The sequence below is a fragment of the Moschus berezovskii genome, chromosome 22, assembly GCF_049115385.1.
Source record: "Moschus berezovskii isolate FMDL1 chromosome 22, NW_MosBer_1.0, whole genome shotgun sequence".
Lineage (NCBI taxonomy): Eukaryota > Metazoa > Chordata > Mammalia > Artiodactyla > Moschidae > Moschus > Moschus berezovskii.
Genome location: NC_142481.1, coordinates 56,739,840 through 57,028,197, shown reverse-complemented (window position 1 = coordinate 57,028,197; position 288,358 = coordinate 56,739,840). Strand labels below are relative to the sequence as shown.

At 44.3% G+C, this 288,358-nt stretch overlaps 1 pseudogene; it reads left to right on the top strand.

Annotated features, from left to right (window-relative positions):
• Window positions 1-160,062: 160,062 nt before the first annotated feature.
• On the top strand, window positions 160,063-161,299 carry LOC148774440 (non-histone chromosomal protein HMG-14 pseudogene; annotated as a pseudogene).
• The last annotated feature ends 127,059 nt before the right edge of the window (window positions 161,300-288,358 follow it).

The window sequence follows — 288,358 nt, the reverse complement described above, 5'->3', positions numbered from 1 at the left end:
CAGCATTGTGCACACCATATTTATTTCAAGTGAAAGTGTGTCCGAATCTTTGCGACCCTGTGGACTGTAGCCTGTCAGGCTCCTCTGTCCATGGAATTCTCCAGGCCACTATATTCAAGTGGGTAGGCATTCTCTTCTCCAGGGGATCTTCCCAACCCAAGGATCAAACCCAGGTCTCCGGCATTGCAGGCGGGTTCTTTACCAGCTAAGCCACCAGACAAGCCCAAGAATACTGCAGTGTGCAGCCTATCCCCTCTCCAGTGGATCTGCTTGACCCAGGAATCGAACTGGGGTCCCCTGCCTTGCAGGTGGATTCTTTACCAGCTTGCTGACTGAATGAACGGATCCAGTACCTCGCTGCTCTCAGCCAGATAATGCATCCTGGACATCACGGGTCCTGATTCTCTCACCAGGTGTGACGAGGACAGATGAGATAGTGAGTGGGTAAGGGCAAGGAAGATAGTAACAAAAGGGAACTCATGCAGGGGACAGCTTCCACTGCTTCCCCTTAGAGGGTTTGGCCTGGACTGCATTTGTACCCCCAGCACTTAGGCACTGTCCTGGGGGATCCTTCAAAGCCTCAGTTTTCCGGTCTGTGCAAGCAGCAGTTTATCACAGCACGCCTGTGAGTTATTAACAAAGAAGCCAGGCAGGGGAAGCACATCGCGGCGCTCAGCAGCTGGTCGCCAGTGTCACCACTTCCATGATTACGGACATGGATCCAACCAGTCATCGGCTCCATTTAGCATGCTTCTTACCGAGAGCTATCCGAGAGAGGGCACCGGTGGGGGTCAGATCTTCAAGAGTGGGGGTTAAGCTTCTCATTAGAGAGCTAGAAAGGGCTAGAGACTTTGGGTCAAGTTTCCTTCCTTCTACTCATCTAACCTGCCTTACCCTTTAAGACGCCTCCCCTGTCCCCGGGGCCACCCTGCTCTCTCCCCTTGAGAACTCGGGTAGCCTCTGTTGGAGATAGCTTGGCTTTATTGTTACCACCAAGCATTTGTGGGGGATGGCACCTGGCTCACTTGCTCACCGAGCCTTGTCTTTCAGCTCTGCTGTCAGCTCCAAGGACCAGAACAGTGCCCCAGAGACTTGAAGGCGTGTCACCAACCAGGCAGCTTTGGAGAGGCGCCAACCTGCAGGGTGATTACCCAGGTTCTCCACTGGGGCACAAGACACCATTCCCGTTCCCCCCTTGATTGGAATAAATACTTTAAACTCAAAGGAAAGAACATTCTCCCATGACCCTCCATCCACAGATAATGACTTTAACCTTTCAGGACACCGCCTTCTTGTCTTCTAGCTAAGCACGTTGGGAACAGGGTTAACATTCTCTCTTTGCAGTCAGTTTTATCTGTAGACTTTTTCTCTTGAAGCTACACTGTTTGTATTTCCCCAAGCTATTTAATACTGTTCTTTAATAACAGTAGTGACCAGATGGACTCATGGGGACATATTCAAACGTATTCCACAATTCCTCTTTGCTCACATTTCTACCAATGTTTTGATGTAGACAATTCTGCTTCATGAGGATAGACTTCCTGAATTGGGGTCAATTGGTCAAAAAAAATTTTTTTTTTATTATTTTAATTTACATTTCTTAAAAAAAAAGAGAGAGAGTCATGTTCCTATTGCAAGCAGGCTTAATCCCGAACTGGACACAGGAAAAGTGAGCACCTTCTCAGGCTGACTTTTATCCATTCACCCTCCCATTGCATCTCTTGCTACACTGACACGCAGACACACACACACACACACACACGCCTCTTGTCTGAGCCATGCTGGAATGGTTGCTGTTATCACAACAGGCCTGGATACACACGTTTTCAGGTCAGGGCTTATGCACATGTCTCTTTCACCAGAGAGATGCACCTTCCCTCTACTGAACTTGGCCACATTCTCATCTTTTCATGACTCAACTTACCTTCTCTCTTGGTGAGGTTTCTCTGGGCTCCCAGGCAAAATGAGGCACCCCTGCCTCCCAGGCCCCTGCCTCCCACTCCTTGATGTTCCCTGCAGCCTGCCTGTTTAATAATAATAATTATATTGATCATAACAGTAATCAAGATGTATTGAGTCCTTATCGTGTGCTCAGACGGTATCTTAAGCACAATTCCTAGATTCTCCTGGCACTCACTGCTTTGTGTGTTAATGATCAGTTGGTATGTACATTTGCTCCCCTGCACCAGCACATGAGTGATTTCTGGGAGGGGGTCGCCCCGTTTTCATCTTAGCAATCCCAACAGCTAGCACAGGGCCTGATGCAGCAAATGTTCCAGAAATGAATATAGGAAACTCATCCAACGCTGGGTTGCGTTCAAAATGATCGGAGAGCTGAGAAAAGACTTCCTCGATGCAAATCACATGGTGTACCCCTCCCACACATGCAGTAGGGGGGAACCTGCACCCCTGGAGAAACACCGAGAAAACCACCCAAGAGGTCCTGAATACCATCACAAGGCAGACAGTGTCCCCCGCCCCCAGAGCCCTACTGTTTGCACCAAGTTTGCACAAACAATGTTTCATTTTATCCTCTCCCATTGGATCTTGGAGCCTCCAGAAGACACAACATTTTCCTTACAGATTGTTTGAAAGGAAAAATGCTCAGTAATGGATACAACAAAACCAGGAGGCTGACCCTGTGAGCACGTTCGTTATCTGCCCCACATTTGATTTTATGAGCCCCTGAACTGTCACTGACAAAGTTAAGTTCTTTTTTTTTTTGAACAGTTTTTGTGTATTTTGTTTATTTTATTTTTTTAATGTATTTTTTTTTATTTTACAATATTATATTGGTTGGTTTTGCCATACATTGACATGAATTCGCCAAAGTTAAGTTCTTCTTGAGGAAGATGGGACTCAAAATGACAAAATCATCAACTCAAGTTTGCACCCGAGAAAGTAGGAGAGCCAGAAGTCAAGGCCAGGTTGATGGACTCTGAAAACTTGTCTCCATCTTCTCACTCCCTCAGTACAGACGGGTAACCTTGCAAAGAGCAAGTAACCCAGTTGACTCCACTATGAGGTCAGCCCCGCTTTCAGAACCACCCTGCCTCCCCGCTGGAGAATTCAGGCCACCGCGTGAGGGTCTGCGAGGCGTCTGGTGCTCCCTCCGTCTCTTGACCGAGCCTGTCTCCAGAATTTGGGTCTGAGAATATCTGGCCGGAGTCCACACCCTTTCTGCCATACTACATCTTAAACTGATTTTCCATTGGACATGGTTCTTCAGAAAGTGTACGTCAAGACGCTAAAATGTGTTCTGTGCTTGGTGAAGCAGTCCTAAATGCCTTTATTAACTACAAGACCTGTCAAAGCTTTAAACAGACCGCACCCACTGTGCATTTCCATGAGGCGTAGAGTATACAGCCATTAAGGTGCTAAATTACTTGACTGCAGACCCTTGTTTTTGGAAATCACCACGTGGAACAAGAAGATGCAGGAAAACACTTGGAAAAGGCTTTCTCACGCTGGGACCCTCTTGCCTCAGAAGTTAACTCCCGTCTCGTTGCCTCTTCATTTCCTTTCCGAGTTCCTCTGGACTGTGGTTTCGGTCCTGATCGGAAGTTGTCGCGGCTCCCTCATGAGGACAGTGAGGCGCGGGCCCCGCCTCGCCTAGGCTGGTCCTCTCCTGACCACACACTGCAATGCCCCTTCCTCCTCCAGTGCCCCCCAGGCCCCCGGGCACTTGGAAGGGGAACCCAGACCATCCTTCAGATGCCGACTGATACCATGTCCCCTCTGAAACCACCCTTCTGAACATGACACTCAGTGCAATTGTCTTAGATCAAGGGCCACCATCAACAGAAATCCTTTCCTGCTTCCAGAGAAATTTTTCCCCTCATGTGTATGCTGTTTTTCCATAACATACACGCTAATGGAAACACCTCAAAATCCTCATAGAGACAACATCTCAAGATCCTGATCCAAAACATTCACTTGATTTACAATCACCAATACCATTCTAGCTGCAAAATGATAGACCAGACCCAATAATACACTCGGAGGAGTTTGGGTTAAATAGGGAAAGAGAAAGAGAGAGCAAATTTAATCTAAGCTACTGCTTATTTAAAAATTGATAGGAACTAATTAAATTAATAAAATTTTATTGAACTTTAAAACAAAAATCAATTTTTTAAAAAAATCCCCCTTTCACTGAATCCAAAAAGCAATGAAATTCCTTTTTTTAATTAAATTGGATGGTGGTCATTCCACTCCTTTGGGACTCAGCATGTAAGTTCTAAACTGAGAATTTTTTTTTTTTTTCTCTAACTTCAAGTACATGTTTCCCAATTTAAAACAAAAACAAAAATTTTACTATGTAGTATAAAGAGTTTCTTAGCCTTTTAACGAAGCTGTTAGAACGTTGCTTCACTTCATTATCTATCTGTCTGTCTAGTGGCATGTTAGTAAATGTTTAGTGACCACCCTTGCTTGGGGAAGAGTAAGTACAACCTGCGGCTCCTGCTAATTTCTGTGATGTAAATACTCCCAGCATGGCTCAAGATTTCAAGCTACTAAAGTGATTGATGACAATGAACCTGGAGTTAGAAAGAAATGTGAGCAATCTGCTTTGATGAGCTGGTACAAGCTGACTCTGGCATATCACTGAGTCTTACTTTATAAGCCTGCATCTGCAATTACCGTCCATCCAGAATACGATCAACGAGAGGGCAGCAACAAGAGCCCTGCCCTCAACCGCACCTCACCCGCATGGAGACACGTGACAGCGCCTCTTGACGACGTCAGTCCAGTCGCCAGGCTTACCCAGACAATGTGCTTAGGTATCGAACGCCATCAGGTTAGAATAATCCCTACTCTCTAGTTTATCAGGGATCCATTAAAATATGTATGTATTTGACTTTGTGTGGAATCAATCCATTCGCATTCCCTTTACGTGTTTCTTTGTTTTTTAAGATCAAAAGAGTGTTTACAATAATTCAAACAAAATATTAAATTCATTTCCCTTCATTCTACTATCCCCTGCCCGACATAGACTCATAATTACTAAATAACTCAAAAATACCTCCCAAGTTTGTTTTATTACACACACACACACACAAATATTAGAACTTCAGTGAGTCTTCTTTTGTGGATTTTATGCCCCATTTCTAAACAAAATTACCAAAATACCAACTAAAACTATAAGATTTTAGCTATGCGAGGCCATGAAATGGAAATGAAAGAATGAATATAGGCAATTTAGAGAGAGGAAGGTACTTCACAGAGTGTTTATAACTGTAACTATTCTAGAGGTATTGCAAATATTATTTCATTTAATCCTCAAAATGCTCTTGGTGGCTATCATTAATTTTTAATTTTTTAATGAGATACAATTCCATTACATATCTACAGACAACTAATGAGTCAGGGAAGTAGAAATCAAATCCAGTGCTTCTGGACTCTGTTCAGTTCAGTTCAGTTCAGTCGCTCAGTCATGTCCAACTCTTTGCGACCCCATGGACTACAGCACGCCAGGCCTCCCTGTCCATCACCAACTCCTGGAGTTTACTCAAACTCATGTCCATGGAGTCAGTGATGCCATCCAACCATCTCATTCTCTGTTGTCACCTTCTCCTTCTGCCTTCAATCTTTCCCAGCATCAGGGTCTATTCCGATGAGTCAGTTCTTCACATCAGGTGGCCAAAGAATTGGAGTTTCAGCTTTAGCATCAGTCCTTCCAATGAATATTCAGGACTGATCTCCTTTAGGATAGACTGGTTGGATCTCCTTGCAGTCCAAGGGACTCTCAAGAGTCTTCTCCAGCACCACAGTTCAAAAGCATCAATTCTTCAGCGATCAGCTTTCTTCACAGTCCAGCTCTCACATCCATACATGACCACTGGAAAAACCATAGCTTTGACTAGACAGACCTTTGTTGGCAAAGTAATGTCTCTGCTTTTTAATATGCTGTCTTGGTCATAACTTTTCTTCCAAGGAGCAAACATCTTTTAATTTCATGGCTGCAATCATCATCTGCAGTGATTTTGGAGCCCCAAAAAATAAAGTCTGTCACTGTTTCCACTGTTTCCCCATCTATTTGCCATGAAGTGATGGGACCAGTGATGAGAACCCCATGAACAGTTTCTGACTGCCAAGACCATTATTTCTTATGGTGCCATACTGTTCTTTAAAAGCAGTCTGGAGAATATTTCATCCAAGTTGGTGAATCTTCCCCTAGAAATTCCATCTCCAATTCTTCTCTCTTCTCTCATCTTGTGATATGCTTCTCTCCCTTGTCTTTTCTCCAGTGTCAGGTGAGAAAACAGTTGCACTGTCCCCCTTTATTCACCTCATCCAAAGACTTTTCTGCCTCTGTGTAAGTATTAGGAAACCAAGAAGGGAAGAACTTCCTTTCCCATAGAGTCAAGACACATTCCAGTGTTTGCTCTCTTGGGAAGTCTGGTCTTCACCTAGGAAGCCAGCAACCTGGCCTGAGAACCTGGTCTCTTCCGCCCTCTTCCCTGGCACAAGTAAACGCCTGTGTGTACAAAACAGCTAAGTCATGGAGAGAAATCTGCCCACAGCTCCTAGGTCTGCTCAGGTCTGGCAGCTGGGTATGGCCACACAGAAATCTAAAGGAACCTAGCATTTGATGATCTTCTATACTATGCTGGGGACTTGGCTTCCATAGGGTCATAGCCATATATGCAATTAGCCATGTGTTTTAGTCCTAGGACAAGATCGGTACTTTGGCAAACATGGAAAGGACATGGCCACAGCCTTACTTCTTTCAGTGATGTTTTATAGTTTGCTTTGCACATCTTTCATTAGATTTTTTTCCTAAGTATATAATGTGCAGGACACTATTGCATCCTAATTACCCTCATTTTATTTTCTAATTATTTGTTGCACATACCTAGAAATAAAACTGATTTTTGCATATTGACTTTAAATTAAGCAACCTTGATAAATTCACTTATTAGTTCTTACAGTTTATTTACAAACTCTTTAAGATTTCTATTTTCCAATGATATTATCTCCTAATGATAGCTATATTTTTTTCTGTCTCATTTTAATATTTAAAACTTTTTTTCCTTCCCGTGCTGAACTGGCTGGGGCATACAATGTGACATTAAACGGAAGTGATAATAGTGGGCACGCTTGTGTGGGCCCCCATTACAAGGAAAACTTTAAATACGTCACCACTAATTATAATATTTGATACAGATTTTTTTGGTAGATATTCTTCAGAATAAGGAAGGTTCTCCTCAAGCCAACTCAGCTAGCCTTTTCTGATCACCCATAGTCCTAGTCACTATTCCAGGAAAGAGAGAATTTAAAAATAAATGAAACTATTCCTGCTCCAATAAATTCACCATGCAAGCTGGCAGAAGGGAATTGGAAAAACAACTCACTCTATGCGGAGGGGTTAGTGAAGGTTCTCCAAGCACAAAGTATTATAGGAGGGGTTCAACATTGCAATAAATGATGTCCTGGTTAATAAGAGTGATATACAAGGGGCTGCTGCTACTGCTGCTAAGTCACTTCAGTCGTGTCCGACTCTGTGTGACCCCACAGACGGAAGCCCACCAGGCTCCCCCGTCCCTGGGATTCTCCAGGCAAGAACACTGGAGTGGGTTGCCATTTCTTTCTCCAATGTGTGAAAAGTGAAAGTGAAGTCGCTCAGTCGAGTCCGACCCTTAGCGACCCCACGGACTGCAGCCTACCAGGCTCCTCCATCCATGGGATTTTCTAGGCAAGAGTATTGGAGTGGCTTGCCATTGCCTTCTCCCTTTAAAATTCTTCTGCACGTGTGGACTTCAGTTTATACAGCCAAAGGATTACCCTGAATCACATCACATTTGGATAAGTCTAATATTATTAATTATTCTTAAAGGAGGTTGTAATTGAGAGAATAAAGACTTTCATAATTCTTTATGTAAATAATTATAGTGACAATTCCTGAGTTCTGGGTACTCAGGTTTTCAAAGAATGTTACTCGAGCCAAAATTCTGAGAAAGAAGTGATCGTCTCACCCCACAGGCCCATCGTGAGCTCTCTCTGTTTCTTTACCACCTGCATTTGCAAATAATAGCACAGGAGAGGAAGAAAAGTGATTTAGAGCAAGCAACACAGTATGTGGTTTAGACGTATTTACCTTAGGAAATCACAATACGTATTAACTGTTAAACAAATACTTGTTGATTTGGCTCACCCTGGCTATGTTTGCAGTGTACCAAAGGAAACAGTCTGGGCAGATTTATACGACCTCGCGGCAAAGACTGCGGAAATGTATACAATTCAGAATGTATCAAAGATCAGGTACAGTGGGGTCTTTCCATTTCAAAGTTTTTTTTTTTTTTAATTAAAAAAAAGGGTATTCAAGAGTTAAAACAGCTAACATTTCAGATTCCAAATAGGCTAAAAACTTATGTATAGTGCCAGTGACATACTGTCTCTAGGATGATCACTGTCAAGTTCACGTCCAAACGTGTAGATTTTTTTCTGAGAGCAGAGAATGGAAGTAAAGTGAATTCAGATCTGGAATGACAAAAATTGAGGTCTTTTGGTTTGAGGACGTCTGGAGGTAGAGTTGGTGCCCCATCCATTCCCTCTGGGATTCATCTCGACAGCCCCTGCCAGCCAGACCTCCCAGGCCAGCATTTGCTTTCTTTGCCTTAGAGCGATCTCCAAACTTTCTGGCACCAGGAAGACCATTGGAAGACAATTTTTCCATGGATCTGGGTGTGGGGAGGAATGGTTTCAGGATGATTCAAGTGCATTATCATGCACTTTATTTCTATTATTAGAAATAAAAATAATAATTATTATTATCAACTCTACCTCAGATCATCAGGCATTAGATCCCAAAGTTTGGGGACCTCTGCCTTAGAGCCCTAAGGATAGAGACAATTTTGTCCCAAGTGCCAAAGAATTAAGGCCCTCAGTATAGACCCTCTACAGTGACCACTGGGAGCCAGTGTGGCCGCCTCAGGTGGGCGTCTAAGCAGAGTTCTACGCTGGTTCCCAGGTCTCCCCTATAGGACTGAGCTCATTATTTGCTTACTCTTACTTTGCGGTCTTACTTTCCCATCCCTCTACCAATGTTTCCTGGAATCACTTCCAGAATAAACCATTTCATTTGGGTTTTTGTGAAAGGGTCAGCTTCTGGGGGATCCCAAACTAACACAGTTGTATTTGACTTGGACAAAGGACATCAGTATTCATCCCCCGTCTCTTTCTAAGAAGGTGGTGGCACTGTCCCCCTCAAATACACCTTCTCTTAAGGAACCACACATTCTGTAGGAGGGTCATGGAGAACTTGAATCAATTATCTGGACAAGTCAAGTCAAAGCCATTATCAACTGAAATTGTGGCTCATTGGAGCACAAGCATCATTTTTTGCTTGACTTAAGTGCATAATTGCCTTGATTCTCAGATGAGTGTGTGCAGACCTGTGTGTATGTGTGTGTGTGTGTCTGTAGAAGAACAAATTAATGATCTAACATGAGGGGAACCCCTCTTCGGTGGCTTCTGGCCAAGAGCAAGACGTATCAACGTCAGAAACAGCTATCGAGGGAGACTCTCTCAGGGGTCTTTCAATTAAGACCACCTAAAAATCATGGTGAAATTGCTTTTTATGAAATCAAGTCATGGAAATTAAACTTTGGGGAAAAGAGTTAAATTGTAGCCTTGGAACCCTCTGTCTGCTCTATTGGAGAATTTTCCAAGGCATGTCAAACACAGCTACAGGATTTCATAAAAGTCTTGTTTTTGACATTTCAGTAAATTCAGTGAACATTTCTGGGTGTGAGCAAGTAGCTTGGCTTTTAGAAGAGAAGTGTATTTAAATTCCATGTTCATTCCTGCTATAAAGGAATCATTGTAGTAAACGAGACTCTGGTCTTAAGTTTTACTTCAAATGAAAATGTTATGCAGAATGGTTCCCAAATAATTAGCGAGTACAAGTTTTAGGACAGTGCCTCAGTCCAGGAGCAGAGTGGTTTGGTCCTAAGAAAGATTCGATGTATGACATGAGAGCAAAAGTTAAACAAATAGCACCAAAGAGGAAGCCACTGCTCAAGTTGTTGTTTAAATTAATTGCTAGTTCTCTTTGACAACTTGAGTAAATTCAGCAGCTTTATTTTCTCTGCTGCTGCTGCTGCTGCTAAGTCACTTCAGTCGTGTCCAACTCTGTGTGACCCCATAGATGGAAGCCCACCAGGCTCCCCCGTCCCTGGGATTCTCCAGGCAAGAACACTGGAGTGGGTTGCCACTTCCTTCTCCAATGTGTGAAAGTGAAAAGTGAAAGTAAAGTTGCTCAGTCGTGTCCGACTCTTAGCGACCCCACGGACTGCAGACTACCAGGCTCCTCCATCCATGGGATTTACTTTCAAGCTTATCTGATTGGACTTAATAGAAAAAACAAATAACACCTTCCTCTTTTTGTCATCATTATTCTACTTAAATATGACTGAGATCAGTCAATACATCATTGATGAATGTGGTTTAACTGTAATGATACCAATATTATTTCCACTATATTCTCTTCACTGACAAACATAGGCAAAAATAGTCTCCCTCATAGGCAGAACCTGAGTTCAGCAGATGGTTAGCACCAGGAATTTCTATTTTATTGTTTTATTTCATTTTATTTTAAGCCTGGCAAAACAATGGATGAGCACCTTCTTCCTATGTGTGGAAGGTTTTGGTTCAAAAAATGCTTATGTGCAAAAGCCCCCATTAATAGTTTAACTTGGGGATGACCGGGGAGGTGGTCTTACCCTAGGGTGAGGTCAGGTTCAGAAAATGTTCAAATTGGACAATCCACATTGAGTTCCTTAATTGCTTCATGCACTCCCCTGCTTGGAGCTTTGTATCTGACTTAGGGTAAGTCAGAGGGAGACTTCTAACAGGCTTCCTGGTGATGGGTGCTGCTGGTCCACAGAGATGTAGGGCTTCAGGGGACTTCTGCTCTGAGCCCTTGTCCTTCTCGTTAGCACCTCATGAGGATTTGGGGTGTAGCATTGCAGACATCCTGCCCTGGCTGGTTTATTGTGACTTTCTTTATAAAACCTGAAACTGGCTATTTAGGTTTTTCTGCCTGTGGTACACAGATAAAAGATGCTTGTAGACCAAGAGCAGGAGTTACTTTCCATGTTGGAAGGATATTGGCCCCTCTACAGGTATATCTTGTTAATTACAGGCAGCAAAGAAGTAAAAGGGAAGGGAAAGTGGTCAGAGCATGCGCAGGTTTCATCTCTACTCTGAAAGGACCTGTGGACACTGCTGGGGACAGGGAGGAATGGATGGACAGATGGCACATCATGGCACAAAGGGATGATGCCTCTCATGGCTGATGATCCAGGAAAAGACGCAAGCCTTGTGCAAGGATTATATTAGAAAGAAATGCCTCATCTCAACTCTGCTGTTTGCTTCCAGTTGGACTGAATTTGGTTAGTGGGTCACTTTCTCCTGTTTCTGCCCTTTTCTCACAGTGCCCTAAGAGAGGAAGTGACTCACTGGATGGCTGAAGCTGGGAAGAAAACTGCATTTGCCTTAGGTCCCCGCTCTTTCCCCTGGAGTAAGATTCCTGCTGGATCTTCCCTTGTGGGTCCCATAAAAAAGTCTGTCTCACTCAGAACTGCCTAAACTGAGTGAACGTCTCTGAACTTCTTTACTCTGTGTTTGCTTCCTTCCCAGGCAGAGACATCACTATGCTGACAAAGGTGCATCTAGTCAAAGCTACGTTTTTCCAGCAGTCGTGTACAGATGTGAGAGTTGGACTATAAAGAAGGCTGAGCACTGAAGAATAGATGCTTTTGAACTGTGGTGCTGGAGAAGACTCTGGAGAGTCCCTTGGACAACAAGAAGATCAAACCAGTCAGTCCTAAAGGAAATCAACCCTGAATTTTCACTGGAAGGACTGATGGTGAAGCTCCAATACTTTGGCCACCTGATGCGAAGAGCTGACTCATTAGAAACGACCCTGAGGCTGAGAAAGACTGAGGGCAAAAGGAGAAGAGGGTGGCAGGAGAGGAGTAGACAGCATCACCTACCGAACTGGCATGAATCTGAGCAAACTCTGAGAGATAGTGAAGGGCAGGGAAGCCTGGCACACTGCAGTCCATGGGGTCACAAAGAGTTGGACACAACTTAGTGACTGAACAACAATAGGTCAGCTTCCTCGAGCTACCAGGAAAGAGGCTCACATGCTCTTTATGGCTCAACAGCTCAAAGAGACTGTCTTCACAGTAATTCACGTTTGCCTTCCTTGTGTTACAGACTTGCCCGATTCTACCCTTGTGGTCAGGAGGTAGGACGCCCATCGTGAGCAGGGCCTGAGTCTGGCATCAACTCCTGGGGTTGAGGAGGGGCATAAAGTAAATTTTCAAGGAACCATATAGTCGAGCCAGGATTATTATGAAAGGGGAAGTGCTAGCTCACCAAAGGGATGGCTGCTGCATTAAACACTGTCTTATGTGCCGTAACACTCCTCATTAAACCCTTAGCCATCTTGATACTTCCCTCATCATGTTAGTTTCCTATTGCTGTGTAACAAGTGATCACAAACTTAGGAGCGTCAACAAAATACACTGAGTAGCTCACTGCTCTGCAGATCAGATGTCCAGCCTGGTGTGACTAGCTCTCTACCCAAGATGTGATCTCACAGACTGGAATCAAAGTGTCAGCCAAGTGGAAATCTTATCTGAAGGCTCTGGGGAAGAAAACGCTTCCAGGTTCATTCAAGTTGTTGGCAGATTTCAGTCCTTTCCTTATAGCTCTGGCACCTACCTACTGACTCCATGCCCCCGGGACCCAACCCACTGAAGAGATACCTGCCCCGACACCCGCCCTGTGGTTCCTGACATTCTGTTCCCTTCTTCAGGCCTCATTTATGAGAGAGAAAGACCTAGTAGAACTGGAAAGGTAACACAGATGCCCATTTCTACTTTCAGGGCACTGTCCAAAGGTCAAGATGTAATCATCTGAGTCTTTTCTTCCAAAAACCACCTCCCTGTGTCCCAGGGAAAGGAAAGATGTTTCCCTTACCATAACATTTCCAGGTTCTCTTTGGACCTTAGGGGGAAATTTTACTTTCTGGGACTTCTCAACACCACCATGAACATTTTCCTTCAGGTCTGGTTGATCTTCAAGGCATCCCAGTCTAATCTGGGCTTCAACAATGCCTCAGAAAAATGAACCACAAATCAGAGTTTTCTTGGAGACACCTTAGATGAGGCAAGAGTGAAAACCCCCAGGATAGGAAACCAGTCTAACCTGTTTTGCCATCAGTGGTGACTTGGGTTTCACACATCATTGCTCCTGGAAAGAGAAACAGTGTCTCAAGGAGAATCCCCGCCCTCCTCGCCTGAGTGGAGAACGCTTTCACAGAGGCCGAGAGACAGCTGGATTCACAGTCCGGCAAAAGTGCCACCAGAATACAGACACACAGAACACAGACACACAGAACACAGTTTGGCTTCTGACCAAACTGAAATCCGGCAGACAGGAAAAGACAGTCTTCAGGACAAGCATTTCATCCAGGGGAAATATCTATAAATCAGTTTATAAAGAAGGGGTGGGTTAGAAGAGGGTTCTATGATCAAATATGTTTGGGGAAAAATGGGTTGAAGAAAATTAATACATTTTCTGACTGCAGAATTGTTCAGACTTTTACATTTTTCACAGGCATTCAGACTCTCCAATTATGGGATAGAGCAGGGGTCAGCAAACTTTTTTTCTGTCAAGGGCCAGATGGTAAATATTTTAGGCCCTGTGGGTCAAATCGTCTCCACTACAACAAATTGATTTTTTGGCAGCAAAGCTGGTGCAAAACCATAGACAATATGCAATGGGTGTGGCTGTGTTCCAATAAAACTTTATTTATAAAAACAAGCAAAGGGCAGGATTTGGCCTTCAGGCCATAATGTTCCAACCCCTGGAGTAGGATTAATAAAATTTATTGGACCACAGAAACCTTCATTCATTCATCCATTCATGTGTTAGCTATATTTTATGGAACAAAACTAAGTGTCTTACAGTCAGGACACTCTCTGGTTCAAGACTGTTTCCCTGATATCTACAAAGGAATATGGAACACAGAAGACTCTCAGCCAAAACTCACTGAATAGGAAGCATTGAATTAAATAGCAAACAAAACGATTCTTCCAGGAGAAAGAGGGCCTCTAAGGGAACACATTGATGACAGCTGAACTATTTAAAACAAAGTTTCAGAGCAGCAAGAAGTGACTGTGTTTTTGGATTAAAGTAAAGAAAAAGGAGAAGAAGAGAGGGCATAGAATGAAAACAAATGAATTGTAATAAGAAAGCAAAGGAGAAGAAAAGGAAGAGGCGGGGATCAAAAGATGCGTTTCCACCCACAAGAAAATGACTCTCTGCCCCGGCTGTGCACAAGAACTCGTGTCCTGAAAGGGAAAACCTCTAATGAGGTGCTGAAAAACCTTCTTTGGCATTAATTAACAAGATCACTAGACTGTCATAATTGCAGGGGAAAAAAAAATCATCAAGAGATATTTCCTAACAGAAATGCAGGTCATTACAAAATATTACTTAAAGTCACATTTACATATAAAAAGGATCAAATGGATGTTGTCCCACTTGGCACCCAGCTTCCCTCCCCTCTCCCTCATGCACAGGAATTAGTACACGGCTCCCCTGTAAGCAGGGGCTTTGGAATCTTTGCAGAGCTTCCTCCCGGTGGGGCTTGATGGAAAAAGAGATGTGAGAACGGAGGAAAATTTTACTGGAGAAATCTCAGGACTGCAACACCCCAGCCCCGCCTGGTTAGTGACCACTTATGGTACTAAGTGCCTGAAATCCCACTTAACTGGGATCTCCGTGAGACCAGTGACCTTATCTGGGTTTTCCCCCTCCATTGTACTCTCAACACTCAGCCTATATTAGGATGCTCAGCAGATACATATTGAAAGCAATCATCAGTTCTTGAGGACTCAGCTGAAGAGTCACCTCCTCTGAGAAGCTTTCCTGAATGTTCCAGACTATGCGGAGGTGCTTTCCCCTAGAGGCCCTGTGGCCTTACATGCTTCCTTGTATGGTGGCACTTAGATAAGTAAACTGACAAGAGCAAGATAGCAACAAGGGTCCGTCCCCAGTTAAAAACAAAGCTGCTGGAGACAGGACTCTGTTATATTAATATCCACACCCTTAAATTTAGCATCTTTACAGATCTAGTATGGAGTACGTGTTCTCAGCAAATGTTCCTTGAATGCATGCTAATAACTACTATGGCCCAGAAAGGTAGTGGCAGCTGTTACAGACCTTGGGCAAACTTTGGTGTGGTGTGGCCAGTGGAAGCTGAGCCATGACCTGGAAGGATAAGCCACAACAAGAAGTGGCCCAGGGCACTCACTGTGTCTCTAGGGTAGTGACCAGATACTTTCAAGCCAGAGTATCTCAAAGCGTGTTGCAGTCAACAGACATGGCTTTGGTTGTAAATGGACATTACATAGAAAGGCAGGTTGCTGATGCTGAACAAATAAATGGGTGGCAGATGATGAAAGCTGGGCTTCTCACTGTTGCTGTGGGTGGTTATAGGGAAACAAGAGAAGGGGGCTAGAATGACCAAGGTGGTAATGGATTAGAGTTAGAGATGTTAGCATGACCTCATGGATAGTTTAATATAGATATAAATAGATAAATGAATGGATGCTGGATACAGACAGATGTTACATAGGTATAGAGATATAATGTATATACAGATATATGTTAGTATACACATTTCTTTCCTAGTTCTGTCCTCATTCTGGGAGGGCTTAGAAGCAACAACATCCCGATAATAATAAGCACATGCAACACCCAGATTTTGCTTTCTAAATACCATTCTCCAATAAAGGAAACCAAGGCTTCTTGAAGAAATGGCTGATTCTAGAGCTAGATCAGGGTGATCCTCTAGTGCCAGGAATTAAGAAGTTCTCAAAAGACAAAACCGTGTGAGCATGTCAGAGGAAGACAGGAGTCAAGTGAAAGAGTTCCCAATGACTACAGCTGGAACAATTCTCAGCAAGAAAATTTAAGAACAAACCACTGTGCAAAAATACAAAGTATCACATCAATATCCATTAAGCTTATACTGATTTAACAAATCGCTGGGTAAATAAACAAAGGAGAATATACAAATCTCCCATAGAGAAGAGTTCCAAATAATTTACTCCATGCCCCAGGAGGTGGGACATATTTTCCCTCACTTAAGTTTGTGCTGCACATAGAAAGCTCCTTTTAAGGAGTACAGTACCAGGAGGGAGAGGAAAGGTAACTGTACAGAGGGGAGTGTGGCATACATGGCCAGGCGATTAAGGTCAGCATCAACAGTAATAAGTCATGTTGGTCACATGTACATTTGATGTGATGTGATGAAAATTGCACCTTACCTCTCAGCTCTTTCTCCCCCGAAACCCATAACCCCTCTCTAATTATGACGGGAAAAAAACCAACCAAGTGCCAACTGAAGGTCGTACTACAAAATAGCTGAACAGTACAACTCGAAACAGTCAAGGTCATTGAAAACAAGGAGAGTCTGAGAAACTGCCACAGCCAAGAGGAGCCTAAGGCAACATGGTGATTAGATGTACCATGGCATCTTAGAGGAGAAAAGGATGTTAGGTTCAAAACCAAGGAAACTAAAGTATGGAGATCAGTGAATAACAGCGTGTCAATACTCACTCATGAACAGTGACAAACATACCACACTAACATCAGATGCTAATGATGGGGTATGAGGTACACGGATACTCTATCCTTGTGACTTTTCTGTAAATTGCAACTCTAAAATTTTAAAAGTTTCATAAGGTAAACAAAACTACCAAGTAAAACAATTAAAAAAAAACAAACACAAGGTCCTATGAACACCATGGGTAGGACAGCCACTGTTTAAAATAACAGCCTCTTTATGCTGAACCTTCCCCACCTCTTCATGCTGGAGCCTGGGTATGTTCCCACCAGTATTTCCTGGGTTGCTTATTTATATATTGATGCTGGTACTCTTTTATGGTTACCCATTGTTGCCTGCTACTTTCAAGTTAAGCCTTCCATCATGCAAGCTCAAAGCCAACACTCTCAGACTTCAAAGTGTTTCAGAATCGCCAGGGAAAGTGCGTTAGCATGCAGATTCCCGGGCTTTACTTCAGGGATTCCGATTTACTCTGTGTCAGGTGAGGCCAATTAATCTGCATTTTTAATAAACCTCTGAAATTTTTCTGATTCATACATTCTGATCAACCCTGAAGTAAAGGGCAGGGCCTAGGCATCATTTTCAACTAAATGTCATTCTTTGGCTTCTCATTCCACATCTAGCACCACGATGCTTCCCAGGTACCACGAGCTTGGCAGATAGTTGACACTCGATAAATATTTGATAAAAGAACGAATGCATGCATGCATGAACTGTCAAGATCAACATTTAATTTTTTTTCTGTTCAAGAACTTTGACATTGGGTGTCATACCCAGGGATCCATCACTATTAAGGGACCCAAGCTATAGGAAATTAGTTTTTTTTTTTAAAAAAAAAAAAGACTACTAACACCAAAGGCCATTCATTCTGTAGATCCAGACTGAGGTCCAATGTAATGGGAAAGATTTTCCTTCTCAAATGTGAGAGAGATTCTTGCTATTTGTTGTTCTGAAGATAATACCATTTTTAGGTCTTTTTTTTTCCCCTGTTTTATAGGCTCAATTAGATGGGTCTGCCTTCTGAATCAGCAGCTCAATAATTAGTTTGGTTGCATTTGCAGGTAGGAAACTGGAGGCACTTTTCCCCCCACAGGCAGAAAGGTACATGTGCAATTAACTAATTGCAGGGTGATGCTCATTTTGTATAAATGCTAGAAACACACGCACCTTGACATCCAAAACTCCATCTCTGACCTGGGGGTGTGAGAGAGACACACAGGGAGTGATGATCCGAACAGGTGAGCGGTTTGGGAAGAGGAGGAGAGCCTTCCCTTTCTGCGGGGACCCCTGCAGAGGTCACTCCCCTGGTGCCCCAGGAGCAAAAGGACACGTGGGGAGACGGGATGCTCCCTGTTCCCAGAATTCTTTTAGAATGGCTGTCAGTGTTTAAGTTAGAATATTGCCGGTTAATTGTTGGCTCTGAAAGAAAAATTATGAGCAGGAGAACGGTTCTGCATGGATTTAGTGTATTTGAATAATTTAGACCCCCGCCGTTAGTTTGACAGGATTGTTTTTCTCTCGCAGTTGCCTGCTGCTACAAGAATTAAAACTGTCGGGAGTACCAGGGGCTGTGCTGGAGCTTAGTAATGAGGTTTATCAGTCAATAAATGATTTTATACAGCAAATTAAACTGTAAATTTCGTCTGGGTGGTAAATATTTAGAGAATAAAGATATCTGGCTAATGAGGAGGGTTGGGTGTTAAAAAAAAGGGAGAGAAGGAAAAAAGGAAATGTCAGCCTTTTAAATCTTGAATGTGGTGGGACTGGATGACAATTTGCTCACTGACAGTCTCTCTCTCCCTCTCTGTAAATAACAGAGGATGGTTCCATTGTACATTTAAGGGTGCAACAGAAAATCCTCCCATCTTTGACCTGTGTCTACCACCAGAAAGAGGGAGTACATCCTTTGCAGGGTCCTTCAGAATACATAAGGAAGAAGAGATGTAAATTGCTCCTACAGTATCTGGCACAAGGTTCTTCCCTTCTGCTATGAGTTATTTTTAAATGTAGATACCCCAGAGCTGTGCTGTCCAGTATGGAAGCCAAGCACCACATGTGGCTCTTCAAATTTAAACTTAACATTAATTAAAATTCAGTTCAGTTCAGTCGCTCAGTCATGTCCAACCCTTTGCGACCCCATGGACTGCAGGACGCCAGGCCTCCCTGTCCATCACCAACTCCCGGAGTTTACTCAAACTCATGCTCACTCAGTTGGTGATGCCATCCAACCATTTCATCCTCTGTCATCCCCTTCTCCTCCCACCTTCAATCTTTCCCAGCATCAGGGTCTTTTCAAATGAGTCCACTCTTCACATCAGGTCACCAAAGTATTAGAAGTTTAGCTTCAACATCAGTCTTTCCAAGGAATTTTCAGGACTGATTTTCTTTAGGATGGACTGGTTGGATCTCCTTGCAGTCCAAGGAATATTTACATTAAACTAAATTAAATAATATTTACATTAAACAAAATATTTGGGTTCACGGTTGAACTTGCCATGTCTCAGGTACTCAACAGTGACAAATGGCTAGCAGCTGTGTACAGGACAGGGTAGACACAGACATTTCCATCACTGCACGGGGTCTCCTAGAGAGCGCTATTTCACAATCTGTCTTACAATTTCACTTTTCTTGTACTGGGGCACCCATAGATCAAGTGGTACCTGGATGGGTTAGTTGGCATGTGAATTTTTGTATTACTATTATTATGTATCTGTATGCATATGTAAAAAGAATATTATAACTCAGTTACCAAATACGTGGTTTCACACATATCAATACTTAAGACAAGGTAAAATAAAGTTAAAAAAAAATGAGTCAAATCACTTTAGTTAGTTCAGTCACTCAGTCGTGTCCAACCCTTTGCGACCATATGAATCACAGCACACCAGGCCTCCCTGTCCATCACCAACTCCTGGAGTTCACTCAAACTCATGTCCATCGAGTCGGTGATGCCATCCAGCCATCTCATTCTCTGTGGTCCCCTTCTCCTCCCGTCCCCAATCCCTCCCAGCATCAGAGTCTTTTCTAGTGAGTCAACTCATCGCATGAGGTGGCCAAAGTATTGGAGTTTCAGCCTCAGCATCAGTCCTTCCAATGAACACCCAGGATTGATCTCCTTTAGAATGGACTGGTTGTTCTCCTTGCAGTCCAAGGGACTCTCAAGAGTCTTCTCCAGCACCACAGTTCAAAAGCATTAATTCTTTGGCAATCAGCTTTCTTCACAGTCCAACTCTCACATCCATACATGACCACGGGAAAAACCATAGCCTTGACTAGATGGACCTTTGTTGGCAAAGTAATGTCTCTGCTTTTTAATATGCTATCTAGGTTGGTCATAACTTTCCTTCCAAGGAGTAAGCGTCTTTTAATTTCATGGCTGCAATCAGCATCCACAGTGATTTTGGAGCCCAAAAAAATAAAGTCTGACACTGTTTCCACTGTTTCCCCATCTATTTCCCATGAAGTGATGGGACCAGATGCCATGATCTTCGTTTTCTGAATGTTGAGCTTCAAGCCAACCTTTTCACTCTCCTCTTTCACTTTCATCAAGAGGCTTTTGAGTTCCTCTTCACTTTCTGCCATAAGGGTGGGGTCATCTGCATACCTGAGGTTATTGATATTTCTCCCGGCAATCTTGATTCCAGCTTGGGCTTCTTCCAGCCCAGCGTTCCTCATGATGTACTCTGCATATAAGTTAAATAAGCAGGGTGACAATATGCAACCTTGACGTACTCCTTTTCCTATTTGGAACCAGTCTGTTGTTCCATGTCCAGTTCTAACTGTTGCTTCCTGACCTGCATACAGGTTTCTCAAGAGGCAGGTCAGGTGGTCTGGTATTCCCATCTCTTTCAGAATTTTCCACAGTTTATTGTGATCCACACAGTCAAAGGCCTTGGCATAGTCAATGAAGCAGAAATGGATGTTTTTCTGGAACTCTCTTGCTTTCGGCATCAGTTTAGGGCATTTTAAATAATCAATATTATAATAATTATAATAATGTTATAATAATTTGGCAAAATCTTTGAATACTTTATAAAAGAATGACTGATTTTTTTAAAATAACTATTGAGTCAATGAACCTCAAGGATCAGGAAACTTAACAAGAAGGAAGAAAAACAGCAGAGTTGATAGGGAGAGAGGTAGGAATGTCTAAATCAAATTTCTTTAGCCTTCCGGTTTTGCTTGAGGTAGAACTAGAACATGTTACTTGGCCACCCACCCACGTCACAGATAGTCAGTACACGCTTCATGACTCCATAAACCCAGTCTTCGTGGCGTCGCCAGGAATGTCCTTCAGTATGAAGTCCCCAGATATGCGGGGTCTTTGGAACAGGGCTCTAGATATTCTTTGCAGCACCATGAAGATCCCAATGAAGAACTGATGCTTTTGAACTGTGGTGCTGGAGAAGACTCTTGAGAGTCCCTTGGACTGCAAGGAGATCCAACCAGTCCATTCTAAAGGAGATCAATCCTGGGTGTTCATTGGAAGGACTGATGCTAAAGCTGAAACTCCAATACTTTGGCCATCTCATACGACGAGTTGACTCAATGGAAAAGACTCTGATGCTGGGAGGGATTGGGGGCGGGAGGAGAAGGGGACGACAGAGAATGAGATGGCTGGATGGCATCACCGACTCTGTGGACATGAGTTTGAGTGAACTCCGGGAGTTGGTGATGGACAGGGAGGCCTGGCGTGCTGTGATTCATGGGGTAGCGGAGAGTCAGACACGACTGAGCGACTGAATTGAACTGAACTGAACTGAGGTCACCAGTCAAGAGTGAAGACCAGGGCACGCTGCCCCACGCTCCCTGGCTTTCCATGCTGACCTTCCGAAGCCAAGTCGCCATCACCTGGGAAGGTCCATCACCCTCACCCCCAACATGTGGTCCATTCCTTGAGCCCACTCCCTTCACCTTGCTGTCCTAATGCACCGGTACCATCCCCACTCCCTGACCATAGGACATCTTCCATGTTGAAATATGCACATCAGTCACCTTGGTAACCTTGTCCCACAACCTGGTCAAAAGAACACCACAGGAGAGTTGGAGGTACCATTGTGTCAGCGTCGTTAAAGAGAAAGAAATAACCATGAACACGGATCACTGGAAGAGAGTTTACTACGAAGGCGTGGACAGGCTACAGGCAAACCACGAGGATTAGGAGCGGGGGGCTATTAGCAAGAAGGCACCATGACGACTGCTAGACCTCACAGGACAAGGAAGGAGGAGAGGGATACGGCACCTGGGTCAGGGCCAGGAGCTGGGCTCTGCAGCTGCGGGATGCCGCCAGCTCGCAACCACCTTGGCGGGGTCAGGAGAGCAAAGACCCCGGTCACGGCCTCCTGCGCCTTCCTTTCCTGCTGGTGCTCCACTACCCACACCCCGCTGACACAGACAGCAAGGACTTTGTCCTACATCCTGCTCTCCAGGGCAAGGGGCCGGGGATAGGAGCGTGGAGAGCCCCTTGGAGGGGCACAAGGCCACTGCCGGCACAGTCCGCCTGCTGCTTGGCTTGAGGGAGCTCTGGTGCGGAGGTGCCCATCGCTGTTGTCGGCAGGCCAGAAGGCCCAGGCTCCACGTTTCCCCACGGTCTCCTTTCAGGGCCTTATCTTCACAGGTGGGCTCCCAGCTGCAAAGCATCACGGATAGTTCAGCCTTCTGGAACCCCATCTTTGAAAGGCTCAATCCATGCTGCCGGACCAGGTCCTTCAGACGCTGGCCACAAGACTTGGAAGATCCCAGGCTTTACTTTGGCCACGCGCAGTTGATGTACTTTCCGCAGCAAGGGAGGGTAAGCCCTAACTCAAAGTCTCGTTAACTGAACTGATACCCGCTGGATGGCATAACTGGAAGTGCAGAGGTCCTTTGAACGTCATGCCCTGGCCCTGGCCCCTCACTCTGCCCCCTCTCTGGTCGGCTTTGCCCACAGACTGCAGCAGTCCCTGGCCTCTATCTGCACACAACCACATTCCGACTTTCAAACAGCTCTGCTCAGGAGAATGCAAACCACATACTGGAGCAAGACACCACCTCGCTAATGGGTGGTCCTCTGGCTATTAACACTAAGGTTTCACTGTATTAACACTAATGTTTCATTGTTTAGTGCTCACATTTTAAAAAGTGAAAAGAAGCAGGTGTAATTAAATTTACTAAAATAGATTTTCTTAACCCAATGTATGCAAAAGACTGGGATTTTAACATGAAATCAATGGTAAAAAGTATTAATGAAAGATTCTGCCTTCTTTTTTCGCACTGTCTTTGAAATCTGAGGTCTATTTGGACTCACCCCACGTCAAGTACTCAGTGGTTAGACCATATTCTTGTACAGCATGGATCAAGAAAGTTCCCCCAGAAGAGTGAGGAAGCCCCCAGAACACTGCTTCATGTACCCCATTGGCTCAGTGGGTTACTCTGCTCTTTGTGGAATGACCACTGGTAGGAGAGGCAATTTCCTTAGACGAACCCAGTTTGCCTTTGATGCTGTGGATGGAGTACCTTTCCCCTGAGGTGCATGCACTTCTTCAAGATGATGGAAATGTGTCGATAAACAGAAAACCTAATGAAATGAGCTTTCTCTTAGGAGAGGGTGCATTGCATACACATCCACAGACAACATCCACACCACCCTGACTCCTCTGTTGGGGAGCTTCCCTGACTCCTGGCTTAAGAGCCCATTCTGGCCTGGATTGAAAGCCCTTTCCTCTGAAAGGAGAGCCCTCGGAGAGTGTGGGAGGGGTGGATTTCCCCTCTGTGGATCCAAGAAAGCTGACGTTGATGTAACAGACCCTGTCATCCACTCCACAAGGATCGATTCAACTTGAGGGCTTTGGCCTCATGGGGCTGACTGGGCCTTTTTGGGGAGAAAACTGCTTTGTCAAATAAACCTTATCGACTGTTGAAGCAACTTCTGTGCCCTTAGTATCCAAAGGAACAAGAATGGAAGCTCAAATTCTTTCTTTTGGGGATGAGGGAGGCTAAAATGTGTCAAGAGTTTGAGCACAAGGTCACCATAATACCGGTTACCAGTGATTATACTATGCACTCATCTCACACGCTAGTAAAGTCATGCTCAAAATTCTCCAAGCCAGGCTTCAGCAGTATGTAAACCGTGAACTCCCAGATGTTCAAGCAGGTTTTAGAAAAGGCAGAGGCACCAGAGATCAAATTGCCAACATCCGCTGGATCATGGAGAAAGCAAGAGAGTTTCAGAAAAACATCTATTTCTGCTTCATTGACTATGCCAAAGCCTTTGACTGTGTGGATCACAATAAACTGTGGAACATTCTGAAAGAGATGGGAATCCCAGACCACCTGACCTGCCTCTTGAGAAACCTGTATGCAGGTCAGGAAGCAACAGTCAGAACTGGACATGGAACAACAGACTGGTTCCAAATAGGAAAAGGGGTACGTCAAGGTTGTATATTGTCACCTTGCTTATTTAACTTATATGCAGAGTACATCATGAGGAACGCTGGGCTGGAAGAAGCACAAGCTGGAATCAAGATTGCCGGGAGAAATATCAATAACCTCAGATATGCAGATGATACCACCCTTATGGCAGAAAGTGAAGAGGAACTCAAAGGCCTCTTGCTGAAAGTGAAAGAGGAGAGTGAAAAGGTTGGCTTGAAGCTCAACATTCAGAAAACAAAGATCATGGCATCTGGTCCCATCACTTCATGGGAAATAGATGGAAAAACAGTGGAAACAGTGTCAGACTTTGTTTTTTTGGGCTCCAAAATCACTGCAGATGCTGATTGCAGCCATGAAATTAAAAGACGCTTGCTCCTTGGAAGGAAAGTTATGACCAACCTAGATAGTATATTAAAAAGCAGAGACATTACTTTGCCAACCAAGGTCCGTCTAGTCAAGGCAATGGTTTTTCCCGTGGTCATGTATGGATGTGAGAGTTGGACTGTGAAGAAAGCTGATTGCCGAAGAATCGATGCTTTTGAACTGTGGTGTTGGAGAAGACTCTTGAGAGTCCCTTATACTGCAAGGAGATCCAACCAGTCCATTCTAAAGGAGATCAATCCTGGATGTTCATTGGAGGGACTGATGCTAAAGCTGAAACTGCAATACTTTGGCCACCTCATGCGACGAGTTGACTCACTGGAAAAGACTCTGATGCTGGGAAAGGTTGGGGGCGGGAGGAGAAGGGGGCGACAGAGAATGAGATGGCTGGATGGCATCACTGACTCTGTGGACATGAGTTTGAGTGTACTCCGGGAGTTGGTGATGGACAGGGAGGCCTGGCGTGCTGTGATTCATGGGGTCGCGGAGAGTCGGACACAACTGAGCGACTGAACTGAACTGATACTAAGATCATGAAGTACTGTATGTATTTATTGAAAATAGTCTAAGAGGACCTATACAAACCCATGCTGTTCAACATATTTAAGGTATACCACGTGATGACTCTATGTCACACACTGTGAAATGGTTACCACAGTCAAGCTAATTAATATACCTATCACCTCACCTCCCACGGTGACTTCCCTGGTGGCTTAGATGGTAAAGCGTCTGCCCGCAATGTGGGAGACCTGGCTTCAATCCCTGAGTCGGGAAGATCTCCTGGAGAAGGAAATGGCACCCCACTCCAGTACTCTTGCCTGGAAAATCCCACGGATGGAAGAGCCTGGCGGGCTACAGTCCAGGGGGTCGCAAAGAGTTGGACACAGCTGAGCGACTTCACTTTCACTTTTACTTCCCATAGTTACCATTTCCTATTTATGATGAGAACACTTAAGACTTATTCTATTGGCAAATTCCAAGTAGACAACACACTTCAGGTCAGTTCAGTTCAGTCGCTCAGTCGTGTCCGACTCTGCGACCCCATCGACTACAGCACACCAGGCCTCCCTGTCCATCACCAACTCCCGGAGTTCACTCAAACTCATGTCCATCGAGTCGGTGATGCCATCCAGCCATCTCATCCTCTGTCGTCCCTGTCTCCTCCTGCCTTCAATCCTTCCTAGCCTCAGAGTCTTTCCCAGTGAGTCAGTTCTTCACATCAGGTGGCCAAAGTATTGGAGTTTCAACTTCAGCATCAGTCCTTCCAATGAATATTCAGGACTGATTTCCTTTAGGATGGACTGGTTGGATCTTGCAGTCCAAGGGACTCTCAAGAGTCTTCTTTAACACCACAGTTCAAAAGCATCAATTCTTCAGCACTCTTTTTACAGTATGAAAAGTCAACACACTAATAAAGTATAATAGTATAGTCACCATGCTGTACATGAGATCCCCAGAACTTATCCATCTTATGGCCAAAGGCTTGAGCTCTTTGACCAACATGACATCCCTGTTTTCTCCCATCTCCTGGCCCAAGGCAGCCACCCTTCTACTCTCTGATGCTATGGGTGTGACTTTTTTAGATTCCACAGATAAGTGAGGTCATACAATATTTGTCTTTCTGTGTCTGGCTTAATTCACTTAGATGTCCTCTAGGTTCATCCATGCTGTTGCAAACTGAAGAGTGTCCTTTTTTTCTTTTTTGAAGGCGGAATCATAGCTTGCTATATATACATTTATTTACAAGACAGGTGGCAGGGCAACTGGCCCATGGGCCTTCTCTGCTGATCTCTCCATGGCTGTGCCATTGTCAGGGCCCTTACCAGCAATTCCACAGCCTTCGCTCAAGCATCGACAGGAGAATCACTTGCAAACTGTTTTCTGGGTCACCTGGTATGCTTCTCACCTGCTGCATTTACCTTTAAGGTCAGAAATCAGGAAAGGAGAAACTTCACACCAGGGAAAGATCTAGTCCTTTGGGTGTTCAGTCTCCTCCGAGGTGCCTTAATGACTGAAGCTAAAAGGAGACCAAATCCTGTGCTGAACAAACATTCTCCGATGGTTCAGGGGGAGAGGCAGGCTTCCCCTGGAGGAAACCATGTCGGCCGCCCACAAACTTAAGCCAGGCCTTGGGCAAGTGACTCTTAGGGCCCTGGTGCCCTGCCCTGCCCAGCCCAGCCCTTTCTTCAGAAACAGCATGTGAACTCTGAACCATTCCTTTGTTGAATGTGACATCTGTGAAACAGCTTTGAATAATTTCTTGAAAAATCTTATTTTGTCTGAGAACATCTGGTCCATCTGGACACTTTCCCCTCAGCATCTCACTCTGAAGTTTGACAGAACTATCAGATGTTCCCACACAGCTTCTGGGACAGATCTGGGTGTGATTGAACAGACATCAGTTATCCTGATGGCATGAGGCACGTCAGTCTCAGTAGGGAAAGTGACAGCTTCCTTATCATCAAAGCTGCGAGCTTCCTGATTCATTTGCTGGTATTGTCAATAACACTCCATGGCAGAGCTGGGTAGGAGCCCATTTCTCCCCTCCTTTCTCTTCCCTGTTGCTTCTTTTCTCCCCCAGAAAGGACTGAATCTCCAATTTCCATGATAATTCCCCACACCCTATTGCTAAGAGCCTCTAGTAAATAAATTCCTCCTTGAAGCATGATGCTAGTGCTAGATAGAACACTGCCTCTTTTCTTGAGCTTGTGCCATTTTTTTTTTTAACTCAGGAAGCATCTATCTCAGAATGTCCGCCCTTCTTGGCAGGTACTGAGAAGCTGACTTAGGGATAACGTGGAATTAGAAAAATATTCCGACTAGGCTTTCTGTAGGTATTTGATGAGCAATCACCTACATTAACTTGCTTCCTGGAAGCAATGCATGCGTGCTAAGTCACTTCAGTCGTGTCCGACTCTCTGCGACCCTGTGGACTGTAGCCCTCCAGACTCTTTTTTTTTTTTCTTAAGCACTCAGGACATCTTTTATTTGTAAATCAATAAATACATATGCTACATCAAAATATTTAGACAATCAAGACTGCATTAGTAATGCATGTGTACGTTGAATGAAATTATTTCCAGCAGTTTAAATGTTTTGTAAATAACATAATTATTGAGTTACATCCTGAATGTACAGCTGTCCTTCAGTATCCATAAACTTTGCAAAGGTTCTCCTTCTCCCATATACTTTTAAATCTCTAGATTACTTATAATACCAAATATAACACAAATGCTATGTAGTTGAGAGTGTACAACAAATTCAAGTTTTCTTTTTGAAACTTTCCAGTATCTTTTTCCTATTTCCAAACCAAGGTAAAATTCATGGATGTGCAACTCACAGCTATGGAGAAGACTATACGGTGTTTATAATCTTTTTTTCTCCTCAGAGATCAATTCTACTTAGTCCTAGCTTAAGTATTAGAAACCCCAAATTAAGCTTTACTCTATTTGAGGAACACTCTTTGGCTAAAGTACTGATCCATTCAGCCATTACCTACCTATCTATACATGGATAAACTGCGTATGTGTGTGTGGGGGATGGGTTTTAAAGTTCAATACCATGTTCTGTAACTGGCACACAAACTTGTTGTACAAAATTATCCCTCAGTTCTATCCTAAATTCATAATTCAGTTGATTTTATTATCCTCACTTGAAGATGTACAACTGTCATATATAGGAGAAAAACACTGGGACCTTGTAAATCAAAGTTACTTTCACTATTCTGTTGAAGATTTAATATAAATCAATTAATCAACGTTAATCTACACAGTTTGAGAGTTACTTTAGAATTTTATGTTCTGATTCTGTCATTCTTAATGTATAATTTTTGGACAATTTAGAGAGGTTATGACATTTTCAGCTAGTATAAAAACAAACAAGTCTTCTGTTTATTCTATTTCCGATCATATCAAAGAGACTGGAGAATGAGAAATGTGTAAGTGCTACTTATGTAGCACCAATATTTCTTTTATCGAGAAAGAGTACAGTAAGTCCCCTACATAGAAACGAGTTCTAAGAGCACTTTTGTAAAGTCCAATATGTTCCTTAGTTCAGCTGAGTTAGCGAGGGACCCAACTAACACAATCTGATACATAGTACTATATTGTAATAGGTTTATAATACTTTTCACACAGATAATACATAAAAAAACACAAAAAATAGAGTATTTTTTATCTTACAGAGCAGTACCCTAAAAAAATACTGTAGTACATTACACGGGTACAGTTCAGCTGGTCCACAGGGGCTGGCACCACATGAACAGGCAAGAAGAGCTACTGACTAGAGGGAGCAGGGCTGGGAGACGGCAGAGCCGGAGCATGGTCAGCAACAGGACAGAAGCAAGCTGCAATTTCACTCATGCCTGATGCTGATGGCACGGGTTCTGGTTCCTTGTTAGATTCAATTCTGTCTACCCTCTTAGAAAAACGATCCAGGGACACCTGGGTGGTAGCTATTTTTCTCATCATAAAATGACATGGTAACACTGGACCGTATTCTCAATGGCTGCCGCCACCTTCTTGTCTCGTGTACTGTTCGAGATTTAGCTCCTGTGTATCAGAAATGAACGGTGCCTCCTCAAAGAAAATCCCCATGCCGTTCCCTCTGTTGTGAACCTGTTTGGTTCTTCAGCTACTTTTTTTCTCATTGGTCCATTCTCTCAACTGTTTTCACTTTCGTGTCCACTGCTACCACTTTGTGCTTCTTTTTTTTCTTGGCTATATGAAACTTTTAGTATTTTATTCATAGCTTTACAGTATTGGTAAAAATAATGGCCATTATAAATAAGTATAAAATGGAAGCTGATGAAAAAATAACACCAAGTCTTCCTTGACTCCCACCCTCCCACCAAAAAATTAGGTAATATATGGCAAATATCCTTTTCAGACATTATCTTTAGGCATATATTCACTTTGTAGTGGTGGATGGTTTAGTCGCTAAGTCGGGTCTGACTCTTGCAACCGCATGGACTGTAGCCTGCCAGGCTCCTCTGTCCATGGGGTTTTCCAGGCAAGATTACTGGAGTGGGTTGCCATTTCCTTCTCCCCTCCAGGCTCTTTTATCCACGGGTTCTCCAGGCAAGAATACTGGAGTGGGTTGCCATTTCCTCCTCCAGGGGATCTTCCCGACCCAGGGATCGAACCAGTGTGTCTCTTAGGTTCTTTACCACTAGCGCCACCTGGGAAACCCTCTAGAAGCAATAGTACATTTATTTTTCTGTGCCTTTTAAACAACTTGGTTACAGCTTTCAAAAGAGTCCCTTCTTCTCTGAGTTTGGGTGAGTCCTCTTAAATATTTCTTGGGAAAATGAGTTCGATCCATATGATAAATCCCTACAAATCCCTACTCCATGCTTTGACAATGTTAGAATATTGACTTTGCTTTGTTTTTGTTTTCATTTTTTTCTTCTTTACAACAGAGACTACTTAAGTTTCTCAATGAAGCCTTAAAAGGTATTTGACAGATGGAGGTGAACTAGAATGGGCTCTGTCAGACTTTTCTAAATGGAGTAAAATTCTGAAAACCACCCTGTGACACATTATTACTTAAGCTTAAGGATGACTCCTTTGGCTCTTGATAACCCTCCTTTGCCAGTAATTTCAGTCTATTAATCACCTACTTGAAAAAATATCATTTTTTTTCTAGTGACTTCTGCCCTTATGAATTCCTGATTGTGAAACCACAGGTTAGTGATGTCCCCTCCAGGAGTTTTAAGGAGCGTCTTTTATGTTCTATACTGGGCATGCCACTGATTCGTCGACCCAAACGTAAATGGTCTGTGTCAAATGATGGTCCACTCTGTGAGTCAACAAAAAGAAAGAACAAAAAGCCTGGTATTTGTAAATAGTGACTAGATCATGAAGAAGTTGGGCTGAAGGAGATACTGAGGTGTGGCCTATTCATGCAGCCTGGTTGGGAGGGGAGTTTGGGGGAGAATGGATACATGTATATGTATGGCTGAGTCCCTTTGCTGTTCACTTGAAACTATCACAACATTGTTAATCAGCTGTACCCCAATACAAAATTAAAAGTTTAAAATAAAAAAAAAATTTTAAAGAAAGGAAAAACAGAACAGCAACAAAAAGAAGACAGCCTCTGTGTTAAATGTAAAGTCTGACAAAGAATGTTTCTCCAAAAGCAAAGTCTCTGAAATGCCGTTTTCTTGTCTATAAAATAAGAATGCCAAGTAAGCATCTTCAGACCTCCTCCCAGCCATCCATGACCCTTCATCTGAAAACGCCCTCTCTCACGACACACCAATACCCGAAGGAGCCTCTAAGCCACACAGTGGCAATGAGGTCCCCAGTACCTGTCACTGTGGTCACATCCCCTTGGACCAGACGTGGCCATTTGTACCGGGAAATAGTTGTGTGGCCAGCTGGACCAATCAGGCTCTCCTGCTTGGGAATATGAAATCAAGATAGATATTTCATAATAACCTATAAGGGAAAAGAATCTGAAAAAAAATAGATATATTTGTATGTATAACTGAATCGCTTCGCTGTATACCTGAAACACAACATGGTAAATCAGCTTCAATTTTTAAACAGCCATACGCACTAACAGACGTGCAGTCACAGACATACATTCATTGAACACGTGTATATATATTTACGAAAAAAAAGACATAGAAACCCTGAGTCTTAAGTGGAGGCACTGGAGAACATTAAGTTTTCCGTGGTATAAGCCATGTTTGGACCACATGCAGTGAGCTGAAGAAACCTGGTTTGCAACAAGTAAAGGCAGAGAGGGAGAAAGAGGGGAATCTGCATGGAATTAGGCACAGAAGCTGACACAGCCCTGGAGAGGGGACTTCTTGCTGCCGTGACAGTATTCCAGTCCCAGTCCCTGGGCCCAGTGAGGCTTGCTTACCCTTCCCCTCCTCGGCGTCTGTCAAACCTCTTTGTGTCTTTCTTCTTCTCACGCTTTTGCTTTTGCTTAATCTATTCTTTGCCACTGAAGACTGCACGATGTAAAGATGAAAGGAGACAGACGTCAAACTCGCCTGGTATAGTGACTCTTAGATGCAAGCAATACTTTAGCTTCCTTTCCATGGACAAGGTGACACATGACACGCGTGTGACACACAGGGTGTTGTAGTCTGGGAAATGCTGGTCTAAGTTTAAATGGGGTGATGTTATCAATAGGTTTCTAGATCTGTGTAGTTTCAGTTCAGTTCAGTTCAGTCGCTCAGTCGTGTCCGACCCTCCGCGACCCCATGAATCAAAGCACGCCAGGCCTCCCTGTCCATCACCAACTCCCGGAGTACACTCAAACTCATGTTCACAGAGTCGGTGATGCCATCCAGCCATCTCATTCTCGGTCGTCCCCTTCTCCTCCCGCCCCCAACCTTTCCCAGCATCAGAGTCTTTTCCAGTGAGTCAACTCGTCGCATGAGGTGGCCAAAGTATTGCAGTTTCAGCTTTAGCATCAGTCCCTCCAATGAACATCCAGGATTGATCTCCTTTAGAATGGACTGGTTGGATCTCCTTGCAGTATAAGGGACTCTCAAGAGTCTTCTCCAACACCACAGTTCAAAAGCATCGATTCTTCGGCGATCAGCTTTCTTCACAGTCCAACTCTCACATCCATACATGACCACGGGAAAAACCATTGCCTTGACTAGACGGACCTTGGTCGGCAAAGTAATGTCTCTGCTTTTTAATATACTATCAAGGTTGTAGTTTATACATGTGAAAAAAAAAACTCCCTTCCAGAATAAGGCCCGATTCAGCTTCCATCCTTTGAATTTCACTGTGTGTTGTGTGTGGGGGGGTGTGTGTGTGCGTGTACACATTGGAAAAGAAAAGTTTTTAGAATCTTTATGTTCATCTAATCATTAAATTATAGGGCCTTCCCCCTTGCCCACAATTCATGCAAATAACTTCCTCTGTCCCGGTTTTCTCTTCTCTTCCTTTCCACAGTCCCAAAAGAGCCCAAGGGAGGAAATAAGTCATTCTTCCTCTGCTAGGGGCAGAAAGTAAGAGTTATCAGAACTGGCTCTTAAAGAATAAGTAGGTGACCACATGGGGAGAGCGAAGATTAGGAACTGGAGGAAACTAAGTGCTTCAAAGACATACTTTCATATGTTGAAAGAGCATGGCTTGACACTGGGCAAATGGAGGCTAGACAGGGAGATGTTTTGATAGCTATGCTAAAGAGTCCGGGTTTCGACACAAAGGCCAAAAGGTCACTTCTGAACTGATCTAATAGGAAATCCTTCCATATGAGTCAAGTGTCATAATCCAGATTGGTGAGTGGTCTTGTAACAGCCAGATTCCAAAGACAGCCCCCAACGCATCTTCCCTACCAGTGTGTGTGTGTGTGTGTGTGTGTGTGTGCTGAGATTGTTGTCACCTCCCATGTGGAATCTGGGCCACTCTTGTACCTCCCTTTCACCAACAGAATGTGATAGGAGTGACTCTTTGCTTAGCAGCTTTCACTTAGAGTTTTTGAAAACTCTAAGCTGCCATGTAGGATCAGGATATGAAAGGACTTTGTGAACTGAAATACTGTTAAAACATGATTGGGTTGAGGCTGTGATCTGCAACATTAAAGCGGCAGTGCTGCCTGAGTCCTGAGGTGGCTTGAGACATATGTGTCTGGACTGGTCCCCCTGGGTCCTTCACAGGGAACCGGTGGGGCCAAGATGATTGGCTGTGACTGACTAGAGAGCTGGGCTGCAAGGGAATCTGAGGAGACAGCTGGTTGAGCGTTAAAGTGCTGACATTGATTAGTGATGTCTGCCTTGGGCAAGGAGTGAGAAATTACTGCTCCTCTGTGATTTGTGATCACAGAGATGAATGTACTACCCTTGGACCTAGTCGACTTGAGAAAGGTCAGACTCCAGGGACTGGGGGTGAGGGTGGGGGAGAAGACTTCTGGTCAACCAGTTGACTCTCCCTCAGCAGTGCAAAGAGCGCTACATGAGAAGAAGGTGTGGCCATTCTGAAAGACGCAGCCACCATCCAAAAGAAAGCAAGGATTCTCCCTTCATTTCAACACGAGCAAGCCCAGAACCCCTGGCCGCAGTCAGGCTCTGGGTCCAACAGGTGTGACAGACGTGCATTGGGCACATCACCCCCAAACAGCTCTGTCAAGTGCAATAATGAAGGGCTGACACCGAGCCAGACCAGAAACTCATCAGCTCCCATGGCTCAGAAAGCTCCACGGGCTGTCCTGGCCCCTTTGGAGACCCTGAACTGCAGCAGCTAACAAGCCTTGACACAAAACAGCCTGTGCAGTGTACACGGCAAACACTCCTTTCTAGGGCTCGCTGGCCTTGTCTGTTCACAGTTTGCTTTACAAACGCTTGAGATAAAAAGGCGTACACATGACTCCAGGTGAAGAACCCTGCACTCTCTCTGTCACGCGCACTAAATATGTTGGTCTGAGCCCGTCTGTTATTTGGTTTGGTTGTGTTGTTTTGCATTTCCTTCATCAAACCTTTGACAAGGTGTAAAACAAGACATTTGTAAAACAACCAAACCCGAGTGGCGCGGGTGTCTGCCTTCGTTACTTCAATCCTGAGATTGACAGTGAAAGACAAAATATTTCAATAAAATAAAAGTATTGTCAGCAAAAAAAAAAAAGTATGATGATGACATACCAAGAACATAGCACTATGAACTAATAAAAAAAAATTTTGACGAAAAGCAGAAACACATAATACTGCAATTTAATCTTTTTATTTGAAATATAAATATTGTTACTATCAAGCTTGACAGTATAGAAAATGTGTGCCCTGCAGCCTTCTGACAAAACAAAATTTATATTTAAAACTTCCTGAAATAATACCTTTCATCCATAGGGTTCTGTCACATTGCGATGGCCCTAAGCCTGCTGTATGGCCCTGCACCTTTAATTATTTTATGCCTAGAAGACACATTTTAAATAGAAGAGGCGGGTTACAAGAGTTTTGACAGCTGAAGCTGATTAAAATACTGACAACATGCACTCCATAGAATTCCCTGAGGTTTTTGTCAAAGACCCACAGGAAAGTTAAAGATGAGAATCCCCCAACCCCTCCAAAGTATTTCTACGCACTGGCATGAAACATTCAGGCCAGGCTAGTGACATTTGTTGCCTGGCCCTTGCTAGAGAAACTTTTAACAAAAAATTGCCTTTTTCAAAAGTTGCAAGGCCACGAGACTGAAAAAAACTGGTCAGCTATTGAGTTTGCTAATCTGTTTCCAGTTAACAAAGCACAGGGCCTCTTTCCAAGGCCAGCTGTTCCATCTCATTTGCTGAGGAGAAGAAAAGCTGGATGGCTTGCTTATTTATTTATCAGTCTCTTTTACAAGGGTGTTACCAACTGGGCTGGTTTTCTGGATCTAGTGCCTAGTTGTTTCTCGTTAGGGAGTATGGCTTTTACAACCCCCAGTGAAAATCTACTCTCTACCAACCCTGTCACTCCTGTTGCCTGAGGGAGTGAGTCAGAAGCCACTGACTTTATGCTAGTAAAGGAGCCATCAATCTGGGGATGGTTTCTGAAAGCCTCTTGATATCTGAGGCCTGAATTTTAGGGCTGGACCTTCACAAGTTGGTTGAGTCCTGTGTGTGTTCATTCCTTTATTGCACTGATGTAAATGGAGGATCTATTCTGGCCAAGCTTCCCGGGGTCTTTGCCCTTCAAGTGGGCACTCATCTAAAATCCATGGCCAAGTAATACTATACCTGGGAAAACTGTCCTTCAGAAATGATGGAGAGATAAAAGACATTCCCAGGCAAACAAATTAAGGGGGTTCGTCTCCACTAGGCCTATCTTATAAGAAATGCTAAAGGGAGCTCTTCAGGTTGAAACTAAAGGATATTAAGTAACATGAAAACATATAAAAGTCACTGGTAAAGTTAAATATGCAGTCAAACTCAGAATACCCAAATATAGTACTGATGATGTATAAATCACTTTTATTTCTCATATAAAAGTTAAAAAAGCAATGATACTGAAAACAACTAGTGCTATAATTTTTAATGGATAGGTAGCATAAAAAGATGTAAAGTGTGACAATAATAGCATGAAGTGTGAGGAGAAGTAAAAGTGTATAGTTTTTGTATACAATTGAAGTTGTTATCAGCTTAAAATAGGCCATTATATCAATAAGATGCTTTATGTAAGCCTCATAGTAACCACAAAGCAAAAACTTTTAGTAGATACAAAAATACAAAGAAAAGGGAATTAAAATATACAACTACAAAAAAATAAATCACAGATGAAGAAAAGAAGTGGGGAGAAAAGAGTCATGAAACAATGAACTAAATGACTTTACCTATCAATAAGCACTTTAAGCATAAGTAGACTAAATTCTTCAAAAGAAGAAACTGAATGCATTAAACAAAACCAAGATTCAACACTAACATTCTTCTCAAGCATGCATGGAACGTTCCCCAGGAAATTTAAGAACACTGAAATCACATCAAGTATCTTTTCTGACTATAAGGGATGAAACTAAAAGTCAGGAACAGGAGGGAAATGATAAAATCCACAAATCCACAAATACATTAAGCAACACACTCCTGAAAATCACTGGGTCAAAGAAGAAATCAAATGAGGAATCAGAAAGTCTCTTGAGACAAGTGAAAATGAAAACACAACATATAGAAGCTTACGGGATGTGGCAAGAACAGTTTTAAGAAAAAAGTTTATAGTGATAAATGCTTACACTAAGAGAAAAGAAAGATCTCAAATATACAACTTGATGTTATACCTCAAGGAACTGGAAAAACAAGGACAAGCTAAACCCAAATGTAACTGAATAAAAATAATAACAATTAGACTGACAGGAAATCAAACCAGTCAATCCTAAAGGAAATCAACCCTGAACATTCTTTGAAACGATTGATACTGAAGCTGAAGCGCCAATACTTTGGCCACCTGATGCAAAAAACTAACTCACTGGAAAAGACCCTGATGCTGGGAAAGATTGAAGGCAGGAGGAGAAGAGGGTGGCAGAGGATGAGATGGTTAGATAGCACTTCTGACTCAATGGGCATGAATCTGAGCAAACTCTGGGAGCTAGTGAAGGACAGAGAAGACTGGCATGCTGAAGTCCATCACAATGAGTCATACTTGACTTGGTGACTGAACAAAAACAACAACAAAATCCTAAAATATGGATGGAACCATAAAGACACAGAATAGCCAAAGCAACCTTGAGAAAGAAGAACAAAGCTGACAGCATCACATTCACTGATTTCAAACTACATTACAAAGCTATAGTAACTAAAACAGCATGGTACTGGCATAAAAAACAGACACAGAGACTAATAAAACAGAATCAAGAGCCTAGAAATAAACCCATGTGCATACAGTCAACTAATATTTAACAAGGGAGAGACGACTATACAGTAGGGATACTACAGTCTTTTCAATAACTGGTCTTGAGAAAACTGGGTATTCACACACAAAAGAAGGAAATTGTAACCTATCTTACACCTGGCATGAAAATTGACTTGAAATGGATTAAAAACTAAAATGAAAGGCCTGGAACTGTAAACCTTTTAAAAGAAAACAGGGGGAAACCTCTTTGACACTGGTCTTGAAAATGATTTTTTGTTGATATGACACTAAAAGCACAAGCAATAAAAGCAAAAATAAACTAGTGGGACTCCAACAGACTTAGAAGCTTCTGCACAGGAAAAGAAATAATTAACAAAATGAAGAGGCAACCTATGGAAATGGAGAAAATATACACATGCCATGTATCAGATAAGGAGTTAATCCAAAATACATAAGGGATTCATATAACTCAGTTAGTCAGTTCAATCACTCAGTCATGTCCAACTCTTTGCAACCCCATGGACTGTAGCATGCCAGGCTTCCCTGTCCATCACCAACTCCCAGAGCTTACTCAAACTCAGGTTCATCAAGTCAGTGATACCATCCAACCATCTCATTCTCTGTTGTCCCCTTTTCCTCCTGCCTTCAATCTTTCCCAGCATCAGGGTCTTTTCCAATGAGTTAGTTTTTTGCATCAGGTGGCCAAAGTATTGGAGTTTCAGTCTTAGCTTCAGTCCTTCCAATGAACATTCAGGACTGATTTCCTTTAGGATGGACTGATTGGATCTCTTTGCAGTCCAAGGGACTCTCAAGAGTCTTCTCCAAAGCATCAACTCTTCAAAGGCATCAATTCTTCGGCACTCAGCTTTCTTTATAGTCCAACTCTCACATCCATACATGACTACTGAAAAAAATCACAGCTTTGGCTAGATGGACCTTTGTCAGCAAAGTGATGTCTCTGCTTTTTAATATGCTATCTAGGTTGGTCATAGTTTTTCTTCCAAGGAGCAAGAGTCTTTCAATTTTTTGGCTAAAGTCACCATCTGCAGTGACTTTGGAGCCCACAGAAATAAAGTCTGCCACTGTTTTCACTGTTTCCCCATCTATTTGCCATGAAGTGATAGGACCGGATGCCATGATCTTAGTTTTCTGAATGTTGAGCTTCAAGCCAACTTTTTCACTCTCCGCTTTCACTTTCATCAAAAGGCTCTTTAGTTCTTCTTCACTTTCTTCCATAAGTGTGGTGTCATCTGCATATCTGAGGATTAAACATATAATCTGATTTTAAATGATCAAAAAATATGAATAGGCATTTTTCCAAAGAAAACACACAAATGTCCACCCTGTAGATGACAAATGCTCAAAATTACTAATGTTCATGGAAATTCAAATCACAGCCACAAAGATATATCACTTCATCCCTGTTAGAATGGCTGTTATCAAAAAGAAAAGAGGTAACAAGTGTTGGTGAGAATGTGGACCAAAGGAAGCCGTTGTGCATTGTTGGTCTGGGTATAAACTGACATACCCATCATGGAAAACAGGATGCGAGTTTCTCAAAAAAATTTTAAATATGACTAGAATATGACTCAGCAATCCCACACCTAGGAACATATCCAAAGGACATGAAATCAGTATCTCAACATCTATACCCATTCACTGCAGCATTATTTACAACAACCAAAGTACACATGCAAATAACCTAAGTGTCCAACAATGCAAGAAGGAATAGAGACAATGTGATCACACACACACACACACACACACACACACACACACACACACACTGTGGAATATTATTCAGACATAAAAAAGAAAATCCTGACATTCATAACAACATAATCAGAACTTGAGGGCATAAGCTAAGTGAAATAAGCCCTATTGGTAAAGACAAATTCTTTACTTATATGAAAGTGATGTCATATAAGTATGATATCACTTGATAACATGGATTATGGTTTAGTCGCTAAGTCATGCCCAACTCTTGCAACCCCATGGACTGTAGCCTGCCAGGTTCCTCTGCCCATGGGAATCTCCAGGAAAGAATACTGGAGTAGGTTGCCATTTCCTTGATATCACTTATATATGGAAGCTAAAAATGCTGAACTTATAAAAATAGAAAGTGCAATGGTGGTTGCCAGGAGTTGGGGAGTAGAAGAAATGAGAAGACATAGGTAAAAGGGTATAAATTTTCCAGTTATGAATAAGTTGTGGGGATCTAACATAAAGCATAGTGACTATAGCTAACAACACTGCATTATATACTTGAAAGTCGCTAAGAGAGTAGAACTTAGACGTTATTACCACACACCAAAAAAAATATATATATATATATATAGTTATGTGAGGTGATGGATATGTTAAGTAACCTTATTGTGGTTATCACTTTGCAGTATACAAAAGTATCAAATTGTCACGAGTGCATCTTAAACTTATACAATGTCATATGTCAATTATATCTCAGAAAGTCTGGGGAAAAAAGAATGAATAAGCTTTTGAAAGAAAGGCACAACTGAAGGGTAACTCTGGGTAGAAGGAACCACGTGAGGGAAAAGCTGGGGGCAGGAAAGAAATCACTGATCCAGGAGGAGAGCCTCTTGGGGTGAGGCCTGGAGGGAAGATGAGGCTAAACAGGGGTCAGCGAACATTTTTTGTGGAGGACCAAAGACTCAAGGGATTGTTGGCCATACCACCTCTGTCATAACTGCACCGTTGCTCTTAAAGCACAAAAGCAGCTGCAGACAATATGTAAACAAATGGGACACTGCTGTGTTCCAATAAAACTCTTATTTACAAAAGCCAGGTGGTGGGCCAGATTTGACCCCTAGGCCATAGTCTGCAGTGTCTGATTGGTGGGGTGGGGTAGGGAGGGGTTTGGGTTTAAATGACTTACTAAATCCCTTATTCTGTGTTAGGGAGCCATTGAAGACAGGAAGGGAATAGATTTTTTTTTTTCCCTTGAACTTTTGAGGAAATATCAAGAAGTAGGATGTTTTCATTACATGCAGTTCCTCTCTTTTACAAAGTAAAAGTAGTTTACCAATATGTAAAAGTAGTCAAAGTATGGTCAAAGTAGTTACCAATATGTATCAAGTGGTTACCTGGTTCCAAAGGCTTTGTATGGTCTCATTTAATACAGTAGGCCCAGAGCAGGATATAATGTTCCCCCTTCCTTTAACTCCCTCAGGGCTTAGAGAATAATAAAAAGCAGTCTCTGATACTTCATCTACAACCAGAGTTGGTTTCTGCATTTCACCCAGTGAAATGGGTGACCAAGGGCTCAGAGGCAGCATGCTTCTTGATTTTCACAGGCCAGCTGGGTGGGGGCAAGAGCACCCATGAGTGCCGTAGAGATACATTAACTCTGAAAGGACCTGGTGCTCATTTTGGAATCAGCTAAAATCAGCAGACACCAAGGAGGAGAGGCAAGAGAGGCATGCTACTCGGAGCGCCAGCCACGTGCTAGAGTTCACTAGTGTACGTTCCACTGCTGGTGGCACTTAGGTGGTTTCCATGTCTGGGCTACTGCAAACGTTGCCCCCGTGAGCACTGTGCTGTATGTCTTTCAGTGAACACGAGTATGCATTCTACTGGGCACGTGTTCTTTAGATTTGTTTTATACCAGAAAGTTTGCTTGTCTATGCCAGACATTTGCCCATTTGTTAATAAAACAGATATATGGTGCCTTACCTGGCTATGCGTACATGTGTGCTAAGTCGCTTCAGTCGGGTCCAACTCTTTGTGACCCTATGGACAGTAGCCTGCCAGGCTTCTCTGTTCATGGGATTCTCCAGGCAAGAATACTGGAGTGGATTGCCATGCCCTCTAGGGATCAAACCTGTGTCTCCAGCAGCTCCTGCATTGCTGGCAGATTCTTTACCACTGAGCCACCAGGGAAACTCTATCTGGCTATTCAGTTCAGTTCAGTTCAGTCGTTCAGTAGTGTCCGACTTTCCGCAACCCCATGAATCACAGCACGCCAGGCCTCCCTGTCCATCACCAACTCCCGGAGTACACTCAAACTCATGTCCACAGAGTCGGTGATGCCATCCAGCCATCTCATTCTCCGTCGTCCCCTTCTCCTCCCGCCCCCAACCTTTCCCAGCATCAGAGTCTTTTCCAGTGAGTCAACTCGTCGCATGAGGTGGCCAAAGTATTGCAGTTTCAGCTTTAGCATCAGTCCCTCCAATGAACATCCAGGATTGATCTCCTTTAGAATGGACTGGTTGGATCTCCTTGCAGTCCAAGGGACTCTCAAGAGTCTTCTCCAACACCACAGTTCAAAAGCATCGATTCTTCGGCGATCAGCCTTCTTCACAGTCCAACTCTCACATCCATACATGACCACGGGAAAAACCATTGCCTTGACTAGACGGACCTTGGTTGGCAAAGTAATGTCTCTGCTTTTTAATATACTATCAAGGTTGGTCATAACTTTCCTTCCAAGGAGCAAGCGTCTTTTAATTTCATGGCTGCAATCAGCATCTGCAGTGATTTTGGAGCCCAAAAAAACAAAGTCTGACACTGTTTCCACTGTTTTTCCATCTATTTCCCATGAAGTGATGGGACCAGATGCCATGATCTTTGTTTTCTGAATGTTGAGCTTCAAGCCAACCTTTTCACTCTCCTCTTTCACTTTCATCAAGAGGCTTTTGAGTTCCTCTTCACTTTCTGCCATAAGGGTAGTGTCATCTGCATATCTGAGGTTATTGATATTTCTCCCAGCAATCTTGATTCCAGCCCAGCGTGCCTCATGATGTACTCTGCATATAAGTTAAATAAGCAAGGTGACAATATACAACCTTGACGTACACCTTTTCCTATTTGCAACCAGTCTGTTGTTCCATGTACAGTTCTAACTGTTGCTTCCTGACCTGCATACAGGTTTCTCAAGAGGCAGGTCAGGTGATCTGGGATTCCCATCTCTTTCAGAATGTTCCACAGTTTATTGTGATCCACACAGTCAAAGGCTTTGGCATAGTCAATGAAGCAGAAATAGATCTTTTTCTGAAACTCTCTTGCTTTCTCCATGATCCAGCGGATGTTGGCAATTTGATCTCTGGTTCTTCTGCCTTTTCTAAAACCTGCTTGAACATCTGGGAGTTCACGGTTCACATACTGCTGAAGCCTGGCTTGGAGAATTTTGAGCATGACTTTACTAGCGTGTGAGATGAGTGCAATTGTCCGGTAGTTTGAGCATTCTTTGGCATTGCCTTTCTTTGGGATTGGAATGAAGACTGACCTCTTCCAGTCCTGTGGCCACTGCTGAGTTTTCCAAATCTGCTGGCATATTGAGTGCAGCACTTTCACAGCATCATCTTTCAAGACTTGAAATAGCTCAACTGGAATTCCATCACCTCCACTAGCTTTGTTAGTAGTGATGCTTTCTAAGGCCCAATTGACTTCACATTCCAAGATGTATGGCTCTAGGTCAGTGATCACATTATCGTGACTATCTTGGTCGTGAAGATCTTTTTTGTACAGTTCTTCTGTGTATTCCTGCCACCTCTTCTTAATATCCTCTGCTTCTGTTAGTTCCATACCATTTCTGTCCTTTATCGAGCCCATCATTGCATGAAATGTTCCCTTGGAATCTCTAATTTTCTTGAAGAGGTCTCTTGTTTTTCCTATTCTGTTGTTTTCCTCTATTTCTTTGCATTGATCACTGAGGAAGTCTTTCTTATCTCTCCTTGCTATTCTTTGGAACTCTGCATTCAGATGCTTATATCTTTCCTTTTCTCCTTTGCTTTTCGCCTCTCTTCTTTTCACAGCTATTTGTAAGGCCTCCTCAGACAGCCATTTCGCTCTTTTGCATTTCTTTTCCATGGGGATGGTCTTGGTCCCTGTCTCCTCTACAATGTCACGAACCTCCGTCCAGAGTTCATCAGGCACTCTATCTATCAGATCTAGTCCCTTAAATCTATTTCTCACTCCCACTGTATAACCATAAGGGATTTGATTGAGGTCATATCTGAATGGTCTAGTGGTTTTCCCTACTTTCTTCAATTTAAGTCTGAACTTCGCAATAAGGAGTTCATGATCTGAGCCACAGTCAGCTCCTGGTCTTGTTTTTGCTAACTGTATACAGCTTCTCCATCTTTGGTTGCAAAGAATATAATCAATCTGATTTCAGTGTTGACCATCTGGTGATGTCCATGTGTAGAGTCTTCTCTTGTGTTGTTGGAAGAGGGTGTTTGCTATGACCAGTGCATTCTCTTGACAAAACTCTATTAGCCTTTGCCCTGCTTCATTCCGTGCTCCAAGGCCAAATTTGCCAGTTACTCCAGGTGTTTCTTGACTTCCTACTTTTGCATTCCAGTCCCCTATAATGAAAAGGACATCTTTTTTGGGTGTTAGTTCTAAAAGGTCTTGTAGGTCTTCATAGAACCGATTAACATGAGGTATACATCCCCCTAAAAAAAAACTATTAAGGCACAAATAGTGAATCATGGACCCAAATCACACTGAGGCAGAAGAGGGGATGTTCAGAGGGGCACAGCATTGTAAATAATAAAGAGGTGATAAAAATTCAAGGAAATTTTACCTCTAACCCAGGTCTGAAAATCAAGCTCATTATTACTTTTTGTGCCTTAATTAACGCTTAGTATCATTCTGAATCACTCCCATTAAGCTATTCTTCTATGTTTCCCCTGCATAATGCCTTAAATAGAAATAAATTGCAACATTAGTTAATAGCATTACATCATGTGAATTTTAAATACCACAACTTAGGAGAAATAAAGCTTTATTAGGAGTCAAGTTATAAATCTGCATTAGACAAAGCTGTAGATATTTTTGGAAAGTGTTGGCTATATGAGCTACTAAAAGAAAATCGGTTTCTTTGAATTCTCTTAATGCTATTGTGGTTTTTATTTTTATGCCACTGCCAACATTTCAGGGCCCTGTCTAGGAAATAAAGCAAGCGTATTGTTGTACTTGGCCCCTAGGGTTAGGAGGTTGGGAGGTGGTGGGGGGGTGGTTTTGGAGCTTGATTGAGTTGAATTTAAAGTCAACCACAACATGCAAAAATAAAGAAGTTCTCAATCAGAGGCAATATGAGCTGAATTTGGAGAAACCATCTACATATATTTTGTTACATCCAATCTTTTAGAGTCTGGGTCACTGAATATTCTCAGTATAAGGACAGCATGAATTTTATTCATTTACCAGTAAGCAGTTTGTGTAAACAGCCAAGAACATGAACTTCAGATTCAGTTAAACTGTAATTTCTAATTTGTGACCCAGGGTAAGTTTCTTGACTTTTCAGAGTAGGGCCACCATGTATAGTTGTACAGGTTGCTAACTGCAAAACAATTTTTCCAACAAGTGGAGACTGTGCCCCACTAGCCTAGTCATAGAACTGTGTCCCCTAGGGGTTTCACTTGCACAAAGACCCTGTATAAACTTGTGGTGTCCCTGACTGTGAGCCTATTTCCCTACTTCTAAAACAAGGATGGAATAATTGTGTGAAACTCGTGTGAGTTTTACACAATCACTGTAGGATTTTCCTAAATATCACACAAATGAAGGGCACAGCACACTGCATGACTTCCTACACATATTTTGGGCCATGGGTGTTTTGTTTCCTTCTCCAGTGGGAGTGCCTGCCATTATATGCAGTTCTTGTCCTGGGTGCTAGGAAAAACAGTAGGAGAGTAAAGAAGGCATCTCCTTTCATGGATTTAAATATGTAGGAAGCTTCTCTCTTCACAGGTCTATTCATAAAGGTGGTCTCTCTTTGGGTAGTTGCTTTGTTATAAAATCAGTATAAAAATATCACAGGAATTTGAGGAACTAGAAAAATATCACTTATAATCACATAGCTCATTATTATCATATCTGTGGCTATGGCTGTTACTTGACAGTGTTTACCAAAGAAAATTCAAGTAAATCAGGACACAGATCATAACACATGGTCGTGGAAAGCAGCCTTGTGATCTTACAAGAGAGGTGATGCTTAAAAATAAGTACAGAGAGGCCAAATTGACTGTTTTAGGTCAATTTCTATTCAATGGATTGGATGCTAAATATTCAATCTGATCCCATTATAGTCACCGAACCATTACAGCCACTGATGATGAAATAACCATATCAGCTCAACTATTCAAGTTCCTAATCTATTTTTTGCCACTTGACAATGGGACTAACTAATGTGATTAAAATATGGTTGAGTTAGTGGCAGCATAGAGATACCATCTATGATTGAGCAAAGAGGAAAAACAACCCAAAATGTGGACAGGCAAGACAGGGAGAAAGATGGGCTGTGCCTGTGGCTTGAGTCTAGGCCATGCTTTGCTTTACATTAGCAGAGCTCGTCCATGGGGGCTGACGAACAAGGAGGCCCCCAGGGTGTACCACACAGGTGCCACAGCCAGCTCGGCCTGGAAGGACCCCACACTGGAACAAGAGAGATGGTCAGAACTTGGAAAATGGAACCCAGGTTTAAAACCAGAAATATGAGAAAGCAGTGCATTTCGTCAGAGACACTAGGTGAAAGATGGCACGGGGAATATCCAAGACACGAGTGCCAGGGACCAGCGTATCAAAAAGGAGTGATTTGCTTCGGCTGTAGTTCTGCATCTGTTGAGTGTCTGTTCATAACATCTGCCTTAAGATTGATTTTGTGATAGTTTGTGATTGATGAGGGAGATTTGAGATGGGAAGGCTTAAAAGGCATGAAATAAGTTACAGAAAATGAATAGCATGACATGAGATGAACAGAGCTGAAGTGTGAGTGAGTGTGGTGGCTGGTAACAGAAAATAATTTTTAAAATAAACTCAGTGAACATAGATACACATTTGTGTGCCCCACAATATCATAGCAATGGCATCATCACCTACTTTGTACCAATTTTTCCACATATTTAAATGACTGAGATGCTCTTCCTTGTTTAATCTCACTTATTTTATCATTAAGAGTTCAGCTTTTGAAATAAAATTCCAAAAAAAAGAAAGAGATGAACTGATAAGAGAGGTTACCTCTGGGGAGGAGAGGGAAATTGACAGGTTTTGTCAAGGTAGTATAGGAGCTTCAGCTGCGTCTTTGTTACTATCTTTTTTTCTTTTGAGAACAGTTGGTTTACAGTGTTGTGTTAGTTCCGTGGTACAGCAAAGTGCCTCAGTTATACGTATATATATATATATATATATATATATATACACACACCCCATTTAAGATTACCTACCCATTTAGGTCACCACAGAGCATTGAGTAGAGTTCCCAGTGCCTTCTGGTAGCTTCTCTTAGTCATCTACTTTGTACATAGTATCAATAGTGTGGGCTTCCCTGGTGGCTTGGCGCTAAAGAATCTGCTTGCCAATGCACAAGACGTGGGTTTGATCCCTGCATCAAGAAGATTCCCCTGGAGAAGGAAATGGCAATCCACTCCAGTATTCTTGCCTGGCAGATCCCACGGACAGAAAGAGCTGATGCGCCACAGTCCATGAAGTCATAAAAGAGTTGGACACTACTGAGCGCCTAAACAACAACAGTCAGTAGTGTACATATTGGAATCCCAGTCTCCCAGTTCATCCCACCTCACAGTGCAGATGAACTTATTTGCAAAGCAGAAATAGAGACACACATGTAGACAACAAACTATTGTTTTTGCAACAAGAATGCATTTTGGAAATATATTTGTAATTAAAAATAAATACAACATGAATAGTGACTGTACTTACTATATTTTAGCTCTTTAGCTAAAATTGCCTTTTATTTTACACTTGTAGTTCTATAAATTCTATGTAACATGTTCATAGGTTCATGTAAGTACAACCACAATCAAAATACAAAAGAAGCCCATCACCTCCCCCCAAAATCCCCCCTTGCCTTTGTAGCCACCCCTGCCCACATCTCTAACACCTGGCAACAACTGATCTGTTCTTTGTCATGCACTACAGTTGTTGTTTTTTTCAAGAATTTCACGTGAATGGAATATTTTAAGCGGTTTCTTTTATTCCATATAGTGCATTGAGATCCATCTGAGTCATATGCACCGAGTCCGTTCCTTTTCAATTGCTGAGAGTATTCCATCGGATGCACGCACCACATTCTGCTCATCTATTCATCCACTGAAGGACATTTGGTTTGTTTCCCAACTTTAGCAGTTGTGAGTAGAGCTCTTACAAATATTCATGCACAAATTATTCTGTGAACACAAGTTTTCATTTCTCTAGGATAAACCCCCAGGAGCAGGATTGCTGTGTCATAGGACAGGTGTGTATTTAACTGTGAGGAAACTATCGGATTTTTTTCCAGAGAGACTGTAGCATTTTAAACTCCCACCAACGTGGATGAGAGTTCCTACTGCTCCACACTCTCGCCGCTGTTGGATTACAGTCATGGGACTTTCTCAGATGAAATCTCAGACTGGCTCCTGTACACAGAGGGACAAAGAGAGTGGGAAGAAAGAGGTCGACCACTCTAGATCGGCAGGAGAACTTACTTCCAAAGCTTTTCTTGGACGGACAAAAAACGAGTAGATAGATCTCTGTGCCCACTGGTCAGAATCTTAAAATTCTATACGGAGGTTTCAATGGGGTCCCATCACTGTAGTGTCCAGATGGCCTCAATCACAACTAACTCTTTCAAGGCTCCGTCCTTGGAACAATCCCACTGGGGGGACAATAGGCAGAACATACATTCCGGGTCTAGCTCATGGGTCAACCTACATCTTCTCGATGACAACCTCCCACAGTCATCACTTGGTTTTGGCAAGTTTTGTTTTTTGTTTCTTTTGTCCACTATAATAAATTGCAGTGGTATCTCATTATGGGTTTAATTTTCATTCAATTTGTTTCTATTGATTGAATGTCTTTTCATGTGCTAATTTGCCTTCCCTTTGGTGAAATATTTATTCAAGTCTTTTGCCCTTTTTAAGAAAATCAGATTATTTCATTCTTACTACTGAATTTTGAGAGTCCTTTATATAGTCCAGATGTAAGTCCTTTGTTGACATGTGATTTGCAAATATTTTTCCTAGTTTGCAGTTTATCTTCTTGGGCTTTCCAGGTGGCTCAATGGTGACAAACCCACCTGCCAATGCAGGAGATGTGGGTCAGATCACTGGGTTGGGAAGATCCCCTAGAGAAGGAAATGGCAACCCACTCCAGTATTTCTTACCTGGAAAAGCCCATGGACAGAGGAGCCTGGTGGGCTACAGTCCATGGGGTGACAAGGAGTCAGACAGGACTGAGCCACTGAGCACACACACACAGCACAGCTTATCTTTTCATTCTTTCTGCAGTATCTTTCATAGAGCAAACATCTTTAATGTTATGTTGAATTATTTTTTTTCCTTAATTATCCGGCGGCTCAGACGCGAGAGACGCCGGCCCCCGGCGGCACAGACGCGAGAGACGCCGGCCTCTGGCGCAACGAACCACGCAAAGAGGCGCGGCTGTGAGGAGCTACCCGACGCCTGAGGCCAGGGCCGGCAGCCGAGAGGAGCTACCCCACGTCCAACAGGCAGTGGCTGCGTGGGCGCAGGAGGGCTGAGAGGAGCTACTCCACGTTCAAGGTCAGGAGGGGTGGCCTTGAGGAGACACCCCTCATCCAAGGTAAGGTACAGCGGCTGCACTTTGCTGGAGCGGCTGTGAAGAGATTTTCCACGACCAAGGTAAGAGAGAAACCCAAATAAGACGGTAGGTATTGCGAGGGGGCATCAGAGGGCAGACACACTGAAATCATAATCACAGGAAACTAGCTGATCTGATCACATGGACCACAGCTGAATGTGGTCCACTGGAGAAGGGAATGGCAAACCACTTCAGTATTCTTGCCTTGAGAACCCCATGAACAGTATCAAAGGGCAATATGATAGGATACTGAATGAGGAATTCCCCAGGTCGGTAGGTGCCCAGTATGCTACTGGAGATCAGTGGAGAAGTAACTCTAGAAGGAATGAAGGGATGGAGCAAAAGCAAAAACAATACCCAGTTGTGGATGTGACCAGTGATAGAAGCAAGGTCCGGTGCTGTAAAGAGCAACATTGCATAGGAACCTGGAATGTTAGGTCCATGAATCAAGGCAAATTGGAAGTGGTCAAACAGGAGATGGCAAGAGTGAACATCGACATTCTAGGAATCAGTGAATTAAAATGGACTGGAATGGGTGAATTTAACTCGGATGACCATTATATCTACTACTGTGGGCAGGAATCCCTTAGAAGAAATGGAATAGCCATCATGGTCAACAAAAGAGTCCGAAATGCAGTACTTGGATGCAATCTTAAAAACGACAGAATGATTTCTGTTCGTTTCCAAGGCAAACCATTCAGTATTACAGTAATCCAGGCCTATGCCCCAATCAGTAATGCTGAAGAAGCTGAAGTTAATCGGTTCTATGAAGACCTACAAGACCTTTTAGAACTAACACCCAAAAAAGATGTCCTTTTCATTATAGGGGATTGGAATGCAAAAGTAGGAAGTCAAGAAACACCTGGAGTAACAGGCAGATTTGGCCTTGGAGCACGGAATGAAGCAGGGCAAAGGCTAATTGAGTTTTGCCAAGAAAACGCACTGGTCATAGCAAACACCCTCTTCCAACAACACAAGAAGAGACTCTACACATGGACATCACCAGATGGTCAACACCGAAATCAGATTGATTATATTCTTTGCAACCAAAGATGGAGAAGCTGTATACAGTTAGCGAAAAAAAGACCGGGAGCTGACTGTGGCTCAGATCATGAACTCCTTATTGCCAAATTCATACTTAAATTGAAGAAAGTAGGGAAAAACACTAGACCATTCAGATATGACCTCAATCAAATCCCTTATGATTATACAGTGGAAGTGAGAAATAGATTTAAGGGACTAGATCTGATTGATAGAGTGCCTGATGAACTCTGGACGGAGGTTCGTGACATTGTAGAGGAGACAGGGACCAAGACCATCCCCATGGAAAAGAAATGCAAAAGAGCGAAATGGCTGTCTGAGGAGGCCTTACAAATAGCTGTGAAAAGAAGAGAGGTGAAAAGCAAAGGAGAAAAGGAAAGATATAAGCATCTGAATGCAGAGTTCCAAAGAATAGCAAGGAGAGATAAGAAAGACTTCCTCGGTGATCAATGCAAAGAAATAGAGGAAAACAACAGAATAGGAAAAACAAGAGACCTCTTCAAGAAAATTAGAGATTCCAAGGGAACATTTCATGCAAAGATGGGCTCGATAAAGGACAGAAATGGTATGGAACTAACAGAAGCAGAAGATATTAAGAAGAGGTGGCAAGAATACACAGAAGAACTGTACAAAAAAGATCTTCACGAACAAGATAGTCACGATAATGTGATCACTGACCTAGAGCCAGACATCTTGGAATGTGAAGTCAAGTGGGCCTTAGAAATCATCACTATGAACAAAACTAGTGGAGGTGATGGAATTCCAGTTGAGCTATTTCAAGTCTTGAAAGATGATGCTGTGAAAGTACTGCACTCAATATGCCAGCAGATTTGGAAAACTCAGCAGTGGCCACAGGACTGGAAATGGTCAGTCTTCATTCCAATCCCAAAAAAGGCAATGCCAAAGAATGCTCAAACTACCGCACAATTGCACTCATCTCACACGCTAGTAAAGTCATGCTCAAAATTCTCCAAGCCAGGCTTCAGCAGTATGTGAACCGTGAACTTGCAGATGTTCAGGCAGGTTTTAGAAAAGGCAGAGGCACCAGAGATCAAATTGCCAACATCCGCTGGATCATGGAGAAAGCAAGAGAGTTTCAGAAAAAGATCTATTTCTGCTTCATTGACTATGCCAAAGCCTTTGACTGTGTGGATCACAATAAACTGTGGAACATTCTGAAAGAGATGGGAATCCCAGACCACCTGACCTGCCTCTTGAGAAACCTGTATGCAGGTCAGGAAGCAACAGTCAGAACTGTACATGGAACAACAGACTGGTTCCAAATAGGAAAAGGTGTACGTCAAGGTTGTATATTGTCACCTTGCTTATTTAACTTATATGCAGAGTACATCATGAGGAACGCTGGGCTGGAAGAAGCACAAGCTGGAATCAAGATTGCTGGGAGAAATATCAATAACCTCAGATATGCAGATGACACTACCCTTATGGCAGAAAGTGAAGAGGAACTCAAAAGCCTCTTGATGAAAGTGAAAGAGGAGAGTGAAAAGGTTGGCTTGAAGCTCAACATTCAGAAAACAAAGATCATGGCATCTGGTCCCATCACTTCATGGGAAATAGATGGGGAAACAGTGGAAACAGTGTCAGACTTTATTTTGGGGGGCTCCAAAATCACTGCAGTTGCTGATTGCAGCCATGAAATTAAAAGATGCTTGCTTCTTGGAAGGAAAGTTATGACCAACCTTGATAGTATTTTAAAAAGCAGAGACATTACTTTGCCAACCAAGGTCCGTCTAGTCAAGGCAATGGTTTTTCCCGTGGTCATGTATGGATGTGAGAGTTGGACTGTGAAGAAAGCTTATCGCCAAAGAATCGATGCTTTTCAACTGTGGTGTTGGAGAAGACTCTTGAGAGTCCCTTATACTGCAAGGAGATCCAACCAGTCCATTCTGGAGGAGATCAATCCTGGGTGTTCATTGGAAGGACTGATGCTGAAGCTGAAACTGCAATACTTTGGCCACCTCATGTGACGAGTTGACTCACTGGAAAAGACTCTGATGCTGGGAAAGGTTGGGGGCGGGAGAAGAAGGGGACGACAGAGAATGAGATGGCTGGATGGCATCACCGACTCTGTGGACATGAGTTTGAGTGTATTCCGGGATTTGGTGATGGACAGGGAGGCCTGGCGTGCTGTGATTCATGGAGTTGCAGAGAGTTGGACACGACTGAGTGACTGAACTGAACTGAACTGAACTGAACGGAAGAACTCTTTTCCTAACCCCAGATGACAAATATTTTCTCCTATGTTTTCTTCTAAAAGTATTATTGTTCTGCATTTTACTTATAGGTCTATTTATATTTGAGTTAATTTCTGTATCAATTCAGTTCAGTTTAGTCACTCAGTTGTGTCCGACTCTTTGTGACCCCATAAACTGTAGCATACCAGGTCTCTGTGTCCATCACCAACTCCCAGAGCTTGCTCAAACTCGTGTCCATCGAGTTGGATGCCATCCAACCATCTCATCCTCTGTCGTCCCCTTCTCCTCCCTCCTTCAACCTCCCCCATCATCAGGGTCTTTTCCAATGAGTCAGTTCTTTGCATCAAGTGACCAAAGTATTGGAGTTTCAGCATCAGCATCAGTCCTTCCAGTGAATATTCAGGACTGATTTCCTTTAGGATGGACTGGTTGGATCTCCTTGCAGTTCAAGGGACCCTCAAGGGTCTTCTCCAACACCACAGTTCAAAGGCATCAATTCTTCGGCACTCAGGTTTCTTTATAGTCCAACTCTCACATCCATACATGAGTACTGGAAAAACCATAGCTTTGAGTAGACAGACTTTGTTGGCAAAGTAATGTCTCTGCTTTTCAATATGCTGTCTAGGTTGGTCATAGCTTTTCTTCCAAGGAGCACCAGTGTCTTTTAATTTTATGGCTACAGACACCATCTGCAGTGCTTTTGGAGCCCCCAAAAATAAAATCTTTCACTGTTTCCATTGTTTCCCCATCTATTTGCCATGAAGTGATGGGACCAGATGCCATGATCTTAGTTTTCTGAACACTGAATATTAAGCCAACTTTTCCACTCTCCTCTTTCACTTTCATCAAGAGGCTCTTTAGTTCTTCTTTGCTTTCTGCCATAAGGGTGGTATCATCTGCATATCTCAGGTTATTGATATTTCTCCCAGCAATCTTGATTCCAGCTTGTGCTTCTTCCAGCCCAGCGTTCCTCATGATGTACTCTGCATATAAATTAAATAAACAGGGTGACAATATACAGCCTTGACGTACTCCTTTCCCGATTTGGAACCAGTCTATTGTTCCATGTCCAGTTCTAACTGTTGCTTCCTGACCTGCATACAGATTTCTCAAGAGACAGGTCAGGTGGTCTGATATTCCCATTTCTTTAACAATTTTCCAGTTTGTTGTGGTTCACACAAAGGCTTTGGCATAGTCAATAAAGCAGAAGTAGATGTTTTTTTCTGGAACTCTTTCACTTTTTCAATGATCCAACGGATGTTGGCAATTTGATCTCTGGTTCCTCTGCTTTTCTAAATCCAGCTTGAACATCTGGAAGTTCGCAGTTCACTTACCGTTGAAGCGTGGCTTGGAGAATTTTGAGCATTACTTTGCTAGTGTGTGAGATGAGTGCAATTGTGTGGTAGTTTGAACATTCTTTGGCATTGCTTTTCTTTGGGATTGGAATGAAGACTGACCTTTTCCAATCTTGTGGCCACTGCTGAGTTTTCTAAATTTGCTGGCAGATTAGTGCAGCAATTTAACAGCATCTTCTTTTAGGATTTGAAATAGGATGTAAAATTTAGGCTGAGGTTCAGTTCAGTTCAGTTCAGTTCAGTCGCTCAGTCGTGTCTGACTCTTTGCGACCCCATGAATCACAGCACGCCAGGCCTCCCTGTCCATCACCAACTCCCGGAGTTCACTCAAACTCATGTCCATCGAGTCGGTGATGCCATCCAGCCATCTCATTCTCTGTCGTCCCCTTCTCCTCCTGCTCCCAATCCCTCCCAGCATCAGAGTCTTTTCCAGTGAGTCAACTCATCGCATGAGGTGGCCAAAGTATTGGAGTTTCAGCTTTAACATCAGTCCTTCCAATGAACACCCAGGACTGACCTCCTTTAGAATGGACTGCTTGGATCTCCGTGCAGTACAAGGGACTCTCAAGAGTCTTCTCCAACACTGCAGTTGAAAAGCATCAATTCTTCGGCGATCAGCTTTCTTCACAGTCCAACTCTCACATCCATACGTGACCACTGGAAAAACCATTGCCTTGACTAGATGGACCTTGGTTGGCAAAGTAATGTCTCTGCTTTTTAATATGCTGTCTATGTTGGTCATAACTTTCCTTCCAAGGAGTAAGTGTCTTTTAATTTCATGGTTGCAATCAGCATCTGCAGTGATTTTGGAGCCCCAAAAAATAAAGTCTGACACTGTTTCCACTGTTTCTCCATCTATTTCCCATGAAGTGTTGTTGAGGTTTTATATATACACACACACAGACACACACATATATTTTCTGGCACCATTTATAATAAAAATATCCTTTCTCCATTGAACTACTTTCTATATTTTTTTTCAAAAATCAATTTACCATATTTGTGTGGGTCTATTTCTGAACTCTCGATTTTTCTCCATTTGGTCTATGTGGTTTTCTCTTAAATAATACCTCATTCCTCAATTGCTATAGATTTATAGTAAGTCTCTAAACTGGGTAGAGTGATTTCTCCAACTTCATTTTTATTTTACAAATTTGTTTTGATTATTTCAGCTCCTTTGCCTTTCCATAGATTTTTAGAATAAGTTTGTCTATAAAAAAGAAACAAACAAAATACTAGGATATTGATTATAAAGTACATTGAACCTATAGATTAATTTGAGGAGAATTGACATTTTACTATATTGAGTCTCCCAATCCAATCCACGATCAAGAGATGTCTCCCCATTGATTTAGGTCTTCTTTTATTTCTTTTTGTCAGCAGTTTGTAGTTTTCAGTACATAGATCCTAAATATGACTTTCAGGTTTATATCTAAGAATTTCACTTGTGAAGCTGTTGTAGATGGTTTTGTTTTTTGGCTTGTTTTTCAGATTTTGGTTTCAGGTCTTCCTTGCTAGTGTGCATAAATACAATGGATTTTTACCTGCAATTTGGATCCCGTAATTTCCCTAAAATAACATACTAGTACGAAGAGTCTATAGTGTTGTTGCTGTTGTTTGTAAACTAATGGAAATTTTCTACAAATCCAATCATGTCCTCTGACGAATGGAGTGAGTTTTATTTCTTCCTTTATAATCTGTATGAATTTTATTTCCTCTGATTGCTCCTCTGATTGTTATACTTGCTAGAACTTCCACAAAAGTGCTGAATGGGAGTGCTAAGCCTAGATCTCCATTCCTTGTTCCAATCTGATCCCCTGAAGGGGGAAAGCCTGCAGTCTTTCACCATTAAGTGTGATGCTAATAGCATGTGTGTACACATTGAAAACCTCATCAGACCATGTGAGATGTTTGCTTTCAACCATCAAGCACATTTTAAAAACTCAAAGGGAGAAGAACTCACCATTTTATTTATCAAGATATTTGTCATTTCCATTTTTCTTCATTTCTGATGCTTCAAGTCTCCACCTGTTATCATTTTCTTCTGTATAAAGCACTTTAGCAATTCTTTAAAGCAGATTCTCTTAGCTTTCTTTCGCCTGAGAACAACTGACCTTGTTTGACTACTTTCAGCATTAAAAGTCCTGTATCCAGGGAAACCCCTCAGTCTCAGGGAACCACACTGGGGCAGCTGGTTTCCGCTTAGTGTCCACCTTTATTCACTGATTGAATATATCTATATTTTCATCAGTTGTAAAATTGTGAGGTGACAGTTCTTTTCTTCCAGCCCTTTAAAAGTGTCATTCTACCTCCTCTGGCCTCCATGATTTCTGAGAAGAAAACCATAGCCACTCAAATCGTCATCCCTTACAAGTAATGGGCTGTTTTCTTCCAGGTGTTTTCAAGATGTTTTTTCTTTATCTATTTAACTAGTTTGATGATAATCTATCAGAGAGTATTTCATTTGGTTTTTTGTGTTTGGAATTAATGAATCTGTAAATTTATATCTTTTCTCAAATTTGGGAAGTTTTCAGATATTATTTCTTCAAGTTTTTCATTGCGTGTTTTTACTACACCATTTCTCCTCTCCTCTGGCACTCCTGTAACACAAATATTAAGCCTTTGCTATTGAACCAAGATCCCTGAGGGTCTTCTCAATTTTTTTCACTCTTTTTCTATCATTGTTGAGGTTGGGTAATTTTCATCAATCAGGTCCATCTAGTGATTCTCCTCTTTTAATCTCTACTCTGTTATAAAGTACATTCAATGAGGTGGGTTTTTATTTTTTAATTTAGGTTATTCTAAAATTTTCATTTTTATATATCTTCCATTTATTTTGTGAAGCATTCTATCATTCCATTCTTTTCAAAAGTGTAGGCTCTTACTCCTTGGATAATTTTAATAACAGCTGTTTTAAAGTCTTTATCAGATAATCCTAATATCTGTGTCATTTTGGCATTGTTATTCTATTGATGATTAGATAGCATCTCCAACACAATGGACATCAATTTGAGCAAACTCCAGGAAACCCTGGAGGACAAAGGAGCCTGATGTGCTACAGTCCATGAGGTCACTAAGAGCCGTAGGTGACTTAGCAACTGAACAACAACAACAGTTCTATTGATTATTTTTTCCCATGCAAGTTGATCTTTTCCTGGTTCTTTACTTGTCAGGTAATATTGGATTTATGCTTGACATTTTGAATGTTAGGTTAGGAGTCACTGGATGTTGTTTAAATCCCATGGGGAATGTTGACCCTTTCGGTTTACCAGGAAACTGACTCTGTTGGATGAAGCTGCAAATTCTCCCCAGACTTTTGTAGGTTGTGATTTCAATTTTCAGTCCCCTTTTCAAAGCCTTTGCAGTGCTCTTTGAATTTATCTTGTGTGTATCCTCTCAGTGGGCTGTCTGGGACCTGAGTGGGGCTTCTCAATTCAAGTTTCAGAGTCTTTGGTGTGTTATTTGGGGTCAGAAATACCCACGCTCAGTATGGGAGCAATTCCAGGAGTTTATACACAACTTGGGTTGATTTTGCCAAGCTCCTCTCTCTCCTTAATGTCCCTGCTTCACCCCACTTTCCTGAGGCTTGCTATTTTAGTGCTCCCACCAGAAAGCTAGGGCTTTGTTTCCCTGCTCCTTCCCACAAGAGCATCCTCATCCACAAACCAAGTGGTGGGGAGGCGGGGAGGCAGAGAGCAGTGGGAGTTCTCCACACGCTCTCAGGACCAGTTAGAGAGGAAGCCCCGTCTCCCTCCAAGCATGAGTGGTTTGAAGAGCCCTGGTTCCTTTGCTAACACTGCAGTGATGACCTAGGCACTGGGGCTCAAGACAGTAGAGATATTTTTCAAAAGAGATGAGTTTCCTGCTCCCTCTGAGCGTCCCTCTTCCTGACCCTCAAGCCAGGGATAGAGGGCTTCTTTTGGAGTTTTGTCTGCATGAACGTCCACTTTGTGTTTTGAGCTGTCTTGAGTTCAGGCTGTGGGTTAGAGGAGGATAAAAAGCTGATAAACTCACCGAAGTTTCAGACTCTGAATTCGGCTCTTTTTCCCCAATTTGCCTTCTACTGCTACTGCTACTTTCAGAGTCTTCCGTTTGCTTCTCGAGGCATAGCTTCCCCATGCATTCTACTGAGCTTCTACAGCTTCATTCAGTGGAAGAGACCGGCTGGAGGAATGTGTGTCCATCCTGGAATTGAAACCCTCGCCGCCTACGTTTTCAGGTTTATCCTTGGAGGTGTATATTACCATGGACAGAATTTGGGTAAGGATGTCAGATTTGAGACAGAATTTTTCTCTGATACTAGCTGTGTAAACAGACATGCTAGTTGGCTTCTCTTGAGTCTCACTTCCCCTCCTTGTTAAGTGGGAAGTCAATGCATGTCACTGATGTCCAGTTCCAGAAGGTAATGTGCTAAGTGCCTGACATTGACCAGGTGCTTCATTTCTATCCATTTATAGCCCTGGTGGCTCAGATAGTAAAGCATCTGCCTGCAATGCTGGAGACCCGGGTTCAATCCCTGGGTTGGGAACATCCCCTGGAGAAGGAAATGGCAACCCACTCCAGTACTCTTACCTGGAAAATCCCACGGACAGAGGAGCCTGGTAGGCTATAGTCCATGGGGTCGCAAGGAGTTGGACACAACTGAGCGACTTAACTTCCTTACTTATAGCCTTCTCTCCTCTTTCCCCTGCAAAGCTGCTCTCCTGGAGGCATGGTGGGGGAAATATTTGGAGTGTGAAGAGCCTATTCTATCTGATTTTGCCACATTTTCTGACCAGAACTGGTTAGAAGGGGAAAAGAGTCTGTGCCTGCATAAGTTTCAGGCAACTTTAAACATGAGAACCTGTGTTTCTATACAAACAGGGCATGAAGAGTTTAAAAACAGCATAACGGCATCAAGGGGGAAAGCCTGAGATGCTTCTGTTCTGTTTAATAAATATGTCATTAGAAGATTTATATTAATATACCACCACTGCTATTGACATTTCATTATAAACACTTTAGATATGACATCAAGAAATTACAATATACATAGTGAAAAGCCTAGCCTTACATTTTCAGCACTGGAGATAAAGTGGGATATAATAGGATCTGATCAGTCATTTAGCTGATTTTTTTAAAAAAGCAACCATTACTTTGAGGAGGCGGCACAGGAGTGGTATATTTTAATAAACAAAAATGCCATGAGAATCTTAAGTTGAAGTGTCCAAAAGCTAAATGGAAATCCTGCAGGGTTTAGAGCCTTACCCACTGGCAAGACTGCCTTTGTTAAGGACCATTCTCGAAGCAGCACCATGCACTCCGGGCTGTTTTCAGTGATGAGTGCAATGTGGAGCGTTTGGCACGGGGTCTTCCTTCACTGTGAGATCCACGGGGGAATATGTTCACAGGTTTCAGTAAAAGCAAGGGCTGGGCATCTCCTGAGTGACCACCCTATCTACCGTCATCACCTCCATGAATCACACTGGTGCCACAACGCTCAGATCCATATTCACAGCCTGCCTCTGCTCAGGAGGCAAGAATGCATGGCATGCACTTATGCACTCCATGTGCTGACTGCGGTGCGGGTTTGGTTTGTTTGTTTGTCGGGAGCACAGGTGTCACTCACCCTATTTGAGAAGAAGAAACTCGGGAAAGAACTGCTCTCCTGATCTCTAGTCTGGCCCCTTCCTCACAGCTGCCAAGATGATTGTTCTACAAAATCTGTCTGAGGCTGTCATGCTTCTGTGGAGAAAGTCTTCATTATCCCCCTGCTGTTCAAGACACTGGGAGCCAGAAGGGTGCAGCAGCTGGGAGTGTGCACGTGAGCTGCCCCAGCCAAGCTTCCAATCCAGATCCACCCCGGCGTGCCTCGGGAAGCTGACCCGACTCTCGGAGTTAACACTGTGGTCCCTCTAGCGTCTTCTCCCACTTGTCCTCTTAGCTTAGGTCTGCCTGGAATATTTCAGCCCATCCCAACCTGAGTATTCTTTTCTCCTTGTACAGCCGTATGATATTTCCTCCCCCTCAAATTCCTACAAATTGTTTCTCCCACCAAAAATGCCCTCCTCTGCTCCAGTTCAGAACACTGAAGCTGGTCCTCGAGTGATAACTTGCACCCTCCAGTGGTCTGGACCCTCCTCCTTCCTCACTCTTTCCCATGACAGATTGTCTCTGCCGTTCCTCTACTAATACGTTTATCTTATTAATTTGATAAACAGCTGGTTACCATTTCCAGCTATACAAGGTGTTGGATAAATTTTGGGGGGAATGTTAAAACATTAAAATGAAGCACATTATTTTGCTCCTGATAGAGCTTTACAGTCAAGAAGGAGAAAGGCAAAAATGTTTAAATTTGGAGTCCAGGAGAGAACCTAAATGCCATAATGAAATAGTGTCACAGGGTTCACAATGGCTCTTTCTACCCTTCTTACACACTAGTTGACATTCTTTTCTCCTTACCTGTGGTTTCCCATTTCTTTGGGGAAGATGAAAATAATGATAAAGATGACAAGGTGTTTGTTGCCAATCGCTTTGCGCCAGACACTGTGCTAAATGCTTTACCGCTAAATGCTTAACCTTGGCTGCACATTAGAAATTATTGGGGAGCCTTAAAACATCCCAGTGGGGACTGCCACCTATGAAAACAGGACCCAGGCATCTGTGTTTTCAAAGCTCCCCAAGCAACTGCAATATGCCACTAAAGCTGAGAACCACTGCTTGCCAAGCATTATGTCAATGTTTTCCAGATTATCTGGTTTACAACTATCACCTGGAATATTTGTTTAAAATCAAAAAACCAGACAAACAAACAAAACCAAGGTCTTGAATCCCAAAGCCACTGCCTCAGAATTTCCACAAGAGGGGCCTGAGAAACTATATTTTTAACAATGATTCCAGGTGATTCTTACCAGTAAGGAACTTGAAAACAAAAGCTATACTGTATCATGCTACTTACACAGGATATTTTACTTCCGTACTACTCATAGTACAGCTTTACAGGTGAGAACAGCGAGGGGCAGAAAAGTTAAAGCATTAGCCCTAGTCACACAGAGTCTGGACTTGAATGCAGGTGGTCTTCCATCAGTGCCTACATCCCTGTCACCACTAGAGTGGGCTGAGGAACGCTGAGGTTGGATGAGGGCAGATGTCTGGGTGGGAAAATTTGACAACTTTTCAAGGGCAGGGCCAAGTCTTATTCACCCTGCACTCCCCACACTGAGCAGAGTGCCCAAGACCTCAGAGGCACTGAATATTTGATAGACAAACAAAAGAAGTCATTGATAGGCTATGATACAGCCAACCTCTCCTGGGTATACTGACCTCAGGTGAAGGTCAAAGCACAACCTTTAGACAGAAGGACATGGAACATGGCTTCTCCATTCGAGGCTTGGAAAATTCCATCCTCTTGCCGTGTGACTTGAGGCCGACGTTTAGCTTGCCTCAGCCCCAAATCTATAAAATCTGAGAAAGGCCACTCATCCACTTCCTCGGGGAACATTTTGGAAATCTCACGTTGTGTACAGACACCACACAATGACACAAATGTGTGCTGAGGGCGGGCTGTGCTGCAGACTCTCCCACACATGTGCATGCTCGTTGCTAAATGGCTCATTAGGACCATTGTTGCAAAACCAGCTCGCCCACCCTATGATTTCCGCAAGTTCTAGAGGACATCTTGTCACTGATCATTGAGTTTCAGTTCCCATCTATCTGCACTGTCTGGGTAGACTTCATGGGAGGAGACGCAGATGAGCAGAACTTTGAAATGTGCTGGAAATAAAAGGTCCAGAGCTTCGGACTCAAATCCGGAGAGGGTTAACCTCTGGGCTAGGCACTTCACCTCGCAGATCTCAGCACGTGTATCTGTGAAACGCTGATGCCAGCAGCAGCGAGCTCTTGGGCGTGCATGAGAATCAAACACGATGTCTGTGAGGCACTTAATAGCGCCCGGCACGCAGTCGAAACGGAACCAGCGGCTGCCACTGTCACTGATGGTCATCGTCATTTGATTCTTGCCACAGAAGGGACCTGGACCACCTGGGTCTGCTTAGGGAACTCAATGTATTTCCAGTGCTGTCAGAAGAGGAGCCTCTCCACCAGCCCTGAACTACCACCACCACTACCTACTCCCACGCACGCATACCTCAGAAGATCAGGATGTCCTGAGTTCTGTGTGGATAGGGTCTGTCATGGCTGTGCTGGGTGGCTGCCAGCAATAAAATAACCCAAAAATGGAACACAAGGAAGGGAGATTACTTCCCCTCCATGTCCAATGGTATTCACTGCACTTAGAAGGAAATGTGAATCAGAAGTACCACCCCATTTAGCCTGTCTACATTTTCTCCCCTTGGACCGTCAAGATCCAGGCACATGGGACTTTCTGATGTCTTTAAACTCTATGCTCATTTCCACAAAACGTCTCTGTTCTTGCTCCTCTCTCTTTCCGGAAGACTCTACCCACACATCTCCAAATGACTGACTTTTTCTCCTTGAGGTTTCCCCTGAAATCCTAACTTTTTGGAAAAGTTGGGAGTTCCACCAACCCAAAGTTGCATCACCAGCCCAGAGCTGCATCTCATCCTATTCATGGTTCGACCAAACACTGTCATATAAGTATCTTCAAATGGTGCGTCACTGTCTACCATCTTGGGGTTATTTCTTTTCTCCTCTCACTAAAATATAGCTACCACAGGGCAGAAACCCCTGGCTTATACACCATGGCACTTCCTGTACATAATGGACTCCCCAGCTCATAACTGGTGTTCATAATATCTGCTGAATGAATGAAAAAGTGTTCATTTCTCTGGCACACATCATATATGCCACCCCAATTCGTAGTTTTTTGAAATTAAGTATTTGCCTTCAGATGGGCATAATGAAAGAAAAGGAGAGCCTGGTTCACTGTTCACTTATCACATAGGCCCTGAGTGCCCACCTACACACATTAAAATCTTAGAACAGCCTGGTTCACTGTTCACTTATCACATAGGCCCTGAGTGCCCACATACACACATTAAAATCTTAGAACAGCCTGGTTCACTCTTCATTTATCACACAGGCCCTGAGTGCCCACCTACACACATTAAAATCTTTACCAGATCCCAGAGCACAGGGATGACAATACCACGCCTGCCCTCAGAAACTCACAGAAGACCGGGAGGCAGCTGTGAATCAATATTATTGAACCCCAACCATGTATTAGGCACTGTCCTAAATGGTTTAGGCGGATTAACTCTGGAAAATACTGTGAACAGCCTCTGAGGAGAGCACTGCTATTATCTTCATTTTACCGAGAACACTGAAGCCCAAACACAGTAAATAACTTGATCAAGATCTGACAGTGAGCCAGCGAGACAGAAGGCTTAGCATCCAGAAACCCAACTTTAAATCCCTTGCTCTGAAGCTCTCCACACTGTGCTCCACTGAGGAGTGGGCAGGTTCCTGGGAGGGCAAAGATTCCTTGCAGGAACCTTTCAGGTCTGCAGAGGGAGTTGATCCCAGGTGTGTAGGTTGCCTGCAAAGATGGCAGAGAGTCCCTCCCGCCAAGAATCCCTCCCACCCACCTGAGCACATGCCACTGTTTGCATCAAGGGTTGCACTGTAATTCCTCTCCCCTGGAGTCTGGGCTGGCCAGTGTCTTGCTATGACCAATGCAATGTGGCACAGAGACGTGTTAAATTCTGGAATCTAGCACTGAAGAGGCCCGGAAGTGTCCACCTTCACTTTCTTGGGATCCAACTGCCATGTATAAAAGCCTGGACTCCTGCATGACCCCCAGATGAATGAGTCACACGACAGCAACATCAGCTGGTACAGAGACAAGCCACTACCCTCAACCCTGCTGAAACCGCAGTGCTGTGAGCCCATGCGTGGTGCTGTTTTAAGTCATTTTATTTTAGGGTGGTTCACTGCACAATAATGGGTAACTGAAACTTGGAGACAGTTTCTGCCTCAGCCAAAGCCAGTTCAGCAGAGACTCTGTGCTTTGAACTAAGTGTAGGCGATGTAGCTGGAGGATGTAACAGCAGCTCTCACATTTCACTGAGGGTTGCCTTAAAGGCAGGTGGGTCTGTAGTGTACTCTTCAGCTCTTTTCTCTTCTTCCCTCACATCTGCATGGTGCATGGAAGCATTCATGCTCTGGAAATGGCCACAATGAATCATGGATACCAAACGGCATCTGTACCAAATTGGTTGTGCCCGGAGTCAAGATGGCTGTTGGCTAGACCAACCAAGATGATGAAGACGTTTTTTTAAAGGGAAGGCATATAGCTGGTGCTCTAGGTACACGGTGCTCACCGTGACACTGGTTAACTGACCCGTAACGCACATTAGAGTGAGGGTTACAAAGTGCTCACTTCACTGAGGACTATCAGGAACATTAGAGTTTTCAACTGGAAGTAGAGGCCCTAGTGCTCACACGGCTTTAAAAAATCAGTCCTAATGGCTGCCTCACCTAGTTTTCCCATGAAAGCCAAATGGTTCAGAAACTATGCTAAATTATCCTTATTGGTTAAACTAATTCAGGATCATAAACCAGAACTTAAAAATCTTCTGTTGTGTGGGTCTGTCCAATCCATCTCAAGTTCATGTAAATGCTAGTATACAGAAGTGCCAATTGGGCAAACACAAATCAACATGTAATAATTCACTCACAATATTACATCCACACCACCCCCCTTTCTCTCTGGCCACTTCCCAGTGAGGGGTGGCCAAGGAAAAGTTCTGATCAGGGAAATGAAAATGAAGAAATCTGCAGAATGGGGCCACTGGGGAAACCTTTGATTTTGGCGGTAAAAAAGGACCTATACTGGAGGTGTGACCCTTCACCTTTCTTCATTCTGGAAAGTCTAGAGGGTGGTGGTGAGGAAAGAGAGAAAAGGTCTAGATATCTGTTGGCACACTCTACTCTGAAAGGCTAACCACCAGACTTCCTGTTATGTAGAATAAATTAACCCTTCATCACTTCAAGTCCAGGGGTCTTATTCCTTGTACCTGAAGGGATTTTTTAATAATGCGTGAGCTTCTCTTATTCCCTAACCCAGAAAATGGCAATAGAGGTGCCTTCCCTGTAGCTGTCTCTGTGAGAAGCGAAAGAGATGATAGTAAGGAAAGTTAATAGCCAACAGGAATGCAGCTGTTGGCATTATCCTTTTAGATAAGGTATTGAGAGCCATCATCATCTTTATGTTTTATTTCAGTATCCTGTTCTCATTACCTTTCTAAATACTTAGCACTTGTTCCATCTTAGTTGGGGGAGGAGTGTGGCGAATGGGGGTTGATGAGAAGAGGGAAGAAAAGATTTATTATCAATTTACTAGAATCTGATACAACTTCTGATTTTTCCAATTTTTTTGTTAATACTTCTCTTTTCTTGTTGATATATACATCATTGTGCATATATACATATATATGTGTGTAAAATGTACACACATTTATATACATATGTATATATTTGTATATATTTACATTTACACACACACACAGTGAGTATGGTGTGGCTGAAGCCACCAGTAAAATCTCCAAAGTGTGTACTTTTTTAAGCGTCTTTGGGAGTGTATTAAAGCCGGTTGTCAAATTCAAATTTTCTGCCTACTTCACTGAAGTTTGGAAATAATTTGTATTTCTAAAACCTCATAATTGACCCATTTAAGCCATACAATTTTTCTATCTGAAGCATAATGTGATAGTATATGGACTGAGTGATGAGCTGACCAAAGAAGACATTTGCTTGTTGTATTTTAAACAGCAAATGGGAAAATAAACTTGACTTTGGGGAGATTATTTCATTAGATTTCAGGGTAATGTTATTAGCAGGCAGAAAATTCCTTTTGGCTTCCGAACACTCTTAATCCAACTCTGGGACTATATTACATTCCTAAGGTATTTTTCATTGTTCTCAATACACTGAAATCATTGACTCCAACTTGTAAAGCCATAAAATATTTGCAGTTATTTTCAAGTAACAATACCAGAAAGACTGCATCATGCTGGGTTAATACTTGTTTTATTTTATTTGGTTTCATTTTATTTTTCCCAGAAAGTGGAGTCTGAGATAAACCCAAGCTCCAGCTCCAGGAGACGTCACACAACATGCCCTCATATTCATTTAGCACCGTGTGTGGAAGATTCATGGGAGGTCTTCTGAGAAAATGAGCCACATGCCCTTCAGGGACTCAGTGAAACATCTGACAGTGTGGTCGAAAAGCCAACTGGCTCCCTGGGGATCATCGGTCTCAACCATTTCCAAGGGAAACCAACAGCCTTGTGTCACTTGGACAAGTTCCCTGCCCCTGAATTCAATTATTGCCCTGGCCAACCAGGAAGTCAATTATTGGTCACATTTTGTATTCCCAGAGCTTAAGGCATTTTGATAATTCCCTAAGGAAAAATCAAAACAGATCTGGCTTTTTCCAAAATCCAAGTATTCTTGGTGGAACTGCTGAGACCAAGAGTATTTCAAGTCATAATGTCATAATGCCCTTTGGACCTGCTGCTGTCATTTTCTTTTGGTTTCCTGTTCCTGGAAGCCTGCTCTCTAGATTGTTTTGATTAAACCCAGTCTGGGGCGTCAGATTCTTAGCGCATCCTCCGCCATATTTTATGATAAATCTCATTCAATTTCCCATGCAGGGTGGCAAGCTTTATTGCTTAACAAACATTGCATCTACTCGGCCATAATTTATATCTGAATGGGTTTATTATAGGCGTTGCATTTCATTCATTGTGCAGCTAATTCCATAACATGCTGCCTGCTTTCTCTATGGCAGTTTGGCCATTATCAGCTTCCAAGACAATTGAATCTTTCCCTTGCAGTTTCACAAAATGGCTTATGAATATGTAATACAAACTGTGTTAACAAGGCAAATATACTTCATTTCCTTTATGGCTATTTCCAGGCTGTGGCCAGGAAGAAGGGGCATAACGATGTGTCTCACTTAGAGTGTGTTCTGCCCTTAATGGCGGAATGCACTCCCCTTGGCAGTTCCCTTTGAAGGCCTGTATTGTCTTTGAGCGAGCCACGCGCTGTTGTGCGGTTCCGTGTGAAATGAGCCCCAGTCGACCTCCCATGGATTCAATTATCTTCTCTACACGGATGGCACGCTCTTCTCCTTGCCTCCCTCAAGCTCGCTCTCCTAGTGTGGTCCTAGTGGTGTTCTCACTGTAAAATAGCTCCATTTGGGCGCCCCGCCGTCATGGTGGGAACAGAATTGCTCATTTTCTGCATATGCCTCTTTCCCCTTGTACCTTTCCCTGCGACCTTCACGCCCAAGTGCAGTTCTAGATTTAGGGCTTGTCCAGCTGAGTGGGAGATTCTCTGATCAGGCTCCGCTCATGAGACAGAGAGCTCATCTGGTCAGCAGGTGCTTTTATTAATAACTCCAAGGTGACCCACCTGGATCTTGATATCTGATTGACAATTTCAAATGGAGACTTATAAAGAGTATGAAATGTACACTTTATTGGACACCCATCATACCAGGGCTTTTCCCCTGCATATCCACTTTAAAGGAGGCTTTATTCCCATTCACAGATGAGGAATTTGAGGCCCCATGAACTTAAGCAACAATTCTAATGAAGAGTCAAAGTGAGGCAGAAACTCCTCCAAATCCATGATTCCCTCCTGCACAGATTTCAAATCTACCCATTCAGGTCCACCTCTACTGCCATGTCAGGCTGATGTAGCATCAAACTCCACCCGGGGTATTGGGGAGAGTCCTCCCCTGCTCTCCCACATCTGTTCCTATCTCCCTCCCCCTCTGCAGACGGGATGTTTCCTCTACAGAAGCACAGTCCAGTAGAACTTCTCCAGTGCTGAACATGCTCTCTATCTGCTCTGTCTGGGTTTGGAAGCGAATAGCTGCGTGGGGCTGTTGAGCATTTAACATGTGGGCTACTCTCACTAAGAAGCTGAATTTTCTAAACTAATTTTTATCCATTTAAATTTACACAGCTACACATAATGGCCACTGCATTGGAAAACACAGATCAAAAATATAAATCTCACCTATTTCCCTGTGATTTAACACTATTGAGAATATTCTCATTTCATAAGAACCCAAACCCCTCTGCTGGTTTACAGAGACTCCATGGGATCCAGCAGCCCATTTTGGGCAGAGTTTGCATTGTGTCCTCCTCACACTCTGTGAACCAGGCCCTCTGGCCACCCTTCACTCCCTGATCTGTGCCCTATTCCTTTCCTGGTTGGGGCCCTTCCACAGAGAACATGCTCCATGTGGAATCTCCTCCCCACCCGCACGGCCCCAAGGCACCAATGTCCTTCTCCCCAGGGAGGCCCAGAGGCATCTTCCCCAACCAACAGCATTTGGGACCTCGATTGGACCTTCTTACAACACTCAGTTTTCCTCCTTCCCATCACTCCTCACTTTGTGCATTGATATATGTAGCCTTCTGATTTCCTGATTAAAGTGTTAGTTTCCTTGTGCTGTTTAACAAGGCATCACAAACTTAGTGGCTTAAAACCACACACATTTATTTGCTGATAGTTCCGGAGGTCGGAAATCCAAGATCATCTTCCTTGGGATAAAGTCAGGCATCAGCAGAGCTGTGTTCCTTCCGGAGGTGCCAGGAGGAAATCCATTTATTTGCCTCCTCCAGCTTCTGGAAGACACCTGCACTCCTGGGCTTGTGGTCCCTTCTTGCATCTTCAAAACCTCCTGACTCTTCCCTCTCCTCCATGTTGAGGATGCTTATGACTACCCTGGGCCCACCTCGGTGATTCAGGATGCATATGCAGATCCTTCACATCTCTCAACTCCCTTTTGCCACATAACCCCCAGTTCCAGGGATCAGGACATGGACATCATCAGGTGTCCACCAGTCTGCCTGTTGCACTCCTCAACTAGTTCATAAACTCTGTGTCAGCAGGGACCTCTCATCACTGCCAAGTACAGTATCTGGCCCATCGTTGGAGACAGAGAGAGAGAGTGTGTGTGTATGTGTGTGAATGAATGAACAGATGATAGAATTCCTCCATCAGAAAGAAACCACCTTGCAGGGAAATCCATAAACAGCTTATTAAGCATCTGTTTAACTTAAATACTTTTGGAAACTACAGTTGCCCCTCAAGTGAAACCAAGGACAAACTACAGACAGCAACAAGCCTCCCTTCTCCTTGTGCCGTTCCACCAGGTTTGTTCATCACCACCTGCTGTCCCTCAGAGCCCACAGCTTTTCCTGTTGAACTGATTGTCTTCTTGAATTAGAGAAGAGATGCCACTTGAACAGAAACCCAGGTAAATCAAGACAAATACGTTGACAGCACCCACAGTGTTTGGTCTAATTCCAGATCAGCACTATCAACAACTTATTTATTTTGTCCCTGAGGATTCTGAGTGGGAACAGCACTCATTAAAAGGTATGCTGCCACTGCCACTGTTCAGTTCATGGGTTCATATGCATGTGAGCACACACACACACACTTCTGTATAATCTATTTTTAAAAGACAGAACAAAAATATGCTGACAGCTGTTGCCTCAATCACTGAATTTCCAAAATGTATGCTTTTTTCCCATAAACTGCATCCTTTCAGAATATTTTTGAGCTGGACAGGCATTGTTTGAAGTCACCTAATCCGATGCCCAAATGTTTTGTTCCAGGTAAAGAAACTGAGGCCCAGAGTGGGGACCTGGCCTGTCCCGGCCTGTCAAGGTGTAGATGGCAGAATGGATGACTTGACTTCTACTTCAGTGCTTTGCGCAGTCACACACTCTAGAAACATTTCTCAGGATTTTGTTTCCCAGGATTCTTATATCCTGGCCTGGCTGAGAATTTGGATTTAGAGTGGAGTAAAGCTAGATGAAAATCCCGGCCCCACACACTTGCTGTAAACGTGACACAGGCCACGTTAACGTCTCTGACCACTTGTTCTTCGTGAGTAAAATACAGGGAAGGAGGGGGAGGATATTAGCTCTCTTCCACGACTGCTGTAGGGATCAAAGCAGGCAGGACCCGAGAAGCCACCTTCCGTGGCTTTTGCTGTCACACTGACTCGGCAGTCCCCATCCCTCCTCGCCTCTTCCCTTCCTTTTGTGTCTGCCTCCACGAAGATGTGTTCTTCTCTCAACACTTGGTCAACTCATCCAACCAGCCCTTATCAACATGCCCATGAGTCAGATGCCCTCCAGGCCCCAAGTGAGAAGGGTGAGGAGACACTGCCCAGCACCTCATGGAACCTAGGATGTGGAGACATGTCCACGGAGGGGAAAGCGACTGACCAGTCAGAGTGCCCGGGGGGCACAGGTGGCCAGAGAAGGGAAGCCATGCCAGGCTTTGCACAGGAGACACATCTTGGAGAAGGTGTGGAAAAAAGGGAGCCCTCCTACACTGCTGTTAATGCAAACTGGCGCAGCCACTAAGGGGAACAGTATGGGGATTCCTTAGAGAACCAGAAACAGAGCTAACATATGATCCAGCTCCTGGGCATATATCCAGAGAAAACTCTAACTCAAAAAGACACATGCACCTCAGTATTTACTGCAGCACTGTTTACAATAGCCAGGAGATGGAAACAACCTAAATGACCATCAACAGAGGAATGGATAAAGAAGATGTGGTACATACATACAGCCATAAAAAGAATGAAATCATGCCATTTGCAGCCACGTGGATGGACCTAGAGATTATCATACTAAGTGAAGTAAGTCAGACACAGAAAGACAAATATTAAATAATATCACTTACATGTGGAATCAAAAAAGTAATACAAACATATTAATAAACAGAAACACTCACAAACATACGAAACGAACTTACAGTGATCACAGAAGAAAGGCGAGGGGAGAGATAAATAGGAGGTTGACATTAACATCACACATACACACTACCATATATAACATAGATGCATGGCATGCAGAATTACAGTCAGTGCTTTGTGATAAACTACAACAGAAAAAATCTGAAAAAGAATATACAATCATCTTGCTGTATATTTGAAACCAACACAACATTGCAAGTCAACCATGGTTCAATTTTCCTTAAAAAGATGAAGAAAGAAAGACATCTCAGAGGAAAAAGTGACATCGAAGCCAAAACCTAAGTAATGTCGGGAAGTCAGCAATGAGTAACTGACAAGAGCCCCAGCAGAAGGACAAGCGTGAGCCAAAGCCAGGAGGCCAGCAGTGGCACGCGGGGAGCCCACAGAGGCCAGCTTGGGTCTCGGGTTTGGGGTGACTGAAGCGTGAGACACGCGGGCCCAGCAGGGGTGGGTGAAGGAGGACCATGAGAGGCCAGGCAGAGGGAAGGCAGAGGAGCCCTCCGAGGCTGGCTAATTCCAGGGCGGGGCTGCCGGACACACTGGGACAGGGCAGAGTGGCTCTCATATTCCAGCGGGAGAGCAGAGCCCAAGGCTGTGGCTGAGCCAGGGGTTGAGGCTCTCGTGGCCGACAGGGGCTCCCAGACAATAGATGGTGAGGGGCCCTCAGCCGCAGGACACTGGGAGACATCAGGGATTTTCAGTTGAGTCTAGCCCACCAGCCGCTGTGGGGCTTTACAAGGATCCTTGAGATTCAGCCTCACTGGGCCCTGACGTCAGCGCTCACGGACTCAGGAATGTGGGGTTTTCAATAAAAGTGCAGGCAATGGGCCCAGGGGGAGCCCTGGCTCAAATGAGCTTTTATAGTTTTATGTGGAATGTAATCACGTTTGGTCATGATCGAGGCTGCCCCGTTACTGCTATTAGAGCGTTTATGGTTCTAAGGGGGATATGCGTCTTTGGCGATACGTGCTTGCAACTGAAAGCGACAGGGCCTGCTGATTCCAGGAGCCACTGCAAAACCCCTAAGAACACAGAGTTCAGGTTGATGGGCGTTGTTGCCCTTGAGAGGGTGGTAGAGAGGACTGGCTTCAGGCCCAGAAGAGGCCAGGCCCAGGCATAGCCCTCTCAGGAGGGACACTCTGGCTTTCAGGCTTTCGCTAGCGGCTCCCCTGGTGTCACATCACTGAAGGAACGCCTGCCCAATGTGTGTAGGTTCTAGGTTCTTTACACAGCAGATACACAAATTCAAACCTCTATAAGGTGGTTCCCACTCAATAGACCCATTTTCCATGTGTGCAAAACCAAGGCTCAGGGGTTAGTGGTTTCCCAGGAGGACATAGTCCATAAGGGCATGAGCTCCCTAGCGTTCTATGACAAATGACTGCAGACTGAATGGCCTAGACAACAGAAACTTAGGCTCTCACAGCTTTGGAGGTCAGACATCCTAAATCAAGGTGCTGGCCCGGTTGGTTGCGCCTGGACACTGGAGGAAAACCTGACTTCTGCCTCCCTCCTCACCACTGGGGGCCCCTAGCAAGACTCGGCAGTCCATGGTTTGTCCCTGCAGCACCTTGCTGTCTGCTTCCTCTTCCCTCTGGCTTCTGTGTTCTGTTCTCTACCTATAAGGACACCTGTCTTTGGATAGAGAGCCTACCCTGAATCCAGGTTGATTTCATCTCAAGATCCTTAACTACTAACATCTGCAAAGACTCTTTGCAAGTAAGGTCACATTCTGAGCTTCTGGGTGGACATCAATTTGAGGGGACACTAGTCAACCCAGCACTGTAAGTAAGGGGAATGGGAGCTGAGCTGCGGCTCTTTGAGGGCGAAGCCAGAGAGACAAGTGGCCTGTGATGCTACACTTGCTCATAGCTGACCACATAGATTTTCCACTGGGGTCCCTTTGACATCTATTTTTCCTTATTGCAGGCTGGCTCCAAACCACTTCTTGCAAATGTAGACGATGCCTCTGCAAGACTCTCTTTAGCCAAGAACAGAGAGAATTCTAGAAGGATCACAGAGGCCAAAGACTCAACAGGGAAACATTGTGATGCTGGAAATAAGAGAAACATTCTGCTCTGGAAACAAGACCCAACGATGAGTCTTGTCTCTGCTTCATAAGCCAGTTAGTTACTCGACCTCTCTGAGCCTCACTTTCCCTATTGGAAGTCAGGCATGAATCCTTAAGGTTTACTTGATGTAAATGATGGAGTGAATGGGAATGGAGGTTCTAAAAGTCCCCGGCAGAGACTAGTTGATCAACAGAGGCTTGTTGAATCTGAATCTGCTCTCATCTCCTCAGAGATGGAGGAGGAGAGCCAGATCCCTAAAAGGAGGAAGGTTATTCAAGACCCATCAGGTAGATGGTGATAAATGAGGGGGACAGGCAGGTATAACCGCACACGTGTGAGGCAGAGACACACACCTAAACACACGTGTGTACCCAACACTGTGATTAAACGTGGTTGCGGGGAATACGTCGCCCCTCTCTGTTTAGCCCTCTGCATGTCCATCCATCTGTCAGTTTTGCTGAGGGCCTATTCTCTGTTCCAGATCCCACGCAGGTGCTGCACTTCCCATCACTGAATCTTCACACTGCACCTGGTAGGTCTCCATAATTATTATCCTCCTTGTTCCCATCAGTTCAGTTCAGTTCAGTCACTCAGTCGTGTCCGACTCTTTGCAACCCCGTGAATCACAGCACACCAGGCCTCCCTGTCCGTCACCAACTCCCGGACTGCAAGGAGATCCAACCAGTCCATCCTAAAGTAGATCAATCCTGAGTGTTCATTGGAAGGACTGATGCTAAAGCTGAAACTCCAATACTTTGGCCACCTTGTTCCCCTAAGTGAACACAACTTGTTTCAAGCCTGTGTGACCTGAGCGGCAGAGCTGACACTGAACCCAGGTCTGTCTGACCGTGAAGCTGCCCTTTCCACTGCCTGTAACACCATCCATGACGGTGGCCGCAGGGACCCCATAGAAGGTGCCCGGGAAGCAGAGTAGCACCGCTAACCTCTCCAGACTGGGTCAGAAAAGGCATGATGGAGAAACAGCGGTTGAGAGGGACCGTGGAGCTCACCGCGTGAAGGCGGGCACACGGACAGAGGAGCCAGGCAGACCCAAGCTCGTGCCCTTGCTCCACTGCTCACCAGCTCTGTGGCCCGCAGGAACTGACAGAGCTTTGTCTGAGCCCTTGTTTTCTCATCTGTGCTCAGGGGATGAGATGCTTCATCAAAGGGTTGACGTGAGAACTCAAAGAATAAACGTATGGGAAAGGTGTAAAGACAGAAAACCGTTCGGCAGGACCTAAGGAAGCAGAACATGGCTCATGGAGTAGAAAACCAACAGAAAAGCATGCATACATATATGAAGAGACATTTTCGGGACTGTCCACAGCAGAACCCTTCATAATAGCTCCACACAACCAAAAAGTCCATTGACAGTGAAAATGAGAAATGGTGCTACATTTCACAACAGAGTAACACTACAGTCAGGACAATGAAGGAAGTGAAACTGCAAACAACAGAAATACATCTCAAAAAATACAATGTTGAGACAAAGAAGCCAGCGCATACTGTACGTTTCCATTTATATAAAGTTCAAAAACAGGCAAAAGCTGATCTACGGGGTGAGAATCTGGGTTAGTGGCTACTCTTGGCAGGGGTAGGGGATGGTGGTTGGAAGCAGGTACAGGAAGGTACCTCGAATGTTGCACGTGTTCTGTTTCTTGATCTGGGTGTTGATCACAGTGAGATCAGTTTGTGAAATTCATCAACCTGTACACTGATGCTCTGAACTGCAGTATAAGTTGAAACTTCAATACAAAGTTTTTTTTCTTTTTTTTAAATTAATGGAACAACATCTGGCATATAGAACATTTTCAATAAGGGCTAGTTTTATTTTCTGAAAAGATTCAATCATAAACCTCTGCAAGAAAAGAAACCTCCATATGAAAATGATGTCTTTAATGAGATTTACTTACTGGGGGGACAAATTTGGAAAAAGGGCACAGAAGGAAGGTCACAAAGTTGGATGGGGGGAAGTGACGAGGATGTGTTTGTTTCGATCTCTGTGGGTTCCCTGAGTTGAGACTCTGATCCATGTCAGTTTGGCGTCCAATAATGGTTTCATCTGCATTTCCCAAGACCTTTGAAAAATCAAGCTTGGCCCTCTGTTAGATCCTCCAAAGCCTGGTTGGTCTAGCCCCTGCCTACCTCATCAACTTCCTCTCCACACCCATCACTTCCACCCTCTGGTATCCAGCCCCACTGATTTTTGTCTGGCTTCTTCTCTATCTCTTATTGTCTGCTTAAATGTCAACTCCTCAGCCAAAGGAGTTGCCATCTAAATGGTTCTTTTCCATAAAACTCTGTTCCTCTGTGACACTGAGATTCCCTCAGATGTTAATTTCATTAACATTCACTTGGCCACTTCCTTGTTTATTTTCTGTCTTCTCTTCTACCAAATTTATATTCATCCTTATATCTCCAGTATATGCCAACAAATGCTTTTCATATAGCAGGCTTTCAAAATAGAGAGGTAGAGTAAATTGAATCAGAGGCATTTTAGGTTTGTTAGTAGAATTATAATAGATTGGTCTCACTAAAATATTGACCCAGCAAGAGTATTTTCAACTGGACCATTCCAGATCACACTGATCCTCAAAATCCTAAATTCAACTAGAAAAGCTTTTGACAACACAGGGGTTTCAAACTAGAACATAGGAACCAGAGAATGGAGGGATGAATAGCAGGGCCAGATGTCATAATAGGGAGTGGGGGTGGAGGAGTGGGCTTGGCGGAAGAGAAAGCCAGCATTTGATCAAGCGAAACACAGAGCCCGATGATCAGTGCCACCCAGTTGTTGACTTCTTGGAATGTAGATCTCATGACCCAATTCCCCAGTCCTCTGAGAGAAGCCAAAAATCAAGTTTTGCATGTGGACTCTGACAATTTTTTAGTGTTGGTAGTAGATTTAATGTTTCTTCAGAGTGTGTAGCAAACTGTTTCTGTGGGCTGCTTACAGTTGGCATCCTCCGTTCTGACCCTAATCAGACATTTTATAAAAGGGGAACAGGGCTGCAGAGAAAGGAGATGGCTCGTTACAGATCTCATGATTAGTACATGGCAAAATACTCTGGAACGGGCTCAGCACTCAAGGCCATTTCCACTGGACCTGCGAGGAGAAAGACCTCAGTGCACACATCTGGCTTAATTGAGACAAACCAGCCATCATAAAATTAAATGATGTCTTGGATTAAGCACACTAGATTAGGAAGATCCTATGTGCCTCTCTTTATTAGCATTAAATGAAAGCTGGTAGCCCAGTCGTGAGGGCCCATCACTACAATCGTAGGAGAGGGGAGTGAGGCCGTTTTAGCGTTGGATATTAATTTACAGCCAACCTGGAGTCAGAGCTCCACACCAGGGGCCCCATCTGAAAATGCCTCTTTGTGAAGCCCTGTGCCCTCTCTGCTTGCAGCAGCTCCTTTTTAATTCTGTCTCAGCAGCTTGGGCCTCACCCTGTTAGAGAAAGAGTAATCGTAAATCTGCATGAAGTTTCTGATGATTAGTTTTACTTGGAATTGGGCCAAAAAGCCAGACTTTTGCCAATTCCATATGTACATGTAAGTTCTTTCAAGAAAGAATGCATTAATCCTTCCCACCGGGCTGGGGATGAGGAGGTGAGGGGCCTCGTGGAGGAGGTGGCCTTCACGGCCTCAGTTTTGTGTTTCGAGGGTGGGCCAGGGACTTAACAGAGACTTTAGTACGTGGACTAAAGTACTAAAGGTCTTACTGCAGCACCAAGGGTCACAGAATGTGAGTTTTTTCGATAGATGAGAAAACTGAGACTCACAATTTAAGTAACTTGCCCACATATGTGAAGCTAATACGATGTCCGTGGGTGACTGACCCTGTGCTATCTGACTGCAAAGCCCCGGGTGCACGGACCTGCAGCGGACACAGCCAGTCCCTTCAGTACCAAATGATGCAAGTACCGTGCCAACAAGCCATGCTACTGATTATCCATCTACCTGGGTCACTCTCTCCTTAAAAGCCTGATGAGATGCAAAGCATGACAGCAGTTGTCTCAGTGAGGTAAGAGGTAAAATGAGGTGAAAGGCAAAAGCCAGCAGATGGTGAAACTGCTTATGATGCTCTCTGAGAGAGAGAAAACAAGCACAGCAAGGCGGGAGTTCAAAACTCTGGGTATCAAGAAGGTGTTTCAATGCATTCGGTTACTCAGGGCTCAGTCCTGGCCATGAAGAGCTGGTTTTTGATGGGTTGCAACCTGACTGTAGTGATGCAAAGGTAATGAGAGAGCAGTGTGCTGAGGTCAGAGTCAACAGACTGGGCCCCAGGCACTTGGGGTTATACCTCCTGTCCCTTCTCACTGCGTGAGTGTCAATGAGCGAGTTTTACCTCATGCACATTTCCATCACGTATACCGTCAACAAGGATAGCACCCTCAGTTAACAGATGGGATCCACAGTCCAGCCCCAGGAAAATAGAAGCTGTTGGATGAGAGCTTCCACTCGCCTTAACCCTATGTTCCCACCCGTGTCTGCACCATGCACTCCGCTTTCCTCCTGCGAGTTTGGCTCGGAACCACCTAGGTCTGACTTTGGAGACCCTTAGGGAAAGGGGAAGGGAGTTGGGATAGGGGATTGTGTTGGCGGTATGGATTTTGTTGTCACAAAAGGAAGAGAACTTGGTATCCCCATGCTGAAAAGACAGCCTGGATTTTAGGGCATCTGAGTTCCCTCCTGACAGCTGGGGGACCTTGCAGGCAGGCATCTCTCAGGTGCAGTTCTGGGGGAATGTGTGTGCATGGGCATGTATGTTGGAATTACTCAAGCAGGGAAGAGGCAACACCTCTGCTCTTAGATGGAGGCATGCTCTGCGTAAGTCCATTTGGGTGACAATGACAAGTTTAAGAGCAGGTAGACTTCCTAGTTACACTCGCAGGAGGAAGGCGGGGCGTATAGGGGCAAATGGAGGTGGAAGGGTAGATGAAAAGCCTGTGGAAATTCTCCTCTGACCGCTTCTGTTTTACCACTCGAGACTGAAATGGGAAATTCATTTGTGAGCAGGGAAAGGACAGGGGTAAAGAGAGGAGAGTGGCTTTTGGGTGTGGCTTGGTTTATCTTCCCAAGATCTGTGTCCCCACCAGAGGAAGGACAGGGAAGCAACTGTTGACAAGCAGGTTTATATTCCACAACAACTGGTACTGGGAGGGTAATAAAAGTCCTTCAGAGGCTACCTTCTTTCAGTTTAGAGTCAGAAAAAGAAGTTCGAAAGAGGCAGAGTGACTGCTAGTAAGAAATTAAGGCTGTGGTTCTCAACTAGGGGCTATGCAACATCTGAAAACATTTTTGGGTATCACACTGTTGGAGAGGGAGGCAATTATGGTTACTGGTATCTGGTGAGTAGGACCACGGATGCTGCTAAATATCCTCCAGGACAGCCTCCAACAAAGAATGATTCAGCCCCAAATGTCCAGAGTTAACAGGGAGGAAGATCCTGGATCACAGCAAGATTCGACTTCTATGGAGCCATGTTACACAGGCAGCCTATTACACATGTGACCTCTTACACATGTGGCCTGTTACACAGGTGGCCGTGTTACATATGGGCCATTTTACAAATGCAGCCAGTTACACATGCAGCCATGTTACACATGCAGCCTGTTACACATGCGGCCTGTTACATATGCGGCCATGTTCACACGCGGCCTGTTGCACATGCGGCCATGTTCACATGCGGCCATGTTCACATGCGGCCTGTTGCACATGCGGCCATGTTCACATGAGGCCTGTTACACATGCGGCCTGTTGCACATGCAGCCATGTTCACATGCGGCCTGTTACACATGCGGCCTGTTGCACATGCGGCCATGTTCACATGCGGCCTGTTGCACATGCGGCCATGTTCACATGCGGCCTGTTGCACATGCGGCCATGTTCACATGCGGCCATGTTCACATGCGGCCATGTTCACATGCGGCCTGTTGCACATGCGGCCATGTTCACATGCGGCCTGTTGCACATGCGGCCTGTTGCACATGCGGCCATGTTCACATGCGGCCTGTTGCACATGCGGCCATGTTCACATGCGGCCATGTTCACATGCGGCCTGTTGCACATGCGGCCATGTTCACATGCGGCCTGTTGCACATGCGGCCATGTTCACATGAGGCCTGTTACACATGCGGCCTGTTGCACATGCGGCCATGTTCACATGCGGCCATGTTCACATGCGGCCTGTTGCACATGCGGCCATGTTCACATGCGGCCTGTTGCACATGCGGCCTGTTGCACATGCGGCCATGTTCACATGCGGCCTGTTGCACATGCGGCCATGTTCACATGCGGCCATGTTCACATGCGGCCTGTTGCACATGCGGCCATGTTCACATGCGGCCTGTTGCACATGCGGCCATGTTCACATGAGGCCTGTTACACATGCGGCCTGTTGCACATGCGGCCATGTTCACATGCGGCCTGTTGCACATGCGGCCATGTTCACATGCGGCCTGTTGCACATGCGGCCATGTTCACATGAGGCCTGTTGCACATGCGGCCATGTTCACATGCGGCCTGTTGCACATGCGGCCATGTTCACATGCGGCCATGTTCACATGCGGCCTGTTGCACATGCAGCCTGTTGCACATGCGGCCATGTTCACATGCGGCCTGTTGCACATGCGGCCATGTTCACATGCGGCCATGTTCACATGCGGCCTGTTGCACATGCGGCCATGTTCACATGCGGCCTGTTGCACATGCGGTCTGTTGCACATGCGGCCATGTTCACATGCGGCCTGTTGCACATGCGGCCATGTTCACATGCGGCCATGTTCACATGCGGCCTGTTGCACATGTGGCCATGTTCACATGCGGCCTGTTTCACATGTGGCCTGTTGCACATGCGGCCATGTTCACATGCGGCCATGTTCACATGCAGCCTGTTGCACATGCGGCCATGTTCACATGCGGCCTGTTACACATGCGGCCTGCTACACATGCGGCCTGTTGCACACTCTCTACATCTGGGTAAGTGGTAAGTGAAAGATCCTTGGATGTCCCATCTCCTCAGTTGTGTCCCCCGCACTCCTCAGGTAACTGACCTGTCTGGACCTCAGAGTGTGAACAAAGTTAACCTCTTTGTTCCTGTCTTGTTGAGTTAAACGACAGATGTTTGGAAACACTGCAGTGTCATAACAGCTGGATAGAGGTTTGTGGTTAAATCAGGAAACAATGAAATTCAATTTCCAACCAAGTTAACCCCTGAAGAAAGGAGCTAATGGAAAAATTGGATATTCAAGGGTGTGCTACGAGTTTAAATGAACTGAGGGCTAAAATAAACTCACCTGATCACCCAACACAAATGGCAATCGTGGGCTGAATTTGGTTTAGGTATACTGCAGCTGGAGGTAAATACACTGAATGCTAATGGTTTTATAATAGTCATATTAATTCATCCTTCGCAGTTAATGTTTAAGATAAACTCTGTGTCTTTAGAGTAATTTATGCATTCCACTTTTAGAGAATTCCAATTGAATGAATATGAACATAATCATTTTACACAAATGTTCTCCAAGGAGGGAGCAGGAAGTATGAGCCGGGGCAGAGACTCCCCACTGCTTTATTCATAATGGATCAGCCCATTCATTCCTTATTAATTTAATGGAGTACAAGTAAGCAGCGTAACAGCTTGAGTTTAGGAGTGTTTCACAAATGGGGCTTTTTGTCTGTAATCGCTTAATCCTGCTGGCTAGGCCTCATAAATTGAATAAAAGAGGGAACTGGGTTTTAATTAAGTCCAAGGAATGAGGCTGCGTCAAAGACACAACCACCCCTGACAAACACAGGGGTGAAGTGTGTTTGGTTAATATCCCATGCTAACAGCATCCTGGCCCGGGGAGCCCCTGACCGGAACCTTTGATGTCAGGCTGGAGGGGAAATCCTTTCCCCTTCATCAGCTAGCTTCTGGAAGGGCAGTCAGAAAAGAGCAGATGACTCTGAGTTCTTGCCAGCCCAGACCTCCCCACCCAGCTGGTGTTCCAGGAAAAAAAAAAAGGCATGACTACCCCCTTGTTTTGCATCTGTCCACATCTGGCTGGGAAACGAGACTGCTGACCAGTAGCCCCAGTCCTTGGAAAAAGTGAGGGATTCATTTCCAGGAATTCGTGTGCCCGACCGGAAAGAACTGGGCTTTCAAGCTCGACAGATTTGGGTTCAGATTCCAGATGTCCAATATAACAGGTTGCCATTTCCTTCTCCAAATATAACAGGTACAGGTCTTTAAACAGGATGAAGATAATGCTTTGTTGGGTTATTATAGAGACTAAATAAGTGCAAGTGGTCAGGCACTTTGTACAATGTACAGTTAGCATCATAATTCTCACCTCCTACCTAAAATTAAAATGCCCTTTTATGGAAAGTGTGATAATAAACTCAATGGATACATTTCCCTCTTGTTTCCCTATAAATAAGCCACACTTGTCAAAGCCTTTGGTGGATCACTCTGCATGTCAGCAAATCTCCACTCAAGGCCCCTTGTGGGAGACCTTGTTTGTCCCCAGGAATCAGTGGTGGACAGAAGACTGGACCCCACAAATGTCCAGGTGAAGAACTCCAGAACCAGTGAATGCATGGCCTTCCATGGAGGAGAGGACTTTGCTGATGTGATCTGAAGGATCTGGGGATGGGGAGATGAGTTACTCCGGTGTCGTCACATGGGTCCCCAGAAACAAAAGGAGACGGGAGAGTTGGAGCCAGAGGGACACCGCATGAGAAAGCTGCCCTTGCTGGCTCTGCTGATGGAAGCCGAGCCAGACGCCAAGGCGTGTCGGGGGCCTTGAGGAGCTGGAAAAGACCGGGATTCTTGCCTGGAGCCTCCAGGAGGAACACAGCCCAGCTGACACTCGGATTTTAGTGCAGTGAGACCTGTCTCAGACTTCTGACCTCCAGAACTGTCACAAAATAAATCTGCATAGTTTTAAGCCACCAGGTTTGTGGTGATTTGTTACAGCAGCAAGAAGAAACAGAGTGCCCACGCCAGACCACGCACATCCCCTGGGAGCATCCGTCTTCTGTTTCCTTGGAACAAGAAGTCTGTATGATGAGTTCAGCCTGGCTCTTTAGCCAATGTACTCAGTGTGATTTCCAGTTCCCGAATTTAGGATTATGAACTTCTCCATGCAAGCACAGAAATGAGTATCAAATTCTGCTCAGGACAGGGCCCAGCACATATTTAAGAAATTTTGCTGATTGGAGAGAAGGGCTGAGCTGCTAATTTGTTAGAACTGTGTGTTCCTTGAAGAACACAATCTGCTGAGATGGAAAGAGCTCTGCTCTTAATGAAAACCACAGAAGTCACAGCAGCAGTGATGTCCACCACAATGAGGCCATCACTGCAACACAGCTGACGATGTGCACGGGCCACACCATTCCCATCATATTCTTTCTAATTTCTCACAACAGCCTCGCGTGGTAGGTAATGTGAATGCCTGTCTTACTACTCAGTACAATGACACGAGTGATTAGCTGAACCAAGATTCAAAGCCAGGGTCTCCTGGCTACAAAGCTCCTGATCTTTCCATTGCCCAAAAACTTGAGAATAGATCCTGGTTTTGCATATGGTTATTAACTGCTTTTTATAAGACTGTGACAGTCCCATTAAATTTTTTAGGAATAAAAAAGGAAAGCAACATTACTTTAAATACTATCAACCAAAGAGAACACCCTTACTTTCTTCACTTCTTCCTTCTTTGCTTCTTTCCTCTAACTAGTGTTTATTAGGCGCTCAGCAGCCACACCATCAAAGAGTGAATGGTTAGCGGGATGGTCTCTGAAATCGAGGGGCTTGTAGAGCAGGGGGAACATAGTTGCCAGAGGAGTCCCAGGCAGCGTTGTGAGGGAAGAGCCCCCCTAGAGACCGGGGTGGGGTAGAGACATGGACAGACTTCTGGAAGGAACGACAGGCTGAGGCATAGGGGATGTATCAGAAGATGAGGCGGACAGGAGGCACCCGGGGTGCTGGAAAACGCGTGAACTCAGAGCTGGAGTGAATGGCAAAGTGGGGTGAGCAGAGGTGGCTCACTAATGAGAGGCCGTGGAGGGTTATCATGGCCGTGCATTTGTTTTACCCAAAACTGCCCCTGTCTCAGGGTGTGACCTGGGTGGGGGGGATACACCTTGCTTCATTTCTGAGCATCGGAGTCTTTCTCTCCAAAATGATGATCCCTGTTCTTATCACTCTTACACGGTGGTTCTAAGTACTGAATAACAGTAACTTGTTTCCATGGTTGGGCTCTGAACACTTTCTTAAGTGTTGAGCTCTAGTCAAGCCCTTCACTCACATTAGTCCATTTCACCCTCACACCGACCCTGGGAGGAAGACTGCCTTCTTATTTTACAGATGATGAGAGCAAGGCACCCAAGGTGCTGCAGAGGGGACAGTGTTGATACTCACACTCAGGATGTGTCTGGCTCCAGAGCCCACATCCCAATCCCTAAGCTGTGTGCCCATCAAGTGAGGAGCAGAGGACCTTCTGTTGAATACACAGCATGTGGAGGACACTGAGGATGAGATATCCTCTCCCAAGTAGGTTGAATCCTGGCCTCTTGTCTACCTGATGCGTGGTTAAGAACCTGCCCGCCAATGCAGGAGACATGATAGATGCAAGTTCAGTCCCTGCGTTGGGAAGATCCTCTGGAAGAGGGCGTGACAACCCACTCCAGTATTCTTGCCTGGAGAATCCCATGGACAGAGGAGCCTGGCAGGCTACAGTCCACAGGGTCACAAAGAGTCGGACACAACTTGGCACGCATGCACAGCATTTATTAACAATGTGTTACTTGCCAGGTACAGCATTAGATTTTTTGCATGTATCGCCTAACTTAATCCTCAGATCATCAGTATGTTGATTTTCACTTAATTCATAATAAAACAAAGGTTCAGAGAGGCCAATTGATTCTCCTGCAGCCACACAGCTAGGAGGTGGTAGATTTTTGATAGAAAGTAGGTAGGGGCTTTGTGTCACATGCTGAACCAGGTCAATACATGTTGCATCAGACACAAATGTGCTGAGGAAGTAAGACTTTGGGTGGGCAGGTGAGAAGACCGGGGGAGTTAGAGAACTACCCTGCCAAGCACAGACCCAAGCAATGCCATACCAACATGCAGTGGAGAAGACTTCTCTGCCCGTTGGGGCGGCAGGGAGGCAAGGGTAAACGGCACCTGGGACAGCATATCATGCTACAGCCTCACTAGCTGCAGGCCACTGCAGAGTTCGCAATGACACTTTCTCAGCGGTGTCCCCAGAGACATGTGCCTGGAAACTGAATCCCCCCTCAGGCTTCTTCATGCTGCGCTTGCTCCGGGTACTGATGCCCTGCCCCGTCCTGGGCACCGAACTGAACAGCCTCGTCTACTCTTGTTGGTATCAGGCTCCTACTGCATGTTCCCCTGCTGGTCTGGCCCCTGCCAGTCCTTCCAGGGCTAGGGGCTTCAAGTGGTTCTCCAGGACTGGGACTGTGGGGAGTATCTTAGTATATAGGATCAGAATGACTGTGCAACTGAATTCCAGGAGCTGTGCTCAGTGGGTAATTAAATGTGCTCTGTTTCCGTCCTTGGTTATCAGATATTCTGCATGCCAGATTGCTAACTGCTGCATGTGCAACCTCTCCTCTAATCCTGACAACATCCCTGAGGGCTAGGTACCATTTTACAGATGAGGAGGCTGAGGAAGAGAAAGTTTAAGGGAATTCCTCAAGACTGTAGTGCTACTAGGATTACAGATCCTGTTTGTACTTGGGTGGTTTGTCTTCCAGAACCTGTGTGTTTAGTTCAGTCGCTCAGTCGTGTCTGACTCTGCGACCCCGTGACTGCAGCACGTCAGGCTTCCCTGTCCATCATCAGCTACCAGAGTTTACTCAGACTAATGTCTAAGTGAGTCAGTAATGCCATCCAACCATCTTATCCTCTGTCGTCCCCTTCTCCTCCTGCCTTCAGTCTTTCCAAGCATCAGGGTCTTTTCCAACGAGTCAGCTCTTCACATCAGGTGGCCAAAGTATTGGAGTTTCAGCTTTAGCATCAGCTTTCCAATGAATATTCAGGACTCATTTCCTTTAGGATGGACTGGTTGGATCTCCTTGCAGTCCAAGGGACTCTCAAGAGTCTTCTTCAATACCACGGGTCAAAAGCATCGATTTTTCAGTGCTCAGCTTTCTTTATGGTCCAACTCTCAAATCCATACATGACTACTGGAAAAACCATAGCCTTGACTAGATGGACCCTTGTCGGCAAAGTAATGTCTCTGTTTTTTAATATGCTGTCTAGGTTGGTCATGGCTTTCTTCCAAGGACCAAGCATCTTTTAATTTCATGGCTGTAATCACCATCAGCAGTGACTTTGGAGACCAAAAAAATAGTCTGTTACTGTTTCCATTGTTTCCCCATCTATTTGCCATGAACTGTTGGGACCAGATGCCATGATATTGGATTTTTGAATGTTGAATTTTAAGCCAATTTTTTCACTCTCCTCTTTCATTTCATCAAGAGGCTCTTTAGTTCTTTGCTTTTTTCTATAAGGGTGGTGTTATCTGCATATCTGAGGTTATCGATATTTCTCCCGGCAATCTTGATTCCAGCTTGTGCTTCATCCAGCCCAGCATTTCTCATAGTGTACTCTGCATATAAGTTAAATAAGCAGGGTGACAATATACAGCCTTGACGTACTTCTTTCCTAATTTGGAACAAGTCTGCTGTTCTATGTTCAGTTCTAACTGTTGCTTCTTGACCTGCCTACAGATTTCTCAGGAAGCAGGTGAGGTGGTCTGGTATTCCCCTCCCTAAGAATTTTCCACAGTTTGTTGTGATCCACACATTCAAAGGCTTTGGCATTAGTCAATAAAGCAGAAGTAGATGTTTTTCTGGAACTCTCTTGCTTTTTTGATGATCCAACGGATGTTGGCAATTTGACCTCTGGTTCCTCTGCCTTTTCTAAATCCAGCTTGAACATCTGGAAGTTCATGGTTCATGTACTATTGAAGACTGACTTGGAGAATTTTGAGCATTACTTTGGTAGCGTGTGAGATGAATACAATTGTGCCTTCCATTAGGCAGGCAGAATTTCTTGGGACAACACAGTAAAATGCACAGTGTACTATCTTCCCATGCCAAAGCTGCACTGTCAACAGAGACCACAAGTTCATCCAGCTGGGGAGGACAAGGAAGCCTTCCTAGAAGAAGGCAACCCCTCTAATGAGATGCTTTTCCTGCCAGCATCTCTATAGGCCCAGTCCCGGGTGGGCACACAGTTGCCAGATAGAGAAGGTGCATCTGTCTCCTTCAGTGAAGAGAGCAGAAAGATATCCAAGGAGAAACAAAAAAGCTCCTCCCCAGCTTTAAATGGCAGCCCACTCCAGTATTCTTGCCTGAAGATTCCATGGACAGGGCAGCCTGGCTACAGTCCACGGGGTTGCAAAGAGTCGGACATGATTTAGCAACTAGACAACAGCAACAAAGGCTGATTTCAAAGTACTGGGGCAATCCAAGAGCATACCACTTGAGGCTGCAGCTGAGGGGGCCTTGTTCCATCTCTCTCAGGGAAAGACTGAGGTGATAACGGTTTACTCAAAATGGTTTCAGACCATGACATCCCTGAGTCAGGCCCCCACCTCTGTAAGGGTGTTTAGGTCTTCTAGGATAGTTTCTTGGCAGCTACTCTAGAGACTATGGGTAGAGAGGTATATGATCAAAAATACCAGCATGGAACATGTCTCTCTCTCTCCCCCCTCTCTCTTTCTCCTTCTCTAATAACTGTTGAAAAGCAGCTTTCATTAACAGCAAATCCCTTTGCCCTGCTCTGCCTACTATGAACTAAAGAAAGGGAGGGAGGGAGGAAGAAAAGAAAGAAGGAAGGAAAGAAGGAAAAAAAAACCTGTTGACTTTCATTCAAGAGCAATTAAAAAAAAAACCTCAGGCTACCTTCCTCTTGCAATCTTTCAGACAGATTATTGGACCTCGTACTAAATTAAGCAAAAGATGAGAAGAATGAGGACGCCCTCTGAAAACATGCGCTGGCTCTTTAATATCTCGGTTTTCTTTAAACCTAAAATTATAGCCCCATGCACAGAAGGACGACAGCATTATCCTTTATCACAATACCCAGCCAACTTTAACTCGTCTCAAGTGTTATTATAAGAAACAGAATTTACTGCTATGGACTTCTCTTCAATAGTCCTCCTTCCCTGCTTAATGAAATGTCATTATTCCAATACAAACCCTTTCTTTTTGCAGCCAGTTCCCCCCCGCTTGGCCACTATATTTCATTTCCTGCAGTTACGTGATATTATTGCCTTTTCTCCACAGCTATTGATTTAGGTGTGTATGGTTATTACAATGCAAAATAAAACAGCTCCCCCATTCATTCTACCTTGTATCATTGAACATTAACTTAATTTGTTTCAAATCTGCATTTGATTTGGCAAGGAAACCATTTATCTTTATGAAGAAAGCCCTCATAAAGTAGAGAGTTTAGGAGATCACTGCTTTAAAAATTTAATAGCCTTGTGTCTTATACACTAGAAAAATGAATTAAACCTTCAAATAGTATATGTCTCAATGTAACCTTTTTGCATTTCATTCTATGTTTAATTTATTATATTCTAGAGGAGGAGGAAAATATAGAGGACAGATCACAGGATGTGGCTTGCTTCTGCACTGTGTGAATAAAGTCGGGGTCTACCACAAAGCAGCATCACGATTTGCTGCAAATCCTCATTCAGCTCGAGCTGACGTTGACATTGCTATTTCTGGTGGTGCAAGTATGGGCTCTGTCCAGAGTTCCTTGCACTCAGAAGGAACAGGGCACCCCCAAGAGGGTAAGAAATCACGCCTGAGCTTAGGCAGGACCAGAAGGTGCAGATATCAAGGGTCTTCACAAGAAGAGGGCTGAAGGTCCAGGCTTTGCTATCCCTCTCTTCACTGTGAATGTCCTTCCTTTCTTTGTCGCCACCCCAATCTATGCTACATGTGGGCAATACAGGGCACCAAAGCAACAGAAAACAAAGCTTGAAGGGTAGTAAGCTTGGAGAGATAAACTTCTCGGTTTTCAGCTGAGTGAAAATGTGGTTTGATTTCTATTTGGGGATGCAGGGTCAGTGCACATATTGCTATGTAAGTTTCATCGCTTCCTCCACCTTTCCAACCATCGCCACCACCGTCATCACCGCCTGCATCACCACCAGCCCCAGCATCACCTCCACCAATCCCACCTCCTCGCCACCAGCTCCACCTCCTCCATCACAACCGCTATCCCTGCAAGTGATTTAAAACAGTACTCTCATACGTCCAATATGCTAACCACGCTACATCCATTCTCTCCTTCAATAATACAACACTGCGAAAAGGTACCATATTCATCCTTTATGCCAGAGGACACAGGAAGTTGCAGAATATGAAGTGAACTACCCAGTGTAACGAAACCAGAGAAGCAAAGACTTGAATCCAGGCAGTCTCAGTCCAAAACTACATTTGTGCTTTTGATGTGCTTTCACTAAAAAATCTCAGCAAAAATTAGGACTTTTGCTTTTTCTCAAGACCCAGATTACCATTGCTGAATGGTAACCATCTGATATGAGAGCTACAGCCTGTAGAACCCACCATGCTCACAGAGCTGGAGAGGGGCTCAGGAGCCTGGCTGGAGGACTTAGGGGAATGCCTGCCTGTTTCCGTTGATCACTGAGAACTTCTAACGCCATTCTGGAAGCCCACCATGCCTCCTCCATTTGTACTGATTTGTATTGACTTGCCTAGTCTCACCTTGCCTTCAAGTCTCTTTTATATTTTTTAAGTATGAACTACTTCATTGAGTTATAACTTACATACAGTGAAACTGACAGATCTTACATGCAGAGTGCAGTGAGTTTGTATAAATGCATATCCCTGTATAACTACCACTCCTGACAAGACATAGAACATTTGTATCACCAGGGCTCCTTTTAAGTCCCCCTCCTCCAGAATGGTACCCCTTCTTATATTAATATCATCTCCAGCAAATCTCTTTTTTCTTTGAAAAAAATATAATAAATAGTCAACATTTATCTTATATTTATTATGTGGCATCTCTTATGCTATGTTCTTTCCCTGGACTATTTCGTTTGATTTCCACATTTCTGTAGGTGAGCACATCATTATGCTCACTTTGAAGACGATACAACAGGACTGAAGACATGCCCAAGGTCACACATGCAGGTCAGGAGCTGAACCTGAGCAGTATGTCCCTTCTATTTATCCCTGTCTCTGAGTACTCTGAGTACCCTGTTCTTTAGAGTTAATCATCAAATCATGATAAACTTGAAGTGTCTCTTTCATGATAAGACCCCACCTAATCTTTCTCAGACCCCAGCAGTTCAGAGCAGAAGTTTAGGCATGTATGGACTGCTGTATGCATGTGTGTTTCTCTATGGACAATGCCTATCAGCTAGGACATACCTGTGACACCAAGATTGGTTTATTGGCTTGTTGGAACAAGGGAGAACCCACACCATAGGAAGCCATGTATTATCTTAATAGAAAGTGCTAGAACAACTTCTAAGATTTGGTTGGGCTTGTGTTAGGTGCTTATGAAGTAGATCCAGAAAGACAGGGATTTGGTCTAGATTGGGCACTGTGATAAAGCTGTGGTTATTCCCTGATTGTATATCAATAAATCTTATCCACTGGGGGGACAGACAAGAGTAACACTAGAGCTATGATTGGTAAGGAAGCTGCAGTCACTCATATTGGCTGGGAAAGAAAGATGGTTGGCATTTTGTGGTTGGACAGTGTTCATGTTTTGTCTGTGTTTAGGCATAATTATAGGGTGATCTTGTTTTTGCCTTATTCTATCATGGGCACAAAGTAGCACTGTCTGATGTTGGTGTTCCATAAAATTGTTAATGTGCAATGGAAAAGTGCCATGGCCCTGCTGTGAGTGCCAGGCCAGCTCTCAGAATTACAAAGGTCTGGTTCTTAATGTCAAGTCAGCTCCTCTATTAGCCACTATTCTCTTCTCAACTGATTGTTGTTTCTCAGGAAAATATCCCTGGAGCTCAAAATTAGTAAGGATGGTTTCAAAGAAAACTTAAGAAGCAGCAGTCAAGGTTAGCCAGGCTCACCATGGGTCATGGACCACCCTCTCTGAGCTTACACTGGGATCTGCTCCAAAGCAGTTGTGTTATGGGTGTTGGAAGCAGAAAAGCATGATGGTCAAGAACAGAGACTCATACGTAGATGGCTTGGAATCATACTTTGCCTTCATCTTGTGTTAGTTCTATGATCTTACTTATAGATCTTAACTGCTGAGCTACCAATTTCTTAACAGGTCAAAGGAATTGAATAATAACACATTTCTCATCAGGTTATCATGAGAATCTATGAAATAATATATAGAAAGTGCTCACTAAGGGACAGACACATAGCAGTTCCTCAATAAACAGAAACAAGCATGACTTCTATCTTCTGCCCTCTCTGTGCTCAGAAGACCATGAGCATACTGGGTTTCTCTCTTTCCTCTAAACATGCCAAGTATCTCCCGCCTAGGAGCCCTTCTTCTCCCTGGTACCACAACCTGGTGACCTCTACCCCAAATACTCACAGAAACATGTGGTAGAGGTCTGCATCCCCATTCCTGGGTGCTGGAATCTGTGAACATGCTACTTTACATAACCAAAGGGACTTTGCAAGTGTGAGTAAGTTAAAGACCTTGAGAAGGAGATTATCCTGCATTATTCAAAAGGGTTCAGTGTAACCACAAGAGTCCTTAAAAGTGGAAGAGAGAGGCAGAAAAGGCAGGGACATAGACTCGAGATGGACTAGACCCACCACTGCTAGCTTTAAAGATGGGGAAGGGGCCACAAGCCACGGGATGCAGGTGACCTCTAGAAGCCAGGAGAGGCGAGGAAATGGATTCTCCACCAGAGCATCCACAGGGAATGCAGTCCTGCTAACACTTTGACTTGGGCCCAGAGAGATTTGTACAGATCAGTGTCCTACGGAACAGTAAGATACATATATTTGTGTAGTTTTAAGCCATCAAGTTTGTGGTAATTTGTTTTAGCAGAAGCATAAAACTAGAACCTTTCCACTCAAATCCCAACTCAAATGTCACCACTTGAGAAATCCCTCCTAACTGTTCAATTTAAATTACACACCACTCCCCTGATCCCCCATTACTATCAAAAGAGCTAGTTTTGATTTTCACTCAGTACCTATCACTATTTGAAATCACCTTCAAATTTATTTCCTTAGTTGATTCTCTGTTGCCTCATGAGAAGGTAAACACCATTAACAAGCAAAATGTGTTCACTTCTGTATAAACAATACCTAAAAGAGTGCCTGGCACTTGGCAGGAGTTCAGCTGGTACTTCTTACCTTTTATATTTTTCAAACTGACCTTTGGGGAACCTGACTTGACATATGGTCTGACATATGCTAAAAAATAAGGGATTTAGACTCAATTTACCTAGGATTGTGAAGAGATGCAACATCGGCATATTTAGGGCCTGGATGTTAGCATTTCTCCATTGTTGGAAAGTACAAGTAGGTTATTTTCACATTCTTTCCTTCTGAGCCCACACCACAGGGCCTCCTTAACATAAAGTTCAGGTCAGTCATTATGAACTAACTGCAGCTGAAAGAATAGATAGAATTTATTTGCCATTCTTAGAGAATAATGCCTGTGGGGGAAAAATGTTCATATTGTGGAAGGAACTAAAGACATTAAGGTTGCAGGGAAACAACGATAGTCATGCAATAATATTTGATTGATTGATGACCACATGCCAGGTACTATTTGAAGCTTTGATGAGCAATATCTTACCCAATACTACATCAACCTTAAGAAACGAGTTCTGTCTTTACCCTCTTTTCACAGATGGAGAAACTGAGGCATAGAGAAGTTAACTTCTCAAGGTGACACAGCTAATAAGCAGCAGAGAGATAGCTGAAGCCCAGAGCTTTAATTCTGGACCTGTCCCAGTTGGTTATTATATACATTGTCAGCTTGGGATATGGAGTGTGAGATCTCTTCCTTTGAATACTTGAAGGGCTGCCAAGCAGAAGAGGATGAGATCTGTTCTACGTGGCTTCAAGGGCACTGAGACAGCCCTCTGTATTTGCATAATGCACTCCCATAATTCTCACATTTTATCCTCAAAACAACCCCAAGTGCTTGCCATTAAGACACGGGAATCTGTGACTTGGAGAGGAGAATTGCCTCGCCCAGTCCACATGGTTCAAAAGCAGCCAGGGCAGACTTCAACCCTGATTCCCTTTACTGGGTGTCCTGGGCTCGGTCCATTAGGCTCAATTACCTGTAGCCTTAATTCAACAAAACTTGACTCTCTTGATGGTATAACTCTTGCACTCTGCTAAGCTCTGAGACTCAGAGATACAACAAACCTGCTTTTAAGAAATGTGGAGTCTGTTAGAAGAGACACGGAATAGCCCCTTGCCAGATGGCACGACGGAAACCACAGGCATCACAGGGGATGCACAGCAGAAGAGAAAGGGTGGCGGACGCGAGTCTGGGGTGGGGAATCTACGGGAGGCGCCAAAGGCGGCGACGCATGACCAGAGGACATGCGGGAGGGCGGCTGCCACAGGACAGCACTGCGCGAACTCTCAAGGTGAGAGAGAACTTCCCACCATGCAGGCCAGAGAGAGAAAACTCATCTAACCTGACGTCATCATAAAAGGATTTCACTGACTTATTTACAAACCACATGGTCCAAAGAACTCTACAAAGTGGATGAAAGGTTAAACTGGAGGACCCTTTAACCCTCTCTCAGCCCAAAACACGTATGAGATCTTGGCTTCTCCATGAATTATTTGATTATTCACACAGTTCAATTCTATGTCACAGTTTTTGGCATGCCAAACAACTTTCAGGCCTTGAGGGCTCTAACCCTGTATTTGAAAATTTCTCAGCCCAAGGGAAAAGAGGCACCTGAATCTCAACAACACTTTCTTGATAAGTGAGTCTGGGAGATATATGCTCAGTGCATCAGCTCAGCTAAGTGCTGCTTTTCTGCTGGTTACAAAGAATTTTCTATAAGGCATCCCTCCTCTTAAGAAGTGATCCTAGAAGGTAGGCTGTTACTGTTTCAACACTGAGTTATTCATTCCATGAACATTTATTTACGTGCCAAACCCTCTGCTAGTTGCTGAGAGAGACTTACTCAACCAACAACATGCTCTTCTAACTCCAAAAGCAAGAGAGATAAATCACCATCCACTAAGGCCTAAAGGGACATTGTTGGTGTCTGGAATCCTTGGACCATTATCAAGGAGGCAAAAACAATACAAAACTGTGCCTATGACTTGTTTGGAAAGTCTTCAAGAAGAACTTTCAAACAGACAATGAAAAGATATGGTGATACTGAATAGGCAGGGCTTTATTCCATAAGAGAGATATGATAGACAGAATCAAGACAGCCCCATGGCTGTCCACACCCTCATCCCAGAATCTATGAGGATCCTCCCTCAAATGGCAGAAGGGGACTTTGCAAATGTGATTGGGTTCAGGACCCTGAGGTGGGGAGACCACCCTGTATTATGCAGTGGACCCAGTGCCTTTGCAGGATACTTATAAGAGAGACATTACGGGATGTCAAAGCCAGGGAGAGAGTGAATGACACCGTACAGCTGGCTTTGAAGACAGAGGAAGGGACCCTGGGCCAAGGAATGCAGGCAGCTTCCAGAAGCTGGAAAAGACAAGGAATGGATTCTCCCCTCAAGTCCCTAGAAGGACCACAACCCTCAGACACCTTGAACTTTAGCATTTCCGACCTCCAGGACTATGAGATAGTAAATCTGGGTTGCTCTAAGCCATGGTCATGTATGGATGTGAGAGTTGGACTGTGAAGAAAGCTGATCGCCAAAGAATTGATGCTTTTGAACTGTGGTGCTGGAGAAGACTCTTGAGAGTCCCTTGGACTGCAAGGAGATCCAACCAGTCCATTCTAAAGGAGATCAATCCTGGGTGTTCATTGGAAGGACTGATGCTAAAGCTGAAACTCCAATACTCTGGCCACCTCATGCGACAAGTTGACTCACTGGAAAAGACTTTGATGCTGGGAGGGATTGGGGGTGGGAGGAGACGGGGACGACAGAAAATGAGATGGCTGGATGGCATCACCATCTCGATGGACATGAGTTTGAGTGAACTCCGGGAGTTGGTGATGGACAGGGAGGCCTGGCGTGCTGTGATTCATGGGGTCGCAAAGAGTCAGACATGACTGAGCGACTGAACTGAACTGAAGCCACAAAGTTTGGCAGTTTATTCCAGCAACAGTAAATATGATACTGTTTGTTGAGTTGTGCCTGTATCGAGTAATTTACATTCATTTATTAAAAAAAAAAGTTTACTGAGTAAGCATGATGTTCCAGAAACTGTGCCAAGGAACTAATTTATAGTCCAGTGAGTATAAAATAAGAAAACAGCCCAATAAGCTCAGTATTGCTACACCCATTCTAGAGACAAGCAAATGAAGGCAAAGAGGAGTAAACTAACTTCTTCAAAGTCTTTGAGTTATAGGTGGCCTGGCCAAGCTCATCTGTCTCACAAAAATCCAGTGCCATTTCCAACACTTTCCCATTTTCCTTAGGGACAGTTCAGTGATGCAGATCTAAAATTCTTTCACACACATAACCTTCTTATATTCCTCTAAATTCCCTGAGGAGGTGCATACATCCTTTCCTCGGATGGGACAGGGGCCATTTCTAAAGCTGTTTTGAACCATAGCACTTCTCAACTTCCTTCTCTTTTGGACCACAGACATGTATCTTGTCATAGGCAACCCCTAATATTTTGATTATTTTGATGCAAATCCATCACCCATAATAAATTCACCTGCTTTCCAAATGCAATCGATTTTAGAAGCATGAAAGCAAAAACTAAGTAAGCCCCGACAGTCTTTGCAAGTGTCCGTGACAGGAGAGACCTAAGTGGCTGAAAGCTGTTTTCCTCACTGCCAATCTGCCGAATGATTTTCCTTGCACACATACCCATCCGGTCAGGCTAATGCTTGCCTTTTCAACATATGTGAGCAAATAAATGTAATTACGAGCAAGATGTAATCACAATTGCTTTGCTATTAAAGCTGCTGTACACTCTCATGGCTTGGTTAACAATATATGCAGAAGGGTGGAATTACCTTCTACTCTCCCAGGAAGAAAAACATGCCAGAAGTATGGCCTCTTTTATATTATATCTGCGAAAATACAACATTTAAATGCAGAATTTGACTTTCCAAGAACTGCACCAGAAAACCTTTTAACAGAAACAGCAGGGAGAGAAAGCTTTTTAAATCATGATACTCCATGAAGGATTATGAGAATGGAGGTCATCTCATGAGACGGAATTGCAAATACAATGAGGAAAATCTTTTTCCTCTGTGTAAATACACGGGGACAATTTATTCTTCTCTGTTGAGCTATCAGAGAATATTTTCAGCTTCTGGAAAAAGAAAAGGAAAGAAGCCACCGTGTCCAAATGGATCTATTGAGTGATGTGCTTGGCTGGTGCCTCGTAGGAATGGTCAGCTTCTCACATACTGAACCAGGCTGCCTGAGAAGATCCCTGAAGACTTGCTTCCTCATAGCCTATTAAGCACCTAGGCACACAGAGGCTAACGAGATTCTGACCTGTATTCAGTCCTTAAAGGAAGAGCAAGAAAGGGCAAGTCTATCTATATTACAATGCTTGAAAGCCACCCCAGGCCAGTGGCCCATTTGATATGATCAGGCATTAACCATTCTCATGTTCAATTTTGCTCTCAGAAATATCCAACTAGGGGTATGCCTCTTTGGTGAGATGGTCAGAAGAAAAGAAGTTACTCAACAACATACCTGATTTATAAGTCATAATGAAACATCTGTTAAAATAAACCTTCATTCGGCATCTCTGTGTGTGAACTACACCCAAACATGAGTATGTCTCCTTTAGGAATCAGGATAGACAGACAGTGGTGTTTTTTTTTTTTTTCAGTTGACATTTCTTCATCACTTATAATGAGCTGAACAACTATCTCAATATTGATCATGTAAAGGGTAGTAAGACACACAAAGTTCTGCCCTGAAGCATAACATCATCTAGTTGAGACAGATAAATGAAGGAATAAACAAATTGTATCAATAAAAAGCAGCAAGTGCTTTGTAAGCATAGGTTAAAGAGGGCCATATATTTGGTTCTTTGCCTACACAAGGCTTCAAAATCTTTTTTTTCCCCATATTTTATTGTATTTTTTATTGGAACATAATGGCTTTACAATAGTGTGTTAGTTTCTGCTATACAATGTAATGAATCAGCTATATGCTTATCAAGTTCTAATGCTTTAGTTAAACTCCAAAAACATTATTGTATTGTTTTGTTTTTAACAGGACTTTATAATGACAGCCAAGCATTTTATGTGAATGGCTAATGCATAAAATAAAATAAACTATATAGTGTTTCCTTTGTGATGAATTTTAGTAATTTCTTCAATGCTATAGTTCAGGGTTTCTTACATTTCAGCTTAGCTGAAAATAGGATGAGTTTTTTTTCCACTCTACTAGTGGAATCTCAAAATTACAATGATAGCATTCTATCTTTCTTAGATATACATAAAAAGCATGTGGTGTCCTACTCTTAGATTCAAGGAATTATACTTTATGTGAATATATTCATATATCAATACCAATTATATTCAGGGTACTGATTACACAGTGGTGTGCTGATAAATGCCAATTAGTCAGTAGTTGGAGGGACTGATGCTAAAGCTGAAACTGCAATACTTTGGCCACCTCATGCGACGAGTTGACTCACTGGAAAAGACTCTGATGCTAGGAAAGGTTGGGGGCGGGAGGAGAAGGGGACGACGGAGAATGAGATGGCTGGATGCCATCACCGACTCTGTGGACATGAGTTTGAGTGTACTCCGGGAGTTGGTGATGGACAGGGAGGCCTGGCGTGCTGTGATTCATGGGGTCGCGGAGAGTCGGACACGACTGAGCGACTGAACTGAACTGAACTGAACTGATGCTGATAAATGTTTAAGGACCAGCTCTCTGATTTGTACCGTTTTCCCAGGTTCCCTGGTGTAAATCCATCTTCCATCATGGTCGGTATCCAGCTAACAAGGTGACACCACTGAACGCGAGCTCGGATGAGATGAGCACAGCTGGCCTGGAGAGCCTGGGTGAGCCAGCCCCAGTGCACCACCGCAGAAGGCAAAGCTGGAGCTGCTTTCAACCTCCTTCCCCACCAGCACAGCGCAGGCAGCAGACCAACACTGCCGGTAACAACCTGTGAAGCCCTATCAGAGTTTTTACTGAATATCACCCCAACATTATCAAGTTATATATAGTTGAAAGTGCGAATCTGATATTAATTTGCCATCCCTTCTTATTAGGCTTCTAGCCTCTGTTTGTGAGGGGAGTATTATCCTGCTTAAATTTGGTTTCTCATTATCTGGTTTAGTCTTAGCTGCTGACTCTAATTTTTATATAATGATACTCCACGTTCCATAGCAATCTTCATCAGAAATGGACAAATGTATATGTTTGGGGCTCTCCTTGAACTGCAGAGCACAATTGGTATTTGTCTGCAAATGTTTTGAGTTCAAACTTGAAGACTGACTATTTTCCCTCCATAAGCAGAAAAAAATAAAGAATGTCCATTCTCACCACTTGTATTCAGTGTTGCACTGGGTGCTCAAGCCAGGGCAAAAAGACAAAGAGAAAACAACAGTGATCTCAATTGGAAATAAATAATTGAAACTGTTCTTATTCATATGATATGATCTTCTATGAAATCTGACTGAATCCCCCAAAATTATACTAAAATTAATAATGAGTTTAACAAGATTGAAAATATACAAAATCAATATATAGAAATCAGTTATATTTCTGTTAATAAATAACTAGAAATACCAAAATTTTAAATACCACTTACAATATTATAAAAAATACGATACTTGAAATACTTAGGCATAAATCTGACAAAAGATGTGAAAGTCCCATACTCTGAGATCTATAAAACATTGCTGGAAAAATTAAAGACCTAAATAAATAGAAAGATATACTGTGTCCATTGGTCAGAAGCCTCATTATGGTTAAGATGTCAATTCTCCCTAATCTCTCAGCAGGCTTCTTATAATAGAAATTGATTATATTCTAAAAGTCATATGGAAATGCAAAAGAACTAATGGAGCCAAAATAACTTTTAAAAAGAATAAAGTTGTACAGCTTACACTGCCAAATGTCAAAATTTATAGTTAGGCTACAGTAATAATGTACAGACAAATTATTTTCTACATGTAACAAAGGCAATTCTGTGGGTGAAGGGTAGTCTTTACAACAAATGGTATGCAACTATTGAATATCCATATAAAATGGATAACTTTGATCCATGCCTTGAACAATACATAATATTAATTCAAAATGGATCACAGACCTAAATATAAAACCTATGAAACTTCAAGAGGACATAGGAGAAAGCCTTTCTGATATTGGATTAGACAATGATTTCTCAAATGTGACATCAAAAGCACAATCCATAAAGGAACAGAATGATATGCTGGACTTCATTAAAAATTTAAAATGTCTACTCTTCAAAAGACACTGTTGAAAGGACAAGCCATAAACTGTGAGAAACAGTTTGCAAGTCTTATACTTGGTAAATAATTGGTATCCAAAATATACAAAAATCTCTTGAAAGTCACTAATAGAAAGCAAACAATAAATAAGTAATTTATAAATAAATAAAAAGATTACATGGGTGATAAATAAGCACATGAAAAGTTGTCCAATATCATCAGTCTTTAGGGAAAACAAAATCAAAACTACAACAGATACCACTACGTACCTATCAGAATGACTAAGATTAAAATGACCCATTACACCAAGTCTTGGAAACGATGTGAAAGACCAGAACTCTCACACACTGCTGGTGGGAATGCAAAATGCTACCATGACTTGGAAATCTCTTAAAATGTTAAACATCCACCAGTCAAATCACCCAACAATTCCATCCCTGGTATTTTCTAAGAGCAATGAAAACATTTGTGCATATAAATGCTTTCAATGAATGTCTATAGAAGCCTAATTTGTTATAGTCTAAAACTGGAAACTCCCCAAATATCCCACAGCAGCTGAATCGTTCAACAGAGGTATAATTATACAATGGGATGTTTCTTAGCAAAGCAAGAATGAACTCTTGTTAAACACTGCAACCTGGATTAGTCTCAAAATAATTGTGGTGAGTGAAGGAAGCCAAACAAAAATGAGAACATACTGTATAACTCCATTTATATAAAACTCTAGAAAATAGAAACTAATGTAGAGTGACAGAAGGCAGATCTGTGGTAGCCTAAGGGGAAGGAGTGATTACAGTGGGACACAAGGAAACTTTTAGGAGTAAATTAATATGTTCGTTATCTTGTGTAATAGTTTCCCTAGTGTCTACATATATCAAAACATCAAATTATACCTTTCTAAAATGTGCAGTTGATTATATGTCGACTATACCTCAGGAGACCTGTTTTTCTTTCAAGTACAGATACTGGAATGGTTAGTGACAGAATTCTTAAAATATACTTGTGCATACCAAATGGATTAATGATTCAGAATAAAGTAGATGGACTAATTTAACAGCCCTTTTTAGCAGAATGTATTTGTTCTGGGCAGTGGATTTGGAGTGTTAAATTATTAGGTAACCAGTCTGATTGCCTTCTTCCCTTTAAAGTTGGTTTATTGGTTATTTTGTTTGTTTGTTTGGTTAATGTGTGTTCACTCATTCACTCACTCATTCAGTAAATAATTATTAAGCACTGACTAGCAGCCAGCATTCTTCTAATATAGCGTTTTTGTTTATTTAATGAAGTCTTTCTTTCATGGAATTTGCAATCAAATCAAGCAGATATCAATTAAAATGCAAATATTAATAGAACTCTACCCTTTATGAGAAATTATTTTCTGTACTTACTTTGTGCTAGACGACATACAACAGAAGTGAGCAAGGAAATAGCTTTCTATTCCCTGGGAATGTGAAGCCCAAGCCAAGAGACGGACAACAAAGGAAAGTCTATCACAGGTGGCTGCATGCTGCAGAAGCGGCCTACTGAGAGGTCATCCCAGACTCTCTGAGACAAAGATGCTGAAACTGGGTTCTCTAGTCATTTCACACCATCTCGAGTAGCTGACTTGTAGCTTTATCTCCTAAGGTTTGAGGGTTGCACTCTAGGACAGGAATCTGGATGGTCCTATGTGATCAACATCACAGTTGGCCCTCTCTGAAGCACCAAAAAAGAGACTATGAATAATACAGAAAACCTCAGGTCCCAGGTCCCAACAGGATAGGAGATACTCAACATGGTCAAGAGATATTTCAACTGTGATCAGGGCATATTCAAGTCATTCCATTCTTGTATCTTTGGAACTGTTCCCCGTGTGGCTATTTTTAGCTACCTCACTATAGTAAAGACCAATCAGCTGAGTCATTAAATATTGAGTAATGCCAATCTCTACATGATAAGAAAGAACAAAGTCTTTAAATACAGCAAGGATAGAATATATACCCATCAGAGATGCTGTAGACAGGGGGATAATTCCCAGTGGTTTTTAAATTCCAAATCAAGTCACCTTTCAGAAAGTCAGCAAGAACCTTTATTCGATATCGGATATCAGATTTTCTGTGCTCAGAATCGCCTCTCTTTGAGTCCTTATTCGAGAGGAAACATGAAGGTTTTTTTGCATGAACAGTGAAGCAACAGCGTTCCTGAGATAACATAAAAGGATAAAGCAGCTTTCTTCTATAGTGTAAAGCGGTCTTACAGGAAATCTGCTGCCAGCTGCATCCTCTGAGACCGATCTTCACTAGAGAAGTCAAGTGAAGCTGGGGACAGCAGCAAACAAGCACTCTTCTCATCACCTGGCTTTTGGGATGAGAGCAATTTTAGTCAGGCCAGAGTAATCACTAGAGTTTCTTCTCTCAGAAATCTTTTATTCCTTGTCCTTTGGCTTTATTAGATATCAAACCATTTTTTCCTGTCTTTAGCACAATTGGCCAGTATGAACTTCTGAAATAGGCAAGCATCAAGGAATTGTAGATTATTTGAGATAGAAAGGGCTCAGAAACATCTAACCCAACCTCCTCATTTTACAGATGAGGAGACTATAGCCTCTCAAGAGTCCAGAGCTTCTCCAATATTACCCATTTCCATTCATCCAATAAATATCTGAAAAATGCTATGCATTTGTCACTGAGTCCCCACAGCATGTTGGGTTGTAAGAGTAACACAAATTTTTGAGATGGAAAAATGGGATGACTTCTAAGTCATCTAAGTTATTAAGTGACATGATGAACTTCATTAAAAGGCGCTTGCTCCTTGGAAGAAAAGCTATGACCAACATAGACAGCATATTAAAAAGTAGAGACATTACTTTGCTGACAAAAGTCTATATAGTCAAAGCTATAGTTTTTCCAGCAGTCATGTATGGATGTAAGAGTTGGACTATAAAGAAAGCTGAGCACCGAAGAATTAATGCTTTTGAACTATGGTAATGGAGAAGATTCTTGAGAGTCCCTTGGACTGCAAGGAGATCAAAACCAATCAATCCTAAAGGAAATCAGTCCTGAATATTCATTGGAAGGACTGATGCTGAAGCTCCAATACTTTGGCCACTTGATGTGAAGAGCTGACTCATTGGAAAAGACCCTGAGTCTGGGAAAGATTGAAGGCGGGAGGTGAAGGGGACAGCAGAGGACAAGATGGTTGGAGCATCAACAACTCAATGGACATGAGTTTGAGCAAACTCCAGGAGATGATGATGGCCAGGGAAGCCTGGGGTGCTGCGGTCCTTGGGGTCACAGAGAGTCGGACACGACTGAGCAACTGAACAACAACAATGAACTTCAACTTGGATCTTAAGACTCTGACCCCAGTGTCCTCTCCCACATGTACTGGCTTACAGCTCACAAGCCAGGGTTTTAATATCTTCTACTGGCAGAGTGGAAGGACCTGACAACACAGCCATTTAAATCACTTTGCCAAGGCAAATCTTTAACATTTCTTCTGTTTGCCATGGTCCACAGTCTTAGGCCTTGGGTATGAACACTCTTGTTATGCCCTCAACTCTTGGCTATGAGCCTGTTTAGATGGGTTCTTACCGAAATTCTATTCCATTATGTGCAGAAATGAAATAAATGGAGCACAGAGGGCATTCTTGGGGGAAAAGATAAAAATCAAAGAATGCATTAGATGTTGTATCTGGGAAAGGGATACCCTCATCAGAGACCTCAGACCCCTCAGATCCCCAGAGAACTAGTCAGACCCCACTGCAAATCCATCAGACCCCCATAGGACTAGTCATCCACTGTGCAAACAAGGCCCACAGTGATGTTTCTACAACACATGTCTGCTCACATGCTTGTCCTGACAACAAAGTACATGCTCATGAACAGGTCTACAGCACTCCTTGTGACATGGTCCCCGCATCCTCCCTTAACACCTTGATGTGCTGCTCTACCAGCTTCCTGTGTGCACACCTGCTCTCCATTCTCACCCTCTCTGAACTTCCCTTTCACCTCCAGACCCCTGCATGAGCTATTCCAGGAGCCAGTGAAACTTTTCCACCTTCTCATCGCACCTCAGAATGAACTCTCTCTGAGTAGCCTTGCCCGTGTCCCCAGCCCTGGAATAAATGCATCTAGTTTGGGCCTCCTGTTCCATCTCACAACCCTTATCACACTGTAATGGAAGAGCCTATTTAATTGTGTCCATTTACCAGCTTACCGGTGTACCCAGTGTCAGGCTCAATGTCTTACACATAATACATGCAGAGTAACTATATCGAAAAATAAAGAATCTATCTGCATGAGACCATGGTTTAATTCCTGGGTTGGGAAGATCTCCTGGAGAAGGGATAGGCTACCCACTCCAGTATTCTCGAGATTCCCTGGTGGATCAGACAATAAAGAATCCGCCTTCAATGCAGGAGACCTGGGTTCAATCCCTGGGTTGGGAAGATCCCCTGGAGGAGGGAATGGCAACCCACTCCAGGATTCTTGCCTGGAGAATCCCTCTGGACAGAGGAGCCTGGCAGGATACAGTCCAAGGGGTCTCAAAGAGTCAGACGTGACTGAGTGACTAAGCACAATTACATCAAATGAATGGATGGATGAATGAAAGTATAAGTATACAAATGGATGAATAACACTAGGACTTGGTCTATAAGCAACTATACCAAAGCTGCTTCAGTTGAAGGCAACAAAGAATGACTATAGAGATTAGACCTGTCTTTCCAAGTGATGTTTATTTGGAGAGTTCGTGGGGTCAGCCCAGTGCAGCAGTCTCTGTCAAGAAGACCACCCAGGCGACATAGAGAAAACATGTCTGCCACAAATACATGACAGGCTCTAGGAGAATCTAGCTTGCCCTAAAGAATCATCAGTCAACAAAGGAGGCAACTCTGAAAGCAAACACACAATGTGCTCTATGCTACAGAATTCATTCCTTGTTGATACCTGAATGGAACCTGAGATAGACAGAGGCTTAATGAACAAAGACTCGGGAAGAGGCAGCCTGTCCATAGGCAAAATGAAATCACTCTTGATTACCTCCAATGGACAGCAGTTATGAGCTCCTGTTCACAATTTAAAGGTAATCTCATAATTTAAAAAGGGGTAAAAAATGCCAGTCGAACCGAATGGCAAGTGACACTTTGGCTCAGCTGTGATTAGAATCAAGCAACTTTCTCCTGGTGTGGCAGTGGCAGGGGCATCCCTGGGTTCATAGAGGGTTAATTCTGTGATCCTTGGGGATGCCTTAATGGCCCTGGTTATTCAAACCTCGATTCAGAGCAGAGGCTGCAGATTATGTTTCCCTGCACATCCACAGACATATTAGGACATGAAGTGGAAATGACAGGAGGAGAATATCTCCTTTCTCCTCGGAAATGCCCCAGGAGAGTTTTCCACTGTGACCTCCTCAGACCCTGGCTTTACATTAGAGTTATTGTCCTGAGAGGAGATTCAGTTAGAGCCTCTGATTCATTTCTTATAGTGCTCTCTTGTTTATTCTCGGTGGCAGCTAACTTGTAAAATTTTATTATGATTTTTTTTCTTGGTTTGTGTCATGGAGGGGATTAAAAAAAAAAAAGGCAATGATTCTATCATCAATCCTAAATGCAGCTGGATAAATCCACACCAAGGCCGTGTGTCCACAGAGGAAACAGCGTAACAGGTTGTTCTGCTCCCGATGTGCATTCTCTGGGTTTTGATCTTGTGTTTCTAACAGCCCAGAAGCCTGAGGGGGAGAGGAAAGCATCAGGCTTGTGAGTCCCACTGGGATACTGGCCACACTAATGTGGATTTCCAATTTCACCTTCTCACCAGAAAGGTCTTAGGGTGATCCTTCTCAAGCACCATGTGATCAACCGCCCCTACCACCGACTGGTGATTCACCAAGATCACCACCACTTGCCCTAACTCCCACCTTGAGCGCTTCCCAGATTTCACTGTACCCGCTGCAAGCCCCACGCCAGTGGCACTGAAATAGACACAGCATCCATTGCAGGTCCACTGCTTCATGGCTGCTATGTTTGCTTATGTAGTTCCCTCTCTGAGAACACCCTGTATTTTCTCCCTCTATGCTTTTTTCCCCCAACAGCTACTCATGTGTCCAGAATGAACTCCCCAGACATCACCTCCACCAAGCTGGTCCCAAAACACCCTACTGAACTTCATCAGCCTTCTGAAATAGTCCACTGATTTCCTTTATCCCTTGTCAGACTACACTCTACCCCATTTTTCAGACCAGGCTCTGTCCACCCTTACAGTTCCAGGGCACAGCACAGTCACTGGTACATGGGGTGTATCCAGCACAGCCACACTGGACTTTTTATGTTTTAGCCTAGAAGTCATTACCACCAGAAGTGATCTCAGTCTTCAAAGCTTGGTGGCCCTTCCTTCTTTTTGCCCGAACAGCAAAATTTCTTTAAAATTTCTCACTTAACTCACATCATCTATTCTCTCTTGATCACAAGTTTCTCATGGGCAGAAAGTACGTTTTCTTGGTTTTATGGGCCCTCCACAGCACCTGAAACAAAATAGGTGCAGAATAAATAAATGAATGAAAAAAAGCATGGAGAGAAAGGCTGCCATTGATTAAGCACCTGGCAGATCTTAAGAGCACCTCTGGTGACTCGCACTAGATCTTTGGAAACCACGATCCCACAAGCATTTCTTCTAAAACAGGAACAGATGGGAGAGAAGCCCTTCCCAGTAGGAGTATTCTACCCCTGCCCTGCACCTTCTGTAAAGCCCAGAACATACTGTCATAACGTGATGACACATGAAAGCTGCAAAATTAAATTCAAGCTCATCTTGCAATTTTGTGTTTCGCCTTCTGCTGCCAACCTAGGAGGTGCTTATAAAACAGCTTGAGGATTTACCACTAATACCTTCCCTAAGACAGCACTGTCTTTTGGCAGGCCGGGCTCCACCAAATTGCTGTTTTGGTGTTGGGCGTGTTGAGGGGATAGGGAAGGGGCAGAGAAAACTAATGGGATCACTCTTCAGCTAGGAGTTCAACTTAGCTGGGTCGGCACAATGGTTTCTGAGTCTTACGATGGCTCCAAATAAAATGGATGCGAACGTCCCCAGCCCCAGTCTCTGTGATTGTGTTGCCTTGGTCTGGGGTTTGTTGTGATACAGGCTTCATTCTCTCCTCTACACTTGACTGCATGCATCCCTCTAGCCTGAAGAGCAGGCAGATTCCACCGTCTTTCCCTCCAGCCTCTGGAGATTCCAGGTTTACATTCGACTTCAAGGCTTAAAACTGCATTACCAAAGTCAGCATTAGAGTGAACTGGAGTTGGTTTTGACAATTCTCTCAAATTTGCTGCAAGTTTCTAGCTAAGCCATAATTCTGAGGAACCATCTTAATGGATGGGCTGTGTGACTCGGGTAGGAATCAAGTTGAACTCTTTTAAGGGTGGTGATGAGCTTTACTTTAATGTGGTTGAGAGAGAAATGGATATGACATGATGAAAGACGGGGCTTTGGAATCAGTTTGATTTGAACCTATAATTTACACTTTTGCAAGTTTTTCTCAACTAGACTTTTTATTGAAATATAATACAGAGCAATATGCACAATTATAATTGCACAGCTAGACAAAGTTACACAAACTGAACACCCCCTATGTCTATCACCCAGATAAATGAACATTCCAGGAAACACAGAAGCTCTCTGTCATATCCTCTTAATCACTGCCAAACTCCAAGGTGATGATTATCCTGACTGCTATTGATTTTGCTTGCTTCTGAATAATACAGTATGGAGCCATACAGTATAACCTCTTTTCCACATGACTTCTTTTATTCAAGGTAATATTTGTGAACTCTGTCCCTGCTTGTCTGTAGCTACCATTCATTCTCAGTACTGTGTAGTATTCCATCGTGTTAATATGCCACAACTGACTTTTCTATCCCATCACTGATGGATGTTGGGTTGTTTCCAGTTTGCAGCTATTACTATGAATGTGTCTTTTGAACGTGCCTCTATGAACGTGTCTTTTGGTGAGCGTATGTATGCAGCATTTCTGGAAAAGTAATTAGGAGTGGACCTGCTGGCCACAGAGTATCTCATATTTTGCTTTAGACTGGGTTTCCCTGGTAGCTCAGCTGGTAAAGAATCTGCCTGCAATGCAGGAGACCCCAGGTTGATTCCTGGGTCGGGAAGATCCTTTGAAGAAGGGAATGGCTACCCACTCCTGTGTTCTGGACTGGAGAATTCCATGAACTGAGGAGACTGGGAGGCTACAGTCCATAGGGTCACACAGAGTCAGACATGACTGAGAGACTTTTCGCTTCACTTCACACTAAAATTCACTTTTCCAGTTTCTGGTTGAGTGAACTTAATGCAAGTCATTTAAGATTCCCAAGCCTGTTTCTCCAATAGTGAATGGGGAATTTTTACATTGCAGAGTTGTTTTAATGATAAGATCAAGCAGTATAAACTATCTGGTATAGATTGGACATTTGCATGCTATTCCTCCCAAAGATGTTTAGTGATCAGTGAATGATCCATATGCTCCCCTACCTTTCTGGCCTTTGTTGCGGGCTGGTTGGAGCTCTGTGACCTGAGCACTGGCCAGTGCGTGTGAATGGAAATGGGGTGTGCTGCTCCTGGGCCCTCAAGTTACTCTCCAGCCCTCTTCCTCTGCTATAGTAGAAGCAAGTGCTTGAGAGGTGGTATCACACGAGGATAGAGCTCCCCAGCGTCCCCGAGTAACAGCATGGAGCAGAAACTCCACCAACCAGCACTGGACATGTGGTCTGAGCAAGACCACATGTTAAGTCACTGCTTTTTCTGGGGTACATTGTTGTCGCCACACGTCATAGACAGATAAACCCAGTACTCAACTGATGGGATGTGGGCTTCACCCCAGTGAAACCATTAGAATTCCCCTTTGAAGTGTTAGTTATACGACTCAGACTCAACACAGACAGTACATGTGACTTCATTTTTGAATGGCAAGGAAATCTTTTCTTGCTGGGACTAAAGAGAAAACATTGAAAGTGATCTTTTCCTGGAATATGGTAATTGTTAACTGAAGATTCTCTCTTCTCTGTTGAAACACCAGATTGTAATTCCAAAACTGTTTCTGATGTACCCCAAACATAGCATCGCCTTCACAAAGAGAAGGCCCTTGGTGATTATTAGCTTAAAAAAATAAAATCCCCTCCCACCAGGTTCAAAGCCAGCCTCATTCTTTTGTTCCTCTAAAGACTTTCTTTCTTCGTGTTCCCTGGTGTCTACATGGCCTATGAGCTTTCTCCTAATGACTAAACTCCTAAAAATACTACAAAGAATGCTTAATAAGGCTTTTGTGTTTTTCTGGTTGCTATAGAGACTGTTTAGTGTAGGATTTTAAGTACGTGTAAATATGTATTTTGGACAGTGTTTAAAAACACGTATAATTTACCCAGCCATAACAGCTACTTCGGAGCGTTGCAGTTCAGGGCAGTAAGGCATATGTAAAGTATTTTATAGTGTGTTATTTATAGTTATTTACTTAATAGCCTACAACGGTTTCTTCCATTGTGCAAAGGAAATAGGCATTTACCCTATTTTAACAATGAATATCATTTACGCTATTGTAGCAACTGATAGTTTTGAGTCCCAAGCAGGCAAGTGAATATGCAATTGGTATATAACGTTGAGGCAGGAACAGAAACCACGTTGACAGAGAGTTACTAGGCAAACAAAGGGTCCCCCCTAATGGAGCCTCGAGCTCATTAGGGAAGTTGTTGACTGAGCTTCTCTGGCAAGATCGGAACCCCCTGTAAAGAGGCCACTCTCTGCTTTGAAGTTACCCCTAGGGATGCACCCAAGGGTGAAATAACACCAATAATAACAGGAACAGCAATTAATAGTTACTGAGCAAACTTGCCTTGGCCACAGGCACGGTGCTGTTTCACACACACGATCTCACGTAATCCTCACAACACAGTGACTCCACGAGATGGGTACTGTTACTACCTTTGTGTCTCAGGTAATGAGACTGAGGCAGAGAGGCCACACCGCTTGATGGAAATTAGCACAAAGCTGGTAGATGGTGGAACTCAGAGTGGAATCCAGGTCTGTCCCACTCCAAAGCTGCGCTTTTAAGTGTTGCTCGGTACCCCTCATGTTCCACCAGGGAGTTCATGAGCCACATGGGGGTTAGTTCTTTCTGAGCAGCAAGCCCTGACCTGTAGCACACAGGCATGTGCGTGAACACACACACACACACACACACACACATATTCCAAACAGCCAGAGTTTTTAGCAATGGCCAACTCTACTAGCCAAAGATTAAGATGTGACCAGGTCCTTCATACATGTCAGCTCTGAAACCTCACCACAGTGTCAGGTGATGGACTCACTACCCCTTTGCTCAGATGCAGAAGCTGACTCTCGGGTCGTGCCCATCCAACATCACATAGCTTGTTCACAATAGAACCAACACTCAATACCAGATCAGGCATACCTCAAAACACCGTGTCATTCTTTGAAAACACAGATACATGTAATGCAGTGTTTCTCAACAATGGGACCATATGTCTTCTAGGGGACATTCAGAACTCCGGGAGACTCTTTGGTTGTCACAGTTGTGGAGAATGCTACTGGTGTCTAGCAGGTGGAAGCCAGGGATGGTGCTAGACATCCTACAATATACATAACAGCCTCTCAAAACTAAGAATCGTCTGGCCCCGAACGTCAACAGGGCCAAGGCTGAGAAACCCTGATTTGACGTAAATAAATATAGTCCAAGATGGACTGGGTGATATTATTTCAGCTGAAGTTAAACAGATTAATTGTGTAATATTGGTTGTTCATTTATCAGTTTTAGTTGAAAAATGAATTTTAAGATTCGGGATTTCAAAACTTTGAATAGTCAACTTGTCATTGTTTGCCATGTTGATCTAGAAAGATACCTAAAAGGTTCTTATACACAAAAACATGTTCAATAAAACTTGCGATCAGAATGCACCTTCCAGTATCCAAGATGATATACGCGGTTAGAGATTCTGATCTCATCAAGACACAGAGAGAACCAATAAAATGCTTAGTGACACAGTAAGTTTGACAAAGGAGGAATCGTGTTTCTCATTTACTGCAATATTCATCTTTCTGATTATAATAGCTAGCCCATAGCCAAAGCTCCGTCTCTTTCTGTTGACTATAGAATACATATTCTTGGTCATTCCATAACTGAGCGAGTGACTGAACCGGAATGGCTCCTGGTGACTCCATCAACCTCATCTCTCTTCCCTTTCATCTTCTCTTTTTATCCCTCATGGTTATATGTTCGTGGATTCAGTTCAGGATGCAAGCAAATATCTACTGTGTACACAGGCCTACTGGGGCCTCTCCTGGAATCTCTGCCAGGCTGGTACTCATTCTAGTCATCATCTTGACGCTCTAAAAAATGTACATTGCTTTTGCAAAATACATGTAAGCTTCACAAGGACAGGACCTTTCTCTTCCTCTTTCAGCAATGTGTCCTTGGAGGTGTCCTGTCCTAGGACAGTATCTGGTATATAGGAAATATTCACTAACTATTTGTTGACTAGCTGAATACATTCTATAATCCTTCATAGGATATTCATATTCTATGATGATGAAAAAAATCTTAGGAAACAGGAATAAAATTCAAGATGATCCAACTGCTCAGAAAATGTAAACATTAAAATGAGGTCAGTTTTGGACAAGTGCTGGGTGGTATACATAGGGAAGAGCCATACTCACAGCAAGGAGGCTGGACAGGTGTCACAGAGAGGGAGGGCTCTACAGGAGTTCTCGGAGTAGAGATACCCAACAGCTACTCTGTTGGCTAAATGCCTGGCACCCAGCATGGGACCTCTACTGCCAGCATCCACTTACTAGCATCACAGGGGCTTGATTGTGATCTGAAACTTGAGTGTGTTCACTTAGTTTAGCTACTAATACTCTGTCCTCTGCTAGACCCAACCTGCTCTCTTCCACAACGAGCTGTCAGAGATGTGGGTGTAAATTCCCGGCAGTCCTTCCCACTAGGGGATCCTGGACTTTAGAACTTACCCTTTAGATGTAAAAATCAAAAGAACTCTCCTTTATGTGGCCCTTTGCATGTGTCAGTTTATAACTATTATAACACAATCTTAATCTTAATTAAAACCCCACAAGGAGGGTGAAGCTCTTTCCATTTTGCAGTTGAGGAAACTGAGAAGCAGATAGTTTGCATAATGGCTAATTGCTTTTGGCTTTTTAAAAATACTTTCTAAGGAAGGTGCCAAGTTTCTGGGTGGGAACTCAAGCTAAGGGACTGGTAATGGATCTTAAATTTCATTGTTAGTCCTTCGTGTCATCACTGGCCTAGCTCCAGCTCCAATCGTGCAGCTTTGCTCGGATTTTCAAGTAAGGAAGCAGGAAGGTGTTGAAAGATTTGAGGAAAACTAAGCCAGAAGAACTGTAATAGGAAGAAGCTAACAGTGTCAATCATTGAGTCCAAGAGGATTTAAGGAACTCTAGTGTAACATTCAGCTAGAATCAAGATCTAGCCAGTCTGGCCCATGGGCAGGATACGGGGACCAGTAGAGTCATCTGTGAAAGTAGTGCCAGCACCTGTCCAGAATTGATTTCAGTCTCATGTTGATATTTTCTAAGCAGTCTGAAGCACCTTGAATTTTACCCTGTTTCCTAAGGTTTTCTTCATCAGGATGAGATTTATTCAAATGTAGGAGAGATTCAGGTCACATGGTCCAGCCCTGGCTATCCAGGCTATCTTGAATTCAGTTTGGGGTTAAGACTACAGCCTATGGGATGGGTGCAAGTCCAGGCTCCATTCATAGCATGAATCCGGGACTATCAGGTAAATCTTCATGTAAGCACATCCATGGAAAAGTTGGGGGTGGGGAACAGGAGGCATTTGTTTGACAAATACTCATTGAGATTTTGTCTATGTTCCTAGCACTACAGATAGAGTTATGGGCAAGAAAGAGGCAGTGGCTTCACCGAGTTTATAGGCCAGACATTTTGGCCAGACGAATGAGATATGGGTCGGCCTCTGCTCAGCTCTGCTGCAATACTCACCAGTGGAGAAAGTGCTGCCGATCTTCTAGAATCTTCCTATTCAAAATGTGATTCAGACAGCAGCATCAGCACCTCCTGGGGGCTTATTAGAAAAGCAGGATCCCAAGTCTCACCCTGGACCTCCTGAATTATTTTGGCAAGATCCCAGGGGAGCCATGTGCTCATTTAAGTCTGAGAAGTGGTGGTCGGCAAGTCACCCTTCCAGAGTCGGGTCTTTGGTGATTCCACGGGGCACGCAGGGTCTGTCACTTCCTGCTACAGATGTCCTCAGAGATATGAAGGTTACACCAGAATCAGCAGAGATCAGGCAAAGGGGAAGCAAAGTGTATTCTCAAGAGCTCCTGGAAATAATTACCGTTCTCTTAATAATAAATGAATAGGCTGCAGTCCCAGAACACATTGAGAACAAAGCAAAACATGTCAATATAAAATCCAGCAAATAAAACAATCAATTTAAAATAGATTTCTCTAAATGGTTTGCCTGCTCAGGCTAAGTGCCCCGCCCCTTGACTCACATAGCATGCTGGGCTTAGTTCTGCCTCCACCATTATTTTTCATCTTGAAATTTTCTGTTTCTGGGTCTGCCTCCCATTCTAGAGTGTAAGTTCTTTGAGGACCCTCTTTGCTGAAAAGATTTTTTATTTTATTTTTTATTTATTTTAGTGAATGACACAAATTTTTTTTATTTCTCAATACATATAAAAGTTATATTTACACTATACTGTAGTTGGTTAAGATTTTTTAAAAGGGTTCTGGCAAGAAGTAAAGGATTACAGGCAGTGGTAAAAGACTGACAAAACAATTTTCCATATGAAATATTTCAGCAGAAGAATAACTCATAGAGTTCTAAATTCCTGCCTGAGTATGAATTGAAAGGTCCACTCCCACGCCTTAGCTGCCCATCCACCCCCAAAAAAACATTGATTCTCAGGGCCTCACATCAGCAGTTAGTATTTGCCAGCCCAGTGACTGGAGTCTGTTCTCTACTAAGACTTTCTGAATGTTCACTAAAGACAACAGATGATACTCAGGTATCTCTGTCTTTCAGCGATGCTTTTCCACACTGACTCTGGGCTTATTTCAGCAGATAGAACAGAAGTAAACTCAATGTAAGCAGAAGCTTAAAGGGCCACTTCCATCTGTCCTCTCTCATTGCTGCATCTTTAACTTGAGAACCAGTCTGGACTTGCCTGCTGGAAGATGAGAAAACACATGAAGCAAAATCCAGAACATGGAGTACCGAGTCAAGATCAGCAAAGCCACACTGGACCTCAGAAAGATAGGTGAACTCTACTAAGCTCAGCTCAACCCACTCGAACCACCTACCCATCTGCAAATTCAGAGCTAAGTACATGTGCATCCCTTTGAATCACGGGGTTTTCAGTAATCTGTTACACAGCAATGGCTAATTGCTATAAGGTACCGAGTAGAAGCAGTTTCCACTCAGAGAACATTTAATTCCTTTCACACATAAATCGTCTTTGCATTTGAATTCCCTGCTGATGCCTAGTGGGCTTTAAGTATGGTTCAGGAAAAAGCAAACAAAAACCAACAACCTATTGAAACAGACGCTGTCTTCAAGCATAGTCACATTTTGGGGACACCTGGAAAGTCACTTAGCAGCTACACTGAGTCAAGAAATGATCTCCAGGAACATTTTTAGCCAGTCTTGTTTCTTGCTATCAATGGAAGATAACTGTGTGAATTAAAGTCTGGGGTGGATATGAAGAGTAGAAAATAAATCATACTTATTTAAATAATTAAAAGTAAGAGTTAATTAAAGATGCATTTGATATCAGGACTCTTTCTAGTTGTAAAGGATGGAAGTCAGACTCAAAACAAGCCCAAAATAAGGCCCGTGTCAGCCCCCAGATGAAGAAATCACTCTCAGAAGGCTTTTGAGATACATGGATCCCAGGGCTCCAGTGTTGTCTATTCCCATGTTTCCAATCAGCACACATCTCCTTCAAGCACATGAGTGAGATGCCACAAGCAGGCCTGGCTCTTGTCACGCATATAACTTGGAGGCCCTGAGAAAGAGTAGTTTCTCCTAATAGTTCTGGTTCACAGACGTCAAGGGAGGCCTCTGATTGGCCTGACTTGGCCCAACCATGACTGAACAAATCACGAAGGGCAGATAGATGGTGTGCTCTGATTGGCCAGGCCTGGTCATGGGCCAATCAGCAAGGTCAGCCCTTCCTGAACCACATGGACTCGGGGAGGACCCGTCTCCCAAGTAGGAGTTCTGGGTGAATTACACAGCTCTGTTCCTGACCAGCTGGGTGACTTTCTAAAATTTATATGACTTCTCAGAGCAACTGTTTTTTCAGCTACTCAAGTCTTAGCAGAGATTACAGAGTCTACCTTGGGGGCAGTTGCTGCAAGGAATCTGGAAGGCTCTATAGAGAAACAAGTTCCAATTCTGCTGTGACTGCTACTACTGTCGCCACTCTCACTGCTACTAGAGTTGTTAGAATTAATAATAACGTATCATGTGGGGCTCACATTGGGCAATAATCAAAGAAACTGTGAATGCCAAGAGTCTCTTTCAACGCCTTTGAACCCAGCTAAGGGACCTTAAGTCAGAGAACCTAGTTGTGTCCTCCCGAATTCATTTTGAGTCCCTCTTTGTGTGAATGCGAATATCTCTGATTTCTGACTTCCTTTGTCTCTGCCTCCCTCTCTGTGTCTCTGTGTCCCTAACTGCCTCTCCCCGGTCCCTCTGTTAAGCTGTCTTTTATCCATCATCTCCTAGCTTCCCGTTCTGCCCCACTCTCCCAGGCCCCCTGCCCAGCTCCCCCTCCTCTCCCTCTCTCACCGACACTCCTGTGATAGATTCCCCACCCTCCAACCTGCTTCTACCATGCCAGAAGGGCTGTCCTGTGCTTCCTTTTCCCTGTCACAAACAGCTGTGTCCTGTCTTGACAGCTTAAACAAACAGATTTTAAAAGGGAGCTCGTGCCAACCCCTGGATGCTCAAGCCAGCATTGCCGGCTGATCCCCTGCAAGAGTGAGGCTTCACCCAGCTTGCCAAACCTGAGGCCTCTGTGTGGGCACAAAGGCCCGGAAGGGGGCCCCGGGCAGCTGTCAGCCGGCCAAAGGGCTCCTCCACCGCCCGGACACCTGAGGAGCAGCAATGCTAAGGCAGGCACCCTGCTATTTGTTAGCAGTGGGCCATCGGGGAGTTTCCACGCTTGGCTTTGATGAAACTGAAAAGGTTGAATCATTAAATGTTTGGAGAATGTGAAGCTGGCGCCCGGCCCTGTGTTTTCTGTAATATCAATTATTCCCGGAGAGCGCTGCCACTTGCTGGGCAGGGAGGTGCTCAGAGAGAGGGCGGGGTGCCCTGCTCACCTCTAAGCTGCAGGAGAGACACTGCCAGGGAGAGGGACCGTGTGGGCGGTCTGCAGAAAGACTCCGGGGTCAGGGGAGGGGCCCCCAGCCTGGAGCGGGTGCGGCGGGGAGAGAGCAGGTAACCCCCTAATGCCATCCACGGCTCCTCTGTGACTGATCAGACAACACCCAGGAAGCACTGATCATGTGGATGGTGCTGGGGTATGAACGTCCAGCCTCCACTTGCACCTCTGGGAGGAAGGCCTGGTTACTAGTCTCGTCCCAGAAAATTCCGTCCTGTGCACACCCTCAGTTTCTGTGTACACGTCTCCCTACTGTGGTTAGACTTGTCTGAATTCCAGAATTCTACCTCTGACCATGTTTTCTCTGTCTCCTCTGTGATGTTTCAAAGGGGCTTGGACTGAACATCCTAAAATCACACTCAAGTCCCCTGCCTCACGACACACCTGGTCCCGCGCTCTCTCAGGAAATGGTCCCACCCATGTGGATCCCTCTCACAGTCCATCAAGCCACCTCCCAGCCGAGCCTCCAGCACATCCTGACACCTCTTTGTCGTGGTCACCCCCCTACTCTGACGCCACAGCCTTTCAGGTGGCTGTCACCCAGACAAAGGCAGCAGCTCCTCACTGGTCTCTCCATGTAGTCAGAATGATCCTTCCTAGCGAGATGCAAATCTGATCAAGGCACTCCCTGCTTGCTCAGAACCCTTCAATTATTATGAGAACAATGACGCAGAAACCTTCACAAAGTCCTGCTGTGCGTGCTCTGGACTCCAGTCTCCTCTCTTCTCTGGACACCAGCTCTCCCTTGGTTCCCTGAAAATGCCAGGCTCTCGTTTGCACTGGCTACCCCTTGCACATAGAACTCTCCTCCATGCTCTTACTCTCTGCCATTGCATCCTGCAGCTGCAATTTATTTCAGACCATGTTTGCAAAAGTAATACAAGATCATTCCATTTCAGGCCACAAACTAATGCCTCCTTTTTTATAGCTGCATAGTATTCCATTCTATGGCTGTGCCATAATTTATATAAACCATTCACAAAGCCATATAATCTAGCTTTCTTTCGTTTTTTTTCTTCCCTCCTTCCTTTCTCTCTCCCTCTCTTTCATTTTTTTACTATTTTGAACAACATTGTAGCAAATAGTAATGTACAGAAGGCACTGGGAACAAGTGTAGCTAAAGGATATAATCGTAGCAGAAGGAAAGCTGGGTCTAAATGGTTGCAGAATTGCAATTTGCCCTCCTTGGGCATTTCAAGTGACACTCTCACTCACAAGAGTCTGTTCTCCACACGCCAAAATATTACTTTTTTTGTCACTCTGGGAGGTGAAATATGGATTCTACTAGACATTTTCAAATGAAAGACCTAATAATCACCCAGTGTGATGCTTGTACTAATGATATCTGAGCAGCACACTAGGGACATAAGTGAAGCTGCTCACATCCAGAAGCAGTTGGATCCAGACACCCAGAGGCCTTGGGCATCAATGTCTTAGCAACCTGTGCAGGGTACTAGTTAGGAAATTACAATTTTGAGGGGAAAAATATGATCCGCTTTTATCAATTAATAATGCATGTTTGGGTACAGGTGAATTAACTGGGGTGTCAAGAGAACATAGGAAATTTTAAAAAAGAGAAGACTGGAAAGGACACTTAGGTCTGGATTATAAAGAAAAATGCCTCTCCCACACGGTGTGAGCACAGCCTAACACTCAGCTGCTTGAACAAACTGAACGGCTGATGAGATGGGCTCAGATGGGGGTTGGAAGGTCAGCGTGACTGAGACCATGGACTTGGGACTCAACAGTCCTGGCACAAAGCTCACCTCTAGCGCTAGATGTGGAGTCCTGCAGGAGCCGCTCGGCCTCTCTCTGTGACCCAGCCTCTTCACTTGTCCCCCCATAGGGTCGCTAGGGGAACTAAATCGGAGAAGCTATGCTGAGTGCAGAGCACCAAACCTGGCACACTAAAAGTGTTTATTATCCCTCACAATGACAATGGTCATCATTATTTTATGGCACGTAGGGTGCGTGAGGCACACGGGCCCTGGGTCAGACAGGACAGGGTGTCTTCCTGGGGACTGGCTTCGCTAGCTGCCCCTCGTGGGTAATTGTCTCAGTTTCCTCACCTATCGGTTGGGTATAGCATGTAACTCGCGTGATCTTCATAAGGATGGGCTGAGATCTGGTGAGTTCTATAGCACTGAGCACGTAAGAGACTCCTCAGTAAGTAGCAGAGTCATTCAAACCTCAGCCTCCAGCAGACAGCAAGACTTAACGGAAAGGCTTCTTGGGTTCTGTGAGAGGTTTCGTTTTGCTGTGAGAAGTGGACCTGCTTTCTGCTGCAGCTTGGACACAGGTGCACCCCACCACCACCCCCTGCAGCCAGAAGATCAGCAGCTCCTTCCTGTCCAGCAGGGTGATGCCCCAGGCCCTGGGGAACCTGCAGCTCCAGGCCCCAGCCCTTCCCATCCAACTCCAAGAGTCAAGGCTTTAATTCACTCTGAAAGGGCTTCAGCACCAGCCCGTGAGGTCCTTAAATGTTTTATGAGCTCCCTGAAATGCTCAGATAATTAAAAACGCTTTCTTAATTTAATAGCTTGGCTTAATGAAACCAGGACTTTATGTTTTATTTGGAAAGGGGTGAACATCCCAGTCACACTTATTAATATTTTTAAGAGTGTGCCCAATTGTGTCCAGGGATGGAAGGGAAATCATTGCTTCGAGGGGGGAAATGGGCTTTTCTGAGCCTGTGACAAGTCTTGGGCTTATTAGAGCTCATTACATCCAGGAAGCCTGAAAACCTAAATTAGCAATCATCGCATGTGACGTGGCAGGCTATTATTAAGAAGGCCACTTGTTATAGAAATGTGGAATTATCAATTAAAAAAATAGTTTGCCCAGGCCCCAAAGGTCCAGTAGGATTACCTGTGCTGTCTAGGCAGTCATTTCAAAGGCTAACATGGTGAGAAGACCCCTCTGAGAGCAACCTTTTCTGTCAAGTCAAATAAGCATGACCCTCTTAGGAGAAAAATGCTGCAATGCAAACAGGTCGAATGCAAACCCAAATGGTTTGGGCAGAGGGAGGTATCAACACAAGCCAAGGATGCTAGAGGATAGTGGTCACGCGGTGTCTAGGAAGGGGGATTCCTTAGAGGGGTCTGTTTGCTTCTCTCCAGGGTGGCCTGTCTGGAGCAATGGGATGAGCTTGGATGTCAAGGTCAGCGGTGGTACACGGGAACTCGCACAGCTCAGGCGAGCAGACTGTGCGTGTCTCTTCCCAACTCCACAGTCAATGGCATCAGGTTGGTAGCTTGAAATCAGCCATGGCAGGGGTGTTTGTATCATGGAGGCAGGCAAACTGCAGATCAGTGCTTTATCTTTTCTTCAGAGGGCCGGTTCTTAAACATTAACCAGCACCACATGGGATGGAGGTTCAAATCCTGGCTGGCCCATCGTGAGGATGATCATGGGATTTATTTAACTTTCCCCAATAGTTTCCCTATTAAACATGGAGACGAAACACTTTCCATTTAACGTGGCTTGCTGTTTCTCCTCTAGGGTCTTGTCACTGCCTGACGTTACAGTGAATCCGTGTCTGTGCATGTTGCTGCCGTCACGCTATTGTCATGACGCTTTTCTCCATAAAGCTCCTTTGTTCATCCAAAAATGCTTCTCTGGCACCTGCCATGTTCCAGGTACTGGGAGGCAGCAGTTAACAAAGTTGTCAAAAAACTCTACTCTTGTGGAATATGCAAAAATTAAGCAAATGTGTAAAGGGTGTGTACCCCAGATGGTTCTAAGCACTAAAGGGAAAAACAGAGTAAAGAGGGGAAGAGGACCTGGTAAGATAAGCAGCAGTCATTGCAGTTTTAACTGGGGTACCACGAGAGCATGACTGAGAAGGTGACATATGGGAAAAGAACTACAAGAGGCGAGGAGACGAACCAGGTGGCCAGGTGGAAGGAAGAAGGGCAAACAGGCAAGACTGTGCCTGAGGTGGGCAGTGGGCTGGGAGCGGAGGAGGGGGCAGGGCAAGGCCAGCAGGAGACAGGAAGGGCAACAGTGATCAGATCGCACAGGGCAGCATCCAACCAGCAGAGCTTCCTGCAAGGGTGGGAACGTTCTACGTCAGTGCTGCCCACAATGGTAGCCTCTGACCACGCATGCCTATGGGCTAGAAGGGTGGCTAGTCCAACTGAGGGATCTGCACTATCAAGTTTTAATTTTATTTAATAGCAAATAATTTTAATTTAAAAAGCCCACATGAGGCAAGCAGATGGAATTGGTGACAGCTCAACTACAGGCCACTGTAAGTGATTCTGGCTTTTGCTCTGCATGAGATGAAGCACCGTCGGGGACACGAGGCAGGGGGACGATCTGCCTGGGCTTATATGGGCTCACTGTGGCCCTCTGCTCTGTGGGGAAGACCTGGGAGGAAGCCACTGGTACCACCCCGCAGGCCTGACAGATGGCCCCATGGCGGAAAGGACTGTATTTTGCTCTCTACTCTAGTCCCAGCTCCTAGAACATTGACTAGGACACAGGAGATATTTAATAATTTCTAGGGGGGTTGAATTAAGAAAACATGACTGGCTCACTCAGTGAAGCTATTTCTGCTTTGTCTCAATTTTATGGCTTAGCAATGACATGTAGGCCAGCTTCCCTGGGGGTTTATGTAGATAAGAATTTTGCTGAGAATAAATATCATTCAATACAATCAATATATCTCAAAGTTTATTCTGCAGACCTGAGTTTCATGGACTGTTAATGAGTGCCAAATATTAAAAGATAGACAGATAAAAAGTTCTATGAAGAAAAAAAATTGGGGAAATGCTGGCAGAAGCAAAAGAAAAATGCCTTTACTGCAGTATCAATGCCTTTAATGTACTGATATAAATTGTGCAGCTCCAATGGGGGATAAACGGGAGGATGTATTTTCCAACTGTTTTTTACAATAGAGCCCCTCGTCTTGCCTCAGTTGAGCATCTGGCCCAGTGGCTGCTCAACAGAGCACTCCTTAGGAAATATTGTGTTCAATTGCTTAGTAATGGAAAGAGGAGGCTGAGCGTAGGCTGCCACCCCCAGTCCTTCTCTAACACTTCACCCTGCTGTATTTTCCCTAGGATTTGACAGTGTCTCCAGCTATCGCCTGCCTTTATGTGTTGACTTGCTTACGTGACCATACCTTAGGCTAGGGCAAATCCCATGGGAGTGGAGGGGTCCTGGCTGTCCTGTTCCCAGATGGACTTCAGAGCCTACACAGTGAAAGATACCAACAAACAGCATTCACTGAAAGAGTGAGCTGGAACCGGTGATGACTGAGTCCCTAGGATTCTGTGGAATGACCCTGATCCAGGCTCTGAGAGTACAAAGGAAAATCCGACACAGCCTCTGCCTTCAAGTTCCTCACTATGAATCCGAGATTAACTATACATGCTTAGAAGCTAACTGGTGAGAAAGGATAGAATTTGACAATGAGTGATCCCAGCTAAACGCTATGGGAACCGAGTCCCTGGGATCACCTGGGGTTGGGTGGGTCAGGGAGGGTCTTTGGAAGAGGTACAACTTGGGTCATCCTTGGCAGTGAGGGTCAGAATGACACAGAGAGGCTGGGGAAGGCAAGTCAAGCACAACAAATGGTGTTTTCCCAGCACAGAGCAGGACATGCCAGAGGACAGAGGTCAATCTCCTTGCACGGTAGACTGCAAGCTCCAAGTCTCAGCCCGCTGTGCTCAGCTGTGCACGCAGAGCAGGTGGTCCAAAGGGATGACCGAAAGGACAGCAATACAAAGAGTTAATGCTAGTTGAGAGCAGGCTCTGAGCATTTTGCCAGGATCACCTATCTCATTTAACTCTCCAATGAGTTGACTCACTGGAAAAGGGTCTGATGCTAGGAGGGATTGGGGATGGGAGGAGACGGGGACGACAGAGAATGAGATGGCTGGATGGCATCACCGATTCAATGGACGTGAGTTTGAGTGAGCTCCGGGAGTTGGTGATGGACAGGGAGGCCTGGCATGCTGTGATTCATGGGGTCGCAAAGAGTCGGACACGACTGAGCGACTGAACTGAACTGAACTGAAACCTAAGGGGTAGATATTAAGGCACTTCTATTGATGAGGAAGAAAAGCTATGACAAACCTAGACAGCATATTAAAAAGCAGAGACATCGCTCTGCTGACAAAGGTCTATATAGTTGAAGCTATGGTTTTTCCAGTAGTCATCTATGGATGTGAGTGTTGGACCATAAAGAAGGCTGAGTGCCGAAGAATTGATGCTTTTAAATTGTGGTCCTGCAGAAGATTCTTGAGAGTCCCTTGGACAGCAAGGAGATCAAATCACTCAATCCTAAAGGAAGTCAACTCTCAATATTCATTGGAAGGACTGATGCTAAAGTTGAAGCTCCAATACTTTGGCTACCTGATGCAAAGAGCTGACTCATTGGAAAAGACCCTGATGCTGAGAAAGACTGGAGAGAAGGAGACGGGGGTGACAGAGGATGACAGGTTGGATGGCATCACCGATTCAAAAGGACATGAATTTGAGCAAGCTCTGGAAGATAGTGAGGGACAGGGCTGCCTGGTGTGCTGCAGTCCATGGGGTCACAAAGAGTCAGACATGACTGAGTGACTGAACAAGAGCATCGATGAGGAAGCTGGGTCTGGATAGGAAGTGGGAGAGCCTTAACCACCAGGTGGTACTGCCTCCTCAAATAATTAGACATTCTGCACGGAGGTCCATGCTTCAATAAAGATTACAGTGCAGCAGACAGACGCTGAGAGCTTCTCAAAGTTGGGAATCTCAGAGGTGGAAAGATTTGTATTTGCTGGAGAGGGGCATGGGAGGGCTCAGGGAAGTTTCCACAAAAAAGGTGACATTTTAGCAACATTTTGAAGAGAGGATGTCGCCACTTGTCAAGAAAGGCAGAAAGGGGGAGCATCACAGGCAGGAGGCCCCGCGTGGGAGGAGGTGGGGAAGCAGGACCCAGTGTGTGTGTCAGGATCACGGGCAAAGGCCAGTCTCTCCCAGCTCACGTTTGAGTGAGTGTTTGAATATTCAAATCCACGTGTACAACAGCGATGACTGCCAGACCTCTCAGGAGTCATAAAAAAAAAATTATTTCTTTAGAATGTTCTGGCAACAAAAAGCCAATTAAAACCCCAGGAGTCCGTCACTGAGCATATAAAACCCAAATCCTTCTGAGGCCATATCTCCTCTCCTCTGGTTCTTTCCCTTCATTGATCGTATTTAATTGGAAGAAGTGGCCATGGGTAAAGCGGCGGTGAGAGCGTGGATCTCACTTAAAATGGGCCCCATAATAATTATTGACTGTCCCTTCTATAATAAGTCGCATAATTTATCGCTACCAGCTTCGCTTCCTGGGCCTCGTATCAATACCACTCACATGCGGTGCTAGGAGGAGAACAAGTGTCAAGCAGGGAGCACAGACTTGTTTAACACTTTATCCCTTAAAGTCACTCTCTCTGAGGTGTATTAGCCCGAATCGGGAGCCTGTACAGCCCCTAGTTGCAAGGAAAATGGCACAGGATAGAGGAAGGAGGTGAAGTTTTGGTGTCAGGCTAAGCTGTCTCTGGTTACTGCTTTTTCCACGTAGTAACAGTCTCTGACTATGTTTTCTCTATCTCTAAAATATGAGTACTATCTTTCAGGGTTGCTGAACAAATCAAAATTGACATGTATGTAAAGAACCTGACTCAAGGCTGAGCTTAGTAAGGGTTTGACATATGCTTGCTTCCCACTTACATTTTCTGTCATGCGTGGGACAGGATCACCACAGGTCCCTGTTGAGGGCCTATTCCATGCTCAGTTCTGGATGGTGGGTGATGGAAGACACAGAGGATGGGAAAGCTGTATCTTTGGCGATGAAGGGCTTGGAGTCTAGCTGAGGGCACAGGTTGCACAGACATGAAAGAACAAGGTGGAGGACAGTTTCCATTCGTAACTGGCTTCTGAGTGCTGAAGGAAGTCAGAGGATGCATGATGGAAGGCTTCCGTGTGGAAGGGAGACTCACGGAATCCCTAGGACTTGAGGTGCTAGATGATGAGGGAGGGAAAATATCATGAGAGAAGATCCCCAGTTGAGATGGTCTTCGGGTGATTAAGAAAACTTAACTATGAAACCTGCCAATATTCAAGTTTTAGTCTTCGAGTTGCTAACAGAGTGGGCTCTGGAAAATTCTAGGAGGGCCCAAGATTTGAAACCAGGAATTTATGACTCCTCAGACGTCCAAGTGGTATTTTGCTGGTGGTTGATACTCCCTTGATTGTTGATGTATTTGCGTGGTTCTCTGAGATGGTGCAATTAACCTTTGCACCTTCACTGGAACGTTAGTCATTTTAAGGAAGCAAAACCTGAGGATGCTCCCCATCATCATCTCAAAGTGATGCTCCAGCCAACACTGGGGAAAGGAAAGTTGCCCCCAGCTACTAATGCTTTCAATGTTTCCTAATTTCCCCAAAGACCTGTCTGTATTTAGAAAAACTGTGCTTGTGACTTCATGACAGAGTACACGTGGAAATCGCTCAGAGCGTATGTTTGTTCTATTTTTTTGCTCTAGACGCTGCACAGAACACAGTAAGTGTGCCATGTGCTCATCTGTGACCAAGTCTTTGCAACGCCTCTGTCCATGAAATATTCCAGGATCTTCCCAACCCAGGGATCCAACCCATGTCTCCCGTGTCTCCTCCTTTCATAGCTTTGCATAACTTCAAGAAGAATGCATGTTGGAAGACAGAAGCCATCAAGAGCTCCTGTGGTTTGGGTTTTACTGAATGTGATGCTTAGTGAGAAACTTCTCTGGGAAGATGAGATGAAGAGACCAGTTTATATGGGAAACAGGCAGTAAAATACCATTAAGTCACAACTGGTTTTTGCAGAATGGCTGCCAGGTCAAAACAAGAATAGTTACCTGCTATTTCACCCTCTGGGGTCTTTGCACGGACTGTGCCAGCTAAGTTTAGGTCTTATTCTCTTGTTCTTGAGTTTCTTTTAACAGGACCTTAACCCGTAACTCACTCTTGTGCCCTGCTCTTTGAAACCAACCAAACTGTAGCCCCAACATACATTCTTGTGACCATGACAACACGTATCGCCACTGCCTACCCTGTCCCGCCCCTATTTTCCACAAAGGTAATCAGTTCTGTGACGTCACCGTCCTCTAGGTCTTGAATTATTAGTTCATCTCAAAAAGCCCGAACACCACTCTCTGTACCACGTGTTCCGGACAGAAGGGCCCATCCAAGACTCTGTTTAGTCCACTTGTTTATCTAGGACTGTGCTGGGCTTTTGCTGCTGCGTGGGCTTTCCTCTTGCCGTGGGGAGTGGGGGCTACTCTCGAGTGGTGCGTGGGCTTCCCATCGCAGCGGCTCCTCATGCTGTGGAGGAGAAGAGCAGTTCTAGGGTGTGCGGGCCTCCGCAGTCGTGTCCTGTGGGCTCTAAGCACAAGCTCAGTAGCTGTGGTGCACCGGCTTAGTTGCTCCGAGGTATGTGGAATCCTCCCAAACTGGAGATCAAATCTGTGTCTTCTGCATTGGCAGGTGAATCCTTAACCACTGAGCCACCAGGGACGCCTCCAGACTTTTTTTTAAATAACTTACTGAGCAGCTAGTATATACTAGTCACTCTCCTGGAGAAGCAAAGATATGCAGACAAAGTTCCTGACTTCAAGAAGCTTAGTTTATTCAGTCACAAGATATGTCCTTCATCGCCTCATCCACTCAGGGGAGAATAGGTTTCATCATTAAATGACCTGAAAACAGAGTCGAATCCCCTTACCCTCCATATCCAATGTGGTACCTCAGGACGACAGGTTTCTCATTGCTTGTTTTTTCCTTTCCCACCTAGCCAAGTCCCAGTTAGTCAGTCACCCTTTAGGAAAGCGCTCAAAGACTTTCTTTTTCTTCCTAGTACTGATCAACATGGATAACTGGGATTACTATGCCAGGTTAGTAAAATCCCAGCCCAAACAAACAAAATTAACACTTTTTTTCACCATGAAACTATTTCATTAGTAAATTCATAAATTATTTCTGTTTTTGAAATACCAGAACAGCCTTTACAAACTCCAATAGTCCTTTTACAGGACTCTAGAAGGATGTAGATGGAGATGCAACCACAGCCGGGAACAAGACTAGAAATCCTAAGAAACTGTCATCTATGTGTCAGGCACTTTTCTTGTCTCGACTCTGCCACTTGCTGTGTGACCTTAGGAAGGTCATGGGCTCTCTCCAGGTCTGTCTCCCCTTCTGTCAAGGGTGGATTATATGGACCCAGAGGATGCAGTCAGATAATGAGGAAGCTGCCTTGCGCCTTTTTTGGAACATGGTCCTGCCCAGAAAGCGGAAGGTAGCTGTTACTGTTTTACAGATTCCCCCTAGCCCACTCTCTTTTCAACTTTCTTACTGCAGAACAACACTTGGCATTTCACAGTATGGAGCACTAGATTTTAAGGATGAAATTGAATAGGATGGCTTGGCCAGGAGAAGGAAGAATTAATGCAGGTGAGCTGGCTGGTTTCCATAAACCACACAGAATTTAATTGGAAGCAGTGGTGTTTTCTATGGCTGGGAGACAAAAGAACGGATGCAGTTCATTACATTGACGTGTCAGTCCTGATCTGGTGAGATTGAGAATTGTAGAGAGGACCAGCAGAGACTGAGCATCCACTACTTAGGCTTGAGTAAATCAATTAGTTGTTGATGAAGGCTCCTGTGGAATCTACACTGCACCAAGCCCATGCAGGTTATCGGTTGAGGTGGGGCCGCTAAGGTGAGTTTGGAGTGTTTGTCCCAGTGAAATGTGATATTCCAAATCTCTCTTGGGCTCACACTGAGAGAAAATATGAAATAAAAAAGCCAACTTTTTTATACTCCACCAATCCAGGTTTGTGGGAGCTATGGGGGGAAGAAGCGAGTGTCTTCGTTGCTTGGTTTATTCCAAGTCTCCTGGTTCCATCAAAGATGGAATTTACGGTTGGTTCTAAGAAGTGATGAAAACCCATCCATTCTGATTTTCACCCTCACGTTATTGTAGCCTCTCCCTGGGCTCCTCCAGCTGTCCCCTCCACTGGTCCCCTTCCTCCCCGGGGGAGATCGGCAGCCATTGGGTCACTGTTTTTTCCATCGTCTCATGGCTCGCGGGTTGTCTGGGTTAGAGGCTGCAGGAAACACTGCTGAATAACTCATGTGAAGAGCACAGACCTGGCAAAAACCCTTCCTCATGTGCGGTTTGTTGGCACTCCAGGCCATGAACTGTGTGTGATTCTAAAATGGGCGTATGATGCAGTGACGTGGCAAAATGCACACATGCTTGTTATCACTGTAGATCTTCTGGGGTGACCCATTCCGCTCAAAATGAAGAGTTCTGCCTCCTGCTTGGCTTGCTATTCAATTTCTAGGCAGCATCACTTCAAAACTGTAAGAGCTGGCTTTAATTTCATTTTGTGGGGACATACCTCTAGTACATTAAGTATCTTTGAAAGAAAGTGAAAGTCACTCAGTTGTGTCCAACTCTTTGCCACCCCATGGACTATACAGTCCATGGAATTCTCCAGGCCAGAATACTGGAGTGGGTAGCAGCTCCCTTCTCCGAGGGATCTTCCCAACCCAGGGACAGAACTCAGGTCTCCTGCCTTGCAGGTGGATTCTTTACCAGCTGAGCCACCGGAGAAGCATAATCTTATTAATCTGTTAAAACTGTAACATGTAGCCAACTGCCACCACATCTGTGTCCTTCGGAATCATTGGTTGCAAGTTACCCAACAGGTCAGAGGACACACAAGTCTTTTCTTAAGCCATACATCTTCAGAGCAGACATGTATTATATTTATATAATGAAGCAGTTGTCTGACTAGCTATGTAACAACTCAGGTGTTTTTAAATAAGTAGAAAAAACATAGCAAGGAAACTTAATTCTGCTCCTGAAGCAGGTTGATAAATCTAGCCAAACATCTTTATTTTTTTTACAGTACATTAAGGGAACATTTTTATTTAGTAGAGCCATAGATCTTCACATTATTGGGAAGTGTGTTCTTATATTGCATTTTTGTCTTCAGAATTGCCTTAGGAAGACATCCTTTCACTGGGAGTCCTATTGATGTTATTCTGGGGGAAGAAACTCAGCTCAAACTTGATTTGAATTAATTGGACACTACAGAATGGTGTCTTTATACCCCTCAACACCAAAGGCTTTGTCTGCAGAGGAGTTTTGCTTTTAAAAGCACAGGCAAGGTATTTTTTGTTTTGTTTTGTTTTTTTAAACTGGATGATGAATACACGGTTTCCCAAACTATTCTCTCAACTTTTTGTATTCTTTGAAATTTTCCTTAATAACTAGTCCTTTAAAAGGAATTGGCAACACAGGGGGAAAGGATACTTATGGAAAAACTGCTAAAATTAATTTCCTATAGATACATCAGTACTCACTGTGTCCTAGACTTTGAGCTAAGGACTGCAGGGTGGAAACAAGACACTGTTCTCCAAGAAACTCACCCTTAGGTTGAAGTGACAGATGTTTCCTAAGGACTGAATGTTTGTCACCACTCCCCACCCCATCCCCAAAAGTTTTTGTGTTGAAATCTAAACTCCCAATGTGATAGTATTTGGAAGTGGAACCTCTGGGAGGTAACTGGGTCATGAGGGTGAAGCCTTCATGAATGGGATCAGTGTCCTTACAAGAAAAGACTCAAGAAAGATGGTTTCTCTCTCCCCTCATCTGCAAACTAAGAAGAGATCTCTCATCAGACATCAGATCTGCTGGCACCTTGATCATGGATTTCCTAGCCTCCAGAACTGTGAGAAATAAGTATCTGTCGCTTAAGCCACTCTGTCTATGGTATTCTGTTAGAGCAGCCTGAACTAAGGCACTGCTGTACCTATAGTTCTGGAGACCACATGAGCTGTGATGGGCTAAACAATGCAACAGTGAAATTGCTCTAGGAGCAGAGCTCCTGCAATTTATTTCAACAGATGGACTCTGGAAAAATTTCCTAGAGAAGGGAATAATTGAGTTGATATTAAATAACGATCATGAATTTAAAATTCCAAAGAAGGTGTACACAAAATGGTACAGATACAGATTAACAAGAATGGCGCTACAGGGAGCGTTCCATGTTCCCTGCCTCCCATAAAGGGGTCTGGAGCTATTTGGGGGCTAGTTATACTAGGATTCAGAGGGAAATGAGGCTAGAAAGCTGAGTTAAAGGCACATTACATCCAGAGTATTCAGTCTCAGGATGAGGCACATGAAATTTAACTTGGAGAATTAGAAACTCATTCAAGGGATGGGATAAAGGGAGTATAATGCTTCCAATTTGGTTTTAAAAGAATAATGTTGTTAGCAATGTGAAGGATTTCAGGGTTTAAACTGAATTTTAGCCCAAAGTTAGCTCATTAGCCAGAGTGCCTTCAGCGATTTCAAAGCAAGGCAGTGAGCTTGCGTGAAGCTGGGTGGCAGGGGTTCAGGGAGAGGGCACAGCATGCAGGACACAGAGAAAGGTTTAGACAAAACTCGGCACGCTGACTGGATGGAAGGGCGCAGAGACTGTTGCCGCAGTACTCGTTGCCAGAACTCCCAAATTCTTCCTTGTGTTCCTTTGATGTAAAAGGTTTCCTTGCACTGCTCAACCCCACCTGGTGCCTAGCTCAATTAGAGGGTAAAGAAGGGGCAGAAAAGGTCAGAGGGAAAGAGAGAGAATAAACGGCTGATGCGGGATGAGGCAAGGAGGGTTCAGGGAAGAAGGAACCACTGACAGTCAAAACAAGGGAAGCTCATTCAAGACCACCTTCAAGGAACTCACAGAGTTGAAGGGACCAGGGGTAGATCTTATTACAATAGCAGCACGGCCTCTTTTTTCCTGTTGACTCTCTCATTTAGGTACCACGGCTCCAGCTCATGCAGCCTGAGAACCACCCAGGTCCAGATCTTCATCCTGAGACCCACCTCCTGGATCCATTTCCCTGCGTATTGATTACGGTTCAAGGAGGTGGTCAGGCTAGGACGCCAGTCAAAGACAGTTGTTAACATCCAAATGGCACCTCAAAGCGCAGCAGGAGCTTCCACAGCCACTGGTTCTTTACCCTTATTAATATCTCTGAGATTTTTGTAGCATTTTACAGATGATAAAACAGGCATCTCCCTGGAATCTGAGCCAGACTTGACTCGGGTGCATGGTCATGTGCAGTGCTGTGACATCTGCCCACATGAACAGGCCTTGAATCCCAAGACCTCATGTCTTTCAATCTCTTATTTATCCCTTTGGTAATCACACATCGAATGCCAACTGTCAGGCACTGTGCTGGACACCGAGGGGAACATTGTATACATACAGACCCAATTTCTGCTCTCAAGGAAATTACAGTCTGGTGAGAGAGAGATGTCTCAAATAACAAATAATATCAAGAAAGAACAAGACCAGCACTCAAGGAAAAGAACGCTGACCCATCAGATCTAGAGATATTTACTAAACACCCACTCGGTGCCAAAGCCTCTACTAAACCCTGAAGATACAGAGAGAGTGCAACATGTGTCCCCTGAGAACTTGCTGTCCAGAGCAAGAAGGAGCCCTGTAAACACAGCCAGGCAGCATGAGGGAGCAACAGTGTGAGAGCCCGGCAGAGCAGCTAGCTGTTTGGAGATGCAGATCGAGGATCAGAGAAAGTTTTTCAGAGGCTGTACATGAAATCACTTGCAAAGAAGGAGTACGAATTCCTTGAGCGCATGTAGAACTATGCCTCCAATACGGTACATAAAGAAAGGGTGTTAGAAGGACTCCCTTATCTCTTTATCTTGAAAATAAAGAAAGTCTCCGAGCGTACATTGCACCATGTTGGTAGAAGCTCAGGGTTATTTATTTATTAGCTTAGGGTTTATTTATTGGCTTAGGGTTGATTTCCATTGCCACACACTAGCTCTGTATTCCTAAACCAGTGTGCATCAATAAATGCTTAAAATTTAAAAACGGTGTGATAAAAAGAAAAGGCATCTGTCTCTATTCAGACCAGGAAGGAATTATTCAAATTTGAAAAGTGAGTTTATCTTAATGTGTGCGGGGAGAGACTCAGCACCATGCCCCTCACTGTCTCCTGGCGGCCAGCAGGAAGCACTGAGTCTGACTCTCTTTGACAGAGGTCCTCAGATTTGCGGCGGAGACGCCCAGTCACGCTGTGTGCTGAGAGGCAAGTTCAAGAACTCCCCCGTGGTTGGAAAGAGTTCATTTTAACCAAAGAAGCTAGGGGTCGGTGGCCTCTCAAATGAAATAGATAAGGCGAACAGAGGGTTCTTGTCAGAAACAAATGTTATGTCTCTCCCCTCCTGAAAAGCTTACAGATAGTATCAGTAGGAGTCTAGTTGGGCCTAAAACAAGTCCCTGAGAAGTAATATTAACCAGACGCTTGGCAGATCGTTTATTTATCTCTCCCTAAATTCAATAAAGAGAGCCATATATAAATAAGGGAAATAATGCAACTGTTAGTCATTTATCACTGGATAGAAAGCCATTGTTGCCCTTATCTCTTCAATGATGTTCTATTTCCACTGGTAATGAATTACAGGGGTGCCACATCCCTGTGACAGCGGAGCCCAGCTAGGTGCCACAGCTCAGACCCTATGTCCCGAAGGCCAGGTGGCATCTGCCCTTTGATTCCTGTGGGCAGTCCAAGGTCAAGGATCGGTATTCTGCTTGGGAGAAAAAGACATTATTTCTAAGAAATATTTATTCCTATCTTTTAGGTGCCTCTGAGGGAGGTATGGTTAAGGGCTCATTAATGAGCAGCATTTTATTCATTATTTCCAGCGTTCCCATTCTCCTTTTGGCTATTTACTAAAGGAACATATTCAACTTGGCTTCAGAGAATTGGGTAGTTAGCACAGTTTGCAATTTACCAGAGTTGGAGGCTGAGGAATCAAAATGGTGGCTCATTTGTTTGACCACAGTGTTCATTTTATTGATGAAACTGCTGCTGATGATGGTAGGTACTGTTTACTAAATACTTACCACCTGGTGGCTCAGATGATAGAGAATCTGCCTGCAATGCGGGAGACCTGAGTTTGATCCCTGGGTTGGGAAGATCCCCTGGAGGAAGGCATGGCAACCCACTCCAGTATTCTTGCCTGGAGAGGCCCCATGGACAGAGGAGCCTGGCGGGCTACAGTCCATGGAGTTGCACAGAGTTGGACATAGCTGAGCAACTGAGCACACACACTTACAGGCATCATCTAAAGCACTTTACATGGGTTATTTTATTTAGTTCTTCCCATAGATTTGTCTGTGGGTACTATTTTAATTTTTACTTTACAAGGGAGGAAACTAAAAGCCTGAGAGGATGAGTATCTTGCCCATTGTCACAGAGGCAATTAGCAGTGAGAGGAGACTTGAATCTAGGGCCTGACTCCCTCGCCTTTCCTGTGAGCTGAGCTGGACAAACCTATGATATACCTTCTGCTTGGCATGCATGATGAGGAAGTGAGGACAAACACTGGCTGGCATCTTGGGGAGCAGAGCAAAGCACATGGACTTAGGGCTACTGGAACCAGCAACATTCACTCTAAAGAGTGAAGGTGATATGGCCAGGTTTGAATTTTAGGAATCCCAACCTCTGGGAGCACTGCAGGAAATGGGCAGCGTGAGAACACAGAGCCGTGAGGCAGGTCAAACAGCTGGGCCGCGGGGTGGCGGCACTAGTGGAAGACGGCGACAGTCATGAAGACAGGCAGGGAGGCGTATCCCAAGGGACTAGTTAATGGGCTGCTCTGACACCCTGCATGAAGTATCTTGGCCACAAGGCTAAGCTCTAGGCCCACTGTTTCAGTAACGCCTTTCATTAGCCTGTTGAGGAAGTGTGCCCTGAGTGCTTGGTTGGAATGTTCGGATTCTTCCTCAACCCTTTCTCATCCCCAGGACAGAGGAGGACCATCTGGGAGCACCAGTATCGGTGATGGGAGAGACACAGATGGGGCCACATGCTCAGTATCTCTGCTGGGGGCTGTCCTGGCCCACATGCCCTCTCTGTCTGGCAACAGCATGGGCCCCTGACTGAGAAAAAGTAAATCATAGGTGGTACCAGACCCAAAGAAGGCTAAAGTCTCTTCCCTAGGAATACAGAGTAACTAATAAGACCCCAGCTTCAGTCCGCCTGGTGTCCAGAGTAGACAGGTAGGTGAACATGTTTAATCGTGTGCACTGGGCGCGGGAGACGTCAGCAACAAAGAGGGTGGACTAGATAGAGAGGCACGAAGAAATGTTTAGATTCAAATTCAAGCCCAATGTTGGAGCCTTCCCTGCCCATGAAAACCGTGATATAACACACAAACTTACAATACAAATTTCCCTTTCCCCAGTTCTTCTAGTTAGAGCTGATGTGAGTTGCTTCGAACCAAAAGACTACTAATGAAGATCTCAGAGTCTAACTTTTTCTACAAGGCCCCTGAGATCTACGTGATCTTCTTTATCCCAGCTCCTTCCCTGGGGCCTCACCAACTAACCATCAGTGAAATGGGAGAAACAGTAGAAAGTATGTCCTCTGGGGCAGCATTATGTTCCATAGGCAAAGTGAGAGGGCCAGCTCAGTTATTGAGAAACTACTATATGCAGGTATGGTACTAAATACAAGGTCTCAGTCATATGTTTGATCTTTACGAGGGATAACTGGAAAGCATAAGAGGGCTACTTGTGCTTTGTGGACTAACTTGTGAATGCCCAGTACCTCTCAGTAAAAGTTATGACTACAGAAGTTCAGGCCATCAAAGAACGTACCCCCCTACCCCCCACCGCTTCTCTGGCCCATGCTATTTTAGCTGTGCCTGCTGGACACTGCTGGCTGACCTGATGACTCTCCCTAGACCAGACAAGCAGAAACCAGCAATTCTTGGGGACCCTGAGGCTGCTAAGATGCAACACACCCCACCATCACCAGCACGTTCTTCATGCCTCTGCCTGTAGTGCTGGGCAGTAACTCTTATTAAATGATGGACTAGGAACCCTCTTCTTTATATCCCTCTGCATGGTGGGAGGTGTAACTAAATTTTGCTTTGACTTTTGGCTAGCTATTGAGTCAGCCAGCAAAATCATCATACTTAGTTACAAACAAGGGATACTGTACAAATGGTGCTTCCCCAAAACACGGCCAAGAAAGCAGCCTGAGAACCCTCAGCTTCTCGTTTGATAATTGGTCCTTCAACACAGATGCTGTGACACTACTGGTCTTAGTGTTTCAACACCTAATTCCAAGGAGACCGTGCCACAGACCCCATGAAGACAATAAGGGAAGACAGAGTGTAATGTTTCCTGACCCAGAGCTGAGGACATGTTCCTAACATGGCAATCATTGGTCTAAGTAGAACGATCTCTGTGTTGTTCTGGGTTCCATGCAGTATGTATTTCAGCATCTAAGTGACACTGGAAACACAGAAAGCATGGCCTTGAAAAGCTGAGGCAATTCCTTGACTCAGACAGCTCTCCAAAGTCCTAAGCACTTGCTTCCTCTACCCCACAACTGGAGTGGGTGCTACTTAACCTCAGAAGAAGGTCACTCCCTGGTAACTGTAGCTAGCTAAGGCCTCTCGAGCACTTATGATACCCTCCACTCTGTGCTGGCACTTTATATGTGTCATTAGTGAGTCCCAATGGAGAAGGCAATGGCACCCCACTCCAGTACTCTTGCCTGGAAAATCCCATGGACAGAAGAACCTGGTAGGCTGCAGTCCATGGTGTCGTGAAGAGTCGGACACGACTGAGTGACTTCCCTTTCACTTTTCCCTTTCATGCATTGGAGAAGGAAATGGCAACCCACTCCAGTGTTCTTGCCTGGAGAATCCCAGGGACAGGGGAGCCTGATGGGCTGCTGTCTATGGGGTCGCACAGAGTCGGACACGACTGAAGTGACTTAGCAGCAGCAGCAGCAGCAGTGAGTCCCAAAGACTGTAAGAGTTAATTCAGTATTTTACACATGAAGAAACCGAAGCACAGAGAAATTTAATGGGATGTGTTCCACGTTACTCAGGGAGTGTGTGTGTGACTTCAATCCAAATGGTCTAATTCCAGAGGTTAGGCATGACCCACTGCTTCCCATTGCTTGACACCAGCATGGAGATGGTAACATTCGTGCCTGGATAAAGGAGATGAGGAAAGGGAACAAAACTCAAGCGCATATTACATACCAGATACTATACTATGTCTTGGACGCTGCACAGACTTTGCTTAATTATCAAGACAATCTTGTGAACTTCTGAAATAACTTGAAACATATATATATATCTTCATGGTACACCTCCTAACTCTCCACCTCTGCCCCCAAAAGAGTATTTGCCTAGCTCAAAGTCCTGAAGATAGATGGCTATGTTTTATTATAGAAAGTTAAGAGATTTTACGTTTCCCTATAAGATTCCTCTCAGATTAATTTTTGTCTATGGAGTGAGGTAGGGGTCAAGACTTTTATTTTTTCCCCTCTGTACTTATCCAGATGTTCCACAAAAACAAACTGATTGAATACAGTGTATGTGAATCTATTTCTGCACATCATTTTATTTAATGGATCCAGCTGTCTAAAGTCTAGAAGAAAATAAAGAGGTGTAGCATACGGAGAAGGCAATGGCAAGCCACTCCAGTACTCTTGCCTAGAAAATCCCATGGATGGAGGAGCCTGGTAGGCTGCAGTCCGTGGGGTCGCTAAGGGTCGGACGCGACTGAGCGACTTCACTCTCACTTTTCACTTTAACACATTGGAGAAGGAAATGGCAACCCACTCCAGTGTTCTTGCCTGGAGAATCCCAGGGACGGGGGAGCCTGGTGGGCTTCCGTCTATGGGGTCACACAGAGTCGGACACGACTGAAGTGACTTAGCAGCAGCAGCAGCAGCCTCTCATAGGAGTAGAACTTTCTGCTTTTCAGAGCTAATACTGGCAACGTTTTAGGCTATTTTCCTTTGGACACACACACACATTTTTAACATAATTCTTATGATATTGTATATATAAATGTTTATCTTGCTCTCTTTTTTTAACTTAACATTAGAAGAGGCACATTTTCCATGTCATTAAATATCTTTTGAAAACATTTTTTTATGGCTGCATATGTTCTCTCATTTCTATTTAACATAATTTATTTAACCATTTTGGCATGCATTTCATTCCCACATTTTTGCTATTTATAAATAATGTTGCAATGAACATATTTGTGCATAAATATTCATAAGTATTTTTGACTTTGCCCCAAGAAGAAAAATGATGGTGTCAAAGGGCATGAACTTTCTTAGGCGGTCCATATATTCTGCCAAATTACTTTCCATATCAATTGTATAACTTAAAGTCCCTCAGGCATTTTATATGAATGCTTATTTTTCTGTATTCTAGCCAAACTTGAATATTACCATTTTTAAATCTGTTAATTTTATAGTTAAAACACTTCTTTATTCATATCCTAATTTGCTTTAACTTACTTTCCAAGGAAACTGAATATTTTTGCATATTTAGGAATTTGCATTTCTTCTTCTGTGTCTTGTCTGGTTGGTATCTTTAGCCCAAGATACTGCTATTCAGAGTTTAGTGGGGGTATTTTCCCTTAGTCATTCCTATGTAGAACACCTCATGAATTAATTTTTAAAAATTCTTAGTCAGATAAGGAGTTCTGTATTTCTTTGGTAAGTTTTCTATATACATAATTAATGTCCCTCTTGTCAGAGAGCTCATGCCAAACAGGACAGCAGATACTGCTTGCAAATAACTGTGGTGCCCAGGAAGAACAATAAAGTATTCTAAAGGAATTCAAATGAAATGTTATGGCTATTCAGATAAGGAAGAGAACATTTCCAGCTAAGAGAAGCAGGGAAAACCACACAGGGGATGTTTCTTTGTAGCTATTCCTTAATGTATGAATTATGACCGTAAATCTCAAACTTAGTTTCATCAGAATCACTTGAAGGGTTTGTCAAAATAGATACTGCTGGTCTGGGGTGGGGCCTGAGTGTCTGCCTTTCTAACAGGCTCCCAGCTCATTACATGCTTCTGGCCCACACTTTTGAGAACCCAGGAACTAAGAAAACTTGGGAAGAAAGTATAAAGAGTAAAAAAGAAATTCCAAATGAAAACTCATTCCCACTCAGAAGTTAGCCTCACTGGGTCCTAAAATAACCCATCACTCTCCCCCTACCCCTCAAAAAAGTCAATCTGGATTTTCCTCCCCCTTAAGTTATAAAAATTTACGGAGAGAACTGTGGATTCCTATAACTAACCTCAAACGTCTCTTCAAGTATTACATCTGATCCCAGGTTGATATGCAAGAGACATCTAATTAAAGCACATGGAAGGTAGTACGTCCCATCCTCAGTAATTTTGGCCCACATTCAGGTTAACTCTATACTAACATTTTGTTTTAATCCATCCATTTCTTAATTTTTACTTAAATTTATTTTTAAAAATTACTTTAAAAATTTAGTTTTTACTTAAGTTTATTTAAGTTTATTTCTAAAAGAACTACTATAAATGCATAACTGGTATTATTTGCCCTAAGTTAAAAGTGACATGTAAAAATAAGATGTGAAAATGTAATCCTGCTATTAAATTTTAACTAGAGATCACTGCCAACTATAGAGTCTGAGCCTGAAGTCTGCTTAATCTTCGTTAAAAGAGGGGATTAGCAGAAATCAGAAAGGGGTGAAAGTATCTGATAAAACACAGGAATCTCAGTAAATTTGAATTCCAGATAAACAACAGGTACTTTTTTAGTATAAATATGACCCCCACGCATATTGGAGGTGTACTTACTCTGAAAATGTAATTTGCTTATCAGAAACTCAAAGTTAATTGGATGTACTATGTTTTTATGTGCTAAATTTGGCAACCCCAGAAAGAGACTGACAATTTATACCAGTATCACACTGACCTTTCCTCCTAGACACCTTCAGAAATAGAAAGAGAAATGAAAAGCGAACAGTTGTCTTATGATGCATTCTGGTATTATCGAAAGCATCAGGTTACCCAAAGTAACAAAATGGAAAGAGTCTCTCTAGGACTAAAGGTCCCTTATTCTATAAAATGCTGCCTTAAAACATGGATGGAAAAACGGAATGAGAAGAGGGTTGTCAGGCCATCTTGGACTCTCTGTAGATAAGACTGGCATCTGTGCTCTTGAAGTTATTAATTGATCTAACTTTTGCACACCAAAGGAGAGTCTAAATCCCTGTGGGGACCATATAGGGGGCTTCAGGCAAGAAGAAAATGCCAGATTAGTAGGCAAGTCCTCAAGCAATTAGCCCAATGGAGAAAGTTTATGTACAAATGGCTGGGCTTTCAAATCAGCTTTTTTTTTTTAAAGAAAACGATCAAATCCCTAGATGTTAATTGAGGTTAATAAAAAATTCTAAAGTTTTTCTGCTTGCCTGAAAAATGTACTCCTTTCTGGGTTAAAATTAATTCCTTATAATCTTAATGCTTGCTAATAAACACTTTCTTATAAATGAAATGAGATTTGGATTAGGTTCTGTTCTGTATCATATATTGTTAGGTCTGAGTGGGGGTCCTTCCCCAGTCAGGCACTTTTCTCTTGCGTTTCTGTGTGTCCCCCCCCCATCCAAAAAAATGGGACTGGAGGAAAGCACGGTGTCTACTAGACTGGATGGCAAGAGTGAAGATTACAAGGTGTATTAAACCTCTGGGTACTCAGAATGTCAGTCAACTCTTCCTAGAGACCGTGATCCAAGTTTGAAACTCTTTATCTCCTCTCCTGTGGTGCTGGAGAAGACTCTGGAGAGTCCCTTGGACTACAAGGAGATCCAACCAGTCCATCCTAAAGGAGCTCAACCCTCAATATTCACTGGAAGGACTGATGCTGAAGCTGAGCTCCAACACTTTGGCCACCTGATGTGAAGAGCTGACTCATTAGAAAAGACCCTGATGCTGGGAAAATTTGATGCCAGGAGGAGAAGGGGACAAGAGAAGATGAGATGGTTGGATGGCATCACCGACTCAATGGATATGGGTTTGAGCAAACTCTGAGAGATAATGAAGGACATGGAAGCCTGATGTGCTGCAGTCCATGGGGCTGCAAAGAGTCAGACACGACTGAGTGACTCAACAACAACAACATCTCCTCTCCTGGATTATCCCGTCATTCAACCTCTCATCTGTAGATCTGGGAAGCCTGCAGGAGGTCTTAAGAGCAGGAATCAAAAGAGGAGTCATGGACACAGTTTATCAGCAACTACTTTTAGTTGAAGGCCAAGGGTCATTTAATGGGACAGAATGGCTCCTAATCTAAGCAAGAAATATGGAATGGCTACCCACCTCAGTATTCTTGCCTAGAGAATTCCATGGACAGAGAAGCCTGGCTGGCTACAGTCCATGGGGTCCCAAAGAGTCAGACACAACTGAGCAACTAACAGGTTCACTTTCAGCAGCTACATTACTATATAAAACAAACCAAAGCATGAAGGAAATAAAGAACATAGTTCTTGGTAATGGCAATGCAGTGTGCCAGGCAGTTTACATGAATCACATAGGTAGATACTACATCATTCCCAATCTACAGATGATAAAACAGAGGCAAAGGAAATCTGAGTGACTTGCCAGGTCCACTGACTCCAAACCCTGTACCACTCTAAACAGAAAAGCCAGGATAGAGAATGTCCAACCCCAGCCTGCCGCTGGGTCCAGACTCCCTGGCCACCTTCTCATCCTGGTTGGAGACGGGAGGTCAAGTTTGAAGGCACAGACCGCTTCCAAAACCCGCTCGCTCTGTTTTTATGGCGCATTTTCACCAAGCAATCTTCTGATTGCAATTTGGATTCCCCTGCAACCATTCAGGGGCTAGAAACTGGGCCAGCCGAACCAACAATACACCCTTTCCAACTGCAAGGCAGGGTCATTCTGGGCTTGCAAAGAGGAGGACCAGACCCTGAATCATGATGGCGCTACAAAGGTGCAGCCAACTGGGGTTGATGGGCCAGGTCCTCCTCCCCCTCGCGAGCCTCATGAACATGGAGGAGCTCCGGCTCTCCTGTTTCGTCTCCTCATCCTCTCCCTGTGCACACCAGGAAGCTCGGGGATTGGCTTTGTGAGTAGGAAAGAGCCTTTTTCTGTGCCCGGCGAACCCAAGTCCACCTTTGTCCTCATTGTTAATTTCCAGGAAGGCACGCCATCTAAAACAGGCTTCTAAACACTCCTAATTCTTTCCTCTCAGGCTCTAGAATATGACATCCCCACGGGTTCCAGAGTGGGGCAAAAACCATACGTATCCTATGTCTTCCTGAGACCTTCATCCAGAAGAGGTCGGAACAGCCCTTTCCTTTTCAAAATTCAAGGCAAAGGTCCAAAATGTTTATCCATGTGAAATTTTTAAGCAGCAAAATTAAGACTGTTTAAACCACTTAGCACTTCATATTTATTATTTATTCCCTTACTTTATAAGCAGTGATTCCATTACTTTATAAGAGAACTGGAGTTGGATAAAGACTATCAAGCTATACCTTATGTTTATGAGGGGTAGGATTCATGGTTTAAATTTTTTTTTCTTACTTTCATTTATATTTTGTAAACTGTCTTCAATCACCAAGTACTGCACTTAGAATATTCTGAAGTATTTAAAACATAAATAAGAATGAAAAGATGCCCTGGGTAGCTTCTTGCATTACATCTGGGCCACTGCTGACATTCTAGGATCAAACATTGAAACCAATATGTCTACTTTGTCTGGCGGGAGACAAGGCAGCCTTCACTGTGACCGACAGATGGGAAAGGGGAGTTTACTCTTGGTCTGAGAGGACCACTCTGAGATCAAATGGATCCCCAGCTGGCTCCATGTTGAGACTGCCACTGTGTGGGGGCAAGGGGGTCAACCCCAAGGTCAGACCAGGTGGTGACAAATGAGTGAGTTCCTCCAGGGAGAGAAAACCAGTGCAACGTGTCCCTTCCCCCAGCCCAGCGTCTCAGGAGGGCTGGACATCTGGACCTTGTGTCAATCACCCCTCCCCTTCTCAGGTTAATGTTTGTGGGAAGCCAGCCAGGAAGAAAGCCCTGACTGCGTTTAGGGCTTAATTGCAGGACTAACCTTAGGGACTGCAGGCTCCAGGCTTCGAGGTATGTTCCTGTAGGTCGACCGTGATAGCAAACTCACGGTAGCATCCAATTTTGAGTGGAAACAGTTAACAATAACACCACTTTTTTCTCCCCCCTGCTTTGTCAGGGATTTTGCTAAGAGGGTTGTCCATGCTAGTTTATTAAATGTTCACGATGCTATCTTGAGCTAATATTTTCTGAGTTACTCTTTTTTCACTTGTTACAGCGTAGCTGATTTACGATATTGGTAGTTTCAGGTGTACTGCACAGTGTGACCACTCTGCAAAAGGGGAGAGAAACTCCTAGGCTGAGGGACTCCCCTGGGCTGCAGAGGTAGAACTTGACCCCCAGGGAAGCTGTTTCAGCTGCGACGCCAAGCTCTGGCTCCTGGTCTCAAGCTTTGTGGTCCTGAAGCAGGTACCACCACCCTGTGAAGGTGTGAGCATGGCGGCTCCATGTGCAGAATGGTCCCGGGCTTATCTGCTGCAGCCCTTTATTTCCTGGGTGCTCTTTCCTTGGCTCCCTGTGGGATCTGAGACTAGTCTGTTCGCTCCCTGGAGCTGTCCTGCCCTTGGCAGCATGATCATCGTCACCCACTGCACAAGGTTTTCCAGAGGGGATGAGGGATGCCCAGGGTGAGAGGCAGCTCAGCTTGCGTGGGTGAGAGTTCAGCCGGCGGGGGTCGGTGGGGGGCAGGTGGGCCTCATGGGGATCCTCGTGCTGTGGCTTTGGGCAGGTGCCTTCACTCTGTTCCTCAGTGGAGAATACCTACTGCATAGCATTGCTGTGCATCTTTCGTGAGTTGATGGACAAAAGGGGGCTTAAAACAGTGCCTCATATGTTCTTCCTGGCGGTCACTATGATTTTGCTCTAAATAAAACCCGCATAGTGCGTGAAATGCACATATTAGATGCTCAGCAATGGGCAGGTAGCCTTTTATTTACAGGGAAATCAGTCCCCCATTTCACAGGCTGCGTGTGTGCTGATCTGAATTCCAGGACTGGGGGAAGCTGACAGGGCTGCAGCTCCAGACTGACACCTCAGGGTCTGGGGGTAATCCCTCCCAGCCTTCAGAGCCTCCGGGGGAGCTCTTCAGGCAGGCGCTGCAGTAGGAAGTGGAGGTGCAGTCAGGGGCTCACCCTGCCAGCCTGATCTTCTCCAGGAGTCCCTTCCCCATCGCTCTCCACCCCCAGCCCCGGGGATAGACTCGGAAGAAACCTGACACAAAAAAGCAATTTACTTAGCCAGTCACTCTGCAGATTCACTCAGCAATTATTTCAGCTATCTGTGTTTAAATGAGCGCTCTCTCCAGCCCTGCCCAGGGTTTCTGCTTCATCAGGTAGGGAAGCCGCCACAGCATTTTCCCTTCTGGTAGCGGAACCATCCGTGGGCAGGGAGGCTGGGGGGACTGCGGGTGGAGCAGGAGAGTGGCTTAGAGGAAGCAAGGCTTGCTTGCGGGTCCAGAGAGTTTCTGAGGCAGTGGTGGTTACAAAATGCATGCAGAGCAGCAGAATCACCTGGGCGGCAACTTAATAAGCACGGGTGTTTGGGGCCCTTCTCCCGGAGCTCCTGATTCAGTAGGTTTGGGGCGGGGGCAAGTTTGCAACCAGCTCTCTCTTGAAGAAAAAGAAGAAAACCCTGATTTGTGGCGTTTGCTAATTTTCCAGTGTAAGTGTTCTCACCACTGCCAATTTCAGCTGCCAATGTGATACCAGTTAACACAGAGTTGGAAAGAGATATGTCCAGTCAGCTCTTGTGAGCTGGTGAGAACTGGTTCCAAGACCCCACTGGGTCAGGGCCAGGAATCTGCATGTTTATTAGGTTCTCCTGGGTGGTTCTGACACCACAGTAGGCTTTTTAGGAGGAACATAGATAGATAGAGAAGCACTACAATTCTGAGCCGTGAGCCAAGATTAATTTTTGTGGAGGCAACACTGCAGTGTACAAACACTCACCTACCACCATCACCGTTTATGTCATATCTGCATACATTCTTTACTATTTGCTACTGATCTTTATTCTACTATTTTACCCTTTCCCTTAATCGTATGGCATACGAAACTTAATCACCACTTCAAGTGTACAACTGTTAATTACTATTTCCCATAAATAAAATAAATAAATGAAAAAGGGAGGCCTAGTGTGCTTCAGTCCAGGGGGTCGTGAAGAGTAGGACACGCCCTGATGACTGAACAACAACATAAATAAATAAACAAACAACATAAATAAAATGGAAATGTGAAGAAATTATAATAAAAGCCAGACTCTTAAATTCTGGTCATGCGAAGAGTTGACTCACTGGAAAAGATTCTGATACTGGGAGGGATTGGGGGCAGGAGGAGAAGGGGACGACAGAGAATGAGATGGCTGGATGGCATCACCGACTCGATGGACATGAGTTTGAGTGAACTCCGGGAGTTGGTGATGGACAGGGAGGCCTGGCGTGCTGTGATTCATGGGGTCGCAAAGAGTCAGACACAACTGAGCAACTGAACTGAACTGAACATTTCCTATCTAGAGTTCTGATCCTAAGGCCTGCTTTTAATTTCCTATTAGCATTAAATGGTGACATTCTCCTTCAGATAATTAGGACTGAAAAGTAGTTGATTAAGGAGTAACTTCCTCTTTAGGAGAAACAGTTCTATAAAGCAGGATATTACCACAACTTAAAAACACTTCCCAAACCAAAGAGGACTGAGCCTCGGATCACTGAGCCTTCTAGAAAATGGGAATAATCAAGGCTTGCGGTGATCGTGATAATACCAGTGAGGGTGGGGATGCTGGTGAAGACCAACCATGAGCTCGGAACACACAGCAGACTTTAGGCCAAGTGCTTACTCCATTCGTACCATGTTGAATTTCAGGCAAGGAAACTGAGGCTTAGAGACAGTTTGCTTGGCCTCAATTACCCACTGACCATGGAGTCAAGACTTAATCCTAAATCAGGCTGACTACAGAGCCCATATGAAGATACATATATATACAAATAGATACACCTATCTATATGTCTATGTCTATATCCAATATGTGTTGGCTTACAGTTGGTTTCCTTTCCTTCCCTCATAGCTCTGTGGAAGGATTAAGGCATATCATGTACGCAAAGCACCTGACCCATGCCCAGCCCACAGCAGGCTCATACAGGAGTGCATACTTCATCTGGTGATGACTGTGACATGTTCAGACTCTTCACATACCCTGTACAGAGCCCCATAACTGATACTTCCCTTGAAATTATTCCCAAGCAGAGGCCCCTTTAGCTCCCAGAGTCCAAGCTCCTCTGGGATGTGTCATGTGCTGTATACTAAGGTCTTATGACTCAGGCACCCCTTAATCCCTCTGACACCCCCAACTAAGGGTTAAAATAAATGAAGAAACATTAACTTGGATCCCAGCTGATAAGATGTTGTTTTCCTTCTCACTGACCTATTCAAGATAACAGTTTTGAATTTTGATAGGCATTTCTTCACAGTCAGCCAGGGGTAGTTCTACAATTGGTACAAATGAGAAGCCATTGCCATCAAATCCTGAAATTAGAGAGGAGACAGAGTACATCTGAAGTCACTTGGGTTTTCTGCACATGTCATTTTACAATAGGAAAGCAAGATGGAAAGAGCATGCCAAACCCCATAGACCCTCGTCTTCAATGACAAGTCCTGGCTAACAATCTGTCTCTGTCATGTCCCTGATTATAACCCCTTGTGCCACTGCTGAGGTTGAACTGTGAGACGATCCTATACCAGCGCCTGAAGTCATGAAAACTATTACCAGTGATGAGACATTCAGCCTCCTTGGGTCTGTTTGCATTTCTAAAATGGGAGAGAAAATCATATTTTCCTACCTGTCAAATTAGTGTAATGATGGCACAAACAATGACTGTATTAATAAAAATAATCATACAATATTTGAAAATGTGAAGCAATCTGTAAGATAACTTTACATTTCTAAATAATTCTATGAGTTGCATTGTGCTTAGTTGGTCAGTCACGTCTGACTCTTTGTGACCCTATGGACTGTAGTCTGCCAGGCTTCTCTGCCCATGGGGGTTCTCCAGGCAAGAATACTGGAGTAGGTTGTCATGCTCTCCACCTTCCCAACCTAGGAATTGAACTGGGGTCTCCTTCATTGCAGGTGGATTCTTTGCCAGCTGAGCTACCAGGAAAGCCCCAAATAATCCTCTAAATTTTGGTTATTAATGTCATTGAACCCAAGGGAGCTGTTATTATTAGGTTGAAATGAGTGTTAGTTATCCACAGCCAAGACATAAGAAGCACCTCTTGTATGTACAGCAATTTCATGCTATCTCACCCCCTCCACAATAAAAACCCATCTTATTTTTTCAGATCAGAAATTCAGGATGGGTTCAGCTGGCTGGTTCATCTGTTATCTGGAATGATTAACCTGTCATGCAATCAGAGCTGCAGGGTCACTTCCAAGGTGGTATCTTCACTCACAAGCCAGAAGCCTAGGCTGGGAAGGCTGACATGGAGTTCATCTGGGGCCAGTCCACATACTGCCTATGTGTGGTCTCTCCTTGGGCCTTACGCCTGGCTTCCCAGAGGGAGCATCCCTAGGGCAAGCATTCTAAGAGGCTTAGGATGAAGCTGCAAGACTGTGTGACCTGGCCATTGATGTCTCTGACCATCACCTCTGTCACCTTCTACCAGTTAAGCAGGTCACCAAGGCTACTCGGATTCCAAGCAAGGGAATAAGAGTCTGCCTCTACATGGGAGGAATAGCAAAAATTACAGTCTTCTTTAATTGACCTCATCAAATACACCAAAGAGTGCTTAGGAAAAAGCTCACCAAATCAAAGGAGCAAAGAGCATGACCCTAAAGTCCTATGAACCAGACTCTATGTGAGTTTCAAAGCTTCTAATTTGAAGATAAACACTTAGTCAGCTACTTTAGCAACGACACAAAAAATAGCTGGAAGGTTTATTTAGAAAGTTTCCGGGGAATTAAACCCCGCAGATAAGAAAGCCCAAACATCCTGGTTATTTGGAGGCAGAATTTCACCCCCAAACAACCACGGTGTTTTTTCTGTTTTGCCCCAAATCATTGGATGGAGGAAAAAGGGATGATTCTGATGGCAACCTGCCCAGCATCCACCCAGCCAGCAGGGGACAGAGATGGGTTTGCAGGAGCCATTAGCAGGCAGCTAAACTAGAAGATTCTACCAATAATATGGGCCATGAATACTAAGCACACTGGCATCCTGCTCTGGAATCCTTAAGAAGGACTTAGGACTAAGAAGGCACAGGAAAACACCAGAAGATGTTTCCGTGTGGCTTAGCATTACAAATCATTACAAATGCAGCCTGAGGAAATAAGGCCATGTTCAAACCCCCTACCAGTGCTGAGCCTAGCAAAGTAAGACACCTGGGGTCTTAGGGCCCTGAAGCGTCGGCAGCTAAGAGGACCACCTCACCTTTGGGAATTTTTGGTTGATTGTCCTCAAATCCTAACAGCATAAACACACGCCACTGAAAACCCCAGACCCAGGCCTTTGCCTCCTCTGAGCAGCGCAGGAGGGCGGAGCATCCTGGGAGCATAAAGCGGCCCCGAGTGTGGACTTGGCATGGGGCCCTCGATGTTGGAGGCCTAGAGCCCGGGGGTCTGCCCTCACCCACCACGCGGGCGGTGAAAGGAAGGGATGCTGGGTCAGCACATAAGCGGGAGGGAGGAGGGTGCTCATAAGCCATGCCCTGGAAACATAAAGTCAGATTCGAGGTGACAAGTGGGCCATGGGGAAACCTCCAGGTCTTGGCAGAAGCGGTGGCACCAAGCTGACAGGTTGAAAGACTGAACGATGTTGACACTTGGAGAGTCTCCTCTTCCCCCTTGACCCACAGGCCCTACCCTCCTCCTCCCTGCAAACACATCCCTCTCCAGGCCCGTTCTTCAGAATTCCAGGGCTTTGAAGTAAAACTAACAACATCCACAAGACACAGACAGCAGTTTGAAGCCCCACCTCTGGATCCAATGGCATCAAACGACAGGAGAAGGAAGTGATTCTTTTTTTCCTCTTTTTTTCATTACCTGAATCCCCCAGTGTATTTACCACTAAGCACCAGTGGAAAAGATGAATCCAGTAATGCAATGATCCACCCAGGATGGTTTCCTTTTACCATCTTATTCTTTCTCTGTTTCACTCCCCTCCCTTCCTTTGAAAGGTCTCAGGATCTTGCAGCCTATGCAGGTTGATTTATCAAGAGTCCATCTCAGTACCTAAGAGACTGGCCCTTCCTGGCAGCAGCAGTACTTGGCTGCTGGAACAGAATCTATGGTTCTGCCTGCATTCTCCTCCTGGGGTCCAGGCTCTCTCCAGGTACCAGGAGAAGAAAGCCTCTCCCAGGAAAGTCAAGAACCTAACTACAGACACAAGGGTGTAACAAACCCAACACCTTGAAAAGCCTATGATTTCAAACAGGAAATTTATCTCTAAGTCAGTTTGGGGAAGTTTTGCTTGGCTTAACAAATAGGACAGAAAAGTCCATGTTCCAGAGTGATGTGGGACAGTTTAAATCCTACATTTGCCACTTGCAAATGTGAACCTAGACCAGTTACTTAACCTGCGAGATGGAGACCATAGTAATTGCATTCTGGGGCTGATGAGGGACTGAATGAACTAGTGTGTGGATAAGTCCCCAACACAGTGACTGGTGTACAAGGTGGGACTCAATGAACACTGGCTCCCATGACTGGTAATTTACACCCAAAGAAGTACCACCGTATAATCTGCACCAATTCACCTCTCCAAAAAAAGATCATCGCCAGGCAGCAAGCTCCCACTTTCGGCCACTCCTGCAACTTTGTTTATTCAATCACTTAACTTTCCCTGCATTTCTTTATCCCCGTCTTCGTGTGTCAGCATTTATTGAATGCCTACTCCATGCCAAGTCTTACTAAGAGAGGGCAACAGACATATCAATAAGAACAAATGCTTGTTTAGTTCTTCTCGGGGACTCTGGATCTTCCAAAACGACAAGTAGCTGAAACGTGAGTGGGTTTTCCTATGACCTCACTCTTCCTTTATTATCACTGGCAGCATTTGCTGCGTCCCAGTCATTACCTAACGCAGTGCTATAGTGTTTCACAGCCCATGATCTACTTTCACATTTCATAAAAGCACAGCGAGCCAGAGATTAAAGTACCAACAAAGGGTGTATCACAAGCTCATCTTGCTTTGTTTCTGACCGGTGACCTGCGCCGGGGGCAGGACAATAGGGGCATCAGGTCATGTGGAGAGGCATTCTCTCTGAGGAGTGTAGGGAGGAGCTTGGCGTGTTTTCTGAGAAGTGCATCTGGGACTATTTTGAACAGCAGGTTTCAGACTCTGCTGCCTTTCTCAGCCAGGCCCATTGATTGGGGTTGTGCACTGCACAGCTTCAAGGGGCTCCATTACATGGATGATCGTGTAATTGAGAGCCCTTGGTGTTGTGCAGTGTACAGCCTACACAGCGGTGCCGAGCCCCCTTATCCGCCTCAGATATGAACACAGTCTGACTAAACCGCTGGGCCATGCTTGCCTCTTGCTGAACAGAACTGATGTCAGACACTGCCTGGTCCGGTTTTCCTTCCATCAGTTAACCTCTCATGACCCAGATGCCTCATCTGTAAAGAGCTAGATAAATTCGGAGGACTTCTCAGGGAATTACTGAGAGAACGTTGCCAGGGGCTTCCCAGTGGTCCTGGACACAGAGGGGATGCAATGCCCACTCCCCTGGCAGTCTCCCCTGAGCCAAGGCAAGTCAAAAAAAAGAAACAATCTGCTTTCTGGGGCTGAAACCTGTCTGTACCCCTTCTAAGCTGTGTAACTGTGTCCTTGGTCTTCCTCCCTGTCCAGTGGTTCTAACTATGCTTCTTCTGGAAATTTTTGTGAAGCCTCAATATACATGTGTTTGGGACACAGAATACTGCCTTAAATCCTAGTTTCTCCTCATTATCCCCCTTCCTGACAGCAGAAGTCCTGGGTTAGCACAGCCATTTGAGTCACATTCAAAGCTCAAAGTCAGGTTAACATTTATTAAGGCTCTGCTGTCTTTTAATTTTTGTAATAGGCTCTCTGGATGGAAAAAGTACTATCTGTTAAGACCTACACTTTCTCAAATAATCCAGTGAAAAACCCAATTTTCTTTTTCCTAATGCATTTAATTCTCATTAATAAAAATTCATTGCCAGCAAACAGTAGAATTAAAACAATGTAACACAGACTGTAAGGTCAAGTTTTTTTTTTAACTCTTGGATTCCCCAAACATAAGAGGGGAGTGTTAAATTGCTATAAAGCTTTCTAAAGGCACACTCTCAATTTAGTGTTTTTTCTCACCACAGACAGTAACTAATCAGCACTGGGCCACAGACCACACTTTTGGTAAAGTGTGATGAAAAGCAGCACTTGGCAAGTGTGTATCTGTGTTCTGTCTGTGTGTATCTTAGTTCTTCTAAGATGTACATCTGTGTGAAAGAGTGGATCTTCGTTCTTTCACCTGAGAACGTTTATGTCACCTCTTGCTTTCTCTCCCAGGTCTAAGACCCTTGGCAGAGACTGTACATGCCATCGCCAGGCTGAGATAAATGTTTTATTACGTGGCCACCAGTAAACACACTGAATGTCTGGGTGTCACAATGATTCATCCCCAGATCTCGCCCCCATCACCCTCCTATCAGGCCTTTATCTCTATATTTCCCCCTGCCCCAGGGATCTGCACAGCACCCAGTGCTATGTGCTCAGCCGTGTCCGACTCTTTGCAGCCCTGACCCCATGGACCGTACCCTGCCAGGCTCCCCGTCCATGGGATTCTCCAGGCAAGAATACTGGAGAGGAGCGCCATTTCCTACTCCAGGGGATCTTCCCAACCCAGGGGTTGAGCCCGAGCCTCTTGCATCTCCTGCATTGATAAGTGGGGATTCTTTACCACTGAGCCACCTGGGAAGCCCCTCTCTATGTTTGATAGGTATCAAATCCTTTGAAATGATCAAATGCCCACCCCCAATTCTCTACACTACCAACTGCCTATACGCATTCAACATGTGTGACTTTGCTATTCCTAGAAGTTCAGGTTGGCCATAAGGAAAGAGCTATAAGTTGGAGGGGTCCAGAGGGAAGGTCATGAAAACCAGACCCTGCACCCCAGTCGGGAGTGTTTCTTTCAGGAGGAAATGATTGTAGTCTTCTAAGATGATAAAAAAAAAAAAATCTACATTTTACTGAAAGGAAGTCAGTCACTGCTTTTAATAAATTCTTTGGCTACAAAGATGAAACAGACAGACAACAACAAAGAAGAGAATATTAACATAATTTTATGTAATTGGACAGAGGTGTAATATTTAATATTACAGAGGAAGTACCCCACAATGCAGACCCTGGATTAATTCTTTATATCTTTGGACTGCACTTATCAAATAAAACTCTACTTATAGAAAAAGCAAACACATAAATCTTGCCAGCATTGTCAGCTGGCAACTCCCAGCAAGGGCTAATTGTATTATATATCTTCTGCAGCCATGCCTAGTGGTTTCCAGGTCCAAATGCATTATTATTTATAACATGAACAAATGCAATTTTGTTCCTTGGAATGTGAGTTTGGAATTCTGTGAAGGCCTAAAATGTGCCCCTACTCTATCCTGGTAGGAAAATTAAGACCCCAGTGAGGATAATCTGTTGTAGAATTCTCCCATGAAGATAAAAATGTTTCCCTTGGGAGATATGAAATCAAATCTACAAGGAGTGGCCTCTGAAGGGCCATTAGGATGGAGGTGAAGCACCTCTAACTCTCCTCTTGAAAAAGCCTTTACCCCAGGAGGAAGACCTGCTGTGGATTTGCTGGAACCTGAGCCAGTGTGTAGCTCTGCTTGTTCGTGGTGAGGGTCTCCGTGCGCTCCGTGCCCCGTCACATGCATGGGCCTCTCTTGTCCTTACTCTGGTTGTCCTTTTCTCTCTCTTTCTGTCCTTGTTGGGACAGGAGAACTCCTGTCTGGAGGCTGACTGCTGGCCAGCTTGCCCTTTCTTGCTCTCTTGTCAACCAGACCCAGGATCTCTGCTCAGCTGCAGGCTGGAGCAAGTGGATTTCTTTCTTGCTCTGCTGACATTCTTCCAGGATTAGCAGATGTGTTACATTGGCCCAAAATAAGATAAAGCCTAACAATGTTAGTAAAATGGATTTCTGCCTGCTACCCTCACATTTCCTAGCATAGAAGTCAGGGCAGAAATACCAGTTATTTTGATTTTGGGTTTCTTCGTCATAATCATTATGCATATATATATATATATATATATGAAAATACAGAGGGAGTCTACATAGGCAAACAAAGCAAAACACAGTCAACTCTGGTTTCCTTCTAAAAGAACATTTAATAACAATAAATTCAACACACACAAAGTTACTCCTCTGCTCTGGTTCAACAAAATAAAATGTGAATAGCTCTTATGTACTACATGCTAGGTTAGGGTACTTTCACAGACTGTAGCCTGTAACCATCACAGTCACTCTGCAATGCATAAACTTCACCCCATCCCTTCCTAAGTATGAGAAATATGAGACTCAGAAAGTTTGATGGCTACTCACACAACTGGGACTTGCAAACCGACTTTCCTATTCCATTTCCAAGACTCCTTCCCTACCACAGTCCCATTTCCTGGGAAGAGAGGCCCTGGGTGGGATAGACAGTGAATCTAGACCAGGGATTCACTTTTTCACAAAGTCAAGAACTGGGTGAAAACCAAAGAAATCAACAGAATCCTGCCCAGAATTCTACCCACTGAGTAGGAATTCTACGATGGAGCATTCTGTCAGAGTGGGATCATTTCCTGTCTTTCCTACGTTAACCCAGCTAAAATCTCATCTCACACACAAAAGGAAATAAAAGGCAGAATCAGAGAAAGAGACTGTGCAGTGTGTCTCCAGCTGGTTCTCTCCACCAACCTGTCTGCCCGTTCCTAAGCGTTAAGTCCTGGGACATCACCCCATCACCAAGGTGGGCACATTTCTCTGAGAATGTGTCATTTATCTTCTCTGATCCCACCAAAATGTCCTTCCCAGCCCCTGAAGTTAGGGACGTCTCTGAAAAAACATATTTATAAATATATCAAAATGTGTGTTGAATGATTGGCTGAGGAGGGTTTTTTTTTTTTTTCCCTTTGTTTCCAGTAGGCAATGGAGATCCACCCAAGGTCTGGGAGAAAGTCAAACATGTTTCTGTTGGCTTACCATAGTCTAGTTCCTGGACATAGCCTGTCCCATGAAGCAATGGTACATTCTTTGGGTGAAATTCACAGGCCATGTCTGCAAAATTATGGAGGACTCTCAGAGAAAGAACAACCAAAGGGTAACTATGGTAGGATATAGGATTCCGTATCAACTCTAAAGTGATGAAACCTTTAAGGATTAGGGGGCCACAAAATTCAGAGAGCTTCCCAGATAAGAAAGACTGATTTCCACAGAATCAAAAAGTACCTTGGACATTGCTCCCTTCCTTTCATAAAACCATGGCTATCAGCGAATGAGTTCGCCACCCAGTGTAACTGTAAATGCTTTGGCACGTTAAGCTAAGACCTCATTGAACTCAGCTATCTCCTTTGAACCTTGGGGAATACTAACATATTCTCCTGGCCCAGAGAGGCACATACACAGGTGTCCCTGACCTTGTAAAGAAGATGGGAACTCCCATTCATGGGTCCCAGTGCAAATCAAAATGGAGGACCTCCTGTTCACAGATTGTTAAAAACTTTTCAGACGGCAACAACAGGGCATTAAACCAGGTGCAGGCAGCTTCTGAGCACTGAGACCTGCACAGCTGGCCCCAGGCCAAGTGCCCATGTAGCTGGCTCTGCCAAGAATCATCACTGAGCCATGGTCATAGATTTCTTAAAGTGACCCAAACAATGAACACACCAAGAAAATGTCGGTTCTTTATGCTCTGCTGGTTTTGGTGACCCTGCCTAATGTGGAAGAGCCACTGGGATGACTCTTATCCTCACCTAAGGAGCAAACCACAGGTCTCCATAGATCCCACATCTTGGTCCCAGAGGCCTTCCTTTCTGACGTTATGAGGAAGAAAGGAGTGATGACTCTAAGGCAGTTCATACAACAAAAGGAAGAGAGACTATAACGCTGAGGCTTAGCAGGAATTGGCCTAAACTCCTACATCCAGCAGGCCAGCGAGTGGAGCAGACAGAACTTCATCACTGCACTGCGCCATGGAGACACAGAGCAATGAGCAGGGCAAAAGAGTGATTTGTAAAAAGAGGACAAGACACGGAATTAAAAATATCTAGGACATCTACAAGCCACACCTAAATTCTACCCACGCATGTCGGCAGCACAATTTAACCAGCACGGGGTTATAGCAAGGATCCAATTCTTAGCAAAAAAGAAGTATGAGAGAAATTCTAAGACTGAGACCCTTAAGCCTATTTTTTCCCTGTAAACTTAGAAAAAGACAACCGATTTCCTACTTTAGTGATAGATACATGCCAGGGCTGAAGAATTAAGTACATTCATCTATATTTTTACTGTGTGTATTTTTAATAAATGCACAGTAGACTTTAATAACAATGGTCACTATAATGAGAATCCTGTAACTGTGGCTGAGTCTTTAGCACTCAAAGCAACAGAACCAGAACACAGTATATAGACATGAACACATCCAAGAATAACAAAAAATTACCCAGAGCATAAAATACACAAACAGAAGTGGAAAAATATTAAAATCTCGGGGAAACAAAAAGATGAGGAATTTGAACAAGTGGGCCAAATAACTAACTCAAAGCCCTTCTTCTTTCTTTGGTGGCCAGGTGGCAAAGGCAATATTTTTTCATTGGGTTTTCTTAACTATCCCCTTAATTTTGCTTCTAAACTCAGTTGTGCTGACATCTTACTGTCTTGTCTCCCAAGAGGGACATTTAACTAAGGTATTGTCCATTCAATTTAAAACAGATGCTGAATATGATCACTTTCCCATTTGTTTGAGAATAACATCTCACCCTTGACACTTAAAAGGTTTGGTGGGTGGAGGTTGTATTGCAGGAACTTTCCAGCTGCCCCCCAAAAATATATATACTTTGACATTTAACCAAATTAACAAACATTAATTGCACATAAAAGCCACTTTGCTGAATTGCAATGAGCCATTTAACCCTATGGACCAATCCACCCGAGAGTTACGGGAGGAGAAGCAGAGTTGGCAATTCTCAAACATTAAGACACTCAGCAGCCTACACCCTAGCTCCTTCGAGGTCAGAGAAAGCTATGTTGCAGAAAAAGAACGTGAGTCCAAATTAGCAATTTGGCAGCACTCTTCAAAAAGAAAAATGTAACCTCAGGACTTTCCCAGTGCTCTCGATTCAGTCTGCCAGGACCTGTCGATGGATTGTAGACTTATTTGTACCCAGGGCAAAGGAGGCCGCTCCCCACAGCAACCCCTTTCTTTAGCACATATATAAACAACAAGGAATTTTTTTTGGGGGGGAGCACATGTCTCTCTCTAGCTAATGGCTGATTTTCTCTTAGCCCAAGGCGATGACACTTTCTGTCACATCACTTTTCTCACCAGCAATTCCTCATCACAAAAATCATTTCTCCCACTGTCTCCTCCAAGATGTGAGAGGACTGTGGGAACCCACCTCAAATCTGTCTCCCCTCTGAGGCTGTGGTTCTTGGAAATGGGTGACCTGCAACCATAGCTTTATTGGTTTTATCCTCCAGAGGGACAGGGTTTCCATCTGATGGGACAGTGTATGACTCACATCTGTTTCACTGACCTCGCTATTTTCAGGGCTGGACTCCTCATGTAGCCACATTAGCTGCTCAACAGAACCTTAATGGATGAATAATAAGGGGTGAGGTGGCAGAACTTATTTATTTCTTCCCAAAATGTTTTCCAAAGCACCATGGGGCCAAGGAAACTATCAGTGGCCACCAGACTTGTCTTTCACACAGATGTTCCCAAAGCGCTATGTGCTTGTTTGGAGAGCAGTTTTTGTTTAGGCTGTACACACCCCAAAGCACCAGAAGGCAGGTCAGAACCCAGCTTCAGAAAGAGCAATTGTTGGGATCACAAAGTCTCGCTAACAACTGCATCAGAAAGTCCCTAGCAGGAAATGAACAGTCCATCCTGTAAAACACGGAAACTACCGCTGAGTTTCGTCTTGCCCCCATTTCTTTCCTCCATTAGAAAGCTTTGGACACTGGGCATGAGGGTTCAGTTCTCCCACACTTTTTGTCAATTTCTGCTTCTGTTTCTGATTATTTTGAGTTGATATCTATTGAATCTACTGGTTTTTCCCCATTGAGTTGCACATCTATTACATGAAATTCAGGCAATTCCTTTGTTCAAAATGAGACTGTGACTATTACTCTTTAACGCATGTCATTCTATCTCATCTCCCTGACATTAATTTTCACCATCTTCCACTCATTTGTCATGCCTGCTGTATACCTGTGTAACACACACACACACAGGCTTCAGGGAATATTGGTGGAAGACGCCTCTCATCTACCTCCAGGATGGGGTGGAAGTCCACAGTAAACAATCACATGTGAGTGAAAATTAATCCAGTCAGACCTCGTGGCTCAGTCAGTAAAGCATCTGCCTGCACTGCGGGAGACCTGGGTTCAATCCCTGGGTCGGGAAGATCCCCTGGAGAAGGAAATGGCTACCCACTCCAGTATTCTTGCCCGAGAAATCCCATGGACAGAGGAGCCTGGTGGGCTGCAGTCCATGGGGTTGCAAGAGCTAGACACGACTGAGTGACTAAGCCACCAGAAAAGGTAGAATTAAGAATAAAATGCAGTAAAAAGTAATGCCAAAGTCTTATTTTGTATTAACAAAGGAATTATCTTAATTTAATAGGCATGCAACTCTATAGGAAAAGCAAAAACACAAAATACGGAATCAAAATAATTAAAATGGAAATACATATTGACAAAAACATGGGGGATATGAACCCACCATCAATGGCATTGTCTATAGCCATAAATCCCACATGGAAATAGATCAACGACACTAACCAACTTCATATCTAACTATTCCCTCACCAAATAGCTAATTAACTAAAACAACATAAACTAACACTCTTAGAAAGATCAGGAAGATGAAAATTTAAGTAGGATATAGAGTATTTTAATTAACATGTAAGATTAATGTTAAAGGTATATTATACTTTTGTCTTATAGAAAAGCCATTTTAAATGTCTTTAAAGTATCTACAAAAATTAATCATCTAAATACAGTTTCAAATACATAAGTCCCCAAAAGACTGTGATTGAACAAACGGTAATAAGGTTAGAAATGTAGAGCAGAGACTAAAGCAAAAATTGCAATTATTTTGAGTAAGGACACCTTTAAATACCCCTTAGGTCAGAGAAGATCAAAATTAAAATTTGCACCTAAACTTGTAAGTAAATAGGGATTGTATAACATATAAAATGCCAATCAATATTGTGAAAATGACTATATTACCAAATGCAATCTACAGATTCAATGGGATCCCTATCAAATTATCAAGGACATTTTTCACAGAACTAGAACAAAAAAATTCACAATTCATATGGAAATGCAAAAGACCCAGAATAGTGAAAGCAGTCTTGAGAAAGAAGAATGGAGCTGTAGGAATCAACCTTCCTGACTTCAGAGTATACTACAAAGCTGCAGTGATCAAGACAGTATGGTACTGGCACAAGAGCAGAATGATAGACCAATGGAACAAGGTAGAAAGTCCAGAAATAAATCCATGCACCTATGGGTACCTTATTTTTGACAAAGGAGGCAAGAATATACAATGGGGCGAAGACAGCCTCTTCAAAAATGGTGCAGGGAAAACTGGACAGCTACATGTAAACAAATGAGATTAGAACACTTCTTAACACCATACACAAAGATAACTCAAAATGGATTAAAGACCTAAATGTAAGACCAGAAATTATAAAACTCTTAGAGGAAAACATAGGCAGAATACTCAATGACATAAATCAAAGCAAGATCCTCTATGACCTACCTCCTAGACGAATGGAAATGAAAACAAAAGTAAACAAGTGGGACCTGATTAAACTTAAAAGCTTTTGCAGAGCAAGCAAGGTGAAAAGCCAACCCTCAGAATGGGAGAAAATAATAGCAAATGAAACAACTGACAAAGGATTAATTTCCAAAATATACAAGCAGCTCATACAACTCAATATCAGAAAAACAACCCAATCAAAAAGAGGGAAAAAGACTTAGACATTTCTCCAAAGAAGACATACAGATGGCTAACAAACACATGGAAAGATGCTCAACATCACTCATTATTAGAGAAATGCAATCAAAACTACAATGAGATATCACCTCACACCAGTCAGAATGGCTATCATCAAAAAGTATACAAACAATAAATGCTGGAGAGGGTGTGGAGAAAAGGGAACGCTCTTGCACTGCTGGTGGGAATGTAAATTGATACAGCCACTATGGAAGATGGTATGGAGATTCCTTAAAAAACTAGGAATAAAACCACCATACGACCCAGCAATCCCACTCCTAGGCATATACTCTGAGGAAACCAAAATTGAAAAAGACACATGTATCCAATTGTTCATCGCAGCACTATTTACAATAGCTAGAACATGGAAGCAACCTAGATGTCCATTGACAGATGAATGGATAAAGAAGTTGTGGTACATATACACAATGGAATATTACTTAGTCGTAAAAAGGAGTGCATTTGAGTCAGTTCTGATAAGGTGGATGAACCTAGAATCCATTATCCAGAGTGAAGTGAGTCAGAAAGAGAAAGATAAACATCATATTCTAATGTATATATATGGAATCTAGAAAAGTGACACAGAAGAATGTATTTGCAGGGCAGCAGTGGAGAGACAGACATAGAGAACAGACTTACGGACGTGGGGAGAGGGGAGGGGAGGGGGAGAGGTGTGGAGAGAGTGACACGGAAACTTACGTTACCACATGTAAAATAGATGGACAACGGGAATTTGCTGTATGGCTCAGGAAACTCAAACAGGGGCTCTGTAACAACCTAGAGGGCTGGGATGGGGCAGGAGATGGGAGGGAGGTTCAAAAGGAAGGGGAGATATGTATACCTATGACTGATTTGTGCTGAGGTTTGACAGAAAACAGCAAAATTCTGTAAAGCAATTATCCTTCAATAAGAAAATAAACTTAAAAAAAAGACTCAAAAAAAAAAGCCAATATGTGACAAATAAATCCACATGAGATGTGTTAAATGCTATAGTCAGAAGCAGATTCATAAATTAAATGCTTTATACATTTGTACATATATGCTTAAATATTCAGTTCAGTTCAGTCGCTCAGTCGTGTCCAACTCCTTGCGATCCCATGAATCACAGCACACCAGGCCTCCCTGTCCATCACCAACTCCCAGAGTTCACTCAAACTCATGTCCACAGAGTCGGTGATGCCATCCAGCCATCTCATACTCTGTCGTCCCCGTCTCCTCCCGCCCCCAACCCCTCCCAGCATCAGACTCTTTTCCAGTGAGTCAACTTGTCACATGAGGTGGCCAACGTATTGGAGTTTCAGCTTTAGCAGCAGTCCTTCTAATGAACACCCAGGACTGATCTCCTTTAGAATGGACTGGTTGGATCTCCTTGCAGTACAAGGGACTCTCAAGAGTCTACTCCAGCACCACAGTTCAAAAGCATCAATTCTTCGGCGATCAGCTTTCTTCGCAGTCCAACTCTCACATCCATTCATGACCACAGGAAAAACCATAGCCTTGACTAGACGGACCTTGGTTGGCAAAGTAATGTCTCTGCTTTTTAATATGCTATCTAGGCTGGTCATAACCTTCCTTCCAAGGAGCAAGCATCTTTTGATTTCATGGCTGCAGTCAGCATCCACAGTGATTTTGGAGCCCAAAAAAATAAAGTCTGACACTGTTTCCACTGTTTCCCCATCTATTTCCCATGAAGTGATGGGACCAGATGCCATGATCTCCGTTTTCTGAGATCAGTGGAGAAATAACTCCAGAAAAAATGAAGGGATAGAGCCAAAGCAAAACAAATACCCAGTTGTGGATGTGACTGTTGATAGAAGCAAGGTCTGATGCTGTAAAGAGCAAAATTGCATAGGAACCTGGAATGTTAGGTCCATGAATCAAGGCAAATTGGAAATGGTCAAACAGGAGATGACAAGATGAACGTCAACATTCTAAGAATCAGTGAACTAAAATGGGCTGGAATGGGTGAATTTAATTCAGATGACCATTATATCTACTACTGTGGGCAGTTAGCTCTTAGAAGAAATGGAGTAGCCATCATGGTCAACAAAAGAGTCCGAAATGCAGTACTTGGATGCAATCTTAAAAATGACAGAATGATTTCTGTTCATTTCCAAGGCAAATCATTCAATATTACAGTAATCCAAGTCTATGCCCCAACCAGTAATGCTGAAGAAGCCAAAGTTGAACAGTTCTATGAAGACCTACAAGACCTTTTAGAACTAACTCCCAAAAAAGATGTCCTTTTCATTATAGGGGACTGGAATGCAAAAGTAGGAAGTCAAGAAACACCTGGAGTAACAGGCAAATTTGGCCTTGGAGCACGAAATGAAGCAGGGCAAAGGCTAATAGAGTTTTGCCAAGAGAACGCACTGGTCATAGCAAACACTCTCTTCCAACAACACAAGAGAAGACTCTACACATGGACATCACCAGATGGTCAACACCGAAGTCAGATTGATTATATTCTTTGCAGCCAAAGATGGAGAAGCTCTATACAGTTAGCTTAATAAGTGAAAAAAATGTTTAACTTTAAATGTTTAGATATATGTATATTATATTTCAATGTGTGTCATATGTGTGTGTATATATCAGTTCAGTTCAGTCACTCCATCATGTTCAACTCTTTGCAACCCCATGGACTGCAGCACACCAGGCCTCCCTGTCTAACACCAACTCCCAGAGATTACTCAAACTCATGTCCATCAAGTCAGTAATGCCAGCCAACAATCTCATCCTCTGTTGTCCCCTTCTCCTCCTGCCCTCAAGCTTTCCCAGCATCAGGGTCTTTTCCAATGAGTCAGTTCTTCATATCTGGAGGCTCAAGTATTGGAGTTCAGCTTCAGCATCAGTCCTTCCAATGAATATTCAGGACTGATTTCCTTTAGGATGGACTGGTTGGATCTCTTTGCAGTCCAAGGGACTCTAACTTTTAACTTTTAAATGTTTAAGTGTTTAAACATATGTATATTTCAATGTGTGTCATATATGTTTACATATATAGACACATATATATGGTTACCGCTTTTCATTAAATGGAAAAATAAGAGGGAAAATATAAGTAATGTTTCCTTAGTAAATTAAGAATCAGAAAAAGCAGAAAACTAATCAAGATGTCTACAAGTTGATACTTTATTGCAAAAAAATAAAATAACCTCTGAGAAGTCAAGTAATGAGGAAAAAAGGAAACATGAAAGCACAACGTATGTACAAGAAGCAGGGCAGAGCCTTTAAAGAATACTATATGACATTCAACTAATTAGTTTGAAAAATCATAGTGAAATGTTTAAACAGTTTTCAAGAGGCTATCAAAATTGATCCATTTGCCTAGATCAATAACTATTTATTTGAATAGAACATTTTTTAAGTTTCATACTGTCACTTAAGTAAAAGGGCATTGGATCCAGAAGATATAATAGGCAAGTAATTTCAAAGATTAACTGATTTTCACAACATGTAATGTTATCCAGAATGTTTAAAAGATAGGCAATTCCTAATCTGCTTTGAATCAGGAATGATTTTGTAACTGAGTTGAAATACGTCAAACCACAAACTGCAGTTCTCCTTTACACTGGAATATAAATATAAAAATTCTAAATAAGAGATTACTAAACTGAACCCAGTAATGTATTTCAATAATAGCACATACTAAGAAAAACTCTATACCATCATAAAACTACCATTTAATAATAGAGTCTGTTAATAGCTTGACCCTCTTCAAGCTGCCAAAGATTTTTTTTTAATCTCAGAGAAAGTCAAAAAGATATTTACTAAAATTAAGCATCAAATACTGCTAACATTTTATCTCAATACTTTCTAAATGCCATAAACAACATCTATCTGTAATGGTTTGAATAGTGCCCTCCAAAAAAGTTCATGTCCACCAAGAACATCAGAATGTGACCTTATTTGGAGAAAGGGTATTTGCAGGTGTGACTAAGGTAAGGATGGAGATGAGATCATACTGGATTAAGGTGGGCTATAAATCCAATGAGGGGGTCCTTAGACAGAGAGGAAGGCAATGTAAAGACGGAGGCAGGGACCATAGTGATGCATCTACAGGACAAGGAACCCCGAGGAGTCCTTGCAGCCAGCAGAAACTGGAGAGAGGCACGGGCAGTTCCACTCTGAGAGTCTCCAGGAGGAATCAACCCTGCCAACACCTTGATTTGGAACTCTGGCCTCTGGAACTGTGACGGAATCAATTTCTATAGTTTGAAGCCGCCCCACATGTATTTTGTTAGGATAGCCCTGGGCACTGTGTGCTCAGTCGCTAAGTCATGTCTGACTCTTTGCGACCCTGTGAACTGTAGCCCACCAGGCTCCTCTGTCCATGGGGAGTCTCCAGGCAAGAATACTGGAGTGGATTGTCATTTCCTCCTCCAGAGGATCTTCCCAACCCAGGTTTCCAGCATTGCCGGAGGATTCTTTACTGAGTGAGCCATCGGGTCCAAAAAGACACTTAGCTCAAAACCTGGCACATTGTAGGTACTCAATAATAGTTGGTTTCTTTCCTTTCTGAAATATTGACATATCAGGGGTGAGCCTTAGAGAAGAGAATTATATTTGGTCAGTTATGTTATTCATAGTCTCCCAATTGTGGTAAAATTATAGATTTAAAAATCTCTTCATGGATCAATTTCTCTAAGTCAATTGAATTACAGACAGGTAAATCACATACCTGGAATGTTAGGTCCATGAATCAAGGCAAATTGGAAGTGGCCAAACAGGAGATGGCAAGAGTGAACATTGACATTCTTGGAATCACCAAACTAAGATGGACTGGAATGGGTGAATTTAACTCAGATGACCATTATATCTACTACTGCGGGCAGGAATCCCTTACAAGAAATGGAGTAGCCATCATGGTCAACAAAAGAGTCCGATATGCAGTACTTAGATGCAATCTCAAAAATGACAGAATGATCTCTGTTCATTTCCAAGGCAAACCATTCAATATCACAGTAATCCAAGTCTATGCCCCAACCAGTAATGCTGAAGAAGCTGAAGTTTAACAGTTCTATGAAGACCTACGAGACCTTCTAGAACTAACACCGCAAAAAGATGTCCTTTTCAGCGGGTCCCAGCAGCTCGGGCGGCGGGAGGAGCGGCAGCGGTCAGGCTACTCAGCTTCGCGAAGGCTCTCGGCGCGCCGCGGCCCTCAGGCACCCGGCTCTCGCCCGCTCAGCCGCCACGATGCCCAAGAGGAAGGTCAGCTCCGCCGAGGGGGCGGCGAAGGAGGAGCCCAAGAGGAGATCCGCGAGGTTGTCAGCTAAACCGGCTCCTGCAAAAGTGGAAACGAAGCCAAAAAAGGCAGCGGGAAAGGATAAATCTTCAGACAAAAAAGTGCAAACAAAAGGGAAAAGAGGAGCAAAGGGAAAGCAGGCGGAAGTGGCCAACCAAGAGACTAAAGAAGACTTACCTGCAGAAAACGGAGAGACTAAAAACGAGGAGAGCCCAGCCGCTGATGAAGCAGAAGAGAAAGAAGCCAAGTCTGATTAATAACCACACACCCAGTCCTGTCAGTGGTCCCTGTTTCCCTTCTTGTACAATCCAGAGGAATATTTTTATCAACTATTTTGTAAATGCAAGTTTTTTAGTAGCTCTAGAAACATTTTTAAAAAGGAGGGAATCCCATCTCATCCCATTTTTTAAGTGTAAATGCTTTTTTTTAAGAGGTGAAATCATTTGCTGGTTGTTTATTTTTTGGTACAACCAGAAAATAGTGGGATATTGGATATGGGAGGCTTTGATTGTCTTGGGTGTCAGCTTAACATTCCATAGATGGGGGTTAGCTTTTATATCCTATAATACAAAATCATACTAAATGGCAGTTTGGAGTCAGTTGTGCATTTCATGTCTTGAACACTTTAAATTACTTCTCTTCCCATATTGTTTTGGTAGAATTATTTCCTACAGCAAACCACTTTTTGATCTTGGCTCTCCTGGTCAGAATTTTGTGCACTATACTATAACATCTTTGGTCGTGGTAGTCCAGTTTTCCTAGTAACTTGGTTAATGTGCTGTGAATGATTGACAGTTTGGGTATGTAGTGTATATGATATTAAATTGTGAATCAGTGGGACTTATGATGTAACAACATATCAATATTTGAAGATATTGGTACTTGATATCCTGTTAAGGAAAGTTTGCTCCAAATTTTAAGCTGGAAAGTCACTGGAATAAGTGTTAAGAATCACAACTACATAATATTTTAGATTTCTGGTACGTATGTGAAGAATTGTGTACAAATTGAAATGTCTGTGTAGTGATCCTCAAAACAACCAATAAAATCTCAGTTATAAAAGAAAAAAAAAAAGATGTCCTTTTCATTCTAGGGGACTGGAATGCAAAAGTAGGAAGTCAAGAAACACCTGGAGTAACAGGCAGATTTGGCCTTGGAGCATGGAATGAAGCAGGGCAAAGGCTAATAGAGTTTTGCCAAGAGAACGCACTGGTCATAGCAAAGACCCTCTTCCAATAACACTAAAGACTCTACACATGGACATCACCAGATGGTCAACACTGAAATCAGACTGATTATATTCTTTGCAGCCACAGATGGAGAAGCTCTATACAGTCAGCAAAAACAAGACCAGGAGCTGACTGTGGCTCAGATCATGAACTCCTTATTGCCAAATTCAGACTTAAATTGAAGAAAGTAGGCAAAACCACTAGACCATTCAGATATGACCTAAATCAAATCCCTTATGATTATACAGTGGAAGTGAGAAATAGATTTAAGGGACTAGATCTGATAGATAGAGTGCCTGATGAACTCTGGATGGAGGTTCGTGACATTGTACAGGAGACAGGGACCAAGACCATCCCCGAGAAAAAGAAACACAAAATGGCTGTCTGAGGAGGCCTTACAAATAGCTGTGAAAAGAAGGGAAGCAAAAAGCAAAGGAGAAAAGGAAAGATATACCCATCTGAATGTAGAGTTCCAAAGAATAGCAAGGAGATATAAGAAAGCCTTCCTCAGCAATCAATGCAAAGAAATAGAGGAAAACAATAGAATGGGAAAGACTAGAGATCTCTTCAAGATAATTAGAGATACCAAGGGAACATTTCATGAAAAGATGGGCTCAATAAAGGACAGAAATGGTAGGGACCTAACAGAAGCAGAAGATATTAAGAAGAGGTGGCAAGAATACACAGAAGAACTGTACAAAAAAGATCTTCACAACCTGAAAAAAATGATCATCGAAAAAGCAAGAGAGTTCCAGAAAAACATCTATTTCTGCTTCATTGACTATGCCAAAGCTTTTGACTGTGTGGATCACAATAAACTGTGGGAAATTCAGAAAGAGATGGGAATAGCAGACCACCTGACCTGCCTCTTGAGAAACCTGTATGCAGGTCAAAAAGCAACAGTTAGAACTGGACATGGGACAACATACTGGTTCCAAATAGGAAAAGAAGTACGTCAAGGTTGTATATGGTCACCCTGCTTATTTAACTTATATGCAGAGTACATCATGAGAAATGCTGGGCTGGATGAAGCACAAGCTGGAATCAAGATTGCAAGGAGAAATATCAGTAACCTTGGATATGCAGATGACACCACCCTTATGGCAGAAAGTGAAGAGGAACTAAAAACCCTCCTGATGAACGTGAAAGAGGAGAGTGGAAAGGTAGGCTTGAAGCTCAACATTCAGAAAACAAAGATCATGGCATCTGGTCCCATCACTTCATGGGAAATAGATGGGGAAACAGTGGAAACAGTGTCAGACTTTATTTTTTGGGGCTCCAAAATCACTGCAGATGGTGACTGCAGCCATGAAATTAAAAGACGCTTACTCCTTGGAAGGAAAGTTTTGACCAACCTAGACAGTATATTAAAAAGCAGAGACATTACTTTGCCAACCAAGGTCCGTCTAGTCAAGGCTATGGTTTTTCCAGTGGTCATGAATGGATGTGAGAGTTGGACTGTGAAGAAAGCTGATCGCTGAAGAATTGATGCTTTAGAACTGTGGTGTTGGAGAAGACTCTTGAGAGTCCCTTGGACTGCAAGAAGGTCCAACCAGTCCATCCTAAAGGAGATCAGCCCTGGGTGTTCATTGGAAGGACTGATGCTGAAGCTGAAACTCCAATACTTTGGCCACCTGATGCAAAGAGCTGACTCCTTTGAAAAGACCCTGATGCTGGTAAAGATTGAGGGCAGGAGGAGAAGGGGATGAGATGGTTGGATGGTATCACCGACTTGATGAACATGGGTTTGGGTGAACTCTGGGAGTTGGGTGATGGACAGGGGGGCCTGGCATGCTGCGGTTCATGGGGTCGCAGAGTCAGACACGACTGAGCAATTGAACTGAACTGAAATCACATACTGACGCAAGAGGGAAGAAAGAATTGTGTTGGTGAGGGTGTTTTTTTTTTTTTTATTAGCCTACGAATCACTGAAATGCAACGTTTCATCACGACTTTCTGCTTATAAAGACAGTGGTGGCCAAATGGTCTAAGCCCATACACACCAATGGGAGAAACAGACCTTTATGTACCAAGAGCAGTTGATTCCACAGGTTGTTTAATGCACAGTTTTTAATTTAATATTTTCCCAGAGGCCTTTAAAAGTATCGCATGCATTTGGAAAAGTCCAATAAATATTTGTCATTTTATATATAGCCATCATTTTTTGTTTGTTTGTGGGTTCCCCTCCCCTCTCAAACACAAATCAAGTGAAATATTTAAGGTCTGAGCCAAACACCCAGGAGCTTATTCAAAATGAGTCCAAATGAATTTGCTGGCAAATGCTGGGAGTATGGAAATGAGGCTAAACTTAAGAATCCCCGAGTGGGCTGGAGAAGGAATGCTATTCAGGATGCCCTCTGGGGCAAGCTAGACTAGAAACCTGAGTAGCTGAGAATTAGCCCAGAGTGGTGTGCCCAGGCAGGGAGGGGCCGGGGAGAGCTGCCTCGAAGGTCAAGGGGTAGGAGGCACAGAAGATACAGTGTATGGAAACCAAGAGTTAGGGGCCACTATGCTCCCCAAGCCCTCCTCCAGCACATGTGCAACAGGATAGCACACACACTCCGAGTCAGTCATCTGATAGCCAAAGGACAGCCAGTTAAAACTACCCTCCTAGCACACTCCTGCGCTATGCTCGCCAACTAAGTCTAACACATTAATTTGTAGTTCCCAAATCACCCAGTTGCATCAATCCTTTTTTTTTAAACATCACTCAAATCACTCTTGTCACTTACTTGGCAAATACCTGTGCATTGAGTGTCCACTGAAACTCTGTGGGGCCTGTGACAAACGATGAGCTGAAATGGGCACAGTCGCTGCCTCAATAAACCGAGAGGGCTGCTCCTCAGTCCCGTTTCTCACAGACTTGACCCAGAGCAAACGTCTTCCTTCTATGAACCATCCCAATCTCCCCGCCTTTAGTCTGCCATCTCCTCCCTCACCCTCCACACTCAGGAGATAACAATTCCATCATACTACTCAGCTAAGAGAGATCAGCCCTGGGTGTTCATTGGAAGGACTGATGCTGAAGCTGAAACTCCAATACTTTGGTCACCTGATGCGAAGAGTTGACTCACTGGAAAAGACTCTGATGCTGGGAGGGATTGGGGGCAGGAGGAGAAGGGGACGACAGAGAATGAAATGGCTGGATGGCATCACCGACTCGATAGACAAGAGTTTGAGTGAACTCTGGGAGTTGGTGACGGACAGGGAGGCCTGGTGTGCTGTGATGCATGGGGTCGCAAAGAGTCGGACATGACTGAGTGACTGAACTGACTGACTGACTGACTCAACTAAGAAATATTTGCTGGCTACAGAAAGTGAAAGTCAAAGTCGCTCAGTCGTGTCCGACTCTTTGCAACCCCATGGCCTATACAGTCCATGCCATTCTCCAGGCCAGAATACTGGAGTGGGTAATCTATCCCTTCTCTAGCGGATCTTGCCGACCCAGGAATAGAACTGGGGTCTCCTGCATTGCAGGTGGATTCTTTACCAACTGAGCTAGAAGGGAAGCCCAATTGTCTGCAGAACAAAGTCCCAACTCCTTAGTAAAATGTAGACGAGTCTGGCCTGAATTTCCATTTCTTTCCTCTAGCCTCATCTTCAGGCTCTGCTCCTACTTGAATTTTACATTTCAGCAACTCCAAGAGATCGTTACTTTCTCAAGACACTATGTTGGATCACACTCCCAGCCTTGGTGCTTCCACTCAGCCTTCTAAATTAGGCTGGACTGTGATAGCTCCCCAAATTTCTACCTGTTTTATGGACCCTCTATCTAGTTGGTCCTACATATTGGACACTCTACAAAGGATGTTCTGGATTGTCCCCATCAAAATGCAATCTACATGTTACAAAGTGTGTGCTTCAGTTCAGGTGAGCATTTACTGAAACCTAAACTGAGGCAGACTCTGCTCAGCTTAGGGGCTACAGAGCTGAATAAGACATGACCCTACACCCTGTGGTTTTCACCATCTAGTTCAAGGGACATAAATAAGAACATAAGGGCAGTGCTGGGTGATTTATTAAATAATACAATATTATAATATATGATAAAATTAAAATTATTTGTTTCACAGGGATGAGTAGTTGCTTTGATTTAGGAGTAAGATTAAGGCTTCGTAGAATAGCCAATTCCTGAATTAGGCATCAAGAGATTATGGTAGACAGAATAATGGTCCCCAAAGACACTCACCTCCTAATGCCTAGAACCTGTGAATATATTTACCCTGCTTTGCAGATGTGATTAAGGATACTGAGATGGGAAGAGTATGTGAGATTATCCAGATGGGCCCAACATAATCAAATGGGTCCTTATAAGAGGGAGGAAAAAAGGTCAGAGGCAGAGAGATTTGAAGATGCTACGCTGCCAGCTTTGAAGATGGTAGAAAGGGCCATGGGCCAAGAAATGCAGGTGGATTCCAGCAACGGGAAAAAGACAAGGAAGTAGATTCTTCACTGGAGCCTCCATAAGGAATGCAGCCCAGCGATGCTTTGATTTTAGTCCAGTGAGACCCATTTTGGGCTCCTGACCTCCAGAAGTGTAAGAGAATACATTTGTGTATTTTTAAGCCACTACACTTGTGACAATTTCTTAGAGCAACAACAGGAAACTCATAAACAGATATACAGGCGTTTAGTGGGAATACACTAGAGGAAACAGGCACAACACGTGCAGAGCAAGGACCCTGGACCACTTTTCAATGTGAGAGAAGCTCAGCAGTCATCAGAGAGCTGTTAAGCCAAAGTTACCATCAGAGGTGGTAAGGACCCCACCTGCTCACGCAGGAGATGTAAGCAATGCAGGTTCAATCCCTGGTTCGGGAGGATCCCCTGGAGTAGGAAATGACAACCCACCTCAGAATTCTTGCCTCGGAAGGCCCACGGACAGAGGATCCACTGGAGCTCTGGACTGTTGGCAGTGATGGTGGTAAAAGTGAAGACAGGGATGGCCATTCTTTACCTGCACGGGAGGAGTTCAATAGAAGTGCCCCTGGTCTGGCCTTTCTGGATAAAGGTCACCTGGACCCAGGAGGAGGCACCAGAAAGCTCTTTGGTGTCAGAGCAGGTCATGAGGGGAAAAGAATCGACTTCCCAGGCAATGGTGACGAATGGTAAAGGTGACCCTCTGCAGAGTCGGCAGCTTTAGTTCAATCAGTAGGTGCGAGTTCAGCCACTGACCCCCGTCTTGCATATGCTTCTCTCTCGCCTGACTGCAAACTCAGATGGGTGACCTCTGGAGACCTCGGGTTCTTCCTATCTGCTGCTACTGCTACTGCTAAGTCACTTCAGTCGTGTCCGACTCTGCATGACCCCATAGACGGAAGCCCACCAGGCTCCCCGTCCCTGGGATTCTCCAGGCAAGAACACTGTAGTGGGTTGCCATTTCCTTCTCCATCTCTTTCTATCTGGTGAGACCTATTTCTGGTGAGACCAGAAATACCCTGGGCAGAGCTGACTCCAGGCAGGACATCCTCAGAGCTGGCTGTGAGTGGCCACTAGGAAGGGAAGGCAGAGGCAAGTGAGACCGATAGGGCAGAAGAGGGGTGAACTCCAGGAGAGTTCAAACATTTAATTTTGTCCTGATTTTGTCTGAGGCTAAGGGGTCAAGCCATTTCTTATTTTATCCAAATCAGCCCAGCAGCCTCTAGAGAAAAGATGATGGCACTGCTACAGTATTTCCAAAGCCCTCGACTAAATGTCTTAACGCTGCCCTGAGGCACTTAAAATGCCACTGGAAGTTAGAGCCTCACGCGGCTTAAAATAAGAGCGTTACCCAGGGCTCAATATTGAACACATGGAGTAGGGGATTTCAGTATTGTGTGATGGCCTATGTCAGCTGGCCTAACCTTTTTCAGTTGCTTTGTGGGAAAATTGGGTTTACTTTGTAGTGAAAGTTTCCTTGGGACCCAGGACTCACTCCAAGAGCCATTTTGACAGAAAAGTTTCCTCTCACAAGACTGCTTCAAGGTTGTGTTCACATCACACTCATCTCTAGGCCCTGATCAGAGGTTCTTACGTGTTCTTGTTGTTGTTTGGTTGCTAAGTTGTGTCCAACACCTTCGTGACCCCATGGACTGTAACCCACCAGGCTCCTCTGTCCATGGGATTTCCCAGGCAAGCACACTAGAGTGGGTTGCCATTACCTTCTCCAGATCTTCCCAACCCAGGGATCAAACTCAGATCTTCTATGCATCTCCTGAATTGCAGAGAGATTCTTTTACTGCTGAGTCACTGGGGAAAGCCCTTCTCATGTGTTCAGTTCAGTTCAGTTCAGTAGCTCAGTCGTGTCCGACTCTCCGCGACCCCATGAATCACAGCATGCCAGGCCTCCCTGTCCATCACCAACTCCCGGAGTTCACTCAAACTCATGTCCACAGAGTCGGTGATGCCATCCAGCCATCTCATTCTCTGTCGTCCCCTTCTCCTCCCGCCCCCAACCTTTCCCAGCATCAGAGTCTTTTCCAGTGAGTCAACTCGTCGCATGAGGTGGCCAAAGTATTGCAGTTTCAGCTTTAGCATAAGTCCTTCCAATGAACACCCAGGATTGATCTCCTGTAGAATGGACTGGTTGGATCTCCTTGCAGTATAAGGGACTCTCAAGAGTCTTCTCCAACACCACAGTTCAAAAGCATCGATTCTTCGGCGATCAGCTTTCTTCACAGTCCAACTCTCACATCCATACATGACCATGGGAAAAATCATAGCCTTGACTAGACGGACCTTGGTTGGCAAAGTAATGTCTCTGCTTTTTAATATACTATCAAGGTTGGTCATAACTTTCCTTCCAAGGAGTAAGCATCTTTTAATTTCATGGCTGCAATCAGCATCTGCAGTGATTCTGGAGCCCAAAAAAAATAAATTCTGACACTGTTTCCACTGTGCAGTCACAGTCAAAATCTCTATGGAAGTGCTTTCTCATATGAAAGAGGGTCATGACTAGAAAGACCTCTCAAGCTTTCAGAAAGCTTTCCATTTGGGACAAGGGTCCAGTTGAAACTTCTGCAGAAGTGACAACTGTGTGAGGTTCTGAAGGATAAGAAGGTACTAACTAGGCAAAGGAGGGGCATGTTTTCCAGCAAAGAGGATATTTAAGAAGACAGGGGGAGGCTGGAGCCAGATAGTACAGGTTTACCAGAGCCAGAGGGCAACTCTTCCCAACTCCACATTCAGTAACGCCACATACGAAGCTTAAAACGGGCCTTGGTGGAGTCTTTACACCCCAGAAACTGGCAGATGCTGCAGATCAAGGCTTTTGAAAGTTTTTCTTGAGGATAAGGACCTTATCTTTCCAGCACCCTTTTTATAAAAAATGTTTGTTTATCTGGCTGTACTGGGTCTTAGTTGCACACGGAGTCTTCAGTCTTTGTGGCGGCATGAGGGCCCCTCAGTTGCAGCATGTGGGATCCAGTTCCCTGACCAGGGCTTGGACTCAGCCCCCTGCCTTCGGAGCACAGTCTTAGCCACTGGACCACCAGGGAAGTCCAGTATTCTTGCTGCTAGCAGCTTACCTGGCAGATTACAGAAGCTCACTAAATGAATTTTTTGGGAAGTGAGCTGGATGAAGTTACAGAATTCAGTCATCTGTTTTCCCAACCTATGGCTTAACCTATAGAATGGTTGAGAATCGGCATGAAGGAGGAGAGAAAAAACTAGGATGAGAACCCAAACTTCTCCTGATTGGTTCTCAGAGAGGCAAGTTCCCATCAGCTCTGAGCAGCAACCCTTCCACTCACTGAGAACATGGGCAGTCAGATATCTTAATCTCACTTTCGTCACATCTTTGACAATTAGTCTCAGTTACCACTTTTGGTAGAAAGCATTGGTGTGGTTCGTATTGGGTTCTTCTCATCCCAATGCTACCTAGGGACTCACAAGGACTCGGTAATTCACAGGATTGTCAATTTGCATTGGGGGGAGTCGGGGGAACTGGTGTCCAGCTTTTTCTACAAAAGTGATAATATGTGTAGACATATATGTTATGAACATGAGCTTAATTTTAAGAGTGGGAGTTCTGGAGATGGTCATATTTAGATTCAGATCTTGATTCTATCAGTATTTTTAGTTACAGGGACGACTTATTTATCTTCTCCTTATCTACAAGGATTCTGATACCTCCGAAAATGGTGATGAAGCTTTATCGAGATAATGCAAGTATAATCCTTGGCATATAGCCTACTGTGTAATAAGTTTCCCATAAACAGTAGTCAAAGGCTTTAAGAAATGAAAATGAGAGACATGCGGGAGAGCCAGAGATGACTTAGACAGACGTCCCTCCCTGGAGCGCTACCACGTATGGGAGACCAGGCACCAGAGTGCCTTCTGGGGGCTTGTTATTTATTACCTGCAGTGCTGAAACAGCCCAACCAGCTCCATATCATTATCATTATTTTCCTAATGATGAACTTGAGGGCAAGAGAGGTTAAGGAGCATAAGGCCACAGTTCATCTATAACTGAACCAGAATTTTAACCTAGTTTTCCTGTTTTCAAAACCTATGATATTCTCTATATTATGCTACCTCAATAGGTAAGAAAGTCCAGGGGAAAGCCTCTTTCAAAAATTTTAATCTGTCCAAGATAAAATAATAATAATATCCAAACTACAATTCAAGTCTTTGAAACCTACCCTGGTGCAGTTTGCATCAACCCAGTACCCCACACAAGTAGATTTAGATCAGCTCTATTCAGGACATTAGTAGATCAAAATAAACCACATGTGTGGGTCAATGATGCAATTTGAACTCTCCTGTTCACAGGTGGAAACAGAGGACATTGAATGCCTTTTGTTACCCAAAGGTATGAACTATAACTCTGGTTTTTTTCCTCACTTCTAAACTCCCCAGCACTACTTCTAGCCCTGTTACCCACTGGATGTGTGCCTCAGTTTCCACATTTAGAAACAGGAACCATAATCCTTCATAATGCCACTGTGAGACAAAGCCATCTGAATTCATGGGTGTAATTATGTGTACAAAATGGGTGCCCATCCACTTTCAGTTTCCTTCCTTCCCCCAGAAACACAGCTTTGGGCTTCCCTGGTGGCTCAGAATGTAAAGAATCTGCCTGCAATTCAGAAGACCAGGTTTGATCCCTGAGTTGGGATGATCCCCTGGAGAAGGGAATGGCCACCTACTTTAGTCGTCTTACCTGAAGAATTCCACAAACAGAGGAGCCTGGTGGGCTACAGTCCTTAGGGTCACAAAAGAGTCTCTGACACAATAGCGCAACTAACACTTTTTCATCGAACTGCATCCTAAGCTCAGCATTGGGGAGTACACAGTATTCTATAGGGTACGCCCTGAACCATGAGTAACCCCAGCCCTTGTTTATGCCAAGAGATTCCCCTATCAGGACTCTCCCTCAATAATGGGTGGTGGTGACAAGGAATCAAAGTGCAGTCTTGGGACATTCAGCAAACATTAACCACTTCATTGGTGATTACTTCACAATGGGCTCTATTGTCTGCCAATCGGTTATCACACGGGACCGTGAGTGAGTACAGGCCAGTCACAAGTGAAGGGTGAGCACCACACTCAGGCACTTTCGGAAACGAGTCAAGTGGGAGAGGCAGAAGGACCAGGTCAGACATCCCCGCTCTGTGAGGAGTCTGTGGTCTGCATCACTGCTTTTGAAGAAATGTATCTGGAGCGTGAGGACCACATTTCAGTCCAGCTCTGCTGGCAACCAGCTGTGGGCCCTGGAATGAGTCACCACGCAGACCACATTTATGAACGAGGAGGGTGACACGGTTGGAAAGACTTGAACTGGATTCCAGGAACTGCTCTTCCCAGCTGCGTAGGCTTGACCTCACTGACTGGCTTCACAGTCCACTGCTGCTAAGGCTGTTATAGCCCCAGTACAGCTGCACGTACTTGAATGTTCATGATCGTGTCTTGACTGGTAGGCTTGCCAAGAACACTCGTGCGGTCTGACCCTCTGTATTAGTTTCCCATTGCTGCTACAACAAATTACCACAAACTTAACACAAGCTTAGTAGCTTAAAACCCAATATTCTTGAGGTCTGAAGTCCAAAGTAGGGTCTGTCTTATTGGACTAAAACTGCAGTGTCAGCAGGACAGAGGCTCTAGGGGAGACTCCATTTCCTCATCCTTTACAGCTTCTATGGTGGTTCAGTGGCTAAGTCGTGTACGACTCTTGCAGCCCCCTGGACTGTAGCCTGCCAGGCTCCTCTGTCCATGGGATTCTCCAGGCAAGAATACTGGAGTGGTTTGCCATTTCCTTCTCCCAAAGCTTCTAGAGACTGCATGCATTCCTTGACTCTGACATCTTGTTCCATCTTCAAAATTCATCACTCCAGCCTTTGCTTTGTCCTCATATCTCTGTCTCTGGCATTTGTACTAATTATCCTGGAAACTTCTGATGATATTGGGCCTATCCACATAATCTAATCTCCCCATCTCGACAGCCTTACTTTAATCATATCTGCAAAGTCCCTTCTGCCATGTAAGATAACACATTCACAAGTCCTGAAATTATAATGTGGACATCTTTTTTCTTGAGGTGGGGGTAGGTAGCCAATGGGGGGAGGCTTATTCTCCCCACTGCATCATCTTTTTTAAAAATATTTACTTATTTATTCCCTCATTAATTTAATTTGGCTGCACCGGGTCTTAGTTGCAGAAGGTTTTCAATCTTCATTGTGGCATGCAAACTCTTAGTTCAGCATGTGGGAATCTAGTTCCCTGACCAGGAGTTGAACCCAGGCCCCCTGCATTGGGAGTCCAGTCTTAGATAGTGGACCACCAGGGAAGTCCCTTGCCTACCACATCATCTTACAATCAAAGTTAAATGACAGTCATCTAGGAGAGTTAAATAATCTCCATTGGCAAACTACTTTGATAATAACAAGTAAAATGGAAGGGAAAAAATGTTGGGAAGCAAAGAAAATTACAGTTTAGCTAGACTAAAGTAAATTGAACCAATGTGTGCTCAGTTTCTATCTGTGAAGTAAGGATTATAATACTACTACCACACAGACTTATTTAATGAGATAATATTCATAAAGTATTTCTACAGTGTCCAGCACCCTGTGGAGATACTAGGAATTCTAACCCAGATACCCTACCTTCTTCACAATTACTATGCCATTTACATAAGAATTAAAGAGCTGATTGGTGAGTGATCAAGGCTCAGAGTCATGTTGACTTTCTGACGAAGTACGACATCTCCAGTTACCTCTCAGAGCAGACCTTGCACACCACTCCTGTCAGACTTCATGGTATTCTTTTAGATAAAAGCAGTAAGCAATGTGAAGGCAATTTAGAGTTCACAAGGCATTTTCTCCCTTCAACTTCATCACAGCTCTCTACCCAGAGGTGTTAATTCCCTCTACCCAGAGGAGGAGACAAAGTGTCAGAGTCAGTTCAGTTCAGTTCAGTCGTTCAGTCGTGTCTGACTCTTTGCGACCCCGTGGACTGCAGCACGCCAGGCCTCCCTGTCCATCACCAACTCCCGGAGCTTGCGCAGACTCATGTCAGAGTGGTTAAGCCCGAAGTCCCAGCAGTGAGAACTGGAAAGTCAGGCTCTACTCCCACTTTTCCAAATCTGGCATCACGCCTTTCTGCCATGCCCTGCTGTCTACTTTCTTGAGTTTTGTCACATTCATGTACTATGGCTGCGAAAACAAGGCTAAAAGAATCCAACAAAAATTAACAGGCAACTCAGTTTCAAAACAGCTGGAAATCACATAGATGAGATGACTGATCATTATTTTTATTGCTGATATTTTATTCTGAATATGTTCCTTGGGCTCAAAATACTGGATTTGGAGTAATCTGGGCTTGAATCCTGGTTCTGACACTTAGAAGTCAGTGATATTCTGCAAGTCATCTAACCTCTGAGTCTCAGCTCCAGCTCCTTCTCCAGGAAAGCTGTGCATTACTGTCATTTGGGCACAAATGTAAAAGTGAATGCAATTGTTGCGTGACAGATTAGTGGGGTCAGACTATACTTGTGGAAATGTTCCAAGGAAGGTTTGATTGGATTAATCCTTCTAGAACCCTTGCAATTAAGTGGAAACTACCATAGAGGCTAACAGACAGGTGAGCCAGCCTGCCTTCCATCAGTCTTGCCCATCTTTTCTAGAGGCACTTGTTTAGGGAGATAAATGTTTAGGTTTCAAGAAATCAAGTTCAATTTCTCTGTGGCCTTCTCACTTCAGTTGAATATGAAGAGTTACAATTTGGAAGTACATCATAAATCCAGTGACAGCTATTCTGGAACTGATTGGAGACACTTTCAAACCTAATTAAAAGTGGTTTCCCTTCTTGAATTTGCTCCAGGTATGCATTTATTGCCTGGGCTGGAAACTAATTTGTAGCAAGATTTGGGATCCAGGCTCTCATACTGGGAGGTTTGTTATATGCGATTAAGCTAAACTATTTAGTTTAATACCAGAGAAGTAATTTAAAATAAAAGAAACTGCATTCCATTTTCAAGAAGTAAAATACCCTTCTAAGTATAAACAGAATTAAATTGCATGAAAGTATATTTTCTGAAACCAAATGTCTATTTCAGGTGCTCTGTGAATATGGACTTAGAAACATTTATCTTAAGAGTCACTTCTTCAAGTCCAATTCCTTCATACCTAAACTCAGTGCCTTTCTTCCGCATTGCCTTTTTCCTTTTCTTCTTCATTGTAATCTCATGCTGACCTCCTTCTAGTGCAATGTCATTATAAGAAATGGATAAGATGTTTCAAATCACTTAGCACAGTGCTTGACACATAGAAGGCACCTATCAAATCAGAGCCTATCTCAACATCATCACCACCACCATCACCATCAATACTATCATTTGTCTAGAGACCCTTCCTTCTGGAGAGTGAGGGAGGGTAGAAGATTACAAAAAGAAGCCAGAGAATCACTAATTGAGGGATCTAATCCTTCCCGAACAATAACTTTCATTGAGTTTCCCAAACCACTCTGTTAGGTGGATCTGGCAAACTCTCCATGACAAAGGCAGAACTGAGGCAGAGATCCATTAACACTCTTGTTTATAATCAAATACCTACCAAGCTCTTATTCAGCTTGTGCATCTCAGCTCAATCATTGCCTCCTAAGGGAAACCTTCCCTGAGTCCCTGGACAAAGTCAAACCTCCCTGGTATATAGTCACATAACATCATGTACAACCACCCTCTGTAATTTCCCTCATAATTGAATTTTTACCTTTATTTTTACCTTCATTTGGTCTGTTGGTCTCTGCCAAAGTATCATGAGCTCCTTATGTGATTTTCTAACTCTTACGCTCTAGCTGTAGCACACACAGGTGCTCAGTGACTAGCTGGGTTTTTAATATTAACATGTATTTATGTGGCCGCACCAGGTCTTAGTTGCAGCGTGTGGAATCTTTGATCTTCTCTGCCACGTGCGAGATCCTTCCCTTGCAGCATGCAAACTCTTAGATGTGACATGCCGGGCTTAGTTCCCTGACCAGGGATGGAACCTGGGCCCCCTGCATTGGAAGCACGGAGTCGTAGCCACTGGACCACCAGGAAATTCCCTAATTGCTCAATAAATAAGTGAATGAATCAAAGAGACCAACAATAATAAGTCTTGGTGAGGATGTAAAAACTAGAACCCTCACACATTGTTGGTGGGATTATAAAATAGCGCAACTACTGTGCTAGACATATAGTCACCATAAGACCTACCCAATGATATGTCTACCAATTCCACTCCTAGACATACATCCAAGAGAACTGGGAATTGAGGGTCACACAAAAACCTTTACATAAATGCACGTAGTATCGTTAGAGCCACAAACTGGCAAACAACCAAATGTCATGAATGAATAAATAAAATGTGTTATATAACCAAGGAATATTATTTGACAATGAAAACAAATGAGGAATTGACATATACTACAACACAATCAATCTTGAAATCTTATAAGTGAAATAAGCCAGTCACAAAAAAAGCCATATATCATGAATCCACCAGTTCAAAATTATCCAAAACAGAAAAAACCCATAGAGGGGGACTATATAGCATTCCAAGAGAAATGGATTTCCATCTAAGCCTTTCTGCGTTTTCCATTTTGTCTTTGCCCTTATTCATATGGCAACCTTGACTCAGGAGACTGGAGAACAAGAGGGTGAATGGCAGGATTTAGGCGCTACAATCTGACACAAAAATCCAAAGCGCTACTGTTACTCTGAAATCTGTCTTCCCAGCAAGCCAAACACTTGTGAAAGTAGGAACTGGGTGTCAGAGGAAATGGGGCAGGGATATTCCATTTGCAGTGAAAATTCCAGATCATTCCAAACCCAATGGCTGGGATGCATTTTCAAGAGGAACAGATGGGTGCCTGTGAGCAAGGGAGCTTCAGACGTTCAGGAGATGTTTTAGCCAGATCTCCTCAGGGAGTCCATCTGGTCCACGCCAAGACAACTTACTCCATGAGGAGGCTTAACGAGGCCTGAAAATGCCTGCAGCTCTGAGGAGGTGGGCTTTTGGAAGGGGCAGCATCCTTATGGGAAGCCAGCCTATTCAGGTCCTGATGGTGGCTTTCAGGTCGCCTCTGAGAAAGGAGGAAAGAGCTGTCGCTCTGAGGAGGCAACACCGTGAGTCCAGCCCCTCCCCTGTGAGCGCCCCCTGCAGGAGGAGGACTGAGAGGCAACCCAGGCGCAGCCCAGCCCAGCACCCGCTGCAGTTTCAGGTTCTGTGAGCACAGGGTGAGACACAGACGCACCCAAGGGCAGCTCCCAGAGGGCGCTCAGTCCCCACCAGCTGTTTGGTATTGTTTTTCACAGCATGGCTTTCCATGCTGCAAGTCATTAAGTCTCCCAGACTCCCAGATTCCTCAGCCCTGTGAAACGTCAGCTGATAATGCAATGTGATCACGCTCTGAAACACAAGGCTCTCTAGGGTGGTGCATACGACAGGATAAAAACAAGAGTCGCACATTGTTCTGAGCACGGCGAAGGTCAGAGGTCACATGGGTGAAGGTCCAGGATGGCAGATCTCAAACTTTTGGTCCTAAGGACCCATTTACACACTTACAATCTATTGAGGTTCCCAAACAGCTTTTGTTTATGAGAGTTATGTCTATCAGTATTTTAGTCAGTTCAGTTCAGTCGCTCAGTCGTGTCCGACTCTCCGCGACCCCATGAATCACAGCACGCCAGGCCTCCCTGTCCATCACCAACTCCCGGAGTTCACTCAAACTCATGTCCACAGAGTCGGTGATGCCATCCAGCCATCTCATTCTCTGTCGTCCCCTTCTCCTCCCGCCCCCAACCTTTCCCAGCATCAGAGTCTTTTCCAGTGAGTCAACTGGTCACATGAGGTGGCCAAAGTATTGCAGGTTCAGCTTTAGCATCAGTCCTTCCAATGAACACCCAGGATTGATCTCCTTTAGAATGGACTGGTTGGATCTCCTTGCAGTATAAGGGACTCTCAAGAGTCTTCTCCAGCACCACAGTTCAAAAGCATCAATTCTTCAGCGATCAGCTTTCTTCACAGTCCAACTCTCACATCCATATATGACCACGGGAAAAAACATAGCCTTGACTAGACGGACCTTTGTTGGCAAAGTAATGTCTCTGCTTTTTAATATGCTATCTAGGTTGGTCATAACTTTCCTTCCAAGGAGTAAGCGTCTTTTAATTTCATGGCTGCAATCAGCATCTGCAGTGATTTTGGAGCCCAAAAAACACAGTCTGACATTGTTTCCACTGTTTTTCCATCTATTTCCCATGAAGTGATGGAACCAGATGCCATGATCTTTGTTTTCTGAAATTCAAACTGATGAAATTTTAATATTTATCTACTTATTTACAATAATAATACTAAATCCATTACATGTCAACGTAGGTAACACAGCTTTGTTTAATAATAATATAGTTTTCAATTTAAGAAAACAATTTAGTGAGAAGAGTGGCATTGTTTAACAGTGTTTGCAAATCCCTTTAATGTCTGGCTTAGAAGACAGCCAGGTTCTCACATAGATGTCTGCATTCAATCTGTTATAATTTAATTTTTGGCTAAAGAATATGAAGCAAAGCCAGACTCACATAGACATGTAACTAAAATAGAGAAGAATATTATAATAGTTTTTTCCAAGTAACTGTGGGTAGTCTTGTTTGATACTATACCAAAACTCAACAAGAGGTATTTCTTAAAGGTTAGTTGCATAGTAGAATCTAAAACTTTATCAGTAATTTATTTTGTACTCTGCCCAGTTAAAATCCAAGGTTCCATCTTGTACTTTGAATGGTTCTTGAACCCATTCATAATATTTCATTTGGAAAATACAGATTCTCTGAGCTATGCAGATTTTAAAATATTTTCATATTTTGCTTGTACCACATTTTTTAAAAACTCACATTTACTGGCAGTCATGATAAAAGAATTCACCTGCCAATGCAGGAGACAAAAGAGATGCAGGTTTGATCCCTGGCTCTGGACGATCCCCTGGAGAAGGAAATGGCAACCCACTCTAGTATTCTTTCCTGGAAAATTCCACAGACAGAGGAACTTGGTGGGGTCACACAGAGTTGGACATGACTGAGCACACATGCAAGATTAATACCATCAATCTCATCACAGAAGTATTCAAGTATTAAGATGCTGTCAAGCTGGCAGTTGCAGATGCAAGTTGTACGAAATTCTAATTTTCACTTGAAAGGTTGCATTTTAGCAGTGGCAAAAAATACTATCAGTTGTTTTCCTTGAAGTGACAGGCCTATATTGTTTGTTTTCGAGAAAATGTCTGCCAAATACCTCAGTCTGAATAATTATAATTTGCCTGTCAGTTGCTCTTCCAAGAGAAATGGTGTTGCATGAAGAAAGTGGCTAGTTGAGCTCACAACTCAAACACACAAGTGCTTTGCCCAGAGGCCACCATTATGCTTTGCCAGGCAGCAGAAGTGGAAGTGTTTTCTGCATGCTTCCTGATGCATCACACAAAATATGAAAAGATGTGTATTCAAGAGTTGAGATTTAATTACATTAATCATTAGTATTGCTTTATCTAGGACATTCTTAAGGGAAAAATGCTTTGTGTACTTATTTGCTTGTCCTCTGTGTCATTGAGAGAGCACAGTCATGCAGGGCACAATGACAGCTTGTATAGTTGGACGCTGCTGCTTAGATTCCAGCTAAGGCACCAGTGCTGTCATCCACTGTGGCTTTTGTGCCATCAGGGAAACTGTCAACACGGCGATAAAGGCAAGTAATGTCTTAATATTATGAAAATAGTTTAGACCTTGCAGACCCCCTGAAAGACTCTTGGGGACCCAGCAGGGTCCATGGATCGTTCTTAGAGGAACACGGATCTAGAGAATAGGGGAGCCCTAAGAAACTTAACTGACCACAGCCTGAGGTGCCATTAAACAGCTTCCCCTGGGCAGCAGTGGTCAGCTGTTCTTTTGAGACACCTCCCATCAGCCACCATGTGGAGACACTTCGAAGGGAAGGCTGACAGAGCAAATGCAGGAAAGCCATGTGGGAGCCCACGGCGCTCATCTGGATGAGAAACGTCAGGGGTCTTGAAGAGGGTGGGGGGAGTGGGGTGGAGGGAAGGCTTCGGAGAGCTGGGCACGGGTGGCCGTGCCATGAATCCTGCATCCAGATCTCAACCCCATCACCAGGCAGGTCATTAGAGCCATAAATTACAAATTAATCTTAACAGAAAAGTGAGGGAGGAGAGTGTTGTGCGTGAATTCTTCCTCTGCCCTCCCTGTGTGTATTTGATGACTCTGGGTTTCCTCTGCAAAAGTCAATGAAACAATTAAGTCTCTGCCCATTTTTCCTCATCCTGATCTCAAACAGTGTTAAAAAGGCTTGCAGCACACTTTCACACCCGGGCCTGTTAATAATTCATGCGCTTGCCTTCCGTAGTTCTTTTGTCTTTGCTGCTTAACCCGGTGGAAACGTGGGCGCTTCCTTTTGATCCCTCAGTGCTACACCCTTACACAGGTTCAAACGGCCGCTTCTCTAACACCAATGATTTGGAGCTGGTGACATCCTCTCTGCCTTTCACCAAAACCCCAACCTAAGACAAAATTCAGTCTTGGCTCACTGCGTCAGCTTGCTTTGTGAGGAATTCTCGGTCACTTTTAGACAGCTTAGCCCAGAGTCGTGGCTGAGCTGAAGGAGGGGACTCTGATGCTCCTCAGAGAGTGGTCAGTGGGAACAGCAGCATCAGCTTCACCCTGCAAAGGGTTTCTCAGCCCTTGGCACTGGTGACGTTTGGGGCCAGAAATCTCTCTGCTGTGGGAGCTGTCCTGTGCACTGTGAGATGTTTGGCAGTATCCTTGACCTGCACCCAATGGCTGCTAACACCACCTTCCTTCACCCCAAGTTCTGGCAACTGAAAGCGTCTCTGGACATTGCCTGAAGTCCTCTGGAGGTAAAATCACCCCAGCAGAGGACACGCCAGGCCCTCTTGGAAATGTAAACACTCTAGTCCCATCCCAGAGCTAATAAATCAGAAGTCTTTTCCAAGACTCTAGTTGATTCATAGGCACGTGGACGTGTGAGAAGGGCTGGGCTAGAGTGCTGGTTCCCAAACTTGGCTGTGCACTGCAGTCACCTAGGAACCTCTTTAATGTTTAATTTCTCTCTTCCTGATCAGATGGTAAACCCTCTGAGGGTGGCGAGGGTCAGTGTCTGTCTGGCTCACCATGACAAGTGCTTCCCTGGTGCTGAGAAGTTATGTTGGAGAGAGTGACTGGATGAACAAAATGAACAGATAACGCCATCAAGAGCCTAGTCTGCATCTGTTTGGTGCCCAAGCCCTCTCCTCCAAGTCAGAAAAAAATGACAGGCATTCTATCTGTGGATGAGCTGCCTGCCTGCTGGTCAGCCTTTCAGGCTCTATGCCTGCTGACTGAGACCAGATGGGGGCAGGGGGCAGGTCTGAGCAGCAACCACAGAATCAGCAACTCCAGGAAAGCCTTGAACTCTTGGTAACGAAATATGTCCACCTCCAATCCTCCTATCTCCATGTATGACCAGGTCAACTGTGTTCCTTTGTAGATGCAGACACTAGGGTTCTGAGTAGCAATAACTTGCTCTTAAATGCTGGGAGATAGAATTCAGAGGGGCCCTGTGATTCCAGCCCGACCATAACCCTGTGCAGAAGAGACTGGGCACCCTGGGGCCAGGAAGGCACTTGGATGCCAGGCCCAGCAACATTCTCTAGCCTCATTTCTCATTTTTCTCCTCCCTGCCGTCCTCAGAAACCCAGTAGAACTCTCCATCCACTCCAACCACGATGACCCCTTTTCGCTTCCTGGGATGTGCCAAGTGGCCTCTTTCTCTGAGCCTCTCTGAGCCTCTCTGTGTGCTTGCCTGGTGGCTGGTAACACTCCTCCATATTCATTCTTCTCCATTCTTCAGGTCAGCTCCCACCGGAACTACCACAGGGAGCCTTCCCAGACCACTTCTCACCAGGGAGGTGCCTCTGTTTCACCTTCCAGCTTCTACCACTGGGATCAACACTGTCTGCTGGTAATCCCATATTTGTCATTCCTGTTCCGTGATAAACTTTGAGAGGGCTGTGACCACGTCCATGTGTTTCAGCTTATACTCCAACACCTAGCAAAATTCCTGACACAGAGTATGTGCTGAATAAACATTTATTCAAGGAATCAGTAAACCGAGCACTGTTCATAACATCTCAGCCAAGACTTGGGGCCTCTACGCTCCCTGTCAGCCAGTTCCATGACTGGGATTAGAATAAAGAGATGGATGAAGGGAGGGAAGAAATTTGTTCTTCTTTGGGTATTTGGAAAGTCGTATTCTTTGTCAAGCGATCAGAAAACAATTGTCTGTTTCCTGCCTCCTTACAGACCTCCCACGCCATGAGGCCTCCTGGATATAACCTGAGTTATCAGAGGAAAAGGAGATGCTGTCCAGCAGCAGCCAAGCTTCTGGACCACATGAGAGAAGTGGGTCCGTTCCAGGGCAGGGAGTCAAGAGCCAGGATCAGCCACACTAAGGATGCGCATACGGACACCCTCAGAAGATTCATGGGAGTTTATAAGAAACGCCCTACCCAAGACTGGCACTTTAACCAAAGATTAAGGTCTTTGTAGAACATGTGAATGCAAAAGGTTTGCATGATTAAAATTTGGCCAACCAGGACAAGACTTCTCATGGGACAATTCTGGGACACAAAGCTATATGTGTCGGGTGAATTTCTGCTGGAGGCTCAGCATCCAGGACTAGAAAATCCAGGCGTCTCTGTCTCTCTCAACTCTCCATGGCTACTCAACTTTTGAAGATTCAGCTTGTGTCTGAGGAATCTTTGGGAAAACAGCCTCAGTCCTCTCAGACATTCTTGGAGGAAAACTATGCTATCTAGAAATAGTGCAAGTGGCCTGACTCTGAGGGAAGAGTGGGAGCTCCCCACAGAGGGGACCGTCCGGACAATGGTGTGAAGCCATCATGCACACACAGGTATGGGTGGTAAACTGATCTACTGTGCACAGAATGAAAGCAAAAAGGCAAGCACTAGAGCACACTGAAGGCGACTTTAAAAGTGATGACAATGATGAGGATGGATCAAATACACACACAGTCGTGGGTTGAACACAGTCTTCTATTATTTGAGAAGACTCAAACGATGTCCTTAGTCCAGGGTCAGCCTGGGCCAATGCTCAGTAACTCTGGGCCACATGCAATCTCATTTGATTCTCACCAAACCCCACGATGGACTGTCATGACCACTGTGCAACCAAAGGGAGAAACGGGATAGAGCCTGTTTTAATAGACACCCTTGTGGGTTTGCCAAGACTAGTCAGGGTTGGAACCAGGGTGCTATAGAGCATCTGAAGCCAAGTCCAAGGTCATCTTCAGTTTGCCACGTCAGGCTCCTTCCTACCAAAGGAAGGGAGCCAGAAAAATACATGGGGCACAGCAGCAAGATGTGCTGTAGGAGGAACGTTGTGGCCAGGGGTGGGTGGAGGGGTGCAGGGTGGAGGTGAGGAGACTGGAGGCAGGGAGAAAGGGCATTTCCTGGGCTGGGGGGATGAAGGCCCTAGAGGAAGGGGGTGACAGTGAGGCAGGAAAAGAACAGGTAGATCTGAGAACTCTGGAGGCCAGCCAATGGCATGTGGTGGCAGGACACAGAGAGAAAACAGCAATGGAAGGATGAGAAGCACGGCCATCAACACAGAGACAGCGGCATGGCTGCAGGACAGAATCCCCCAAGGAGGCGTATAGACCTTCCAGGGCCACATCCTGCCTCCTCCCCCTCCCCTCCCTGCTTCTCTTTCTTCCTAAAATTATTTACTGAAGGGAAATTCGCACAACATAAAATCAGCCACTTTGAAGGGAACGGGTTTGTGGCATCGGTTATATTCACAATGCTGTTCATACTCCATCTAGTTTCAAAATGTCTCCATCAACTCCAAAGGAAAACCGCAGACCAATTAAGCGCTCACTCCCCACTCACAGCTTGCTCCTTCCAGCTGCTGGCAAGTACTCATCTGCTTTCTGTCTCTACAGATTTGCCTATTCTGGACATTTCACATAGATGCGATCATACAACCTGTGGCCTTTGGTGACTGGTTTTTATTCACTTGGCAGAATGTCTTTGAGGCACATCCACACTGAGGCACGACTCAGTGCAGTCCCCCCTTGCAGCTCTTTGCCCACCTTGTCATCCTCAAGAACACTCCTGGGTCCCAGAGCTGCCTGGCACTAGCTGAGCCGTTCCTTGAGAACACTGCTCATGGCAATAATAGCACAGGTTCTTCCAGGTGGAGGGGGAGAAAAGTGAGGGTCAACGGAGCAATGAACACTCACGCCCAGGATCTCACCTCCAAATGTGGCCCCTGAACCCTGACATTGTGAGCGGGAAGAGCGGGTGGTCCCTGGGGGTGGGGGGTGAACAGTTCTGAGGGTACGCGTTGCTATCCTCTCTCTGCTCCTTGTCACCTCCCAGCACTGTGGACAATGAGGCGGTGACCAGTGAGAGCTCATCACATCCTCATTTTGTCCCAACGCAGACCCTTCAAGACCTCTCACTTCAGAAGCAGCGGCTGTTTTGAATGCCAACAGTAAGCGCTTGCTCTTTGACTTGCTGGGTGAATCCCAGGGGGTTTTAGATCTTTTTTTCACCAAGTTTTTGGTTTAGATCTTTTTAAAGCCAGCACTGCACAAAGCAGAAGTGGATGAGTGAGTTCCCTGATTAGAGCTCTGCGCGTGGCCAACAATGAGCCTTACAGGGCTGATTTGACAGTATCTGTATGGAACCCAGCAGCAGCTTGCGGCCAAGTGCAGACTAGAACTGCCAGGGGCGTGGGCATCCAGGGCCGAGTTGAGAGTGTAAGGAAGCAAAGCAGAGCTGGTGAGGTAGGCATCTGGAAATCTCTGCTTGCCACTCCACCCCCCTGCCCTCGTTCAAATTTTACCACCTCTCCTCTGGGCTATCACCACAAAGGTTTCCCTGCTCCTAGCCTCCTGCCTTCCACACCATCCATGCCAACCAAAGTGGGCCTAACCATTTTGCTGTCATCTTTGACTTCCTTCAGTAGCTCTCTCACTTTTACAGCAAGGGTTTAACCTGGGTCTAGGCAGGAAATGGCAACCCACTCCAGAGTTCTTGCCTGGAGAATCCCAGGGACGGGGGAGCCTGGTGGGCTGCCATCTTTGGGGTCGCACAGAGTCGGACACCACTGACATGACTTAGCAGCAGCAGCAGCAGGCACCACCCACCCTAAGGCTCTCAATTGCTTCCCAAATTAGGAACTGGCAAACTTTTTCTGTAAGGGCTGAAAGGTGTATTTGTGACTTCACAAGTTCATCACATTGTGTGTTACAACCATTCAACCCTGTGCTTGAATAGGAAAGCAGCCATAAGCAATTTGTAGATGAATGGCTGTGGCTAATGTGCCAATGAAACTGCGTTTACGAGAAACATACCTCTGGCTGTAGTCACGCCACTCTTGCCCAAAATTCTGAATCTATATGCAGAGTGATGTGCAATGACTGTGCATTTCTGTGGGCAGCAGGTCCAGCGCTGTCGGCAGACAGTGAAAGGGTGTGACGGTCCCTGAGTGCTAACGCTCTAGCATGGCCTCCCTCCAGCCTGCGCACCGCTCACTAGGCAAGTGGGAAGACTCTCAGCTCCTGACACAGCAGGCTCTCTCCCCCAGCTCCATCTTTACACACGCTCAGCCTGGACTGCTCCTGCCTGGCCAGCGCATCTCCTCATTCAGTAAATCCACCGACACCCACAACTGCAAGTCGCTGGGATGGTTTCTGTCTTCCTGAAAGTTACTGCCAGATGGGAGAAGATAAATACAAGGACACTGGAGAGAGAAGCAAATGACCCATCTTGTAACACCTGTGCTCACTTGTTAGAACTGTGACATTGTGCTACAACTGTGCACAGTAGGGAGAGGAGAGGTACTGACCAACCTCCCCCAGCGGGCTCCCAGGAGCTGGGACTTTCGGTGTTAAACCCAGGAGGCCCTGGTTAAACAGGACGAGTTTATAGGGTCACCCTATATGTGGCGGGTGGGCGGGCAGGGGGCTCGGGGAGCCCTCCCAGAGGGTGTGGCATTGCAGGGAAGAGCTGTGTTGGGCAACCCTGGCTTTCCTTTTCTTCGCAAGTCCTCCCAGCTCACGGTCACGCTGTTCCATCCTTTCCATTTTCTTTCTTTCCCCTGGCTCTCCACATTCCCTGTATAGATCTGCTCAGCTCCTCTCTCAGCAAATCAACATTTTTCTCCTTCAAAAGGCAGAATTTGACTTTCTTTTCACATTAATGTTTTTGTCCTGCCATATTTAAATTCTTTTTTTGAAGAGTTTTCTTTCATTTTTGAGGATTTGACTAGATTTTCTTCTCATATGGAGTAATCTAAGACAGGACAATTAGAAAGTATGTGAAAATGTAAAGAAGCAGGGAGGAAATACAACACAACTCAGCTCCATCCCACAGTCACTAATGCAAGCCTCGTATATTCTCCAGTCCTATTTTTCCATATTGGTTGATATCACATACATATTGTGACTCTTCTTGCAATAAACTTCTTTGGCTTAAATCTTTTTATCTTTTGTAATTTAATCATTGTAGCAACAGAAAAATTTTTTTTCTGAAATGCAACCACAGAAATTACATAAAGAGACCCATCACTTAGGAAGTATTATTCTGACCTCTGATGAGACAGTATTACTAGATCCCGGAGTAGGGGCTGGCACAGGGCTTTCTCCTGTAAGCCCTTTCCTTACAGAGGAAAGCAGATGATAGATATTTAGCAAGGAGTAATGACCAAGTGCTTGCTAGTTTTAGATGAGGGTACTATACCCATCTGGATTAGAATTACATAAACCAGAAGTCCTTCAGTAATTGTATTTGCCAAACCCCAAACTGACTACAATGACTTTGCAAAGGGTTACTTTATCTACCCATTGAACCACATGGGATTGACTTTTTTTTTTTAGCACAAATACTATCAAGTATTGGGAATTCCAAATGGTTCAATCTATTTATGTTCAGTGCTGCTAAGTCCTAAAATTTAATGTATTCTGAATATATGTGCAATGAATTGGCACTCCTGAAAGCAGGCCCATATACCGGTGTCAGACGCCTGAGCGCCAGTCTGGGTCCCACGAGAGAATGAAGAGTGAGAATGAGCTCCTGGTCGCTCTTCAGTCTCAGCTTCCTCTGCTGTAACGTGCGCATGGTGTCACCAAACTACAAGGAGCCTCTGCGAGAACACGCAGGCAAGGCAGCCCCTGCCCCGCGGGGCACAGGCAGGGACGGCTCAGCGAAGGGGCTCCCTTCACGGGTGTCCGCTGAGAACCCCAGTCACAGGACTGCATGCTTAGGATAGCTGATCCCAGTTCTCACCACCTCCTCGCCCTGTCCAGGAGCATGGAAATCCCAAATGGTCTAAACCAACCTCCCTTGAGTGGTGAGGAAACCTGAGACCCAAAACGTGACGGGGCTAACTGCAGCCTCTGTTCCCGGGTGAGCCGTGCTTTGCCTTTACGCTGTGTATGGCCCAGAGTCATGCACACACTAATGCCACGTCATGCCATCCAGCGGATGTGAATTTACCCCAGAAGGAGAGAAGATGGTTCTTCTAAGAGCAAGAGGAGCTACCACTACTGGACTTCATGAAGCCAAACATTCATGTCGGTGAAAGAGATCTGAGATCCAGGTATTCACTGTTATTCTTGTTTTTTAAACGAAGCTTTGGTTTATAGAAGAAAAGTAATTAAGGATCCTCTCTGGGAGTTTTAGGACATGTGCAGAGATACACGCCACCAAGTTGTATTAAAAATGGATACTGGAAGTTAAAATGCTCTATGCCAGCATTTAGCAGTTACTTCTAAATGGGTGAATCCATCTCCCCTAATATAATAGATAGATTTCTGCTACCTCAGCCTTTTGGGAAAATAGGCACCCCAGAAGCCCCTGTGCAGATTTTATTGTGAATCAGGTGTGTAAAAATCAGATGGCACTCCCCTCGCCGCCTCCTAAAAACCTGCTGATTTATGGAAGCAGGGAGTGATTGCATTGCAAGGTTGAAATCAGTACTCTCCCTTTCTTCTGCTCCCCGTAACACTTTGCAGAACTCAGAGAATGGTCCTGGTGCTAAAAATGGGAAAATAAATAGCTCTGAAAGGGGGTTTGAGAAAAAAACTAGTCATTTTCTCAACTGTGAAGATAACAGAAAAGCTGAGTATAGGAAAGGCATAAAATAAGAGAATAAATAATAGTAAAATTTAGGTCTCAGCCCCTCCCACCTGTTTTAGGTTACGGGGTCTTAGGCAAGTGAACTAGGTTAGCGCTAGGATTAAGGCAGGATTGCTAGATCATTAGGGCTTCCCCGATGGCTCAGTGGTAAAGAATCTGCCTGCAGTGCATGAGACACAGGTTCGATCCCTGGGTCAGGAAGGTCCCCTGGAGAAGGGCATGGCAACCCACTCTAGTATTCTCGCCTGGAGAATCCCACGGACAGAGGATCCTGGTGGGCTACAGTCCATGGGGTCACAAAGAGTTGGACACAACTGAAGTGACTTAGCACGCATGCATGCTAGATCATTGCTAATATCCACTGTCTGATTCTCAGCAAATGTCATTCTACAAATAGACTACTTTCCAAGACTCCCTTGAAGCTAGGTATAGACATATGACAATGAATTATAACCAGATATGAGGGTGCCTACTTCCAAAAGTGACCTTTAAGAAGAAGGGGTCTGGCCTTCTACTTTCTTGTGACCTGGAATATATGTATAATGGCTGGAGCTTCTGTAGCTATTTTGGATCGTGAGGCAGCAGGCTAAAAAGAGCAGAGCTTCAAGGCAGAAGGAGCCTGTGTCCCTTGGTGATTTCACAATGCTGCCATACCAGCCTTGGATTGTCTAGCTCCAATTCTTTTACTTGTGAGAATAAGCCTTTTGTGTTTAAACCACTATAGAGAGATTTTCTATAGAAGAATGTCAGGTCACGTTATGAGTCTGACCAAAACCATCTAATGGTTTCCAAAGCCATGTACAGTTTGGTATACAATCCTCACCCTGTCTACTGGCCAACATCTCCTTCTGCCTCCCTCCCTCTTGATTCCTCAGCCCATGTCACGTGGCTTTATTTCTGACCTTTAAAAACACTACGATCATTCCCATCCTTGTGCTGTCTGCACTTTCCTGTCTCTGAAAAGCTCTTCTCCCACATCTTTACATGGTGACATGCCGGACACTCAGATTTCAGCTGACTGTGACCTCTCCAGGATACCTTTCCCGACCACTCTCTGAGGATGCCCCCCCGCCCCCAGTCTCTTTACTTCACCAAGTGTTAGCATCCTAACGCATGTGTACACCTGATGTTTGGGGATTTATTTATTTGTGTGAAACCCCTGTTGCACCAGAGCTCCACAGCAGCAGGTACCCTCTGTGCTGTGTTCATGGTTATCTCATCTGTGGCCAGTGTATAGTAGGCACTCAATAATTATTTTTTTAATGAGTTAAGAGGTCCTGTAGATCGAAATAATAAAATCAACTTGATTGATTTGACTCAGCTACTGAAGTCAATATTGTTAATATAAAATTCAACATGTATCCAAACAGAATTGCTAATATTAATCCAGCAAGTATTCCAGACTTTAATAGACTCCCTGACACACCCAGGATTCCACACTACATCCCACTGTCCCAGTTGAAGGCTTTCCCTGGGAGCCAGTGACCATTTCTTTAGCTAACCAAGCTAAGAAGGAACTAAATTGCTTATCAATAGTAGGTAGAGGAGTTTAGAGAGTAATAAACATATTCCTCTGTTTATATTCACACCTCTTCCTTCTCTTTCTATTGGCAAGTGATAAGGGTTGTTAGGAAATTATTGAACCACTTTAACCATCTAGAGTTGATAGGCAAAGCTTTTCTCTAATTAAGCAAATCCTACAGATACAAGTCAGAGGAGAGAGAGGTTCATTTCTAATGATAGGCACCCAGAACAGAGATAAGAATTTTCCTCCTTTTTTTTTTTCTTTTTTTTAAATTTCTGTGTATGAACGTGCCAATGGCAGTCAACCACTGTATCTGCAGGGTACTCTACCCACACCGCCCCCTCCTCCCCAGGTACTGAGCCTTTTAAGCACAACAAATAGAACAAGAGCAGAGAACAAGCTTGACACAAAGCTTGGCGTAGAATGATCAAAATATGTTAATACTTTCATTGAACAGGAAACAAGGAAATTATAGAGCAATTAAGTTCATAACCTGATTCTGATTTTCTTCACTGAATCAAAAGATCTCAGGCTAACTTTTTTACTGGTGTGTGCATGTGTGCAAAATTCCTTCAGTTATGTCCAACTCTTTAAGATCTCCTGAAGAAGGAAATGGCAATACACTCCAGTATTCTTGCCTAGAGAATTTCATGGACAGAAGAGCCTGGTGCGCTACAGTCCATGGGGTCACAAAGAGTCTTATTGGTAACTTACTGCTTATTAATGATTTTAAGCAGTGTTTTTAATAAAGCAAAGATGGGAATGTGGTTTAATAAAGGGAACAGTGTTAGTTCAGGAGCCAGAGAGATCTAAGTTCAAATCTCAACTTAATCCCACGTAACCTACTCCAATACTTTGGCCACCTCATGCGACGAGTTGACTCAATGGAAAAGACTCTGATGCTGGGAAGGATTGGGGGCGGGAGGAGAAGGGGACGACAGAGAATGAGATGGCTGGATGGCATCACCGACTCGATGGACATGAGTTTGAGTGAACTCCGGGAGTTGGTGATGGACAGGGAGGCCTGGCGTGCTGTGATTCATGGGGTCGCGGAGAGTCGGACACAACTGAGCGACTGCACTGAACTGAACTGAACCTACTCAGCTATAGGTAAGCTAGCCAAACTCCCTTGTGTGACATTTTCTCATCAAGTAAACAGGGATGACAAACACCCCCAACTTAATGCTTCACTCAAAGCTTTGACGTGAGATCTTACAAGGGACGGAGCACTGTGTCCAGTGGGTGGCCTTAAGTTCACAGCAAGTGTCACCTGCTCGCCGTTCACCCTCATCGTTGCTGTTAGGCCCTTGGTTACTCTTTATCAGCAACAGTGATCATCTAGCCTAGCGATTTTTTCAGCAACTTGAGTCGTTCTCCTTAAAGTGTAAGCTCTTAGCACAGCCCACGAGGGCCTGGAGAGTGTCACAGCCATCCCTCTGGCCAAACCGCCACGCCTCCCTTGTCCTCCGCACTCCAAACCCATCGTCCTCCTTGGCGCCCCTGCAGCTCTCCAGTGCCGCCCTCATTGCTGCACGTCTGGTTCCTTCTCAGCCTCCAGGCTTCAGGTCACTGGCTCATAGAAGGACGCTTCATGACCACTCTATAAAAATCTTCTCCCATCAATCTCTCTCCCCCATGGCCCTGTTTATTTCCAGCAGGACACGTAGATACAACCTGAGAAAACCATCCTTTGCGTGTCTGTTTGCTTGTTTAACATCTGTCTGCTCGATAGGGTTTGTGTTCCTCCAGGCAGGGATCTTACGTGGTTCTCAGCTGCCTGCTCTGAACAGGCTCCCAACCAGGGTTTAATAAATAAGCGAATGAACTCATTGGAATAATGATTGTTTTGAACTGGTTTCCCCAACAAAGGACAACAAGACAAGGATTTGGGTGTAAGTGGTTTGTTTCGGAGGCAATTATAGGAAAAAACCAGCAAAGAAGTAAGAGACAGGGACGACAAAGGGACAGAAGCTGCAAAGCATGGAAGTTCGCATACATTATCACTGAGGGCAACTGGGATCTCTCTGGGGAACACTGGGAGGGCAGCAGAAGAGCCATGAGATGTCCACGCTTCCCACCCTCATCCCAGGAGAGGCATTCTCTCTCTCTCCCCACCAGTTCACGTGAGCTGTTGACTGAGGACTAATGCTCCTAAACATTTCCAGCTCACTTCAAAATGGACAGAGCAGGCTCCTGAGACCAGAGAAAGCACTCACCTGGCGGCTGGAAATCAGGCAGGGTATGCCTCCAAGTGCTAAGTTCCAAGGACGTGTGTGACAGTGACCGTAACAGTGGAAACAAAACTCAGGGCACACGGGTCAGCATGGAAAGTCAAGACCACTCTCTCAAATCGATAATCCGTGCCCCATATACATACAGCCTTCATATGATACACAGAGTGGCATATACACAGTATGTCTACAGCTCCTAACTTTTCTGCTCTCTTCCCAAGTGCCATTTTGAACAAAGCATGACTACAGAAAATAAAGTCAACTGAGAGGCAAGGTACTGTGCCATTAAGTACCACTTCTTGAATACCTAGGCCCACATACCAGGACACCACAACAGTGGTCTGGGGAATGGCTCCGACTCCCTGACATGATTCTGAAATAACCACTATCACATTAACAAGGTTTATGCTGCAAATTACTCTGTACAAAGTGCTATTAAAAGTCAGTGATGAGTGAAAATAGCCTTCACAATTTCATGTCAACATTCAAACCCTAGATTGAGTCTCTCCTCTCTAGTTTCTTTCAAATAATTATCTTCCCTGGATTAAATGATATTTTTTAATTCAGTAGCATCCCACAGCCATATGTTTATTTTATTTGGATGAAGGAGGAAGGTATCTTAATTTCTCATAATAAGAGCTTTCATGAAAGCAGGAAATTCAGTGACAAGGCAGTAATCAAAACTGAAGTCTATACAAGAGGTAAATTATATTGCCTCCCAAATTAATTTGCAAATGGTCACAATACTAATAAAATGCAGGCGAGATTCTGATTTCCTTTTGCAGAAGCTCAGTTCCTCCATAAACAGGAGGAGAAAACTCACCAAGGAGCACGGTATCAGGTTAGGTCATGTGACAGAAAGCCCGCATTTAGCCTCAGAAGTGCGGTGTGAGTTGCTAAGATGAAAGCACGACAGATATTTGTCCTTCTGCCTCTGATTCTTCTCCTCTGTTTCTTTACATCATGTGGCTGATCCTGGGAGATGCCAGCATCCAGCCGCAGAAACTGGAATGAAGAAAGGACCTCCTTGAAGACACACTCTGCAGCACTGCAAGCCCTCCCTCTAACCCCCTTCTTAGGAAGGCCTCTAGACTGATCCCACCCCCAATAAGTTATTTATTTTTAACACTTGCAGTACAGATTTTTCTTTGAAATCTACTTCTGTTGATGGATGCGGTCCTTTCCCACATTGAGCACCTTGAAGCCAAGGATATAGGAAGTGTATACTAGCTTCCTGTGGCTTCTGTAACAAATGGCCACAGACTTAGCATCTTATAGCAACACAAATGTATCCTCCTGCCATTCAGGTCAGAGGGGAATCCACCTCCTCGGTGTTTTTCAGCTTCTAGGATTGCCTGTATCCCTTGGCTCATGGCCCCACCATACTCCAACCTCTGCTTCCATCATCCTGTCTCTTTCATTTTCTTCGACCTCCTTGCCTCCCTCTTGTCCTTAAACCCATCTGGATAATCCAGAACCACCTTCTCATTTCAAGACCCCTAATAATACCTGCAAAGTTGCTTGTGCCATGGAAGGTATTCACAGTTTTGGAAATTAGGATAAGGACAGCTTTGGGGGCCATTACTCTGACCACCTCAGTGGTAATCACCATTGTGTCTCAAGCTACATCCAGGTAACGTGAATTACAGTGAAATGGCAATAAAATAAGGGAACTGAGTTCATTGCTTTGAGTGTGAACTCAGGCCATGAAGCCTGGCTCTATTGAGTTAGCCTGACCAGCTTCTTGAACCTCTCTGAACCTATCATTTCTTCATCTATGAGCACCCACCTTGAGCAGATAAGATAAATTAGATAATACCTGCTGAGAGTTTTGCCAGTGCCTGCTACACTTAGATCCACTCCAATACTCTTGCCTGGAGGATCTCAGGGATGGGGGGGCCTGGCGGGCTGCTGTCTATGGGGTCGCACATAGTCAGACACAACTGAAGTGACTTAGCAGCAGCTACACTCCAGAGCTCAGTAAGCTCTCATTGAGACACCAGTGAACCAGGGGTCAGCAAATGTACTCTGTCAAGGGTCAAGCAGTAAGTATTCTCAGCTTTGAAGGCTATATGGTCTCTGTTACAACTATGCAGTTCTGCAAATATAGCACAAAAGCAGTCATCAGTTCAGTTCAGTTCAGTTCAGTCTCTCAGTCGTGTCCAACTATATGCGACCCCATGAATCACAGCACGCCAGGCCTCCCTGTCCATCACCAACTCCCGGAGTTCACTCAAACTCATGTCCATCGAGTCGGTGATGCCATCCAGCCATCTCATTCTCTGTCATCCCCATCTCCTCCCACCCCCAATCCCTCCCAGCATCAGAGTCTTTTCCAGTGAGTCAACTCGTCACATGAGGTGGGCAAAGTATCATAGACATACATAAATGAATGAGTGAGGCTATGTTCAAAAAAACTTTATTTGTGGACATTCAAATTTTAACTTCATGTAGTTTTCATGTCATGAAGCATTATTTTTATTTCTTCCCCAACCATTTAAAAATGAAAAAACAAAAACATTCTTAGCTTGCAGGCCTTTCAAAAACAAGTGTTGAATTTGGCCCATGGATTCTGGGTTGCTGAACCCTGACCTCTATGACCTTCAGAATCCTTTCTATTTGAGAGTCTGCGTGTGTGTGTTCTCAGTTGCTCAGTCATGTCCTTCTCTTTGCAACTCCACGGACTATATAGCCTGCCAGACTCCTCTGTTCAGGCAATTTTCTAGACAAGAATACTGGAGTGGGTTGCCATTTCCTACTCTAGCGGATTCTCCCAACCTAGGGATAGAACACACATTTCCTGCATCTCCTGCACTGGCAGGCATCCGTCTGAGAGTCTACAATTCTACTAACCTGATAACTGTGGTGGGGGAAGGGCAGAAGTAGCGAAACCATGCTCAAGTCCAAATCTCACTTCTTAGATAGCTGGCTTAGCTCAGTAGCTGATCTAACCTCTCTGAGTATCTATTTTCTCACCAGGCAAACAATAAAGACTTATCTACTATGGAAATGACAAACATTGCAATAGGCGAATGACACAGTACAGTGTCCACCTTGACCTCTGTCACAGAGTAGGTGCTCAGTAAATGTTAGTTCTCATACATCTTCATTCACTTGGAGCGAGAAATTCCTTCATTGAAAGAATTTGGCTCTGAACTGGTCTTTTAAAGAACCAATTTGCAGTAACAAGACGGAAATGCTGAAAAGGTGTTCTCTGCTTTTAATAGCCTGTGAGACCCAGTGATCTGGGCTTCCCTGGTGACTCAGCGCTAAAAAACCTGCCTGCAATGCAGCAAATGTGAGTTCAGCCCCTGGGTTGGGAAGATCTCCTGAAGAAGGAAATGGCAACCCGCTCCAGTATTCTTGTCTAGGAAATCCCATGGACAGAGGAGCCTGGCAGGCTACAGTCCATGGGGTCACAAAGAGCTGGATATGGCTGAGCAACTAACAGCAACAATGACAACCCAGTGATCCACCCAAACTCATGACGAATAAGAAACAGCAGTGACTCTAGGTGATTTTGCACCCTGTACTTGTTGGGCCAAGACTGGGTTTGACAGAGGAACCACATGCCTGCTGCCAAATCCTTCGGAAAACTGTCCTTCGTACTGGGGGTTGAGGACTGGAGAGGAATCCTTGGGTTGAGTCCAAGGTTAACTGTGTTTGCATTGAAGGTTAGGAATTTCTCAACTCATTGAGAGTAAACTGAGAAGGCAAGTCTGTTGTACTTTGTGTGTCCTTTTCAATCTCTCCACCCCTACACCCCTGGCCCCCATCCACCCCAGCCACCAAACCCTCTGCCTGAACATCATCCACAGCAGCAAACGGAAACTCACAGTGATAAAACACCGGCTAAGCGCTTACATCATTTTACAATCAAACATCTCCAAATCTGTTTATCTGATCAGCCACAGATTCTGTCAGAGAGTTGACATGTGCATTTCTAAATAATTTCAGGATGTCAACCTGAATAGACCCGCAGAATCAGAAAGTTAATTATCTTTGACAACTTTGCCAGCTAATTTCCTATTTGTATGTACCAAACTGGGGGCCTGTTTCATCCCCTCTCGTCACAAAGGATTTATCAATCAAATCAAGGCCTGAAATTGTCTGCCAAGGCATTCGGGCTTCCCAAAGGGGCGGTGATCTGTCTGAAATCTCGCCGACTGTCCAGCGACAGCAAAGTTGACACGACACAGAAGCAAAGCCGCTTCTTTCCTGGGGGAGGCCCCACTGCCTGGAGCCCCCCAGCTCAACAACCCCACCCTATCTCCTTTGTCTCGTCTTGATCTGGCGGCACTTGTCAGGCCCCCGTTTCCAAAGCAGCACCCGCTTCACCTCTGGATCTCAGCTGACAGGCCCCGCCAAACGCCAGGGCCCTGCTTGTCAGAGCCAGTTGGCTGACCCTCACTCAGGAAGGTGGGCCCCAGAAACTTAACAAGAGGGCTGGCGCTGACAGGCGCTTTGACAGTGGCGATCGGGCTCCTGTGGTCACTGCTTCTGACAGGCGGGCGTGTTTCACTTTAATGGCCATTTCTGCTGCCGAGTTCCCTGGACTAGACCGCTGCTCTGCAAGATTGCATCAGGCTGCCACCGAGCTGGCCGTGGGGCCCGCGCCAGTCGGGAGGCCTGCCTGTAATTCTCTTATTGGTTCCTCATGCCCGACTCAGCCTGCCGAGGAGGCAGCTGCAATACTACGATAACAAGGCTGGCCTGGACCTGCCTGGTTCCTGCCCACCCACCAGAGGCACCGACCAGGAGGAAGTCTCAGGAGGAAGGTGTTCCTGTAGCTCACTCATCTATTCAACACCTATTCATGTTGATCGCTGTGTAGATGAACCCTGTCTTTCAGAAAGTTCCCAGTTTAATGGATGACATTCCTTTACTTCTTCTGCTTAACAAAGCTATGTCAAGTACCTTGTGTGTGCAAAGTGCTCAGCATCAAGTTCTCAGCACTAAGATAACAGTAAAAACAATAAAATAGAAAAAGTAAAGAAAAAAGGATCTATTCTAATGGAGCTTATCTTCTATTGCAGCAAACTATGCGTGATAGGCAGAACAAGGCCCCTGACCTGTTTTGTAAATAAAGTTTAACTGGCACTCAACCACACCTACTTATTTACATTCTATCTCTGGCTGCTTCTGTGCTACAACAGTGGTGGGACTGAGCGATTTTAACAGAGCCCATACATCCCACAAAGCCCACTTACTATCTGGCCCTTCACAGAAAACATTTGCTGACAAATACAGATAATTTCCCTGGAGAAGGGAATGGCAACCCACTCCAGTATTCTTGCCTGGAGAATCCCATTGACAGAGGAGTCTGATGGGCTACAGTCCATGAGGTCAAAAGAGTTGGAAATGACTTAGTGACTAAACCACCACCAGAGACAATTTCAACACAAGTTAAGTGGAAACAGATACAGAGTCCGGAGGGAGCCTATATGACGGTTGGCCTATTTAGTCACTGTTGTTGTTACAGGGCCTGGCAGAGAGTAGTAGCTGCTCACTAAAAAGTTCTCATTGGCTGGATGAAGGAAAGAATGGATGTTCTAATGAGACAGTTGGGAAGCTTCTGGAAGGTTTGGTGAAGGAGGGAATAAGTAAGCTGCATCTGAAGAATAAAAAGCACTCATCAGAAGAAGGAAAAAGGTTTTCTTGGAGACAGAAATTCACTTGTAGTGCCTGCTTATCAGAGGCCTGGCACAGGAAACTGCATTGAAGGGACAAAGAGCTGGAGGAACACAGGACCTGGGCGGGGGTAAAAAGGAAGCACATCAGGAAATCAGGGGTCAGTGATGCCATGTGAAGACATGTCATTTGCAATCTCACTGTACACAGGCAGTGTGCCCTCCAGGCCCAGACTTCCCTGACCCCGTACTTGGGGGTCCCTCCCTTGAAAGAGACCTCACTCTTCACTCCTCCCTTTTGGAGCACTCGTGGGTCCTTTACCCCGGACGTGGAGTCAATGCCCCCCAAAGCTCCAGGATTCATACTAGGAGATCATCCTGAGGCCCCATGGCCAGACCCTGGCTCCAGGAACATGGCCTGGCAGGTCAGGCTGGATGAGAAAGAGATGCTTCCTGCAAAATGGACTGCTCTCCCTTCTCCGCCCACAGGCCTCTTGCCTGGCTTCTCCTGTGCGTCCAGCTCTGTGGGTGGCAGGGTGTCATCAACAGTGAAAGAGATCACACGCAAGGCACGCGGTGATTAGGTCCTCGACAGCTCCAAAGAAGACACCACCAGAGGATGGGTTGTTCTACATCTCATGTCGATACAGAAAACATTCCAAATGGTAGGTTTAACGTGCCCAGAAAGTGAGTCATCGTGCCTGTTTTCCCTCACACTCTCGGTAAGGTTGCATTCTGGTCAACATCAACAAAGCACAATCTCTGAATCAGTGGGGGCTGGCATTCACAGGTAGCGTGAAGGATGACGCTGCGTCATGAGTAATATTGGAACCAGAGCTAAATCAATGGTATTGGGAGCTGCAGAGGCAAGAATATCTGTGTTGTTTTCAGTATAGACTGGTTATGAAAAGCCACAGCATTATGAATAATAATGGGGTTGCTACGTTTTGCTTATGATGGAAGATATGAAATCAGCCAGGAATGACTTACTGACCATAAAAAGCACAAAGAAGTGGCCTGTGGACCTGAAGTAATGGTGCCTCTGTATGTGGAGACTGGACAATAAAAAACTCATGTTCTCTGCCCACTGTCCTACAGTTTCCTCAGTAAATCACCATACCTCATATGGTGAATAAAATAAACTTTATAATGAAATTACTTACAGACAAGGGCCCCATAAAGAACTGTTCCCAAGGGGTTCTGAAGACACGATATGCATTTCCACATCAGAGAGAGCAGTATCACATTAAAAAACATAAACGCTGACAATTAAAGAGCTAATAAGTGACGTGGATGAGTCCTCCCCTTTCCTGGTTACCCTGAGAACTTCTTGGTCAGACCGGAGGCTTGTCGTGAACCCTGTCTCTCTCCTCCTCGTTCTCGCTTCCCAGGTTCTTCAGCACTCTCCACCTAATGAACCTGCCCTCAACCCGCCATCCCCTCGCTACCCTGCTCAGTTCTTACTTTCTTTCCTCCAACCCATCCATTATGCTTTCGAGCAGCTGTTTGATTTTCTTACTAGGTTCATCACAACGAGACTCTCTCGTCTTCTGCATTCCACTCTTGAAATTCTAGAAACGGCCCTGGCAGAGGCTCTAGCTGAGACCAACTTACTGACCACTTCTGACCACTTCCTCTTTGATGGACTTTGGAGGAGGAGGGGGCCTCTGAACACTCTCGTGTCACTAATATCATACCTGTCACATTGTGTTTGTCAGATGAAGTTTCTGGATTTTCTCCAAAAGTCAGAAGGAAATAAAGATCAAAATACAGATCATGGTGCTGGCCAGAACACTGCCTTCCAGTTGAAATAAAGTTTAGATTAGCTGGATAAAAACTTCATGAGAGGCTGCGTCAAGGAGATCTTGGAATCACATAAAAGGTAGAAAACTCCACCTCTCTGAAAACTCCATATACTCTCTGAAAGCTCCAGTATCAGACAGTATATGTGGCAGAAATGATGATATAAGATTTGGAGCATTAACTCTGTAATTTGTTATCAATTTTGGTTTGATCCTTTTCTGAGCTTCTGCACATAAAAATTAATCTGTGGAGTTAATCTACGTAAAAACTCTTGCCATGGGGGCTCCCAATAATAGTGTATGGAGTGAAGAGAGCAAAGTCATTCCTCATGTCTCCTCTCTATAGCCAACTTCATATCAACTATTTAACCGAGTGTGTGTGCGTGAGTGTGTGTGTGTGTGTGTGCAGTCTTGATAGTAATCCTGCAAAGTAAGTACAAGTCTTCAAAATATACGGAAGTTAGATTTTTTTGTGTGTTTAGAGTTTTGAATTAATAGACTTTATTTTATAGAGAACTTTCAGGTCTGTAGAAAGACTGAGCAGAAAATACAAGTCCCCATATACCTTCTGTTCTTTCTTTCCTCCACCCAGTTTGCCCTGTTATTAGTATCTTGCATTAGTGTGGTGTATTTGTTACAACTGATAAGCAAATATGACACACATTAGTAACTCAAGTCCACAGTCTATATTAGGGTTCATGTTTTGTGTTGTAGAGGTCTGTGGGTTGTGAGATGCTTTGATTTAGATTGTTTTTTCCCTATACCTTTTTGCACCTAAGGATTCCTCAAAGTTTTCTTTAAAGTACTAAAGCAACCACATTTATAAACAATAACTGAACTCAATTTTAATTACCTAAGGATATATGATTGCACGTGAACACCTCCCATCAATTCAATCCCATCATACATACACTGTGAGGCTTACAGTGTATCAGGTACTGGGCAATGTGCTGAGGAAAGAGTAGTAAACAGACAGAAATGGTCCCTTCCCTTGTAAAGCTTGAGAGCTTACCATCAGAGATGAGCATCTGGTACGTAAATACAAGTAAGCACCCCTTTCAAAGGGCACACACTGAAGCTGCAAGAATCTACCCAAAGGGCCAGAATGATGGCTCTGACGTCAGAGACGTCCCTGAAGCAAAGAGCCTCGACGTTCTGGTTCACTCTGGAGTCATCTCCCGAGTTGGTCCATTATCTCAGATGACTTCCTCTAAACTGAAGCCTGGCTCGGGTCCCCACTTCTACTTTTCTGGGACCCAGGGATCCCCAGCAGCCCCAGATCACGAGAGCCCATGCAAGACCCACAGGGCTCAGGCCCAGGGCTCTCAGAGCCACCTCCTGTTGCCTCCCTCATCTGTGGAGAGAGGAATTCGCTGCCTCGTCACACGGACGCCCTTTGTCCGACAGTGCTGAGCCGGCCAGTTACAGCCCAGGGCTTATTTCCAACACAACTTTCCTCAGCTGCAAGGGCTGGCTGAAGGGACCTGCACATTTGCAGACTGTTAGCCTTGCATGTGGGTTTCCGGGGGCTGCTACAACAAATTCCCACAAACTGAAGGCTTAAAACTAGAAAAGTGTGTTTCCTGAGCCCGGGTGCTGGAAGTCTGAGGTCAAGCTGTCAGCAGGGCTATGTTCCCGGCAAAGCCTCTAGGGAAGAATCTGCCCCAGGCCATTCTCCCGGCTTCCGGGGGCTGCCAGCCATCCCTGACACCCCTTGGCCTGCAGACACATCGCTCCAGTCTTCGCCTCTGTTATCACATGGTCTTCCCCCGGATGTCTTCATGTTTGTATGTCCCAAAGGCCTCTTCTCATAAGGACACCAATCACTGGACTCAGGGCCTCAAACTGATTACATCTAAAAGACCCTATTTCCAAATAAAACATGGCCTCATCCACAAGGGCTGCGGCTTAGGACTTACACGCATCTTTGGGAGGGACAGGATCCAACCCGCAGCACTGTGATTTCATCATTCACAACTGACTTCCAACAGAGTGAGACTAAGTGGAAGCAAAGCTGAGGCCAGAAGAAGAAAAAGATGCTGTTTCCTGACAGTTTCCGAGCAGCACCGATTGGCCTAAGAGCATAGACAATACCAAGCATGACATACACACATAGGGATGTCATGTCATCAGTGTGTGTCACCAATCACGCATAGGTGGTTTTTAAAAAGGGAAAGACAGAACGTGGGGCTGTTCTGGGAGCTGAAAAATGCAACTTCCCATGGTTCTAGAAATATCACTTTCCTCATCCCAGAGAAGACCATGATGTCAGGGATTTAACTGAACATCACTCATCATGTGTTCATTCAAAACACAGTTGCTAAGAACCTACGCTGCCTGCCCTGTTCTATGCAGGGCAGACAGGGCATCAGCAGAAAAGCACCCTAACACAGGAGCTCATATCGTAGGATGAGGAGACCAGCGGTAAGTAAGGAAATAAGGGGAGAGTAGAGAAGGACATCCCTGAAGTGGCTGAGGAGTGAAGGGGGGAGTCAGTGGGGACAGAGGAAGTCATGCTGTAGACTGGGACATGGGAGACAGTGAGGCAGAGCAAGAGAAGGTCTCCTGACAGCTTATTTCTCATTTCTTTCTTTGGGGGATGGAGTTGACTCACACATGGCTGAGCACGGAGATAAAGATTTGGTGAGAGAGGTTTAAAATGCTGGAACAAGAGGGCATTTACTGATGGCTAAAGGCCTGGGGGCTGGGGATGGCTGGTGATAAGAAAGGTCAGAAGTGGAAGCAAAGACCTTGCTGTTGCCAGGCCTGCAGCAGAGTCTGTCACAGTGGGAGCCACATGCAGGAAATGAAAATTTAGACCTGCTCATACTTGAGGACCTGAGTTCTTGCTTGGGCTCTGCTGACTATCTCTGTGACCCTGCTTTCTCACTGATAAAACACTCCAGGAGGGTAGCAATCACCCACACTCCTCTTCACGAAAAAACCCCTAAGCATCCAAGTGGTTTCTGAGTGAGAGCCTCTGAAGCAATTCCAAACAGTCCCATTGCACTAGGGTTTCCAACCTTGGCACAATAACATCTGGGCCCTAATTCTCTGTGGTGGAAGCTGTTCTGTGCATCACAGGATGGTCAACAGCACCCTGGCCTCCACCCACTAGACGCCAGGGGCAACCCTCTCTCTAAATGTACCGACCAACCATATCTCCAGACTTTGTCATTGTTACCTGGGGAACGGAGTTGCCCCTGGTTAAGAGTTGCCACTAGATCATGGGTCAGAGCAGAGGATCAACAGTTTTTCCGAGGATGTTCAAGGTCAGCTTCTCCTGAACCTACTCTGCCCAGCCATTCCTCCGCAGGACAGGAACCCAGACATAAGGTCTGACCATGACTCCGCTCCATCTCAGTCCAGCCCAGGTCACATCCTTTAAACCCAACCCCACCCCCTTTGCCTTCAGAAGTTGACCTGACTGGCTTCAAACAAAATAAGATAAAATAAATAAACAAGCCTGAATTGTGATCAAAAAGATAAGGGATTATTTGCTTTTCTTTACAAAAGCATCATTCCTCTCTGCAGTATATACAGTGAATGTCCTTTTTCTTCCAAGTCACCAAAAACAAGCTAATTGAGTACACAACATTTGACAGTACTTTCTCTGAATGATTTTCATGTTATTATTCTATTTTAAACATTCTTTATTTTTAAAACAGGGGTGTGGAGGATGGGGAAAGCAGATCAAGTAATATTAAATAATTAGAAATTTCAGACATTTCACAAATTATTACAGTCATCACCATCATCACTATTTTTATTTTCTGTTCTAATCCAGAAAGTTACAGTTCTCAAAAGCACAACTGCATCTAATGAAATATAACCAAGATACAAATGTCTTTCTAGTATTTCATTTTGTGCTGTCAATCCAGTTCAAACTCCAAGATATCACTGAATGAAGGATTCTCAACTCAACACTAAAGAGCAAATCAAGATTTCCATTAAAAAAAGAAAAACTGCATGTTCCCAGGCTTTTATCCATTTGTATACCTATAAGAAGCAGCTGCAACTTTGCATACAAGTGATTTCTTTTTACATAAATAAAATGTTTTTGCCATTTTTAGTCACTGAAGCATTAAAAAAAAATAAAGTGGAAGCTGTTGAAAGGATAAGCTTTAAAAAATAACTTTGTTGGCTTACTGAATGATTAGTTCTTGGTTTTTTTTTTTTTTTGAAAAGTTTGTTCTACATCCTATTCCCAATTCAATTTACACTCATCCGCAGAGACCTCTATGCCTTTTAATTGCTACTCTGATTTTTTCCCCCAGTTTTATTGAGAAATACTGGTATTCTGATTTTTGATGCAAATATTTCTTTTTCCCGAAGATGTACCGCTGTCTGAGATTAGTGATTTGGGGGGATTTTGAAAGTATGTTGAAACATGGCATTAAGGAATCTAAACATGAAGACTGTACACGTTAAAGGTGAATGTGTCCGCAGGAGCCTGCCTTGGAAAGACACCTGTCCGTCTACAGATGAGCTAAATGCTGTGAAACATGGAAGAAGCATCATTCTATGGCTCACCGCCAAGCTGGGCTCAGTACTCCACAGAGACTGCTGAGTTGGTTTAAGACCCTCTAGCAAAAAAAAAAAAATTATGTAGCTGGGTACCTTTATGATCCCGAGGATTGCACATCCCCTCCCTCCACATCCACCTCGCTTCACTCTCTTTAGTCAGAAGTAGAGTCGGTCAGCCGCTGCACCTTACCTTGGACGAGGGGTATCTCCTCAAGGCCGCCCTCCTGACCTTGAATGTGGAGTAGCTCCTCTCAGACCTCCTGTGCCCGTGTAGCCCTCCTGTGTCCCTCTTGGACGTGGGACAGCTCCTCTCGGCCACCGCCCTGACCTTGGGCATGGGGTAGCTCCTCTCCGCCACGCTTCTGCACGTAGTCGGTTGCGCCGAGCCGGCGTCTCTCAGGTCTGCGCCTCCAGGGCCGGCGTCTCTCTTGGAATGTGAAGTCAAGTGGGCTTTAGAGAACATCACTATGAACAAAGCTAGTGGAGGTGATGGAATTCCAATTGAGCTATTTCAAATCCTGAAAGATGATGCTGTGAAAGTGCTGCACTCAATATGCCAGCAAATTTGGAAAACTCAGCAGTGGCCACAGGACTGGAAGAGGTCAGTCTTCATTCCAATCCCAAAGAAAGGCAATGCCAAAGAATGCTCAAACTACCGCACAATTGCACTCATCTCACATGCTAGTAAAGTCATGCTCAAAATTCTCCAAGCTAGGCTTCAGCAGTATGTGAACCGTGAACTTCCAGATGTTCAAGCAGGTTTTAGAAAAGGCAGAGGCACCAGAGATCAAATTGCCAACATCCGCTGGATCATGGAGAAAGCAAGAGAATTCCAGAAAAACATCTATTTCTGCTTCATTGACTATGCCAAAGCCTTTGACTGTGTGGATCACAATAAACTGTGGAACATTCTGAAAGAGATGAGAATACCAGACCACCTGACCTGCCTCTTGAGAAACCTGTATGCAGGTCAGGAAGCAACAGTTAGAACTGGATATGGAACAACAGACTGGTTCCAAATAGGAAAAGGAGTACGTCACGGCTGTATATTGTCACCCTGCTTATTTAACTTATATGCAGAGTACATCATGAGGAACTCTGGGCTGGAAGAAGCACAAGCTGGAATCAAGATTGCTGGGAGAAATATCAATAACCTCAGATATGCAGATGACACCATCCTTATGGCAGAAAGTGAAGAGGAACTCAAGGGCCTCTTGATGAAAGTGAAAGAGGAGAGTGAAAAGGTTGGCTTGAAGTTCAACATTCAGAAAATGAAGATCATGGCATCTGGTCCCATCACTTAATGGGAAATAGATGGAAAAACAGTGGAAACAGTGTCCGACTTTATTTTTTTGGGCTCCAAAATCACTGCAGATGCTGATTGCAGCCAGGAAATTAAGAGACGCTTACTCCTTGGAAGGAAAGTTATGACCAACCTAGACAGCATATTAAAAAGCAGAGACATTACTTTACCAACCAAGGTCCGTCTAGTCAAGGCTATGGTTTTTCCCGTGGTCATGTATGGATGTGAGAGTTGGACTGTGAAGAAAGCTGATCACCGAAGAATTGATGCTTTTGAACTGTGGTGCTGGAGAAGACTCTTGAGAGTCCCTTGGACTGCAAGGACATCCAAACAGTCCATTCTAGAGGAGATCAACCCTGGGTGTTCATTGGAAGGACTGATGCTAAAGCTGAAACTCCAATACTTTGGCCACCTCATGCGACGAGTTGACTCACTAGAAAAGATTCTGATGCTGGGAGGGATTGGGGGCGGGAGGAGAAGGGGACAACAGAGAATGAGATGGCTGGATGCAATCACCGACTCGATGGACATGAGTTTGAGTGAACTCCGGGAGTTGGTGATGGACAGGGAGGCCTGGAGTGCTGTGATTCATGGGGTCGCGGAGAGTCAGACACGACTGAGCGACTGAACTGAACTGAACTGAACTGAATGAATGCAGAGACTGAGGTGAGCTGGGGAAGACTCCCTGAGGACGTGATGTGTGGACCAGGATCTAAAGGATGAAGAGGAGGGCTATAGTTCGGCTCCCCACAAAAGAGACTCTGGCATGTGGATCTGAGTGCAAAGGGTCTGTGGTAGAGTGCTCTCAGAAACATCGCCTGCAAGGGAGTAAGGGAGGTTGCATGGGGCAGAGGGAAAAGCAGCAACAGTGGACCTGGCCAAGAGCCTGAAGTCTTGTCAGAGTCTGAGACTTTGTATCCCCATCAACCTGTCATAACTCTCTGGGCAAGGCAGCTCCTTTCAGCTGAGGACAAACCCTGGGGAAAGACTCAACTATCAGCTGACAATAGTCCTGTGAACTGAGTGGAAGTAGTGAGCAGTGCCCCCCACACTCACCCCAGCATCCCTAAAAGGAACCAGAGACAAAGGAGAAAGGAGACACACCCAACAGTGGTGACAGCATGTGCAAAGGCCCTGTGGTAGCAGAGATCCTGGAACATGTGGACAGTGGAGAGAAGGCCCATGCAGGGCTGGGGTGTGGAGAGCAGGCATGCGTATGGAATGAGATGAAGCTGGAGGGCAGGCGGGATGAGGTCATATGGGGCCAGGTGGATCATGGTAGGGTTTTGGTCCTCGTTCTAAGAGTAATGTGAAGCCACAGAGATTTTTTAAGCAAAAGAAGCAATTTGCTTCAGCGAAAAGAACAGAATTGAGTAGATTGCAGAGAGGCAAGGTTGAGCCAACGTGGGAAGACCAGTCCACGTGTATGCAGGTGGCTGGCGGCCCGGGAGACGGTGAGAATTGAACGTAGTCAAGGGAAGTTTTAGAGGTGAAGTTAATGAGGTCTGACGTGGGCAGAGATGAGGGGCACAGCGGGTAAAAGGCATCAGGGACGCTGCTCTGTTTCTGGTCCACCAATGAGTAGATGGGCTAGACCAGGATGGAGGACTCCAGAAGAGGTAGAGCAGACATGCTGTACTCAAAACACCCACTGGGGTACTAAGCCGATGCTCACATCTCCAAACCTAGAACTCCAGTTGGAGATAAAGATGGCAGAGAAGTGGTAATGGAAGACTCTGTGGGCATGAGATTGTCCAGGGAGCACAGAAGAGGAGAAGGTCCAAGACTAAGTCCCAGAGCATCCCACATTCAAAGGCCAAGTGGGAGGAGACAGAGGCCATACAGGATCCCAAAGAGCAGCTGGAGCGAAAGGAAATAGGGGAAAACAAGGTCAAACGAGGAGATTATTTTAAGGAGAGAATGGCCCAGGACAAGCACCACGGAGGTTCAAGCAGGATGAAGACTGGAAATTTTCCACTGATTAATGACAAATGACAGAACTGAGGTCTTCAATGTGAGGAACAAATAATTAAGCAGAACTTTTTTTTTTCCTGTTTGGGGAAAGGTAACTCCAGGTTATCATGTTGCTAAAAAACTCATTCCCTCTCTTTGTGTTTGGCTCTTAGAAGAAGAAGCTACAGGAGTTCTCAGCACTTACAAAAATGACTGCGTATGCTTTAAAGCCAAGTAAACACTGCCTTTGATTAGTTTGGGAACAGCCAGGTCTCTCTTGCTAGAAAGAAGATCAAAAGCTTGGAGAGAAATCAAATACATGAAAATTAAGCAAAAGTGATATAATCTCTCAAACCTAAATTTTACAAATCGTAACATCAAATCCTGGTGACATTTCAGTGAGCCCTAAATTCATTAATTCATTCCATGCAAATTGGCACATGTTGGAAAGTGTTATAAAAAGGAACAGGATTCATGAAAACAGTCCTGAAGGTAACTGTTCTGCTTCTGTGAATTTTACCCAATGATACAACTCAAGAGAAACATAAGAAAATAAAATAATATGCACACAGATATCTAATGCAGATTTTCTCTAAAAGTTAGTCCTTAAAACAATGTAAATGCTCAATATTTGGGGCCAGTTTTAGTATTTGTTAAACAATAGGACGGAATACTAAGGAATTATTAAACTGACTTTGCAGCACCGCAGAGGAAAGTGTGGAGGTAAAAATAAAACACAAAAGAGCAGGTTAAGTATTACCTTATCTGTGTAAATTATATAGGAATAGGGAGATAAAAATGAAATCATGAGGCTTAGAGTGGGGTCACCGATTTCCCATTTTTAAAGTCACTCATATTTTTGTGTTGTTCATTCATGTAAAATATTCAGGGGTAGTATTTGGGAGAAGCATCAAAAGAAGAAAAACACCTGCTGAAAGGGGCTTCAAAGTAAAACTGAACAGAAGCAGACAACTCTGCTCAGAATAAGACTGTCTTCACTCCACACTGAACCATTCAAGATAAATGGAACCATCTAACTTCATGGATAACTTCAGCACTCACTAAAAGAAGGTAAAACCAACTCTCCCTTTTGCCTAAGTGTTTGGTGTCTGTGAAATACTGTTCCATCTTTCACATCACCTCTGCAAAAGGAACTGTTTAGGCTTAGTAAAGAATCCTACATAATTAAGCAGACAGAGTCTACTTCTCAGATAATTATACCTGGAAGGATCTGAAGATCCAGCTCAAGAGACCAATAAAGAAGGTTACAACTTGTGTGTTGAACCCAAGTACTAGATCTGGAAGAATTTAATGGCATCCTGAGCATTCTGCTAAGAGACACATGGGCCCAGACCAGTACCTAAGGGGTTTCTCTGTTGCTCTGCTTCCCTGGTGCCTGCTGAAGAAGCAAGAACTGGTTTGCAGATGCCTCCCTGGCAAGGAGGATCTGGTTCTCATATCCCCTGGAAGTGGGGACAAGAGCTGGCATTCACAGGAGTGGAGATTGAGTGCTTGGATTCCCAGAAGCCACACGGCACTCGTCCACTAAAATTAAAACGTCTCCTTTCCTTCTTAACTCACTGAATCACAGGGCTCATTCAAGCTGCTGGAGCTGTCTTCTTGAGAAACAGGTGATCATTAAGTCCTGGCACAGACACTTCATCTTAGCTCTTGGTGTCTCGAAAAGGATATCGCCTTTACAAGCTCAGGGAAGTTCAGGGGAGGAAAGATTTTGCTACTGGTCATGAAATAGGAGGAAAGACACACCACGGAGTTATAACCAAGGGCCATGTCTTCTAAGTGCTGATCACTGCTCCCAGGCACTGTGGATATTCATTATATTTCAGATGATGCTTGCAATGGACAACATCCATTGGGGGAAGGAGCGGGGCAGAGAAAACTTACACCAGACCATATTCCCTGCCTCTTGCAGACAGATGACCTGGAGTTGTTCATGCTGATGCAAAACCCAACTGCCCTCAGAGAATTATGACTTCTGAAGACCAAGTGTACAGTTCAAGGAGCCAGAGACCTCTAGGGGGACCAGCGTATAAACTAACGATCTTTTTCAGAACTCCTTTAAATTATCTTCTTCCCAAACCTTTAAGCCACACCCCTTCCCCAACCAAGAATCTATTTCCCAACAATGGGCAGCAACCTCAGCATCTTAAATCATGGCCACAGACCAGCCAAGAGAAGTAGAATCCATGTGCCAAAGTGTAGGACTTGTTAAATAAATTCTTCCTTGACAGCAGAGAAAGGCCTGGCTCAGAAAATGGCTCCTTAAACATTTTAATTTAATTCAGCAAGGATTTATTGTGCACCTGATATTAGAAGCCAGACTCCAGGAGTTGAAACTTAGAGAGAAAGAGAGAGAGAGAGGTATGTTCTCTTACATTCGGCTGGGGAAGAGCTGGCAGATTCTTAACCCTCCAAAAGCAAGTTAGCATCATCCAGGGATTTCTCTAGGTAGCCTGATTCTCCACCTAGTCCTAAAATTTATTCCATCCCTCTTTGGGGCATGGACTTGTGTCTTCCATCAGTTGTGCCTCTTTCAGATGAATTTGTTTTTTCCTTATTAAGACTCTAGAATTGCCCTGCCGGGAACCCTGCCCACACCTCCTCCCCAGTTCCTGCTTTAAGGTTTGGCATTAGCTGCCCCCCGACCCCGCCCGAAGTCTGCTGATTCTCTAACACTCCACTCATTTTCCATTTCTGGCATCTGCCCTACACCAGCCAGTTCACATTAGCCCTGCCTCTCAACACTCATGAGCACACACCCGGGGCCGAGCGATGCTGTGGGCCTGTGGATATTGCTCCAGGCGAGAAAGCCCTAGCTTATACATGCTGGGAGCTCACAGTCCACCCACACAGAGACACACCACAAAGGGTAACCAGGCCAAGCATAGCCCTGGTCAAGGGCATGAGTCCTACCATCACATGCCTTGGGTTTGATTGTTGGCTCCATGAGGGTGCCTGACCTTAAGCTCATCCCTTGGATCTTCAGGTGAACTAAGACATTAACCATAACCATGTCTGAAGGTTTCTGTAAAGATGCAATGAGACAATCCACTGCAGCATTTACCCCAGTGACTGGCACCTAGTCATCCCATAAAAACAATGCTAGCTACATTTATGAAACTCACAATAGGATTTCCGTGCCTAAGCCATGTTCAAATATTCATACAATATCAGAAAACCCATAGTACTGAGTGCAGTTCGCCCCTTCTACAGTCAGCTCTGCAATCTGATATTCAAAATTCCTTGGTATCACTCCTTGTTATAGCTGGAGATGGTTGTTGTTGTTGTTTAGTTGCTAAGTTGTGTCTGACTCTTAACAACTCCATGGACTGTATCCTGCCAGGCCTCTCTGTCCATGGCATTCTCCAGACAAGAATACTGGAGTGGGTTGCTATTTCCTTCTCCAAGGATGCTTCCGAACCCAGGGATCAAACCCACGTTTTTTGTATCGGCACATGGATTCTTGACCACTGACCCCCTAGGGAAGCACAGGGGGGCTATATTTCAAATAAGATAAAGAATAAGGGCTTCATATGTGGTGAATGCCTGGGAAACTGTAAAAGGCATTAAACTACCCCCCCTTTAGTTTCTTTATAATACACACAATTGGTTAAAGCAGGGGCCTGCAGATATTTTCTGAGAAAAGCCAAAAGATAGTAAATATTTTAGGTTTTTCAGGTGTACGATCTCTGTCACAACCACTCATAACCACAACGCTATGTAAACCTGTAAGCACAGCTATGTGCCAATAAAACTTTATTTACAAAAGCAGGCGATGGGTCAGTTTTTGACCTGCAGGTCAGAGTTTGCCAATCTCTATAATTTTTTGTTTAAGACAAATATTATAAAGTTGTATTTTGAGGTGAGGCTTATAACCTGCATAGATATAATACTTACAAATAACTGTAACATAGAGGGCCAGCACGAATAAATCGACCCATATGGTGGGAGGTTTTCCGCGTGCTCATAGAAGTGAGGCAATACTGAACTTTAGTAAACTGTGCATGGTTCAGGACATATATTCAAGTATCAAAAACCAACAAATTTATCTAAAAAGCCAATTGATAAATTAATATGGAACTCTAATATGTTTTATAATTATATATATATATTTCAAACACCAAAAAGAAAGTAGGAAAAGCAGGAACTAAAAACCAAAATAAAATAAAAGGAGGGACAAATAGAAAGCAAATAGTAAACCAGGCCTAAATCCAGTCACATCAATAATGACATTCAATATTAACAGAATACATACTCAATCCAAAAGAGAGAAATTGTCAGAATGGATTAAAAAAAAATCCAAACCCAACTCTTATTGCATACAAGAGATATGTCTTAAACATGAAGACACATAAGGGCTGAAAGTAAACAGATGCAAAAAGCATGAGAGAAAGGTCTTGCAGATACAGTGTACAAAGTCGACCTGGAAACAAAGAATCTTTCCAGAGATGGTGAGAAGAGAACAGTCTGGGTGGGAGAAGAGCTGCTGCTGTGATTGAAACTCTTGGATGGTACCCACCACAGAAAGCGGCTCTTTGCTTCCTGGTTTCAACCTCAGCTGGGAAAAGAGTGAAACAAACAGGGATGACTTGAGCCATTGACTAAAAATGGCTCCTGAATTCCCAGAGATGAGGAAGACTGGGGGACATCCTTTCTGAGTACCTCTATGGAGGCTTCAGTTGATGGGGTGATGTGGCAGAGTGTGACCCGCTTCGGGTGGTACCTGAAGTGCTGCCTGAGCTCCCCAGCATCTTGATCTTCATCCTCATCACCACACAGCTGTCGAATGCTTACAGTGGCCAGGCTCTGTGCTAAATAAACACCCTACAGGTACCATCCCATTTATGCCTCCCTTCAGTCCGATGAGGTCCAAACTGTGGATGGGAAAATGAGCCAGAGAGAGCTTCCAAACCCTGTCCAAGGGCACAGCCTTGAAGTGCAAAGCCTGGACTGGCAAAGACACTGGATGAGCTCTAGAGCCCATGCTCCGAACACCACTGCACACTCGCTCCATTCCAGCTAGCTCATCCTGCAGCCTCTGGTCCTGCATCGCTGGGAATGGCCACTTTCAAGAGGAGGGAGAGAGAAACACACAAAGACTGTGAAGGCCTGCCCCTGTTCAAGCAGCATCAAGTCCTTTCTCCCCACCACAAGATTTGTATTGTGTGTGAGAGAGAGAGAGAGACAGACTTGGAACAAAGGTAACTGCAAGAAAAGTTGGAATCTGCCAACAGCACTGTTCAGGAGGTGGGCAGCCAAGCCAGCTCTTTGGCAAAGCGCCGTCATCACTTTCACAGACCAGTCTGGAGCAGACACATGTTCCTCCCATCTGTTTCCACCTCTGTGCTTTTAAAAATGCTCAAAGTCAGGCCTTTGGGGCCTCTCCTGCCCCCGGTGCTTCAGTGCCTTCGTGGGCTCACAGGTGCTGGGCAGCCTGTATTCACTGCCGTTCTCTAGCCTCCGCCGGTGGCTCTGCTGGTAAATAAATATGGCTGCGCCAGTTCCCATCAGGGCTGCTTACCAGGGACGAGGCACCGAGGAGCAGAGGGTTTCACACAGACCACCTCATGTATTTTTCCCACCACTGAGTAAGAGAAGGGTTATCCCTCTCACTTCACAGATTTGGCAACTGTAGCTCAGATCAACTAAATAACTTGCCCAAAGCCACAGAGCTACTGAACAGGTGGAGCTGGAACTCTGAACCTTTATCTGACCAGATTCAAAGCCCTCATCCTCAACCGTCTGCAACACAGGAAGACCTACAAATATGTGGCTATCCCCTCTCCTCTGCTGATCAGTTCAGTTCAGTCCAGTCGCTCAGTCGTGTCCGACTCTTTGCAACCCCATGAATCACAGCACGCCAGGCCTCCCTGTCCATCACCAACTACCGGAGTTCACTCAAGCTCATGTCCATCGAGTCAGTGATGCCATTCAGCCTCTGCTGATACCAGGACCTCAAAGATGCACCTAAGCCCCTTGGCACAGGAATCCAACTAGTTAAAGAACTCTGATTTTTCTCTGAAAAGAAATAATCCTGATACCAAGGCTCTTCAATTACTCTGTGCAATTAAGTCCTGAGTGCTTGTTTGAACAATTAACCGAAATAATTATAAATGTATCTCTGTTACTACAATTGCATATTAACAAAGGCTCAGAGCCAATTAATCATTACTCCATCAATATCTAATTTGCATAAACCTATTCTCTTTAAAGACTCCATGTTTGGGGTGACAGGGATCCCTCATCGATTATGGAAATATCCCCATCAAGCTTCCCTGAGGCCGTCAAAAGGAATAAAAGGGGTTGTCTGGTGTTGGCTGCTCAGCGCCCCTGCCCAGCCTTCCCAGGGACAGACGAGGGTGGAGAACAAAGGGGAAGAGACGCAATGACCGCATGGTTCTCCACTGGGAGACGGGCCTGTCGGGTTTGGCTTCCAGTGTGATGGGCAGAGAGGGGCATCTGGCGGAGTCAGGGGGAGACGAGCGTCTGAGCCTCCTTTGGAGTCATCAGATTCACTCACTCATTCATTCACCCGTCCATCCGATAAATACACCAACACATATTTGCTCTCTGCTGTGTAATATCAATAGGTACTGGGGGGTCAACAGTGACAGAGAATCTCCTTGGCAATCACTGAGGTAGACAATTAACCAGCTGTCACAGAGTGCTGCTTTGGGGTGTGTATGTCTAATTATAAACAAGTAACACGTGAAAAATCCCATTAAAAACATAACACATGCCTATATAGTTACATGCCTGATTATTTACATAAGAGTAGGAAAAGCTATAGGAAATGGCAACCCACTCCAGTGTTCTTGCCTGGAGAATCCCAGGGATGGGGGAGCCTGGTGGGCTGCCGTCTATGGGATCACACAGAGTCGGACACGACTGAAGTGACTTAGCAGCAGCAGCAGGAAAAGCTACATAGAATGCCACACACCAAAACGTTCACATCAGCACCCTAACATGTAGAGACCGGAGAAAGGTGGGGAGAAAGTGTTGTCTTTTTTACTTATTAAAATAAACATTTTCATAAATGCTTTCATAAAAACTTACATTTTGCACATTTTAAAAACTAAACCATTAGAATTTCATTTATGATCATTTTAATTTGCTGTGCATCAATGGCTGTGTCTTCAGAAATCTAGGCCCTAACATTTCACTCAACAAGCCATCTTTTAGTTCTCCTGAGCCCCCTGGGTGTTACAGAGGGGGGTGAGATGAACTCCCAATCTCGAAGAGTTTAAGAGTCTTACTGCAGGGACAGGATATTCAGGAGAAAAAGCAAATCACTGATACTAGTCAGAAGCAGAGGAGTTATGGATAAGAGAAGTGACCAGTGCAGGAAAAGAAGGTGACTTCGGAAATTTGCAAACCGACATTTTCCCCTCTTATCAGCTTGACAAATAAATGGCAGTGTGTGCCTGCGTTCCAGCTGTGTGGAGTGAAGGGGAGGAGGAAGGGGGAAGGGAGTCACCCAGGGTGTCCAGGTAAATGCTGCAAGTTGGCCGCGTGGGACAGCAGCCCCCAGCCTGTGGAGGAGAGCTCTGCCCACAGCACAGGCCTCATCTTAAACAGTCTCGACACCTCAAACATAAGGATAAAAATAGCAGCCCCAGAAGGATTTAGTGAAAATAAAATGAAAGGTGAGAGCCCCAGAGGCAACCCTGAATCTGCTGGAGAGGCAAAGCGAAGGGCAAGCTGATGGACTCCAAGGTCAAGGGCAGGAAGTTTGTTTGGAGGTGAAAGCATAGGAAGGGGGCAGTTTGACCTGGCCGCAGGGTAGACAGAAGGAAGAGCCAGATGACAATAGGGATTAGAACAAGGATCAGACTTCAGTCCATGCTCACAGATGCTTCAGGAAAGTCTGACTTTTGCAGAACAACAAAACCTGCTTGGGTCTGTAGGGGAGGGGGAGGGAATGTTTTGCACAAAATATTCTCCCAGATCTATCACAACAAAGATTCTCACATGATTACTTACACTTGTGGTCCTATAGCAGCAGCGCAAGGACAGTCTTCAAAATGCCTGCCTGGCTGCGCACAAACGCTTCTAGAAAAGCAGTGAGACAGGCCCGCTGTGTGCACAGCATCAGTGCTATTCGGTTATTACACCACTCCACTCCAGGCACCCAGGTAGAAAGACACGCAGGAGCTCCTGTCATCGAAAGACTCATGATCTAGTTGACAAAGACGGTAACAGAAACCAGCAGTCCTTAAACCTGCTCATTTCAGTTTTTCAGGACCCGATCCCCAGATCCCCAGGCCTAGCGAATCTGAATCTCTGGGGGAGGAGCCTGTGAATCATCTGAAGAAGAAATTTCCCCAGGTGGTGCTATTGATTGCCTGGGATTAGGGGGATGCATTTTTCCTGCCCCCCCCAAAGATAACATCTCCTCGGTTAACATTTTTCTAGCAGCAGAATATCCGTTTTTAATATTTGAACTTCATAGAAGGCAACTATTTCTCAACATCACACTCTTTTGCCAATATCCAGGGAAGCATATATTTCGATCCCCTATAGACCGTGCACGGAGAAGGCAATGGCAAGCCACTCCAGTACTCTTGCCTAGAAAATCCCATGGATGGAGGAGCCTGGTAGGCTGCAGTCCGTGGGGTCGCTAAAGGTCGGAAACGACTGAGCGACTTCACTTTCACTTTTCACTTTCACACATTGGAGAAGGAAATGGCAACCCACTCCAGTGTTCTTGCCTGGAGAATCCCAGGGATGGGGTCACACAGAGTCGGACACGACTGAAGTGACTTAGCAGCAGCAGCAGCAGCATAGACCGTGCAACACATATTTTAAAACAATGTAAAAACAAAGAATTGAGTGACCTTGCAAATAAAACCAGAAGAATGTCAGAATGCTATGTAGATATTTTCAAGAGCTATCTTTTTTAAAATATATTTTCCTGAGGGTCAGCAAAAGGGACACATGTGTCAGAAGAAGCTGGTGATGAGCAATGTACCATAGCCTCACTGCGGACAGGCAGCTGAGTGATAACAGTCCAGGTCATTTGGTGGTTGGGGTTCAGAACCGAAGGTTGAAACATTTTACACTCTGACTGATAGCTTGTTACATATACAGGTGTTTCACTGAGCCTTATGATGCAAGAAACTGGAAACTTTAGGGTTGATGTGTAATGCCATAAAATTTTTCTTTTTTAAAATAATAGGATACAGGCCCCAGGTTAGCACTGTTTGAGCAGACTGTCTGAGGTTCGAGTGTGAGTGACTGATGTCATGTGGGATACAAAGATAATTCAATTCCAGTGTGAGTCCTGCAGCCATTAGGAGCTGCCCTTGGTACAGGAAGAGGGCACCACAGAGCGTGTGACATTGGCCCTAGGACCGCTGCTAACAGGGAGGTGGTTTTGAGGCTGAAAGGAAGATGAACTTTGGTAAAGAGACAAATTCCCCAACACCCCTGAGCTGATTGAGGATTTTGAGGAAGGGCAGAGCCACTTGAAACCTAGTCTTCAGTTAGCAGCATCAAACCACACCTGGGAGCTTTAGAAATGCAAATTCCTGGGCCCACCTGCACCTGGTGACTCAAAATTGTTGGAAGTGGGACTCCAGAATCTGTTTTAATCATGTCACCAGGTGATTCTTATTTGCTCTCAAGTTGAGTACTCAGGGTGCTCATGACAGAAGAGAAAGGAAGATACGTGAATTTATATTCTGGAAAAGTGAATGAAAGGATCAGTAAGGGATGATGAATAAATTTTGATAAATTCATATTATAGTAGTCAGGAGAATTAGATGATATATGAAGAAAGAAACTTCTGATGTGTTGTTTTTTTAATTGTCATTTTTCTTTTGATACTCTGTAAGTAAAAAACCAAAATGCTGAATATAATGTCCTATTAAAAACATGCAGACATATATGCCTATAGTTTATATATTTGTACGTTTATATAAGAATATAAAAAACTATCAAAGACCTATCAAAAACTATCAACTATCAAAGATTGAATGTTACCTTTCCTAGGGAGGAGAGACTGGAGGAGAATTGGAAGTCATTATTAACTTTTTCAATTTTAAAACTTGTCCAAACAAGCATTTTTATAAATGCTCTTATAGCTTAGAAAATCAAGTCTTAGAATTACACAAGTATATAAAAGCACTCCCCCAGAATCCTCATGCACTTTGTACAGCATCGGAGTGCGCCGTGGGCTGAGGAACCCCAGACGGAGCACGCTGGCTTCGGAACCAAGATGTCTGAGTTCCAACCTCTGGTTCTGCCCCCACCTCCTAGATGCTCCCTCTCTTGGGAGATGAGGCTGCTGCACTGAAACTGCACCTCAAACTCTCGCCCAATCGCCAACCAGGACTTCATTTTTTAGTGGTTTGTCATCTTTATTATTCCTGGTTGGAGTGATGGTCACCAAACTAAGCTCATGCATTCACTTAGGGCTTTTGTTCTCATTAAAAGGAGAATTTCTATTAACTCCTTTAGGATATCAGAATCAACCCCAAGTCCCCCTTCATGGGGTCCACGGAACAGGAGGATATCCAGGGTTCTTTTACACTCGCTTTTGATGCTGCGATTTTTCTTAGAACTTTCCACGAGGGGTGTGACCACTGGCAACAGGGCAGACAGACCACTGCCCCGCTCCATGCACTATGCTCAATGGGGCCTGACCAATATGACAAAGGCCTGTGGAGGTGCTTAGCCGTCCCTGAAGCATCAGTGTCAGGGGCTGGGGGAGGGGCTGGGAGAAGCTTTGAGAGCAAGCAGCATTCTCGGCTCAAAAGAGCCAACTATGCTGATTCAAAAAAAAAAAAAAAAAACATTTTCAAAAATGCCTGTGGGTAAATTTGAGCTGCCCACAGCTCCCCAGGGGCATCTCGAACTTGCTGTCGAGCCATTTCTGTGGATTTCAGTCAAATTCTAATTTTAGTGTTCATTAAACACGGGTAATTCCCCAGCCAGTCCCTGCCTCACCTCGCACAGAGTATGTTGGCAATATAGGTCACCGAGGCTTCGAAAACACTCCCACATCAAAGAGAAACCTTTGCATTATGAGTATTAACTTTATAAATAATGATGAATTTGAAAAGTTTTTCAGAAGCAAGGGGCGGGTGTGAAAAGAGCTGGTGTCCTCCTTGTGAACATCTGCTTGAGAGTGGCTTGTTAGAGGAGTGACTGCTCACAAGGCTTTCTGTTCTGGGAAGTGGTATGGGACAGAACTGTGTCTGCCTCCATCACTATATTTAAACTGCTATTTGTTTAGACTGACAAAGCAGGGACATAACTGGAGTGTGCAAGCCGGGAAACACACACACACATCCATCACAGATGTAACATATCTATCAAGGCAGACTGCTTAACATTTTGTCTTTGCATTGTCATAAGGTAACGGCCAAATTCCTTACCATAGTTATATCAGCTAAGGTGATATAGCTATATCCTTTAAGGTGAAAGTAACAACAACAAAAAAAGTTGCTTAGATCCGAAGGGTATTTAACACTTTACAAAACATCCCAAAGGAGTTGGCTTTAATCCTCAGGCCTCATGATCACAAGGTGGCTGCTGCAGTGCCAAATATCGTCTGCTCACATTAAGAGCATCTACTTGATTGATAAGTTTTAATCCTATGATCAACTGTCACATTATGCATCACTCAGAAGTGTTTTCTCCCCATTCATGCCTTTGCATTTGCTATTCCTTCTATTTGGACAGTTTCTCCGCTTTTCCTCTGTGCAAGTGATCCATCCCAGGACCCAGGGCAGGCGTCAGCTCCTGATAGGCCGCCTTCGAGGAGGCTACCTGTCTCTCCCACTTTGTTTGCTACTATCAAAGCATTTCTCTATGCAGGTGCAATTGCTCGTTTATTTGTTTTCCCCCAGGAGACTGTGAGCTCAATGAGGCAAGAACTGGGGCTGCTTTCTTTCCGGTTTCCCTGTGCTTTGCACGGGGCCTGGCTTGTCTACATCTGTTGACTGAATGAACAAGCAGTAGAAGGGAATTGCTCAAGTGCCATCCTGAACTCAGAAAATAAAATCACTCTCTGTACAGAGCACAGAGTCAATGCAAGGGCTATACCTTTAACAAGAAAGGCCTATCCTGCAGACCTTTGTTCCAGCTACCTTGTCTGGAGTGTCAAGAGAATGACCCCAGTGGATTACTACATCCCTTAAGCCCTACAGAAAAAGTACAGGACTTCAAAGATGATAAAAGAACATGGGTATTTCTGTTTCAAACTCTGGGACTGTAGTGGGTATAGGTGGCAATCAGGGTGGATACAGCAGGACCTTTAAGCTTTTTGTCTGTTGGCATCCCCTTGTCAGTTTCCAAGAAAGGACCTGGTTGTGTTTCTGGGCAAGGATATGTTCGTGGGTGGTGGCAGGCCCAGGGTGTTCGAGCTCCTCCCTCGGGGTGGCTGGCTCAGGACCTGGCGGCTCCTGGCAAAGGAGGGGAGAGGGGGGCATGTCCCGCTCCTCACTCCTGGCCTCAGGATGCTGCCAAGACCAAGAACAGGCACGCAGACAGAGTCCACCGCTTCAGAAGTGCGTGCGGCTGCCACAGCAGAGACCAGAAGACCCAAGCGATGAGGATGAGGCTTTTGCACCAAGGCAGAGATGGGCAAGCAGGAGGACACCAGAGGGACAAAATCTCCCATTCGTACAGGGGCAGCATGACAACTCAACCAAACTGCCTGGGCTGAATCCCACCCTGCCCCTTACTAGCCCGGGACCCTGGGAAGGAATTCACGACCATCTCTGTGCCTCAGTTTTTCATCACTCAGACTCAGGATAACAACAGTCCTTGCCGTGTAGGATGATTACAAAGATCAAATGAAGAAATATCTGTTAAGTGCCTAACAGAATGTCTGGCACATAGGACATGCTGTATAAACAAAATATAAATAATGAAGTGAAATAACACAGGGGGGCGACTAAGCACAGATCACCTGGTTCATCCAGCCTTGGGGTGTCAGGCTCTGTCCACACAGCATGAGGTCAAGGGGAAAGTTGGAAACCACTGCTAGTTAACTTGGTTACTTAAACGAGGCAAGTGAGGCTAAAGGAAACACCAAGCAGGCCAAGTTAGTATCTAATCTTTGTCACCTTTTCCCAATATTGAAAGCAGTCTGCTCCACGATATACTTCAAAACAAACTAGTCCAGGTTTTTTACATGAGCTGGATATCTACGTGTTTGCTGTATGAATCTTACAGCCATGGGCAGGATAGAAAGGAATCTGAATTCTGGCATACAACAATCACAGGATGGAGTCTGTGAGCTCAACCAAACCTGAGACCTGGCCCTGGGAGGGCGGGGGGCCTCCAGGTAGGGCATCCAGAGCGCACCTGGGAAACCTGCAAACGTGCAGGGCCCAACTCTGGTGAGAAGATGCATCTCCAAGATAAGACACACAGAAAGGGGGCAAGAACGTGGTCTTCCCCTCCACACAGAAAACCAAACCATTGCTGTTTCGATATTTCGATCAGTGGGTTACTGATACAGAAAGCACATTATACCGTGGAACTTCATCCAAGTACTCAAGTGCGTGTCTCTCCAGTTTTTCCCAGCCCCTTGCATCTTACTTGTTTTGGAGTCAATATTATTTATGGGCTGCTGGTTTCCTTTGATTGTTTTTATTGACACTCTCCATTTATCAATCAGCAGTCTGAGGGCGCCTCTGTAGCCAAAGGACTGCTGGTGGATGCTGACCTGCTATCCCAGTGAGGAGGACCCAGATCCCAACGCAGAGCCTGAGGCAAGCCCACACGGGCCTTGCTGGAAGGCACAGAGGCCAGCCCATAGTAGGAAGCACACGGGAGCTTGGGTGGTGGGGGAGGCACCCAGCCACGTGCCCCCCTCCCCTGCATGGACGAAGCAGGGCTCCAGCCGCCGCCTGTGCTCCCACTGACCCACATGCACCCCCGACTGCCTGGTTCCGCCATGCTGCCCCTGCTTCCAGGGCAGTCTTCTCCCGTCTCTCCCTAGACAGCAGAGAAGCAGTCCTTAGGCTCTGCTCCAACTGCACCCTAACCTCTCCTGAGCCCTCACTCTCCACTCTCAGTTCAGTTCAGTTCAGTCACTCAGTCGTGTCCGACTCTTTGTGACCCCATGGACTGCAGCACGCCAGGCCTCCCTGTCCATCACCAACTCTATCACTCAAACTCACGTCCATGGAGTCGGTGATGCCATCCAGCATCTCATCCTCTGTCGTCCTCTTCTCCTCCTGTCTTCAGTCTTGCCCAGCATCAGGGACTTTTCCAATGAGTCAGTTCTTCCCATCAGGTGGACAAAGTATTGGAGCTTCAGCATCAGTCCTTCCAATGAATATCCAAGACTGATTTCCTTTAGGATGGACTCAATGGATCACCTTGCAGTCCAAGGGACTCTCAAGAGTCTTCTCCAACACCACAGTTCAAAAGCATCAATTCTGCGCTCAGCTTTCTTTATGGTCCAACTCTCACATCGATACATGACTACTAGAAAAACCAGAGGCTTGACTAGACAGACCTTTGTTGGCAAAGTAATGTCTTTGTTTTTTAATATGCTGTCTAGGTTGGTCATAGCTTTCTTTCCAAGGAGTAAGCGTTTTAATTTCATGGCTGCAGTCACCATCCGCAGTGATTTTGGAGCCCAAGAAAGTAAAGCCTGTCACTGTTTAATTGTTTCCCATCTATTTGCCATGCAGGGATGGGGCCGGCTGCCGTGATCTTGGTTTTCTGAAGGCTGAGCATTAAGCCAGCTTTTCACACTCCTCCTTCACTGTCATCAGGAGGCCCTTGGCTGCGCCCTCCACCTGGTGGTGCCCCAAGTCTGCCTCTAGTGTGACCCACCAGCAGGGGCTTCCAACCGTCCACGTTGCTGCTCCAGGTCTGAGGTCTTTGCCTGCAGGAGCCAGCCTTCATCTCTGCCTGGCCTTTCTAGTACTATTCCTTGCATGAAAAATGAATAAACACTTTCTAAACGCCTACAGCACACATAGAGGTGTGCAAACCTGTTACCACTACAAAGTATCCGTTTCCTGTGGCTGCTGTAACAAATTACTACAAACCTAATGATGTAAAACAGCATAAATGTATTATCTTACAATTCTGGAGGTCCAAAGTCCAGAAGGGCTCTGATGGGGCTGAAGCCAAGTGGCAGCAGAGCTGTGTTCCTTCGGAGATACCAAGGAGAAGTGTTTTCCTTCCTTTTCAGGTTCTAGAGGGTGCCTGCCACCCTTGGCTCAGGACCCTCCTGACCATTTCGAAGCCAGCGGCCTGGCTTCCTTCTGTTTCTCAATCCCCTTGTCGCTCTCCGTCCACCCAGCCCCACCCCGGCCTCTCACTCAGCGCCCCACACCTGCCTCCCTCATCACCCTTCCTCCTCTGACTCTGCACCCCCCTCATGACGACTCTTAGGATTCCACTGGGCCCACACAAATTATCTAGGAGAATCCCTGCATCCAAGAGCCTTTTTCAATCTGCGACCTCCCTTTTGCCATACAAAATAACCATCAGACATTCAGGGGATTAGGACGTGGACATCTTCGGAGGCCATTATCAGTCCACCACACAAAAGGAGTATGAGGCTGTTGGAAAATCATTGGAACAGAAGTCAGTGGAAGCTGGGTGCCCCTTCTGATTCTGGTCACTTACTCCTGTGTGACCTTGGATAAACTGCCTAACCTCTTTGAGCACAAATCTTCATGCGTGGAAACTCATAGGACCTCTATGGGACAGAAAAAGATTTACATTTCGGAAGAAAGCACTTCAAATATCAAAACACAAAATAGGTGCAAAGCCTGGTTGTCTCAGGCTTCCTTGGTGGCTCAATGGTAAAGAATCTGCCTGCCAATGTGGGAGACATGGGTTTAGTTCCTGAGTCAGGAAGATCCCTTGGCGGAGGAAATGGCAACCCATTCCAGCATCTTTGCCTGGGAAATCCCATGGACAGAGGAGCCTAGTGGGCTACAATCCATGGGGTCACAAAAGAGCCAGACATGACTGAGCGACTAAACAACAATTGGTTGTTTCAATTTTTTGTTTGTATGTTTTTGAATCTGACAACTGGGCAGCTCTTTAAAATGGCCTTAAGTAGGATAAGGAGCATGCACACACACAACACACATTTAGAACATCACACACAGAAGAATACTAATTACATCACAAAACTAAGAGATATGATCAAAACTACACTCAAAGGTAAAGTCCAGGCTGAATTTTTAAAATTAAAACATACAGAGTAAATGCTTAGTTAGAGACCTGGCACTAAAGTGTTTGATCCTCAAAGTTACCCTGTGACAATACGTACTTTACACATAGGGAAATGGAAGTCTTAGAGATCTTAGACACTGCCAAGAAGCAGCCGAAGTGAACTGAATTTAAATCCAGGCTTCAAAGTGCAAGTGAGTGAGTGAAAGTCGTGCAGTCGTGTCTGACTCCTTATGACCCCAGGAACTATACAGTCCATGGGATTCTCCAGGCCATAACACTGGAGAGGGTAGACCTTCTCTTCTCCAGGGGATCTTCCCAACCCAGGGATCAAACCCAGGTCTTTGGCATTGCAGGCAGATTCTTTACCACCTAAGCTGCCAGGGAAGAACACATTTTGATCATCAAAGCTTTTTCAGGGCAGCATCTAATTTTGTGGACTTTTCACCTGATGGAGCCAAAAATTACACTTTTTCCCTAGTCCCTCAAACCATTCTACAATTTCTCTGCATACTAGCTTCTTTTAGGCGAGCCAACACCTGAATGTTTTTTGGAGTAATCTCTTCGGGTTGCAGAAACCCTACATGCCAAGGACGTGGTGAGATGGTAGTCCCTAGGAAATTGACCAGCCCCTGCAGATGGCCCTGACAGGTATGGAGTATAAACACTTCAGATTTCTCACACTTGGGATGGGGTCATCTGGAGTACTTCCAAGTGTTTCTACCTGGGATTTAGTTTTAGTTACCCAGTGTGTCAGCCATTCATGCCTCATTGCTTACTGGCTTCTCTAAGCAGTCATAGGATCTGCTTCTGGGGTGGGGACTGAGATAAGACATGTAGATAATAGAGAGATACAGTGGTTCCTGACGTGTGTAAAGAAAGGCAAAACAGCCCCACAACTGAATTTAAAAGAAAAGAGCATTAATCATGGAGACGAAATCTACACTGGAAAAAAAATGTGCAGAGCAAGCTTGGTGTACTTTTCACAGAAGAGCAAGTAAAAGACTGAGTAGAAGTTGAGAGGGGAGGTAACAGGCAAGAAAAACAAATAAATGACAAAGCTTCAGTTCCAACAGATGGATAATCCAGGTTGCAGGAAACTAAAACAAAGGAAAGAAAAGTAAAATGCAAAGCCACAATAAAGCTGAATAACTTATCTGAAGTGAAAAGGCAGGTGAAATCAACATGGAGGAACCAACACCCAGACAAAACCTGTTTCATTGTCGTTTGTTCGTTTTGTCTTTTAAATTTAAGGACAGAAGATTACTAAGAGGTCTCAGGGAGAGAAATTGCATGGCCTTCCAACACTCCACGCTGGAAGAAACCCAAAAAATATCCATCCTAACAGTGTTTCGAGAATGTTATACCCAGATGAAGATAATTAAATGATAATTAAATTAGATAAATAATAATACATAAATTTTAACATTTACTTATGATTTTAGGGGGGGAAATTCCTAAAATATTAGGAAAAGGTGAAACTACAAACTTCGCACTTTTCATTCAGCCTTAAATAAAATCAAATTTAAGACAGATGACAGAGAACCTTGAGAGATTAAAAAAATTTGATTATTGATACAAATCTGTGAGAATATGATGTACTATACAAACAACTACACCCTAAAATATAGATGAAGGTAAAAGCTGGAGAAAAATCAGATGCCTTAAAATATCGAGAATATGAATATTAGCCAGTGCAGGGTAAAAGTCCCTTTTTGTTACAATATGCTTTTATCATTAAAAAGCTGAGCGAGATTTTTTATTTGAAGCACTGATGTACAATTCTACTTAAACTTCAGTTGTTTGTGTTATATAATGTTAAAATTCTAGACAGCTAATTTTTCACAACAGTGAATTTTCATTTGCTCTTTGTGTGTTTTTGCTTTAGTTTACTCATCAAACAGAACAATCATGACTGTACCGAAGTTGCTGTATTTTAACCAACATAAAAACAGTTCATATCATCATGGAGCTATGAAACAAACCAACAGAAAATATCTTTCCCCTACCTGGTACAAATTATGAACAATAAGAAAAAATGGTGACTTTTTCAAGACTAAATTCAAGAAAAGTTACTTTTTGTTTCAAGAATAAATGGTGACTGTAATAGAAACATTTGAAGACAGTACTGCATCTTGACTCACCAGTATGCAGAACAATAGAACAAGAGATAAATCAAAATGAAGAACTCAAATGTTAGCATGTTTTATAAAATAATTGGCAGTTAACACTGAAAACCTTCATATCCTTCAGTTCAGTTCAGTTCAGTTCAGTCGCTCAGTCGTGTCCTACTCTCCGCGACTCCATGAATCACAGCACGCCAGGCCTCCCTGTCCATCACCAACTCCCGGAGTACACTCAAACTCATATCCACAGAGTCGGTGATGCCATCCAGCCATTTCATTCTCCGTCGTCCCCTTCTCCTCCCGCCCCCAACCTTTCCCAGCATCAGAGTCTTTTCCAGTGAGTCAACTCGTCGCATGAGGTGGCCAAAGTATTGCAGCTTCAGCTTTAGCATCAGTCCCTCCAATGAACACCCAGGATTGATCTCCTTTAGAATGGACTGGTTGGATCTCCTTGCAGTATAAGGGACTCTCAAGAGTCTTCTCCAACACCACAGTTCAAAAGCATCGATTCTTCGGCGATCAGCTTTCTTCACAGTCCAACTCTCACATCCATACATGACCACGGGATAAACCATTGCCTTGACTAGACGGACCTTGGTTGGCAAAGTAATGTCTCTGCTTTTTAATATACTATCCTTATAAAGTACAAATAAAATAAAATTAACTAACCATTGAAAGATATAATACATAGAAATAACAATCTGCAGAATAAAAGAAATTCCACATTTTGCACCATCTCACTTTCTTAAAAGGAAATATATCAGTCCCTATACAACAAATGACCCCAACACTTAGTGGTTCCAAACCACCACTGTGCATTACTACTGACACATTCAGGGATGGTTGGATGGTTCTGTTGATCTGGACTGCCTAAGTGATTTCAGCCTGACTTTCTCATGCATCTGTGATTAGCTAGCAGGGCCTGGGGGATTTTCTGGTAGCTCAGCTGGTAAAGTATCCACCTGCAGTGCAGGAGACCTCAGTTTGATCCCTGGGTTGGAAAGATGCCCTGGAGGAGGGCATGGCAACCCACTCCAGTATTCTTGCCCAGAGAATCCCCATGGACAGAGGAGCCTGGTGGGCTACAGTCCAGGGGGTCACAAAGAGTTGGACACAACTGAGCAACTATGAACAGCACAGCACAGCGGGGTCCGGTGGTCAGGGAGAACCTCATTTACCAGTCTGGCAGTTGGTCTGTTGTCTGCCAAGGCGATAGAATGATGCAGCCACATGGCTCCCATAACCCAGCAAGTTAGCTTGTTCATGTGACAGCGGCAGAATTCCAAGAGAGAGCACGAGCATGCGAAACCTCACACAGTGGGATTTCGTCACCTTCACCCCATTCTGTTGGCCAAAGCAGGTCTTCGAGGTATCATGGACTCAAAGCTCCATCTTTGGAGGACTTGCAAAGTCAGACTGCAAAGGGCACAGCCAGCAGAAAGGCTAGAGAACTGGGGGCTTTCTGACTGATTTGTGTCATCAATCTACCATAGCTGGGAAGAGAATAATGAGAGAAGGTAAAATGGTACCAATCTACTTAAATTATACTATTGACATGGAATTATAGTAATGATATAGTCTAAGAATGGCACCCCACAAAATACTGTAGCCTCATATTGTAAAATGAAATTATACGTAAAGATCCTAATTAAGTAAAAGATCGATACTCATTTAAAAAACTGGATAAGTGACATGATGAGGCCACTCACAAAAGAAATGTGATTGTTAAACTGAAAAATATCTAACCTTTTTGTAACTAAATAACTGCAATCAAAACATATATATGCATATAAATACATACATAAAACTACATATTTACACATTTACTTATTACAAAATATATAAATTTATGACTGTATTCTAAATACATTGAAAGGATAAAATTTTACCTACCAAATTTGCAGAGATTGTCTTAAAATGATAATTCCTGCTGTCCTAGGAAAAAAGCTACCCATATATCACCAGGGAAAATGTAAACTGAAATAACTTTTCGAGAAGCCAATTTATTAATAGGTATCAGAAACTTCAGAAATTGCTATGTTCTCTGACAAAGCCCCCTAGGATACAACAATTTAGCTACTTTTGTTCTTCAGAGTGTTATATGTAAGAGACAAACAATGCAAAGAATTTGAATGACTAACTGAAGGAAATGAATTAAATTTCTGTATACCCATATAATAGAATACTTTTCAATCATTAAAATTATGCTGAGGATACAAAAGGGAGGGGATATATATATACCTTTGACTGTGTGGATCACAATAAACTGTGGAAAATTCTGAAAGAGATGGGAATACCAGACCACCTGACCTGCCTCTGGAGAAACCTGTGTGCAGGTCAGGAAGCAATAGTCAGAACTGTACATGGAACAGACTGGTTCCAAATAGGAAAAGGAGTACGTCAAAGCTGTATATTGTCACCTTGCTTATTTAACTTCTATGCAGAGTACATCATGAGGAACACTGGGCTGGAAGAAGCACAAGCTGGAATCAAGATTGCTGGGAGAAATATCAATAACCTCATATATTCAGATGACACCACCCTTATGGCAGAAAGTGAAGAGGAACTCAAAAGCCTCTTGATGAAAGTGAAAGAGGAGAGTGAAAAGGTTGGCTTGAAGCTCAACATTCAGAAAACAAAGATCATGGCATCTGGTCCCATCACTTCATGGGAAATAGATGGAAAAACAGTGGAAACAGTGTCCGACTTTATTTTTTGGGGCTCCAAAATCACTGCAGATGCTGATTGCAGCCAGGAAATTAAAAGACACTTACTCCTTGGAAGGAAAGTTATGACCAACCTTGATAGTATATTAAAAAGCAGAGACATTACTTTGCCAACCAAGGTCCGTCTAGTCAAGGCTATGGTTTTTCCCGTGGTCATGTATGGATGTGAGAGTTGGACTGTGAAGAAAGCTGATTGCTGAAGAATTGATGCTTTTGAACTGTGGTGTTGGAGAAGACTCTTGAGAGTCCCTTGGACTGCAAGGATATCCAACCAGTCCATTCTAAGGGAGATCAATCCTGGGTGTTCATTGGAGGGACTGATGCTAAAGCTGAAACTGCAATAATTTGGCCACCTCATGCAACGAGTTGACTCACTGGAAAAGAGTCTGATGCTGGGAAAGGTTGGGGGCGGGAGGAGAAGGGGACGACAGAGAATGAGAAAGCTGGATGGGATCACCGACTCGATGGACATGAGTTTGAGTGAACTCCGGGAGTTGGTGATGGACAGGGAGGCCTGGCGTGCTGTGATTCATGGGGTCGCGGAGAGTCGGACACGACTGAGTGACTGAACTGAACTGAACTGATGGCTGATTCATGTTGAGGTTTGACAGAAAACAACAAAATTCTGTAAAGCAGTTATCCTTCAATAAAAAATAAATTAAAAAGAAAAACTCAACATTAAAATTATGCTGAGGATGAAGTGCCCATGAGAAAGGTTTATGATACAATAATTGAGAAAGTACTACATGCCACATGACCTTTTTGGGTAAACATGTGGTTAAACATACATCAACCAGGAAAAGAGTAAACACTATAAGGTCTTAATGAAGCCATGTTTACTTATTTTCTCATTTTTCTAAAATGATTTTGCATTGATATTATAAAAAATTAACTAATTAATAGTCAAATAGCATGTTGGTGAATGCTCACAGCAGTATGATAGACAAGGGCTCAATATGTTCTGTATATAAAGACTTCATAAGAAATATATGGAAAATAAAATAAACTCATAAAATAAGATAACCAACTAATTAAGAAACAATAAACTTTAGTGGTGAGAGAATATACACAAATTGTAATGCTAAGATATGGTTCTTAAAAATCTGATATTTTTCTGGTGTAAATATTAAATGGGTACAATTCTTAAAGCAAATTCACATGAATCAAGAGCCTTTAAATGTGAGTCACAGAGCTGTAAAAATATTACAGGAAAGGATAAGAGAATTTGTTAATGATCTCAGGATGGAGAAAGTCTCCCTAAACAAACCAAAAAACACAGACGCCAAAATAGAAAGACTGACACACATGTCTGCACAAAACCTGAATGAGTCACCTCACACTGGTCAAAGGGGCATCACCAAAAAGTCTACAGACAGGAAACGCTGGAGAGGGTGCTGGGGAAAGGGAACCCTCTTGCACTGTTGGTGGGAATGTAAATTTATACTGCCATATGGAAGACAGTATGGAGATTCCAAAAAAAACTAGTAATAAAACAACCATATGACCCAACAGTCCCACTACTGGGCACATACTCTAAGAAAACCATAACTGAAAAAGGCATGCATCCCAATGTTCATTGCAGCACTGTTTACAATAGCTAGGACATGGAAGTAACCTAGATTTCCACTGACAGATGAATGGGTAAATAAGCTATGCTACATACACACAATGGAATATTACTCAGCCATAAAAAGGAACGCATTTGAGTCAGTGCTAATGAGGTGGGTTAGATTGGAAAAGGTCAGTCTTCATTCCAATCCCAAAGAAAGGCAATGCCAAAGAATGCTCAAACTACCACACAATTGCACTCATCTCACACGCTAGTAAAGTCATGCTCAAAATTCTCCAAGCCAGGCTTCAGCAATATGTGAACTGTGAACTCAGAGATATTCAAGCAGGTTTTAGAAAAGGCAGAGGAACCAGAGATCAAATTGCCAACTTCTGCTGGATCATGGAGAAAGCAAGAGAGTTCCAGAAAAACATCTATTTCTGCTTCATTGACTATGCCAAAGCCTTTGTGTGGATCACAATAAACTGTGGAAAATTCTGAAAGAGATGGGAATACCAGACCACCTGACCTGCCTCTGGAGAAACCTGTAGGCAGGTCAGGAAGCAATAGTCAGAACTGTACATGGAACAGACTGGTTCCAAATAGGAAAAGGAGTACGTCAAGGCTGTATATTGTCACCTTGCTTATTTAACTTATATGCAAAGTACATCATGAGGAACGCTGGGCTGGAAGAAGCACAAGCTGGAATCAAGATTGCTGGGAGAAATATCAATAACCTCAGATATGCAGATGACACCACCCTTATGGCAGAAAGTGAAGAGGAACTCAAAAGCCTCTTGATGAAAGTGAAAGAGGAGAGTGAAAAGGTTGGCTTGAAGCTCAACATTCAGAAATCAAAGATCATGGCATCTGGTCCCATCATTTCATAGATGGAAAAACAGTGGAAACAGTGTCAGACTTTATTTTTTTGGGCTCCAAAATCACTGCAGATGCTGATTGCAGCCAGGAAATTAAAAGACACTTACTCCTTGGAAGGAAAGTTATGACCAACCTTGATAGTATATTAAAAAGTAGAGACATTACTTTGCCAACAAAGGTCCGTCTAGTCAAGGCAATGGTTTTTCCCATGGTCATGTATGGATGTGAGAGTTGGACTGTGAAGAAAGCTGATTGCTGAAGAATTGATGCTTTTGAACTGTGGTGCTGGAGAAGACTCTTGAGAGTCCCTTGCACTGCAAGGAGATCTAACCAGTCCATTCTAAGGGAGATCAGTCCTGGGTGTTCATTGGAGGGACAGATGCTAAAGCTGAAACTGCAATAATTTAGCCACCTCATGCGACGAGTTGACTCACTGGAAAAGACTCTGATGCTGGGAAAGGTTGGGGGCGGGAGGAGAAGGGGACGACAGAGAATGAGATGGCTGGATGGCATTACCGACTCTGTGGACATGAGTTTGGGTGAACTCCGGGAGTTGGTGATGGACAGGGAGGCCTGGCGTGCTGTGATTCATGGGGTCGCGGAGAGTTGGACACGACTGAGCGACTGAACTGAACTGAATGAGGTGGGTGAACCTATAGCCTATTATTCAGAGTGGAGTAAATTAGAAAGAGAAAGACAAGTGTCGTATATTAACACATACATATGGACTTTAGAAAGATGGTACTGATGCACCTATTTGTAGGGCAGCAGTGGAGGCGCAGACATAGAGAACAGACTTGTGGACCCGGAGGGGGAGTAGGAAGGAGACGGTGGGACGAATGGAGAGACTAGTGTGGAAACATACACACTACCATATGTGGAACAGATAGCCAGTGGGAATGTGCGGTGTGACTCAGGGAGCTTGAACCAGGGCTCAGTGACAACCTAGGGGGCGGGATGGGGAGGGAGGTGGGAGGGAGGCTCCAGAGGGAGGGGTCATATGTCTTCCTATGGTTGATCCGTGTTGATGTATGTCAGAAACCAACACAATATTGTGATTATCCTTCAATTAAAAATAAAGAAAGAAAAAAAGAGAAGGGACTAGTAGAAACAAAAATTACAGTGTAATGATAAATGTTGAAATAAAGGGGAGGATACATGGGGGACAACTATACTATTTTAAAAAATCTGAAATCATTATATGACAATAGAACTCACAGCTCAGTTAAAAGACAATGAAGAGGCTGGGAAGCAAGTTGAGCCTTCCAGCTATGGCCAGCTTAGGAGACTGGTCAATCAGTTTCCCAAAAGTAACTCTAAAGCCGGAAAAAAAACTGACAGAAATTACCATTTCAATACCCTGGAAATCACCGAAGTTAAACAACAATCTGAAAAGTGTTTATGCTTAAATAACTGCTGGACTTTAAGGTAAGAACAGTGGGACTCTGTGGCATTCTGTCTTGGGATTGCAACCCCCCAGTCACCACCACCTCTGTCACCACCAGCATCACCATCATTATCACCACCGCTACCACCACCACCATCACGGTGACCATCACCATCATCACCAGCTAGGACGGGAGAGGTTCTACCAGGATAGGTAACTGTGAGGACTGGCAGCCTCACACACCTAACCAGGGAAACGTACAAGCCCAAGGGTATTATCAGCAGAGGCAATGATCCTGGAGGCAGGGAGGGCCAGTGGCTCGAGTTGTCTGAGTTGTGGTCGTGGTGTGAGACGCTATATCCCTGGGTTTGTGTACACACACGCGCGTGCAGAGCAGGGACTGGAGAGGACACAAACTTGATATACCCCTCCAGTGGAATACTGCTCAACAACAAAAAGAAGTGATGTCCTGACACATGCAACACAATCAGTTCAGTTCAGTCGCTCAGTCCTGTCCGACTCTCTGTGACCCCATGAATCACAGCACGCCAGGCCTCCCTGTCCATCACCAACTCCCGGAGTTCACTCAAACTCATGTCCATCGAGTCAGTGATGCCATCCACCCATCTCATTCTCTGTCGTCCCCTTCTCCTCCCGCCCCCAATCCTTCCCAGCATCAGTCTTTTCCAGTGAGTCAACCCGTCACATGAGGTGGCCAAAGTATTGGAGTTTCAGCTTTAGCATCAGTCCTTCCAATGAACACCCAGGACTGATCTCCTTTAGAATGGACTGGTTGGACCTCCTTGACGAACCTAAAAACCATGGTGCCAAGTGAAAGAAACCTGATGGAAAAGCTGCACAGTGCATCAGTCCATTGCTACGAAACATCCAGAAAAGGGAAACTTATTGACACGGAAAGCAGACTGGTGGTTACCTCGGGCTGGAGAGTGGGAGCATGGGTAATCTGAAATGGGCACAGGGAAACTTCTGGGTTGGTAGAAAAAGTCTTAAAATGGACTGCTGTAATGGTTTCACAGCTCTATAAATTCACAAAAAATTCTTGAATTGTACCCTTGTAACGACTCAATTTGTAGTATATAAATTACATCTCAACACAACCGTTTAAAAAAAGAGATGGGAAGGCAATACTTGGAACACATCTGACAGAAAGATTAATATCTAAACAAACAGGTCAACAACTCAAAAGGAGACTGAACTAAGCAGATAAACAGGCAGTTCACAAAACAACCTCTGAAAGCTGCACAGGAAAAGATGCTCAGTTCACCCAGAAATCAGGGAAATGCAAGTTAAAACAATGAGATCTTGTGGCTTCTTCCGTCCTCCCAACAACCCTGTAAGAGAACGTGGTTGTACCCATTTTACAGATAGAAGCAGAAGCTTAGAGAGTTGCAATAATGGGTCCTTCAGCTACAGTGAAGATGCGCTATCTTAACTCTTACTGCCCAGACTCCCTAATCTCAGCTATTGTTATTCTCAATCCAACATATATATGTCTATAGTTAAAATATTGAGACATTACAGATTGTGACGAGCTAGGCGAGGCTTGCTCCGTTCAGTAATATACTCTGTTGGGTGTTTGTATTATTTCCATTAACACCTAATTGTCCATCAGGGCCCATTATGGATTTTTTGTTTTTCTCTTCGTGGATAGATATTGAGATTTCATTACTACCAATTTATCACTAGAGCCCTAAGTCTAGCTAGTGTCGCTGTGGCTTGTGGTAAAAGCTGAAGCTTTGTGAATGCCTTGTTAAGAGTCATTTTTGGAGATTTACCCCAACCCACACCTTCAGCTCCAGGCATCAGGGACCACTGATGTGGTGCGAGCCAGCGTGAAGGGACCAGGACCACCTATTCAAGTACCGCTTGGGAGCCACAGGTCCTCAGTTATTGCCCCAGCCACGTGACCCATTCACTGGGAGCCCCTAAGCAGGTCATGTCATCTCTCCTGTGCTTCAGTCTCCCCTTTTGTAAAATCAAACCCTCAAATTTTGTTGAACTTATTCAAAGAGAGGCTGGGTGTGAACAGGTTTAGGAGAATGCAACAGAGTAACAGCCTTCACAAGAGATAGAATCTAACTTAAACTTAACCCATGTGGATAAAACCCAAGCATTAGGCTTTACAAATTTTAGTAAATCACGTTAATCTGGGATTCAAAAAACAACCCAACCCAAAAGCTATCTCGAGAAAAAACACTGTATTCAAAATAAAAGGCAGAGGCCTCCTTCCCAAGGTTTTGCTCACAGGATGTCAGGCATCCCAGACTTCCCACAGAAGACTGAAGAGCACGGCACCAAAGGGAGAGCTGGAATGTTTGACTCAGGAGAAGCAATCAACTTACTGCCTTCCCAGACTGCAGGCAGCTGCAGATGAGAATGAAGCCCGAGATGTGATCCTGAACCCTATAATCACATGAGCACCAGCTAATTCTGAGGTCTTCTTTCTAAAGTGTGAGGACCATTGCCATTGTGCAGAGGAACTCAAATATGCGTATCAGAGTCACCTGGAAAGCTACTAAAGAACAACAACCAGGGTCCTTGAAGTATGGCAGCAGCTGGGTCTCTGTACGTTTTGTGAGGATCTTCAGGTGACTTTGACATGACCAAAGCTTGCCTATCAGTGTAGGTGGGTTGAGCATGCAACAGAGGTGCCCCTGGGCAGGTATATTACCTGCCCAGGTATATTACCTGACCAGATATATTACCTGTGCAGTGTCTGGCATGCAGGAGTGTTATGTGAATGACAACTGCATCTTATTTACCTGTGGCAAGATGCAAGAGAAGAGGGTTCTGGTCACTTTAGGGTTTCAGGAAAAGTTTATACAGCCTCTGGACAGGTGATTCAATCACACCGTCCACTATGGCTGGCCTCCAGAACAATGATGGTAAAAATGAGGGAGAGAAGGCAGAGGCTGGCATTTAAACCAAACTGTTTCAGGGAGTAATCTGGTGGGAGAAGTAGGGGGACCTCAGAAGCTCCCCTGGATGATTAAACAGAGCTCCCAAACCTGAGCCAGCCACAGAATCTGCAGGCATATTTTCAAAACGCAGATTCCCTGGACCCATCCCTGGAGACTCAGAGTCCCTTTGTTTGTGAAGGACCCCAGGGTCATACATTTGTCATCTCCTTGCTGCTGCTGCTGCTAAGTCACTTCAGTCGTGTCTGACTCTGTGTGACCCCATAGACGGAAGCACACCAGGCTCCCCCGTCCCTGGGATTCTCCAGGCAAGAACACTGGAGTGGGTTGCCATTTCCTTCTCCAATGTGTGAAAGTGAAAAGTGAAAGTGAAGTCGCTCAGTTGTGTCGGACCCTTAGCGACCCCACGGACTGCAGCCTACAAGGCTGCTCCATCCATGGGATTTTCTAGGCAAGAGTACTGGAGTGGCTTGCCATTGCCTTCTCCGGTCATCTCCTTAAGAGATGGCAATCACCAGCTTAATGACCAGTGGCCTCGGAGTAAGAAAAATGAGGAAGAGAAGGGCAGGAAGGACTTCCAGGTGAAGAAAGGAGAGGGCAGAGGTTAGACCTTCGGCTTGCATCCTCGGTGCCCGCACCCCCAACCTAACTCAGGGCCTCCGACCCACTGTTATAACCAAACTAATACCTGGGTGTGCTGGCTTATGTGTCATCTCATCTGCTAGATGTTAAGCTCCATGATCAAAGGGTCTTATCCATTTACTCATCACTGGGTGGCCAGCACTTAGACAGTGCTTGGAACATAGTAAAACTCCATTTGTTTCATAATGAATTAATTGGGTCACTGCACCCAGTTGGGGATGGAGTGTTCAGGTCCACCTGAATTGGTTCAGAGTCACAGATTTCTGCCCCCAAATCACTGTCTAGCTCAGACCTCCAATTTTTTCCCTCCCTATAGATTTTTTTCCACCATTTTTCATTTCTCTGATGAGAGTGTTTCATTAGACTAAATCCCTTGTGTTTCTGGACATGTCTCACATACTTGATCTCAGACAAGCCCCTTGTGCTACTTCCAACGTGGCACTTGGGGTGCAGTTCAAATCTGAATTCCACTGGTAAATTCTTCAGTTACATTTGAGGAAAGATCCGCCCTCTTTTAAAAAGCACACAGACCTCTTGTCAATAAATTTCATTCTCTAGGATCTTTAAAAATGTGGTCTATGTAAGAGAAACTCAGAAAACAAAAACAAAAACATAAATTGATATAGGGACTCAGAATATTCATTTCAGAACCCAGTGAGATACACATTTCATCTGCACTGTAAGTGATCGAGGAGTGTGTTGAATATTGCCACAAACTCAGAGCCTTGAGGGGTGATTGAGGCATCGGAAGCTGGAATTTTAAAGGAGAAAAGACAGTCTCTTTAACAAGTGGTGCTGGGAAAACTGGTCAGCCACCTGTAAAAGAATGAAACTAGAACACTTCCTAACACCATACACAAAAATAAATTCAAAATGGATTAGAGAGCTAAATGTAAGACCAGAAACTATAAAACTCCTAGAGGAGAACGTAGGCAAAACACTCTCCGACATAAATCACAGCAGGATCCTCCATGACCCACCTCCCAGAATATTGGAAATAAAAGCAAAAATAAACAAATGGGACCTAATTAAAATCAAAAGCTTCTGCATAGCAAAGGAAACTATAAGTAAGGTGAAAAGACAGCCTTCAGAATGGAAGAAAATAATAGCAAATGAAGCAACGGATAAAGGATTAATCTCCAAAATATACAAGCAGCTCCTGCAGCTCAATTCCAGAAAAATAAATGACCCAATCAAAAAATGGGCCAAAGAACTAAACAGACATTTCTCCAAAGAAGACATAAAGATGGCTAACAAACACATGAAAAAGTGCTCAACATCCCTCATAATCAGAGAGATGCGAATCAAAACCACACTGAGATACCATTTCACACCAGTCAGAATGGCTGCTACCCAAAAGTCTACATGCAATAAATGCTTGAGGATGTGGAGAGAAAGGAACCCTCTTACACTGTTGGTGGGAATGCAAACTAGTACAGCCACTATGGAGAACAGTGTGGAGATTCCTCAAAAAACTGGAAATAGAACTGCCATATGATCCAGCAATCGCACTCCTGGGCATACACACCGAGGAAACCAGAATTGAAAGAGACACATGTACTCCAATGTTCACTGAAGCACTGTTTATAATAGCCAGGACATGGAAGCAACCTAGATGTCCATCTGCAGACGAATGGATAAGAAAGCTTTGGTACATATACACAATGGAGTATTACTCAGCCATTAAAAAGAATACATTTGAATCAGTTCTAATGAAGTGGATGAAACTGGAACCTATTATACAGAGTGAAGTAAGCCAGAAAGAAAAACACCAATACAGTATACTAACGCATATATATGGAATTTAGAAAGATGCAAATGATAACCCTGTATACGAGACAGCAAAAGAGACACAGATGTATAGAACAGTCTTTGGGACTCTGTGGGAGAGGGTGAGGGTGGGATGATTTGGGAGAATGGCATTGAAACACGTATGTTGTCATATGTGAAACAAATCACTAGTTCAGGGTCAATGCATGTTATAGGATGCTCGGGGCTGGCATGCGAGGATGACCCAGAGGGAGGATAAAGGGAGGAGGGAGGTGGGAGGGGGGTTCAGGAGGGGGAACTTATGTAAACCCGGGGCGAATTCATGTCAATGTATGGCAAAACCAACCAATATAATATTGTAAAATAAAAAAAAATAATAAATAAATAACAAAAAATAAATAAATAAAGGAATTCTGGACTGAGATGCTGGTATCACTTGCCTTAAACAGAAAGTGCAGGTAAAAATACCTACAACTCAAGCAGAAATGTTACTGAACTCTAACTAGACAGTATCACTCACCAGTGTCAAAACTCAGTTCTCCCATTCATATAGTCAACACGCATTTCAATGAGCATCTTCTACTTGCCAGGCAGGATTTGATTACAGATCAGAGGTGAGGGGCTGAGTCACATGGATTAATAGGGGACGAGATGCCAGAACAGAGGGAACAAAGGGTGCCAAGTTTCTGAGGTGGGAATGAACGTGTTTGGTGCATTAACACACAGCAAAGAGGTCAACCCCACGACGGGAGCAGCGTGAGTGAGGCCGGATGAGAAGTGATGGGGGCGCGGAAGCAGAGGATGGCAGGATGTGTGAAGCCTTGGAGTCTCAGGTCAAGACTCAGTGACGATCTCTGAAACAGAAGTGTCAACAAGATTTCAAGAAGCTAAAGACAAAGCCCAAACTGAAGCTTCTATCTCATGTAATCAGAAAGATCGTTTGAAGACGGGCAATGAATGAGCAGGGTGTCAAACGCCTTCAGATTTAATTTAATGCCACCTAAAGTTGTATGGATGCGAGAGTTGGACTGTGAAGAAAGCTGATTGCCGAAGAATTGATGCTTTTGAACTGTGGTGCTGGAGAAGACTCTTGAGAGTCCCTTGGACTGCAAGGACATCCAACCAGTCCATTCTAGAGGAGATCAATCCTGGGTGTTCATTGGAAGGACTGATGCTGAGGCTGAAACTCCAATACTTTGGCCACCTCATGCGACGAGTTGACTCACTGGAAAAGAGTCTGATGCTAGGAGGGATTGGGGGTGGGAGGAGACGGGGATGACAGAGAATGAGGTGGCTGGATGGCATCACCGACTCGATGGACATGAGTTTGAGTGAACTCCGGGAGTTGGTGATGGACAGGGAGGCCTGGCATGCTGTGATTCATGGGGTCGCGGAGAGTCGGACACGACTGAGCGACTGGACTGAACTGAACTGAACTGAAAGTTGTTTGGCCAGAGAAGGCAATGGCAAGCCACTCCAGTACTCTTGCCTAGAAAATCCCATGGATGGAGGAGTCTGGTAGGCTGCAGCCCATGGGGTCGCTAAGGGTCAGACGCGACTGGGCGACTTCACTTTCACTTTTCACTTTCACACATTGGAGAAGGAAATGGCAACCCACTCCAGTGTTCTTGTCTGGAGAATCCCAGGGACAGGGGAGCCTGGTGTGCTTCCGTCTATGGGGTCACACATAGACGGACATGACTGAAGTGACTTAGCAGCAGCAGCAGCAAAGTTGTTTGGCGCATCAGCGAAGGTTAGTCCTGCACACTGTGGAAAGCAGCACAATGCTATTCCTGCTACCCACATTTTCCCCTCATTTCAAAACCAGGTCCTGGTTCACTTGAGAATATACTTCTTTCACCAGAAATGAGAGAAATGGACATTTTCAGATATTAAATGGGTTCCCTGTTACTTTTAGGGCTTGGAAGGCTGAAGTCCCGGAACTCAAAAGTACTCCCTTGATCAAAGAGTCCTAAAAGGATTCCCCAGGCCTGAGAGCTGTGTCTCTAATAGGATTATGCCTGAATTAAAAGACAGAACCATTTATAACTTAGGGCGCTCTCTGGCTTTGAAGTTTGCCTCAACAAATGATCCATTTTTATATAAACCAGAGCTGGAGAATGACAAGGAAACCTGCAAGTATTCCCAAATGGAGAGCTTTGTACAAGATAATCAGGGGAGAAGAAACATTTGAATGAACACTCTGGATCTGCCTTTGAGCAAATGATGGCATAAAAGAGTAAAAATTTTTTTTTCTCTCCTGAAGCATTTGACAAGACAGGTCATTTTTTTTATTATTCATAAGCGAAGATAGTCCAACATCTTCAACACCGTGTGTGTGTGTGTGTGTGTGTGTGCGTCTGCACGTGCACACACGTAAGCCCATGAGCGCACACACAGGCACACATATGTTTGCATGAACACACACAGCTCCACAAGCTCAGTACAAACTGCCTTATGGTTTCCGTTAAGTCAACATGAATCAGGTACCTACACAGTGTCAGGTGGAGAGAGGTTAATGCAACATGGCTTGTCCCCCGCTTCAAACTGCCCAGAAAGAGAAGAGAAAGCAACAAAGGAGCAGCGGGAGGAAGAGGAGGAGGGATGGAAGGAGGCAGAGGAGGAGACGAGCGGTGGAAGGAGGAGAAAGAAGGCGGAGGGTGGAAAGAGAGCAGGCGGGAAGGAGGAGGGAGGCGCGTAACCCCGTGACTCCTAGCGGGGATGTGGAACCGGCTTCCGCCAATGAAATGGCAGCAGGCATGGCCAAAGGTCTGACGAGGGCTTCAAAGACTGGTCTCACATCTCCAGCCCCCGCCACAACCGTGAGAAGACTGAGCTTCAGCAGCCCTGCTGTTCTAAGCAGGGTGAGGGTCTCGTGGAGCAGAGTCGCCCCAACTGACCCCTGCCACCCACCGGCATGTGGGTGAATCCAGCCTAGAGGAGCGGAGCCACCCTACCAAGAACAGATGAGTTCATGTGACACACAGATGCCAGAGAAATAAAAAACGATCGCGGTCGGTAGGCTTTTATACAGCAGTGGTTAAACGGTGCAAGCATCATATCCATATTACAGATCTGGAAACAGAGGCTTAAAGAGGTAAACTAACCGTTCAAGGTCATATGGCTGTTAAGCAGGATGAGCAAACACCAAATCTGTCCAGACTTTAAACCCATTCTCTTAACTATTACGAAATGCACGAGTTGTTGAATCAATTCTTAAATGTTAAGTCATTCTCCTTACAGTTTCAGCCACTTCCTCTTTATTCGAGAACAACATTTTAATGCCAGACTACAGAATCACAGAAAAAGTCAACAGGACCTTTTTGCCCCCCCAAAATAATAATAAAACTATAAAACAGTGTCACATAGTTCTAGTCCCTTCTGACACCATCCTATGGGTCTGACAGAGCAAACACAGAAAAGGTTTAAACTTTAATTTCAATTAAGGGTTTCTTTGGCTGAGGAATAGCTCATCTCTCTTTATCAGGAGGCCCAGTAATAAAATAAGAAAAAAATCTTCCAATGTGTTTAAAAAAAAAAAAATACACCTACTTTCAGAAGGTTTCCAAATTGTATATTAGTTTGCATTGAATTTCTTTTCCTGATTAGATTGCCTTTCAGCTGCACTAGAGCTGGGGGCGTGATGCCAGAACCGGCACACGGTTTCGTGAGGAAATCCATCATCCCAAAGGGAAAGTCCTCCGCTGTCTCCCACCAGAGCCGCCAGGGCTCGCTGTGCAGAAACCTGGGGACGGGACTCCAGCAGGGAAGCAAAGTGGCTGTTTTTACAAAGCAGTTGAGCTTCAACTTCCTCAGGGAGGTCAGGGGAGAAAGAAATCCCACTGAGTGGTGCGCCGCTATATGTTACCTGTGCTCACACACTTCAATCGTCTTGTTTAATTCTCATGATAATTCTGTGGGCTATACATTGTCCCATTTTTACAAATTAGAAGACAGAGACTTGGAGCTTTCAGAAGACCTAAGCAGAAGTCGCTCGACTAGTAAGTAGGAGAATCAATATGTGAGAGCTTTTGCAACCCTGTATCTCACGTGGTGTTCCAATAAAACATATTGATTCCTTAGTGGGGGGGAAATCATAATTTATGAGTCAAAAAAGCTTCTGCTGAAATTCTGGGTTTGGGAAATAGAAGACCGTATCATATGGGATGCTTTCAGCAATGTGTAAGAGAGACTGATTCAAAGTAGCCTAAATAATGAGACGTGTTTTTCTCACCCAGCAGAGTCTGAAGGCATGGTGGGTGGGTGGGTCAGTTAATTCAGGGACAGGGACGGAACATATCATAGGTACCACTGCTCTTGCTGGGGTTTCCCAGGTGGCGCAGTGGTAAAGAACCTGTCTGCCAATGCAGGACACGCAGGAGATGAGGGTTTGATCGCTGGGTCCAAAAGATCCCTTGGAGGAGAAAATGGCAACCCGCTCCAGCTTTCTTGCCTGGAAAATCTCATGGACAGGAAACCTGGCAGACTGCGGTCCATGGGATTGCAAAAGAGTCCGACACGACTTAGCGACTGAGCACTGAGCACGCACTGCTCTTATACCCCTGACAGACTTTACCTCCATCAACTATAATATTCTTTACATGGTGCCAGCTGATCCTCAGACTATTTCTTAACTTGGGACTCCAAGAAGCTATTAGCAATCAACTGGAGTTGGCAAGTCATGTGAAAAACTGAAACTTATTATTTTCTGATTCCAGTTCTTTCTTTCCCAGTGAATAAATGATTGTGAAGCATTTCACACGTTCCCAACTCTCCTGAAAACTTAGGAGTAGGGAATATCAGACAAACAGAGCAAATGGTCCCTTGCCCTCAATAGCCCAAAATCTTGCTAGAGAGGCAAATTATAGATCCATGAAACAATGAAGGAAGTTATTTTAAAGCTGTATTAGTGCTGATAATGAAGAACAGACTGTCTTCATCACTGGGAATACACTGCAAAGAGATAATTTGGAGAATTCACTGGTTTTTTATTTTTGACCTGCATCTTACATTTTTATTAGCTCCACTTCCAGTTAGAATATGTCTTGCATTGATTTCATGTTATTGCTTTATTTATGAATTATCTTCCCAAAGCTAGAGAACTTCGGACAAGTCACAGGATTTATTTTTTAGTAGGAAAAAATAGGATCTGTGGAATAAATACTATTTTTGTTCCACCATTAATAAAATGAGATTGATGCTTATGATGCTGTGGAATTTTTTAAGAAATTCTTCACTGACCATGATTACAAAGTCACTTTCAAGTGCATGTTTGTTATTGTTGTTTATATAAAGCCCCAAAGATAATTTTTTAAATAATTTTGTCTGAAAAAAATTCCTGCTCTCTCCTTCCAGCTGCCTTATAGCCTAGCTAAAACCTGGATTCACAATATTGATTTTATATTTCAGGTTTTTCGCTCTGCATCAAATTTCATTAAAGAAATCACTTCTTGCTTTGGAATTCAAAAGCACCACTGGCTGAAATTCCAACTGTGCTGCAGTATTTTAAAATGAAGTTTGCATGCAACGATGTTTAACAAGAAAAAGACCACATCTAAAAAGGCAAGGGGATCACAACCATTTCCTTGGCTATGTGCACAGCCACTTCTTAGCTCAGGGGCCAAGCAGAAGCCCAACATTTAGAGACAGGACAGAAGAAAAAGCACAACTAAATATGGAATTATACACGAATTCAAGGAAAGTCTAAATTTAAAGGCAGAGTGAAAATTTCTGTCACGTCACAAGTTTGTTTGTCCAAGAATCCCTTCTGTGGTCACAACAGACCCCTACAGGACATCTGCATCCACCATACCACCACCCTGTCATTGTAAAACCATTGTTTCTATTTGCCTATTTGCTACCAAACTCTCCTGTATCTTTGCCTCATTTCCCCCATCTCCCATTCCCCCACTCCCAGCCAAATCTGTTTCTCTGATGCTGTCTAGCTGATATTAGGCAAACCATTTATTTTTCACCTTTTACAACCTAATCTTTCAAATTCTTTGGAGATATTATTTTCCAAATTTTTCTAATAGCATTGTGTCTTAGTTTGGCCAATAAGGACAAGTAATGTAAAAAGCTTTAGAAAATCCTGATGAGACATAATTTTATTACAATAGATAAAAGAGAACAGGTTTCAATAAATGTAAAAATATATATATTACTTTTCTCATAAATTCAAGACACACTTGTCACAATAAATTCAGACACTATCCAAATGTACAAGAAGGAATTTCTAAGTCAGCTTCAATCTCTCAGAATAAGCACGGCAACGTGTTGCGGGGCATCAACAAAGACCATCGCTGTCACATGCCCACACTCCCACATGTGTGCACATTTTCTGTAAAATAGGATCGAGTGAATTTGGTTGCCTGCTTTTTTCTCCTCAGTAATAGACCATGGGCATTTTTCCCATGTCAATAAGCATAGATTTTAATAATCATATTAAAGCTGCAGAGGATTCCACCCTATTGGAATACCAAAATGCATTTTGCTAAGGCTGTGCTGTTGATCATACAGGGCAGTCCCAATATTTCAGTATCATAAGCCCCCTGGCTATGAGAACACACCAACGTCCTTACCCAATCTTGATCAAGCTGGACTTTGTAAAATAGATCAATGGTCCTGCTATTATGCTGTGGAAACCTTTTAGGGTTGCCTCTCCTCCTGGATATTACAGGGGCCAGGATCTGATGCAGGCCCAGTGCCTGTGAATGCAGAGCCAGTGACTGAGGGGCAGACACCCCCAGGTACCAGCTTCCCAGAGGAGCAGAGGCCTCTGAAAACCTGTTCAGGAGTTTACACAGACATTGTCTGGGGCTCCAGAAATGGCTGGAAGACTGAAGGCAGAAAACTGAAAATCTTGGCAGTGTTGCCAGGGACAGCTCAGAGAAAGACTGTGAACGTACCTGTTAACGTGACCAGTTTCTGACTGCCAGGAGGGGAACATTCATCATGAAAAGAACAAACAATGAGCATGTTTCAGATACACCACCAACAAAGGGGTCAGCTTATCTTAAACGCTTCCCTGAAACAGAACTGCTGAAGAATATGTCTCAGAATCACCACCTCAGAGGCCAGCCCAGAGGCCACCAGGAAAACCTCTGCTTTTTCAACTCTGGGATCACAGTTCAGAATCCACCAGGCCAGGAAAGGCCACAGCCCGCGAGCCGCTTTATCTATTATCCGATGCTGCCTCCTTCAGCCGGCCCTCTGCAGGTGTATCTTTTTGTTTTCCGAGAAGCACGGTTACTAGCTCTGGGTTTTTGCAGCCAGGGCTTTCAGAGTGGTTTGCAGGGAGCTTGGGCAGTGTGTGACCACTCCCATTAGAAGGCAGCTTCAAAGCCAAGTTGCAGACTCTTTCCCTCGTGACGAATGGGCAGCATGGCAGTGGGTTTTGTTATGCCTCTGCCATCATAAACGGTTCATAATTACTGTGATCTCTCTGAAATCAGTTGTTTCTACAATTAATGACTGATTTCACAGGGCATTAACCATCCCCAACAACAGTTCATTAACTGCTGGCAAGTGGGAATATGCTGCTGTTGGAGGGAACTTATGCTGCCTTCAGAAGATTTGTGCCCACGGGGAAATAACAAGGAAGACGGCCTTTCTGGGCACCTGGAGACACAGCACAGGGAGGTGGATCTCAGCAAGATGGTTTTGTTGTCTGGACCTGGGGCTACGCAGCCAAGATGCAGGAGGACGGATCCAGGACTGGACTGGCACCGAACCCTGGTCCATATTAGGGAAGATCAGTGCAGTCCACTCAGAATGACTGAGAGTCTGGCCTAAGCGCCTGTGATAAGGAAAAGTGGCTGGCTGGCAATCCATAAATGGTGACGGGGGAAGTTTAGACAAGGGGCAGAGGACAAGTTGATGTTTGACGGTGGGAGTCCAAGCTATTACCCTTCCCTCCACACCGAACTTGAAGCTTCTCTAGAGCAGGAAGCAGGCCTTCTTTCACTCAACTCTGCCTCCCAGGGCCTAACACATCACCAATACTCAATAAATATTTGCTGAGTGAATGAACAAACTGGACGTGGGGGGGTGTGCGGAGTTCACGGCTAGAGTGAGTCTTGCTGAGCTCAGAGCAGATGCCTAACCTTGCAAGGAGATGGCAGGGCCACAGGGCGCCTGCCTCTCAGGCTCTTTCTGAGGCCCTGGCTCTGCCAGGTTGCGCGCAGACGTGGTCAGACCTGGAGGCCCACAGTGAAGGCCACACAGATGCATCTCTGGGGAGTGGGACCCAGAAGGTGAATCTTTCTTCCCCAAATAGTGTATACCCTACAGGGCCAACCGGACCCCATTTTGGTCCCTCACACTCCTTCAGCCTCATCCCAAACTCTTTACTCTGCTTTCCACCATGCTGGCTTCTACTTGATTCCTCCTACATGTAATGGTTTTGGTTGGTTTTTTTTTTTTTTCCCCACTCTGGGGCCTCTGCACACACCATCCTCTCCACATTTAGCATGTTCCCCTTCCTTTTGGATCAATGGATCCCTGGACGCCTCCTGAGTTGGAACTCGGAATCTCTCTGCCGGGAGAAACTTCCCCTGGAGACCCTGTTAGTACTAGGCGCCACTGTTGCAATTTGTCGATGTCATGTCACTTTTTGGCTAATGTCATCCCCAGTCAGCTCCAGATAACCCACATGCATTATGGTCAGTAGCGTCCCCCCAGTGCCTGGAACGGTGTGGGTTTTCACGATCTATTTGTTAAAGACAAATGCATATGAATGGGGTCCTTTCTTTTCCGGTAGGTGAGTAGATCTGAATCAGTGAACTGGAGGAATCTGCCAAGTCCTTCAGCAAAGAGCTGTCGTTACAACACACACTTCTGACCATCTTAGGGAGTGTGAAGATTTTACTAGACGGACCAGTAAAAGACAAAGCAAATCATGGGCAGAAATGGCTTGCTTTCATCCTATGTGTTGTCCTTTGCCTACTCAGGCTAAAACAGCACATTTCCTGGGAGGCTGGGTATCTTTACAGATGAATTCACCGCTTTCAAGCATTTGACAAAGGTTGACTTGTTCCCATCTAAGCTGACACCCGATGCTGGGTCTCATGGGTCTCTGGACTGAAAAATAGACTGAAAACATCTCAAACTTCAGCTAAGTGAAACTGGAACCCATTGACCTAATCTCCATGGCGGGCATTGCAAATCATTTTTAAGATTAGTGTATTTGGGGTTTTTTTATTTTTATTTTTGTTTGTGCCTCTTAAAAATGGTAACGAGAAGAAATATGCCCCGGGGTGGCTCACGGCTGGCTGGGACTGTTGGAGCTTTGTCATCTGAAGCTCCATTCGGGGCCCGGATTAGGGGGAAAACCAGCAAATGAGCTCAGAGAGGCAGGAACAAAAGCTGAAAGAGATGACCTCACCTCACAGAGCCGGAGGGACAAAGCTCTCCTCAGCCCTCTGCCACGTTGCTTCAGTTTGGTCCCGCTCTTTGTAACCACAGCTTAACAATTTACGTGGGTGACGTGCAAAGCAGTTTCACGTTCATTAACTCATTTGATCCTCATAACTCAGGGGAGGACTTGGTGGCCTCCTTTTGCCAAAGGAGAAAAACAGAAGCTTGGCCTGCAAGTGACAGTGACCCAGCCAGGACCTGACACCCACCCCTTTTGACCCCCTCAACCAGTTCTCCTTGCCCTCTGCAAATATTTCTCCCAGCTTCAAGATAAAACAACAATCAAAGCTCATACTGGTTGAGAGTTTACTATGTAACACCAGGACTATACCAAATGTTTTGTGTGTACTATCGTATTTAATCCTCTTGATAACACCATGAAGGTGTGTATTAGTTTCATGTGGCTGCTATAACAAATCATCTCAAATTTCTTTAAACAATAGAAGTGTATTCTCTGACAGCTCTGGAAGCCAGAAGTCCAAAATACATCTCACTGACTAAAATCTAGGAGTCAGTAGATCTGGTTCCTTCTGGAGGCTCCAGGGAAGAATCCATTCTTCACCTGTTTCAGCATTTAGTGGCTACCGGCATTCCCTGGTGATGGCTACATCACTAGAGTCTCCAGGGCCAGTATATTCAAGTTTCTCCTATTTCATGTCTATCTTGACATTCCCTTCTCCTCTGCAAAGTGTCTGTGAAATTTCCCTCTGCCCGGTTCTTATAAGGACCCTCATAACAGCATTAAAGTACCACCCACATTATCCAGGATAATCTGGGCATGGATATCTGCGAGGGAGGGAGGCAATTTTCAGCCTAAAATAAGAAGGTGGTATTTCTCTTCCTATTGTGCAGAAAGAGGAAACTGAGGTAAGACAGAATAACTCACATGTCCAAAGGCATGCAACTAGTACAGGTCAAATGAGGATTTAAACCCAGTCACTCTCACACCAGAGTTCACTAAGCTATACTATCGTCCTAATTGGCCTATGACTTGGGTGATCTGTTTTTAAAGAAATAAAAGACAACTCTAAAGCCAGTCTGCATGTGTTCCCCCAGGCACTGAGTTTTCTGTTTAGCAGTGAGTGCTGCCCATGAAGCATGTTGTCTCATAAACAGGCCTCAGTCACAGAACATGAGCTCCATCCACACACTCTGGTGCAGAATTGCTCATTTAACTGTATAAATAACCTGGTCACTTTTGAGGGGCTCTCGTCTTGGGAACCACATCCTGTTTTTCATAGAACCGTTCTAAAGGCACGGACTCCTCAGCCTACCTCGTCCTCCCACCCCCAGGGGGCTTTGCCTTGCAGAGGGTCAGGGAGCAATTCCCATCCTGGAGGAACAGGCCCAGGAAAGGCTGGGATTCATGATTCCTGCACCAAGAGAAATTATTTTCCTTTGGAGCTACTTTCCTACAGAAATGTACCGCTGAGTAGGTTCAGGTCTCCTCACCATCTACTAAAACCATAGCCACTCAGAGTCAAACTGGTCATGAGAATCCATGGGTGACCTAACTCTGCAAGCTCTTCTGAAGTCCGCATCATACAAGCGCCTGTAGCTGTGTGGATAGAGGTGAGAGGAGGCAGAGAGAGGAAGGGTGATCCAGTACTGACGGAGGCCTCCTAGACAGTGCCTCTCAGCGCCGTCCCAGAAAGGAAGCGATGCCCAGGTACGCTAGACAGACAGGCACAGAAGTGGCACGTGTGTGGGAGGCACTGTGAAGGGGCGTACAGACTCACCCCTGGGTGCTGCAGAGCCCCAGGGCCAGCTGCAACTGTCGTCGCCTGCTCTTCTTGGGCTTCCAAACACGGCTGAGCGCCCCAGGTGCGCGCATGCGCCAGGGCCCGGCGTTCAGTTCAGTTCAGTTCAGTCGCTCAGTCGTGTCCGACTCTCCGCGACCCCATGAATCACAGCACGCCAGGCCTCCCTGTCCATCACCAACTCCCGGAGTACACTCAAACTCATGTCCACAGAGTCGGTGATGCCATCCAGCCATCTCATTCTCCGTCGTCCCCTTCTCCTCCCGCCCCCAACCTTTCCCAGCATCAGAGTCTTTTCCAGTGAGTCAACTCGTCGCATGAGGTGGCCAAAGTATTGCAGTTTCAGCTTTAGCATCAGTCCCTCCAATGAACACCCAGGATTGATCTCCTTTAGAATGGACTGGTTGGATCTCCTTGCAGTATAAGGGACTCTCAAGAGTCTTCTCCAACACCACAGTTCAAAAGCATCGATTCTTCGGTGATCAGCTTTCTTCACAGTCCAACTCTCACATCCATACATGACCACGGGAAAAACCATTGCCTTGACTAGACGGACCTTGGTTGGCAAAGTAATGTCTCTGCTTTTTAATATACTATCTAGGTTGGTCATAACTTTCCTTCCAAGGAGCAAGCGTCTTTTAATTTCATGGCTGCAATCAGCATCTGCAGTGATTTTGGAGCCCCAAAAAATAAAGTCGGACACTGTTTCCACTGTTTTTCCATCTATTTCCCATGAAGTGATGGGACCAGATGCCATGATCTTTGTTTTCTGAATGTTGAGCTTCAAGCCAACCTTTTCACTCTCCTCTTTCACTTTCATCAAGAGGTTTTTGAGTTCCTCTTCACTTTCTGCCATAAGGGTAGTGTCATCTGCATATCTGAGGTTATTGATATTTCTCCCAGCAATCTTGATTCCAGCTTGTGCTTCTTCCAGCCCAGCGTTCCTCATGATGTACTCTGCATATAAGGGCCCGGCGTTGGGGAACAGTAAACACTGAGCTCGGGCAGAAGACAAGAAGACAACATGTGAGAACGCCTCCAAGACGAGCCTCAGGCCAGGGCGGTTCAGGAGGGCGGAACCTCTCCCTCTCCCTGTGGCGGTGAAGGAAGACGCTGATGCTTGAGATGAACATTCCACCGCCCAGGAGTCAGAAAAGCCCACTTCCGAAGTCTTAAGGAGCCTCTTTCAGGACGTCTGGAGTCACTACAGGTGACTTCAAACAGCTGAATCACAACTGCAAACTCAGCTCTGCCACCTGATGACCTCACAAGGGCAGGGTCCCCAGCTGGTCACCTTTGAGAGTCCAGGCCTGTGTGAGTCCCTCACTGCCAAAGGGCCATTGCTGAGCCAGGGCCCCTGAACCTTCCCCCAGTGCCATGCTGTCACCGTGCCTTATCGCAGGGCTGTCTCAGACCTTCTGGACCCCAAGTTACACACTTGCCTCCACAGACAAACGTGTCCCTTAAAGCCACAGCTCCTCAGCAGCAGAATGAAGCCCTTTTGGCCCCAAAACCCTCGGGCAGGACATCCAATCAACCTTTGCGGTAGGATATGGGGTCAGGGTTCCAGGCCCTAAAGAGCCCTTACAGACCCTGTGAGGCACCTGAGCCAACACAGACACAGACGCAGGCCCAAGCCACCGTAAGTCTCTGATCTTGTCTCCTCCCCAGTCTCTGCCCCAGTTTTCAGGAACTTCTTCGGAAGAGTAAATATATGATAATGCTTTATAACCATAATGTGCTTAGGCCAAGTAAAGAATTAGAGATTTTTCACCAAGAGAAGAAAACAAAACAAAATTTATTTTCAAATGCATTTCACATGTCATTTGTAAAAACATGCTTCATGTTATTCAACTAAAGTTTTGCTGCAGTTGATTAAAACAGTCCTTTAAAATTAAGGCTGAGGGTCATCACCCCATTACGAGGACAGCTCCATTCACAGATGTGAGACCCTCATCTCAGCTAGAAACTGACCTCTGGGCTAGGGTGTACACTCTGACTATAAAGTTTGCCCCCAACCTATATTATCCAACAAAAGGACATCTACAACTCACTAACTTGCAACTGCATCCAGGGCAGGACCCGGCAGCCCTCACCCATGGTCCCGCTCTTGCAGGCTGCAGACAGCATCCCCTCTGCCAGAACAATCCTTGATCCTCGCCCTGCTTGTCTGGACAGTCAGCTGAGCACAGTCAGCTCCTAAGCAAGGACGGGACAGGAGGCAATTCCTTCTCTCCCACCCAGCAAAGAGTTCTGCTTTCTTGGTGAGGGATGGAGCAGAGCTGATGTTTTCACAGGACAGGGGAATGATATACAGGGTACTTGTCAAAATTGGGGAAGGGATTACCTCTGGGTAGAGCAGTTTTGAGAAACATACCTCACTCTCTGAGTGACACAGACCTGGACCAGAGTCTCCAGCTTGGATGAGACCTAGCATGTTTTCCCTGGTGTGCGGTGTCCCCGCCTGTGAGGGACCCACGTACCGGGGAAACTCCCGTGGGTTTTCTGCCCACCCTTTAGTCATGCTGGCCTCTTGCACAACTGGCCCTTGGCTTCTCTCCTCCAGATATGTCTTCTCCCAGTCCTTATTCACTGTTTCACCTGGAAACCTCGTACTCACCCCCCAAGATTCAACCGGAGTCCCATAGGTGGAGCCTTATTATCTCGTTAGTTTTCTACACCCCACTCTCAACCCTGCTTCATCTTTGACCCTTCAGAGGTTTACCCACTGCCAAGCACGTAGTAGGGGCATACAGTAGGTGTTGGGTGAATGAATGAATCAGTCTTTTGAGCCCCCACAGCACTTTGCATAACTTGATAATCCTCCTGATGGCCCATGATGTACCACCTTGTACTATGGATTCTTGCAGGGGAGGGTTTGCAGCTTTTGGATTCTGCATGCCCCAAACCCAGCACCGTGCCCGGCAAAGCCTGAGTGCCTCTATGAGGCTTACTGCACTAAAGGTATCCAGAGCAGGGGTCTAAAATAGCGAGCTGCTTCAGGAACTTTATTTCCAGCAAACTGGTCACATCGGACACGCAGCAGAGTCAGGACCATAAAAAGAAAAGTTTGTGCCACTCACTGGCACTGACGGCTTTCCTGAGCGTGAGGAGGTACCTGCTCCTTCTGAGCCTCGTGCCCTTCACCTTACTCCGAAGGCCAGAAGAGGCAAGCCACAGGACAGAGAAGGCATCGCAGAAGGGATTGGGTTTCCTCACTTGCCCGTCTTTAAACTTTGTTGACTGTAGCTTTAAATATTTATAACCGGTGCAGGAAGTTCGGCTGGAATGGAGAAGAGCGGGGGAGGGAGGCGGATCCATTTCCCTTTGACTCTGTGATGCTGGCAGACTGCGTTTTCAGCACTGTGCTTCTTCCAGAGACCAGCACTCCCAAATGTCAGCCCAGTCCACGGCGGAGGGGGCGACTGTGTGGGGATTTTAAATGATGGTTTTGTTTTCACCCATAAGCTATTTTTCCTGTTCTAAGGGATGGACTATTGACCCAGTCACGGAACACAGACACAATGCAGAAAATTGTCACTCAACCCATCCCTCCACAGAGGGGCCCATTCGTTATGTAAAAAGGCACAAAAGCTTTGATTGGGGCCAAAAATTCCAAGTCAGTGCTGAGTGGGCTGGGAAGTTAGAAGTGGGATGCCTAGGAGAGATGGTGAGTGTTCTGCCCCCTCCCCCCACCACCACCTTTTTTTAGGCGAGAGAGAGAATTTTCCAGATATGGTCTGCCCAACAGTTCTCAGCAGGAATACTGCAAGAAAGATAAGTCCCAACAATCACCACTGTTTATGCAGAATCTCTGGCAAACGGCTTCCAACTCAGCGAGTTTTGAAATACGCATCACCCCCACCGCAATATTCTTTCCCCACACTATTTCCAGCTAGTGGATTTTGTTTAGAGTCATTTTCATGATTTGCACTCATTTTTGTAAGCAATGTGAGGACCAACTCCAAAAGAAAAGCTAATCAGGGCTCTACCCAGAGACCCTGCAATCGAAATCAGATGTGTTGAAGGAGAAATTAATGGAAACAGAGAGAGGGTAGGGCTCGTGGCTGATTTCACAGCAGAGAGGAGGAGCTGACAGGAGGGGATCTTCGCTGAACAGAGGGTCTGGGGGAATTCCAGCTGTGCAATCGCCCATTGTGCTTATCATGCATGAGGCAACATCTGCGGAGAGCCCTGAACATTCCTGGGCCCCAAACATTATGGTAAAGAAAGGGTGTTTGGGGGAGGGGGTGAAATAGCAAAATGGTTTGTGCTGCCTACAAATCGCGGTGAATAACTCCTCATATAGGGGGGAGAGGAGACACTGACATCCGGCTTTGCGTCTTTCAAGCAGTTCTGTGGAGCGTGGCAGGTTTAAGGAGAACTAGTTTAGTCACGTGGTAGTTAAAAACAAAATGGCACAAGCAAAGCGAGGACGTGGGACAAAGCCCCCGCAGGTCACCTTTACTTCTGGCTCAGTCCATGAGGTAATGTGTAGGTGAAAGTGTGGCTTGGAATGTAAATTAATGAGTCTTGTGAGTTATGAAATCACGGAAGAAACAAGATCTCCCATCACCGCTGAGGTGTGTGCCAACAGCACGAGTGGAAAGAGCCAAAATATTTTAAACTCACAGATGGCACCTCCCTAGTCCACTTATTCATTCTAAGCATAGAGAGGAGTTTTTCAAAACCTCCCCCCCCAAAATTGTAGAAACTCACTCAGACTGCTATAAATTTTTATTGTAGCTAATCAGTCGTATCAAGTTAAAAACTTCCTTTCATTAAAGGTAAAAATGCCTTCACAAGGTAGCAAAGCCTTGGACTTCCCTGATTGCAAAATGGATAAGAATCCTCCCACCAGTGCAGGGGACATGGGTTCGATCCCTGGTCCGGGAAGATCCCACAGGCCACAGAGCAATAAGCCCACATGCCGCAACCACCGAGGCCTGTGTATCCCACGGCCTGTGCTCACAGCAAGGGATGCCACGATGATGAGAGGTAGAGCTCCGCGACTGGAGAGCAGCCCCACTCACTGCAACTGGAGAAGAGCCCGCACACAGCGACAAGACACAGTGAGGCCAAGAATGAATAACCTTAAGAGACAAAATTATTTTTAAGAGGCAGCAAAGCCTAAACCACCCTCTGATAAAACCCAGCGCTGATAGAAGTGATCTTTCCCCTGGTTTTTCAGGGATCTCGCTCTCTCCATTTCAGGGCTGGTTTAGATGGCACACTTCCTGATGACAAAGTGTCATGAGGTTCGTGTACACTTCTTAGGCCTTCCTCCAGGCTTTTCCACGTTATTTCTGCATGGATTCTTTTGACAGGTAAAGACACACATATGTGCATGGACACAATGGCTCACATACAGACACTAATAGTGACTGTACACATTCATCCAAATCAGATCAGAGAGAATTAGCTCCTTTAGCAGTTTTTGTCCAAAACAACAAGGTCCAGCATACAAGTGGCCTAATAATTTATTTAAAAAGAATCTCCTGAAACCATATGGTGTCACCAGCAAAGGTCACATGCTTTATTCCATATATCTACCTCCTGTCTTTAAAAATATAAATGGTAAGCTGTTCAACTTAGAAATTCAATTTATAAATTGCTCTGTTATGCTCTATAACCACCATTAATAACTGATAATTGTCTTTACCGTTCTGTAACCACCTTTGTTTCACTCGGGATACCCAGTCAATTATCCAGCAATAATGATGGCTGCCTGCTATGTTACTGCTTAATTTCACAGGCCTGGGGATGTTCCCAGATAAAGAGAGGACACAGGCAAAATGGCACATTTCTCTCTGTATCTAACAGAGCTCAATTTGGAACTTGCCGTCAGAGGGGATGGGAGGCGAGGCGGTCAGAAAGAGGAGCTGCTGCTGCTGTGGCATGCGTTTTTCCTGCAGGTGGGCGCACTCTGCCAGAACTGCCTTCACAGGAAGCAGAGAGGAACATCTTTGGTGACCGTGCAGCATCCCTTAGCCAGCTCTTGTAAACCGGCCTCCCCGACCTCTGACAACAAGGGAAATCAGATGCTGGCCCTGCCGAGGGATAACTTATGCGACTCTTTTATGTGGAATTCCAATCCCACCCCCAGGAGCTGCTTTTTCATTTCACTGCTGCCCTCTCCTCATCACCCCGACCTGCCTCTGCACTCCCCAGCCGATTGACTTTTATATTCACGGACGGAGGGCATTGCCTGCCTCTTCCAGTTCTGCTCTGGGCAGGATTTCTCCTGAAGGCTCTTCTGAGATGTGGTGGCTGCTTCTGCGACGAGAGGCAGCTCTGCAGCTCCGGCCTGCATCTGAAGCAGGAATGTCACGCACACCTGAGAGATTCCAGAGGTCACTGATTCTTGGTTTTTCTTCCCAATCTGAGTTATCATCAGTCATTTCAAAGCTGCTATGGACAGAGCTATGTCTCCCCAAAATGGGTTTCTTGGAGCCATAATCCCCAGTGGGAGGGTATTTGGAAGTGAAGCCTTTGGGAGGTGACTGGATTTAGAAGAGGCCATGAGGGTGGGGCTCCCGTGATGGGACTGGTGCCCTTAAGAAGAATCTCTATAGAGCTTGCTCTCCCTGGCCCTGCCCAGCAACCATGTGAGCACACAGTCAGAACCAAGCCATTTGCAAGCGGGGAGGAGAGCTCTAACCAGAGCTCAGCCATGCTGACACCCTGACCTCGGACTTGCAGGCTCCAGAACTATGAGAAACAAATGTCTGTTTTCTGAGCCACCCAGTCTATAGTAAGTTTTTAGAGCAGCCTGAGCAGACTAAGACAGAATATTTAAAAACAAACTTGAGATCAAAATGTAGTTGAGTAGCGGACCTCTGCGTGTTCTGCCCCAGGCTGAAGGGCCACTCCATCATTTGCTCACTGATACCTTGGCAGGCGTCTTCGTTTCTCTGGACCTCAGTTGCCACATCTGTGGAGCACAAATGGGTTTCCCTGCCTCTGCTATTCCCCCACCCCGGACGGATGTAATCAGAAATCAGGAAATAGGACTCAAACATATCTAACACAGTCTTGAGCATTGAGGAAACCCTCGATAAACACAATCGAGATTCCCAATGAGCTGAAAAACAAGTCTGTCCTGAGAAAGAATACAATAAGAAGCAGCACCTTAAGAAAAATAAATAAATAAATAAAATCCCTAGTGGCCATCAGGGTCCCAACCACCTGGAGATGGCGAGAAGACTGACTGGCCGTCTCCTGCAGTTCATCTCTCCTCCCAAGGTCAGCCTGGGCTCCCTACCACACAACAGGCTGACGCAAAGGGCAGAACCCAAACCTGCTGATGAAGCTGATGATTCGGCTCCCCGATGTCCAAGTATGAGCTCATCCCCCTCCTCGCCCCATCCCCCGAACCCTGCTATCCACCAGTGACTCCGCTTTCATTTTAGTATCAACATCTGGTGCCTCTAATTCTATCAACACCCAAACATATGGAAGGAACAACAAGACCCAGCGATGTGAACCATTATTTTTAAAAAACAAACCAGGTCCTAAATACCAATTGATTGCTAAAAGGGCACTTACCAAGGTTTATTAAGTACATAGAACATAAATCTGTTTGGCATGTAATTAATTCAAAATTACAGGAACACTAAATGTGTAATTAAATCTACACGGAATGTTTAGGCCTTTAGCTGGCATTTACAAAGGAAGCTACGGGAAATTTATTAGCTAGCAATTTATTGCTCAAAATACTGGCAAATCATGAGTATGTTGATTGAAACCTTGCTTGCTGTCACTCTGCTGTTATGGGCCAATTAAAGGTTCGAAGTCTTGCAAAGCAGTGGCCGAGCAAGAGTGTATTGCTCAGAATGGGGTTCAACAGTTACAGCAAAGTTTGCCCTGTTCATTCAGTATCAGCAAGGGTTTTTTTTCCCCAGATGATAAGCACACCATACGGCCCTCTGTCAACATACTAAAATACTTAATTGACACATTAAAATGGGATGCAGGGGAGATCTGACTGAGATCAAAGCAACGTTATGTTTAATATTCTCATTCACTGACAAACTTCTCTGAGTTTAGCCGGAATCAAGTATTTTCTTGGGCCTGCTTTAAATCAAAAGCATAATAGGAGAAATGTACAAAAGGAAGGACTCCAAAGTCATTCCATAATCTTTTCTTATCACTTCCATGCTCTACAGCAGGTTGGGACTAGAGAGGACTGTCTGGTGTCCAGAGCTCCTGGACCTCAGTTGATGGTGTATTTCCAAGGTCCCATCAGTCAGTGGGGGTACAGGTGCTCTGGGGTGTCCTTTAGGTAATGGTCCCAGTGACGCCAACCTGAAAGGTCATGGAAGGCTTTGAGAGTGGAGCAACCAGGTGGAGGACCACGCCAGGCACCCCGGGTAGGACTAAGTTCTAGGGTCTCCAGGGAGCCCAGTCTCCAGTTCCTCATCTGATAATCTGGTCAGAAATGTTACCTTCAGCTGCTATGTTCCCTGTGGCAGAAGGTCCTAGACACTAAGTTTTGAATTCTTCTTAATTAGGAGCAATTAGAATTTCTACTCATTCCATTTGTGTTAGTTAGAATCACATTTGGCTGCAAGTAATTAATATACTTGTATCTTCAAAAACAGATATCTACTTTTTCCTCACACAATAAGAAACCTAGAGAAATGTGGTCCAGAACTGGTGTAGACGCCACAACATTATGCCTCACTTTCTCCATCATCTGCTCTGTCATTCCAGTGTGTTCACTCACCACCTCATGGCAACAAAATAGCTGCTATGACCCCTTCCTGTCATATCTGTACTTCAGTGGGCATGAAGAAGGCTAACAACTTCTTATCTACTAGATCTAAACAGATCACTGTGACAACACCAATGTTAGGAAAGCAAAAGAAACTGTGGGACTCCTTAGCAGCCTTACCCACATCATCCAGTGGTCTGCTGTGTCTATTGCCACCCCTGGCCGAAATGTATTATAAACAAAGCCAGAGCCAATCAATTAACACTGACTGCCAGACTATCCCTCTCACATTCTGTCAGTCCTAGGGACCAGACATTCAGTCTCTGACATAGAATGGGAACTCAAAATATGTCAAATGAGTCTCTGAGAACCCCCCCAGAAACCACTTTGCAAATTTATTTATTCAACCAGACATTATGTCAGACCCAGGCAACACAGAGGCGAACAGACCAAATAATTGCTGCTTTAGACCAGAAAATGTTGCTTTCTGGACAAAGAGAACAGGACTCCACGGTTGGAAAGTTCGCTGTCCAGCAGAACTTTCTAGGATGGTGGTGAGGCTCTCTACCCACACTGTCCAGTACAGTAGACACCATCTATGTGTGACTAGCAATCACTTGAAAGTGGCTTGTGTGACTGAGAAACTGAATTTAATATTTTACTTAATTTTAATTAACTTAAATTTATATTTAAAGAGTCACATATGACTACCATATTGGACACCTCAGGTCTGGACATCACGTGAGTGAGTGAGTGGGTGAAAGTCATTCAGTTGTGTCTGACTCTTTGCAACCCATGGACTATATAAAGTCCATGGAATTCTCCAGGCCAGAATACGGGAGTGAGTAGCCTTTCCCTTCTCCAGGGGATCTTCCCAACCTAGGGATCAAACCCAGGTCTCCCGCATTGCGGATGGATTCTTTACCAGCTGAGCCACAAGTGAAGGACATCACATACACACACACTGAACAGTCCAAGGTTCTTGGGACTTCCCCGGTGGCCCAGTAGTTAAGACTCTGCTGCCAGTGCAGGGGGCACAGTTTCAATCTCTGGTTGAGGATCTAAGATCCTGCATGCTGCACAGTGCAGTCAAAAAACAAAAACTGTTTTAAGTCAGAGGCTCTCATTTTAACAGAAGTATGTCCAAATGTCATGGGAGCTGAAAGGTAGAAGCCAATTTCTGGTGAGAGCACAGGAAGAACAGGCTGGGTTATTCAATAAGGGTTTTGTAAGAAAGGAGTTTGCCTCTCGATAGAGCAAGGCCAAGGCTTAGCACTGTAAGCAGAGAGAAAGTTGTGTGCAGATAAGAAGAGAGGAAAATGAGCTCCTGAGCCAGAAGCACCTAGGAATGTCACTCCCAAATTCCTGACCTACAGAAACCGAGATAATCAATGCTTGCTATTTTAAGTCATTACATCCTAGGGTAATCTGTTACAAAGCAATAAGAAAGGAATACAGGCTAAAACTCCACCTTGTGTGTGCGCTGCTAACTTCACCCTGTGAGTCACGACAGGGATACAGAAGACGCAGAGGAGTTTGCCGTAGTGCAGAAGACAGCAAAGAGACAAAGGTCTGTGGGAAAGGCATGCACATCGAGCTGGCCATCCCGCCACGCCCAGTGTCAGCCTCCCAGGAAAGACCCAGGGGCTCTAGATCCCTAGTGCTTCCGAGCCTCCCAGCACCAACTAGCCCAGGGAATGCCATGTACTTTCGAAAGCAGCACGCTCAAGAACAGTAAGTTCCCTTTCCCAACTGTGGTCCCTGCCGACAATCACCTTTTCTGCCACACAGTATGCCAAGAATAATCTTATAGGCAAAACTCACATTTTTTTATCTTCTATATGCAAAGCTGAGAAAGAGGCTTTATGCAAATACAGCAAAAAAATATATACCCCCAAAGTCATCATCATTAGGCTTATTTCAAAATCAGATCTAATATTAATTACCAGGCAATAATACCCTCTAATGAAAAGACTTGATTACTCTACAGGAATTCTAGTGAATAGCACATGCCACTCCCCCTCTCACCCCCACCCCTGACTTCATAAAGCATTTTAAGCTGCTTCCTTCCTTCCTTTCTTGCCCTCTCACCCTTTTAAAGTAACATTATACACAGTTTAGAAGCACAAGCTATAAAACATTTTGGCTTTGCAACTGGAGGATCCTAACCCTTGGGAAGCCTGGCGAAGGGGGCAAAGAGCGTTGTGGGAAAAGCAGAATGAGCATGTGGATCCCAAAGGAGGTTAAAGCTGGTCTGCGGGACCCGGGGCCAGTATCAGCTCCAACACAGGCAGGGGACTAGGGGCAGGGTCTCTAGAGCAAGTAAACCCACATGGGTCATGAACACTGGAGTTTGGAGGCAGGGGAGAGTTTCAAAAAAACAGTGAGGAGGTGGAAAACCTAAAGTAGTTGTCTGAATTCTGTGTTATTGTTGTTTTCCACATTATCCTAATATTGAAGCCGAAAATGGTTTAGGCAGATACAGCCAGCAAGTGTCAGCAGCGCCATCTCTGTGTTCACGGAGTAGGGAAATTCTCTCCTGCCACTAGATTTCTGTTGTTCCATTAAGCTCTATAAAGCCATGCGCTATCAGAACTGAAGGGCCCAACAGGGAGAAGCAGGAACCGCCCCTCTCACAGCTGGGTGGGCCAAGGCTGAAAGGGAATGGCACCCCACGCGGCACCCCAGCTGGGCCCAGGGCTCCTGGAGTTACTTCAATCTTCTAGCAGTTCAGAAGAGCAAACCCACGTTTGGCAGCACAACAAGGGCCTGTTACCATTTACTGCTACCATGTTACCATTTACTGTTCTGTGAACTGCTAATTCCTTCTGATGAGGGGATCTTAAGAAGAGGTGCTTCTTGGTTCTAACTGATACACCCCTTCTAGGAAATCCACTTCCTTCTACCCTAAACCACTTCAGCTCCAGGAACAAGACAGACAGGTACAAGTTGCATTCAAATTAAGTTCTGCTCACATTCCCCGTGGGGCAAAATGATATTGGGAAATTAGCAACAGGGTGGTTCTACCAGCAACAGGATTTGACAAGTCACAGAATCTTTGAGAAGGGGTTTGGAAGGACTCTTTCAGACTGGAGGGCTGTAACGGGTTCCCTAGCCCCAGCCCCCTGCCCACACCCTGCTCTCTGGAACAGCCTTCTCTGTGCCTCATGGCAGGGGGAGGTTTTCTTTTTCTGCTCTGTTTCTTCAACTAAAAAATTAATGTACACAAACCACAAAAAAATGAAAACATAACAATGACATACAAAGAAATTAAGTCTCCATCAAACTCCCAGATCCAGGCCCTGCCTTCAGATGCAAGTACTGCTCACCATATTTTTTTTTCCCCTGCATCTGTGTATATCTTCAGTTTCTTTCCACCAAGCGGAACATTCCAAACTCATTATATCGCCTTCAGTATTTTTCACTCGACAAAAGACCTTTGAGTTCTTTCCCTGTCACTGTATAGAGATCCACTTTATTCTTTTTTCACAAGTTCATAATATCCCATTGTCCAAACAGACAATCATTTATTTACCATTCTCTTATTAATGAACATCCTGGTTGTTTCCAGTCTTTTGTTTCTCAAATCTGTGTTGAACGGATGGTCTCACACACAGGTCTGGAGGATAAACCCTTAGTAGTGGATGCGCTAGCTTGTGCATGATGGACATTTTTGAACTGGAGGCAGGTTTTAAGGCAGCCTCCAAACAGAATCAGAAGAAGCCCCCATGCTGGTCTTCCCATAAGCCTGGCTTCTTTTTCCAGCTCCCTCCAGCCCCCTTGAATCTGCCCCCATAGCACTCATATGCCGTCCTCAGCTGGGTCAAAAGCTCCACGGAGAACAAAAAGACCCCATTTCCCACAGAGTCCCACGGGATGACCATGCCTCCCTTTGCAGCGAAAAGTGATCCATTAAAGATTTGCTAAAACAATCCATGGGTGCCTGCATGGATGGTGGAGTGAATAGCGAGCACTTAATAAGGGTCTCACGGTTATTTCAATAGGTTTTACTCTCAGTTCATTTATCAGGATGATAACACAGTCTCTCCCCTCTCGAGTATGGAGGGAGATGTCTTCCTTTAGGTCGCACCTGTGTTCTTGGGTGCAGAGAAGCAAACAGCAGACCTGGGCCCACGCAGGACAGTGACCACGGGGTGTGTCTGTGTGCACACGCATACCTGAGCACAAAGCCAATCGTTCCATAAGCAACAAGAAGCAAAAGCATAGCACCCATGACCTTTGGGAGAACCCTACGCCCCCAAGAAAAGGCTGTTGGCAGGACTGCCAGGCACTCTTTTGTTCCAAACTGATTGGAGCTGTCATGGACACAGTGCATCTCCCAGTGGCAGCTCGCTGTAAGCCCGGCAGACACCCTGCCTGAGAATCCACTCTGGTGAGAAACTGGGGCCAACACGGGGAGAGTCTGCAGGAGAAAAGGAATCACAGTTGCTGAAACCCCAGTATCTTATCCTAGCAACTAATTAAGTGCTAGGCTCATCCAATCATCACCCAGTGGCGTTAGTCATACATGGTACACATTTACAGAGGAGGAAGACGAGGCATGGAGATCGAGTAACTCGTTTAGAGTCACAAAGCTTACACAGTATGTGGCAGGCATGGAACAGGAATCTTGGCCCATCACTATTCCCCGTTAGGCTGGGGTTCCAGGGGAGAGGTCCTGTCCATCCTGCAGGCACTGTTCTGAGCAATCTACGCATATCTTGGGTGGTCCTCCCAGCAGCCTTGGGAGGCAGGGGCCATGCATAACTCCATTTGTCAATATGGACACAGGAGGTCACCTCAAAGTGGAAGAGCTTGCTGTTAGGAACTGGGAGCCTTGGGAACCCAGACCCCTTGAGCTCGAAAGCTTGTGCTCAGAACTGTCGTTCTGCACCACCTCTGACCCCAGTGGCCCCACCTGCAACAGCTGCCCTCCTGTTTTACACTGAGACTACTAGTGGCATCTTACACCTGATCTTGGGACCCAGGAAAACAGTTCTCGGGAGACATTAATAGTTACCATTCCATGAGAGCTTTTTGCCAAATAGTATGCTAGATGCTTGACCTTTTAAAAATCTTTTAATCCTCCCAACAACCTTTCAAAGTCACTAGCACCGTCTTCATTTTACAGGGGAGACAAGGCACAGAGAGGTTCTGTAAGGGGCTCAGAGTCACACAGCTTCTAAGGGCAAGGCCGGGATTCAAGGCTAGGCAATCTGGTTCTGGAGTAGCATTTCCAGACCTAGGAAATTATAAAACCACAGAGACAACAAGTAACTGTTTTAGCATGAGAATATCCTAGGAGCAGTATCCGTGCTCCACAGACTGCATGTTACACACACAGTGTGCTTCCTGGGACATGTGGCAAGAGCAGGGTCTGACAGACTCACCTTCACTTGGATCCTGAGTGATGGAGGTGCCCGCAGCCTTCCCCGTACTCTCTGACCTCACCAAGGCCATGAGCCTCTCTCTCCAGCACCCCTATTTCCCATCTGCGGATGCAATGTATAAACATGCATCACTGGCCCCACATAGAGCTCCCTCCTGGCCCCCATGTAACTTGCGATGCCAAAGGAAGAGGTCTTTATTCACCTCTGGACCATGGGGCTTATCTACACGGCTTATTTCTACTCCCTGGAACTGAGGTCTGGAATAAAGCTCTAGCCATTTTGTTCTGCATTTGTACGTAGTGGATAGGCTGACACTCCCCTTGAGCTTAGAAATGGGTGAAGAACACTGAAGGACCCTCCCACCCCTCTGCAGGGCATCAACCCTCGGTTTTAGGCTGGGGTGTGGGTGCAAGAATAGATGAGGCTCCTCTGAAAAGAACAGAGTAGAAAGAGCCTGTGTGGATGTGCGTCCGAGGAGAAGGCCAGGGGAGGTTTCTTTTAGGGAGGAGGTGGAGCATGGATAAACCCTCCAAACAATCAAAAGCCCAAGCTAAGAGTAAAAGGCAGCTCCGAGACAAGACAGACTCCAGATATTTACAGAGCCTGCTGTAACATGTGTGTGTGGATCCAGATGTGAACTTTGAGATTGCCATTTGGGGTGCTTCTTGGGGCTAAGAACCATGAAGACACATGTCCCCCCTGCGGTTTTATGGCCATGTTTAGCAATGAGTGATGCTACACGGAACGGAGCCATTCTGCAGCAAATGCCCGGGCCTCCCAGCCGCTGCCTTCCTCCTTCCCAGAGTGGGGCTGGCCCAGGCACAGACCTCCTTTTGCCCCCAAAGCTTTCTGCTTCCACAAAAGGGATTCTCAGCAAAATAGCATCCTGGCTGCAGGTAATCATGGGCCTCTTTCTCTTTAAATAGCTTCTTTGTAACCACAAACATGTATGTTTTTCATAAAGCTCTGAAAATTGTACTAGGCCCCAGGGAGGTACCAAGTGGAAACGCGGGTGCTGGGAGATTAGAACTCCACTACTCCAGAGGTACAATGTGCTGTTTGTAACAATTATAATAATACACCTGTACCACCATTGTCAGTGTGGACTGGCCACACGGGGGCTCATTAGTATTGTATTAGGGCTGCATGGGGAAACAGATAATGGCCCATAATGAAAAATGCCAAATTTTCTATATAATAAAAATGAACTTGATTAATGAAAATCACTTTCAGGGAAAGAGTTACAGCGTTGTTAGAAATAAAAAATGATGTATTAATCCGACATTCTTACAGATGGTCCCAACCTCCTGACAACTGCTATTCATTTGAGATGCTATTAGCATGCATAATTATGCTAATTAAGTTGTAATTAAGCACCAATTCTTCAGAGGGCTTTTTTTGTCTATCATTTAATACAACTCAGTTGCAAAGAGTGCTTAAAGCTTTGTACAGTGTTTCATTCAAAAGGGGTTCCCAAATTTCTTAGCAAAGATTTAGCAGCTGAGCCATGGATAGGAGCTATAATCCTTGTTTTGGTTAAAGAAAAGTCAGTAAATACCAGCGGGGTCTGCCAGTTGTTGATAAAATAATGAACGCTTTCTGCTAAAATAAGCACAGTTCAAACCAGGGCAATTACAATAAGAACAAAATGTATAATTATCAGTAGTGATAGAACCATTGTCCTATTACATGGTCGGTTTTATTCTTTTTATTCGAAAAAGGGGGACTTAAGAAGTACATTCAATAAGAAATAATTAGAGAAAATGGCATTCAATATTTTATTAAAAGTAAAATAAATCAGAAAGATGAAGCCATCTCCTGGGGTGGGGGATGTGGGGAGAGAAGGAATCAGTGATTTTGTTTCCAGTTCCAAAGCCTATTGAGATAAACATTTTAAAAATAACATCATAAAATGATAAAGTGCTCATAAAATGGTTTCTGCAGCACGACAGTCTGTGGAAGCAAAAGCAGATTTCTTAGAGGAGATGTTAGTTAACTGGCAATGTCAAGGATACATGCTTATCTGCCAGTCTGACTAAATTCTACCACTTTTGTTCCTAAATATTTATTGTGTATGAGTCTGTAGGAGGCAGATTTCAAGTTTGTTTTGTTTCCTCTGTGGTTCGGCCATGATGAAGACAGTGAGAAACAGCCAGGAGGAGAAAGGGCCCGAGAACAGGGGGTTGAGGAAAGGCCAACAGGCATCCACACTCCTGAGACGCCAGCACCTTGCTAGCCTTCCTGAAAAATTGGAGAAATGTTTCCCACGAGCAGCCTTGTCAATTCTATTCCACCCTGAGCTGAAGGGGAGAAGCAATAAACAGACCTTTAAAAGCCCTGACCCTTCCTAAATTTAACTTTAACCAACCAAGAAAACCAAGAGCCAACACCACTGCAACCCCATCTCCCAGCTGCCACATAAAAAATGACCCACTGAAGTCAAAGAAACAGCTCCAGCAGGCAGCATGTGAAACACTGTTATGCTACATCTTGGCAGCCCATCTCCCTCCTTCTTCTAACTGTGGCATTAAAAATAAATAAATATTTTTTCTTTCTTTGAAATGAATGTTCACTTACTTTTCTGTTCCAATCTCAATTTGGGCATTTAATTTTATTTTAAGCCTCTGGAAAACTTACCTTTCAGGTCATATGCCCTGCAGAAACGACTCATTTTTATTTCATCTTCACTTTCTCTGCCTGCAGTCCAGAACAGGAGGAAAGGTACTTACAGAGAAACATTGAACTGGAAGTCGGGAGCAGCAACTCCTGGCCTGCCTCAGCCACAATGTAACATTTAGCAAATAGTCTAGCAAGGTGTCCTCATCTAAAACAGAACCCCAGCGGCTCCATGAAAGCTAGGTGAACTGAATGGACCATGGCCCAGCACGTGGGATTTCCACTCAGCAAAGATGTCACGTGTTACTGGGCCTCCTTGGATGCTGGATGTCCAGGTGTGTCCATGTCATGGATGGACTATTAATATGTATACTCTGCAGAGTTCCAGGTAGTGGGGATACGGCTGTGAGTCAGCTGTCACATTTCAATAAGATGCCAGATGTAAAAACTACGAAAAAGATAAAACCGAGCCATCTGAAAGAATGACTGGAGTCAGGGAGTTGCTTTTGATACAATGGTCAGGAAAGCCCTCTTTGAGATCTTGACATTGAAGCAAAATCAGGAATAAGGCGGAGTCGGCAACAAGAGTACATTCCTAAAGCATCCCAGGCAGAGCAACCTGCCAGCCCCAAGGCTCTAAAGCAGGAAGGAACTTGCTGGCTTGACTGATGGGGACAGCAAACAAAGTAGGAGTCAGAGAGGTAGATCAGAGCATACAAAGCCTTGCAGATGGGACAAGGCACTGGACTTCTCTCTAGGTATAATGAAAAGACACTGAGTTATTTCCAGCCAGGTAGTGATACATTCATGTCAGCTTCTGGAAGGAACTGGGTTGCGAGTGAGTAAGAGGTGAATACAGCTTGGAAACTTTTGCAGTAATACAGGCAAGATGCATTGGTGGCTTGGGCCAAGGAGGTGGCTGTGGCAATGGGAGAACTGATTGGATGGAAGAGACACTTTGGATGCAGAACCAACAGGACCAACTAAATACACACAAGACGAGTGGATCCGGACACATGTTGTAAAATAACCCCAAGAATATTTGCTTTCTCTTTTACAATTTGTATTATTTTCATGTTAGTTTCATATTAGTGTCATATTCAAACTGAAGGCAAAATGGGCAACGATATAATTTCAGGCACAATGTCTAAGATGTGGAGTAAATAGGCGATGACACCATGAGAGCTCCCAGCAACGGCCTGAGAGGAAGACATACAGGCATTCCTGAACTACCTAAGGTACCTGTAACTCAGCTGAGAAATGTCAAGGCCTGGAAGCTGGTGGGAGGTATTCCATGGGAGATCTGTGAACTGACAGGAAGAAAAGGACTTCAAAGAAGGAAACTTGCTTGCTTGCTGGAAAGAACCACAGACATAGAGGAAGGAGAAATTAATCAGCTGCCCTTGATGAGTAGCAAAACGATAACCAGGAAAGAAATAAGTTAAAATTCATTCACCCATATCATGGGAAAGGGGCATCTTTTCACTCTCAACTCACCAACAGCCAGGGCTAAGTAAATGCAAAGCACCAGAACATCCTTGAGCGCTCAGTGACAACGACATCTCATGAGGGAGGTGACATGAGTCTCAGTGATGGTGGGTTGGCTTGACCCAAGTCACACAGTCAGTAAGTCACAAAACTGAAGTCAAACCCCAACTTCTAGCATCAGATCACTCTTCTTTCCACGACTCAGATAATTCCAGCAATGTGGATTCTCCAGAGCTCCTTCCTGAGTCCTCATGAGAAAGTAGGTTTCTTCCTAAACCTGCAGTCCCTGGTCACAAAAAGCCCCTCTCCTGAAGGTGATCATAGCTTCCTGGAAGAATGGCCTTGTCTCTGCCTTTTTGAGAACTCAGCATTTTAAATATATCTCTTTGCCAGTCAGTGATCATTGAGGTCAGAAGAGTGGAATGGGGGAATGAATGATGAGGGGAACAATTCAAAGAAAAAACAGCAAACTTGTTTTTAACATATGGAGAACAAAAAGCAAAGTAAAAAGCAAATGACAAACGGGGAGATATTTGCAATCTATATCACAGTAAAGTTAACATCTCAGGTACATTTAAAGTTTCTATAAATAAAGAAAACCCAACAATCCTATAGAAAAAAGGACAAGAGATACAGTTCATTTTCACCCTAAAGATTGGCATATTTTTTAAAACAATAATACCAAATGTTGGAGGGACCACGTACGTGCTACTGGTAAATGTATACTTTGGCAATTTGACAACACCTAGTAATGTTAAAAAAGAAAACACTCAAATCTTGTCAGCCATTAATTCCACTTTTCCTAGGTATGTACTTCAAAGAAATGCTCACACACATAGATGATAAGAAATTAGCAAACATGCTAATGATGTGTGAGAGCAAAATTAGTAAATATACAAATAGATAAGAGAAAAGCACCTAAGCGTTCATGAGGAAAGAAAGAGACAAATTATGTTATATTCAAAGAATGAAAAATTCAACACCTAAAATGAAAGAACTTGATTTATAAGTACGTTGAATTTTAAAAGCAAATTTCAGAAAGATAAGCACTGTGTGATGTACCCCTAATGCATTTTAATATCAGGTATTACCTGCTGATACACACTCATGTAATAAATGTATGAAACTGTGGAGCATATTCCCCAAGATACTAGTTTTCTCTGAGGGTGGGGAGGAAGGAGGCAACAATATCTGTCATATTTTATGTAATAATTATAATTATAAAAATAAAAATATGAAGTACAAAGTCAAAATATTAAATTTCATTTCTAATTAATGGATGGGAGTAGTTGTTATATTACTTTTATAATTAACTCATTTATATTAAACATGCTAAGTGTCAATAAATTTAGTTGTTACACTCTTGTTGCAAGTGTAAGAAACTGTTGTCAACCAAATCAGATAAAAATGGAATATTTTGACTCACAGAGTCCCAGGACAGTTTGAAAGACTGAGCCCTGGAACAAATTTGCAGGAGATTTTAGAAACAAACTTGAACCAAGAAACAGAAGCGCCCCCAGGACTCCCTCACCCACTCTGGTGTCTGCCTCTTTCTTCACATAACACTTCCACAATTACTGCAACTGCTACTAGTACCGCCACTGCTGCTACCAGCAGCAGTGAACACTTATGTGGTTCCTGCTGAGTGTACATCAGTGATCCAAGCACTTTACGTTTACTAACTGATTCAGTCCTCAGCACAGTACCTTTTTACAGATGAAGAAACTGGGGCACAGAACGGTGAAAGCACCTGCCCGTGTCACACAGCTGGTAAAGAGTACAATAAGGAATCGAACCTGGACTAGGCAGGGATATTTATTACTGATCACTACAAACTGATTTCCACCACCTTGTAGAAATACAAGTACTGAATATCTAAAATAATTTTTTTTCATCTCATACCTTCCATTAGTGGAGAAAAACAGATGCTCTTTCTGGCCCAAGATTTAAAATCCAAGGGAAGGGCTGTGACTAGCCCATTTTGAGTTAGGTTCTCCTCCCAAACCAACCATCCGTGGCTACTAGGGGGCAGTGGGAGGAGTATAAGAATCATGGGACAAGATGGAAGTTTCTAGGGAAACTTAAAGTAGGAGCAGGAAAAGAAATTACCAGGAAAAAAAAAAAGACAAAGTTTCTGAAGGCAACGGGGAAAGCAAGGATGAGGGGCTGGCAGACAAGTAACAGCTGCTTATCACATTTTAGCATGGTATTAAATATGGTGCTCACTGTTTCTTGTACTTTTCTGTTTTATCTAGAATGTGTATTATGAGCATATGTACTGTTTTATAACTTTACAAAATTAAGTTCTTTCAGTGGCTGCCCCTCCTCTGGATTTTTCTTCTCTTGTTCTCTTTTTTCCCCCACCCTCGAAACAGATTCGGCATATTGTGTTGGTGGATGAATGGGGTCAATGTCTCCTACCCAGTCTCAGAATTCCTCCCAAAAAACTGAAAATGCTCTTTGTAAATATTCCCATAGTGAAGAGATTAGGAAAGTTATTTAAAGGTCATGATTAAAAGTTGTTTTATATGATTAACTAAATGTTTTATTTTCTTTGTTTTAGAATCAGAACAGAAAGAAACAGTGTGTTGTAGACACAGACCTAGGTTTAAATCTTGGCTCTGACACAGGGAAATAAGTTTGAACATTTCTTAATCTTCTTTACCTCAAGTTCATCACTTTTAAAATGGGGTAAATAGTAAAAATCTCAAAGGATTGGGGGGTGGTGTGGTATCTACAAGGGAGAACATGAAATTGATAAGAATTTCTTCTGGGTGGCGTGAGAATTTGTCAGTTGCCCAGAAGAGTATCAGTGGTCTTCTAGAAATTTGTCATGTAATTGGAGCTATGTTTCTAAGCTACTTGTTTCTCTTTATTCTAAGGGAGGAGGTTAGTCCCCCTCAGATGTGTGTTTTGGCAGGGAACAGTGGCCCTGGAAAAGGAAAAGGCATCTTCATCATGCATTTTTGCTAGAAAATAAATATTTTTAATGGTATGTTTCTTCTAAAGAACATTCTCCTGGTTGTCTGAAACTAGGGCCCGGGGAAGAAGCTCCTGTTACCCTTCTCAGCTAGGATTCAACCCAAAGGCATTAATAATAAGCTATCTTGATCTCCCAATTTCTTTCTGCCACATCAGAGAGGCAGAGACCAGATAGAAAGCTGCCTCCCTCAAGAGAGTATTCAGGAAGAGCTTATTAGGTGCTGGGCTACAGTATGAATTATTCATATCTATGGTTGCCAGGGAGGAAAGAGAGAAGAGGATCTCTAGGGGGCAAACAGATCCCAAGCTAGGAGGGTCCTTTAACAGTGAGGAAGGCCAGATGAGAACCTGAGTTGAATGTCTGACTCATCTGAAGGCACATTCATCTTTAAGACGGAGGGAGCAAGTTCATTTCAAATACTTAACAGAAGTTCAGGATTGGACTTAATTCCCAAACTAAGTTTCAGAGCAATCACTCTGATGTTGTGCAGAGGGCCAATGAAAGTGAAGGGAGATGGGATTTAGAAGGTGATGTGGTCATGGAGGTGATGGAAGCCTGAACTTGGAGACTGCAGGCAAGGATGGAGACAAGTGAACCAACTCAAGAGACATCTAGCAGGCTGAATTTGTAGGGCTTGGTGGTCATTCAGATGTATGGAGAGAGGAAGAGGAACGTGTCAACAGTGAGTCCCCAGTCACATGGAGGGGAACAAGAGTAACAAGGAAAGGAATGAAGACTATCGCATCTGAGTGGCTTGGTTCTCTCTGAAGGAAACCCTCCTGGCAGTGTCCAGCACATAACAAATAAGTCCTCTGTGAATTTTTGTTGAATGAATAAGGAAATAATATCCAATCATTTTAATAATAATAATAATAGCTAATATTTATAAAGGACTTTACCTTAGGTTGTTACTTATCATCACTTCCTTCTGGTCTTTCTCTATTAATGAGAAGTAAGATAAATTCTCTAACATCACACAGCTAATGAGAGATAAAACCAGGATGCGACCCATCATCCCAGTTATTTCAGTCCCACACTAATCCCATTGCTAAATCATGTTTTGTCTCAAATATTTATTCAGTCAGTCAGTCCAATCACTCAGTCATGTCCAACTCTTTGCGACCCCATGGACTGCAGCACGCCAGGCTTCCCTGTCCATCACCAACTCCTGGAGCTTACTCAGACTCATGTCCATCGAGTCAGTGACAACCGTCTCATCCTCTGTCATCCCCTTCTCCTCCTGCCTTCAGTCTTTCCCAGCATCAGGGTCTTTTCCAATGAGTCAGTTCTTCGCATGAGGTGGACAAAGCATTGGAGTTTCAGCTTCAGTATCAGTCCTTCCAATGAATATTCAGGACTGATTTCCCTTAGGAGGGACTGGTTGGATCTGCTTGCAGTCCAAGGAACTCTCAAGAGCCTTATCCAACACCACAGTTCAAAAGCATCAATTCTTTGGCTCTCAGCTTTCTTTATAGTCCAACTCTCACATTCATACATGACCACTGGAAAACCATAGCTTTGACTAGGCGGACCTTTGTTGGCTGCTGCTTTTTAATATGTCTCTGCTTTTTAATATGCTGTCTAGGTTGGTCATAGCTTTTCTTCCAAGGAGCAAGCGTCTTTTAATTTCATTAATACAATCACCATCTGCAGTAATTTTGGAGCCCAAGAAAATAAAGTCTGTCACTGTTTTCACTGTTTCTCCATCTATTTGCCATGAAGTGATGGGACCGGATGACATGATCTTAGTTTTCTGAATGTTGAGCTTTAAGCCAACTTTTTCAGTCTCCTCTTTCATTTTCATTCAACAGACATTTATTAAGCACTTCTTATGTGCCAAGTATATACTAGATATTGGGGATAAACTGGTTAATTACATTGACCCAACCCCCTTCATGAATCTTAAAGTGGAGGAAACAAAATAAATAGGCAAGGAAATGCTAAACACATTCATAACCAGTTGTTTCAGCAGTCAATAATCTCTTAGAGCACAGCAAGCAGTGGAGGTGGTGGTGGTGGTTTAGTCGCTAAGCCATGTCTGACTCTTTGCAACCGCATGGACTATATGTCGTCCACCAGGCTCTTCTGTTTATGGGATTCTCCAGGCAAGAATACGGGAGTGGGTTGCCATTTCCTTCTCCAGGGGATCCTCCCGACCCAGGAATTGACCCGAGTCTTCTGCATTGCAGGCAGATTCTTTACCAACTGAGCTACAAAAGAAGCCCAAGCAGTGGAGGGTGTCAGAAAAGGCATCTCTGAAGTGGTGACATTTATGATAAAACGTGAAAGTTAAGAAGTTTGTGAGGCAAAGCACCAGGAGGAAAAGTCGTTTTTTTAAAAAAAAATCCTGTATGAAAAACAACAGAATGGTGCACGTTTCTAAGGTAATTTTTGATTTCCCAGCGTCTCTGCATACACTCTTTCATCTCACCTCACTGAGACAAGCCTTGGGAAAGTGCTCTACTTTGGGGTCCTTTCCACACAACGTGTCCAGGGACTCTTCACATTCACTGTCCCCATCCTGTTACACTGGTTAATCAACGCAGGTCATCAGCAGGGCTGGCATAAAAGTCAACCACCTCTGAGAAAATGAAAACCCTTCCATTAGCTTAAGAACCAGTGAAGAGTGATGCCTGGAGCCAGGGTGAGGAGTATCAAAGAAATCAAAGGAAAAGGTTGCCAATGATCATCCAAAAAGCAACTAGTTGCTCTTTAGGGAAAGCCCAACTTGGCCTGCTTAATGAGCCTTGAAACTTTGAGCAAACAAATTCAGAGTCGACAGTAGACGCCAACAGAGCAACAAAGAGAGGCTCATTAAACACCGAGACTGGATGCAGCCTCTCCCCACTGTGAAGGAGCCAGGCAACCCCAGTGAGCCATCAGGGGGAGATCCACTCAGGAGGTCTGGGACACAGCGTCTCCCTGAGGAGAGCTGCCCAAACCTCCCTTCCTATTCTGTCCCCACTGGATGCCCAAATCTCCCATCCTTCTCATCCTCACCCCACACTGGACCACAGAGCAGTTTCACTAAGAAGACTCAGAGAGGAGCAGTGTATGGGATGTGATGAGATGAGATCAGCACATGAACTGCCACTATTACCAGAGCAGGGACTGCTAATCCATCACGGTGTCCTTTTCTCTGAGTTTGCATGGCAACTTCAGAATCCCTCTCAACATAAATCTAGAGGCAGCTACTACTATGCTCCAAGAATTGAGACACAGTAAGAAGTCTGTACGCATTGCCTGCATTCTAAACCATTTTAACATCACCACCTCTAAGGTTGAATAACCATGTGGCTCTCTGTATGGGTTAATGCATCTGAGATTGTCCAGTATGGTGAGCTGACTACACACCACAGTGCTGTAAATTCTCTATGGACTCTTTACTAACTCACCTCCATGCAACTCCAGGAGCGGAGAGATAATATTAGCTCCCTTTTACAGATGAGGGAAGCAAAGTTCAAAGAAGTTAAGTGACTAACAAAGACACCAAAATGGTAAGTGACTGAGCCAGAATACAAACCTACACTTTGACTTAGGGCACTTTTGAGTACACCACATCAATGGTTAATTTTTTTAAGGGAATGATATGGGCATGTCAGACTGAAAATTTCTTCAAGTTCTACCAAACATGAACCAAATTCCAGCCCTCCATGAGAAATACTCTCATAGCAACAATGAGATCCTCAACAACTACTGAGGTAGCGATTTTGGCTCCTAAGAAGGAAAAGCACTTTCAAAAATCTCCAGGCAAATGAGCTGGGATTTGATCTCAGGCCTCCTAAGACCAAATTAGGTCTTAACACTGAAGTTTAGCTGAGTATATCCTTTCATGCTTTTACTCAAACTACAATACAGATGGTTCCTGGCTGCCTATTATATACCAACTCCTATGCTGGGCAGTGGGGCAACAATGACAAACAGCATCCCACATATTCATGGAGCTTACAAACAAATAGAGGATGCAGACATAAATAGGCAAATAGAAAATCACTTATTAATGGTTGTCAGCTCTCAAGACCCTGAGAGAAGGAAACAATGGACACCTCTATTTTGGATGTGGGTTGGGGATGGGGAGGTCAGCCGATTCTTCAGATGAACCTGAAAGGACAGGTGGGTTAAGCATTTCAAGAGATTCCTTGGCTGCTGAGATTCATGGGACTTCAGTTCAGTTCAGTTCAGTCGCTCAGTTGTGTCCGACTCTTTGCGACCCCATGAATCACAGCACGCCAGGCCTCCCTGTCCATCACCAACTCCCGGAGTTCACTCAAACTCATGTCCATCGAGTCGGTGATGCCATCCAGCCATCTCATTCTCTGTCCTCCCCTTCTCCTCTGGCCCCCAATCCTTCCCAGCATCAGAGTCTTTTCCAGTGAGTAAACTCATCGCATGAGGTGGCCAAAGTATTGGAGTTTCAGCTTTAGCATCAGTCCTTCCAATGAACACCCAGGATTGATCTCCTTTAGAATGGACTGGTTGGATCTCCTTGCAGTCCAAGGGACTCTCAAGAGTCTTCTCCAACACAACAGTTCAAAAGCATCAATTCTTCGGTGATCAGCTTTCTTCAAAGTCCAACTCTCACATCCATACATGACCACGGGAAAAACCATAGCCTTGACTAGACGGGCCTTTGTTGGCAAAGTAATGTCTCTGCTTTTTAATATACTATCTAGGTTGGTCATAACTTTCCTTCCAAGGAGTAAGCGTCTTTTAATTTCATGGATGCAATCACCATCCACAGTGATTTTGGAGCCCAAAAAATTAAAGTCTGACACTGTTTCCACTGTTTCCCCATCTATTTCCCATGAAGTGATGGGACCAGATGCCATGATCTTTGTTTTCTGAATGTTGAGCTTCAAGCCAACCTTTTCACTCTCCTCTTTCACTTTCATCAAGAGGCTTTTGAGTTCCTCTTCACTTTCTGCCATAAGGGTGGTGTCATCTGCATATCTGAGGTTATTGATATTTCTCCCAGCAATCTTGATTCCAGCTTGTGCTTCTTCCAGCCCAGCGTTCCTCATGACGTACTCTGCATATAAGTTAAATAAGCAGGGTGACAATATACAACCTTGACGTACTCCTTTTCCTATTTGGAACCAGTCTGTTGTTTCATGTCCAGTTCTAACTGTTGCTTCCTGACCTGCATACAGGTTTCTCAAGAGGCAGGTCAGGTGGTCTGGTATTCCCATCTCTTTCAGAATGTTCCACAGTTTATTGTGATCCAACAGTCAAAGGCCTTGGCATAGTCAATGAAGCAGAAATAGATGTTTTTCTGGAACTCTCTTGCTTTCTCCATGATCCAGCTGCTGCTGCTGCTGCTGCTGCTGAGTCACTTCAGTCGTGTCCAACTCTGTGTGACCCCATAGACGGAAGCACACCAGGCTCCCCCGTCCCTGGGATTCTCCAGGCAAGAACACTGGAGTGGGTTGCCATTTCCTTCTCCAATGTGTGAAAGTGAAAAGTGAAAGTGAAGTCGCTCAGTTGTGTCCGACCCTTAGCAACCCCACGGACTGCAGCCTACCAGGCTCCTCCATCCATGGGATTTTCTAGGCAATAGTACTGGAGTAGCTTGCCATTGCCTTCTCCGGCAGATGTTGGCAATTTGACCTCTGGTGTCTCTGCCTTTTCTAAAACCTGCTTGTACATCTGGGAGTTCACGGTTCACATATTGCTGAAGCCTAGCTTGGAGAATTTTGAGCATGACTTTACTAGCGTGTGAGATGAGTGCAATTGTGTGGTAGTTTGAGCATTCTTTGGCATTGCCTTTCTTTGGGATTGGAATGAAGACTGACCTTTTCCAGTGCTGTGGCCACTGCTGAGTTTTCCAAATTTGCTGGCATATTGAGTGCAGAACTTTCACAACATCATCTTTCAGGATTTGAAATAGCTCAACTGGAATTCCATCACCTCCACTAGCTTTGTTCATAGTGATGCTTTCTAAGGCCCACTTGACTTCACATTCCAAGATGTCTGGCTCTAGGTGAGTGATCACGCCATCGTGATTATCTTGGTCGTGAAGATCTTTTTTGTACAGTTCTTCTGTGTATTCTTGCCAACACTTCTTAATATCTTCTGCTTCTGTTAGGTCCATACCATTTCTGTCCTTTATCGAGCCCAGCTTTGCATGAAATGTTCCCTTGGAATCTCTAATTTTCTTGAAGAGATCTCTTGTTATTCCTAATCTGTTGTTTTCCTCTATTTCTTTGCATTGATCGCTGAGAAAGGCTTTCTTATCTCTCCTTGCTATTCTTTGGAACTCTGCATTCAAATGCTTATGTCTTTCCTTTTCTCCTTTGCTTTTCACTTCTCTTCTTTTCACAGCTATTTGTAAGGCCTCCTCAGACAGCCATTTTGCTTTTTTGCATTTCTTTTCCATGGGGATGGTCTTGGTCCCTGTCTCCTGTACAATGTCATGAACCTCCGTCCATAGTTCATCAGGCACTCTATCTATCAGATCTAGTCCCTTAAATCTATTTCTCACTTCCACTGTATAATCATAAGGGATTTGATTTAGGTCCTATCTGAGTGGTCTAGTGGTTTTCCCTACTTTCTTCAATTTAAGTATCACTGGAATGGGTGAATTTAACTCAGATGACCATTGTATCTACTACTGTGGGCAGTTAGCCCTTAGAAGAAATGGAGTAGCCATCATGGTCAACAAAAGAGTCCGAAATGCAGTACTTGGATGCAATCTTAAAAACAACAGAATGATTTCTGCTCGTTTCCAAGGCAAACCATTCAGTATTACAGTAATCCAAGCCTATGCCCCAACCAGTAACATTGAAGAAGCTGAAGTTGAACGGTTCTATGAAGACCTACAAGACCTTTTAGAACTAACACCCAAAAAAGATGTCCTTTTCATTCTAGGGGACTGGAATGCAAAAGTAGGAAGTCAAGAAACACCTGGAGTAACAGGCAAATTTGGCCTTGGAGCACGTAATGAAGCAGGGCAAAGGCTAATAGAGCTTTGCCAAGAGAACGCACTGGTCATAGCAAACACCCTCTTCCGACAACACAAGAGAAGACTCTGCACATGGACATCACGGGACTTAATGAGACAATATTGCTACAGGAGGCTGTTGAAAAGAGAGGATGAATCGGGAGAGAGACAGAGACTTCCTGGTCTCCAGTTTGGCCAGGAATTTGCACTGGAGCCTGGGACACTGGAGGCGGTGGTTGTTGAACCATCCATTCCTCACATCACACTCAGGTGATTCTTGGGCAAAGGAAAGAGCCCCTCCAAGGTAACTATGGTGAAGCACAGGTCTGCTCACCCCAGTCTTGGCTTCCATTCTGTCCTAGGTGCATTAGGTAAATACATTCGCTGCCAGATTTTTCTAGGACATCAGACAGATGATGTCATCAGAGGCAACAGGTAAACCGAAAAAAGGTAGGGACTCATAGAACTTACAAATTAATTGAAACAATAGCATTTTTACTGGAGTCCATGGATTATTAAAGCCCTAAGAAACACCCTCCCAGGAAAAAGAAAACCAACATTGATTTTAGAAATGCTTTGTTCTCTACCCCAAGATGGGAGGCTTACAATAGAAGCCCTCTGCAGGTTTCCCTCCTTCAGAGTTGGTTAGGCCTCACAACTAGATTTCACAACATTTTCTGTTTTACAACTAGAAAGCAAGTATTTGAGGACACAGGTAGTCACTGGCTCAAGTAAATTTGACTGATGAGTCAGTGAAGGGTAAGAAACCCCAAATGTCAACCTTTTCTGGTTTCCTCAATGGATATGCCCCAGGTTTACTTGAACAGTCTCACTTTTTAACAATATAAATTACTATACAAAATTATAGTATATATATACTATATACTATCTCTAATTTTTCAACTTGCACTTTCGAATATGGTGATGTAAGCAACACTGGACTTTTCATACAGCCACGCACAACTAGAAAATGAGACAGGATATACGAAATGGCTGGTTTCAGGCACTGAAAAACAATTGTCACAAGACTTTAAACCTTGTGAGGGACAAGAAATAAATCAGGTAAGCACTACAATTACCCCCAATGGGGAACTGAGATGCTCATGCCCACAACCTGTGAGGAAACAGATCCTTCCAACAACCACACAAGTGAAAACCTGGAAGTGGATCTTCCCCTAGTCAAGCCTTCAGATGAGATCACAGGTCTTGCAACAGCTGAAATAGGGAACCCAGCTAAGCTGTGCTCAGATTCCTGACCTGTAGAAATCGTGAGATAATTAATGTTTGCTCCTTTGGGGGTAATTTGTTATGCAGCAATAGATAGCTAAGATTTAAAAAGTTACTTAAGTAACTTTCCCACAGTCACAATAGTGTAAGTAAACTGACTAGTATAAAATAACAACCAATATGAATTAAACCCTCAGAAATAGGTAATGATTATGACATGGATGAGGAAGAGGATAACACTGCGTGACTGAAATAAATAAGCCAACAAATGCTGTACCAAAACTGTGGCCCAAAGGGCTTTCTGGATGAATTTTCCAAAATGCATCCTTCTTCTTAAGAAAAATGAAGAAAATCAAAGTCTGCTTTCTCCAGCTTCATCTGGATGCAAAGAAGTTCAGCACAAAGAAGCACATACCTATTCCTTCCAAACAGGGTGGAACTGCCTCACCGTGTCCATATCACACCAGAGAAGGTCCTGGTGTTGTCACGAAGTAAATATGCACAGCAGAGGCGATCCAAACTCCAGTCATTGGGCTTTTTAAAAGCTTGTATTTATATATTTGATGTGCAACCTAATTAGACCAGAGCATCTTTAATTAAGTGTGTCAGCCCCAGTGGAAGCCACAGAGTTCAATGTTAATAAAGCTGATAAAGGTTTTTGTTTCCCAGACTTCTTTTATTTAATGCCTCAACCATGTTAAGCCAATCTGTAACATATGGGCAGTTTCTCCCACTATGGATTTATCATTTGGGTGTTTCTTTCTGTGAATTAATGCAATCAAACCCCTGCCAGTGTTAATTATTTTTCTCCAAGAAGCAAATCCCAGAATTCAGCAACAACCAGCTGAGATTCACTGCTGGCAGTGCAGTGGAAACAATGGACGCATGCTGCCTGCCACCACCCCAGGCAGGTGGGGACAGGATTCTGTGCTCCAGGGCTGACCTCGGCTCTCAGTACTTCCAGACACAGGAAACATTCTTGGCACTTGACAGTCTCATCAACCCTCTCGGAGCACTGATCTTGTGGTTTGAAATTAGCTGCCCTTGTAGAAGTCTTGCTGGTCACTAGGCAACTGCCTGCCCAGCGGACCCTCTCAGGTGGTGTGCTGCACCCGCCGTCTGCCTGGACTCCTCAGTAACGTCTTGCTAACAGAACAAAACTCCCCAAGATGAAAGCCCTGACCTGGGTGCCTTTCCAGTGCTCTTCCCTGTAGCTGGCATGCTTTTCCCCACATGGGCCCATAACCAGTAATCATTCTCCAGGTCTTGGCTTAAACGCCACTTCCCTCTGTCCACCCAATTTAACAGAGTTCTCAGCCACAAAATAATCCTCTCTCAGCTTCCTACTGCATTCAAAGCCCTTAGCATAGGATCACAGTCACTTGCTCCTTCATTTGTTTATTTACTTATCATGTGCCCCTTCCCGCAGAATATCAGCTCCTCAAGAAGAGGCCATGCAGCCTTATTCTCGTGGGAGATTCAGTAGGTGCTTAGCCAACAGGCATGGTTGTGTGCCTCGCTTCTCAAGTCCTAGTCTGCATAAGAAATACTACAAGTTCCAAATAACTTCCAATAATTTTTTTTATTATTGATTGGAAGAGTCACCCTGCTGCCCAAACCAGAATGAAAGAAAGGTCAATAATAAGACAGACTATGTAGTCACATTTGGCTAAATGGCGATGAGGATCAGAATGCAGAAACAGCAAACTTAGATTTGATTCCGGCTGTGTGACCTCAAGGAAGTCAGTTATCCTCTTTGAATTTTTGTTTCCTTATTTAAAGAATGAATACAACCCCACCAAAGAAATGTGAAAGTGTAATTGGAAAATTTAACTGTTCAACAAATGTTCTTTAAATCTGAATTAAAGGAACACCAATCTCAAGAGAGAAAAGTGTGTTGTCCTTGAAGATATCCAGGTTTAATAGTAAATAAACACCTGGTTGAATTATTAAATTTGTGGTGCAAGTCTACACAGTTTTATGAAATACAAAGCATCTGCAGACTTCTTCTTAACACTGCTGAAGTTACTTCACCACAGTTTCAGGTGACATTGCATAAAGAAAGTTCCTAGTTCCTGAATATCAATTTACAAAAGAAAAAGACTAGACTTCCTTCAAATTTACCTTCCTATCTTTTTCACTCATCCAGCATTGCTAGACTTCTCCCCTCATGGCAGTCATTTCCATGTCTGTAAGTGGAAACGGTGTCAGACTTTATTTTGGGGGGCTCCAAAATCACTGCAGATGCTGTCTGCAGCCAGGAAATTAAAAGACGCTTACTCCTTGGAAGGAAAGTTATGACCAACCTTGACAATATATTAAAAAGCAGAGACATTACTTTGCCAACCAAGGTCCGTCTAGTCAAGGCTATGGTTTTTCCCGTGGTCATGTATGGATGTGAGAGTTGGACTGTGAAGAAAGCTGATCGCCAAAGAATTGATGCTTTTGAACCGTGGTGTTGGAGAAGACTCTTGAGAGTCCCTTGTACCGCAAGGAGATCCAACCAGTCCATTCTAAGGGAGATCGATCCTGGGTGCTCATTGGAAGGACTGATGCTAAAGCTGAAACTGCAATACTTTGGCCACCTCATGCGACGAGTTGACTCACTGGAAAAGACTCTGATGCTGGGAGAGGTTGGGGGCGGGAGGAGAAGGGGACGACCAAGAATGAGATGGCTGGATGGCATCACTGACTCTGTGGACATGAGTTTGAGTGTACTCCGGGAGTTGGTGATGGACAGGGAGGCCTGGCGTGCTGTGATTCATGGGGTCGCGGAGAGTCGGACACGACTGAGCGACTGAACTGAACTGAAGTCTTACCAAACCTGATTAAAGCAAACCCCATAGTCCCTTAAAACAGATGCCTGGAAATATGGAGAAGAACTAGAGGAAACACACAGAGGGGATTCTAAGGACCATGGGTGTCTGATCAGGGCTTGCTAGCCTTGTTAATGATGATGATCTTTATCTCATGGGCAGGATGACAACACTGAAACCTTTAAAACAGTAAGTAGCGTGATCAGATGGACACTATATCAGATGTTTTCTGAACTCATCAGAACCAGGAAACATTCATCTCAGTTTACTGTCTCAGGAACAGAAGTCCCAAATATTAGAGGTCATAATGGTTTTCACCATGAACTTTCCTACGTTGAGAAAAGAGGGACAATGAGGTGTACATTGGGAAGGCTTTAATCTCTGTCTGATAAAGTTAAACTGCTACTCAGAAACTCGCCCTCCCTGAGCAAAATCATTAATAAGAACACTCACACATCCATATGAACACATGATAGGTAAACCTTTTTATAACGGGCTCAGACACCAGCTCTGCAGATTTTACAAGTAATACCATGATCCTTACAGAGGCTGCCAGTTTCCAAATTAAGCCTGATTAACAACCAGCAGACAGCATCTAATATCCAGCCCAAACCCATAATGAGACTGACCCCATTACATGTACCCTAAACTGGAAAGAAGAACCAAATGCCCTGAAAGCAGACAAGCAGAGTGAATAAGAATGATTGAACATGTTCTCATTTCTGTATTAGATTCCAGATACAAGGAAAATCGATCTTATGACCCTTCACTCTAATAGCTTCCTCAGATTCTTTCTACTTTACCCTCAGTTTTGAAAAATTTAGACTCAAGAGAAGTGACCTTTACTCATCTCTGTGTACATGTCAAAAGCTCAGTAGTGCTTCATGGTGGCAGTGAATCACTGAAGAATTTTAGAAATATATATTTTGTTGTTGTTTAGTTGCTAAATCGTGTCTGACTCTTTGTGACCTCATGGACTGTACCCTGCCAGGCTCCTCTGTTCATAGGATTTCTCAGGCAAGAATACTGGAGTGGGTAGCCATTCCCTTCTCAAGGCATGGATATTCCCGACCCAGGAATTGAACCCATGCCTCCTGCATTGGCAGATGGATTCTTTACAACTAAACCACCAAGGAAGCCAAGTTTCAAATGTATCTACTAATAGAAAGCATTTAGTTAATATTTTTAAGGTTTTATTCTCCTTTAAATGGCAAGCTTAATCTGAAATTAATGTATTGGTTTATGGAGATATTTAAGCTACTTTCTATCATCTTATTTTGTTTTCTAATTCCTAAGTAATTTCTTTGCTTCTTTTTCCTCCTTTCTTGGCTTCTAGTTGAATGACCACACATTATTCAACACCCTTATCCCCACTGATTCAGAGTTACACATTCTATTCCACTTCTTTCAGAGGGTTATCCTTAAAAAAATTTTAATAGAAAACTTTAACCAGTGAGTTGCAGGTGAGGACAGTTAAACAAAAGCAAAAATAACACACAGTAAAGGAATTTAAAAGGAAAATAGAAAAGACAACTCACGAAGACAGGGAGAAGAGTAAGAAGAAAAGCAGAATTTTGATAATCGGACAGTGGATGGATGTGTAATAACTGTGAATAATCAGAGACTACCATCAACTCTAGGTACCTGTGAAGAAACATCCTGATTTACACAGAAGAATGGTCAAAAGGTTAGGTAGCAGACACCACCAGTCACAGCAGGAACTAAGGCCAGGAGAGGGAAGGAGATAAAATAGGCAGAAATGGGTGAGAGATAATAGAGAAGCAATCAGATACTTAGATCCACTCCCCGACTCTATGCCGCTGCGTGACTGCTCCTCTCCCTCTCCAGAAGACTAAATGTTTATTCCCGGCAGAGAGTAAAAGAGTCTACGTGGACTAGGAGGTTGCCTGTGTCTCGTTAAGAGAAGAGAGAGAGTAAATGAACAGAAGCATGCCAAAAGCAGACACTCCCCAACCCCTTCCTCCACTGGCTTCTGGCTCCCAAAAACCCAGCAGCCAGACCTTTACCCATTTAGTCAGATCAAGACTCCTCTCAGGGATACCTGACCAACCCAGGAGGAAAAACATACTGATACTAGTATCGACAGTTTACTCAGATCACTCAGAGTCCATTCAGATCACGCTACAGTGAAACTGAAAGGAGACAAACCTTACACATGCTTAGTTTCCAATCAGCTTTTCAGACCCATAACTTCTTAATCAAGGATTACTTGGATTATCTGAGGAAAAGTGCAAACAAAAACAGAAAAATTCAACTTCAAGAAGTTTAAAACTATACAGAGAAAGAAAACATTGTCAAAACCATCACTATACACAGATAAGCAAGAAAGGATATTGTAACCCTGAAGCAAAAACAGCGTGTTCTGCAGAGGAAATGTGCTTTACAAAGGGAACATCCAAACAGTAAAAGAAAAACTTTTGTATAGCTTGATAGCAGAAATGGGGCAGGGGGTGGGAGTGGGTAGGAGCAATAGAAGGATTGGAAGATACAGTATAGGAAATCTCTCAGAAAGGAACAAAAAGAAAAGTGGAATATAGTGGAGAAAAAGGAAGAAAATTGGAGGACCAGTTCATGAGGTCCAATGTCCAAACAGAACTTCCAGAAAGACATCAGAGATGACAATGGGCTGAGAAAAACTGCTGCTTGTGGCAATGTGCAATTACTCGAGGTCCCATACTGAGACCCTGGGGCGAGGGATGGGGGTTACAAAAAGGGATCTGGATAATCAAAGGCACTAAGGTGGTTCTGCATACTAACCCAGCACTGGGGCTTAGTAACTGAAGGCACCTCAGGGGCATGATTCCCACTGAGAGCAGAACAGGCACAGGTTATGGATACACAGTGACTGGGAGGGCGGCTGCCCCGGTGAGCTCGGACAGAGGGGTGGCAGGTGAGGCTGTGGACGGAAACGTTCTCAGAAACCACTTGATCCAGTTGAGAATGGTTTAGGAATGGCTTTCTGAAGACTTTACCAGTGAAATCAGAAAGCCACATTTTCCCAACTATTTATGCCCTATCAGTTCAGTTCAGTTCAGTCGCTCAGTCGTGTCCGACTCTCCGCGACCCCATGAATCACAGCACGCCAGGCCTCCCTGTCCATCACCAACTCCCGGAGTACACTCAAACCCATGTCCACAGAGTCGGTGATGCCATCCAGCCATCTCATTCTCCGTCGTCCCCTTCTCCTCCCGCCCCCAACCTTTCCCAGCATCAGAGTCTTTTCCAGTGAGTCAACTCGTAGCATGAGGTGGCCAAAGTATTGCAGTTTCAGCTTTAGCATCAGTCCCTCCAATGAACTATAAAACCAATAAAAATAGACACTGAGGGAATCAGGAGACCCTACCTCATGCCCCCTCCCGATTACGAGTGAGCTGTGTGACCATGGAGACTCAAGTCTCCTCTCTGAGCCTTTGCTTACTTGTGGAATTAATGAAGCATGTGGAATAAACAAAACAATAGTTTTATTACAACAGCATCTAATGAGCACCTAATCAGGTCCAAGCCCTTTACAGGGGCAATATATATATGTACACACACATACACATAAAACTACTTTCACATAATGTATATTTCATACAATAACTCCATGAAGTACGAATGTGTCCTTATTATCAGAAGGATTAATTATCTTTCCCTAGGTTGCAAACCTACAAGTGGTGTTAGTGGAACTCAAAGCAAGGGCATGCAAAGACCTTCAAACCATGCAAGATTATCATGAGGACCAGAAAATAAATAAAATTTTAAAGTCATCTGTACAAAACCCTGATCCACTCTACAAACTCAGGAATATTATTACTTTTTTAAATAATGGAAAAATAAACAAAGCTATTATATCACAATTTTATATAACGTGGGCTGTCTTTCTTCCTTCTAGCATCTTCCATTCTGCATTCTGGCAATATTTAGCCAATGTTCCAAGCTGAAATAGAAAGATCCATCCACTTCTCAAATGTATTTGTAATTATTTTTCTATTATTCCATATGCAGTGCTCTTGTAAAGTCATCTTCAATACATCTTTTCCCAGCATCTTTGTCCTGGTTTATCTTCTCCCCACACCCTGTCTGCTCTGAGCCTTATAATGAAACTAAAGGTTAAATGTTTGTAGACTCACTCAACACCCACAACATTAAAACAATTGGATGGGAAATAATCTCCATCTCAATGGGCTGGGGAGACGTGCTAGATGACCATTAGAGTTAATGGGAATTACAGCCAAAATCAAGGTGATGGCTTGCTCCCAAGGGCATAAAGGCAAAGAGAAGAACTGGGGAAGTTTAAATTGGAAAAACTCAGAAGCTGCATAAAGGACTTTAGGAATCGAGTTCTAGACTTTGTGAAAATCATGTATCTTTGAGATCTAGTCTCTAGACTTGGACTGAGACAAAAGTGGAACTCATGCTTCCATTTATTAGCATATAACCTTGAGAAGGTGATTAACTTCAATTAAACCTCAGTTTATTCACCTTTGGAAGGAGTGTAACAGAAGTGATAACTTATTACAACTAAGCTGGTGTGATGCATTATATGGGAGGCTAAATGATATTATACATACAGAATGTATTGTTCAGTTCAGTTCAGTCCAGTCGCTCAGTCGTGTCCGACTCTTTGCGACCCCATGAACCACAGCACGCCAGGCCTCCCTGTCCATCACCAACTCCCGGAGTCCACCCAAACCCATGTCCGTTGAGTCGGTAATGCCATCCAACCACCTCATCCTCTGTCGTCCCCTCCTCTTCCTGCCTTCAATCTTTCCCAGCATCAGGGTCTTTTCCAATGAGTCAGCTCTTTGCATCAGGTGGCCAAGGTTGATGTTGGAGTTTCAGCTTCAACATCAGTCATTCCAATGAATACTCAGGACTGGTCTCCTTTAGGATGGACTGGTTGGATCTTCTTGCAGTGCAAGGAGCTCTCAAGAGTCTTCTCCAACACCACAGTTCAAAAGCATCAATTCTTCGGCTCTTAGCTTTCTTTATAATCCAACTCTCACATCCATACATGGAAAAACTGGATACTCCAGTTTTTTTTCCATACTGGAAAAACCATAGCCTTGACTAGATGGACCTTTGTCGGCAAAGTAATGTCTCTGATTTTTAATATGCTGTCTAGGTTGGTCATAACTTTCCTTCCAAGGAGTAAGCGTCTTTTAATTTCATTGCTGCAATCACCATCGGCAGTGATTTTGGAGCCCAGAAAAATAAAGCCAGCCACTGTTTCCCCAATGGGGACTGCATTGTACAAAGTAAATATTCTACAAGTGATCTAGGGCTGTCGTCATTATTATTTCATTAGCATTATCATCACAATTAACAATGTCATCTCTTTTGCAGAACAGAGAATGTCTTAGATACATTTTTCCTCAAGTCAAATAGTTTCCAAGAGCAAACTGCTGGAAGTGCAATAGCACCCACCTAGATCAGACCCCACAAGTAGACACAGAGTGAATATTCCATCCTCTTACGCACAGGCTCAATTCATCTCCCCAAATGCTCAGAAACACAGACATCATTCCCATTTCACAGTTGGTAGAAACACAGGCTCAGAGAAGGTGAGCTGTGTTAAGAAAGACATTATTTATCTAATCTACTAAACAAGAGTCAAGGTCAAGATTTTTACAAACTTTTATCCAAGCTGAATCAATGGCCACATATTCCTGTCTTCCTGGCACTTTTGCATTCGTCCCTACACCATCACCGTAATCCACACATTCGATCACAGTGTAGATCATAAATTTGTAGTCATGACCCTACAAATGTGGATTTTACACCCAGTCAGTTCAGAAGGCATTTGTCCCTTGGGCTTTTACATGGGATCCTGAGGGCCCTTGACAGGCATCAGCCAATCGTCATTTGAGACCTCCAGCTGGATCAACATCTTCTGAGTAGCATCAAAGACGTTCCTCTGAACCACAAATTCAGCATCAACATTTCTTTGTGGTCCAAAGAAAAACCACAGGGAAGGAAAAAGAGTTCTTTTTTAAAAGACACCACCTCCATCACAGCAGGAAAATGTAAGATATTCTAAGATTAAGGACACCCAGATATATCTGAAAATGGGAAGGTGACTTTGAAAGTGAGGTATGGAGAAGCAGGAAAAGACACAGGTATATGCAGCACTAAAATGTGCTCTGACCTCAGATTCTACTTATTAGGCAGGGTCCTTCAGAAGCTCCACTGTAATTCTGTTTAAATACCCCCTTTCTATGCCTCCTCAGAACAAAACACTCAAGACTTGAGGGGAGACCCTCCCTGCCCTTCTGGAATGCCATGGGCAGTTGTTCCATTGGTCCCTCTGTGGCTCTCCCATGTGGGTCCCTCTTCAGGGGAGAATTCCTCATCTCTGAACACCAGCTGTAAAAAGGCAGCAGATAGTAAAGCCCTACAGTTTCAAACAGGAAGAATAAGAATGTCCAAACAACAGCAGGAACGCTACCTAGCAGCCCCAGAGCCCATGGATAAATCAAACGACAGACATCATTTGGATGGGAGGGGCTAGACACTTGCAGTCCAGATGGCTTTCCTCTCTCCTCTGTCACCAGCCACCCTCTCTCATCACCATTTTTCATGGATGGGTTGCCTTTGGTTTGAAACATCACCCAAGACACACAGCATTTCACTGGGGTTGAAGCTGGGTAAATAAAAATGGCACCCCACTCCAGTACTCTTGCCTGGAAAATTCCATGGACAGAGGAGCCTGGTGGGCTACAGTCCATGGGGTCGCACAGAGTCGGACATGACTGAAGCAACTTAGCAGTAAATAGAAACCTCAGTTAGAAATGAAGAGCCAAATTACATCCAAAATGAGATCTTGGACCCTTGGGGTTGAGACATTCTCTTGCCACATCAGTTTTGAGTCTTTGATTTCAACTCCATGTTTTGAGCAAATTCCCATTCACACATTAACTCACTTCATCCTCTGTATAACACTCTGGTGTGGCTATTACCATTTCCAGTGCATAGGTGAGGAATCTGAGACAGAGAGAGTTAAACGAAAGAGCTCAAGGCCAGACATCGCTTAAACAGCTGAGCTGAGCTGCAAATCCAGGTCTCCTAATTTCATATCCAAGGCTTTTGGTACTACATCACTGCATCCCCCCACCCCCCCACCCCATATTTTACCGCCAGGATATGTCCTATTCTGATACTAGGACAAGTCCTCATTTTCACATGTCATGATGGGATTCACTTTGCTTTATCTCGGTTTCTGTTGCTTCCTGGTTCCTATTCCCAGACACATTCAACCTAAAAATGAAGGCGACCTCTCCTTAAATTCTCTAGTGGGAGGAAAAAAAATGGTTTTCTGTTCCTTTCCTGGATTCACTGATAAGAGTGGAGACACGGCATAGCCTCGGATCTTGGCAGCTATTGTTTTATTCCTTCACATACACCTTAATTTGCCTGGGAAAGAAACAGATATCTGATATGACAAGTGTATGGTATTTTTTTTTTCCTGGAGATCTGACTGTTCATTTTTTCCTTGGAAGGGCCAGAGTGTCTTTCAAAAGTTTCAGCCCTGGGTTTTTGAGAAACTTATCCGTGTGGCATGTCTGTCACTTTTCACAGTCTTCAAGTGAGTCTTGGCAATTTTCACATAATGGCATTTGTTGACAGGTTGTTAGGGCTGACAGTGAATATGTTTGAAAAACTGTCAAGCTGGTGAAAAAAATTAAAGAGAGAGCCTCCTTACATTTGAAACAGCATGTTAAACTGTAAGTGCGTCCTCAAAATGCAGAGTCCTCCACTTCTCATCAAGTTACATGCTCAACAGTGACAGCCCGAGAAGGTAGAATCCCTAAAAATTAATGTCATCTTGTCACTTCAAAGGTCGTGTGGCACATTACCACTAAACTCTATTTATCTGCATAAAATTGAGTTTGCCTTTAATGCTCGATAACAGGTGAAGGAAGAGAGGAGGATCGGCAGATGCAGTCAGGGTGAAGCGAGGTGCTTAATTGGGCAGGCGGAACTGCCCAAGGAATTGGCAGGGAGCCCTGAGATGCGGCGTGGTAACTCTAGTCACTTGGGCCACTATTGTGGGAGATCTTTAATCAACAGATTTTTAAGGAATGAGTCAACCGATGAGCAGTGACTGAGGCAATAGAAGGACAGAGTGGCAGTTACCCATCAGCTTGACAAGAGAAAACCCACCACGTCCTAAAGGTTTCCTTTTACTGAGCGTTTCAGAAGTCCCAGAGAGAGGCCAAGAGCCAAGGACTTAGCATCTCCCCATGGCCATTAAGATGCGCTAATGCCAGAGCTGACTGTGAGATGCACATCAGAGTCAGTACGTGCACAGCCCTCGCCTAGACACCTTGTAAAATGTGAGGCATGTACGAGTGTGTGCCCACTCTGGAAGCCTGCATCCTGGCCAGGAACCCAAGGCAAGCACCTGAACCATGAAATCGCAATATGACAGAATAATGAAACTTGCAAAAAAAGAAGAGAAGTGATGGTATAGATGCCAAGGTGCCTTCTCTTGGTTTGTTCAACTCCTGCTTGCTGAGCTCCACTCACCTACAGATTTATTCCTGACCTTCTGCCAAAACAATCCTAGCATCAAGGCTCATTGGCTCGTAAAAGACGTGAAATTCATGGCGTTTAGCTTGCTCTTTGGGTATGACTGTGCTGCGGCCCTCACATTTTTAGGTACACCTAAAAATCAGCTACTTCTTATTTAATAGT